Raw genomic sequence first — 255,644 nt, forward strand, 5'->3', positions numbered from 1 at the left:
CTAGAGTGGGTCAAATATAGAAAGGCCCAAAGTTAAGGCAAAGGCAAACGCAGCGGCTGCATCGGCCGTCCCCGGAGGCACAAACGGTAGTCCCAGCGCCGGCTCTATGGGTTCGGGTAGTCAACCAATGGTATCATAATGGCTGTAAACGACAGCAATAACATTAAAATCTGGGAGTGGAATTGCACGAGTTTCCGAAGGCATAAGGCTCCCCTGCAGCAACTCATTAGATCGGCCAACGTTAAGCAGCACGTTATTCTCTTACAAGAAACACTAGCTAAGGAGGATATCTCTCTACCGGGTTACAGCTCCGAAACCTTGATCATTCCAGGGGGTCGGGGAATAGCAACTTTGGTTACAAGGGGTAGTTCCTATGAAACTCACGAGCTTCCCAAGTACAAGGTTGGTCTAGAAGCACAAATGATCGAACTCATCCTGAAGATCAAAAAAGCAGCTGACGTGTTTATAGCTAACGTTTATATAGCTCTCCGGCAGATAGGAAAAGGGATTTTAAGACCCTCTTGGGCCGTATTTCCAATAAGGCAGATACAGCCCCATTCGTAGTGGCTGGGGACTTCAACGCTCCCAACAAAGAATGTGGCTATGGTCATCAGAGCGTCAAGAGTACTAATTTAGCAACCTCGGCCAGTGAGTTAAAATTTGCTCTTATTACCGATGCTAACTTCCCCACGAGAACTGGTACCCCCACTACCAGAGATACAACCCCGGATCTAACATTCCTTCGGGAAATTGAAGGCTCGTGGGGCAATCTGCAGGAGAATTTAGGAAGTGATCATTACATAATTGAGGTCATCTTACAGACGCAACCACCACCACTAAGGAAATATGAGTACGGGGACTGGGATCTCTTTCGTAAGTTGCGTAAGAAAACCAACATAGATGGCAAATCTTATGAGGAGCTTTTAGATCAACTAAACGCAATGATTAAGAAAGCTACTAAAGCAGTCTCAACAGAAATCGAAGTCCAAAAAAGGGGCTCCAAGCTAGCTCACATGTTGGAGGCAAAGATTTCCCTTCTAACTAGATGGAAGAATCACAGACTTAATAGAAGACTTAGAGCCAAGATCGCCCAAGTTAATCATGATATCGAAACCTACGCGGCTCAACTCTCACGTCAACAATGGGACGAAGCTTGCTCAGAAACATACGGCAGATTGCGCAGAGGAGGCAAATGTAATCTATTGAAGAGCCTCCTTAATGAAAAGCTCTCCAGATGTACTACAAACCTTGCCATAAACAGACTCGTCAATAAGCAGGTAACTATATGGCGGACAGCAAGAGAGGTCGCAAACGACCTCGCACACATGTACCTGCCACTTAAAAATGAATATGAGAACGAAGAAGAAATAAGCGTACCTTACTCCGGAATATCGCAACCGAACTTGGACAGTAATTTCACTGCAGCTGAGATAAGGCACGTACTCTTTAAATGGCAGATCTGCCCCGGGTCCGGATGTCATCACAAATAAGCTTTTGTGAAACCTGGACAATGATGCCATAGACATAATCACAGTCAAAATTAACAGTCACTGGAGATCCGGCACGGTCCCACCGGAATGGAGGGAGGCCAAGGTGACGTTTATACCGAAACCCGGCAAACCACTGACAAAGGAGAACCTCAGGCCCATATCACTTACATCATGTATTGGCAAGGTAGCCGAACATGCTATTCATAACAGGATAGTAGAACACATAGAAAACCAGGAGCTTTTCAGGCACAATCTCATAGGTTTTCGGAAGGCAATATCCACACAGGACGCCATGCTCATGATCAAACGCGCTATTATTGACGACCCTAGCAGGGACGTAAAGGGCCTCCTGGTTCTGGATCGTATCAAAGCATTTGATACGGTGGCACATAAACATGTCCTACATGAAATATCAACCTTGAACCCGGGAAGCAATTTTTGCAATTATGTGAGGTCCTTTCTAACTAATCGGACAGCTCGGGTCAAATCCGGGATAGTCACAGGCGGTCCATACAATTTAGGCAACAGCGGCACACCACGAGGTTCGGCATTGTCCTCACTCCTCTTTAACATTGCCATACACAGGCTCTCGGAGAAATTGTCCAAAATCCCGAGCTTGAGGCACGTAATATACGCTGACGATATCACTGTGTGGGCCCCCAGGGGGTCACTCGCAGCACTAGAGCAGACACTACAGGTAGCCGTAGACACCACTGCATTCTTCCTTAAGGGCACCGGACTCGGGATACCAGCTAGTAAATCTGAGCTGCTGCTCTTTAGACAGGGGAGACAGGGTGTTAGGAACCTTGCGCCTTTAGTAACTGTGCCAATTAAAATCACAGGCAAAACAGGACGGGTCATACCCACAGTAGACACAATTAAAATTCTGGGTCTTCTCATTGACGCAAGGAGCTGTAATGCTACGGCCCTAAACCGTCTCACAGGGTAGGCCAACAGTACTTTAAGGCTCCTGGGCATGGTTTCAAATCGAAATGTAGGTCTCAAGGAGGACAATCTCATCAGATCATATCAGGCATTCTTCATCAGATATGACACGTACATTGCATCATACCTGAACTGGAGGAAAGGAGAAAAGTCTAAGCTCAACACGCTTATACGCTCCGGACTCAAAAAGGCTCTGGGACTCCCGCACGAAACCAGTACCGAACTCTTCAACAAGTTAGGACTTCATAACACTATAGATGAGCTCATTGAGGCGCATTCGATGTCACAAATTGCAAGACTCTCCATAACTAAGCCAGGGTGCAAAATTCTAGATGAAGTCGGAATACTGCCTCGAGGAGAAGACACAATTACTTCTGGACCCCATACCTAGAAATATTCATCCTGTCCACAACAAGAGCAGAAGGGACGCCAGGGCCAAATGCATTCTGGGTTAACTGCACCAACAACAAAGCTCAGCTCTTTTTGTCGATGCAACGAGTTATGGATCGGGCAAGCGCTACGCTATTGCCATGGTCGATGAGAACGGTAACTTAATGAGCGCGGCGTCACTAAGAACGAGCTCAATTCATGCCGCCGAAGAAGCAAGCATAGCACTTGCAATTACGATGAGGAGAAGCTCCACGATTTTCTCCGATTCCCGCACAGCTATTAGGAACTACTTAGCCGGCTTCATCTCAATGAAAGCACACAAGTTAATTATTCACAGTCTTAATACTCATAATTACAAGCAACTGGATAGCTCACACCTAGTCTGGTTTCCGGCTCATCAGGGCCACTCGGTCAGTCCCAATGGCTGCAATCTTAACAAGCAAGCTCACTCTGCTGTGCGAGATTTCAGATGCCGCGCATCAGATCAGGAACTGCTCCAGGATGACTGCGGCTCCTACAAAGACCCACTTAGTACTTTTCACGAGCTCACCTCATACTATAGGGACGGCAGGAGGGTCCCCTACCTCTCCCCCATCAGAAGCTCAACCGAGCTCAGGCAGTCCACATTAAGAATGATTCAAACTAAATCTTATCCCACACCTTTTGTGGTTAACAAAATTGACCAGTGTTTGCCCGTGGAATGTAAAAGTTGTGGACACACTTCGTGTCTAATTGATCATACGTTCTGACTGTGCCCCAACCAAAGGGCTTCGGATCTCAACAGTGGGGAGGACTGGAGTCGGCGTATATCCAGCGAAGTCCTCCAAGATCAACTCCTGGCCGTCCGGAGAGCTCACATCGGGAAAACCTTTGGCCTACCTGTGCCTACGTGGGCGGAGCCACCGACATAGCCTGGGGGCTTTTGCCCTCGGGCCCTAGTTTCTCTGGACCAAAATAAGGTTTTTGCCATGCCTTTCGTACCCCTTCCCCTTACTGTTTAAGTTCGACGAATTTGAGCAGAACTACTTCGAATGGGCTGTGTCTGAGTAGGTTGGTAAGATCGTAAAGTTTCCTCGAGGTCTGAATTTCGCCTTGCATTTTTGGCACTCATGGCAAGTCTTGATGTACTTAGCCACATCGGCTTTCATGTTCCTCCAAATAAATCTTCGCGTCAGATTTCGTTAGGTCCTCCAAAAGCCGTCGTGGCCTCCTGACTCAGGACTATTATGACAGACAAGCAGTATGGTTGGAACACATGTCTCAGGTACGTACACCTGGCCATTCTTCACTTCTGTCTTGTGTTCTCTCCCATAGCTTGGCCAAGCTTACACTTTCGGCGCTCGCTGCTTGGGATACGTGAAGTCTTGACAGCACATCAGCATCCCGATTTTTTACCCCAGGGCGATGCAGCACTTCGCAGGTGAATTGCTCGATCTCGCTTTTTCCATCGGGCCACCCTTCCTTTAGGCCGAGCTAGTTGAAGGAGGTGTGTCGAAGTACAAAGTGTGCCCTTGCAAGCAGCTCTTGAAATATCTTAGAGCCATGACTACTGCGAGTGCCTCTTTTTCTGTAGTTGCGTAGTTCACCTGTGCTTTTGAAAGCCTGTAGGAGTAGTAGTCAGTCACTTGTTGCCTTCCGCTGGGTGTCCGCATATCACGTTGATAAATAACCGCGCCAGTTCCATAATGCGAAGCGCCAGTATACAATTCAAAAGGCAAATTAAAGTTAGGCAATGCGAGTATGCTGTCTGATGAAATGGTCCTAACGAGTTCAGCATAGCAGCGTTCGCATTCTTCTGACCATATGAAAGAAACATCTTTCTACGTTAAAGGTGTCAGGAACGTTAGCTTGGTAGCGCAGTCTTTAATGAACGCTCGGAAGTGTCCTGTGAGTCCTAGGAATACTCGGAGAGAGTGCAAGTCGTATGGTTTGACGAGTTGCGAGATGCGTTGCACACTCTCCTCCTTGGTGCTCTTCGTTATTCCATCGAAAACCCTGCCGAGGAAAACAACCTTCCGGCAAAAGAACTCATTTTTCTTTATATTAATTCTCAGTCTTGCTTCACTGAGTGCTTCAAGAACTTCCGATAAGTGGATCACATGGTCATCCGTTGTTCTCGAATACACGATTCAACGCATACACTGCAAAACTTTCCTATAGTCTTTTAGAACCCTATTCATCATCTTTTGGGAGCAGGCTCCAGAATTTTTCCACCCAAATGGTAGCCTGTTGTACTCGTATATAGCAAACGCAAACGGTGTAGCAAAGTCTGTGAACTTCTTCGTTTCTTCTTTTAGTGGGACTTGCCAATATCCTTTACATGGGTCTATTCTTATGAAACATTCACAGCCACCCGTCTCATCGATGATTCGTCTATGCGTGGCATTGAAAAAGGGAACAGTTCCGTTTTCTTGTTAATTAGTTGGCAGTCCGTGCATCAGTTATTCGTGGAGCAAATGCAAGTTGATGGTCTAATAATACCAGAATCGAGCATTCCTTGAAGCTCTTGTTTAAGCCAGAACTTTTTTCTCTTGACTTAGGCTATACGGCTTTTTTCCTCACAACGGACACATCTCGCAACTCAAATGGAACTCCACAGCAGTTGCAGGTGGTGAATATGTACCTGCCCATATTAATTCTGAAAAGTTAGACGCAACATCTTCAGAATATGACACAGTTCTTGTTTTCTGGATAGTTGTTCTGTTTCTCCTTTGTTAATCTGTAGTGATCACGTCATTGCCCAATATATTAATTTTTAAAAGCTTTGTCTGGTATGGATGAAAGAAAATCAAACTCAACACCAGATATTACTAAACATTTTGTCGTGATCTCGTGGTATCTAAACCGAACCTTTGCGTCTGTCCATCGTTTCAACTCATGCGAGGCTGCGTGATCACAGTATACACTCTAACTGGCTTTCCAATGGTAATGTCCGCCTTGTCTACAATTTTTATTTATGAGGCTGACTGATGCGCCAGTGTCCACGAGCGATCTCATTTTCCGGCCATTTACAAGCATAGGGGCAAAGAGAATGTTCGTCATAACTAAAGATATACTGTTTTTACTGTTTTTTGTTTGATTGCTTCGCCGTTATTGCAATGGGACTTCGTAACTGGGTTGTCACATTCAGTCATTCTCCTTTGTGGAATTGCGGTCTAGTTATGATAGATGCACATTGGATTACTTTACACTTCTCTCATAACCGATTTGCCTCTTTCCCGCGCCGTTGTCGGAAATGTGGTTTCGACAGCAGGTGGTGGGTCTGAGAGTGACATATCTTAATAAGTAGAGAAGGTCATCGACAATGGAAGGCAACCTGATTTGCACTTGTTGCCGACATTCGCTTCTCATTTCGAGCATCACAAGTGGCACCACTGATGACCCAGGAAGCATTGGTTCCGCCATTTGAAACAGCCGGCGCTCTTGAAAAAAGTAATTCAAAAGACCCTCATCTTTCTAGCTATAAGCGATCGCCTTGTCCCGCAAGTCAAGTGAATTTCCTCTAAAAGCATACAGAAAGCTCTCCCTCCGTGCTTCTGTGCTCTGAGATGCGAAGGTCGAACCATTTTTGAGCATTTCCTCCAAAGTACTTCCGCATGTGAAACGCGCAATTAGTATCGATGCACCAGTTATTGTGTTCGCAAGCGTACTCGCAGTAGTTTAGCCTTGTAGTGGCGCTAGACGAAACACCGTCGAATGGTTCAGGTCCCACTGATAATTCAACTCTTATGTAGTTCGCAAAAGCAGCCATAAGAGCTTTCTGCTGCTGAGTTTGTTCTATTTGTATTGCGGCAAGCTTGGTACATGCATCTCAGAGATTGATTGGGAGACGAAGGCGCGCTTACTTTCGCGTTGCAGATAGCAGGAAGACCGCGACTTGTCCAAAGGGTGAGATCACGCAGTTCCAAGTTGATTCCTGCAGCACCTTTAGTGATTACGTCTTCCACTAAAAGTATTGGCCCTGGTGACGATGACATCGAGCAGAGCCGGGGTGGTCATCTTGTGTTGTGCACAAGCGAACTCCTCATCCGGCTTGTAGCCTGTGATTACTGGCTGGCCTCGTCGCTGTGTCACGTAGAGCGTCATCTACATGTCCAAGCACGTAGCCGACTGCACCAAAATGTAGAATTCCCGAAAACTGGGAGCCTTCGAGCATTTACTAAGATGACTTAATCGCCATATTCTTGTTCTTGTTACCTAGTGAAATGGCAGAACACACTCGGGGGACCGGTCATGAATCGGGCGGTGAAAAAAAACTGTTATGAATTTTTATATAAATTAAGGTGAAATGAAATAGTATTTTGCAAATGGGATTTAAAGTGCCTACTGTTACAGATGTTAATAGTCAATTATTTAAGTATTACATAAAAAAGAATTATGTGAGTGCAGTAAGTACTAAGACGAGTTCCAGCATGCAATTCTTTTTGTCTCGCGCAGAAAGATGCCGAAGGCTTCATAAATGTTCCTGTGGCTGTATCCCAGTACTGTAGCCCCAAAGGAAAGAATTACAGGAACAGTCAAATTCAAGCCAAGCTTCTGGAAGGGTCCTTACAAAAAAAAAATTTTGTTGAATAATGAAACGGCGGCATGTCAAAAAGTTTTGTAAAGGTTCACTCTCATTGCATAAAGGACACAAAGGTGATATGGCCAGACCAGACCTGTGGAGGTAAAAGTTCTGTGTGGGGACTCGGCACCGTAGTCTTGTAATTGTTACTTCAGTTTTTCTAATGAAGCAACATTTGTTGTTCCAAGAAAAATTGAGATGCGGGAAATCAGATGTTGACAAAGATCATTGCGCCAAGTTATTTGCAGTAATATATTTTCTGAATCGCGCCGCAGTGATGAAAGCTGACGTAGGTAAAATGGGGGTTATATGATCATCATGGGATGCTACTGTGATTGCATCTGCATATTCGCTTAAGGCTAGACATTTGTGGCCTGGCACCCACACTAAACTAACGAGTCGTAAGTGTCTTGGGAGAAGAGAAGAAGCTGTTTCTAATGAATCTGACAATTTGGATGTGGTTAGTGAAGAACAGACAAACAGGCAATCAGTTAAGATTACGGCTGATGACAGAGATTATGGTAATTTGCGCAAAGCTAAGACAATTGCCAATACTTCCACCTAAAAGATACGCATGAAGTCAGGTAGCCGAATGAAAAAATACAAATTTAGATGTGAGCAAAACAAGAACAAGCTAAAAGCGAGAGCCAACGTTTCGACAAGTGGACTTGTCTTCTTCAAGGTGACATATGCTTTCCTCGGCGCAGTACATATAGGTAGGGTTATTCTGAAGGGGAGAGTGCGCAAGGTGGGTGGGTGAGGCAACGACCGAGGGTGAGTTAATGGCAAGGGTGTAGAATTGAAAAGAAAGGTATGCTATTCAATGTCGATAAAGGAACAACCGGTTGACGTGTCACTGTAGGTTCCTTTTTTCGTGAAAGGGGCCTGGACAACGGGCATGAGGGGGCCCCTTCCACGTCGTCCAGGCCCCTTTGATTAAAGTACTTTTTTTTTTTCTGAAAGGGCCCCTCACCTGGTCTGGCCATTTTGAGCTGACAAGCGCAGAGCATACAATGCGCGATAACGATCGTGTCTGCAAACTATTACATCTCTACGCGCCGCGCAAAGATCTGAAATTTCAAACCGAACGCCGTTTTCCCTTCCTCTCGCGGCTGCCGCGCTCCAAGCCGGAGGATGACGTACTATAAACTGCCATAAAAACTGCAACGAACTTTCCTTCGGAAGCTCGTTAGTAAGAGCTAACGAAGCTTCCGAAGGACAGTTCATTGCAGTTTTTAGACCTTAACCTAACACTTAAGAGTGATCACGTTTGCTGTGCGTACCTCGCTCGAGGTAAAAAAGAATTGCTACAATATGACTCAACGCACTCTAAGACTGTGAAGTGTGGAATCGCCTTACTTTGCCTGGAATCGGCTCTGCGCAAGTCAAGTGTGCATGTGATACAGGCGAGTTTTTTCTATCAACTTGAGAGACTTCTAAAAGCAGGCTACCCTCAGTCTGTCTTAAATGCTGTGGTCGAGACCCTCCTACCAGAAGCTGAAAACTACCGCTGCGAGTGGGAAAACGCACTCGAAGGAAAGGGAGTGAGTAAAACCAGAAGTAGTACCTTATGTGCACCGTGCGAGCCATAACCTCAAGAAGGTAGCTACCAGATATGGCATTCCGGTTGTCTTTTAGGCTCCCAACAAGTTAGCTCAATTGTGCCCCCGGATCACAAGCGAGGGGCCGCGGGCAGCACGCCAAACATTTCAGGGACTGCGTTGAAGGGGTGGTCTACGAGATACCCCTCGATTCCGGCAAGTCATACGTCGGACAAACGGGATATTGTATTAATGACAGACTGAGGGAGCACACTAATAGCATCGGCAAGTGTGACAACGCGCATCTTCCTGCACACTGTAAAGCCTGTCGTTGTAGGCCATGCTTTGAACAAGTATTGATTCTTGGCAAAAGTAGGGACCAAACTGCAAGGAAGTTGTTGGAAGCGTTTTATATTAAAGAGAAAGGGTCTGATTGTGTCAGCGATACATCTATCATATTATATTCCGCAGAAATGTGCTTCATCCAAAGTATGTTATCATGACCATGTTGTTCTGTCACACCTTGGCTCCGTGCGCATGAGCGGAAGTTGTATTTTCTTCTATACGTTTGTTCAGGTTGTCATTAAACAGTTGGTAGTTTGGCGCTTCGCTGTTTCCCTTTCTTCTGTCCCTTTTCAAGAAATGTATTTTGCGCCACGAAGTATACCTAGGAAACCCCTGCACTACACTTGGGCGGCACTTAGAAACATTACGTTGGTGACGAAGTCTTGCAGCATTGGCCCACACTTGCTGGTGGTGGCAGCACACACCTGAATTCACGCACTCGTTTAAGGCACAGTAACACTGGGTTGATATGAATCTGACGAGACGGTCATGGCAACGACTGGCTGACTATTCAGCACAGTGTGTCACCGAGACCATTTTATCATACCAGGCTGAAAACAATGCAACCTCCGAGCGCAAGTTGTCATACTGCGACAGACTTTCTTGTCGACGGCACCGATAAAATCAAGCCGACCATCGTTCGGCCATCATTTGGCCGAACCCCACGCAGTGCCTTGGCTTCTATATATAATTTCACGCAAAATGAGTCAAAACATACCTACGAAGTTGAGATGAGAGGGTTCAAGCCCTCTCAATCCGTGCACATGAAGTTTGTGCCACTGTTGATCCTGTTCAGCAAAGGTTAGGCCTGGCGCCATCGATTTCATGCACCCGCTACCGGCGTACCTGAACTAAAAAGTAAGCAGTTAGCACGAAGGAAACTGCTTTTATAGTTCAGCTCTGACCTTGTCGATTTGAAATCAACTAATCTTCACTTTGCACGACGCGCCACAATAAGTGTCAAGCGGCGACAGCACTGTGCCAGTAGCTCTACGTCGCCGTTTCTGTAGGCTTCCGGTAGCCTACGTAGATGGATGGGACTGTACATGTTGTTATGCTGACACAATTTTTAATTTGAGAAATGCACTGTTTAGCTCTCCATCAAACGGGACACAAGACACAGTACATTTGGCATAGCAACATAAACAACCACCTCGCTCAGATATATCAACTGTGTCAGAGAAAGCCTTCGCATTTTTGCGAGAGAACAACTAATAATAGTTTCTGGCATATGCAAACTGCGAGTGTGTTAAAGTTAAAGAACAGCGAGAATCAGAAATAAATTAGCAGTCCGCAATATATGTATCTGGATTACAGCTGTCGTTGTTAAACGGGACTGACAACTGATTTTTAAGGACCTAGTTTCTTATATCGCAATGTAAAGCTCACCCTCGGTAGTCTTTACAGCTGTAACAGTTACTTCCAAAAGCGCATAAATATTTAGTACGCAGAATTTTTCAATCTGAGCAGCCTCTAAAAAAGTACGAACCCTCCTCCAGCAACGCCGAGAAGTGAGAGTGATGTCAATAGACCGCCTCACAAATTGTGAAAGCCACCCATCGTACTGCTTTCACAGGACTGTGGTTAACCACCTACATTTTGACCTTTTCAACCACTTTTGAAAATAAAGAACCGGTTTGCATTGTTGTACAGACCTTTATTATATTTGTACCACATTTTCCCCAAAGTACATGCCTATGTTGTGGCTGGCTGACCTCCGCTGTTCTGTCGATAGACGAGCCAAGCCAACCCATCGAAAACGAAGGCTTATCTGCACATTGTAAGTCAGGAAAAACTTATAACAATAAAAAAGTATACTGCATTTCAATACTAAAAAAAGACCAGGAACAGCATACACTTGTAAAAGGTCACCGGTTGACCGGGGTTGTTGGAGAAGTATGGGAGAGGCCTTTGCCCTGCAGTGGGCGTAACCAGGCTGATGATGATGATGAAAAGGTCACACAGTCAACCTCTTGTGCAGCTTCATGCTTATGCCATGTGGGGCGCCAAAGGTCATTTTTCGCGACTTTTAGTGATGAATTAAAAATATAAATCCACATTTATTGTGAAAAACATGGCTTGTTTTAGCCACTACAATAGGGAATCATTCCATCAGCGGGGTTATCTCGATTCATGTTCTGAGCGGTTCTCTGTCCCTTTAAGCTCGTATTGACTCATCTCAGGCTGGAACAACGAGGCTCATATGCGCAGATGTGTACGTTTTCTATGAGCGATGTACCTTTTCCATATTATTTAACACTAACAACGATCTATGGGTGCAGATGTCGATGTAGACAAGTCACTGCTTTGGTAAATGCGTCGCAGAAGGCTGCACTAGAAGACTTCTTGAACATACAAAATGTCTAAAGAATGTGTAAAAAAATAAGAAAGTGAGGTGCAAGTGCAGAAATCAGCAACAACAAACTCCAAGGAAGCCGCATCGGCAGGCAGAACTTAGTGTGCCTTTATCGGCCACACTGTTAGCACAACAGTGCACTCAGGCCTGCTCACCCAGTAGTCGGTGAATGCTACATGGCTTTCATGAACGACATGCTGCCCTGGAGAAGCCATTAATAATTATTCAGAGTCCGAGAAATGCACAACCAACGTGCACTCGTCATGGGCGCAGGTACATAAATCAACCAGCGAAAGCCCGGCACTCTTCCAAAACATTTCCAGTGGCGTGCAGCAAAGGGCAGCACAGGAAAATGAAAAAGGTGGATTACCTGTATGTACTTTATTTTGGCTAATAAAATATAGGGGCAAGAATTTGCCCTCATAATTTAATTAACGCCTTGTAAACGTGCAGGCGCTTTAACGCATGCTAAAGCGACTGTCAACCTTTCAGCATTAAAATGTGTTGAATCACAAAACACGACCATGATCGATCTTGTAGAAACGCGCCAGTGCCACAGTACGACGAGAGATGTGCAGTGAATATCGGCCACTAATGTGTCTCGCAGCTTCTCTCTTCATCGCGAGCTAGAAGATGTGTGCGCTCACTTTTTACAAGTAAATTGTTGCTATGTGTAGCTGATGTGTCAAGTGTCTCAAACCACTGGCTTTTCACAAGGGTAATTCGTCAATGGTGCTTTACTCAACCACTTCAGGCATGCGTCCGTGGCCTAATAGAACATCGGGCTTCTGCATTGGGGCAACCAGGTTCAAAACAAACAACTGGAAGTGTAATTCCCTTTTATATACATATCCCTATAAAGATATATGGCCATTGTGGGGTCTCTCACACCCGTACTCTTGGGACAAAGGAACGACAACACAGTAGTGCAAACAATCACAAGGGCATTTATTGCACCTTTCATAGATCAGCGCCTGCTAGCCGAGTTGCTATCCACAACACATGCCGATGGGCGCGCGACAAATCTAGAAGTCCGACTCACCGCGACCTGGTAGCGAGCGAATATGTTCGCCCCATGCTGGATCCCCAACGCCTGGTCATTCGCGTGCACGGTCACGCGGACGGTGTCCAAGGCGGCCACGCGAGACGGTCTCGCAGAAGCATGGGTCGGCGCACGTGCAGCACGGCATGTCCGTCCCGCTTGCCTCCCGAACTCAAAGAAGCGCAAGCGCCTTCCTTTCGGCGCCCAAGTAACCTCGCCTGTCGGCGGCGTTAGCAGCGCAACACTCGCGCCATCTCTCGCACTGCGCCCCAACCACATCGACCGCCGCGGGCGTCACGCAAGCCACGCGGCGAAGCCGGATTACAGGAGACGTGCCATGCGGGAAAAACATCAGGGGAGGCGCGAGGGTCGCGCATCCCCACACCATACATATTGTGGCGTGATTTACACAAGTCGTGGGGGCACAGTGTTTTGATTTCAGTGTGTGCCTGTGCAGTTGATAGCTAAGAAAGCTTCGCTTTGAAAGCAGCATTCACACAACTGACATTGTTTATTAAAAGCAGTGGAATTATTACTTCTAATGTGCAGTATAAGACAACACGGACACCTTGAAATGACGACATTATTTATTCAAAGCTTCAAGACTCCATTTCTATGCACATACCGGTTTATTGTTCAGACTTTCTTTTTAACGTTATGTACAGTCTCTTGTGACAACAAATAATTTAACAGTAAAGACTCTTAAAACAGGATTAAACATCCCCACAAAAGTTTGTCTAAGCAAACAGTCATGTACAGAACCATATCCTACAGTGACAGCAGCGAGGCATAAAAAATCACACCTACAAAAATAAATAAGAAAATACTACAGTCACAGCACAAGTTAAAACCAAGTGCAGGCCCTGTATAACCACCTACAAAAAATAATAATAGTAAAAACAATCCCTCGTGGATATATCGAGAGAAAATGCAAGGCATAAAAGGCCCAGTTTCATACGATATGTGAAATATGAAAAGTATATATGTGTGTATATACAGAAACTTATGTCAAGAAAATCAAACAGTAAAGCAGGAACTGCATAAAATGCAGTTGCACATACAATGCTGGGGAAGCATAGATAAACAAAGATGGACACATACATACATAGGCCCATTGCTGAGAACACATTGCATTAACCACAGTGTTCTCATTTTCTGTCCAAGTGTCTAGCAATGCGTATCATGGAAAGCGTAAGGAAAGCCCTTCAGTAAGGGACTCGCAGCCGGTACAGATCAGGTGCACTCAATGCCCAAGTATAATCTAAATATCTTGCTGCACAACCACAATCTGAACAGAAACCAGCGCCATTAACACGTGACAAACAATCAAGGCAATGTGCAAGGCACTATCAAAAGTACCCAACATAAATTGTGCTAAAAAGAAAATGTTGAAATGAAGCAAAACAAGTTCAACCAGTCCACATGACCCCAACCTTGTAAACACACTACAAGCAAAGTCCAATGGTTTCATTGAAGGTGGATGGGTGGTAACGGCTATAGTTGTGACCACTCCAAAACTAAGCTTTACGTAAAAGCGGACATGGTACAGGGCTGTTCAAATGAACAGCTGTTCACTTATCTGAAGATGACAATGCAACTTTGGTACTCTGTTTACATAAGAAAAGTCTAATCAGCAAGATACAAACTGCTTTTCTTTTAATAAAGTGGTACCTGTTGATAAATGTAAATATTTGTGTCAATTTTTCCACACAGCCCTTTATTTTCCACTTCATGCAATAAAATGCCATGGCATTCTGAGAAAAAGAAAATGTTCTCCTCCCATAGTTCAAAATGCCAAGCAGAGAGAGTTCAGCACGACAGAAAGCTGAGCTAGTTGGTAAGGATTCATTATGCAAAAAAGAAGTGAGGCATGCAGACAGGACACAAGAGTAGAGAAGTACAGTCTCTTCTCCACTTCTCTACTCTTGTGTCCTGTCTGCACGCCTCACTTCTTTTTTGCATAATGAACAGAGAGTTCATTACTTGCTTCTTTCTGACAATGACAAAGCTACAATATAAAAAAGAAAAGAAATTCATCACAGCTGTTAAAGAATGTTTCCATAGGAAAAGAATCTGTTCAAACAGCCACAAATAAAAAGCCCTGCTTGGCAGTGGTGGTTGAAGCCCATAAGCATCATACTTTCTTTTTTTATCAGAAAGGAAATATAATTGTGTAGGTTCGCATCAGTACAATGCAGCCTAATGACATCAGATTTACAGCTGTAAAATTTTTTTTCTTATGTACTGCAATCCTACAAGGGCTAAAGCAGTGACAACCGTCTGCTGCTATAACAGCAGACACTCATCTGCCTGAACTTGCCAACTGCTGCACACAACTGTAGTGAGGAAAAAATAACTCATCCAGTCAACTACATAGAAACATGTGTCCCTAGTTTTCTTCGCTTCACCTACTCAGAAGACCTCAAACAGTCATCCTCACTCACGTACACACTGTATCAAAACACTCCAGGTGAGTGCTGTGTCTAGCATTCAAAATAATAGGGGCATCCAATGTGAGAAAAAACACCTACAGTAAAACCTTGTTAATACGTACCTGCCTAGTAAGTAATTCTGGTTTAAATATAGTCGCGATGAATGCCCCACCCTGTCGCCATTGAACCTGATGTGTTGGCTGACCGCTTAAGTCGTAGCCACTTAGTACATGCAAAACGGTTAATGTATATTATTTATATAATTTTTCAGCGTATACAAATACAGAATCGTCAAAATGTCATGCGCACAGGCCATAAATAGCGAAATTGCGGCATATGGGCCTTTCACGGACTGCAGTCACCACTGATAGCGATGTCAAAACATTGTGGCCAAGACAAGATGTGTTTCCTGCTCACATAGATAGCTTCAGGCGATTATGCGTCATCTACAATGACAAGGTGGAAGTGGATGATGGTCCTGTTGTATCCGACGCACCGCTTGCGTTGACCATCATGAGTGCTTTCACAGAGAATTGGGGCCTGATGGAAAAACTGGCTCGTGGCCTTGCTGAGTTTGAGGATGCCTTCATCGCTGCAAGGCGACCATGGTGGCAAGTAAAAATCACAATTTTTTTGCTGCCTGCTCGCAATAAAAAAAAAAAAGATGGAAAAAGAGAAAAATGGAAAAAAAAGCACTTTTCTGTGTGCTTATATGAATGAGAATTAAGATGTTTTTTTTTTTTCTGGCCAGTAAGTCTACAGTCTCTCATCAGTCATTAATTAGTACATCACTTAGTGCGTACATGATACACATTTCTATCCAACTACGTATCAATGACAATTTACTGTAGTTGGTATTCAAGCAATGATTACTGAAGATGTACCAAATGTGTTGTAAATAAGAGCGCCAGCTACACATGAATATTCTTGTTAAACTGATTCTGACTGACAATTACAGATGGCGCCAGTGTTCTGCTGCAGTAGAACTGTGACATTTTTGCCTGGAATTGCCACAGATGACACATGCTACTGATTTATTATGAATAAAAAAGGCAGGAAACGCCCCCTTATCTATTAGACTGTCTGCTCCATGAAATGGCAAATCTGTGAATTTGGAGTGCGGGCAAGCCGGTAGCTTTGCAGAAAGTCATGTACACCCAACACTCTTAATTTTCATAACATTTGATATGGGCTTAAACCTCACCCGCAGGTAAGCGATGAGAAAATGCGCATCACTGCAGATATGCGTTACATCACTATTGTGTTGAAGAATGAACAGTGCAGTGCCTTTTAGTCTCCAACAAATAGCAGGGGCAATTATTGATCCTATATGCAAATCAGGCATTTCTTTTCATAATGGTCCACATTGCGCATGACTGCACGAGGAACACCTTCACGAGGTGAACCACTAATCACACTCTTGTTTGCTGAACACTTCATGTTGTTATAGATATCAGATGGATGTACACTATTCAAGCTGCACACAGATAAATCTGAAAAATGTCATTTTCAATATACAGCATATACTGCATCAATGTACTTGAAATATATGTTAGACATGTTTAAGCCATGTGTATTAACAGCACAATTGATGCATCTTCAAAACATATACAGGGTCTAGAACAAACAGTGCTCAAGACAGAATGGTGAGAGCACAAGAGACAAGGTGCCTTGTTTGTCCTGCTCTCATTGTCCCATCTTAAACGCTGTTTGTTCCCATCCTAATAATGTATCAACCAGCCCAGTTTAGAACACTCCTGCACATACAAGGTGTTCTGGCGAGTGTGCACAAAGCTTAAATTTTAAAAACAACATTGTTTTGAAGCCTTCCTTGTGGGGGTGAAATCAAGTGTGCATTGCTAAGAGCTATCAGTATCCTCCGCACATAGCCAAATTAGCTAACTAGTAAAATTATTTACGTAAGTTTTTATTGATATAATGGCTGACTTAGCAAAACAAAAGTTCTAGAGTAGCATTGGTAACTCAACATTCAATTGTTTCGGGCCCACCATAATTTCCTTTTGCATGCTGTAGAAGTGCTCATCTTAACCACTCCATGAATAAATTAGGCAAGCCCAATGCATGATCCTGCTATTCGTGAGGTGCTCATTTTGCTTGTGCCACTGGTTGTCTCTTCAGCTCACTTAGAGGGACATACTGGTTAACTATTCCTTCAAAGCTTTATTTTCATTCCTTCAATGGAAAGAATCTGATTACGTCACAAGTTGCAATTTATGTTCTAGCATTTGCACTGTTTAATAACCGAAAAAGTTATTAAAAGTTTCAATGATTATGTACTTGGCTCATTCAGAATGCCATGTATTTTTTATCTATCAATAAACAATGAACAACAGAGGAGGAGATGCTGTCATAATCCATGACGTCATTGGAAGCTGGTGTGGGAACTTCATAAAGGGCACTGCTATGAGTCTTTTGCTTTTGCATATTTTCCAACTTCCAAAGCGTCTCCTCCTCATGGTAACAGCAACCTTTCAGGTATTCTAAAAACAATTTACTAATGCAGCTTAACTTCATGTTCTTGTTTAGCGTGCCATCAAGTCCAAAGGATGGTTTTCATACTGATAAGTAGCGAATGAAAGCTGTTGAAGCCATTTAGTGTTTCTCAGGAACCAGAATGCATATACAGTCGAACCTCGATATAACAAACAGCGTGGCGATCACGAAATAGTTCGATATAGCCAGAATTCAATATATAAAATTAAGCAAAAAACCCGTAAAAACTTGTACAAATCAATCAATGAACCAATCATTCAACCAACCAACCAGCCTCAGTTGAAGTTGGGAGCGGGGGCTACTTCCGCTGCAATCTCCATATCCGTCAATCGAAGCATTTTTAAACAATGTCAATAACAAAGTATTAAGTGGCGTCTGCCATGACATCTATGAGTGAGCCCAGTGAACGTGTGCTGTCGTGCGTCTTTGTGGAAGCAAACCGCCATTCCTTGCGAGGTGCACCAGGCGCAGAGCATGGCACTGAGGAGGTATCAGTGCAGCAAATGCGATGTGTCACCCGCATTGTTGAACTAGCAAAGCCACCGCATGCATATACCGTTACGTTCAAATGATACCCTCGGCGCAATAAATATGTGCAGCAGCTATAGCACGCAGCAGTTGGGAATGCTTGTCGCACCACCGCTGTCTTCAAGGTTGTTGCAGGAAAGCTCGCTGCCTGTCAACAGAGCGCACGTGGTGTGGAGTGGCAGAGTTCGATATATTCATTTTATGTCCGACCCCATTCGAAATAAAAAATTAAAAATGCGTGCAATTTTCTATATATGCAATAATTCGATATATCTGTGTTCAATATATGGAGGTTTGACTGTACTTGGTTAGCACAGCCAGGCGAAACCAATCGCTGGTATGAATTTCACAGCTGCCAGCTAGAAATTCAATGCATCACAATTTACGGGGTGACCCAACAATATCAGGCAGATTAGTTTGTTTGCTGTGACATAAAAAGCAATGTTGCAGGGCTGCAGGGCTTGGAGGCAGGCAGTTGCGTGGGCATTTGCTGAATTTGAAATACATTTTCTTTTTCTATGTTGGATATGCGAATACTACAACAATTTTTACATTTTTTGAAAATGCACAGAAACATCATCAAATCTGAAACATCACACTAACGTGAGATGAGCTATGGTGAAGCGGTAAGTTCCAGTTATTATAAGAGGATTTGATACTACTAAATTGCTCATGTTGCACATCAATTATTCAGTCACTTCTAACTGTTGTATGGTCACATCAACTTTCTAGCTTTAAACCTCCACCCCAAGATGGAAGCTTGACAGATACAGTCTACGCACGTTACAATGGATTTGCGTACAACAGTTTCAGATATAACGGACCATATTTCCACATTAGTTTGCTCTACCTATTTTATTAATGCAACGAAGTTTGCTTTTAACGGACCCCACTACAATGAACTATCGGCTACAGCAGACGAAATTAGCGTCAATTTTTATCAAAATCGGCCATATAAAACAGACTTTTGCTAATTGACACAGGCTAGCAACTGACTTGTGAGAGTCAGCCGACGATCGCAGCTCAATATCATGCGTGCTCAAGGCACGGGGGGTGGGTTCTACTCCAGCGAGGCCGCGCGGGTGCGAGGCCGCGCGGGTGCCGCATCTTGAAAGCAATCAGCAATGTTTGCAGAGTGTACATAGTGCTGGTAGCTTCGTATGCAGTTTGCTTATGAAGTTTCATTCGCATTGAAGCACGAGATGCACGACGGTTAATGCGATCACTGCTGCTGCTGCAATTCCTCACACCAATGTTTTGACAGCGACTTTCAGCATTCATTGAGCGAGATGTGTTCATGTTTATCTGCGCGTGCTTGACACCTTGCTTGTTAATTTCGTTAGTAAGTGAATGTTTACAACTATATAGCGCCAATAAAACTACTATCCTTACTTCGCATAGCTGTTTACTAATTTGCTATTGCAATCGCTGCTTTGTCTTTCGCACGACTTTTTTATTTTCTTTGTTTTACTTTCGATGTTCATCACTCACTCTTCGCGATTACGTTGTTACACATTGCGATCAACGTTTCGGAACCAGGGCATTTCGGGTTTTACAGACTTCAAACAAAACAGACATACTTTGCCGGATTATCATGGTCCATTGTAACAAGAGTCGACTGTATTGCCTCATTCATGAATCATTCACACGATCAACCCTACAGGTGCCCTTGACTGAAGAACTCATATCTTTAACTGTCATTATAAATGAGAAGAGCAACTCAAAAGATATAACTAAACCACTATCACAACGAATCATTGGAATCAGTGATGAGTTGTTTATGAAAAACTTTTTTTTGGAAACGTTTCACTCACCCAAAGCATGCTTGAAAAGCATAAATATATAAAAGCAAAATGTGTTATTTAAACAAGCTGGTACGTGAACAGATCTTTTGGACAACATATTCTACTTGTATTGGGCTACTTCGAACAAGCTGTGCCACTTATTAGGGCTTATATTAAAAAAACTCTGAATTGAGAAAGACGAGCCTGGCATTGTGCATAACAACACTGGGTGGCCGAATGACACAGGGCACAGCGCCACATTGTGCCCTGTAGTTTTGGAATTTAAAATCATGTCCCCTTTTCATGTATGTCCTCCTATTTTCTTTGAGTCTATTTTATTGTAACTTTGCTCCCTTATCTATTCTCTTACCCTGTATCCTTCCCGCGGTTGACCTGTTCACTGGGATGTGGGACGGTTGACCCGTCCACTGGGATGTGAGACATTTATGATGGCCAAGGTTCTTCCTTTCCTTCCTCTTTTTTGTCCTTTTTGTATTAGTTTACCACAACCATTACTTCAGGCATGAAATTTAAAAAGGACAAGTTTGGCACTCATTTTTCCTGGCAACACTTTACCTCTTACTACTTACCACTTTCTGGCAAACAGATGGAAATAAATAGTTCTAGAAGACTACTCTACAAGTCTAAACTTATTTTGTGTTCCTCTTTAGTGCCCTTTTAGCAGCCACACATTGTGCATTTATTTTCACGTGTGCTTAGTTATGCAACAAACATGTTGATGACATGAGACAAATAAAGCCACACATTTAACAGCAGTTGCAAGTTCTTGCACCTGACCATTCAGTGACAAGAACCTAATACAGCAGTTCATTTCCTTCTAAATTTGTCAGCGGGAAACTTTGTTGCTGACTGTTTGGTTCATAACTGAAGATTAACTGTAAATGCGCACTGATAGGGGCAATAGAAGACGAACATAAATAGACATTAACTGTGTTCAACAATGGCAATAAAAGTCTGTCCTTAATAATATCCGTTTATGTGTCTAAATCTACCATCCTCCTGTCTTTGCATAGCAGTCAACTGTTAATGACAGGTGAGTTCTTCCACACACACTATAGAGATTTAGATGAATGCAGAATCTCCTGCATAAAACAGTTCTCAGCAAATTCTATGTATCAATTATAACACAACAACTTTTCCAGTGACATCAAAAGCTGCCTAGGGTGCAGCATAGTTATGCAACTAAGACAGAGTAAAAGCAAGCTACACTTTTTAACATTACTCCAAAAGTAACAGAAGAAGTGGTGCGCACAAGTAGCAGCGAGGCAAAATTCTTCATGAGAAGTCAACACAAAATGCTGGTATGAAAAGTGTGATGGTACAACTGAGTTTGCGACAACAGGCACAGTTGTGGCTTTAGCCTGCTTCGGGACAAAGACTCTTGCCAAGAACCAGTGGGAGGCTTAAATGGGACCCTGAGATTTCATATAGAGGCTGCAAGTACAGAGTTGGTACAGCTATTATGGCTGACACAGCCAAACAGACAGGCACTTTTCATCTGTGCACAATGTCATCGGAGAACTGCCAAGACTGATCCCTACTGGACAATACCTACAGGTTCCAAGACGATTCTCGAAAAAGGGCACGTAGAACTGCATGCAACTGCATTGAGACTGCTCATTCTAGTGTCATTAAATGGTACAAATGTACAAATAAGTTTCGGAGGGGTATACTTGCGACTCTCACAACATTCCGTAAATTTTACGGTTCATGCGATTTTGAATCTGGACAAGAAACTTTTTTTTTCTTTTTGCGTTACTTATTATCCATATATTTGTATATCCTAGAGCTATTACCTCGGTTTTCTAACTTAATTAGTAAGCTTATTTTTGTTTTTTATATATTCTGTTCAAAGTGATATTTGCTATTGCTTACATATTTTCTATATGCCGTCTTAATTGTTGTGCTAGACAAGCATAATTATTTTCTATGTTTACTGTCAATGCATATCTACTACAAATCTGTAACCTGTTTAGTTAGACTGCATTCTTCTCACTGTTTGCCATTTATAGGGGGCACGGACCCAGTCAAGCCTGCTGAAGGCTTTTTGTCCGCACTCCTAAGCATCCTGTGATGTTTGAATAAATTTTGTTTGTCTGGTTGTTTGTATAACCCCTCCTACAAGTGCACTGCCACACAACAATCTGTGAAGGGGGGGGCTTATGGCTAGGTGCAGCTGTGGCACCAGTATGCAAGCGCGTGTCATGCTTTCGACATCCCACAAGACAGCATTAGAATGCCCTTTGATTTCATGATTGTGCTTGCATGCATTTGCTTTCACTATAACCATTAATCTGATGCCACTGCTACGATATAGGCTACTATTGTGGCTGCCATTTGAACAGTAGTAAGACGTTACCTGCAATTCAGTGTGGTCCTGCATGTTGACCGGCAGAGTGATACCACTTTTGCTGCCACTGCGTTCAAACATAGCTTACACCCCGGCTACTGCCATGAAGACTACCAATATGGCAGCAATGGCCTCAGATTGCTGCTGTACTATAGCTGTCTAGTCCCTCTTTTAGGCTGTTGACACGAAAGCTGCCATTTGCAATGGTGGGGGGAATCTGTGGACTTCAGTAGGGACCCTGGTGCTGGTATGCCGAATGTTGCTGTGGCGGTCCCTGCGGCTGTTGTTGCTGTTGGGTTGGTACCTGGCCACTGCCCGAGAGCTGCCGCTGCAGCTGGGCCACGAGCGCTGCAGTCTGCTGGTGCTGCTGTTGCTGCTGGTGGGGTGGCGGGGGCTGGTGTTGCTGTTGCTGCTGCTGCTGCTTGAGGGCCATGAACTGCTGGTGGTGCATGGAACTGGCCATCAGGCCAGCCGCACTAGCTGGGGTCGCACCAGGCGCACCCCCGCCGTAGCCACCCCCGCCCGGGATCGGGCCCCCCGGGGGCGCCCCAGCCCCACCCTGGGGGCCGGGGCCGCCTCCACCGGGACCCCCGAGGTGGCCGGCCCCTGTGGAACCCACCATGGGGCCGCCAGGGTGGCCTCCTCCGCCACCGGCTCCTCCTTGACCAAGGGCATATTGTGGCCTGCATGCCATCGTTGCATTGCAGACAGTGCACTGATCAGGTTGTGCTCACATCTAACTCACACGACTGCATGCACGTCTAATTTTAAGGGAGTACTGGGGAGGTATTCTGTAAGGGTCCACTTAGTGGACATGTCCATTTCGTCTGCTGTTGAAATTCTGATTAGCTGGGCTGGGCTGTGCGTCCACAGCAACCAGGCACCATAGCCAATCAGAACTTCAGCAGCAGATGAAATGGACATGTTCACTATGTTGACTCTTACAGAATACCTCTCCTGACATTACATTTCTTTACTCATAATTTTTGTGCATTAAATTTAAATTCAAGTTCTTTAAAGCTCAGAAAAAATACAGTAAACTAAAAGATAAAGATAGAATCACAATTTCAGTCCTGCATCTCCTTAATCAGGGAAGCAAAAAATTAATTTAGCAGGGTACTATGTTGGCCGAGTTGGTGCACAGCTAATGAAAGTATTGCGGTGCAATGTGAAATAACATAGTATGCAAGAAAAACGGAGACAACAGCTGAAAGTCTGGCACTCTTGTCGACCACTGTAGCTGAGGAACCATGCCACTGATATAAAGAATGCATTACACACTGCTCTTTCTGAACACGAGCGAAATATGCTATAGTAATGTGCCTTAGTAGGATTTCTTAAAGCATATGTCTATATACTCTAATAAGAAAGCTATCACACAGCAAGCAATGCACAAGCAGGCTGAGTTGTTAGTATTTGCCTTGTGGCACAAAATGCAGGCAAAGCTGGCCTTGTGAGCAAGCATCAGGAGGCAGGCGAGCAAAGCTTCGTTTTCCACTTCAACAAAGCAGGATTTCAAGCTGACAGGCATGCGCTGCAGAGCAAGTAAGAGACACATGAGCAAACCTGCAGTTATAAGGCATAGACAAAGAACAAGGAACAGAGGATAAATAAACGACAATGTACAGACAAGCCCTAATGCAAAGCAAGGAAACAAAGACAAACATATGGGGGAAGAGCACAAACATAAAGTGACAGATATTCAGAAGGGCACCCTATGCGGAAATGATTGAGCATGACAAAGTGTACTTCAATGCTTCATGCTATAGAAAAAGAAACACAAAAAAAGGATCACATCACAGATACATATGTGGCAACTTAACATAGGAAAACAAAATTATTTTTTGCTCTATAATACAGTGATCTTAGCATACAGAATTGCAAGCTTTATGTGTGGTAGATCGGACATTACTGCCAAGGCAACATAGCTAAGTATGATGCCAGAAACGTTAAGGGTTGAACACACTTTTGCAACAACCTAATGAGCGCTTGCATGGTAAAATACTTAAGCAGTGCATACTATTCACACATGAGGAAAGGCTATCACTAGCAGAAACAATGCTTGAGATTTCTGTATCCACTTCTCTTTTCTTTAAGTCAAGCATGCATAAAAAGACAGATGCTTCATTTAGAATTCACCTTATGCATAACTGCCTCTCTCGCACTTTCATTTTTTGAATTTTTTTTCCCAACAGCATTTTGTTACCTGCATCCTTAAATACAGTGGAATCTCGATGATACGATCACGGCTAATACGAATTTCCGGATGATACAAATTTTTCTGTGGTCCTGGCTGACCCCTATTACTTTGCAACGTGCTAGAGAACGGTTGTTACGAATCAATTTCCAACCCGCGTTGGTTGATACGAAAATTACCAAAGACACTTTGGAAATTGTAATGCGTGCTTGGCGAAAGCCAGACGCTGTTGCCGTCTGCGCTCCAGTTCATTCGCTTTGGTGTTCGGCGATATTGCCTATCGCTGCTGAAGCTTTCGTTCTGCTTCCCTGCCTTTGGTACCCGGCAATCTAATCAGTTGCTGTTGGCATTTCCGTTCTGCCTCCCTTGCTTTCGCATCTGGTGACATGTTCAGTCGTCGCACGCGCATTCGCTCCTTGTTCTTCTGGCATTTGGTGTTGGGGGAATCCAGCGTCCGCTGCCGCTTCCCCGAACCCCTTGGCGTGGAATCACTGGGCCGCTTGAGAGCCATGCATCTCACTCACTCGACTGCAACGAGACGTGTGGTGAAGGAGCGGCCATAGATGGAGCGGCGGTGCAGCCATGTGCAGCTGCTACCGCCGAAGCGCGCGCGCTCGTTCTACTGCTACTGTGTCTGCGCAGTAGCAGTAGAACGCTGGTGGAGGGAACGCGCTGGTGGTGGTAGAACGTGCTGGTGGGGGGAGCCGCAGCTGCGCCTCCCCCCGCCAGCGCACCGGTTGTTAAGGGGGGGGGGGGGGGAGGAGGTGGCGCCGCTGTGCGGAGAGGCTACAGTCAGCATGTTTCCAGCACATGGACAGACACGACCGTTAGCATGAGCCATTAAAGGCTTTCGCCTTAATAGGAAGCTTTAGCTTGGGTGCTCCTATCTAAATACATGTAAAAGGAGAATTCGTTTTTCTCAGCAACCACTGCACTAAATTTGATGAGGTTTGTTGCGTTTAAAAGAAAAACTGAATATTTAGTGACTGTTGGTTTTGAATTTTTTATTTAGCTCCTCAATTGTTTATTAAAAATTGGCAAAAATAGAAAATTTTCAGAAAACGAAACTATCAAGTTTACAACTCTGTAACTCAGAAACAAAAAACCATAATACAATTCTGTGAATTGCATCTAATAGTACACCTAAAGCGGACAAAATTGATGTGCTATGCATAAATCTAAAAAAATTTAGTAATATGGAAATACAGCTTTTGCAGAACCTTTGTAAACAACATAACAAATTCACGTAAGATATAAAATGACATACCCAATTTGTCCGCTTTCAATGGTCTAATGGATGCTGTTTACAGAACTGCGATGTCTGTTTTTGATGCAGAGTTATGAATTTGTAAGCTTCGTTCTTCTATTTTCTTTTCGAATTTTTGAAAATTCCTTTAACAAAAGTTAGGCCCTAAATAGAAATTCCGCTTCCAACAGCCACAAGAATTTAACCTTTCTAGTTTGGCTGTCAGATGCAGCAAACCTCAACGTGTGCAGTCTGACAACAACCGTTATGGCATGCAGTACCGTTAGGGTTACTGCTTGTCACTGTTGGGGATGGAAACACTGTAGTGAAGAAAAACACTTACTTTCTCAGAAAATATGCAATGACTGATAACCATTCACAAGGAAATGTCAAAAGCAGTCACGGCTTACATAATACAGGCCATCCGACTGTGCCTCATGTTCAATCAATTCATGGATTCAGCTTAACTAAGAATATATAGGCAGCTCATTGGTGGACAAGTACTGCTCACCAAGCTACTTGCCACACTTTTTTTTTTCCTGGCTTGACTAAAGGCTGTTGCAAAGATGCATGACCTCACATTAAAAACAACTTGCTCAATTAACAACTCTGTCCGCAATAATTATGCTTGTACTGTATGCACAGACAATACTTCTTTATGATTTCTTGTCTTCCCAGAACTGCTTCTTGTATTATATTCCATTTTGTATTATATGCCCACATTTACAGTGCGCTAGTCAGACTAGAAATATGTAATGCCAACAGTGGTTGAATTAGGTGGCTCAAATGTGATCTGAAGACTTTGTGTGGTTAAATACTGTTGTGCTATTACCTCCATTTTTGGAAAAAGTGACAGCATCCCTGGCAACCATCAGCAATTTTGTCATGTGGACAAGTATATGCACAACATTCATTCACTCTGCAAGTTTCATCACGTTAGCTGGTCAGCGTTTCCACGAAAGAATGATGCATGAGGTGGCTAGATGATCAGTTCTTTGCACGAAAGCTCCAGAGGACAGGCTGCTGCCATAACACCGCTAGTGCTCATCGTAAAGGTGATCCTTTATCTGTACCAGTCACATACAACTAGCGATCCTTCTCAACAAGTTCACGGGGCGAGGGGCGGGTTCACCTGTTGGCCAGGTACTGCTGTGGCCCGGGATTCTGCATGCCTGCTGCAGCAGCACTCATCATGCCCATGTTGCCAGACTGTTGAGGAGGTCCTCCCATGGTGTTCCCTGCCCCCCCTGGGTTGTAGCCCTGGGCAAAGCCTGGCGGGGCCGGGCCCATCATGCCACTGCCAGGACCTGGCGGGGCTCCAGTGACGCCAGCCGCCGCGCGGCGCTCCATCAGGGCTTGCGGAGGCGGCCCGCCACCCCCATAGCCCCCACCATAGTTTTGGCTCATGCCCCCTGGGGAAAGGGACGAGTAGCCACCATGGGGAGGGACAACCAGGGATCATCATCACCCACGACAGGGACAGGAGACCGGGCAGGCAGGGGCAAACGAGGAGAGGGAGAGAGAGAGAATGAGGCACTAGGATGAGACCACACACACACACACACACACGCACATGTATGCACGGTTTCTCAAAGCAGGAGGCAATGTTGGCTAACAGATGACCAGAGGCCACGCTCTCAAATACTTCTGGCATCAGCTTAACTTTCGTATTAGATTACATCTAGCATATGCTTCACTAGAGATACAAGCATTCACTGGCTTGAACATGATGAATCTGCTGGCCATCCAGTCAATGCACTCAGCAATTGAACCCCACGAAAACAACAGTGATAAGAACTATACCTGATTACATGTTTCCTCTATCACATCCACTATTAGCTTGTTAAGTACGTGAGTGTGCAGTGAAAACAATGAGCTAGAAGCCACTGATCACAAATGAAACCCTTTATGTCAGATATTTACTGATTAGCGTAGCTACACAGAGGATGAAGAGAAAACCGCACTGCAGTAGAAAAAGAGTAAAACAGTTCATTATTACAAAACTAAGTAAATAATCGCAAAACTTTGATTATGTAGGATCGACTTCCTCTTTGACCGGTGGGAAGGGCCCCCCCCCCTCCCCCTCTCATGCTAGCATGCTCTCTAGACCATTACTGTGGCAATTGCCAATCATGAGCAACCGTTGTGCAAAGAAAGTTTTGTGAGCACAGCCTACGAATGTTTGCTGGAACATCAGCCAGCACGCTGGGACAGGGAGGAGCAAGGAGCCGAGTGTGCTGGCTGCTCGCTGCTGGGTGACATGAACAGAATGTCGTCTCTAGGGGTGCAGTCTGGCACTCACTGGAGCCTCCCAGTTTTGGTTTCACGTGCTCCGATAGCCAAAATTCACTGTGCCACAATTCTACGGGTAATCGAATTTTTTCTAGATCCAAAAGTCGATATGGCTTGTACGGAGACCTTGCTTCAATTTCCCCATTATGATGAGCCCACTGGAACTAAAAGGTTAAATGTTATATAATGGATCTTTGTTAATTCGCAACTAATTACTATGTATTTCCAGGGTGTCAGAACAAGATGTTTTTCATTCTGGTTTTAGTTTCGTTCCACTGAAAAAGTTCCATTGTGGTTCTGCTCCAGAAAAAAAAAAACATAATCAGTAATGATTCATAACGGTTTTGGTTTTCACGAAAAAAATTTTCGAAGCAAAGTAACGATAAAAATGTAGTCCATATTTATTTTTCTCAATAAGTGAATTATGAATTCTGAGATCATGCTCAGTGCCTTGATTTGAGGCACTAATGCTGACGTTGCCTGACGTCGTCGTTTTAGATTGCTGACTTTCCCCGTGAACCAATAACCAACGAAATACACTTCGGTTTCCCTTCAAAACAAGATAATAAATAATATTTTGGTTATGTTTTCGTTCTGGTCAAAAATATCATTTTTCTCATTTTTGTTTCCCTTCCATTCCAACATGCTGTGGCTCATCCTTCACCTCATCGGCACCAACATTGATGGAATCTCTCCAAAGGAACTCTCCATTTATTTCAAAACAGCTATTCTTAAATATAATATTACTGAAATACATTACTGAAATATATTACTGAAAGTCTTCATAGAAATACCCTGTATATATGTCTGCTACAGCTACACCTTGCTGGTACACTTTACCACTGCCACTGAAAGCTAGTAAAGGGAATGAACACAGTTGCAGTAGTGCAACATTTAAGTGTGCATAATGATAGTGCTAAAACTCTCACCCAAAGACTGGTGTGCAACCTCTCCAGGGCATTCTTTGTGGCCTGAATTGAGCCCATGGAATGCATAAATTTTGAACACCCCCCTGCACTTAGATGGCACAATGCTAATTTGCATTTTGGAGATATTACACCCATTTGTATATGCTTCCTTGTCGAAAAGGATAACATGTAATGAATATTTAATAAGCCTGCATGGACCAAAACCAGACTCTGCACAAGGACAATTAAAGAATTCAATCGTTGGGTTTAACTCTTTTCGTACCACACCCATAGGGCACCATTAGCTCGCTAACGATGGTTTGAAACACCGCTTTCGAGAGACCTTCCGCACCACTCATTGACACACTGTGCTATCGGACGTGAAGGAAGAGAACTACATTTTGTTTTCTAAGCAGTTCACTTTTTCCCCCCAGTCGGTGATTTTCTAAAGCACTTCGAAGTTTTAGTGATCATCATAGTAGAAAGCAGAAATGGCTGCCCACTATCAATGATTTGAAATGCTGCTTTCGAGACCTTCCATGCCACCCATGTACACTCTGCGCTATAGGATGTGAAGTAGGAGATCTATATTTTTGTTTTCTAAGCGGTTTGCTTTTTCCTCGCCAGGTGTAATTTTTGAATGCACTCTCAAGTTTGGCAGTGCATTCAAGACAGCTAAGCAAAAACAGCCGCCTCCGGGAGTGGTGCGCGCGCTTCGAAAGATCGCAGATCTCATGATTCTGCTGCATCTGCGGCTAATTTTATTGATGAATCAAGCAGCAGCGAGTCTGAGGACGCTGCCTTTTCATCGAATTTTGACTCTGAGAGCGACGACGGAAGCCAGCTTGCAAGATAGCTAGTCGCAGCCCGGCATGCCAAACTGTAGTGCTTGTACTTAAATTTTTGTAGTGAAATACATGTTCAATGAACTTTTTTTTTTCTTGGTGACAGTGATAGTGATATAAAAAATGTGTAGCAGTCTAATGACTGCTATACATTTTGCATATCTCACAATCATTGTTTGATCTTTTTATTAGTAGATACAAGCATGTCTTTACAAACTTTGTTCAATTTTATCCCACCATCTTAATTCTGGCAATCTATATCTTTTTTTTTACATACCCCTCGTTAATAAAAGTTTTATGCATGAAAAGTTCATTCATTCTGCTAGTTGTTTATGTATTACATAAAATATTGAGCGCAGCAGTTCTTTCAGAAAAAAAATCTGACGTAACCTACAAAAAATGGGTATTTTCCCCACGGTAGGAAAAGGTAGTTCGTCCTGAAACGGCACGATGGGTCGTTAGTACAATTCAGCATTTTTGATTAAAAAAATATAAGTACATTTAATTTTATTTCTCCCTCCTGAATTTGACTTTAACGGAAAATGGCAAGTTCAAGAATGGCGAGGTTAAGGTCATGTGTCAGCCTACCCTTTATTTGCATTAATTTTTTTATTATTTGTGTCCGAATTTTGCATTCACATAATGTTATGAATAGCTTCCTCCTATTTACGTTCAAATCTCAGATGCACTCGCTCTTAATTTCAACATAGTCACATATGTAAGCATAATGTGGTGTGCCTTCGCAAAGTTGCTTCTGTAAATCTGACAAAGGTGTTACACGGCATCATTTGTTTACGAATGTGGCAACCTTAGAATACAAAAATTTCAACCATTCTATGCCGAAATTTAAAAAAATATGATAAAATATACTAAGAGTTGTTTAATTACTCAAGGTGTTGATTCTTTTTAAACATTTGCTGATTTTTTCCTACAGGGACACCATAAATAGGCACTCTATATAATAATCGTAGCAAGAATAATCTGTGCAACACACAAAAAAAATTGAGATATCTATCAAATATTCACGAAATAATCACGTAACAGCTACCAAAATTTGGGTTGCCATTATAAATTGGTTCTGTAAGTTTGTGTCATTGCTGTAGGTAGGCCAGAATCCCATCAAAGGGTACAAATAATCAATCTATGAAAAATCAGTTGGCGACTGTGTTTATGTTCTTCCTAAGTTGGTCTTGCTCTAAAATTGACACAAATGAAAGACCATAAGATGATTCGTGTCAATACGACATCCCTAAAGAGGCTCTTGAAATAGAGCAGTTAACAATAAAAATTGTAAAGTTGGCAGTTATGTTTATGATCAAATGAGTCATCAATAAAAATGAGTCATCCAACCAAACGTAGCTAATTGCTACAAAGGAAACCCATACAGGTACCTCAAAAGAAAAGCCTCGTAGCTGAATAAAAATTCGTCTTGGTCTGGGACTCGAACCCAGGACCACCGCCTTTTCGGGGGCAGCCTCTCTACGATCTGAGCTAACCAGGCTCAGATGGCAGATGGAGTCCCGGACCAGGACGAATTTTTCTTCAGCTGTGAGGCTTTTCTTTCGAGGAACCTGTATGGGTTTCCCTAGTAGCAGTTAGCTACATTTGGGTGCACATTTCATTTTCCCTTTATTAATTACTTCTCTCCACTTTGCGGGTATATATATATAGTAAACTCTCAGTTGTACGAACGTCGGTTTATCGAATATTTCAGAATAACGAACTGGCTCAGAGGACCAAGGCTTGCACTGCACTGCACTGCACTGCAGGCGCAACCGATGCCCGCCCTCATCAAACCGCCGCTCCAGCGGCACTGTAATGTCGCTGGCGCTAGAGCGCCCCTGGGGCAAAGCGGCAGCACAGAAAACGAACGGCAACGAGGCATGGCCTCAGAGATCGCCCGTACAAAACGAGCAAGAATGTCATCTCGGAGGCCATGAACAAAGTAACATCGCTGGCGCTTACAACGCCACCAGAGCAAAGCGGCGATCTGTCACACCACAAACCACGTGGTATGTGTTCTTTTCCGACCGGCTAGTCGTGGCATGGTCGTCGTCACTTTCTTTCCAGTCTCGTCGGTTTCGCGTGTGCACACAAACGACCCACGTGGTGTGTTTTTCATTGATATGTACAAATTCCATTTAACACATTTCTAACACTATGGATGCCATGTCTTTTGCTCCATGAATTGCACTTCAAACTTTTGACTCTGTATGCCGTGTCTTATGTTGGTCTAGTGAATATTCAGTTTAGTGAACTTTCAGTTAAGTGAACTATTTCCTTCGGTCCCTTGAAGTTCAATCAAGTGAGAGTTCACTGTGTGTGTGTGTGTGTGTGTGTGTGTGTGTGTGTGTGTGTGTGTGTGTGTGTGTGTGTGTGTGTGTGTGTGCGTGCGCGCGTGTGTGTGTGTGTGTGTGCGCGCGTGCGTGTCTGTATACACACACACACACTAGAATGACTATAGGCAATGCAAAAGAGTAAGCTTTAAAATGTACATTTCTTGCACTAAGTGAGGTCCTAAAATTTTACTTCATAAATAAAACTACCCTTTTTCCTTTCTCACCCCTTTTTCTTAATTCACACAGCTTTTGAACAGTAGGCAATCTGTGAAAGCCAGCATTGCTTCCTACTTATGGTCTTACTCACCACTTTAAATATCTGAGGCACTAGAAGAATACCAACAAGTGCTCGGAGGATCATCCCCAGATTCAACATTGATTTTTCATGTGATAAACCCCCAAATCAGGTAACACAACTTTGAACCAGTGGTAAGCAAGATAGACTGGCGAAAGTGTCTCTTTGAATAGCATGGATCTCAGGCAAATGGAAATATGAGGAACATACACACACATACTAATAAACAACCACAATGCCACCAACCCACACAACACAAAATAAGAAAGGAGTTCAGAGACCATACCTTCTGGGCAAACTTTTTGATTCAACAGGACAAGGACAGCACAGTGGCAAACAATAGTGAGCACACACTCAAGAAAGGAGATGAAAACCTGTGCAATGCTCAACTTACCTGCCTCATGATACTCACTCTCATTCAAATGTAAAAGGAACCAACATCATTTTTAACCAGGGCTTTGTTAGACCAGGTGCAAGACAAACCCTGACTTCTGTAGATATGGTCAGGACAAGTAAGTTCACATGTGGCATGAAAAATCAAAATTGACTTACCGATAGTCAACTACCTTATATATATTACACCCAGCTACATTAATGAATGTGGCTGATGAGCAGTAACACTTACTCACTGTACTGAAGTAGGTTAAAAAATATAAGAGACCAAGCACCACTCGCACATGCCCAAAATTAAGCAGCAAACACTAAAATTCAGAATGAAAGCTTCAATAAGTTGGTTATCTTATCAAAATTAGCCAATGAAGTATCCATGTACATGTCTGAACAATAGAAAGTTAAATGCCAATTGTAACTTCCTTCAAAATATAAAAAGCCAGACATTAAAAGTTAAGATTTCATAGACAATGCTGGCAGGAAAGGAAAAATTTTTTTTATTATACAAACAAAAATATTTTGTACTGGCTACACTGTAAGTTACCATAAGGATAAGACGTCAAGAATAAGCCCATATAATGAAAAACACCTAATTACGGTGCACTAAAGCAGAATAAGCTTTTGTAGTAAACGACAGCAAATTTCCACCAATGAGCCTGTTCATTAAATTTTTAAATTTTAATTCTAGTGTGCAAGCACCATAAATGCACCAATCGTAGGCCATGCATCCAGCAATGAAAATATGCCAACACAGCCCGAATGAGACAGGTAATCTGTGACTGTCATTGCACATCTACCAATGTGGGGAACTTGCAATTTCAAAATTAGTAAGGTAAAGACTCATGGTTAAAAGCTAGAGCATGATCGCTTCGGATGCCAGATACAATTTAAGTGGCACAAACAGAATATGATATTGTTAGTAAGAATGATGCAACTTAGTAGTGGCAAAGCACAAAAAAAAAAAAGACTTTTGGTTCATGCTCACCCACAGCTCGAAAATAATCTGAAAAGAACCAAAGAATTTGACAGCTCAGCATGCAAGTATGAAGCAAGTCACCTTTTAGATCTTTGCCACACTAGCAACATTAATTTCAACAAAAAGCTCTCACTATGACACTAATACAATCATCATGGGGTAGTAAATTTTGAAATGTAACTTGCAGAAAAAAATAAGTGGAAATTACCATATTTAAAACATACATGGATAAAAAAAAGTAAATGCCATTTAAATAGTTACAGCTAGCTGGTATAAGCAGCTGACAATATCTTGTCCTATTCTGGTTAGCATCGCATAGCACAACCAATATTGGCTTTATATGCCTCTAGAAAATTCCTTTCAAACAAACGCAACTTCTCTGCTCGTTTTTACAGCCTAGTTCAACGGTCGATGACAACCTAAGTATAAAATGGCAGAAACATTACTATCCAATTTGTATAGATGCATCAGCCAATCAGGCTCCCTCATTTCCGTGATGCATGGCAGAGATAAAGTTCTGTAAGTATCAACTTTCTTGGAAGCTGTTTTTGAACAGTGCCATTCTGCGGGTAAAGCTTGTACTGAATTCTTAGGTTGTCACCAAGTATAATATAATCAGTCCACCAATAACCAATAGAAAACTACCAGATTCATATGCAACATGAGCGCCTGGTCATTGCCCTACCGCATGAAAAAAAAAACAAAAGGTAAAAGCCAACCAAGAATTACACAAGAGCCACACAGGCATAAATGTGCACATAGATCTATGAACAAGAAGGGGATGGGAACCAAGGGGCCCAAATTACATTGGTCACAACATTATGAAGCCAACACAATGAAACCTTCAGTGAAGTCTTCGTTATCTTTTGGCTTTACATAGATCTATGATGCACACACACCTTACATTACAGGTGTAAATAGAAACTGCATGCTCGTTAAGGGTTGGCATACAGTCAAATAAGCTTATAACAACATTCAAGAACCAAGAAAATTTCGTTGCTATAACCGATAATTGTTACAGTTAGGCTGCACAGAAAAAATTGAGGGGGCAGACACCAAAACATTTTGATTAGACAGAAAGAATTACAGTCAAACCCACTTAAAATGTTACCAGTTTTAACAATACTCAGATGTAACAATGATCAGGGCACTGCTACCACAGTCGAATCTCGATAATTCGAACTCAAAGGGGCCCAAGAATTTGTTCAAATTGCAAAATGCGAAAACACCTGTGTACTTCGATTTAGGCGCACATTAAAGAACCCCAGGTGGTCTAAATTTCAGGAGTCCTTCACTACGGCGTGCCTCATAATCAGAAAATGGTTTTGGCACGTTAGACCCCATAATTTTATTTTAATTTGTTCAAATTAAAAGAAGTTCAAATTAAATCAAGCACACTGAATGGAGGACTTGCCCGCAGTGGCGCATGTGCACTGAGCTAACACATGAGTGGGAAGTTCCACAAGATGTATTCACACGTGTTTACAATTTACAGTCAGTTATTAGGTGTATCGGTGCTCGTACTGTGATAGGAGGAGGCGGGTGCACGTGTGTATAATAAAGGTAAACACATCATGTCCCGTGATAATTTCCCCTTTTCAGACCTTCTTATACATTGACTCTATGGGGTACAAGTCGCTAACCCGTCACGAACAGAAGCAATCAGTGATGCGAGCTTGCACACGCCTGCGCACAAATTTCCGCCACGGCGCTTTCTTTCTTTCCTTCGCGCGTGGCGTTGAGAAGTCTCTCGTAAGCTTTTCCTCTATGGCAGGGTCAGAGGAATGCTAGTCGGAGATGCCGCAGCGTGATCTGGCACGCTACTCAGAGCGTTGTCAGAGCGCAGTATGTTCGAATTAACCATTGCAAATGCTTGAACGTTCGAATTACCGGGCGTTTTTGCCTATTGGAATACACATAGCTTTGACGGGACAACAGCAACAGTTCGAATTAGCAAGATTCGATTGTATAATGTACCCGTGCCACGCTATTGGATGTAACAATTAAATCTGGCAGCTGAATGTCTGTGCCCAAAGGAAATGAAACGCAAAATCCTTTAAAATAAAATAAAAATGTGAGCTTCTGCCCCCGCCTACACGCCACACATGCCACGCGCCTTGGCTGCACTGCCAGCCTCACGCACCTCTCTCCCATCTTCCTTCCACCCCTACAAAACACGAGTCGACTGCGCCAACAGCACCGACGAGCGTTGGTGAGGGTGGCTGTTGGCGCCGCTTACTCTCATTTCGGAGCAGTGGAAGGAAGATGAGAGAGAGGTGCGCGAGGCTGGAATCATTCAAAATGTCTGAAACCACCAGTACTGAGAGCATAATAAAGGTTGAGATAAATACGATACTCTGATATTTTGTGACTCTAACCAATCCAAAATATACGATATTTTGACTGGTTTACTGTATTTTTTTTATGTACAGCTGACTAGTGATACCTAAAACTCAAATATGCGAGTTAATTCATGCAAATTTCGGCTCACCATGTTTTCAGTTCCATGTTGGTGCCACTTCATTTAAACAAATCAAATAAGGACTTAAGCTAATTCAAGCCATGTGGCTTGTCAAGACAGTGGAACACAGCCAGAAAATAGCTGGGAAGTAGACATTTGTAAGGCATAAATAGCCAAACATGTTTGTGCTTGATATTCAGGTTACTGCATTTTGATAGGAACTACGGTGAAATGGAAGCTACTTACTAAATTGCCTGAAACGCAACCCTTCCCTAGGTATCCTTGTATACCTGTACTGGTTGTATATCTGTTTGAATGCAACTATGTCAACCTATCAGCCCATGTAATAACACATAATTCTGTCTGGGACAATGTTTAATTCAACATGGAATAATTCAAACTTCTGGCAATTCAGATGCAAATCTGTGGTCAGTTTGAATTAACAAGAGTCAACTGCACATAAAAGTTGCCCAATTCAAACATCCTTTTCACTTACCATTCCTTGCACAATGCCTCTGCAAACAGCGAAGTATTTCCCCAACCGCAGGTTGCTAAGCATGTTCGGAAACCTTGCTTTTTCTTTAGAACTTCAGCAATGACAGACACTTGTCTTACAAGCTGAATGTGCGTGCATACACAATCACAATTGCATTTACAAGGAGGCAAGGTCCAAAGACGTACTTTTCTTAGGTGCACCAACTCGATTAAGCCAAAAGTTTGTCTGGAAAAACACTGAAAGATTCTTCTAACAATTCAACCAGAAATCCATGTGCCTAACATGCTCAGAGACATACAAAAATATTATAATAAATGTGTGTCAGGAAATAAAAGAAAAAACTTCAACAAGAGGGCATATTCCAATTCTGATTCTGGTGAGGACAGTCCCCAAGTGACACACACCGATTGGTTAGAGCAGGGAACAGTGGGCAGATCAGTGTTGGCTATAACAAGATGCGTTGATGCTTTAGCTGTGGAAACATGTGTTTGCATGTGTGTGTGTGTGTGTGTGTGTAAGGAAGATGCACTTGAGGTATACAATGTCATGCCAGTCTAGGATACTGAATGTTCGAATGCAAATGGAAAAAGAAAAATTGACCGATGATTACGATACTCCCTAATAAGAAATTTGAGTGCAGCTGTTTAGATGTTTTGAATTCGCGATGTATTCAGGCAAAGAATTTGAATCTGAATGGCAGGGTCCTCTCGACGGTAGCGCTGAGCCTCTGCTCAGGCAGCTTGCTTAGCACCACAGGCAGACGAAGCACTTCCACTGGTTGTGTCGCTCATTGTTCAGAAAGAAAGCATGAAGATGGAAATGTGTGGCTCACGCGGAGCGCATTCTCTAGCAGCGGCGGCGCAGGCAAAATGGCATATGAGCAGTGGGCCTGAAGCCCACGCCAGCGCTTTGTTTCCATAAATGGTATCAGTGGACGCACTCGCTGCATGCTTTAGTAATGACGTCATCGGTGACAGGGTGACAGAACATGCTACTATGGCGCCATCTCGTAGCGGGTCGCAGCCGTGGAGCACGTCTTATGTGGCACACCGCTTTCCTCATCACCCTTTCACCATACTCTCCTCCTCCGCTTTCCTCGTTGTAGTCTCTTCGCTATCACCACCTTTCATCCTCTGCTGTGCTACATGTTCATTCTGCCGGTTACTCCGACACTGAGGTGCACACTCAAAACACGAATGGGCGCCTAGGAGCTGCGCGCTAAAAGATTTTGGTTTATAACTTCCCAAATTGCACAGTTGACTTCCTATAATTCGATCCTGACGAGACCCACAAAATTGATCGAATTAAACAAGAGAAAAAAAAAATGCACCAGAAGACACCACTAATTCATAAAATTTAATGTCCATAATGCCCATCACCACCACTCTCTGACAGTGCTTTATCGCTGTCTATAAAGAATCGCATGTCATCCTCCGTATGGTTCATAGCACATTTTATATTCTGGAGGATGATGGCTAGTACCTAGAAAAACTACATCGCTAGTTCGTTCTGCGATGCATGCAATTCTTCGGAACGCCAAGAAGTGATATAACATGTTGCCACAAGCTTAACATCTAAAATAACTTATTGTTTGAATGTGTTTTCGTAATCAGACTGAAAGCAGTGTGTCGTCCTGATCATTTTGTGCGAGAACCCGCTCTGTCACCATCTATGGTAGCCATCTTGCTATGGCAGTGGCGATGGCGCTGGCTAGGCAGGTTCTGATGATAGGCTGTTGTGAACACAGTTTCAATTTTAGTTTCATATCCGAATGTACAGTTCAAGCAATTTATAGACAAATTTTCTTGGATGATGCTGGCTAGGCTGGTTCTGATGATAGGCTGTTGCAAACGCAGTCTTAGTTTTGATTTCATATCTGACTGCACCACTCGAACAATTTATGGACGAATTTGCTTGGAAAAAATTTACTGACACTCACGATGCTCCCTAATGTGAAATTTGCATGCAGCTCTGTACGTGTTTTCATTTTGCATGCCAATATTTTGTATTATGATTATATAGGCATATGCTGTGAGTAGCGTGCTTTGTTTCTGCACTACTTTGGCGCCATACCGTAGCCATCGTCGCCACACAGCCTGTTTTGCGCGGCACTACGCATTTCTTCTCACACTTTCGTTCCACCAACGACGGGAGCAGCCTTTTGTCGCAGCGAAATCATGCCACCAGTTTCAGCAACAACAACACCCAAGGGAGCATCGCATCAAGCCTTACTCGCAGCCGCTCGCCATCGCCCCTTACAGGAGCAGTGATCCCTGTCACAAAAGCTGGTACAGCAGACTGACCTTAGCAGCTGACGCCGCAAAGCGTAGCCCTGCCCACCTCACTCCACCCTGGCCCCCTTGGAAGCGCAGATAAGATTGCCTATATGGCTGTGCATGCCGTGGCCATCGGAAAGTCAGAGCATGCACAGGCCGTTTCCCCTCCACTCCTCCTCTACTTTTCTTCTCGTGCGCCCTTTTTTAATCTTCCACTGCGCTCCATGTTCGTTTTCTTTCACTATGCTCGTTCACTCGGTTACAAGGTACGACACCGAGGCACGCCAACGCTTAACGGAGGAATGGCCGTACAAGAGCTGCGCTCTAGAAAGGTATAATTGGGTGACCAGTGCAATAATTCATTGTGAGCTACCATATTCACTTTGAAATCTTCCTGGGGCAGGCCGAAAATAGGCATTTTCAATGGAAGATGATATGTATTCGAAGCATTCACTGTACCCTGAGCGCCACCAAGACAACACTGACACTATTGAAGTCACCATTGCCATGACTGCTGGAATCAGGGCCCATGCAAGATGACCAGCCCAGTTCAAATAATCTGGCGAAGACTAATTTCAAGATTAAAGAACCCTCAAATGATTTTGACAATATTGTACAATTGTACTGAGTCGTTAGAGTACGTCCTTCTGATCATTAATTGACGCATCTAAGTGCTCTGCATAAAGCATGTAATTTATTATAAGGTTTTAAAAATGCACATCGCTGCCAACTGCAGCACACTGCCTGGTGGAATTTTCAGCCGCCCCTACCTATATGACATAAATCACCCAATTGATGTCAGTAAGGCAAGCTATCTGATTGGCTGCCCAGGGAGTGTCATTGATAATTTTTCCACCTCTATGCACAAATGATGTTCACAATAGTTGGAATGTTAGTTAATTTGTTTCTATAAAAAGGAAGTAACAGAAAGAGAACACAGAGGAACAATTTCTCTCCACACTTAAGTACTTCCGGCACACAGCAAGCGTTGTCTGCTTGTGTTACAACATGCTCCATTTTGACGAGAGCTCTGAAGTCAGAGTCGGTCTCAGTCTTTTCGCGAGCACTATGATTCGACTTTGTTGCATTGTGGACTGCAAACGCAGCGACTGGCAATATGCCAAGCTGCGAGATCGTGTTCCACTGCCAGGCAGCAGACGAGTGGACTGGCTGCAGCACATCAGACTGCTGCTATCCGATCAGCGCCAAGATTTGTACGTTTGCGGCCATCACTTTACACCTGAAGATTACTAACGCAATAGCGTTTCACGAGTCCAGTATTAGGGTAAATGCAAGCTCAAGGGGACAGAGCCTGGCCGTTAGACCGTGTAATTTCACAAGATGAGCAGAAGCGCAAATGTGAATGGTCTGCACAGTGCAGCCACCTCGTGGCACAGAGCTCAACCACATACAGTAGCAGTAACGAAATGTATTCTTCTTTGCTGATGGTGTAACTTGTTCGCAGAAGTGTAATCGTTAACACGTTTTTGTATACATTTAAAATGTTTTACACTTTATTAGCTCTTTGTTTGGCTGGTTAAGCTCTGCGCCAACGGGTGGCTGGACCGTGGAGACCGATCAGGCAGCTCACGTACATCTACGCTAAAGTTCCTTCATCAGCTTGAGTTTATGCCTACACCGTTCCGTCGAAACGCCCAGCTTGCCTGTGGCTACCGGAATACCAGACATGTTCGGCACTGCGACAGAATGCTCGCAACGAACGTTGCTTTGATAGCTCTCGCTTGGGGTCGACTGCCAAGCAGTTGGCAGAGAGTTTGGAGAGGCTTCGCGCACTCGCTCCTAAAGAACCGGGAGTCGACGACATGACGCGCCATGACAGAGCCAGTGAAGGCGGAGCTTAGCCCCGATCACTTGGCGAATGAGTTGAGGAGAAAATTCATGTCTATGGAGGAGGCTAACTTGTAATCGTCCATAACTCTCTTAATATGAGATGTTTCACACAAACTATGGTGCGAATTATTAACTTTAGCTGTACTCTAAGCATCTACAAAATTTGTCTGAACCGTTTCAGGGGTCCTTTAAAATAACAAAAGTTTGGTCCCATAGAAATGTTTGGGCACTGGCCAGAACCTTCAGTCAAGATCGAATTGGTTGAATTAAAATTAAAAGGTGTACCATACTCTGACAGCCTATAATCTTCTACTACTACTAGTACTACTACTATGAGTAAGCTATAAATGAGGTGGTATGCAATACCAGATTTGAATGGATCGTGTTTGTTTTGGGATATTCCAACCACATGGGCAGGCTCACACTCCCAAAACAAGCGAAGGAGACCATCATTTGCAGATTGCGTAAGTACAGTTGAAAACTTTGCTTCGATCACCATAAACACTGTAGTTACCAATTTCCCTGATTTAAAACTGATGTGAAAATTTACTGTTCTTTTTTCCTCAAGTTTAGGCCCAGAAAATTGCATGAAATTTTCAAGTTTTCCCTGATGACACACTGGGAGATCCTTGTTGTCCTAAGTGTTTGCTGCTGTCTCCTGGCTTATGCAAGTCCCATGATAGATGGACAGGCCGGTCCACTGTTAGAGGGAACATGCAAACATGTGACCCATGTGGCTCCGCGCAGCGCTAAGAGAAACGATGAAAACCAAGTGAATGCATGAAACAGCACAGGGGCGGAACATGCTATGCGTTGTCTGCTGACCCCGGTCACCCCTTTGTTTTACGTGCGTGTGGCCACCCTGCCATGCAATGACCAGTCAAAAGCCCCCGCTTCAAGGAGAAACATTTAATTTTGTGTACTGCCACCCATGAAATGTAGAAAGCACGTAAGTACATTCACTTCTACTGCAGTGGCATAGAACGCAAATAAGCAGCAGCGGAACTGTGTTTTGGAGAACGGCATTTTTAGACACGCCAAATAATGTTGCCGTGCTGTGTCTTGCATGAGCATTCCGCAGTCAGAAACACATTCACAACACCATCGGTAATTGCAAATTCTCCAGTTTGTATTTGCTTATATACATTAGTGTCACTCCCTCACTATCATTTTGGAAGAAAAGAGTGATACTTCTGAACGGCTGTATACATGTTCACGTTTCCTGATTCACCAACAGTAGCTTTACATGGCGTTTCATATCTTCCGGCAACTCGACAGGCTAAGTACATCGTAGCAAGACATCACTGAAGCATGCCATGCAAAACAGTGCCAAAAACAAACTGCGGTATTACTCATGCTCGTTTCGTTGAGTCAATTGCCATGCTCCATCCACGAGGTGAATGTGTTTCGATGCGTGATGCAGTAATGCCTGAACACGAAGCTTCCTCCAGAAAAACAGCACTCCCCCCCCATGTCACCTATAATATTCTGAAAGCTTGATCATTTCTTTGCTCTTAGCATCCATGGCTGGGCTGGCAAATCAAGTGGAACTTTGGTGCTTTAAATCACATTCATTACAACCACGGCTCAAGACATGCGGTTGCCTAGCCGCATGCCATGCCTCACGCTGTGCGCAGGCGAAGCGATGGGTGTCAGAAGACAATGCGCGGCATGCGCCGCCTCTGCACCATTCGGGGCATGTTCTTCATTTTCACCACTTCCCGTACACTGTGCGGAGTATCAGCCATGCACTCGCATGTTCCTTCTAACAGTAGACCAGCCTGTACATGCCAAGCTAGCAGCAAATGTGAGCACGGTATGAACGACAAGGATTAAACATGGAAACAAAGGTGGCACTGTATCATTTTTCAGTCCTTGTCTTTTGCACTTTACCCACTGTTGCTATGAATTACCAACTCACCTAAGCTTTTACATCAACACAAGCCGGAATTTTGGAAAAGAAGGCAAAGGGCCTTTTACCGGGGTGCCTACAAAGTTGACATTTCCAAATTCCCTGAACGAGACAAAACTTTGTTTTATGTCAAGACGGGCTGACACCATGTTGCCCAATGCTGTCCCTCTCTAGTAAGCATGTTGAAACAAAAAATAACTTAATCCAGCTTGAATAGTAAGAAGTAATGTCTATTTTATTCAAAAAGAAAACAGAAGGAAGGTGTTAGTAAAATGCACAGTGAATAAAATATATTCAAAAAAATGTAAAACCCATTCCAAGTCTAGTCGAGCATTTTCAAATATGAATGAAAAGGAGATGCATACATAAGTAAATATTTTCGAATATGAGCGATTTCTATCAATTGATAGCAAGCTCATTGGTATGAGGCCTTAACTTCGTCATAACTAAGATTTTCTCTCAGCAGCTGGAAAGTCAACCTCAGCTGTCCTGACATACTGTTAGCCCATACACAACATATCAATGTTGGGTTTCATGGCTTTAAAGAGTTCATTTTGGTTTGGATGCGGGACACTTGCATCTCGGCGTGAGCCAACACATTGTTTTTTGAGCTCAAGCTCCTTCAAAAAGGCGGTGGCATGCTTCCTTTCCCGTTCATTCCTCAATACATCGGTCTGTTCTGTTCTCGTCCTCCTTCAGCCACACGTTCGCCCTTCGCTCCATGGACCATTTGAACGTCCAATTTTTCGGACTCCCTAGGGTCCGAAATATCGGGCAGCCCGAAAATAATGAATGAATGTCTAACTGCCCTTAAGGGCTTGAATTGCCACAGGCACGTCCGAAAAAGCACTTAAGGCCTGTCAGTACACTTATGAGCCATATCTGTGCTCGTACTGTGACAGGAGATGGGGCGCATGTATGTATAATTAAGGAATACATACTGTGTCTTGTGACAATTGCCCCTTCCTACATATGTTAAGCTCCACGCAATATGTTGCACATGCTTCACCGCACATCATTGCTGTATTGAGGTGAAACAAACTTTTGGTAATGGGCATTACGAAACACACTGTGCTTTCCGAGCTTCGAAGCCAATCGCATTGATTACAAAAGCGGAGTCGGTGCCATTGCTGCCAGTGGCAAATTCTTTCAATGTAAAACACAGCACCGCACAGCAGGAAGCTTAACAGCGAATGTAGAAGCAGCTAGGCCTAGCGTTGCCGCGATGGTGGCTACGTCTGCCAGCAGATCTGCGTGCAAGAGTGCTGGCTCGAGGTGGCGAGATAATCACCACCGGTGGTGGTGGCTTTCATTAATGCCATTTCAAACCTGCAGCCAGGGCAATAAGTCCGAAATATCGAACGGCGAAGTGTTTTTGCGTCCTAAATTTCAGACATTCTTATACATTGACTGTATGGGGTACGTGGTGGTGCCGCGAAGCTGTGCAAATTATTGGGCATATCTGAAAAATCGGGCGTTTGGAAAATCGGTCATTAACTGTATCTGGCAACACCTCGAGCCGATGACACAGCGTCAATGACAATTCGTTGCAATTCCTCAGTTACTGGAGCCAGCATTAACGCGACTTTCGTTCCATTTCAATAAAATTACAGCTAATTTTCCCTGATAGGAACACAAAACCCCGAGTTTTCCCTGAGTATTTCTAGACTATTCAAATTCCCTGAAAATTCCCAGTTTTCTCAGTTGGTAGACACCCTGCTTACAAATTAACAAATGCAGCACCAGTAGCACCATCTGTTTCAGTTTCAGCCTGGGGGCTACAAAAAAAAAAACAAAAAAACTTTGTACAACATTTCATAGGTTTTTTTTGTTCTGGAGGAAGCAGCTTGCACAAAAGACCCACCAACCACTCCTGCTTTTGTGCCACAGGCAATCATTCACATACAGTGGCAGTCAACATGGTTCCTGTATCACCATACACAGTCGGTTATGTTTCTTTACTTGGCGTGCTTCCTTTAAGAGGAGGCTTTAGCTTGGGCCCAACTCCATTGCCGCCCATTCAAATGCATGTAAAACGCAGGAACGCTTTTCTGAGATAATAACCACCGGGTCAATTTTAATGAAATTTGTTGCATTTGAGAGAGAATGTTAAATTCTAGTAACTGTTGGAAGTAGAAGTTTCATTTAGGGGCCGAATATCTTAAATTGAAATTTCAGAAAGTAGAAAGCTTGAAAAAAATATGGAATCACGAAGTTTACAAATTCGTAGCTCTACACTAAAAACAGATAATGCATTCATTAGAGCATCCAAAGTGTACAAATTTGATTTATCAATTTGCATTTTACCTGAATTAGTTACACTGTTTACAAGGGTTTTGCATAAGTCCTACTCATATATTAGTGATATATTTGAGAGCCATATATAATAGATCAAGTTTGTCTGCTTTAGACATACTATTAGATACAATTTGCAGAATTGTGGTATCATTTTTCATTGCTGAGTCAGAGTTGTCAACTTCATAGTTTTGTTTTCTGAAAATTTACGATTTTAAACTACAGTTAAACCTCGATATAGCGAAATCGGTAAAATCGGCAATTTGCTTTGGTATATCAAAATTTCGTTGCATTGAAATTTGACCTTTTATGCAAATAAGTACTGTTGCTGATCTTGTTTTTCTTGCATAGAAAGGGGCTACAGAATTTTCCAAATTGTCGGGCAATCGAAGCAAGTTTGTATGAGGAAACAATTCATTTTGATAAATTTGGCAGTCGGCGACAAATGATACGGTTTCATGCCACATACGTTGATGATATCTTCACATCAGCGGTATGAATTAGGCAAAGCTAGCCACGCTTTCGCGTGCACTCTGCCCTTGTGGCCGATATCGTCGCCCGTACTGGGACGACGCAATCAGGAAAAGCGCCGGCAGCGGGGAGCGAATGCTCCATCGGTCTCTCGCTCCAACGGGTCACCGAAACTCGAGATTATGCAACCACGAATACTAAATAAGCAGGTGGGCAGCTTACATGGTGCCAAGCTGTCTCGGCATGCCCACTCTTTGCACATGCGGCAGCGGCTGCGTATGTGCTCAGTCGCGCTTACAAGCATGCGCAGCCATGGCCGAGACGCACAGCAGAAATGGGAAAGCACCAACTTATCCCCCCCCCCCCCCAGCCTCTCGCGCATGTTTGATCGCATTACCGTGAGTGAGCTCCCCTCCACCTCTTTCCCTGTGCTCACGCGGGAAGGCAGCACTCGTGAAGCCACCATCTTTTTTGTCTCACCCTCACGCACTTTCACTCGCACCTAAAGCACAAAGTGCATGGGCCGTGATAGAACCTTATCGCACTTAGACTTTATACGAAATATGATGCAGCTCCACTTCAGCGGTCGCTCTTGTCCAGCCTCACGCAATTTGAAAGGTGTGTTTGCAAGCAGCCGCTTGTAATTCAATCATGTGACCATATGTGTCAAAGAAAAAAAAAAGAAGAAAAAAATAGGTGCTAGTGTTGTCCAGTCATGGTCCAACTGAAACGAAGCGGTGGAGTCCGCATCGTCACAGTCATTAGTGGATATTGCATGCCACGGAGGATGGAAAAACCAACGAGAGGCCCTGACGTCACTCATTATGAAGCTCCTCTCTTCTTTAATTTCTCGCCTTTGGCCCACAACTACACCAAGTTGCACGGACGTGCAAGCGCCGTACTAATCCAACCAACAAATTCGACTGCAGTGCATACCATCACAATACCATTGCCTCAGTCACTTTGAGTTTTGTACTCTAGCTTTGAAAGGAGTTGTAACAAGCCACAGTGCGCCGACAAAGAGGCCAGCAGAGGAGAATGCCATTACGTGTTTAAATACACTGACTGCGGCCTGAAGTATATTGTTCTCACCGTAAGTGAAGCTTCACAGAACAATGTTCTGTGGTATCCTCTGTGCGGTGCCAAACAGCAAGCGCATATGTGTGCGGCTCTCGCTTTCACCAGGCCTACATGAGACCATCAGCCGTTGGATGTGCACACAGGTGTGCGGTCTTGTTCACTCTTGCACTGCATCCGCCACCCTTCACTTTCCTATGTTTCTTGAGCAAACAGATAGGACATCTGTGGTAAGGAGGATTTATCCTTTAGTTACTCACAGCAGTCACTTCTTTCCGATCGTTCCACATGGCTATTTTATGTGCCACAAGTGCATTGCCCACTGTCAAAAGCAGGAGCACTGCAAAGCTGGCACTGTTCTAACTATGTCAAGTTTTATTCCTTCACTGTATTTTCAATCGATCTTATTTAGTTGTCGCTTTCATTTTTTTCTGGTCAGTGCATAAGCTGCAAAGTGTCTATTTGTTTTTCATGTAACGTATACATGTAAGCATTCATGTGTTCTGCACCTCTTGCTTGGGCCCCCACATGGGCCTGCAGTATTGTGCAAATAAATAAATAAATAAATAAATAAATAAATAAATATTGTGAAGCATAGAAGTTTTAGTCTCTGATGACATGCTAGCATGAATCCACCGAAGACAGCAGACAAGATTCTCAGATCGTTTTTCGGCCGTGGTGTGGTATGTACGTGGTACAGTCGCTGACTGACTTTTCGGACTCCAAAACTTCGGACATGCTCAATTATTCGGTCTGCTTCGCGGCACCGCCATTCTCCCCATAGACCATAAAGTATAACTGCTGAAAGTTCAGACACCTTGCCACCTCTCGTCTGATTTTTCGGACGCTCGTTGAGCCAACTCGATCCAGAACACCATGCACTGACTCTGACTGGTGCCTGGTTCAACTTGCTGAACGCCATTTAAGTTTTGAACGGAGCCTCCTTGCTGCCCCATGAAGTGGCGCTACTGCAAATCCAGGCTTATTATCATCGTTTCTGCCTGATTCGATTTAGTGGCTACAACAGTTCGGGGCTCAGCTTAGTAAGCCACGTCATGACAATCCAGCAGCTGATTTGTTTCTTCGTGCATGACACTGCGAGCAGGCCACGTTTTTCGTTTGTGCGACTGGTGTCGGCATGGTGGTGTTTTGTGCGCTGTGTCGAGGTTCCGGTGATCCAACGCAGCGTACGGAAACATCGCGTCAATTGTCTAATGGCGCCGACAGTGCCCGCGCAGACTGCGCTGGGGACCAATGCCAGCAAGCGGGTTTCGGGAGGCCTAGGATTTGTCGCCTTCCGATGTGCTCCCTACTGATGCGGAAAATGTTCTGCCGAGACCTGCGCAGTGGTTGCATTGCGATTTGTGACACCGTCTCATTTGACCGTTTCACAGGTGCTGACACTGCTGTGCTGACACTGCTGTACTGACATGCGCAGAACTCGACGACGGCGAGATCATTCATCAGGTTTCTGCTGCACCACCGGACGATGACTCCGAGTCGGATGATGACGCACCATGTGCTATGCTGCCGTCGCATGCAGAGCGTGTACAAGCAGTGACTGTGCTTTCAACCACCTATAGTGACCATACGACCCTCTCCGAGATACAGGCTTATCTGATTGTGCATAAACGGAACAGCGTGCAACGGCGCATTCACGATTTCTTCAAGCCTACTGCCGAGCCCGAATAAGTGCGTGGAAATAAAGGATATCATTTTTTTTTTAATCTGCTTTTTCGGACACCTGTTTATTCGGACATTTCCGCAGTCCCCGTGAGGTCCGAATAAACGGCCGGCGATTGTATATGGAACTGCATGCACACTCATTTCACACTTATTACTTCTTCCAGTCCCACCTTGCCACAACAACAGCCGGGAGAGCACGGTCTAGATAGCACAGCAGCACAAAACATGGAGACTAACGCAATCCTACACACATGACACCTTCACCACAGTACAAGACCTACAGGGCAGCACACACACGAGCACACACCACCAAAACAAACGGCCATTGTGCCCCAACATGACCCCTACAGCGAAAAATACCATGTCACTTTCTCCACACTTTTTTTCCTAGCACGTGAAGGGGGTAGGGCCTCTCCTCAATTTATTCCTTCCTCCATGTATGTAAACAACAGGAACGCTGAAATGCTTCATGTCCATTCGTATGCTTAGAGCTCTTAGTCTTGCATTTACTGCCACACGTAACACTGTGTTGGCTACCCTCCATAACTGCATAGTTACCATACATGATCACGTCAATAGCAACCATGCTTTTGTCCATAGCGGTTGCGGCAAAGAAAAGTTACGTTTTACTCGAAGCATGGGTAGATCATGTGCCTTCAGAACTGCGTGGATGAAATCTACGATCACGTTGATAGTGGCCGTGGCTTAGTCCGGCGCTGCGGCAAACAGCAGTTTCATTTTGACTGAGTGCCATGGCTGCACACTCAATATGACAAACACAGCAGAATCTGTCGAGGATGAAAAGCAGCAGCCACATCACAATGGACGAACAATCTGTTGGTGCCCAGTTCAATGGCAAAAAAATAATTGAGATGTGCGCACAGTAATGAAACGCGCGTTCTTGACATGAGGTGCACGTGCTGTACTACAAAAGAAAGGCAATGACGACAACAATGACAATGAAGGTGCAAGCGTGATCGTGCAATGTCGACTGAAAAAGGAAAAAGACAAAGAAGAATTTCCGGAGGGCCTCGTGGCACGAGCGTGGAATGCGGGAGTGGTGCCATTGTGAGGAAACGAAAAAGGCAGCCGTGGCAGCAGAAGCAGCCTGCAGGACGATGAGTCCGGGCTCCTGCTTATGCCTGGCGCTCCTGAGCCTACGATTCAACCATTTAAGTTGGTGCCCATCTGTGGGACATCTAGTGGAGCATAAACCACAGCCTCTATGATCCTGGACTTGCCTCCTGGCCTGCGTTCCTGCCCCATCGTGGCACGTCGTCTCACCACCCGGCTCCAGCTGGGTACCTCAGCAGCAGCCCTCTCAACGCCTGTACCATTCAGGCCATGATCCCCTCCGGCACCCCACACCGAATCGTATGGTGAAGTGCGAATTTCAATGACCTAATTCTGTAGTGTGCAGACTAGTTAGACTCTATAATTAGAAGTGTTCCATAGTAATGTTTGTTACAAGTTTTATGTTGTTGAATTGATATAAACATGTTTGTGGGTGTGCGACAGAGGGTATAGGCTTAGTATTTTCTTTCCCAAATAACTCTGTACTGACCACATTTAATAACCTACTATAGTGAAAAGATCAACACAGTGACAGTCACGGATGAAGGCATGTGCTGTGGCTGCGCCGCAAAGGAAGTTGTGAGGCCTTTGCGACTGCAAGTGCCAATTAGTCACGAGATGACATGAATCGCAGCTTCTGCACTGCTTTTGTACAGAAAAGAAACGCTAGTTGCTGATTAATTCAGTAAACAAAAGTGTATGACATAGTAAGTACAGTTAAACCTTGATATTACGAAGGCAGTCAAATCGGAAATTTGCTTCATCATGTTGAAATTTCGTTATATTGAAATTCAATCTTTTATACAAATAAGTACATTTGCCAAAGGATTTTGCCTACAAAGAAGGGTCAGCAAAATGTTTTGAATTACTAGACAAATGAAAAAAACAAATTTAAATATGAAAAATAAGACGGCAGTGGGACAACACTATCATGAGAAGCACCGGCAGCAGGGAGCAAATGCTTCGTCTGCCTCTCGCTTCAACGCGTCTACAAAACTCAAGATAACACAACCTCTAGTACTAAACACGTGTGAAAACAGCGTACGACACCACGCCATCTAAGTTCACTGGCCTTTACACATGTGGCAGGTTACCTCTAAGACAGGGTGTGCGGGCTGCGTGTAGGCTCAGTCCACCAACAGTCATACGCAGCCACCGCTGCACTGGAAAAGGAGATGCCCGCTTCACCGCATCCCTCTCCCTCTTTTGCCTTGCTCGCCCGGATAGACGGCGCTCACCCTCACACACTTTCACTAGCACCTAAAGTATACAGCTAGTGGGGGCACGATATAACCTTATCACACTTGGACTTTATATGGAACATGACGTTGCTCTGCTTCGGCAGCCCCGCTTGATCGTGCAGCGTGCGATTTGAGAGATGCATTTGCAAGCATCAGCATATAAGTCAAGCATTTGACCATTTGCATTTAGCAAGTTTCCATTTCTCATCTTGGTGTTTCTTTACGATGGCAGTGACATTTCGTTATATTGAAACCGTGTATAAACACACTTCGTTATCTTGAACTTCAAAATACGTGGTGTTCTATGGACAAGAAGTTATGAAAAAATACTAAATACTTTGTCATGTCAAGAAGTTCATTATACTGAAGTTCGTTATAATGAGGTTTAACTGCATTTAATTTTTTTCTTGATACCCTTAATAACTCCACATTCAGTTAATTCTGACATTTTCTTTGGTCCTATGAAATCTGAATTAACAAGGTTTTACTGTAGTTGAAGGATACATGGAACACAGCAGCACGTGGGACATATACTATGCCTCATTCCCTCCACCATGGGGGGCCTATGCAAACTGCACAATAAGCATTCATCTCACGGTATCGGGAAGAACAGGAAATCCAGTCAACGGAAATTCAAGATGTGTCAAGTTCCTTTTTGCTGAAAGCCAAACTACGAGGTAAAGGATAGTTTATGGCCCTTTGCTTGTCACCAAAAACTGTATGTTTTCATTGGAACAATATTGTGGTTTATGCAACCTGTAGCAAACTTAAGCTTTCCTAGCCAAAGTGTCACATATTCCCCTGGCCCAGCGGGGCAGAGAATCACAGGAAAATGAAGACTAAATATTGTTGTCCTGCCAAAGATAAGTCCATTTGTCGAAACATTGGCTCCAGCTACATCTTTTGTTGAACCAGTGTTGATCACCTGAGCTGGCCCAACTGCCTCAGCTGCTTCATTCAATCAGTGCGAGTGCAGCTGGGAGACAGTCCTCACACTGAATGAAATCAGGATACTGACACGTAACAGGGAGGAAAGAGCCCTAATGAAGCAAGTAAGCGAAACATACCTGGTGGAGGCAGGTGATGCATGCCAGCTGCTTGTGCCTGTGCTCCCTGCTGCATGCCAGGGTGGAACATGCCTTGTTGGCCCACTTGTTGCTGTGTGTGCGGATGACATCACAGTGTAAATCCTTTTCACATTCTTTACATTCTTCATGCATATTTAGGAATTCTGCCCTCAGTGCACTACATACACACTTTATTAAACGTGATTTAGCTTTACATGCAGCCCAGAAGCGGTAGCAAACTTGGCACAGCAGAGACTGTCAAGCAACATACTGTTTTTAGATCAGTGACATTTTCAGTGACTTTGCTGACACTGCGACGCCAATCCATCTTTCGACTTGGAAGAGGCAATCAAGAGCGTGGTGCAAGACACTATGCGTACTCTAACATGCTCCTCGAAACTTAGTGATTTTGATGTGGAACTAGAACGACTTCGAGCAATCCGACGACGTGCTGAACGAAGATACCGACGTACGAAAACAATGGACGTCTACGGACCGCCAGGCGCACGCAAAAGAAGATACAGTGCCGGTTAGACAAGCTCGAATCGCAACGTTGGGCTGCCTTCTGTGAGTCGCTAGATCCACGCAAGCCTTTATCGCAACTATGGAGAACAGTGCGCGGACTGCGGACACTTCCCGTACAGCGATTCCCATTCAAGGCGCTTGCCCTCTCTCAAAAGAGATCGGAGATTGACGTGGCAGAGGATTTCTGCGCCAGATTATCCGGCCAACTCACAGCTACCAACATTCCATCGCCTTCGAGCAGCTGTCCGCCACCACATGATCACCGGTTGGATCTACCATTCTCGATCCACGAACTTAAGGCAGCATTAGCTTTGTGTAGCCGCACATCAGTGCCAGGACCTGACGGAATTTCCTACCGAGCTCTGTGTCACCTGGGGGAGCGAGCGGGAGGAGTTCTTCTTGAGGTGTACAATGAATCTTGGAGAAATGGCACGCTACCAACAACCTGGAAGACAAGTCGCCTCGTTCCACTGCTGAAGCCTGGCAAGTCGCCGTTGGAGCTCTCATCATATCGCCCGATCGCTTTGGCGAGCTGTGTGGGCAAAGTAATGGAGAGGATGGTCCTAGGACGCCTGGAGTGGTACTTGTCGTACTTGGAGTGGGTAGGTGTTGTGGTACTGGAGTGCCACAACACCTACCCAGATGCCATGGCGGGCTTCCGACGCGGTCGATCATCGATCGTCTCTGCGCATCCTTATTTCTCGACGTTAAAGGGGCGTATGACAACGTTACGCATGAAGCCATCCTCTCTGCTCTCACAGAGGTAGGAGTGGGTGGTCGGATGTTTCAATGGATACGGAGCTATCTATCCATGCGATCCTTCTTTGTAAGCACCGTGGAAGGCCATACTTCTCTACATTATAGCTACCGTGGTGTCCCCCAGGGCGGTGTACTTAGCCCCGTGTTATTTAATCTAACACTAATTGCTCTCCTAGAGCACGTGCCAACCACAGTCAGGCTATCAATGTACGCGGATGACATCTGCATATGGACATCTGCAGTAACACGCCTACAGTTGCGAGCGAGAATTCAGAGAGCCACCACACAAACTGCTATCTACCTCCGTAATCGAGGCCTGGAAATTTCCTCCGAGAAATGCACACTAGTGCCATTTACACGCAAACCCATGGCAAACTACAGTGTAATTCTAAATGGCCAAATAATACGACGGGTCCGATCGTACAAGTTTCTAGGTGTCATAATCGACAGGGACTTGTCATGGAGCCCACACATGTCATACGTGAAAAAACGGTTGACAGGCATCTGCCACCTGTTCAAGTTTTTCGCTGGCAAGACCTGGGGAATGTTGCCTAGTGCCATGTTACAACTGTACAGGGTGCTTTTTCTAGGATTTCTGCGATACAGCTTGCCAGCAATAAACAACACAGGCAAAACGAATCTACGCACAATACAAAGTCTTCAGGGTCAAGTGCTCCGGGTCTGTCTAGGCCTGCCTCAGAGTGCTTCAACAGTGGCTACGATAGCAATCGCTAGAGAGCACCTTGTCAAGACCCACATTGAAATTGAAGTACTCAGGACCCATATAAGGCATCTAGCCAGGACTCCTCGTCACCATTTAGCCTCTCTACCAGCGGACAGGCCACACACATCTTTCAGCCAAACGATAACTGCATGTGATGAATCATTGCCAGCTTGTTTCACTCCGGCCTGCGAGACTTTCGATCCCTCCATGGTGCCTCGCTCAGCCAAAAATCAACCTCGCAATACCTGGTATCTCGAAAAAAGCTGATCTGTCATCACCAGCCCTTAGACAGCTCACGCTACTATATTTGTACGAGAACTACCGTGACTCTACGCATATTTACACTGATGGATCTGTCCTTCCAAGCAGCTTCGCGGCGGCAATCGTAATACCAGCGAAAGCTACAACAATCAAATTTAAGACGACCCACGCGACAACATCGACGGCAGCAGAGCTCGCAGCGCTCTTTACTGCCCTTCATCACATTGGTGATGAACCGCCACACAAATGGACAATATTCTGCGATTCAAAGGCGGCACTGCAGTCTCTACTGTCACCTTTACGACGCGGACCGCACGCACAACTAATATTCCATATTACAGAGACGTTACACCATATAAGTGATGCAGGCCATGAAATAACCTTCCAGTGGCTTCCAAGTCACTGCGGGATTATCGGCAATGAACGGGCGGATCACGCTGCCCGCTCTGCCCATACTGAGGAGCGCCACGTCCCAATTCCTGTTTCTAGAACTGACGCGGCACGGAAGCTCCGCCTACTTGCTCGGCAGTGCACCGCGTCGCAATGGAATGAGCCACATTTAAGAAATACGCGACTGTACTCACTTGATCCAACATTAAGTCTTCGAGCGCCATCACAGCTTCGCCGTAGAGATGCCACGCTTTTATATCGACTTTGGTTGGGCGTTGCCTTTACTAAAGCCTATGCCTTCCGCATAGGGATGATCGACACCCCAACCTGTGACCACTGCGGCCATGAAGAATCAATTGGCCATATTTTGTGCGCCTGCCCGCAGTACAGTCCACAGAGGGCATGCCTTAGCCACGAACTTGACCAACTGGACGACCAACCGCTATCCGAAAAAAGAATTCTACAACATCGAAAGGACCTACCTTCACAGAAGAAGGCCGTGCAAGCGCTTTTGCGCTTCTTGCGATCTACCGACCTGTGTGAACGACTTTAACTGGAACGCCTTTTGTGTGTGTGTCTCCATGTGCGCGCGTTCCTTTTTTTATTTTTATTTTTTTTTTTATTTTTTCGTTTTCCTCTCTGTTATCTTTCTAACCCCTATCCCCCATCCCCAGTGTAGGGTAGCACACCGGAGACTCATATCTGGTTAACCTTCCTGCTTTTCCTCTTCATTCTCTCTCTCTCTCTTGCTGACACTCATTTCACCTGCTTCAGCAACTCCTCTGAATAATCTTGCTCAAAGAAATTAAGTTACCTTTGGTATATGGCATCTTGCGCTGCTACAAGAAAGTGGCAAAAGTTATAATTTCCTCTTTGGATGCCTTTTTGCAATCTTGCACCGACCTATTTTGCAGCACCTTTAAAGCTTTTTCACGAATTGGATTCGTTTTTTTGTAGAACATGATGTAACATTCCTAGAATAAAAAAAACAGCCCCAAATTCATAAAGATTATGAAAAATTCAAGAGGGTTGGCAGGCCACTGTGCATCTGTTGCGCTGGTGCATCCTTATTTAGGTGGCGCTGCTGCTGCTGCCTCTGCAACATGTACCTTTCTCAGAAGCCTCCAGAATATCCACACTGAACGACAATTATGTGCAAACAAAGCAGAAATGCTTGTTCCTCTATCAACCCCACTGCTAAATAACTTGTTTATGCATCACAGCTATTATGGAGGAGTACAAACAAACCTGAAAACTAGGAGTTTGTGAATACCAAATATTTATTTCGGATCAAATATCAAATCAAATCAAGAAAAGAAAAACGGACACTGAATCAAATATTGAATATCAGTAAATTTTTCACAAAATATAATGTTTACAAATTCTGGGCAAGAAAATGCGGTGCTGTACATGATCTGGAGTTTCCTAGCATTCCATAACAAGTATGTAGCAAGCTATCAGTAACATAGTTACATAGAAATCAAGATATACAGTACGGTCTACTCTTATTAAAGGGAACACCAAATTAGTATGCCAGCACTGATTATCGCTCAGTTATGGTATATGTATAAAGGTATGGAAAATATACTTTTTATCAATAGACTGACTGTTGAATAGAATCAAGTGATTTCTTTCCTCTGAAAGAATGAATTAATGACGTTCTGTTGTACTGAATACCAATAAGGTTCTCAGTTTAATAGTGGACCAGTGTTTTACAGCAATCTTCTATTTATTGCATAGAAAGTTTTGTTTTTCTGTTTTTCTCTAAAATGCAGAAGAGCTATCCCAATTTTACTAATAGGGCGGTGTGACCGACAAAAAAAGAATTAAATATGGGGAATGAAAACATATGGGGACACAGTCAGGGACCCAAAGTAACAAAGAACCCAAACATTTATTGGGGGTTTAATGTCACTGTTCACAATATGCAACTTTTGAATATTTTTGCTCATCTGCATTCAATGTGGCACAAAATTTGCGCGAACAACAGATCATACTGAGCCAGGCATGAGTAGACTTAACTGCAATTGGAACACTTGGCCCTCTCTGCCTACAAGTAAGTGCCGCATAATGACGCCCTGCTGCTTCTGTTAGCGAACATCAGTGATGTCCATAAATGTTAATACAGCCGAATTCTGTTGAATCTGCCTTGGTCAAATTGACCTTTTTGCTTAATTTGCACGCACTAAGAAGTCCTGGCTAGGCACCGTAAGTTGCTATGGACAGAAAACGAGTTTAGTTTGAATGCGAACACATGGTTCACTCGACCATCGCCGGTGCCCCCTTATTCATGGAGCATGTAATAAGAGCTTGAAAACACAATAAATATTCAGCAGCCGGCGTTATTGGTTCACTAGGCGATGGTGGCGGCAACAATCTGACTTGCAGTAATCATGACGAATTGCACTGTGCCCTGGATGATGTTTCATTTTCGGATTTTGCCAGTGCTGACGTCAGTGTTGGAGTTGGTGGGCGGCCAACCGAAGACGACATGTATAATTATTGAAATGCAGTATTGAAGACAGACTGGCGACCAGAATACTTCAAGCAATAAACAATATTTAAATTATTTTATTTTGTCACCATTTGTTAATTCAATCTTTCAGATCATTCGAGCAATTCTTGCAAGCTTACAAGGATCGAAGGAACGGGAGTTGGCTGTTCAATATAAAATATGTTCAAAAAAGTAATGCAATTAAAGGATTATAAATTGGCAGCAGAAGGGTGAGGTGGGTCACTTGGTTCAGGTTCATTTCAAATGCACAAAATAGTGTAAATGGGACACAAGGACAAAAAAGGCAAAGACAAGCACACTGCTCGTGCTCTCCGTTCTTGTATCTTTGCACTCACCATCTGTTAGTTCGGTCTTGTACCATTGAAATAAGGGAAGTGGCAGTTGTTTATAACCAACAGTGCAAAAACAAAAAATGCATCACTGAAAGAGACATAAAAGCAGCCATATGTGCCTCTTTGTTGATGCCTGCCATACACTTTCCTACCAAAATTGCTAGACTAAAACATGGTGCTGCAACCATTCAGCTACCATAGAAATGATGGGTGGTAGAGCACAGGTTTATCTCACCTCTGTGCTACTGGCTGCAGACATTTTTGTGGCATTACTTATTATGATTTATTTTCCTAATATTTCAGGCAATTATATTTTTTCTAAAAGCATGAAGGCAATAAGTCTTTACTGCCATATAAAAGATTACTTTGAATCGTTGCATTTATAATGCTACACTTTGCATGTTTGTATTTATAATGCAATGAAACAGCAGCTTTTTTTTTCCACATTCGCCCTGAGCACAATACTTAAGTGGGATACATCGGCACTTTGTTAATGATGATTTAGCTTTAGATACAGCACACAAGCAGCAGTAAACTTGGAAAAGCAGAGATTGACAAGCAACAGGTTTTTCACATCAAAGCGCTTTTCTGCTGTTGCCGATTTCGCCTGCTTCAGGAACTTGTCTGTATAAACTTGCTCAAAGCAAGTGCCCTCTGATATCCTTTCACCGTTAAAAGGAAGTACCCACAGGAAGGTTGGGAAACCGACAAGTGCAACTTTTTTACAGAGAAAATTTATTTCTTGTAAAACTTGACACAACCGAAAAATTTTAAACAAGCCCAATTCATAAATATTATGAAACATTTGAGAGAACTGGCAGGTATGCAACAGCCACAAAGTTGTTTAGAAGGATGAAGTTTAGGAAAATACACATACTACTCATACTTCCCATGCTGGTTAAATTGCCATACCTGCAGCACCCATAGACACTAATGCCACAATTCCCTCTGACGATTTTTGTAGGATAACTCGATGGTGTCTGCATGTTGTTAATACGTCTGAATGAGAGAAGCAAAGGCTGGCCAGTGCCATCACTTACAGGTGCCATGCCTTGGGGGCGCATCTGTTGCTGGCGCATCATCATTTGGTGGCGCTGCTGCTGCTGCTTCTGCAGCATGTCCATGTTTGGCTGGGCATACGGCGGTGCACCGCTGCTTCCAGGTCCACCAACCGGACCTTGCATGGTGACTGCAGGTGCCCCCTGTGGACCCTGAGGTGTCCCCTGGGGCGGCCCACCAAGAAACTGTGCCGAAGGGTGACGGGCTCGCAGCATAGAGCTGAGAGCAGCCTTGGACTGGGAAAGCTGGCGCTCGAAGCGGGGTCCTCCTGACAGAGCACCGAGATGGAGGGCATGGGGAGTGGGAGGGAGGGGTAGCAGCCAAAGGAGTGGTAGAGGAAGGCGGAAGGGGACAGGGAAAAGAGTGGAGGAAGCAGAACGAACCGGAGGCGCAAAAGAATAAAAAATAAAAATAAATAAACAAACAAACAATATGAGTGCCGCAGGAAGAAGTGGAAAGAAAAAGGTCAAGACAAGATCAGCACGGGAATGAGAGGTTGTTGAGTGTCGAGTGATGCGTTGTGGAGGGAACGAGGTGAAGTGGACACAGAAAGTTGTTGATAACAAGATACAATTACGGTGGGTCCAAGACAATGAAGAAGGAGAAAATGTTAAGAGGAGCATAGAGCCAGGAATACAAGAGGTGAAGTGGTCAGAGGCAAATATCAAAAGAGAGAAAAGGAATAGGATATCCGCCGTACATGATGGTATGGCCACAGCAGGCCCAGCATAACAGGAAGAAGCAGAAAAGAAAACATTAACAGAAATGCATACCCAGAAAAATGGAAAGTTGAGTGACATGTTGATGAATATTTGAAAGTGGAGGTGAAAGGAATGATGAAAAAGGATATTGAAAGTACAGATGTAGTAGGTCCACAATGAAAATTTTCCCAGCAAGATGTTGAGCAAACAAAGTGGGAGTGATTGGCAAGATGCAGGTACATGAATATCACCAGTGACAGCAGCAACGGCAAGGTAGGCCATATTAAAATGATTTGAAACAGGCCAGGAATGTCACAGAGGCAGATCAAAGGGAATGCACAAATGCCAGGAAAGAAGGAGCAAAGAACAGGCAAGGACAGGTACCAAGCATGGGGACCGAATTTACGCATGTGTGGGTGGAGTACAGACCACAGCGGCACAAAGATAGGTGTGCCACAGGTTAGGAAGAAAAGAGTGGAACAGGTGGGCACGGATGGATAGTTGCAAGCGCAGAGAAGGCAAGAGGCAATGTCAATGAAATGACAGAGCATGACAGGCATAACAAAACAGAGAGATAAGAAGACATAAAACAGAATAAACAGAATAAAGATAAAATAGAAATTGCAAAAACAAAAATAGAGGAAAAGTGTGGGGGCCACAAAAGAAGAAAAGGACAAAATAAGAAAAAGTAAATTAAAATGAAGTATCATAGTACATGAGAATAACAAGAAATAATAAACAAAAGAAAATTTTGATGTTTTTAATGTAAATGGAATGTCAAGACAACATTCAGCAATTCAAATACAAATTGAAGTATTTGTTGCAGACCATAAGTTTTTGGTTATCGTGTCCGAAAAAAAAAAAGAAAGATAAGACCGAAAAACGTTGAAAACCAGAAAAGGAACAAAAAATTAAATAAAAAGACAGCAAGAAAGTGGGCAAGAGACCAAAGATGGGACAGTGGATAAGGACAGGACAGTGGGCAAGGATGGGTTTGAGGGTTGAAGCGGGGCTCTTATTAATATTTGACATGGCGACAGTTGAATATATATGTACGCACACAATCACAGGTCCTTTACCAATAGCAAAAGTCAAAATGGTAGCAAAAAATTTAGGACATAAAGCCTCTACTTGAGCAAGCTAATTTAGCTCAAGCACCAATTTCCCTGCTGAAGTACATGTGGAAATCAGAAGCGTCCTCAGTAAAAGCTGCTGAACAACTTTGGATAAAACATGTTGCATTTAAAAGAAAAAGTCAATCTAGCAATTGGCAGAAGAGTAAACAGGCCATTCAGTTTGAGGAAATCTAAAATTATTGCAAGATTTTAAAAATTATACTCCAAGTTTACAAATCTAGATACATGACAGCATTCTTTCATCTACACCATATATCAGTTAAAGCACTTGAAGTGGACAAATGTTATATACATACTTCGAAAGTACTATCCCTTATATGTACTTTCAAACCTTTGCAATGCTCACATAACTGAGGAACAATTTTGTAAAATATCCGGTATAGTTAAAAGAACTGCATGCTGATATTTGTTGCCCCATTAAGTGGCACAAACTTCATTTTTTTTGTCTTTTTCTTATTCTGCATACTTCCTTATTCAATGTCATCTGAGAGCCAAATGAAAATTTTGCCTTGCACCAAACACTAGTTTACAAGTTTTCTCCTTTCTTTTCTTTCTTCCTTTTTTTTACATGCAACTAATTTTGCTTAAGATGGTTTAGCAGATGCTCAAAACAGTTCTGCCTCTCTCAAATACTAGTTAAGAAAACCGGAGTGGTATACGGGCTAAAGATTGTTTTTACCCTCATAGTCATTAATTGGCCAGAACTCTTTATTTTTTTTTTTTTTCAACTCTGCAAGAGAAGGGTAGCACCAACCTCTGAATGAAATAGCTGCTACTTTTCAACATCACTCCACATCAATTTGTGCTGTAGTTTTGTAAAGAGGCACTTTTGGTATCTGCTCAAACATACAGTTGATAGGCAGTTTCCTCAACCAATTTTGTATCGCCAGAATCCCTAAAGAACATTACTGCCTGATTCATTGATTGATTTGGTTCCTAAGTAAGATATGGCTTGTGAGAAGCACCATAGTAGAGGGCTTCACATTAATTTGGACCACCTGATGTTCCTTAATGCACATTCCATGAGCAGTAGACAACCCTTCTTGCATTTCTCCCTGCTGTTATACGGCTGCAGTAGCCAGGAAAAGAACCAGTAACCTTCTGCTGTGCAGCAGAACACCACAGCCACTGTCAGGAGCGAAGACTACGTCAGTTAAGAAGTGGCCCAGCCCTCAACAAAGCAGCATAGAGTAAAAGGTTCGAGCTAAAGCCTGTTTGTAAAGACAAGTTTTTAGCCATCATTAAAGGCCTCCAGAGTAATCACATGACAGGGGGTGTGACCTCAGCACATGTTCATTCAAGTAGAGATGAATTTAGAGCCAAACAAATATTGTTTTTTTTTTCTTTCAAACTTTACAATTCTAGAACCAACCACATCCTCCAACTTCACTAGGTAAGAAAAATAAATCGCAGGTTTCTGATGCAACCATCACGCAACCACATGACACTGCCGTTTCCCGACAACATATGGGAAATGAGGATCACATGACACTTCTACCACGCTGCATTCTGCCTAGTGTTATTTACCAGTGCCTTAATAAGCAAGCCCAAAGTCAAGGAACAAATTTCAGACAATTTTTGGCATGGGAACCAGCCAGCATTGTAAAGAAATATGTAACAGTGAGTCACGCTCACTTGGTGCCAAAATCTGCCCATGCCAGATAACAGCACCAATGGCACAAGTGGCTCACAAAGCAAGAAGCAAGCACATTGCATAGACGTGCATGTTTCCATACCTGTGTACCTTCATGTTTTTTTGTTTCCCAGAAAGGGAACCACACAGACAACAGTATGCATGATCTCAGAATCAAGAACATAACAAGAATGATCTTTCATTAAATTTTAAAAATAATAAGAATGCTTTGCAAAGCAAAAATGAAAGTTTCTGATGTGTAATACTAATGTGAAAATCGCAGACTGTATTTCGACATTTAAGGTGACAGGATGTGGCTAGTCTTCAACATAGCTCTTCTCACATTTCGTCAGGTGAACAGACCATCTAAGCCTCCCATCCTGAACATTTACCTACTGCAATATCTACACCCTGACTGTTCCTCAGATGCTAATCTTTCTTAAGTTCATCCTTCCTTGTCACTCCAGACATCAGCTCTAGAACAGACATTTCCCATATTATTTTAGAGCGAAAGCTTCACTCCTTGAGGTACAACTCCCAAGGTCAATCTCAGTATGCATTTGACCTTCAGCCACTAGCACGCAAGTGTGAAGGTGTGACGTCATGTCATGTGATCCGCTGTGGAGAGGCGTCACAGCTGCACTCGCTCGAGCCTCGCCGCTGAGTAGCATGTGACTAAGCGAGGGTTTAAAGGGCTAAATATAGTCCTACATAGCATGAGCATGTGTACCCGTTATGTCACGTTAGTGAGAACAATAGCATCTATAGTTCAACCGATGGTTAGACGCTCTGGCCCAGCCATCATAATCGGATGTTGCTGATACACTCTGATGCGCCTAGCATCAAGTGACGCGCACCTGCACACGGGTAATGTCAGACTATAAACATGTCTTAACAGCTGCTTCAGCAGCACTTGGTCACTCCATCTCGCCATGGATGAAGCACGCACCAGTGAGAGTGCGTCAACTCTTTGCCGCAGGCACCACGCTGAGTCCGAGCATGGTGCCGATATAGCTCGCCGGGAAGAAGCACAGAAGAACTGTGTCTAACCATGCTTAAGAGAGCTTTCACTCGTATAACTAGGTTCAAGCCACGTTGAACCCCAGCCAATTTTTTCACAAAAGACCACTAAATTCAGAAAATGTTGTGACTCAGTAGTTTTGCTTGGTATTCTGCTGAAGCATGTGTAAAAGAGGTGAAAATAAAAGGACTACATCTTTCATGCAGCTCCTGTCATCTTTGTCTCCCCCTTGCATGAATTCATCTTTATCCGCTTCCATCACATCTAACAATGGAGTTTATGTGTCCCTGCAGCTTAGCGTACAACTATTACTTTTTTTTACTTTTTAATATGTCATCTTGCATTTCAATCACCAAAGTAATTCTTGAAGCTTTCGAACAGGCTGATCAGCTGGAGTTGCAGCTAAAAAATTAATTACGACAAATTAGACATTCGTATATGACCAAACTATTCTTCTTTCATTCCCTTTCAAAAAGAAATATGGCCTACATATAAGGCAGCTCCTCTTATTATGATATTTTTCACCAACCATTAGAGTGGCAGAAAAAAAGTGCTGCTGAACAATTCTGTGTACCCGCATATAGAAAAATAACCTTGTCTCAAATATGGCGCAAAAATACAGAAAAATTACCAGTGTGCATGAGTGCCCTAGAAAAAAAGATAACTTTATACAAGTGCGCAATATCTACAGTGAGCACGTTTCTCGAAGTAAAACTCAAATGCATGCATGCTCTAATGAAGTGTATCGTGGGAGCATGCAAAACCAATATGTACATAAGACAGAGCTTAGCAAAGGCACTGCAGTGCTCCACACTGCATTGGCCTCTCATTTTAGCTTCCATTCACGGCCTCCATCATGGACCAATATGCAATATTTGTGTGGAGTGATGTCAAGGTGAAACGCTCGTACAACCATTTTCGTGCATATGAAATTTATCTATTACAGCTCAGACCATTTATAACATAACTGCTTATAGTGCAGGACAGGATATAATGTGTTTCTTTTTCCAATTCCTGTTTACCCTACCACAGAACTTAATGTACACAGGCTGCTTACAGCACAGCTGCGTGAGACAAAATACAGCCGAACCCATATATATCGAACTCAAAGGGAATTGGGAAATAGTGCAGTATATCAATAATTTGAAATATAAAACATGCTTATCTGAAGCTTATTTGAAAACTCCGTAGGTCTCAGACAGTCTCCCGAGAACATGAAAAATGGGCATTTATCGATCCCATGCCCAGAACCATTCAGTGCAAAAATCAAGTGCCATCCTTTTCTAGTGGTGTGCATGTATCAGACCGGGAGGCCTTCTGTGTTCTTGAAGCAGCATGGTGATCCTCTTTTCGATTACAAACAGCAGCAGGTAAGATGCTTCACTGCACAATGATTAGTTTCCTCCCCTATGAGTGTGCTTTCGCCTTCTGGATTTTTTTTCCTGTGTTATTTTGTCTGCTGCATGTGAACACTGTCTGTAAAAGGCTGGTGCTCAAGCAATAAACTTACACCACTTCCAAGTTTAAAAGGATGCAACAGCCCCAGTCACCTGCTGCAATTGTGAGACAGACACAGCTGCTTAGTCTAGATGTTTTGCATGTGTTGCAGGCTTTGAAAATTGGTGTTTTGGTTATAGCGTCGTGCCGTATACAGTGTGGATATTTGCGACTTCGGCAGCTTATGTTATAAGCAGTCTATGCTGTACCTTGTATTAGTTGTTACAGTTAGAAAATGCACCTGTTAATAGCCAATGGTGGTGCCATCATAACGGTCCCATTAAATTGTCTATAAATCATTTATTAAGTTCGGTGCACCTACAGCTTTCAAGCCCATTACCACCAAATCTGTGCAGCACTTTCAAAGATAAAGTTGCTGAGCAGTAATTTTAATTCAGATAAACATGCACTGCCACGGCCAAATGATTTTTCAATTTTATTTAGGATTTATCTATAAAACAAGCATATTGCAACTAGAACTCTTTTCAAAGCAAACTGCCTCATTTGGAGTTTCTCCCCTACAAATCTCTCTGTTATTACTTAGATTATTTCCATGACTTTAAAAAAGTGCATGTAAAGTCAATGTCTGATTTTCCGAACTCTCTAGGGACCACAAACACATCAAAAAAATCGGGCAGTCCGAAAAAATGAATGCCTGCCTTTAACTGCCCTCAATACTCGCTGTGTTTGCTCAGAGGCTATAGTGTTAGGGCGCTGAGCACGAAGTCGCGGGATCGAATCTCGCCCACAGCGGCTGCATTTTGATGAAGGAAAAATGCGAAAATACCAGTGTGCTTAGATGTAGGTGCATGTTAAAAAACCCCAGGTGGATGAAATTTCTGGAGTCCTCCACTACGGCGTGCCTCATAATCAGAAAGTGGTTTTGGCACGTAAAACCCCACAATTTTTTTTAACTGCCCTCAAGAGCTCAGATTGACACAGCCATGTCTGAAATAGCATTAAAGGCCTGCCAGTACAAATATTAAGTGTCTCGGTGCTTGTACTGTGACAAAAGACGGTAGTTGCATGCGTTTATAATTAGGAACAAATCTTATGTCCCATGAAAGTGACCCCTTTGCACTCTTGATATGCCTCACCGCTATACATTGAGTATGCTTGCCCGCGTAACACTGCTCTATTGCGGCGAGGTTGAATTTCGGGAACCGGCGTTATGCAACACTTTAGACCCTTGCCATGCATTCCGGACGTCGATGCCATCTGTGAGGATGACGAAGGCAGTCAGGGCCATCATTTAAAGCAACAAATCCTTTAAATGAAAAACATGGCACAGAACAGCAGAAAGCTTGCTAGCAAACAAAGTTTCATACAATAATTACTGGAGGGAACACTGATGTTGAATTCCAATGGCGGAGTCGGAGCAGCCGACAGACTCCGCGAGCGAGCACTCGACTCTGGCGTAGAGCAACGCCTCCAAATCCGCGAGTGGAACACAACCTGCGCCGCCGGAGCAAGGCGGAAGCGGAACTTCTATCTCCGAGTTACCCAAGATGCCTCACGTGTTGTCATTTCCTTCCGCTGTTTGCTCCCAGCACCACCACCGCACCAGTCACTTGTCTCTTCAGCGCCGTTCACCTGTTGTTTCAAAAGTGCGGAATGGATATCTCGGCAAGCGTGCAGCAGCTTTTGCTTCCTCGCGAGTCGTGACCGGTGGCACCTCCCAGCAGACAAATGTGGTAAAGGAAATACGTCACGCAGAGTTCCGGTCCACTCCGCCGATTTTGGCGGAGCATCTTTTTCTGCTCCATGGAGTGACTCCCGCTCTGAATCCACTCAGACTCTCTCATTGGAACACCTTACTCCCGCCCTCACTCTGTCATTGGAACAAACTTGCTCCGAAACGAGCAGAAAAACTTTCTCCGACTCCGCCATTGGAATTCAACATGACACTGCCATCATTCAGCCACCATCTGAATGGTGGAAGGTACATTAATTTGTCTGATCTTTGTACTTGTGGATTCAGTGTTGTTCTGGCTTTATTTATTACGCTTCATCTGTCTTCACAGTCCTAAATTTCAAGCGATCTATACTCTTCTAAGTGCAGAATACTCCGTGAACATGCACAATCGCTACTAAGTGCAGCGGCTCAATCTGTCAAGGTGGCCCACTATTGAAACGCTCCAAGCCTATCGAAATTCATAAGGCCGTTCTATGTCGCTTGTCAATGCATGCATCCATGACATAATGGTTTCAACATTGGGCTTCTCTGCTAGAGATGCTGTGTTCCAATCCTGCCGTCGGACAATTTTATGTTTGATTAATTATTTATAACATAGTACTTCATTGGAAATGACGAATGTAAAGTTGTGGAGCCATTTGAAGCCAGAAGGACGAAGTTTAGGCAAATTCATGTACTTCCCATAATTCCCATGCTGGCTGAGCTGGCCCCCATTGCAGCTCCCATAGCCACTAGCGCCAGAATTCTGTCTAGTAATCATTGTAAGAAACTACAATAGCAAATGTCAAAGCAGCTAGGCCTAAAGGCAGCACAAGATGACTACTGTGGCTGCCAGCGAAATGGCATGCAAGAGTGTTGGTTTAAGGCTGAGAGATAGTCAAAATGGCGGCAGTAGTGGCTGCAATTAATGCAGTTTTGGACCAGCAGTCAGAGCAAAAAAGTCTGAGAAATTGGACAGCAAATGGTTTCAACGTTAAAATTACAGACTTTCTCATACATTGGGTGTCGAAAAGATCAGTCATTGACTGTACTGCAATCAATTGTTGCATGAAAAAGGCCTGCAGACCTTCATTTGGAAAATCACATATGCTGCAGGGCAAACAGGAAAAACAAAAAACGGTCAAACATGCATTGAAGAACTACGTAAGTAGCTGCTTTACAAAACAAATTACTTTTAAATATTGCAAAAAAGAGACTAGTATCTACTGTAAAAGCTATGCAGGAGGAGATAACAATCCAAGGTGTGGCACTATCTATAAATGCCAATAAATCGCTGATGTTTGGCACTTCAGTAAAGTTGACTTTCATTAATTTGACCCTAACGAAACTGATGGAATTGATCAATTTATCCGGCACGTCGAATTAAACAAGATGCAGAATAAAATGTCAAAACACACCACTGATTCATTTGGCAGCATTTCCCCGATTTTAACATATCCCCAAATAAATGCGCACCCACTTTCTATGTGTCCAAAGTAGAAAATGAATGTAGAAATGATGTTAAAACTCCTAAACAAAGCAGAAATTTAGCATGCACATTCAATTATTAGCAAGAAATATGGGCAAGGGTCTAATATGTGTTGCACAAAGGTGGCCGTTTCCTAAGGTCAGCTTCGCCGCAGTACATCTGTGTTACTACATATGCCGTGAAGGCGATTTGCACTGCGCAGGCAATATTCGACCGAATTATTTTTTAAAAGAAAAGGCGCACGTAAGAATCGGGTAAATACCGTAATCATACATTGCGAGCTACGGTTCTTGCTTGAAAATTTTACTACAGTAAGCTGAAAATAGCTGTTTGCAACAGCAGATGACACTTGTTCAACGCATTGGCCCTGAGTTCCACAAAGACAGACGCTCCACTAAAGGGGTCACTATTGGGGTAACCATAAGAGTCAAGAATGCTGACTGGTCAAGTTCAAGTTACCCAGTGAAGGCAAATTTTAGGATCAAAATATCAAAAGCTGTAGCCCATAGAAATAAATGGGCACTGGCCAGGACCTTTAGCTGGGATTGAATTAATGGAAAATTAGAATTAATCAGAGTCATATTGTCACATGGAGTGACGTTGAAGAACACAGTAGCAATACTGTGAACGACAAAACTAACTTCTATTAGGCGAACTTGTGCCCTCAAAATCAGGCTACACTTATAACACAATGATAGCGGTGAATACGGTCGGCAATCGTAGAGAATCTGACCAGCGGGTCAAGCGCGTCGGCTTTTATACATCAGTCGTTGAATGTTCCAGAGTAATTGATGGGACCCGCGTGCCTTCCACAAAGTTCTACATTATTCGCGTCGCGCACACATGAGATCAGATTACACAAGGTTCAGTCAGAGACAGCGGATAGAAGCATCGATAACATTCTAGAAACTTCTGATACATGCAGGCGCGTCCTGCGCCGTGCGATAACATCTGCAAGGCGATAAAACGTGTCGCCCGATAAAGACAAACAAGTACACGTGTCAATGTTAACAGAAATCTACTGTACTAATAAGTACAATTGGCAGCCCACTAGTTCTAAAAGCCAGAATGCTCAGCAATGTTCAGGTATATATGCACTGATTCTATATATATGCACTGAAGCAATGTGCTTTTCCTACGTTCATACGACACACCTTAATTCATTCGCAAATGTCCAGCAACCCACAGTGGTGAAGCAGCTGGAACATTAATATGACATTTCTTAGAAAGGACTAAGCTATGGAGACAAATAATATTTATTATAAGCCCTAATACTTAGAAAGGACAAGATTATGGAGACAAATTATATTTACTGTGAGCCCTAATACAAGCTTCAAGACTGGCCATGGAGCAACTACTTAATCAGGGCCACAGTGTTCCAAGAGAGCTTCAAAGCGCACACATATTTAATCATTATTTTTCTCAATTTTTCCAGGTGCGACTATTTTGCCTAGAATTGCAGAAGCAAAACCAGTATAACTAAAATGTGAGCTCTTTTTCTTTCTCTCTTCACGAAGATTGTCCATGTTTCTGTGTGATGCCTGAAATGTTTATTAAACCAAAACGACACTAGAAGGCTGTTTTGCTAAGTCAAGTAAAAATGCAGCCTCTGACGTTGTGGGGATGCGTGACTCTCACGCGTCCCCGGAGATCTAGTTTTCCCGCATGTAGTATAGTGTCGCCCCCTGTCAGATCTCTGTCATCGTACATGTATGGTTTGTAGTTGTTTAGCTAGATGGCGCCCCCCCTTCTGTCATGTGACAAACTTGGAGGTGTCATCTGGCGTGTGAAGCCTTTATTAGCAATAAACGGCGAGTCTTCGTCCAGTTTTCATCGGGAGCAGTTTGCTCCGTGTCTCCTTCCTGCGCCGGCGCTAGCCGCGCGTTCGCCCGGTCGGGGCCCCCCGCTTGCCTGCCGCTGCCGACACAACATCTTTTTGGCGACGAGGATGGGATTCCCGCAGCGGTTCCGACCGAAGCCCCGGGAAACCAGCGAGCTTCGTAAGTGAAGCGTCCTTTACGTGTCGGCACGGCCTGCAAACGCCGCCGACGCACTTGGCGTCGCGAGGCTTCCGAGCCTAGGCCTACTCGCCCCCTTGTTCTTCCGTGCCCCATTCCTGCTGCGAGCTCCGGCTTGTTTTCTGCACTGTCTCCTGCGCGCTACCGGGCATGGCGTCTTTTACGGCGAACCTTCCCGTTTTTCTTGAAGTGCCCGGCCCACCGTTAATTCCATGGTATCGCTGGAAAAAAATTTTTCAGGCCCACCTCGAAGCGGCCGGCGGTGGCGACTGGACGGACGCGCGACGAGCGTCCGCGCTCTCGGGCGTGAGGGACAACGGAAGTACTTTGCAGACGAGGAGCAGGAAGCAGCAAGGCAGTTAACCAGCGCAGCGTCAGCTTCAAGCGAAGCAGCAAGGCAGTCGACCGGCGCAGCGTCAACGTCAAGTGATGCGGTCCCGCCAGCGTCAGAGTTCCCGAGACTCGTACAGCGGCTTGACCGGCTGTTCGCCGCGTCAACAAATATCCTGGCGGAACGGCACGAATTCACCAGCCGAAAGCAGTTCGAGGGAGAAGGATTCCTGGAATTCGTGACCGCATTGAAGGAGAAGGCGGTACAGTGCAACTTCGGCACAACCTACGACGAGCGCGTCCGAGACCAAATAATACATGGGGTAGCGAACGTCAGCGTTCGCGAAAAGTTGCTGGCTCATGGCGAAACCCTGTCCCTGGACAAGGCAGAAGAAATTGGACGCTCGTTAGAAGCCCTGCATCGAGCGAACCGCGCGTTCGGCTCCGAAAATGTACGAAGAATCGAGGCATCTCAACTTGGCGTTCCGTCGACGGGCCAAGATGGCCGACTTCTTCCGGGGAGCCGCCAAGATGGCCGACGTAGTCCGGGAGGCCGCCAAGATGGCCGACGTAGTCCGGGAGGCCGCCAAGAGGGCCGACTTCTTCCGAGAAGCCGCCAAGAGGGCCGACAGTTCGCACATGGCTCCTCCGGGAACCGTGGTGCATGCGACCGGTGTGGCAGCACGAAACATATTGCAACGTACAAGACTTGTCCAGCAAGGAACCGGCGGTGCAACGCCTGCCACACGTTGGGCCATTTTGCATCAGTATGCCGGAAAACCCGTACTGTTCAACACGTCTCTTCCGCAGAGACGCTGTCTTCAACTTCCGCAAGGCAGCCGTCCGCGTCTGTCTTGACGGTAAGCGCTTTTGAAACTAAAAAAGATTTGGAAGTTCCGGTCGTAGTGAACGGCGTCTCCATGCGACTGCCGGTGGATACGGGAGCGTCTGTGTCATGCATGACGGCCGAAGATTTTAGAAATAACTTTGGTCGACAGCACAGGCTGTCACAACCAACAGTGGACTTGAGAAATTTCTCCAAGCAACGCATCAACATTCAAGGCCTGTTTCAAGCCACTGTCCAGTTTTTCCAAAGGTCATGCTCCGTCACGTTCCACGTAACGACTACAGGAACATCACTGCTGGGTTTAGACGCTATCCAACGCTTGGGCATACAGATCGACGGTACGTCGCTGACATGTCGTCTACCATCGCTTCCTTCAGTACAGAGCCCCACAGGTGTGCCTCCGGGTTTTGATCTCCTCTTCAGTGACGAGTTGAGTCTCGTCAACAACTGTGTGCACCGAATTCATCGGCAGCAAGATGCAAAACCAGTATCTTCAAAGTTGCGCAGACTACCCCTGGCTCTCCGTGACCAGGTCACAAATGAATTGCGACGTCTCGAGGACTGCGACGACATCAAGCGTGTCGAGGCTTCTGAGTGGGTGTCTCCACTCGTCGTGGTGCGCAAGAAGGATGGAACTATGCAGCTCTGTGTAGATCTACGGGAACAGGACAGTCTTGTGCCTCACGTTCAAGAAAGGGTCTTGCAGAAACAGTGGCAGACTAAACAGTACGTAGACAAACGTAGAGGTGCTCAGGCAACTCGTATCAAGGTGGGAGACACCGTCAGAATAAGATTTAAGAGGAAACGATTTTTTAAGTACAGTAAACCTCGTAAAGTCAAGGCCCAGATAGGACCATCTACTTTTCTACTCAGTGATGGGAAGACGTGGCATGTGTCTAAGTTAACACTAGTGATGAAGGATCCAGCAGGTAGTACATTGTGTACAAGTGATAAAGATTTTTTGTACTCATATTCAAACTTGGATAGTCATTCCGATGACTTGTCTGTAGTGACAGCGTCTTCTCATAGTCATAAGCTTCAGTTAAGTAGTGCGTCTGACTGTATCACTTCCGAGTCTACACAGTCAGCAGTCGTCTCTGATTCCGTGGGGGAATCGGTAGCCTCCCAGGGCTTGTTGGGACGTCGAGAGGAGCTTCCTGGGCAACCCTCTCCAGCTTTGAGCGACAACCACATTCAATTGTCCAACCAGGGGGAGGGAAATAGTGGGACGACTGGGTCTTTAAAGTCGACCGATACGCGTCGCAACCCCCAAAGTTCTGAGGTACGCACGCGTCCTCATCGTGACAGAAAACAGCCTCCGTGGCTCGATGATTTTGTTTCTGTAGTGTAGAGCGTATTGCAGTCTTCGAAATGCCACGGCTAGGGGCCTCGCTGTGACATTTAGGAGACAGTCCACATGTTTCAACAACACAGGTATAAAGTACTCCTTGTTGCGGTGCAGTGAGTTTTGTGCCGTGTTCCTTGTCAGACTTTGTTTGAGTGACTGCCTGTGTTATGGTGCCCAAGACTGGTGCGCGTGTATGTGAACTTGGGCGGGGATGGATTGAATTTGTTGTGGACTTAAGTGCGTGCTTTGTGTGCGACTGGTGCGCATGTGTGAACATGGGGGGGGAACGAACTGAAATTGCCTTTGGACTTAAGTGCGCGTGTTGTGTGCGCGTTTCACTGTTTACTTTGTTTCCAGGGGGGGATGATGTAGTATAGTGTCGCCCCCTGTCAGATCTCTGTCATCGTACATGTATGGTTTGTAGTTGTTTAGCTAGATGGCGCCCCCCCTTCTGTCATGTGACAAACTTGGAGGTGTCATCTGGCGTGTGAAGCCTTTATTAGCAATAAACGGCGAGTCTTCGTCCAGTTTTCATCGGGAGCAGTTTGCTCCGTGTCTCCTTCCTGCGCCGGCGCTAGCCGCGTGTTCGCCCGGTCGGGGCCCCCCGCTTGCCTGCCGCTGCCGACACAACACCGCATAGCCCCTGTCTCCGTGCGGCTTCGCCGCGCCCGCGGCGGTCGGAGTGGTTGAGGCGCAGTACGAAAGATGGCGCGAGTGTTGCGCTGCGGCGGGGTTACTTGGGCGCAAGGGAGAACACGCTGGCTCTTGGGCGGCGGGCCGGCGAAGGCGGCGGAAGTCCCGCGCGTGCGCCGATCCATGCTTCTGCGAGACCGTCTCGTGGCTGCCTTCGAGCGCGCCACCGTTCGCATGACCGTACGCGCGAACGACCAGGCGTTGGGATCCAGCAAGGGGCGAACATATTCGCTCGTTATCCGGTCGCGGTGAGTCGCACTTCTAGATTTGTCGCGTGCCCATCGGCATGTTTTGTGGATAGCCAGACGGCTAGCAGGCATTGATCTATGAAAGGTGCAATAAATGTCCTTGTGATTGGTTGCACTACTGTGTTGTCGTTCCTTTGTCCCAAGAACACGGGTGTGAGAGACCCCACATCTGGCTGCCCAAGGTGGACCTCTTGGGGCATCGGACGATAGTTTTAACATTTTTGCTTCGTTCGAGACCTTTGTTTGAACCGAAGCGTAGGCGTAGCGTGGATATTGATCGCTAGCGTCGGCGGCGTGCTTTCTTGAGCGAGGCGACGGTGCCTGTAGTGTGTTTGAACATGTCAACATGCTAAGCCTTTTCGCAAGTTTTTTTTTTTTTTTTTTTAATGACATTCGTCTGTACGAGAGCCACATGGTCTGCATCCTGGGAGAGCGAGGCTTAGCGCCCGCGGAACATTCGCAAGCCTGAAGCCTGAAGCGAGTGAGTACGGAAGCCTCGTGGGTGGTCCGAATTTCTTATGTAAATAGCTTCTTCTATCTCTTTGACTCTCATGAAGTCGCGGCTAGGAGTCGGGTGGCCGCGGGCCACGGGTGCCACTACGGGCTGACCAGTATTGCGGCCTGGCACCGGGCGCTCCAACACCGTATGGGACAGTGGGCGCCGTCAACTCGGATGCTGTGTGCACCGAGCGGAGTAGAACCACCTCACAGAGCTGACGTCTCCTCACGGCTGCCTGTTTTGCGCTCATTTTGGGTGTTGTTTTTGGATGCCGGTTGTTAGGATAGCGACGCTTTAGGCCTAAGGCTTTACGAAGCTGCCTGTCGCACGTGGAGGGACACAATCTGGTGGACCGTGGCGTTGAGGTGTTGCACTTCGCTTCCCTCATTCTAGTTAGCCTCGCACGAATTGAAATTACTCGTTCGACTCAAGGAAGCGAGCTTCGTTCACATGAACTTAGCAACTTAGCCCGATCTTTTTTGAACATCGTACCACGTGGGCGATGAGCATGCAGACTTCTTCTCCCTTGCACTACTTTAGTGTTTGCCGAGTGCGTTGAGTGTACGCAGCGTGAGCGGAGTCACCCCTGGTTTGCTGTCACCTGCACATCGTCTGGGCACCTGCCCCGGACTATGATCGAGCCACCCCGGGCGATGGTGATGCTGTGGCCAGTTCAACGCAGCGACTTCGGCGGCCGCCTGTATCCAGCTCACAAACCTCAGCGGCGGAGAAAAGAGCCGGCGGTCACCGACAGCTACTGCAGCGCTCACCAGCAGGGCGCGTTGGCGCGAGCGGCGCTTGCTTGTACCGACTACTGCGTCGCCGTTTCCGGAGTCCTGGCCTGGAATCGTGCCGTCGAGTCTGCAAAGCTGCTGCTGTGACCAGCGGACGCCAGCCGTGTACCCAGGGACAATGTCGGCTCGCATGCTATGGACGGCGTGTGGACATTTCCTCAGCGCAGCCACTGTTGAATGTTCTACCTTGTTCACGAAGCACGTGTTGATGTTAGACCGTGGGACATGTTTCGCCGGAATATGTAGTGATTTAAGGTTGGGGGGATGTGGGGATGCGTGAATCTCACGCGTCTCCAGAGATCTAGTTTTCCCGCATAGCCCCCGTCTCCGTGCGGCTTCGCCGCGCCCGCGGTGGTCGGAGTGGTTGAGGCGCAGTACGAGAGATGGCGCGAGTGTTGCGCTGCGGCGGGGTTACTTGGGCGCAAGGGAGAACACGCTGGCTCTTGGGCGGCGGACCGGCGAACGCGGCGGATGTCCCGCGCATGCGCCGATCCATGCTTCTGCGAGACCGTCTCGCGTGGCTGCCTTTGAGCGCCACCGTTCGCGTGACCGTAAACGCGAACGACCAGGCGTTCGGATCCAGCATGGGGCGAACATATTCGCTCGCTATCTGGTCGCGGTGACTCGGACTTCTAGATTTGTCGCACGCCCATCGGCATGTTTTGCGGATAGCCACTCGGCTAGCAGGCATTGATCTATGAAAGGTGCAATAAATGCCCTTGTGATTGTTTGCACTACTGTGTTGTCATTCCTTTGTCCCAAGAGCACCGAGGAGAACCCCACAACGTAAGCCAATTGATTACCGTACCTTATCTTCCTTTTTTCTTCCTTCTATGGCATCAATATTTTAGGCGCTTACGGTTTATGGGCACTGCCATATTGGGCTAAAATGCATTTCCTTTACCGTATTTACTCATGTAATGAACGCACCCCCAAATTAGCCGCGAAAAATCTGAAATTTTTTTTTTTCTCGCGTAATGAAGGCAGCCGAAACTTTCCTACTGTGCAAGCCCACGATTGAACAGCGGTACTGTAGCTTTTCGGAGAGACTACAATCTTTTGACTCTCACACATCTGTTTAAAGCAAGTGCACTTAATGCTTAACGCATCCTTTCTGCCAGTTCTATTGCAAAGGCACCTCGCAGATTCGAGAGAAAAAAAAACTCGATTGGCTCTCTGCAAAATACGCAGTTTACGTATTTTACGCTGACGTAATAGGAGAGCACGTGCATGGGATGCGCAGTCAGGCGTATCGCATGGGATAGTCGAAGAAGGGGCAGCTGGCACTTGATCAGCACAGTCATCATAGTCTGTCGTAGTGTCGAATTCGTGTCTGTGGCTCGCTTTTCTGCCTGTCTTGGGTTTCGATGTGTTGATGGGCCTTAAGTCGAGTTACACGCAGACAGAGTTTATCTGCTCACAAAAAGGGAACGCTGATCAGACACTGGTAAACTTTCACATGCCAATGAGCAGGTTAGTCAAGAAAAGAGACACGCAGAGTCCTTGTCAAAACAGGTGCGCACTTCAAAGTGATGCTTGCAATAACAGCAGACAGCCGGAAGCGGCTGCGAGGATGAGCTGGGGTGCGATCGGAGATCGCTGATAGGAGCGCGTGTTCAGTTTTGCTGTGCAGAATTGGCCTAAACCGCACCAACTTCGCATGGCTGACGCATCGGTTCTTTGTTGAATGGTGGAACCACGATGTCGATGAAGTGGCCAGCGATCTTAACGGCAGGATTGGTGGTTCCGATGTGGAATGAAGTTATGGTTTTTAAATGGTATATATGTATTTTTACTGCAAAGATAAGTTATCTTATGCATGTTCGAAATCACCAATGTATTATTGCTTTTCAATTTTTGCTGTTTCGAAGATGTATCCATGAAATTTACCCGGCATAATGAACACACCTCCGCAACTTTGCGTTGGTATATTGGGAAAAAAAGTGTGTTCATTACATGGGTATATATGGTAAATAAAATAAAATAAGATTTGACTTTCTATAAATGTAGCAAGGGTGAATTTATTGCTAATGCACTTCGAAGATGTCCTATTTTAGCCTCTTAAACCACTGTCAACAATCACATCCTAAATAGTTTCCACTCCAAACTAATTCACTGTAGTCAGAAGGGGCATAAGTGAGTGACTGTACACATCAAATGTTTTTTCAGAAGCAGCTGCCACATGTATGCTAAGAGAGAAGGGGAGGGTATATGCTCCTTATCACTGAAAACTAACACTAGGACTGTTAAGGCGAATGGCAACGCAAGATACAACTTGGCATACTCTAATCGCATTCTATGTGAGACCCGAAATACGAGTCAGTGGCACACAGTTTTACACCTGTAACTTTGCACTCGTCACCCATGAAGGATGCGGGAACCAGACTGAGAACCACCTGGGGCCACAGCACAGTGCGGGCAATGTGGGGCGCACCTGGGGGCAGGGGCTGCTGGGGTGCATAGTATGATTGCTGCTGCATGGGCGGCGGCTGCTGTCCATACCACTGCTGGGGAGGCGGGGGCGGTCCCTGAGGGTACATGGGCTGCTGCTCAGGGGGGTAAGCCAGGGAGCCCCGGACCGGCGGGGCCTGCAAACAGGGAAGCACACAGCACTGTGGACGACTGAACATCTTAAAGAGACACTAACAGATGCTAACTAAACTAACAGATACTTTTTTCATTAAGAAACACAAGGTTGCAAGAGTCATCCAGGAATCACTAACCTTATATGATACAGAATATCAATACATTGATCAATCATTATAGACAGCGTGTGCCGATTGACAGTGTCACGTGTGATTTTATCTGCCTTTTTGCTTTGTTGTGGTTTGTTTATTATTACTTTCTGTAGTTTATTGTTTGCTTTCTTGCTTACTTTCTGGTTTACTTTTTGGTTTTCTATGTGCATACATTCTGGGTAGACCCTAATAAGTGCTTTAGTTGCGAGACAGCACTCAAGTCATGTGCCTCGTTTTCCATTTCTTGTGTTACTGCCAAGTTTTTTTTTTTTTTTTGTAAATATGAACACTAAAGAGCAACACTAAGTCAGTTTAGACTCGTAAAGTATTCTTTCAAAGCTGCATTTTTGTTAATTTCAGTAAGAAGTAAATAACTAGAAGAGAAAAATGAAGGCTAAGCTTCCATTTTCTGAAATTTCACAGCAAAACTTCAGTAAAAATGCGTCGGTATGACAACATTGATTCCAGCGTGTTTTCTCACACTTGCGACGCTGTGCAGTAAGTGCTCCTGAAACTTGCACATTCACTTTTGGCTCCTCTAGAATATAATGTAGGACATCTTTACCAATAAAATATTAATTGGGCCCAAGCGGACACCATCAGGACCTATGATGTTATGGCAAGCTGGAGCAGGAATTTCAGCATCGACCTGGTACAGAAACTTCGACATTGCCAACCATCTATCGTTCTCGCATCTTTTCTGGCTTATCAATCCTCTTCTCACGATGAGAGTGGTATTTTTGGTGTTGTAGGAACGTAATTTACTAATTATGCTTCTACAAAATGGGTATATAAAAACAATCTCTGACCCTGGTGAGAATCAAGTTTGTCACTGTTTGGTTGTGGATCAGTTGTTCTAACCAGTCCACCAGGGAAGTTCTGTTGAAGTGACAAAATAGCACAAGCATGTTGTGCAGCTCGACAGGCAATGAGATGTGCCACTTTGCACATGCTTCATGCAGAGATAAAACGCAATATTTTGCAAGCACTTGGAACACTACGTGCAACACTGAAAGTGCAGATTTCTTTCTGTGTACAGCCATATTCCTTGTGTGAACCTAAATAAACCCGAAACACTTGTCAGGCAGAATAGTGTGGTGTCCACACATTGTAAATGACAGGCGCTTTGTGAAATGCTTATGTAAATGCATTTATAAGACAAAGCAGTGCCTCTCAGCTACTGAAAGTATCATAGTTCAACTGCCTGTATGGTTGGAATGATCATCAACATGTTTAAAAAGATCTGCGATTGTAGTTTTGCCTCTCACCATCCATAGTTGAACCTGGATGCGTGCAACAAGACATATCACAGATTCTGTCTGTGGACAAGTGTGAAATGGTTGAGCCGCAACAAATCCCACTGGGAGCAGCTAGTCAGCAGCACCGCTGCTGTGCCACGATGTCGCGACAATAAATCATTTGGTGGCCCTAAGTTATGTTGTCAAAAGATTGATAACACAGAAATCAGTTTGAAGGAACAAATTGAAGAAAACGTATATTCTGGTTATGCAGTACAGCTGAACAAAGGAAAACATTGCAGTGTAGGACGCAATGTCCGCGCTCTATGGTGTCTAAAGAGCGTCTCTCTCTCTCTCTCTCTCTCTCTCTCTCTCTCTCTCTCTCTCTCTCTCTCTCTCTCTCTCTCTCTCTCACACACACACACACACACACACACACACACACACACACACACACACACACACACACACACACACACACACACACACACACACACACACACACACACACACACACACACACACACACACACACACACACAAGGCTGTTTCACATGGCGCGATTTTCAGTCAGCGACACAGCGAATTCCGTAGCTCAGCGACCGCCGCGACGTCGTGGGCTCTCCGCGACTGGATTCCAACAAGTTGGTCGCGCCGTCGCTCAGTCGTAGCGATCGGCGCGATGTGGGAGGGGCAATGTGCGTTTCACCGCGCGTTGGTAGCTCTGTGGAGCAATGTCGCGCGTCAGTTCTAGCTATGTTAAGGGCGTACTCACAAGCGTTTGCGGCTTAGGAGCTTCATACATTTTTTCTTTTGCTTACACAATTCGTTTGAAAGGAGAAGCTGCACGCTATCCAGATCGGGAGAAGGACGCCACTTCAACATAAGGCACGTACCCACTTGATTGCCGCCGTCGTCAAGCTCTTAATCCCTACAAATCGCGTCAGCTGCTTATATACATGCACACTCAACAGTAGTTTGTTCTTTGCAAAAGCAAATAATCATCCAGGGAAAAAAGTTGCGGCTTCCACAGTAACAACGAAACTAGAGTGTACTAAACGGAACCACCCCACCGACGCCGCGCAAGCCGCACGCTCATACTTGCGGTGTTGTACAGCGCCTCACTCACCGTATCTGCAAGCTGTCGTAAAGTCTCAACCCTTTTAAACGTTACAAATAGTGTACCTATTCTATTATCGAATAAAAATAGGAAAATTCGAATATTTGACTAGTTTCCATGTTGTTTTTATTTAACGATGCAGGCATGGATACGTTGTGAGCAAGAGGCAACCTTGCGCATCGCTGCGACGGATATCGCGCTGCTGTAAACGCATGTGAAAGCTGTGAGTGAAAATCGGTCTGCGACGTGCGCGGCAGAACGATTTTTTTCGCCCCAATCGCGCCATGTGAAACAGCCTAAACACGCACGCACGCACACGCGCACACAGTCATGTTCTCTCGTCATCGAAGCTTTAACCCACCTCAAAAATGTAAACACAACAGGAGCGACGCCCTACTCTTCGTCAATTGCCGAAGGCAAAGGTTGCCTCATTCGACGTGGTGCCAAGGTGGTGCCGTCTCCACTCTCCATTCCGGCCAGACGAAGGGTTCATTTCACTTTCTCTAGGAAAGACGTCTGGAGTGCGCACGTGTGGTTAAAACAAACACAAGAATACAAAACAGAACACACTGCCCCCCAAAAATGAGCATGCTCATTATTCCCCTCAATTTCAGAGTTCAACTACATATAACAGTTGCACAGGCCGACGAAGAAGTTTACTGTCTGGCATCCGTACTGTGCAGATTTGGACTTGTCTGTCTCGACTGGGGAGCACTTTGTAAATAACGGTTCTTTTCCAGAGGAGCCAAGGTAGTTTTTCGTCATGAACTAAGACAAAATTGCCTTTCTTGAGCGAGTTGTTTTCTTTGCTGGCGGAGTTGTGCACTGATTGTAACAGCAGTAAATATTCATTTCTCAGTAAATATTCATGACGCCAGAAATGGTATAACATTCTTTGGCAATGTTTCCATCTTCGCACCATTTCCTTGGCTGAAGTTGTAGATTGAATGGTCGGATGACCATCAGGAAGCGCTAGCAATCTTTTGCCGGTGAGAAAGTGCAACAGTGTCAAGGCAGTTCCTTCATCTGGTGATGAGTAAAGGAAGGTCAGGGGGCATGAGTTAATGACGGCCTCAACTTCGCTGAGCATTGTCATCAACTCTTCAAAGCTCAGATGTGCATTTCCCAGTACGCACCGAAGACAAACTTTGACGCTTTTTACTAAACGCTCCCAAAAGACTCCCCACCATGCTGCCTTCTCAACAATGTACTTCCATTGTATCTGATGCTCCGCACAGTAACTAGTAAATTCTCCTCTCTTCATTGAGTTGAATAACTCCAAAAGGTCTTTCGACACTTTCTTAAATGTTAAAGTGTTGTCTTTGTAAATAACTGATGGTAAACTGCGACGTGCTGTAAAACAACGGAAGGCCAGTTGGAATTTCTCTGAGGAGAGGTCTGATACAAGCTCCAAATGAATAGCACGAGTGATGGCACAAAAGAATAACGCTATGTACACTTTTTCTTCGTTTCATTTTCCCTTTGTGAAAAGAGGACCTGCAAGTCAATCCCAACAACTTCAAAACAATTACCTGGCAATGTTCTGTCAGCGGGAAGCACAGCTGTCAGTGCATTAGCTGCTAGTAGCCTCTCTTGTATACAGCTATTGCATGTTCGAATTACTTGTTTCACGACTTGATGTGATCTTGGAATCCAAACGTTCTCTCTTATTTCGGTCATAGTGTCTTGAACACCACCATGCATTACAGCCAGATGACATTTTCTCAGAATGAGTTTAGTGAATGAGTGCGCAGGGGGTAATAGCACAGTATGCTTGACCCTTTCTTCCTCTTTGGTATGCTGTAATCTTACACCAACATGCAGAAGTCCGTCATTGTCAATGAAGGGACTCAAAGTGTAGATCTCCGACTGTTGAGACACGGCTCTGTTTTCAATCAAGTTTTGCCTTTCAGCTCCGTAAGTGCCCTCTTGGACAGCCTTAATCCAATAAGTCTGCTTGATGGTGTTCTTCGGCACTAAGACCACCACCAAGGATTTCACCTTTTATCTTTCTAGGGAATCGAAAGACCCAAGCAGTGATAAGAAAAAGCCTCAACAACCAGCTATATTTCATTATGTCTATGACGGGTTTCCTCTCCAAAACCGAAGACACCTGCAGAACCATTTTCTCTTTCCTTTTCTCTTGTTCTACTCCATTCATTGGCACAGACTCTTTGTTTATCTCAAATGACCATTCTTGGCGGTCTTTGAACAGCCCAGGAGGACCGTGGCATCAGAGTGTGTTTGCTGACAGTCTCTGAACTGACATACCTCGCGTGAGGCAATCTGAAGGATTTGCATTTCCAGGGCAATGATTCCACTGTTGAGGGGCACTCAAGTTCTGAATTTCACTAACTCTATTTTGCATGAATGTCTTGCATTTGGTAGCGTGGCTCTGAATCCAGTACAGTGCAATAGTGGAGTCTGTCCAGAAAAACAATGTCGCAGACAAGTCCACTTGTTACAAACATAGTTTGCCATGTAATGTAATGTCCTCCCTCATGTAATGTCTCAACAGAGACCTTTGAGGAAATGAATAAATAGACATGCTCCTATGACAGCTACCATTAGTTCCAGCCTAGGCAACAAAAGATGCTTCAACGGTGCTACTCTTGATTTGGCACAATTTAGCTCGACGTTAGAGCTGTTACTGCCTCCTCCGTTCGCAGGTAGGCACATGCAACATACTCTTCTGGGCATGCATCACAGAAGATGTGCATTTCAAAGCGACCTATCTTATCCTACTCTGTGATGCATTACTTGAAAGTGAGTCGCTGAAGGTCAAGCAGTTCATCGCACCAGATATTCCATGCTTTCTCCAAGTCATCCGGCAATGGTGAATCCCAGTCTACCTCTCTTTCCCACAAACGCTGAAACAATACTTTTGCTCTGATGACGAACAGACTGACGATTCCAAGAGGGTCAAAAATCCTGGTGGATGCTTGCAGTACCATACACTTGGTGCTGATACTGCATCTCACGGCGCTCAGAACACTTTCTGTAGGAATGGAAAGGAGGTGATTTCTGGTCTCCAGTGCAGACCCAGAACCTTATGTGTCTTGTCAAACATTCTGTAATGCCATCGTCCTCCAATAAACCTCATAGTTCTGCAGAATTTGTGGCCCACTTATGCAACTTCATGCCTGCATCTGCCATAATTGCCTTTGCAACTCTATATATTTCTGCTACCTGACTCACTGATGATGCTCCGGTAATTAAATGGTCAACATAGAAAGACTATTTCAAGATGTCAGCAACACGTTTATGCTCATTCTCTTGCTTCTCCAGGTGAGAAAGTATTGTCGCATTGAGTAGGTATGGGCTGGCAGATGTACCAAAGGGTATCCTTGTCATTCGCCATTCTTCCAGCTTTGGAAGTGCCATGAGGGTCACAGTGTTTTTTCGTACCAAAGGAACCTGAGTGCGTTTCTGTCTTTTGGCTGCGAAAAAAATTGCAAAAATGCCTTCTCTATGTCAGCGGTGAGTGCCACAACATCCAGTCGAAAGCAAAGCATAATTTGAGCTAAATCTGCAATACGGTGGGGCGCGTTTCCCAGCTGGTCGTTAAGTGAAAGCTTTCCTGGCATGTGTGCTGAGCAGTCAAAAATAATTTGCAGTTTTGTCATCGTGGATTCTTCGCATACTACTCCTTGATGAGGCATGTAGTAAACATGACCAGTCTCATCCGACTTCTAAGAAGATACATGCTCAGCATGACCTTTCTGCAGGTACTTTCATATAACAGAGTCGTATTTCCTCAGCAATTCTCCGTCGCGCCTAAGACGTGCAGTCAAGCTCTGAAGCATTTTCTGCTAAATCTCAGTTATGGTGGAGTTCACCAACAAAGTCTTTCCAAGGCAGAGTTACTTGATATCGATCATCAAATGAGGTAACAGTATGCTCAAATTGATCCTCCACCGTTTGGTCATGCAGCTTCGAGTTGTTTTCCTCTTTTATGCCTAGAGCATCCAGTTCCCAGAAGTTTTGCAGAAGTGAGTCTAAGCGGACTAGCAAGCGTGTCTCTGTCCTTAAAATGCAAGTGTTAACTGCAACAAAGGTTGAACTCGTTGGGCTTACCAGGCCTTGGAAGGTCCTCCCATATGCAGTGTTGACAGTAACTAAACTTGGAGAATTCTTGCAATGCTCAACCTCATTCTTGACAAATTTCTACATGTGATCTGATCCAATTAGAAGGCTCACACCTGGAATTGCAGACATGCTACGAAGCAGCAACTTGTCAGCGATGGATCCCCTTTCAGCTTCTATTGTTTGGATGAAATGAAGCTCCACCGGTGTATGCAGAATATCCTTGCAAATGAATGAAACCTTGACTGCCTGAATAATGAATTCTTGGCCACGGCATTGTGCCTTTAGTCGCATTTCCACAACATGACATCTTTGTTTGTGGCTTTGATGTTCACCAAAGGTACTGAGCTTCAAGGTGGTGAATCTGGACTCACATAGCTGTAGCGTCTTTGAGACATCCTTTCTGATGAACATTCTTTGGCTGCCTCCATCTGTGACTCCCCTTACATAACTGCCTTTGTTATTGCCAATTGCCCATGCTCGAAAGGTCTGCAAAAGAACCTCTGAATTGTTGTAATCTGTGGCAGAGGCATAAACATTGGTTGTAGCAAGAGATGGAAGTTCCCATTTCACAGCTCCTGCAAGTCCCGTGTTGCACATAGAAGTTGCATGTCGCACTCCACAAGTGCTGTAGCTGACTATTTTGAGGCAGTCTTGTACGCGATGACCCCGTACAGTGCAGTGGAAGCATCGCGTGGAAGCATCGCATGTCAGACATCAGCCTCTTCCTTTTTTCTTGAATGTCGACAGGGGTAGAGGGAAGTTCAGTGCTATGCTATGACGAACCATAGAAGCAACACTTGGTCGTCACCTTTGTAGCCATTTTAGTGTGGAGAACTGCCGCGGTCGGCATCCTCCGGCGTCTCTCTTGCCTTTCTTGAGCTGGCGGAGCCTTTTTCGGCGCACGGTTGGCAGTAGCACTTCTTTCCCAGCTTTCTACCTCGATTAGGAGGAACTCAAGAACCTTCGTCAACTTGTCATCCGCTTCTGTGGTGTCTGCCTGTGCAGGCATCTCTACTTCACCCTCGTTTTCATAGTTTCCTAAAGGTGCAGTTTCTTTGGAATGGCAAACTTGTCTGTTATAGTCGACTACGAGGTCCTGTGGCAGCGCCACTAATATGATGTCGCACATCATAGTCGAATAAGTAGCGGCATTCACGCCCATGCTGCGCAGCCCGCATATATGTCCCTAAACATGGTCATATAGTTTTCGAAGTCCACGTAGGTCACTCACTGAAGTAACGGCGGGTAAGGCTCGGAGTGTGGCAAGATGATCTTGTTCGATTTGTGTTCTGTCGCCAAAGCGTCCGTGCAGAATTTCTAGTGCGTCTTTATAGCAAGCCTCAGTAGCATTCAAGCCTTTTATCACTGCTAGGGCTGGTCCATGCAGCAATGAGCAAAGGTACTGGAACTTTTCAGAAATTGAGACAAGAGTTCTAATGGATGGCGTTTTGGAACTGCTCCCAAAAGGGCATCCAGTTGGCCAACTCACCACCGAAGGTTCCCAAGCGCATCTTGGGCAACTTCACACCATCACCTCAGAGAACTGTTTCCTCCCTTTGGTGGCCACTTAATTGCGGTGCAGCTTCAGGCGGTCTGTCGTCCACTTGAACGGAGGTCAGCTTTGCTTGCAGACGACCGATCATGGCTGTCGCCTCATCGTCGTATCTTACTGCCTCACCATACTCAGCGTCGAACTCCACTTCAGGGATCAGTGGTTCCAGCTTCTCGTTTATCTTACACAGCTCCTCGTTACATGTTTCCAATCAGTGTATCAGGGTGGTAACTTGGCATGAGGTTCCCTCTCGCGCGACAGGCTCGGCCTCATTGATGATGCGCGAGTGGTGGCCGCAACGAACGCGGCTTTTGGCCTGAAGCTTATCCACGCGTCCATCCATGGAAGCACTGGTAGATCTCGAAGTTTGTCGCGTCCAAGCGGTTGAAAGAGCCAAGTCCGCTGTCGGCCGCGATGCTCCTTTCCCTGGTTTCGGCATCATGTGAAAGATTGATAACACAGAACTCAGTTTGAAAGAAAAAGTTAAAGAAAATACCTCAGCGTAGGACGCAACGTCCGCTCTCCGTGGTCTCTAAAGAGCATCTCTCTCTCTCTCTCTCTCTCTCTCTCTCTCTCTCTCTCTCTCTCTCTCTCTCTCTCTCTCTCTCTCTCTCTCTCTCTCTCTCTCTCTCACACACACACACACACACACACACACACACACACACACACACACACACACACACACATACGGTCTGCATCCTATTGTCATCGAAGCTCCACCCAACCTTCAAAATGTAAACACAATGGGAGCAACGCCCTGTTCTTTGTCGATCGCCGAGGGCAAAGGTTGCCTCCGTCAAAGTAGTGCCGAGGTGGTGCCGTCTCCACTCTTCATTCCAGCCAGACGAAGGGTCCATTTTGCTTTCTTTAGGAAAGGCGTCTGGAGTGCGCACGTGCGGTTAAAACAAACACAAGAATACAAAACAGAACAAATGTCACATTCATGAGTAGACTGAATCAGCAATTCAGTCAACTGTGAATGCAGCTTGAAGGCCAGCTGCAACGAAAGTTGGGCCACATAAAAAGCTTAGTTTCAGATCGCGTAGCTGCCGAGAAGCTTCTGTACAAAATTTTATGTTTCAAATAGGAGTGGATAAATCATGAAGGGCTAGCAAAAGTAGACGTTTTTGATAACAAAATTGAAGAACGCCACCACTGTCACTCGCCAGAAGTTAAAAAATTAAATTATACAGTTCTACATGCCAAAACCGCAATATGATTATGAGGCAGATGCAGGGGAGAACTCAAGATTAATTTTGACTCCTTGCAATTTTTAGTATGCACCCAATGCACAGTACACGAGTGCTTTTGCCTTCCACCCCCATCGAAATGCAGACTCCACGGCAGAGATTTGATCCTGCAACCTCACGTTTAGCAGCGCAACACCAAAGCCACTAAGCAACCATAGTGGTCATCGCTCGTCGGAAGTGACACGCAAACAAGAATACATGGCTCTAAGCATAAGCCGTTGCTATTAGATTCCCACAGCATGCCGAGAAATCTCAAAAGCAACATGCTGGGACTTACCGTATTCTTGTGCATATAAGCCACACCAAAAATGTGAAAATATAAATGATAAAGTCAAGATGCGGATTACACACAAATTTCAACTTAAGGTGTGGCTTAATGGTAACATAAACAGCAATGACGTGAAGCCACACCTCAAGCCAAAGTTCTCCACTATTAAAAGTTTCGTTATCTCCTAGGCAACCCGAACCCCACGTGGTGAAGCACCCTCTCCCCTCTTTCATACTCACCCATTCTCCTATTTTTTTTTGGACTGACATTTGGCATTCTCACTGGGTTAAAAGCTGGCAAGCCAGAACTCTGATCATGAGTGCTGCACATGACAACAGTGCTTTACAGCATAAAAAATTACAGTAAAACCTTGTTAATTTGACCCTCGTTAATTCGGAAAATAGGATAATTCGGACTTGTTCTTTGGTCCCAGCATTATTTCGTGCAATCAAACTCTCGTTAGTTCGGAGGTACTTGGTCGTACATAAGTTAATTCGGACAACTCTTGGAGCTCAGCAAGGGCCACAAATATGCGACGCAAAAGAGCAAAAATGGTGCTAGTGTCCAACCGTCATAGTCATCAGTGGTAGTCATACATGAATGACAGCAATGCCGGAATGCTTTGTCCCCAATTGCGCCTTTTATGCCTTTATTCTTGCATTTACTGCCGCGCATAACACTGTATCAGTCGCATGCCTTCACAACTGTGTAGTCACCATCCACGATCACGTCTATCTCAACCACGGTTTTGTTCGCAGTGGTTATGACAAACAATAGTTTCTTTTTGACTCAGTGCAATGCTCTTGAGGATGAAGAGCACCGGCTACATCGTGATGTACAGTTTATCTGCTGGTGACCAGCTCACGGGAGAAAAAATAATCCGGATGTGCACACGGTAGTGAAAAGCATGTCTCAGATAAAGACACACGCTGTGGCTGCGCCACGGCCGCACTGCGAATGAAGTCGGGAGGCCTCCGCCGCTGCGAGTTCTAATTAGTCATGAGATGATAAGAACAGCTGCTTCCGCACTGCGTTTATGCAAAACAGAAACAGGATTTGCCGATTCACTCAGTAAATGAAAGCGTGCTGATGTAGCAAGCATCTGTTTATAGTTTTCTTGGTACCCTCAATGATTTGACATTCTGCTAATTCAGAGATTTTTATTCAGTCCTATGAAATATAACTTAAAGAGGTTTTCCTCTACCAGCACCACCAAAGAGATGTAGAACAGAGCCACTAGCCAAAGCAACAATGTGGAATAGCCTTGCATCCGCGAGAATGGTTTATAAAAATTTGTGTGTTGTTGTGTGCAGTTATTTCTGTGCATTATAAGAGCAGATTTTTGTTTCTTTGGGATGTAGTAATCGTACAAGGACGCAGGTTTTATCAGAAAAATATGGTATGTCATCGCCACCAACCACGAGCTGCACTCGACATCTGCTTATGTGCTATATATTTAAAAGCTGCTAATAAGAAAATTAGACAACTAAAGCCCTACAGCTTTGCAAAGATAGCTTCAGTCGTATATCCTATGAACTTATAATCAAGTTAGCCAAAACAAAATTCCGTTGCAGTTGGCCTTCAATGGCTGAGGATAAAGCTGAACTGGCCCCGAAGCATTGTATGCAGTACATCCCAGTTTCAGTTGCAGTCAATGGTTGCGTCAGTCCACTGCGGACAGCAACATGTGTACAGAAATCTACAATTCAGCAGCATATACCTTCATTCCCCTTATATGTAATACTCAAATTGCATAATAGCCCACCATAGTTGAATTCATAATGATGATGATGATCAAGAATCTGACGTGCTGTAACATCTACTAAGTTGGCAGTCTGCACATGGCCCTTCGCAGTAAACACTGGCGCTCGTTAGCAACATTGAAAGCAGCTGGCCCACCAGTGCTATTGGCTGATTTCGTGGTCACGAGAGCTTTCTCAGTAATACATAACAGCTAATTTCTAGTTAAACAGATAAAGCATATATATGTTTGCAATCTCAAAAAGATTGGAGAATTATTTCATCTTTGGAATGAGCATAGCTGCATCTGCTGTGTGTGGCCTCTGAGATGGCAGCAGCGTGCTGCGTAGCATAGTCTACCACAGACACCACATGGTGCCGCAACAAGACTTTTTGAAGCCATGACACAACTTTCGGCTGGGGCTTTGCCCTCTTGCCTTTTCCGCTGTGTAGCTTTCAGCATGCTAGTGAAGATGAAAGGAAGGAGAGAGAATGCAGGGTATCAGTATAACTCCACTTGCAGTTGACGGATATGAAAAACTATGTGGCATGATATTCGTGAGACAATATCCTTTAGCAGTGAGGCCATTCTAAAATTAGTTAGAAAGGCATTTCAGGGCCCCTTTAGCAAAGCAGAAATTCATATGTCGTGGAATCCATGTTCCGTAAACATTTTTGGCCAACTGTACAAGTTGTGCATCACATTGTGCAGAGAATCATATGCAGTAGAGCCTTGTTAATTCTGATTTCACGAGACCAAAGAAAATGTCCAAGTTAACCAATGTCGAATTATCGGGGGTATCAAGAAAACAATGAACAAATTGTTTGTTTCGGCCTCAACACCTTCGCCTTGTTTGTGACATTGTGCATGCAGTCATTGCACCTTGTCAAAACAAAGCGATTGTTTGCTGCAACCACTGCAGAAGAAGCCACAGTAGCTATCGACATAATCATGGACCAGAATGGTGACTATGCAGTTCTGAAGGCACGCAGCCGACATGCAAACCAAGTCAAAACTAAACTACTGTTTGCTGCAGGCATTGAGGAAGAAACTATAGTCGCTATCGACACGATTGTGGATGGCGACTATGCAGTTAAGAAGGCACACGGCCAATGCAAGAATAAAGGCTATAAAGGCAGAAATAGGCACAAAGCGTTCCAGCATTCCTGCCATTCACGTATGATTTCCACTGATGACTACGATGTGGACTCCACTGCTTTGTCTCGGTTAGTTGCTAGCACGGTTTTTCCTCTTTTGCAGCACACATTTGCAGAACTCTGCACTCGCCAAGTTACAAGTGTTGTCCCAACTAACAGATGTGGAGCCTAATATGTCCATATTTATCAGGGTTTGATTGCATTAAATAATGCATACGCCTGCCGGGACCAGAGGATGAGCCCGAATTATTGGATTTTCTGAATTAACGAGGGTTGAATCAACAAGGTTTTACTGTAATGGACTGCACAGACTCCCAAGTTGAAGAGGTTCACAACATGACAGCACCTCAGGAAGGGTGAAGGCGGTGTCCAGATGTAAAGGAGAATCGTAAGGAGCACCAGACCTTCCTGATCCATGCATACATGTCCTTTTTGAGAAGCATTTGTTGTTGCATTCTTGACTTGTCAGGAACTAAACATACAGCTTATTGCAAAAAAATAAAGGCCAGTTGTCCATTGTTGGCAATGGGCAACTGGCCTTTAATTTCTTGTCATAGAGTATACACCGCACCTGAAAATCAAACCCACAACCTTGCACTCAGTAGCAGAAGTGCATTCACCACTGAGCCAGGAGAGCAGGCCCAATCTGTGCTACGTAGAAGGTGGGAGTGGAAGACATACCTGCCCTGCAAGGCCCTTGGCTTTGCGAGGCCGCCTCTGGGCCTTGGGTTTCTTGGCACCTCCACGTGGTGAGGGTGCACTGTGTATTTCATGCAGTGCTCGCTTGGGGTCTTCTAGCAGCTGCATCTGGTGAGAAAATAAAAAATTGGGACGAGAAACAGAACATTAGGATAGTGCTGATTAACAGTCCCAACCTTGATATAAACAAACACGGATAAAATAAATTATTGAATATAACGAAGTACTGTATCTACTCCCAATCACCTTTTTCCACACACACCTATTTTCTGACAAACTCAGATTAATAATTGCTTGCACGTTATAATTGGATATGAAACCAAAACCCCGTTCGCAGAGTCAGCAACAGCCTACTGTCAGAGCAGTCAGGCGCAGCGCCATTGCCACAATATGGCGACAGAGCACATTTTTGTGAAGATTGCTATTGGTTAATTTTGTGTTTGATCACAACCTAGAGCGGTATTCTTGGCTATAACTTTTGGGAGATTTCGCATGACTCAGCACCAAATGTGTCAGTGTAATCGGCTGCCAGCATTTCTGGCGTTATGCCAAGCTCGCTTTATGCGCACAGTGCCAGAAGCACTGTTGGACACATACTTCGACAAGTCCAATGAAGAGTCTCACAAAAGTAATAGCAGTATCTCTAAAATTGATCGCTCGAGAATACGGCCCCTGTATGCTTTATATCTAGGCCAATAAAGCGCAAATGGCAACGACAATTCACCACTTTCATTATGAAAGCTCATTAAAAAAATCCCTCCTGTGAATGTAGATTCAGCCCATCTCGTTTTTTTCTTATCACAAATGTGAAGAGCAAGCTATATTTCTCTTTTATACATCGGCGGCCTATCACATTCAGGTGAACTTTTATTTTCTAACTCTAAGCCTGCGGAAATTAGGTGCATGCTAGATTTGGGGTGTGCTATTATCTACTAAATATGGTAAATCAAAAATTTGATTGGACATGCCTTATTTTAATGAGTATTCTACCGTTATAATGAAACCGAAAATGCACAATTTGAAACAGTAACAGCTAACCAAAGCAAATATTTGTTTGCTCACAGCTGAAGATATATACAGTCAACATCTACTTTTTCAGACTCCCTAAAGGTCACCAAAACATCCAAAAAATCCTAGCAGTCCGAAAAAATGAATGTGTGCCTTTTACTACCCCAAGGGCTCAAATCGCCACAGGCACATTCGAAATAGGTCTGAAGGGTTGCCAGTGCACTAGTTAGGTTCAATGGTGCTCATACTGTGACAGGAGATGGCGAGTGCACAGGTGTATAACGAATACATAAAGTGGCCCCACGACAGTGGCTTTTTACAGTGAAGCTAGGGTTCCATGCATTTTTGTTCTCTGTGAACAAAACCTATCATCATCCATAGCTCATACCCCGTAAGCAAGCAAAAAATGCAACGACTCAGAGCCCCATAAGGCAGAGGCTACAACACTCAGCTAAGTGAAGCGAACAGTGCTTAACTTCTTTCTAATCACCCGTACAAGATACAGAACAGCCTGTCAAAAACTGTCATCATCAATGGCTCATACTCCCATGAACATTGGCTCACATCACCGTAAACAATGGCTCATACCCCTGTAAGTAAGCACTCATAATCCCGCCTGACCTAATTGATTCTGCAGGCATTTTCAACAAAGTTGTTCTCTCTCTCGGAAGGAAGAAGGCAGTCATCCAACAGCACATCGTACATGCCGCGCGCAAGCCAGACGTTATACTACTACAAGAAACACTAACCGACGCACCGTCCCTCCCCGGCTACAGAGTGCACAAGGGACCGCCCGACGGCAGAGGCCTGTGCACCCTGGTCAGGAAGGGACTCACGTTCGTCGAACATGAGCTGCAAAGCAATATCGAGATTGAGCACACAGTCACCGAAATCATCCCGGCCAAGAAGAGAAAAGGAAGCATATTTCTGCTCAACGTCTACAGCAACCCATCTCAGAGAAAACAGAGATTCAAGACATTACTGCACAGAGCCAGCACCGCAGCGGGCCGCAACACGCTAATCGCGTGCGGAGACTTCAACGCGATGAACCCTGCCCGGGGCTACAAGTACACAGCAAAGGGCCGCGACCTGTACCAAGACGCCACGGAACTCGACTTCACCCTCATCACGGACCCGACACATCCGACGAGAATTGGTAACTCCGTGTGCCGGGACACCACTCCGGACCTCACGTTCGTCAAGAACGACATCCAGGGCGCGATCACCTGGAGAAACACGGGGATCGACCTAGGGAGCGACCACACCATCGTGGAAATCGGCATACCGGAACACAACGACACCAGCATCAAAACACACAGATGGATAGACTGGGATGCCTTTCGAGACGCCAGAAGCCAGAAGAGCGACGGTGACGACGAGATCGAAGACATCGACTCGTGGACGGCCGAAATCACCAAGAGCGTACGCGACGGAACCAAAGAGATTGAAACGGGCGCGGAGATTGACAAAGTAGACAGCCGGCTTGCACATCTCATAGAGGCCAAACAGTCGATACTCAATCGCTGGAAGAAACAACGGCTTAACCGCAGACTGAGAAAGAAGGTGGCAGAGCTGAACCGAGCGATCGAGGATCACTGCCGCACTCTCTGCACGCAACAGTGGAACGGGATCTGCAACGTGGCAGACGGGCAGATGCATAGCGGGAAGATGTGGAACCTACTGCGGCACCTGCTCGACGAAACCAAGACCAAGTCGCAACAAAGGGACAGACTCGCCAGGCTCATACATCGGGCGGTCTCAGCACACGGCGTCGACGAAGTCACCAGGCGCATTAACGACAAATACCTGCCGACTACACCTACCAAACAACACGCGCCGTACAGCGGCCTGCCTAACGCGAAGCTCGATCGTGACTTCGACGTGGAGGAGGTACGTGCAGCCCTGCATGACCTCAACAGCCGGTTGGCAGCCGGCCCGGACCTCGTCACGAACAAGGCGCTCAAGAACCTCGATGACGGCTCAATTGAAAAGCTCGCAAAATACTACAACAGGTGCTGGAGAACGGGCGCGCTGCCAAAGCTGTGGAAGACAGCCAAGACCATCCTGATCCCCAAGCCGGGGAAGCCGCCGGACACGGATAACCTCCGGCCCATCTCGCTCAAGTCCTGCGTGGGGGGCAAGGTGCTGGAGCACGTCCTGCTCAACAGGTGGCAAGACTACCTGGAACGAAAAGGGCTGTACCCGGCCACTTTGATCGGCTTCAGACAGCACCTCAGCACGCAGGACGCGTTGCTGCAGCTCAAACACCAAATCATCGATGATGACGGCAGCGCCTGCGACAACAAAGCAATCCTAGGGCTCGACCTGCAGAGCGCCTTTGATAAGGTGAAACACTCGGCGATTCTGTCCCAAGTCTCCAAGCTCAACACGGGAGAAAGATCCTACAACTACATCAAGGACTTCCTCACGGACAGGACCGTCGAGCTACGAGCAGGCGACCTACAGACGCAAGAGAAGAAGCTCGGGAGCACCGGCACACCGCAGGGATCGGTCATTTCGCCGATGCTGTTCAACCTGGTAATGATCGGAGTGGCCGAAAAGCTCGGGCCCATCGAAGACGTCAGGCACACCATCTACGCGGACGATACCACGATATGGGTGACCGGTGGCAGCGACGCCCACATCGAGGGCGCGCTGCAAGCCGCCGTCGACGCAATAGAAGACCAGCTGGAAGGCACCAGACTGAGATGTTCGCCGAGCAAATCGGAGCTTTTCATACTCCCACCTACCAAAAACAGCAGAGGCAAGACCAGACAACGCGAAAACGAAAAAATCAGAATCGTCACCAAATCCGGCAACGTGATCCCCGAGGTCGGCAAAATTAGGATCCTAAGCATGGTCACTGAAAAGCACGGAAGAAACAGCGAAACCATCACCCGTCTCAAGGCAAAAGCAGCAAATGCGATTCGACTCCTCAAACGAGTCACTTCCCGAAAGGCTGGCATGAGAGAGGAGAGCCTAATTAGGCTCGTCCAATCCTTCGTCATCAGCCACGTCGCATACGTTGCAGCCTACCACAGATGGCTGCAACACGAACGAAACAAAATCAACGTGCTCATCAGAAGAGCGTACAAGACGGCGCTGAGCCTGTTCGAGTCCACAAGCACGACCCGCTTGTTACAACTCGGGCTACACAATACGCTCGAAGAAATAGCCGAAGCGCAACAGACCTCTCAACTGGAGCAGCTGTCCATGACCAAAGCCGGGAGGAAGATACTGGACAATCTGGGAATTAGACGCTTGAACGAGGTGGAGATGAAGCTCCCCGTCCTCGAAGAGGTCCGACGCCAGACCAGAATCGACCCCATACCGAAGAACATGAATCCCAAGTTCAACAAGGGAAGAAGAGCGGCGAGGGCCAAGGCTCTCATCGACCAGCATGCCAACGACGAACACGCGCGGTACGTGGACGCGGCCGAATACCAACGGAACGCCTTTGAAGCGGTCGTCATAGAGGCATCAACCGGTGCTACGAGGATAGCAGCAAGCGTGAGAAGTGCCGGAGCGGAACAAGCGGAGGAGGTAGCCATCGCCCTGGCCATCGCCGACACAGACTGCCACACGGTGCTGAGTGACTCAAGACAGGCAGTGCGAAACTTCGCCAAAGGGCAAATCTGCAGGGAGGCTGAGCGCGTACTGCGAGCGGTAAAACTAGAAGAACGAAAAGTACGACTCAATTGGTTCCCGGCGCACGCGGGCGACGCATCGGAACGCAATGAGACCCATAAGGAGACAGCACACGCAGCGACGTGAGCGCTAACCAACCGCGCCCTGGCGACAGACCGTCCGACGCGGTTCGGAACCAAGGACGGCATGACGGATTACAATGAAATCACGAAGGCCTACCGCCTGGCTCGTAGGACTCTCCCACCCCCGCACCCGAGACTGAGTCGAGCGGAGGCGGTAGTACTGAGACAGCTCCAGACCGAATCGCTACCGAGCCCGAAACTGATGAATCGCATGTACCCCGAGACATATCCGACAGATATGTGCAGAGTCTGCCGGAGGGAGACCGCAGACTACACGCACATCTTGTGGGACTGCATTATATATCCAGAAGACGCTAAATCAAGAACACTCCCACCGCGGCTCGAGGCAGCCGCGAAGAGCTACGACCGAGACGATCAGCTCTGGGCCGTCCAGCAGGTCCTCGAGGCGCTCGAAAGGCACGGACCCAGCGAGCCGGCAACGGCGAGCGGAGACCCGCGCCGAGTAACGGCAACTTTGAGGATGACGTAGGCCCTCGTCGGGGCGCGCGAGCGCCCAACTGCAGGCATAAATAAAGTTTCTCCAATCCAATCCAATCTCTCTCTCTGGCTACTCACTTTGCGTGAATTAGCTGCAATGACACTACTCCTGTTGTTGGTGGTGATTTCAATATGGATGTGTCGGTACCGAATAGGGAGCGATTTACGCATTCCGTGTTGCAGTTGGGCCGGATCCCTTGCGATCTGGCCCAACTGACCACCCAGTGGCGTACGTGCATCGATTTGACATTATCAAAGAATGTGATTGCAGTTGCAAGTGAAATAATGACCACCAATCAAAACGATAAATGAGTGTGCATACCTTTCGTTGTGGTGACCACCCATCAAGACAATAAATGAGTTCGTACCTTTGTTCAAAATTATGTGTCACTTCCATGTCGTGTCCTAAACAGCTTCGATAGTCAACCACCTTCACAGAGTGGAATGGCTTATGATTTTTACTCTTAATGTGCTTCACTGCAATACATCACGTAAGCTCAGTTCACTGCAAACACTACTATGTTACAGCGAAGCTGACTTTTGGGAGTCAGCATTACGAAATGCTCGATTTGTCACGTGCTTTCTGCACTTCGAAGTCGTCGGAAAAGGTGACAAAGATGGAGTTAGTGCCATTGCTGTCAATGGCAAATTCTTTCAATGAAAAACACAGCACCGGACAACAGGAAGCTTCGTAGCAACCGTCTAAGCAGGCGGGCCTATCTTAGCCACAGTTGTAACTAAGACTGCCATCAGATCGGCTTGCAAGAGTACTTGTTCAAGGCTGTGAGACAATCAAAATGACAGCAGCAGTGGCTTCATTTAATGCCGTTTTGGGCCTGCAGTCAATGCAAAAAGTCTGAAAAATCAGACGGTGAAGGTTTTCAGACGTTATACGTTGGCTCTATGGGGTACGTGACATTGCCGCGAAGGCGTCCGAATTATCGGGCATGTCCAAAAAATCAATCGTAGAATGCATTTTGATAACAAATATGTCAAACACTCAGTAGGAGCAACTTGAAATCACACATTCTGAAGCGCATGCGCATTCTGGCATGGCTTGGCTTGGCTAGCTTGCACAGGGCAATCACATTTGATCCCGTTCATCCTGTAGTTGCACGTTAACGACGGTGCCAAGTGCATTTTAACAAGGTGGAATAGTCCACGCACTACATATCGTCACAGGATACACTCGCCTATGTGCCCTCTCCCCCTAGCGTGCATGCCTCCTCATCTGCCCTTGCCATGGTTGCACATAGCTGTCCATACACAGGGCACGTGCCGTATCTTGGAGGTAATCTGCAACAAGTGCGAGCTGAGATGGTTAGTGTCTTGGTGCACATTGTGTTCTTGCGCATATAGTGTTGGCAGTTGCATAATTCCAAGTTTCCCAGGCACAGTGCAAAGCCCTCACTCATGTTATGACAGGAAGTGTTCATGATCATCAAGCAAGATCATGTTTGCTTGAGCTGATACTGGTAATGATAAAACATGATGCTGGTAAAACGACAAACCTTACTTCATGTAGTTGTCTCTTTGCTATCACCATCAATTCTTTGCCTTACTGTCGAAACTGCAACTTTCTTTTTCTGAGGCCAAATATTTGGATCTTCCACACCCTTTTTAATTTTTGACCCCGAACTGATAACAGCTGCAGGCACTAAGTGTGGTTAGCCATGGCGTCCAAAATTTATTGCACTGCAAAACTCAACACACACAAATCCTGCACGCTGTGAGCCACAATGCATTGCTCCCGACGCAATCTGCACTGCATGCACTGGCACTCATAACCACGCTGTTATGGCTCGACGTCCTTGAAATATATTTATAGGTGCTTATTGACAAGATACTATCTACCAGGAATGTTCTAGGAATTTGTAAAATTATTTTTACTGCTGACACTTGAAAACATCTAGTTAATGAATTTCACAATTCCCATAGTTTGTTTCTGCAAGTACAACTTTGTTGTATCGAGATTTGGAAGTATAACAAATGAGTTTGACTTGCACACTCACCAGGAGTGGCTTGCACAAAGCATTTTACACACATTACCAATGATTAAAAACTTAAGATTTGTGCAAGTGACACTGAGCTGCCACAGACAATGTTGGCAATGGACAAAGCTCTGCACAAGTGTCTATGCTATGCCACTTGACAACTCATCACCTCTTTCACAAAGCTTTTTAACAGCAGGTAAATTTGCCTATAGGCAGAAAGCATCATGCAAGCTGCCCTAGAAAAATGTTATGAACCACAAGGGCTACAAAGGTACATTGTTGCCCGAGGTTGTGTGTGGAATTAAGGGGTGCACTGCAGTAGGAACATAACGAGGTGTACATTACGATTATCGTTTCACAGGTGAATGCCTCACCTGCAAAAAAAAGTTCCTTTTATTTCAATTTCTTTTTTACAGTGTAAGCTGTTATAGGCTCTACCTAATAGCCATTTCGGTAGGCAATGTTGTTCGCCACCGGTGTCCATCGCTGCCATCGCCAAGAATGAGAAAAACATACCCAGTGACTGCCGGGATCGAACCCAGGCCTTCTGCGCAGGGATCAGCTACTCTACCACTGCAGCACGCCAGCGCTTGCTAGCTACTGCGGAAACATGCCCTATACAGGCGTCAAGGAATCACAAGATGAGATGCATGCCGTGTAGCATTGATACATGCTCACTTTGCATTGCAGTTGCATATTATTGCACAAGGTTGTACTCCATGTACCAGTTGCATTGTATCGCACCACTTGTCATGTGATGTAAGTTGCACGCCACATAGGTCAATACTGTACGTGTAAACTTTGCATTGCAGTTGCATTGTATAGCACCACTTGTCATGTGATGTAAGCTGCACGCCGCGTAGGTCAATACGCGCAAACTTTGCATTGCAGTTGCATTGTACTCCACCAGGTGTCACAACACGTAAAAGTGCATCATATCGTGCCACGTATAAAAGGATGTGACACGTGCGCCGCATGGTCTCGATGCCTGTGTTTATTCTTCGGTATACGTTATGGCACCTCCTTGCAAGGTACAACACACTGCTGAAGGAGTGAATTATAGAGCTACGTGCATGGCTCCAAACAGGCACTGTCGGGCTAGGCAGACAGAGAGCAGAGAGGTGCAGAGAGCAGCACAAGCAGCAGCTCGCTGTCAACGCCAGGCAGACAGTTCAGTTCGTTCCCGCAAAAACAACTGTACAGTGTGTGTACGAAGACCTCAGCATGTTGTGTCTGATACACACTGAAGCTTTTCGTGCACCAAGTCTTGTTTGAACTTTGTATTTATAAACAACAAAGAACCCGCAGTGCCCCATTGCATGTTCTTTGTTACCTACTTTTTGAACCATAAAGCACACCCGAGTGTGTTTCAGTAAACGTTGTGCAAGTTTATACCCTACTTTTTGTATAATAAGTAAATCAGTACTTGCAGTTACCGTCTCAAGCAGTTTAAGACGGCCTCCTATAGAGCTGCTCCTCAGTTTACAGTGTGAATGTGCTGCATATGCCGTGCAGGTTTGTGACTTTTTTAGATAATAAAGCTTGTGAACTTTTTTGCTAAATATAGCATGACAATGTTCTTCACTGATAAGTCAGCAGGATATCTACAATGAACATGTAATGTATGTAAAAAAATTGCTTTCTTCTAATGCGAAGCATTCTTTGCCTCATTCATGGCACTTTGCCGATGGTATATTCTTGTCCCTCCTCATTTTCGGACTCTTCAATAAAAAAATGCGTGGCTGATGGCGGAATCGAACTTCTGACTTCGGCAACAGCAGCTCAATGCTCTAATCATTAGGTCACGATCAAACACATTTTTCTTGTGCAAAAACCAACTAGCTCTGTGAGATATTTGGGACAAGCGTCACGTGAAAGTTTTTCTCATTCTTCTCTCGTGACAGCTAGTGCTTTGAGATGTCATGTTAGACTCCACTATCTTTGGGATCAGCCCGCATTCCAGAGTCCTTTCCTGATAGCAGTAAATACTATGGAGATGCTGCTGTGCAACATCTTGCTGGCCAACTTCATAATTGGCCCAGAAAAGACAGATTTTTTGATTTCTTTACCAAAGTACAAATTCCATTGTCACTTTAACATAGGCCACATGACATAGACACGTATATTATACAACACTTAGTCACAGATGACATTTTAACTCGTGTTTCTCGCACTTATGTCCATCGACTACCTATGTAAAACCCACCAATCGGCATGTCGTAAACTCGTGATGAATAGCCACAGTAAAAATCATGTCGTCACCATCATGTGATCGTTTTCAACATCTGGCTGTTGTCACACATGCTCACATCACACACATAACTGCTCACCTTAGACAAACACGAAGCACCTGGTATAACGCTTAGCAGAACCACAAACGATGCTGGATACCTGCCAGCTACCTTCAAAATGCTTCCATGACATCAATTCCTACAGTGTGCGGGGATCTGCTCTTCTTTTCTTTCTTTCTTCTTTTTTTTTTTTTTACAGTGCACCACTAAGGCATCCAATCCATGCGACGAGCGTCAGCACCGTACCTCGTAACCAAACAAATGAGCACAGCGAAGATGAGAGCAAACGCGACAAACATGAAAAGACAGCAAGATCATAGTCAGCACGAGGAGGGAAGTGGAGGAGGAGGGTGCAGCGGAACCATGATGCAGAGAGCAGAGGAAGAGGGTACGGTGAAAACGTGAGAAGAAAAAGTGTAGCACAGTGCAAGATGGGCTATGGCGACGATAGCTACGGGATGGTGCCAGAGTAGCGCGTGTCGTTAGGGTGCCTCAATGCACTTACTCACCTCCACTTCGTTTGCGGGGCATGCACATCGAGGCATTCAATGCGTCATTTGTTCACCAAAGCACTGCATGAGCAGAGGTCTGTCTGTGGCAGCTGCTGTGAATCGTACCCAAGCGTCAGCCATGCGCTGCCTCCCGCGATCTCCCCATTAGTGAGGCAGTCATGTCACACTTTGCTCCATTTGGAACGTGCCGCACGAGACAGATTATCCTAGCCAGCCAATATATTGCGAGATGAAAACAAGTACAGTCAAACCTCGGTATATAGAACACGGATGTATATTCAATGCTTTCTATATCGCATGGAAAAATCGCACGCATTTTTAATTTTTATTTCGAACGGGGTTGGACGTAAAATGAATATATCAAGCTCTGCCATGCCAGACCACGTGCACTCTGTGGACAGGCAGTGAGCTTTCCATCATCATCATCATCAGCCTGGTTACGCCCACTGCAGGGCAAAGGCCTCTCCCATACTTCTCCAACAACCACGGGTCATGTACTAATTGTGGCCTTGTTGTCCCTGCAAACTTCTTAATCTCATCCGCCCACCTAACTTTCTGCCGCCCTCTGCTACGCTTCCCTTCCCTTAGAATCCATTCCGTAACTCTTAATGACTATCGGTTATCTTCCCTCCTCATTACGTGTCCTGCCCATGCCCATTTCTTTTTCTTGATTTCAACTAAGATATCAATAACTCGCGTTTGTTCCCTCACCCAATCTGCTCTTTTCTTATCCCTTAACGTTACACCCACCATTCTTCTTTCCATAGCTCGTTGCGTCGTCCTCAATTTAAGTAGAACCCTTTTCGTAAGCCTCCAGGTTTCTGCCCCGTACGTGAGTACTGGTAACACACAGCTGTTATAAACTTTTTCTTGAGGGATAATGACAACCTGCTGTTCATGATCTGAGAATGCCTGCCAAACGCACCCCAGCCCATTCTTATTCTTCTAATTATTTCAGTCTCATGATCCGGATCCGCAGTCACTACCTGTCCTAAGTAGATGTATTCCCTTACCAGTTCCAGTGCCTCACTACCTATAGTAAACTGCTGTTCTCTTCCGAGACTGTTAAACATTACTTTAGTTTTCTGCAGATTAATTTTTAGACCCAGCCTTCGGCTTTGCCTCTCCAGGTCAGTGAGCATGCATTGCAGTATCATCAGCGAATCGCAAGTTACTAATTGGATTGGATTGGAGGCAACTGTATTTATGCCTGCAGTTGGGCGCTCGCGCGCCCAACTGCAGGCATAAATGGTCTCTGAATACCTGCAGGCAAAATTGGTCTCTGAATACCTCCTGTAAAGGCGCTGTGAATAGCATTGGAGAGATCGTATCTCCCTGCCTAACGCCTTTCTTTATTTGGATTTTGTTGCTATCTTTATGGAGGACTACAATGGCTATGGAGCCGCTATAAATATCTTTCAGTATTTTTACATACGGCTCGTCTGCACCCCGATTCCGTAATGCCTCCATGACTGCTGAGGTTTTGACTGAATCAAACGCTTTCTCGTAATCAATGAAAGCTATATATAAAGGCTGGTTATATTCCGCACATTTTTCTATCACCTGATTGATAGTGTGAATATGGTCTATTGTTGAGTAGCCTTTACGGAATCCTGCCCGGTCCTTTGGTTGACGGAAGTCTAAGGTGTTCCTGATTCTATTTGCAATTACCTTAGTAAACACTTTGTAGGCAACGGACAGTAAGTTGACCGGTCTATAATTTTTCAAGTCTTTGGCGTCCCCTTTCTTGTGGATTAGGGTTATGTTAGCGTTTTTCCAAGATTCCGGTACGCTCGAAGTCATGAGGCATTGCGTATACAGGGTGGCCAGTTTTTCTAGAACAATTTGCCCACCATCCTTCGACAAATCTGCTGTTACCTGATCTTCCCCAGCTGCCTTCTCCCTTTGCATAGCTCCCAGGGCTTTCTTTATTTCTTCCAGCATTACTTGTGCGATTTCAAATTCCTCTAGACTATTCTTTCTTCCATTATCGTCGTGGGTGCCACTGGTACTGTATAACTCTCTGACTCCACAGCCACTTGAACTATCTCATCCATATTAGTAATGATATTGCCGGCTTTGTCTTTTTTTAATGCATACGTTTGATTATTGCCAATTCCTAGTTTCTTCACTGCTTTTAGGCTTCCTCCGTTCCAGAGAGCATGTTCAATTCTATCCATATTATACTTTCTTATGTCAGCTGTCTTACGCTTGTTGATTAACTTGGAAAGTTCTGCCAGTTCTATTCTAGTTGTAGGGTTACAGGCTTTCATACATTGGCGTTTCTTGATCAGATCTTTCGTCTCCTGTGATAGCTTACTGGTAACCTGTCTAACAGAGTTACCACCGACTTTTATTGCACACTCCTTAATGATGCCCACAAGATTGCCGTTCATTGCCTCAACACTAAGGTCCTCTTCCCGAGTTAAAGCCGAATACAGTAGAACCCCGCTGTTACGTTCCTCACTGCTGCGTTTTCCCGGCTGCTACGTCGTTTTCATCCGGTCCCGGCATAGCTTCCATAGGATCCAATGTATAAGGAACCCCGCTGTTACGTCGTAGCTGTGAAAACGTTCCCGCATGATACGTCGCAACTTAGCCCCCCGAACCCGCCTGGGCTAAAGTAGGCAACGCGCTCCAACCGCCATTTTGGCTTTTGACGAGTTTTGGCCGGGCTTGGCTATAGAACTGGCTGCAAGAAGCCGCACGCCAGTTCGAGAGGCCGCCATCGAATTGGCGTGCGGCTTCTTGCAGCCAGCTCCATAGCCAAGCCCGGCCAAAACTCGCCAAAAGCCAAAATGGCGGTCACATACGACGACTACGTCGCCGTGGATGTTGTTGTCGGGACGTCAGAGTGTCAGAGCATCGCCGAGATCGTTGGGATCTCGGTCGCGAGTGAAGTCGCAGACTGCGATGCACGAGCCGCATGATGCCGGGGAGTTGCCAAATCGTAGCTTTCGAAAAGCCGTTGCGGCTCTGGACCTCCTCCGCAGGTACGTCGCACCTCACAGCGACGCTGACAGCAATGCGGCCTTCCAGGCTATTGAGAAACGTGTGGTGATTTCTAGCGAGCGAAAGAAACGGCAAGCCACAATTCTGGACTTTTTTTTAGGTCCTAAGCGCACTCTGTGGAAATAAATTGTCTATAGTTGAAGCTGCACTTTTTTTCATTCATTTTCGGAGCTTTCCTCACTGTTGCGTTTTCCCGGCTGTTACGTTTTTTTTCCCCGGTCCGGTGAAAAACGTATGAACGGGGTTCCACTGTACCTGTTCTGTAGCTTGATCTGAAATTCCTCTATTTTCCCTCTTACCGCTAACTCATTGATCGGCTTCTTATGTAGAAGTTTCTTCCGTTCCCTCCTCAGGTCTAGGCTAATTCGAGTTCTTACCATACTATGGTCACTGCAGCACACCTTGCTGAGCACGTCCACATCTTGTATGATGCCAGGGTTAGCGCAGAGTATGAAGTCTATTTCATTTCTAGTCTCACAGTTCGGGCTCCTCCACGTCCACTTTCATCTATCCCGCTTGCGGAAGAAGGTATTCATTATCCGCATATTATTCTGTTCCGCAAACTCTACTAATAACTCTCCCCTGCTATTCCTAGTGCCGATGCCATATTCCCCCACTGCCTTGTCTCCAGCCTGCTTCTTGCCTACCTTCGCATTGAAGTCGCCCATCAGTATAGTGTATTTTGTTTTCACTTTACCCATCGCCAATTCCATGTCTTCATAGAAGCTTTCGACTTCCTGGTCATCATGACTGGATGCAGGGACGTAGACCTGTACAACCTTCATTTTGTACCTCTTATTAAGTTTCACAACAAGACCTGCCACCCTCTCGTTAATGCTTTAGAATTCCTGTATGTTACCAGCTATATTCTTATTCATCAGGAATCCGACACCTAGTTCTCGTCTCTCCGCTAAGCCCCGGTAGCACAGGACATGCCCGCTTTTTAGCACTGTATATGCTTCTTTTGGCCTCCCAACTTCACTGAGCCCTATTATATCCCATTTACTGCCCTCTAATTCCTCCAATAACACTGCTAGACTCGCCTCACTAGATAATGTTCTAGCGTTAAACGTTGCCAGGTTCATATTCCAATGGCGGCCTGTCCGGAGCCAAGGATTCTTAGCACCCTCTGCTGCGTCGCAGGTCTGACCGCCGCCGTGGTCAGTTGCTTTCCCTCAACACCCTCGAAAATAGCAGTGGCGCGATGGGTGTTCCCGACTGCTGCGCACTATAGGTGCAAACATCGATCGCACCGAGGGCACTATTTAAACGTAGCGGCATACACACAAGGCAGCTTGGCTAGTCCGACAACATCGACGCATTGCATTTGCCCCACTGACTCCTCCTTGGCGCCACGCTCTGTGCCTGCCGCGCCTCGTAAGAACTGGCAGTTTGCATCTGCAAAGACGTGCGACAGTGCACGCTCACTGGGCTCGCTCATAGATGCCTTGGCAGATGCCACTTAATACTTTGTTAATGACAGTGTTTCAAAATTCTTCTATTGACGGACGTGAAGGTCGCAGAAGTAGCAGCCAAACGAAGACGCTGCTGAAATGGATCCCGCAAGCACTGATGTTGCCCCGCTCCCAACTTCAACTGAGGCTGTAGCTGCTCTGGCCCCCCTATGCCACAACAGTGGCACAAGAAAAGGCACCGGCCTATCGCTTATGGATCCTTTAGACTATGTTGAGGACTCTGTGTTTAAGCATGTGGCTGCCAATAAGAAGCAGGCTGCACTACTGCAGTACTTTCAGCCAAATAAATAAATACTTTGTGTGATGCTTCAAGTATTTACTGTGCCACGATTGGGGCACGATCGGGGATTGTTGTTTGGAGCACGCAACCAACCGCGCGCTCCCGGCCGACGAAGTCAACGCGGCCTAGGCCAATTGTGTGTGGCGCAACCGAATGCGCACCCCGAACAACGATCCCCGTTTGCGCCCTTCGTTCACTGATTCATTTGCAGAAGCTTTTGACACGTCTTTTAGAAGATTTTATATATCCAATTCTGGCTATATCGAACTATTTTGCGATCACCACGCTGTTCGATATATCAAGGTTCGACTGTATAGAGCTGCACACAAATTTTGCATTAGGGAGCATGGTAACCATCGGTGAATTTTTTCTTTGTTTATATCGAGCTCAAGCAGCAGAGCTCCCTGCCAAGTTGGCAAGCACCTCACTTCATCTGTTTTGGAGCAAAAGGAACACCAAGCGCGCCGTGGACAGGCTGCCCCAGCTGATGCAGGAATCGCACACACAGAGCCAAATGCCATACCGTATTTACACGATTGTAAGTCGACCCCCCCATATCGCTTGACCGAAAAAAAAAAAAAACCCGAGGGCGCATTCGATAACGAAAATTTATTAGTAGCTGACATGGTCACTGGACTACTCGTCTTCACTAGTGCTGCCATCGTCATTGTTGCTGCGGTCCCACAGCGCGTCGTGGTCCAGCGAAATTTCAAATTTGGCAAACGACCGCACCAGGACATCTTGCAGAACAGCAGCCCACGCCAAATGCACCCAACCACACGCAGCCGTCAGGGAGGCTCATTTGACAGGTCCGGTTGGCGTAATTTCGCAGTCTTCTGCCGCCAGCCACTCCTACTCACGGCGGAGCAGAACCTTAAAATTAAGGCGAAGGTCCGGGCTTGTTTCATGACCACGTCGCACTTCAATGGCAGGGACCGATCACACATTTCAGCGACGTACGCCGCAAGATTAGCCTACAGCTCTGGAAAGCGTCCAGACTTTGGCAAGTGGGAAATTTCTCACTTGCCGCCACAGGGTGAAAATTTCACTTCGCTGCAGTTGCCACTCTCGCACCACCCGTTTAGAAACATCGAAATTGCAGCCCGCTGCGCAGTGATTTGTTTCTTCGGCGTAAAGGATGGCAGCCCTCTTGAACGCTGCTGTGAACGAGTGCCAAAAGATTAGTGGGCCTGCAGCACTCATGACGACTGGGGAAGCGTAGAAGTAGCACGTAGCCGAAGTGGAGCGCGTCAAGAAGTTAGTCAAACCAATACCAATGCCTTTAAACAGAGAAAGAGAAACCCGCGAGCGGTGTCTGCTCTTCCACGAACTACCGATACTCCCCGCAAGCGCCGCCGTTCTGAGGGTGCCGCCGCAAATGGGAACAGCAGCGCTTTTATCAACTATCGACACCCCCCCATGAGTGTTGCATGCATTGTAAGACTCTCAAAAATGTTGAAAAACCCTTCCAAAAAGCGAACAAACACGCGGGATAGCGAAAAGATACGGGTAGGGCCATAGAGCAAACATAAAATTGTAACTACGTTGTAGCTCTCGTTGGTATGGCTTTTTTTGGCGGGGCCATGTTTTGGTTTCGATTGTAAGTCGACCCCCCAACTTCAGACTTTCAAATTTTAAAAAAGGGGTCGACTTACAATCGTGTAAATACGGTAACTCATAGGAGGGTGCTGCGTTGGCCGGGGCTGCCTCTGTTGGTACAGTACAAAATTCATCCAAATCGACAGGACCGGTTGAAACGATAACGCAATGCAGAACGAGACAAAGGCAACAAAAGCAGCGCATAATACAGAAAGTGCGAAACCATGTGCAATGATTAGGCCAATATCTGCTAGGAGGCGCATAGATCATGTTCAATATGTGGAGACAAACCTAACATCGCTTCAACAGCCACTAATCTAACCTGTATGCGTGATCTTGGGACCAATCACTCATAAGTCACCCGTATGAATATTAACAGAAAGCATTCTACAACGGCTTGTGGCATGTTACAGCAGCCAGAGGTGAATTCTCGTGACAACCTAGGCCATTAGGTCTAATCAGTGCTGCTTTGTAGGACGTCGGGAACTAAAGTTACAGTTTGGTGTCACATAAATGCAGATCTATTCGCAGCAGCCATGCAACACTCTGAAAGCCAACTAACCGCCTTACAAATTAAAGCAAGAGTACACAGTGGCGACAAAGTTGCTAATGGACGCCATCTTTCTGATGCATCCTACGGCACCCTACATCGTTTGAGATGCTCTTCGTAGACACACATCGGCCTCCTTTTGTAGCATTAAGCAACCTGCCACAAACTAGCTTTGGATTTACACGGGTGGGCGTGAATGTGTCAGGTGAGACATGCGCTGACCACCCGAATGCATACATTTGGGCAGACATGCACACGGACGAGGAGAACTGAGGGAGGGGGATTGCCTTGCGCAAATTAGCCGTTGCCCTTCCGATTTAACATCTTTGACAGGTGGCAAATGATGCTGGACCTGACAGAAAAAGTGCCTGCTGTTTACTGTCAGCAGCAACTGCAGTTATCCTGCACAGCACCAATTGACAACATTCTATTGATAACAAATATTTTCTAGACATTCATATACTAGAACTAAACTGTAATCAGTGCAGGCATATTAATTTGGAGTTCCCTTTAATAAGTGTACATTGTATGGTAGGTAGATCTTGATTTCTGTGTACCCAATTTGCTGATAGTTTGCTATATTCATGTTATGCAATGCCAGGAGACTCCCTATCATGTGCAGCGCCAAACTTTTCTTGCCCAAGATTTGTAAGCATTAAACTTTGTGGTAAATTTTCTGATAGTTGATACTATATTTGGCTGGTTTGTCTCGATTCAATTCTATATGCAATTCGAAATCTACTATTCTTTATTGGCACAATCCTATATTACCCATTTCCTTGTCACGAATCACAAGCAAAGTAACGATACCTTTGTTGCAGACAATTTCTATAGGACCCCTTGTATCACATTTTCATTGTTATTGGCTGATGAAGATACCTAAGACTTGGTCATGGATTGCTTTCTACTGAAACATGACCCTGTCAAAGCATCCCCACGCCATTTCAACATGCAGCTTCTCCATACTGCCTCATCAGAACAAGCTAGCTGTGTAATGTTCCATGTTTCAGCAGGCATTTCCCCCTGAAATTTAAATATTAAATCTCTGTTCAAAAATTGTGGAAGAACTTGTGTAGCTATGGCCAAATATACCAAGTCAACAAGCAGTACACTACTAGGCTTAACCTTTACACTGTTGGATGTACATGGTTGGCATCAAATGTTCATGAATCACAGGATCTGAGAACACATGGAAATTCCTAGCACTTTGTGAGAGTAGTCAGTAAAACCATACAATGCAACATTGTCGGCATGTATACTACTACAGGCTAAAAATAATTATACCAGACCGCATGCCCAGGTTGCACAAATATTCCTCTTTTCCTCACATTCTGTGGTCCATAAACTTTTCATGCCAATTGAATAGAAAACCAGATACCAGTCCTTACGCTTATTCCTTGAACAAAGAAAACACATAATGCAATAAATATACTCGCTGAAGAAAGGCCAGCGCATTGTATGAACAAGTGCCCTGCTGTCCGCTGTACCTGCAGATGCTTGTCAGGAGGCTGGCCAATGTGAGGTGGAGCCAGGTGAGGCACAAGGTGGTGGGGAGGGGCCAAGTGTGGGGGTGGGACCAAGTGTGGGGGAGGACCTAGGTGAGGCCCCCCCACTCCAGCAGTCGATGGAGCTGCCGGGAGGGGAGCAGGGGGCTCCAAAAGTTCCTCAGGAGGCAGGGGTGGCTGTTCGAGGAAATAGGAAGCCGGTTTAGCCAGGGCCGAGTGTGTGTGCCATAAAAGACTGCCCCGGGGCATCTCCTCCAGGCGAGGCTTGCGTTCCATGCGCACTGCCCCGAACCACATCCACGACAATGGGGCTGGGTTTCGCTGACCTTCCAGCAAGTCCCAGGGACTCACACACTGTTTTTCAGCCACTTGTAGACCCTGGGTGCAACAAGCAAGAAAGGCAAGTTAAATAGCGAAAGCAAGAACAGCAAACATTCACATTGAGCACAGTTCAAGGTGCTTATCTACAACTTATTTTCCAGCATTATGGTAAACAGCACTACTACCGTATTTACTCGCATAATGATCACACTTTCTTGTCAAAAAAATTTATGCAAATTCAGGGGTGTGATCATTATGTGGGTTAAATTTCCCACGAAAAGAAACATTTTCTTTTTTCATCCCGCATTTGCTGCGGGAAGCAGGTGGCTGCCGGTGTCAGTGCGGGACACCTAAATAAAATTGCCCCCGGCGGAACAAGCCGAATACGCCGAACATAATTATTTTTCTTCTCGTGAGTACATTATGCGCATTGAAACAATTTCTTTCGTACCAGTAATGAATAATATCGTTAATATCAGCAAGTCTGCGACAATAACGTAGCCATATCCACTTTGAGGGGACAGAAACAGAGATGGGCGCGCTTAGCTGCCAGTGGCATAGAAACACATGGAGGGCATGCTGCGGAAACTGCGGCATTTGACTAACACGGCATGTTTCCGTTAAGTGTGGGCGAATATCTTAGCTGCGTTTGAAGCGTCGGCATGTGAATATGGTACACTTCTAACGTATCAGTGTAAACGTGGCCACTATCGTTGCCGCTCACAATTTGTTGCATGCCCACGAGTGCAGACAAGAATCGACAAGAGAAGTTGTTGTTGTTGACAAAAACCATTATGAAGCCTACAAATAATAAAGCCGAGGCAATTTTGGTTGTAGCTTTTTTTTTTCATGGAAGTGCGGAAAGTGATGAAAGGAATGAAATGGGGCAGCTGCTTGAGAATGTCGGGTGCGTGCAGACTGCTTGATACGTCTTCAAGAGTCGTTCACATAGCATTCGACAGATGGTAAGCGAGATCATCATTAGCTAGACTTGGCACACAAAATATCGCTGCGACAAATTCCGGGTGCAATCATTACACGGGAAAGAAAAAAAAATAGAATTTCGACGACAAAATTCAGGGGTGCGATAATTACACGAGTGCAATCATTATGCGAGTAAACACGGTAGTTCACATTCGATAAGCTCAAACCTTGTATGCAAACACTTGTAACATGCAGTTATAGCAGCTTGTCACAAAATAAAATCATTACTGCAGCAGGCTAAGTGCCATGTTCAAAGAGGCTCGCTCATTGCACCATGACATTCAAAGAAAGCTTTGCTTATAGGGTTGTGATAAAAACTTGCCAGAAATTAGCAACATCTTGTTTACTTATTATTATCATTTTTTATTTTTTTCATTTGTGCAAGCAGCACTAATCAAGCATTTTGGTGGAAGCCTACAGTAAAAAAGGTGTGTGAGCAATTCTTGTGTCTACCAGCAACAGCAATCTCATAAATGGAAGCTCTGCAGTCGCCCCCAGATATACCCCAACATAGAGCTTTATTTATGCAGCAAACAGCAGCTCTCTCATCTATTCAAGCACAATGTGACAGAGGCAAAGCATTGCACACCTGCTTCTTGTCTATAGAGTCAAAACCAGCGATCTTGTTTCCTTTGGTGTCAATGAGGCTTCCCATCGGCTCACAGGCGATCACCTCACACTGCTGCTTGGTGAGAGGCAACAGCTGGTGCACCATTTTCATGGATTCCGTGTCCATGTCCGACACCTCTTTCTGCAATGCAAGAAAAGCCACCACTATACTAACTGATCCACACAGAAAAATGTAGACAAGTTGGGCCTTGCATTGCAAAAGAGTGCTTGGTGATAAAACAAGTGCTGAAAGTACAGTGAGATCTCGACATAACGAACCTCAGGAGACCGCAGCAAATTGTTTGTTATTCTGAAAGGTCATTATAGTGAAAGCCCCAAATAAACCATATCATCCACCAACCAATCAGCTGTCACCGTGTAAGCTATCCCCGAAAACATCGCTGTTGGCTCTTAGCCCTTGCTGTTGCTATATTCCTGAGACTCCACCGCCACGTACTACCGTAATACGTTATATGGAGTGGCACATGCAAAAGAGATGCTGAGACAAAAAAAAAACACCGACAAAGAGGAAGCTCCATGTCACCTATAAAGCCCACTGCTTCTTTTTGTTTGTTAGTTATTCACATTACTTGCCCCCCCCTCTCCCCCCCCCCTGCACACCACAACTGTCTCACTTGAGGTAGATACTTCAACTATTCCAAAACGCAAGCATGTGAAAAAGACACTGTCCGGAAAATGCAACCATATGGCATCCCCGCGAGCACAGAGGTTACATTCCTCTGCATGTGTAGCTCATAAGACTGCAGAAAGAAGTACAAAAGAAGAGGCGTGTGCAGAGAGAAGGAAGAGACACTCATCCATTGGTAGGCAACACTTGCCTGGCAGAGCATGCACTTGCAAAACCAGTTTTTTTTTTTTTTTCCTTTTGTGCCCTCTCAGGTTTTCCAAACACATACACCGCGGGATACGCTTTCTGAGCCTTGTTGTCTGCTAGCTTACTGTTCCGCCTTCCGTAAAGAATACAAGGAAATCTAAGAATCCCCAGCTGTCAGAATATTAGTTCATAGTGCCGAGGCATCAACACAACAAGGATATTGAATAATGATCGTTATTCTGAAAAGTTCAGCATTCTTAAGTTTGTAGTATTGAAATGTTTTTACATTCAACCTATAAGCAGTCAGCAGAGGATTTCTCAAAAAATTTGTTGATCTGAAAAGTTCGTTAATGTGGTGTTCATAGTAACGAGGTTTCACTGTAGTGAGAACTAAAGAACACAAAACAGCCACAAGAATTCACAATGGTGCGAATAACCTCAAGATTGTTAATTAAAGGCAGGTACGACAGTATAGGGAGACACTAGTTCAATCAGATTATTGCTTTTTAAAACATTTTTGTTATTATATGCTTTAGAAGAGTTGTTTATTCACCAAGAAGAAAACTAAACTTCTCTTTTTTGAATTTTGCAGCCATGCGGCAGCCACCAACCAAGTTTATGTTGCGATTTCCGCAGTAGTTACATGAACTGAGTGTTGCATAAAAAAATGCCAGATATACATTGCTCTTCGAGCTAAACATGACTTCTTCCTGCTTGGATTCCGCACAAACATGGCTATTCACAGTGTAGGCTGCGTAATGCAACCCCTGGGTGAATCTACTTTTTTTGTCGAGGATAATTTAGAAGTATTTCAGAGTGTCCACCAAGTTGATGTTTCCAAATTCCCTGAGTGACACAGGACTTCGTTTTATATCAAGACGGGCTGACACCATGTCGCCCTATGGTGTCACTCTCTAGTAAGCATGCTAAAATATAAAAAGACGACTTATTCAAGTTTGAATAGTAAGGAGTAGTGTTTATTTTACTGAAAAAGAAAAGAGAAGGGAGATGCACAGCAACAAAAATATATTCGAAAAAGGTAAAACCAATTGTCGAACGTTCCTAAATACGAATAAAAAGGAGATCCATACAGAAACAAATAGTTTTGAAGATGAGCTACTTCTATAAACTGATAGCAAGCTCACTGGTGTCAGACCTGAGCTTTGTAACAAGTGAGATTCTCTCTCAACAGCTGGTAATCACAACTGTGCTGACATACTCTCAGCCTGTGCACAACGCCTCAGTGTTGCATTTCAATGATTCAAAGAGTTTATTTTGGTTTGTATTAGGGACGCCTGCATCTCGGCATCAATCAACACATTGTTTTTTGAGCTCACGCTCCTTTGAAGAAGCAGCGGCACACTTCCTTTCGTGTTCATTCCTCAATGCGTCAGTTCTTTCTGTTCTCGTCCTCCTTCCCCCACGCGTTTGCCTCATGGACCATTTGAAGCATCCTCTTGGTCAGCTGTATAGTCATTGTCCTATTTTTCGGGCTCCCTAGGGGCCAAAAAAACGTACGAAAAATTGGGCAGTCCGAAAAAATGAATGCATGTCTTTTACTGCCCTTAAGGGCTAAACTTGCTCCAGGCACATCCGAAAAAGCTCTGAAGGCCTGCCAGTACACTTATTAGGCATATCAGATCTCATACTGTGAGATACACGCGTGTATAATGAAGGAATACATACTGTTTCCCGTGACAATTGTCTCTTCCCACGCTTGTTATGCTTCACCGCAATACTTTCGCGTATGCTTCACCGCATAACGTTGCTGTAATGACGCGAATCTGACTTTCGGGAACCGGCATTATGCAACGCGCCGTGCTATCCGAGCTTCGAAGCCAATCATGAAGATTACAAAGGCTGAGTTAATGCCGTTGCTGACAGTGGATAATTCTTTCAACGAAAATACACAGCACCAAACAGCAAGAAGCTTAATAACGAATGTCGAAGCAGCTACGCCTAGCGTTGCTGCGGTGGTGGCTACGGCTGCCAGCGGATCTGCATGCGATGGCGCCGGTTCGAGGTGGCGAGGTAATCAAAATGGCGGCGCTGGTGGCTTTGATTAATGCTGTTTTGGACCTGCGGTCTCGCCAGAAAGTCTGGAAAATTGGACGGCGAAGGGCTCTTGCATCCAAAATTTCAGACGTTTTTAACATAGGCTCTATGGGTACGACGTGGTGGTGCCACGAAGCCGACCGAATTATTGAGTGTCCAAAAAGTTGATTGTTGAGTGCGCACTGGCAACCCCTCAAGCCGATGACATGACATCAAAAACAATTTGTTACGATTTCTCTGTTACTTGAGCCAGCGTTACCGCAACTTTCGTTCCCTTGCAATAAAATTATCCTTACAATAAAATTATCCTTACATTTAGCAGAGATACCATCAGATTGGCGTAAGGCAAGAGTTGTCCCAATTCATAAGAAGGGCGATCACCTCACAGTGTCAAATTATCGTCCTGTTTCTATTACAAGCACATGCAGCAAATTATTAGAGCACATTGTTGCAGGCTTTATTCGTCAGTATTTGACAGATCACAATGTCCTATCCCCACTACAGCATGGGTTCAGAAAGGGATTATCGACTTCAACTCAACTTGTGTCAGTCATTCATGAAATCTCTGAAGTACTTGACTCGTCCGGACAAGTTGACATGCTCTTTTTAGATTTTAGCAAAGCGTTCGATAAGGTACCCCACGGAAAATAATCTACAAGCTCGAGTGCATTGGTCTTCCATTAAATATTATATCATGGATCCAAGCCTATCTCCGACACAGGCAGCAGTTCGTAGAAATTAATAAATGTTCCTCAAGTGTACGTCAGGTAACTTCAGGCGTACCGCAAGGCAGCGTATTAGGACCGCTTTTATTTTTGATCTATATTAATGATATAATAGACGCAATCCCCGATGATGTGCATGTCAATCTATTTGCGGATGACTGTGTCATATTTTTAAAAATCGCTTCACGAAACGATCACATATGCTTGCAGAAATCGGGCATGGCAATTTCCAATTGGTGCAAACGTTGGGGCATGGAATTAAATGTACATAAAACAGTCTTGCTGCGAGTAACAAGAAAAAAGGAACCTAGTATATTTTCCTATGTTCTAAACGACACAAAAATAACTGAAGTTGAACAATACAAATACTTAGGCGTCACATTTACTAACAGATTCTCCTGGTCAAACCATATTTCCCTTACATGTTCAGCAGCTTTACGGAAATTATGGTTCTTGAAAAGGAAACTTAAAAAGGCACCGGTAAACACAAGAATTTTAGCATATAACACATTCGTGCGATCGAAACTTGAATACGCAGCGGTTGTATGGGATCCTCATACCAAAAAGGACATCATGAATTTGGAACATGTAGAAAGAAAGGCCGTTAGATTTATCTTTGGAAAATATAAAAGAGAGGATTCCCCGTCCTTACTAATGCTTAGGAATAAAATCACTTCACTAGAACACAGGCGTAAAGTTAGTCGTCTCCAGTTTTTACATAACATCATAAATGGAAAAATCGGGCTTCAAATACCTCAATATGTAACGCCTCTTAATGCACGAAAAACAAGACATAGACACAACTTTTCCCTTACGCCATCATTTGCTAAAACAAAATCTCACATGAATAGTTTTTATCCGCGTACTATAAACGAATGGAATTCTCTCCATGTTGAAGTACTTCAATCGGGGAACTTCACAAATGCATTGGAAAACTATTTTTCACATAAAATAACACAACCATAAACACAATTTTTTTCAATATTTTTCTCGTTTTCATATGTGAAATTTCCTGTATTTAGTTAAGTTTAGTGTCCGATTGTTGTTTGGCACAGCGTTTTGATCCACATATAAATTCAAATGTGCAATTATCTTGTTGTAGTTACTGTGCTAAGGGAAGCATTGTGATTTTTGTAACGTGGCTATGGGGTGCATCATTTTCATGCACTGTTTATATATACATCTTTTAATTATCTTTGTTGCATTGTTATTACCTTGTCAACTGTATTACCCCTCCTGCATGGGCCAGTATTTTGGCCTGCAGTATGAATAAATAAATAAATAAAATAAAATTACATTCCCTCTCGATAAAATTACAGCTAACTTTCCCTGATAGAAGCACAAATTCGCCGAGTTTTCCCTGAGTATTTCCAGACTATCTAAATCCCCTAAAATTCCCAGTTTTTCCGGTTGGTAGACATCCTGTATTTATTAGGGGTGTGCGAATACTTGAATATATGAATACGGATCGGATTGTACCTTCTCGAATAGTTTGATTCACGAATCGAATCTTAACCCTTTGACGGTCAATGACGTAAATATATGGCACCGCGAACAAGTCCAAAAATGGTCGATGCCATATATTTACGGCGCCATCTGTACGTTTAAAAACCGCGCCAATTTCCTAACTTTTTCTTTTCTGTCATTGCTGCCACTATGTGGGGATACAGGGAATCATTTTCGTGCGCCTCCCTCTCTCGGTTTTCATTGCATGGTTTGTTTTAGCGCTAGTTTGCTCCCACGGGCCTATACACTACTACTCGCGCATTGGCGTGCGCGTGGGCGGGCGGCCGTCTGGATTTTGTTTTGCTGGCGGTTTTGGCTTCTTGCGCTTGCGAAACTGATGGCTATCTCGTTCCTAATCGCTCAAAGGGCGACCGCTGGTTTCTCTCTCATTTAGCGCTCACAGGGGTGTGCATAGGAAGGATGCCATCGTGCATGCATTTCTTTTTCTTCTTTTTTTTTTTAAGACTCGCGAAAACTAATTGCCCTAGCTGGTTGGCGATAAGATGAAGGTTAGCAGAAGTTTGTCACACGTGTTGCTTTTCTTGATGGGCACACAACCAAACAGTTTTCTTGACTGCGTGCACCTAGACAATTCGATTACGCTATGGACGTACGTATTAGTGTAAGGGCGGGAACATTTGAGGTTTGTGAAATATTCTCGTGTGCGGATTTTCAAAGCCTTGAACTATGTGCATAAAAATGCACAAATTTTTTAATTCTGATAAGTTTATTTGCTTTTTTATTGTTGTTATTCATGAATGAAAAGTGCATATATACCAATGCAAAATATTTTTTTCTCACTTTACGGTTGTGGGGATGCGTGACTCTCATGCGTCCCCAGAGATCTAGTTTTCCCGCATAGCCCCAGTCTCCGTGCGGCTTAGCCGCGCACGCGGCGGTCGGAGTGGTTGAAGCGCAGTGCGAGAGATGGCGCGAGTGTTGCGCTGCGGCGGCGTTACTAGGGTGCAAGGGAGAACATGCTGGGTCTGGGGCGGCGGACCGACGAACGCGGCGGACGTCCCGCGCGTGCGCCGATCCATGCTTCTGCGAGACTGTCTCGCGTGGCCGCCTTCGAACGCGCCACCGTTCGCGTGACCGTACGCGCAAACGAGCAGGCGTTGGGATCCAGCATGGGGCGAATATATTTGCTCGCTATCCGGTCGCGGTGAGTCGGACTTCTAGATTTGTAGCGTGCCCATCGGCATGTTTTGTGGATAGCATCTCGGCTAGCAGGCATTGATCTATGAAAGGTGCAATAAATGCCCTTGTGATTGTTTGCACTACTGTGTTGTCGTTCCTTTGTCCCTAGAGCATGGGTGTGAGAACCCCACATGGTCACCCTAGAAAAATTACGGTAATTTTTTTTTCGAAATAAATCCTTAAAATCGGAATCTGCAATAAAAAAAAATCAACCCTGGGCGGTCGCATATGGCGAAAAAAATCGACCCTCAAAGGCTTAATTAAGTATTCGGTTACTCGAACATTCGATATATTCGGCGAGCTTGGTTGACAGGTAATATGCGAAACACATTTCAGTTCTACTGTTCCATCACGGTCTAGTGCACAGACTCTAAATACACAAAGTTTGAATGCCACGAACCTGATAGCATGCAAATTTAATTGTGGTCGTGACACAGCCGAACTGTGAAACTCAACTAAAACAACCTCTGCTCGCACCACTCACACAGGCTGCACCATGTGTAACTTCCTTCACAAGCAAAAGTTGCAGATACACTTGAGAGGAATCGGAGACTGCAATTTGCAAGCACAAAATGAAAGCACACCATTGTGAACCGCGAAACCGCACACCATAGCCACACGGCCGCCACAGCATGCTGCATTGGCTGCGTCGCATCGCTGCATGGTCGCGCCACCTCTCCGTTGCAGAGCCAACCAATTTCTGTCCTACTTTTGCAAGCGGGAGAGAGGTGGCACCAGTTTCTCTTCCCCCATTTCCCCTGTGTGCTCCGTGTCGTTGGCCGTAGGCTTCATTTCACCGCGCGATCCGAAACTACCAAGTCCCTTGCTAACGGAAACCAAGGCAACATGTTCTGCTACCGAATTTCATCTGCATTATCTGTCGGAAAACATAGTCTGATGATCTTGCTCTCGGTCAGGAGCGACATGACTGAATGAAAAAGTGCCGTTTAGAAACGTTTCATAAAGAACTCGGCCCAAGAGGCAACATGCAAAAGCCATGAAACGAAACTTCGAACGCCATCGAGTATCACGCCACCACTTTCGAACCATCTCAAGAGCAAGCATTTTTCTTTGCACAGTGTGTTCTTGAGAGACAGCGGGAAGCAAGGAAGACCAGACGGTGCACAGCCGCTCATGAAAAGTGTGTTGAAGTTGGGCAAGGACCTATAGCAACGCGAGAGAACGGCAATAACTACCAGGATTGCCCTAATGCTGGCGCTCAACCTCCAGCCTTACATCTCTGTCAAATATCAAGGTTTAAAAGGGCTGATGAGCCACATGGAGCCGTTGTACAAGATACCCAGCCGCACGACGTTCTCGAGGAAAATTACCCTGGAGTTGTACAGAGACATAGTCACGGCTGTTGAGGAGAGAATGCCTGCAGAATGCCAGAAAGGCAAAGAGTCGATCTCGTTTACAAGCGACATGTGGATGTCGAAAGTCTAACCAAAGTTACATCAGTCTCACCTGCCTCTACTTAACCTCCAACTTCTATATGAGAAGTTTTGCATTGGACAGCCGGAGTGTGACCAAGAGCGACACTGCTTTCAACATCCTGGAGCCCCTGCAAGCAATGATAGATAACTGGGAGCTGCCACTGCAGAAAGTTTCAGTCCATGTGGTGATGGACAATGCACGAACTTTCCGTGTGGCCCTTAGGGACATTTCTTGTGTCCCAGTGTATGGGCCATACACTGCAACTAGCTATAAAAGATTCCAAGGAAGAAACAACAAGAGTTCCTGCCATTCTCAAGAAGTGTCACGCAATTGTTGGTCATTATAAACACAGTGCCCAAGCTGTGGCAAGAGTGCAGGATTGCCAGCGATGGATGGAGCTCTCAGTTTTGGAACTTATTCAAGATGTGGAAACAAGATGGAACAGTGAGCATGACATGCTCTCGCCTCTTGTGCAGCTGAAAGAAGCCGTTTGTTTAGAGCTTGCCACCTCTGAGACAGCTGTGCCCAACCTGACACCACAGGGCTCGTCAGAGCTCTTGAACTAATCGCATTGACGACCAAAGATCTTAGTGGCCAGAAGTATGCAACTTTTTCGTCAGTAGTACCATTTCTCTATGGAACACAAACGGTCCTGAAAGACTGCGTTGCAGCCAATGATGACACCTCAGAGTTTGCAAGAAACTTGCTGAAAAGCATGAGGACAAGATTTCCAGGGCAGGACGAGAAAAAGGAGTATGTGTTGGCAACCACCTGTGACCCCAGGTTTAAGAACCTCTTTTGTGCTCATACGTTCCAGGAAACAAAGTACTTGGAGCTTGCCAGAACTGAGTTGCAGAGCTCTTCATGAGAAGCATCAAGTGATTGTACTGAAGCATTAACATCTACAGCTCACAAGGAGCACGTCAGCACTGAGACACTGAGCAATGAGCGCGTCAGTATCTGAGGCAGCATTGAGAAGCTGGCAGCGTCGTCAGAACGAAGACACTTCTCCAAAGCAGCCAACATAAAGGAGTTTCAGCAGTACCTTCGAGAGCCCACTTGCAGTGAGGACTAAGACCCTCTAGCATTCTGGAAAGAAACAGGCAAGCAACACTTCCCAGGACTGTGCAAGATGTCCATGAAGTAAATGGGCATTCCAACAATTAGTGTACCAAGTGAAAAGTTGTTTTCGATGGCTGGCAACATTGTTATGGCCCGGAGGGAGAAGTTGATCACAGATCAAGTACACCAGCTGCTTTTTTTTTTTTTTTTTTTGCATGAGAATTTGTAAACATTCAAGCTTCTGTTAAATAACTTTGCCATTCGATATTCGATTCGACATTGAGATTTTTTTATTCTTGATTCAACTAGGCATTCGATTCAAGACTTACTATTCAGTATTCGCACATCCCTGGTATTAATCTTTTCCAGTTATGCTTAACAAAAGAAAGCAATGATTTTGCAGGGAACACAATGATGCCACCATCTCTCATTTAATAACAAAATATTGTCAGTGCTATTTTTTGCCCTTCCATTCAAAAGCAGCAAGCGGGCTATGAGAGATATTGTATGGAGGGCTTAAAGGTGATTTAGACCCTTTAGGGCTCTTTAAGAACTGAAAAAATCTGAGAGAGACTTCACATTAATTACACAGCAAATTTTGCTAACGGGAATCAAACCAATGAACTCGTCAGGAGAATGCCAGAGCCACTGCACCATTCCAGTAGGTTCCAAATGTGTATCAGAACCATACCACCGTACACAGTCAAACCTCAACATAACGAAGTTGTACTTGTAGCGAAAAACCTTTGTTAAATCGTGAATTTCGTTAATTCAAGGTTTTAAAGTTTCAGCAGTAAAAACAACTTCACAAATTCCCAGAGCATTTCCGATGGATAGTATCTTGTAAGTAAGCGCTAATAAACAAATAGCAAGAAGTTCAGGCCATAACAGCATGGTTATGAGCATTAGCATGAGTGGTACAGATTGCACTAAAAGAAATGCATGAATGTGGCTCATGACGTTTAAGATTTGCATGTATTGCATTGCACAGCACCGTAAATCTTGGATGCCATGGCTGACCACACTTACAGCCTGTAGCCAGCAACCAAAAATGAAAAACAAAAATGTAAAAAGATATGGATATTCGTCCTAAGCAAAAAGAAAAAAACAGTCAGTTTCACCAGAAAGGTGGTACACTGATGGCAATAGCAAAGAGACAACTACAAGAAATAAGGTGCATAGCTTTATCAGTGTCACGCACACTCATGCAAACATTAACAGGTCTCACTCGATGACCACGAACTCGCTGTCACAATACAAGCGAACGATTTGCACCGTGTCCAGGAAGCTTGACATTACACGACCGCCGACATTAGACGCATGGGAACACAATGTGCATCAAGGGACCAATCGTTTTGGCTCGGCCTTTGCACTTGCTGTGAGCAGATTACCTTCCCAGATTTACGTATGGGCATGCACGAGGAGATGCATGCACTAGGGCAGATAGATGCGCGTTCCAGGACCTCTCCCAGCGCACCTATCGCCCCCCCCCCCCCACTCCCCCAGTGCATGCTTGATCATGTTACCACGCATTCACTTCCTCTCCATCCCCCTAGCACAGAAGGAATTGTCAGCTCTCGTGTTTCTCGGAGCACAGCGAGCTGCCATGCGGCCCGCAGCCTATGAAAATTGTTTACCAACGCAACGAAAGGCACAGCGGTGTTATGTGTCTACCGCATTCCAGTATGTGCATTTTTATGGCACCTTTTCCATACTTTTCTGGCAGAAGAATGCTTGAAATAACTTTTGCCTCAACTAACATTTTTAGTCTTCAGCTAGATTTACAAGCCATATAGGCTCCAAGTACGCCCCTGAAATGGCCGAAAACTTTGTTAAATCAAAACAGTGTCACAAAATTACTTCATTAAATTGCGAAAAAAGTACATGGTTTTCAATGGAACTAAGATCAGGAAATAAAAACAGTTTGTTACATCAAAAATTTCCTTAAATCGAGGATAGTTATATTGAACTTTGACTGTGTTAGGACAGAGTGGCGGCCGCGTAAGCGAATTGGGAGCTCCAGGTTAGGCGAGGCAAAGAGTGGTTCTTGGAGAGTGCGCGCGCATTTGACTATAGTTGCCAGGGGAAGGACCAAGTGGCGCAAGTGTGGTAGCGACAGAGGAAGGAAGATGCAAGCGGTGCGAAGAGTGTGTGCTGCATGTGGTGTGGGCAGATGGACAGCATGTGGATGACATGGGGAAAGAGTCGCAAAGTGCGGTAATAAAAAAAATTTTTGCCCTCAACATGTCGGTTTGTCGTTGTTTGTAACAGCTGTATTTCAAGCCATGATACATGTCTGAAAAATCATTCACTAAAGTATCAGTCAGCGACTGGGTTTACATTCTTTTGAAATCAGCTGTGCTTACCTCCTTACCGTACCTCGATATAACGAAGTAGGTAAAACCGGCGATTTGCTTCGTCATAAAAAAATTTTTTTGTATTGAAATTCAATCTTTTATGCAAATAAGTACAGTCGCCGATCAATTTTTCTTACAAGAAAAGGGGCCGCAGAATTTTCAGAACTATCAGGCGATATAGAAATGCAAATTTGAATGAGAAAACAATTTATTTTGATGAATTTGGGAGTTGGCACCGAATGGTACGGTTTCATGCCACTTCGGCAATATTTTCACATCAGCGGTAAGAATTAAGTGAAGCCAGCCACACTTTTGTGTGAACTCCGTCCCCGCAGCTGATAGCGTTGCCCGCACTGAGGCGACGCTATCATGAAAAGCGCCGGCAGCGGTGAGCGAATGCTTTGTCTGCCTCTCGCTTCAACAATTCAGTGAAACTCAAGATTACGCAACCTCCAATACGACACGCGCGGGAAGACAGCTAACATGATGCCACACCATCTCAGCACGCCCACTCTCTGCACACACGGTAGATTACCTCTAAAGCAGGGTGCGCAGCTGCATATGCGGTCAGCCGCACTTACAGCCATGTGCAGCCATGGCCAAGACACACGCCAGAAATAGCGAAGTGTCAACTTATCCGCACCCCCTCCCCCCGCCCCACCGCCCCTCGCACATGTTTGATCCCATTACCGCGAGTGAGCTCCCCTCCTCTTTCCCTCTGCTCATGCGGGAAGGTGGCACTTGTGAAGCCACCATCTTTCTTGTCTCACCCTCCCGCACTTTCAATCGCACCTAAAGCACAAAGTGTGTGGGCCATGATAGGATCTTATCGCACTTGGACTTTAAACAGAACATGACGCGGCTCCACTTTGGCTGTCACTCTTGTGAAACCGCACGCAATTTGAAAGTGCATTTGCAAGTAGCCACTTGTAATTCAATCATTTGACCATCTGCGTTCACAGAAGCTTCCAGTTATTGTTTCGGCATTCCTTTGCGGTGGAAGTGAAATTTCGTTATATTGAAATCGCACACAAACACACTTTGTTATATTGAGGTTCTAAATACATGGTGTTCTATGGACAAGAGATTATGAAAAGCTATACTTTGTTATATGGAGAATTTCGTTATATTTAAGTTCGTTATATCAAGGTTTAACTGTATATGCAAATGAAAAATCAAAATCATTGGTCCCAATATGACAATTGTAAACACACTCATAAAGATTGGGCATTTTACGATAAAATTGTAGCTGTCAGGTATAAGCTGACAACACAAGATAAAGACGTCTGCAAGTACCTTCATCTTCTTTACGAGGTTGAGATACTGCTTGCGTGTCTCTTCTCCGGACACACTGTCAGCATTCTGGGTTGTGTGGATGAGTGCTGCCAACATGTCAAGGACGGTAGTGAAGAGTTCACTGTGGAAAGATGAAAAAAGGACGTCCTGATATTTGCTTTTTTTTTTTTTTTCAAAGTATAAACAGGAGACTGCTCATGATGACTGTGACAAGTACCACAGTGATGGTCATGAAGCATTTATTCAGACTTTGTGATGGAGGAGCTTTTAGAAAATAACTGGCCCAGTAAACACACTCTAATCTGCATATCGCAGGAGTGAAGACTTTGCTGCTGCCGTCTGTGTTGCTATGGTAGCCTACTAGGGCAGCCTGCTAACACAAAATGTTCACTATATTCAGAATCAAAGACCACTGTTTCTAAAGTTTCGCCATTAACACAAACTCTTATAGAGGTCAGGCACAGAACTCACAAGTTGCAGTGCAGGTCGACGACCCCATGGCTGATAAGCTGCACAAGCAGCAGGGCCCAGTCAGTGGTGAAGCTTGTGTTGCGTTGAATCATGTCGAACATTCCACCCACAAGGCTTAGCCTCAGTAGCAGTGCCTCGTGCAATAGCAAACGACTCTTCAAGTCCTCTGCTATGGGTTTCTCCTGCACATGCCAAACAATATCCTAAGCCCAGAGCAACTAATGAGACAAACACTGGTAAAGGGTATCCTTAGCCCAAGGCATATGGACACAAAGCAAGCAATTTTCATTGCATTTTCAATGTTTCAATACTCCGGGTATAGAAGAGTAATTTCACCTAAATCCTCCAGAAGTTAGGAGCACCAGTGGCGCAACAGCGAGCCCTCACTTCAGAGAACCACAAGAGCTCGAGCCATGCATTCAATATAATTCAGCAACGCACAGGTCTGAACTAGTTGGTACTCCATTGACACAGTGTAGTGCACAAAGGTAACAAAGGATAGGGGATAAACAGATGGGACGAGCACTAACTTCAACTGACTTGATTGGTCACATGTGCACATATATATTGAAACACAAAGGAAACGGAGAAAAAGCGCATAAGAATGAAAAAAAAAGAACAAGCCGAACTAACGAAAACAAAATTTCTCTAAGCCGCAATCAAGAACAAAAGAGAGTTATAGTTTAGCTTTCATCTTCTCTTTAGGTAATCAACCTTTATCAACGAAATTAACAAAAAAAAAGGTTTTCATACGTTACGTTAAACTACTTTAACGTTCTTCTTTAATGCTGCTTTAACATGCACCAAAAGCATGGTATACAATCGATCCTAGATATACTGAACTCGGATATATTGAATTATTGTCTATATCAAGCAGTAGTAAAATCCCATGCCAAAGTTTAGCGATGTGCTACGCATACAGTCAACAAACAATTTTCCAGACACCTGATTTTTCAGACGTGTCTGATAATTTGGATGCCTTCACAGCACTGCCACGTACCCCATAGAGTCAATGTAGAAGAACATCTGAAATTTAGGACACAAAAACCCTTCACCATCCGTTTTTCTGGACTTTTTGCCATGACTGCAGTTCCGAAACGGCGTTATCGAAGCCACCACCACCACCATTTTGATTACCCCGCCACCTCGAATAGACGCTCTCGCACGCAGATGCACTGGAAGTCACCGCAGCAACGCTGTGTCTACCTGCTTCGACTTTCGCTACAAAGTGTTTTGTTGTTCGGGGCCATGTTTTTCACTGAAAGAATTCGCTGCTGTCATCAATGGCGCTGACTCTTCCGTTGTAATCCTCGCCAATGGCTTCGCAGCACGGAAAGCATGACACATTGCATAATGCCCGTTTCTAAAAGCCAGCTTCGCCTCAATACAGCAGTGTTATGCGGTGAAACATACGTAAAGTATTGCGGTGAAGCATACTAAGAGTGTGAAGGTGCAATTGTCACGGGACACAGTGTGTATTTCTTAACTGTACATGCATGCAGCTGTCGTCTCCTGCCACACTACGAGCACTGATAACCCTAATAAGTGTACTGGCATGCCTTCAGGGCTATTTTGGACGTACCTGTGGCAATCTGAGCCCTTGGAGGCAGTAAAGACATGCACTCATTTTTTCAGACTGCCTGATTTTCGGACATTTTCACAGCCCTTATGGAGTCCGAAAAATCAGAAGTTGGCTATACCATCAAACTTCCGTTCACAGCTGCATTTAATATATCAAATGCTAGGCCGCACCCCATCCCTGCAAGTGTGCTTCTATTGGAGATGCAATCACTTGTCGCACCATCGGAAATGTTTAATGCCGATAACATTGAAATGGCACTGTTTTGGCAGATGCTGTCAAAGAAGAGATTGAATCCGATGAGCAGTACATGCCATGGAGAAAAAATGAGCAGGGTGCTTTCACAGTTTTGCTTGCTGCGCGTATGAATGGCTTGTACGAACCATGGCCGTTCATTACGACAAGAGCAGATTACCATTTTGCTTCAAAAACACAAAAGACCTCCACGTACAATACACATTCCACAAGAAAGTGCGGATGACATTTGATCTCTAGTCTGAGTGGCTCCGGGGATAGGATGTCGAACTGGAGATTCTGTGCTGCCGGGTTTGTCTTCCTGCAGACAAAGGCTTTCCACGAACGGCACTCTAGGACCCGCAAGCTGCCAAAATGAATCGGACTACAACTTCGACTAGTATGGATCTTTACACTGCAGTTTCAATTTAACAAAACCACCAAACGCCACATCCGCACTTTGTGGAAAGACCCTCCCCGGGACCCTAATGTGGCAGCACTATGCAAGACTTATCGCTGTGTGATTAGCAGGTCTAAGCTGCATGCATTTTATTAGTTTGTTCATTCATTTGTTCATTCATTTGTTCATTCATGTGTTTAGTGCTGGCAGACATGAACATAGGGGCTGGAGGTGAACGGACAATAACGAAGGGAGGTACTGGCTGCGATACGTCGGAGTGCTGAGCAGCACACAAATAGACATGCACATACATTTTAGAGCGCAGCTCTTAGGCGCCCGTTCCTGCATTGAGTGTCGGCGTGCCTTGGTGTCGTACCTCGTAACAGAGCGAACGGGCACAACAAAAGATCAAAGCGAATGCAAAGCACAGCAGCAGATGAAAGAAAAGAGCGCAACGAGAAAAGTGGAGGAGGAGGCTACAGTGAAAGCATAAGGTGGAAATGGGAGGAGGTGCAGAGAGGAAATGGCCTGCACACGCACAGAATTGCCGGCGGCCATGACATTCGCAGCCACATGGGCGACCTCGTCTGCACTTCTGAGGGGGGCCACAACAGCGTGAGGTGGGGAGGGCTATGCTCGTATGCAGCGTCAGCTGTTGAAGTCAGTTTGCAGTACCAGCATGTGTGACGGGGATCACTACTCCTGCAAGGGTCGATGGTGAACAGCTAGAAGTATGGCTCGATGTGACGCTCCTTTCGGTTTTGTCACCGCTGGCACTGGTGGCATGATTTCCCCGCGACAAAGGGCCGCTCTTGTCGTTCATGAAACAAAAGTGAGGAGAAAAACGTACTACCACGCAAGGCGTGTTGTGCAGCGATGATGGCTACGACATGGTGCTAGAGTAGCGCGCATCGTCTGTATGGAAACAAAGCGCTGCATAAGGGGAGGTCTGTCTGCAGTGGCTGCTGTGAATCGTGCCTATGTGTGACCCACAGGCTGCCTCTCACTATCTCCCAATTAGCGAGGCAGTCGCACCACACTTCGCTCCATTTTCAATGTGCCACATGAGACAGATTGTCAGTGCCACCTATGCTACTTCGTAGCATTCCCTTCCTAATATAAACCGTGTCCCTATATAATCATAATACAGTCGCCGACCGATTTTCCGGACTCCAAAAATTTGGACATGCCCGATTATTCGGTCAGCGTCGCGGCACCGCCATTCTCCCCATAGACCATAATGTATAACAACTGCCGAAAGTTCGGACACCTTGCAACCTCTCGTCTGATTTTTCGGACACTCCTTTAGCCAACTCGGTCGAGAGCATCATGCACCGACTCTGACCGGTGCATGGTTCGACTTGCTGAACGCCATTTTTGTTTTGAACGGAGCTTCCTTGCTGCCCCACGAAGTGGCGCTACTGGAAATCCCCGCTCATCATCATCGTTTCGGCCTGGTTAGATAGAGCGGCTCTGCAGCAGTTCCGGTTTTAGCTTAGTAAGCCATGTCAAGACAATCCAGCAGCTGATTTGTTTCTTCGCGCAAGACGCTGCGAGCAGGCCGCGTTTTTCGTTTGTGCGACTGGTGTCGGCACGGTGGTGTTTGCTTTGTGTGCTGTGTCGAGGTTTCGGTGATCCAACGCGTCATACGTAAACATCGCGTCAAGGGTCTAATGGCGCCGACAGTGCCCGCACAGACTGCGCTGGCAAGCGGGTGCCGGGAGGCCTAAGATTTGTCGCCTTCCGATGTGCTCCCTACTGACGCGGAAAATGTTCTGCCGAGACCTGCGCAGTGGTGGCATTGCGAATCCGGACACCGTCTCATTTGACAGTTTCATAGGTGCTGACACTGCTGTATTGACATGCGCAGAACTCGACGACGGCAAGGTCATTCGTCAGGTTTCTGCTGCACCGCCGGACGATGACTCTGAGTCGGAAGATGACGCACCATGTGCTACGCTGCCGTCGCATGCGGAGCGTGTACAAGCAGTGACTGTACCGTACGACCCTCTCCGAGATTCAGGCTTATCTGATTGCGCGTAAACAGAACAGCGTGCAACGGCGCGTTCACGATTTCTTCCAAGCCTACTGCCGAGCCCGAATAAGTGCGTGGAAATAAAGGATTTCATTTTTTTTTCTTAATCTGCTTTTTCGGACACCTGTTTATTCGGACATTTTCGCAGTCCCCGTGAGGTCCGAATAAACGGTCGGCGACTGTACAAAATATTGACATGTGAAATGAAAATATCTATAGTGCTGCACTCAAATTTAGCATTAGGGAGTATCGTAATTGTTGGTGAATCCTTTAGGGCAGTCAAGAAGCAAAGACGACCGATTCCAACAGGAAGTTGGTTCCATAACCCAATACAACATTCCGTCTAGCTCGTTGCACACGTACCATATTTACCCACTTGTAAGTCGACCACTTTTTTTTAATTTGAAAATCTGAAACGGGGGGTCAACTTACAATCGAAACCAAAATATGGCACCGGCAAAAAAGCGAGACCAATGGGAGCTACAACGTAGTTACAATTTTGTGTTTGCTCTATGGCCCTACCCGTAGCTTTTCGCTGTCCCGCATATTTGTTCGCTTTTCTGAAGGGTTTTTCAACACTTTTGAGAGTTTTACAGTGCATGCAACACTCATGAGGGGGTGTCGATAGTTGATGGAAGCGCCGCTGTTCCATTCGGGAACATCAGCAGTTCATGGAAGAGCAGACACCGCTCGCGGGTTTCTCTTTGCCTGTTGCGCTTAGTTTTCTTTACAGTTTGACGAAAGGCACTAGTTTGATGCTCTCCACTTGACTGCCGGCTACGTGCTACTTTTATGGCTCCTCAGCCTTCATGAGTGCTCCAGGCCCACTAATCATTCAGCACTCGTTCACAGCAGCGTTCAAGAGGGCTGCCATCCTTTACGCCGAAGAAACAAATCACTGCACAGCAGGCCGCAAGTTCAATGTTTCTGAACGGGTGGTGGGAGAGTGGCGACTGCAGCGAACCAAAATTTTCACCTGTGATGTGTAGGGGTTCCACTCTGCATGCGGCTAGGGCAAGGCAACCAGCGGCGTCAACGGTAATAACGTTTATTGCAATTAGCAATAATGAACACTCGCAGAGGGACGTCCTCTCAGTAATAGTAGTAAATAGGCTTGCCTCGTTGTCTGGGTGGGTCAGACAAACGAGGTCACTCACGGGATGCGGCAGGTGCTTTCGTCCAGGCGGCAGGTGTCCGGCGTAACAAGAGAGCGGGTCTCCCTCGGTGGCGCGCTTTTATGCCTTTTTACCTTTTTGCGAGGGGAAGTCCTCCTCGCCCGCCGGAGACGTCTCCCTTTCCCGTGAGCCACGTGGGGGGAGAGGGGTACGCGCGTCACCAGAGCGACGGGGAAAGGGAGGGCGCGTAGTGCCTCTCTCCCTTGTCTACGCTGGCCCGACCCGTCCGCCACGTGCGAACGGGACGCCGCGGGTACGCGAGAGGAAATGGAGGCGGGTGCTCCCCATAGATGGCAAGTGAGGAATTTCCCACGTGTCGAAGTCTGGACGCTTTTCGGAGCTGTAGGCTAAGCTTGTGGCGTACGTCACTGAAATGCGCGATCGGTCCCTGCCAGTAAAGTGTGGCACAGTCATGAAACAAGCCCGGATCTTCGCCTTTTAAGGACCTGCTCCGCCGTGAGTACAAGTGGCTGGCAGCAGAAGACCGCAAAATTACACGAACCAGACCTGTGAAAAGAGCCTCCCTGACAGCTGCGTGTGGTTGGGTGCATTCGGCGTGGGCTGCTGTTCCACAAGATGTCGTGATGCGGTCGTTTGCCAAATGTGAAATTTCGCGGGACGACGACGCGCTGTGGGACCGTAACAACGATGACGATGGCAGCACTAGTGAAGATGAGTAGTCCAGTGACCATGTCAGCTACTAATAAATTTTCGTTATTGAATGCTCCCTCGGGTATGTTCTCCTTATTTTTTTTTTTTTTGTCACGCGATATGGGGGGTCGACTTACAATCTTGTAAATACGGTATGATGATCAGCTATTTAAATGGTGTATTGTAACAGACATGCGACCAAGCACATTCAAGCATGATTTGCAGTACAAGTGCGCTAATGTCAGCACAGTGCATATTCATACAGGCTAGTTTGCTTCCGGTGTGTGCCCATTTCTACCTCATATAGATGAAAAATGCACAACAAGCCCTCCAACGCACATGCAGCTGTCGTGTGTCTAGGCGATGCGGGCTTTTAGGGATAGTGCTGAGAAGACCATTCCGCAGCGCGAGCAATTCGCAACATTTGTGACAAAAAAATAAGTCAATTTTTGTACGTTCGGCGCGGTTTTGGAGAAGCAAATCAGTAAGTTCCAGCTGTCTCAGATGTGCGAAGACCTCGGATAAGATTTAGATAGGCATACTTTCAATTTCAAATTATCAATATGTTGAAATAGTTTGCAATCCCCTTTGACTCTCATATATCCGGAATCGACTGTACAAGCATTTTTGCATTCAACCCCCACCACTACGCTGCCACCACGGCTGCGAATTGCACCAGCAACCTCATTCTCAACAGCACAGTGCCACAGCCACCGAGCCGCCATGATGTGTAAGAAAGATAAACAAAGCCACTTTTGGCTCCACTTACGTCCTTGGAGATGTGCACACACTGTGTGAGCTGCGACTGGAGCGAGTTGAGCAGGCCTTCCCGCTGCTCGTCCTGGCCCTTGAGGCACATGAGCACCAGCGAGAGGAATGGCTGGTGGCTCAGCAGGGATGCACTGCAGTTAGGACAGGCAGTCTATCTCAGTTATTCAACTGCACCAGATTCCAAACTTTACTTCAACTCTAGGATTACAGATACACATTCCGTGTTGGTTCAACAACCTGCTTCAACTCCAGGTACCCCCTGGAGCACTAAAGCTGCGGGGCTGAAATACGGAGAACAACAAAGAAATTTGAGGAGAAGCTAAGGAGCATGCATCAATGAGCAATGTCACAGAATATGATAACCACAACGTTAAGGAACAGGAAAACGGCAGAATGGAATAAAGAGCAAAAAGGTGTAGCTGGTATTCTAATTGAAGAAGTGGAGCTGGGAAGGTCATGTGTTAAGTGGAGCAGGTAGTCTATTAGAGTAACAAGGACAGGCAAGGCAGTTGAGGATAGCAGAGGAAGGATATCTGCAAGCACAAGACGTAGTCGGCTGACACAAGACAGGGTTAAATGTAAATCTCTGGAAGAGGCTGTCATTCTGCAGTGGACATAAGAACAAGAGGATGATCATAATGAGCACACATTGTGAGGGTTAGCTGATTGGTGCCCCAACAGTAAGCAACACAAAAAATTTTCTTCGGTGTTAATCTATCACCTGGTAAAAAGCGCATAGACATCATAGAAGTAGCGGTGCCGTATAGTCTGGATTATAAGTCACAACTTTGCCTTAGTCGTCAACGCCCTTGCTCGCACGAAAGGATGGCGCTGACAGCACTCATCAGCTTGCTGTCCTTCTTGGCTCACCCTTGAGTGCATTCACTCCCACCTAAAACATACAGTGCAAGGGGTGCGATGGGATCTTATCATACTTGGACTTCCCATGGAACATGACACTGCTCTGCTTGCGCTGTCACTGTCAATCACGAAGCGGAAAATTCAAGAGGTGCGTTTGCAAGCAGCCGCATGTAATTCAACCATTTGGCCATCTGTGTGTGCGGAAGTCTCCATTTTTTGTCTCAGTATTCCTTCACAGTGGCAGTTAAATTTTGTTATATTGAAATTGTGCCTAAACACACTTATACTGAGGTTCAAAATACATGTTTTTTTTTCTTTACAAGAAGTTATAAAAGCTTAAATAAATTTTTGTATAGAGAATTTTGTTACATTGAAATTCTTTATATTGAAGTTTAACTGTATTGAACAAAGTTAGCTGGTTAGCTTGCGAGACAATGACGTTAGAGTGAATGACATGAGTGTCCCTCTCCTGTCCTCACCTCTTGTATTGTTCTCAACAAGGTTCACACAATTATGCCCACTTCATGAAAATATACTATGCTGTTCTTTACCGCCCCCCTACTTGAGAATAAATGACTGAAAGGAAATAACGCTGTGAAGAGAAATGCATTGTGAGGACTTACCTTCTCTGAACCTGCTTGTCTTTGTCCTTGCTTTTAGAAGAGGAGGAGGAAGCAATGCAAGCCCAGCTGCCACTCTCCAAAACTTGTCCGGCAGCCCTCAAGACCTTGCCCTGAACTGCAGCAGGCAGCTTGGCTATTAGCGGAGCCACAAACCAGATGCGGTCATTTTCTTGTCTGTGGTGAGAAAAACCCCAAGGCAACACAAAATTGGAAAATTTGAAGTGTAAAAGGCTACCAAGCATTAGCGTACAACATTAGTCTCTACAAAAGTGCCAAAAACGGGTTCTTATATGCTGCATTGAACAATCCCAGTGTAGTAAAACTAGAGGAAGAATAATAGCAGTAGAAATGTGCTTGTGGAAACGACCCTACAACTGCACCTCAAAAATGGAATTGGAAGAAAATGCAGTGGCCACTAGACAAAGTAGGAGATTTATTAAACAATCAAAGAAGTTGCTCTCCTCTTTCGAACAATTCTGGCAGGCTTGATACTTGGAGATCAGAAATACATCAGAGCTTTCAAGGCCTGTTAAGGCCCCCTTAATATTATCACAGTACTCCTCGCATGAACTGCCAAGTGAGAACAATTATTTATGGGGTTTGAAGAGACGTGGGTTCTAAAGCTAATTTTGTTAATTTTGGTATGAATTGAATGATATTTAATGCTATGGTTAAGTTTTTCTGCTGGTTGCAAGTACTTAATTAAATGTTGTATATCTGCATGAGAACAAAAGATACAAGGTTTTTAATACAGAAATTCATCAATTTCTTACGAGACTTTTCAAAAACTTCACTTTGTCAAAAGCAAAAGCAAAGTGTATGGCCAGAATGCCAGAGAGTCATTCTAGCCCATCATGCTAAATTTATTGTTCTCAGTGCACTTATAATGTGAAAAAACAGATGTAAAGTTGATTGCAATACGTTTTAAATTTTCATTTATAGTTCATGGCAATTAGAATTTGGCAGACTTTAGAAACAAGTAAATAGCGTCACCAGCTAGATCCATTCAATGCGAATATATTGTTACCAAAATTCTTGCTGGTACTTAGAAAGAAAATATGAAAATGCTCTGTAAGGCAATATGTGATGTCCCAAAAAATGAAACCGAGAAAAATGAACCTGCACTTTCAGTTCACTGTAACTTTTATTGGCCTAGCACTATGGCAATATGAATTGCATCACCATGTAGCCCTGTCCTTCAGCAACAAATTCATGACATATAGGTGGCCACTGTGCAAAAGTAGCAATGAAATATTTGTTGCAACATCATGCACAGCCATCAAAAGCAATGCAAGAAGGCTAGCACCACCCACTTCAGATTTCACTTTTACATTCTTGTTGAACAGGAGACACAAATTGGCATCTGTGTGCAAATAAATTTGCGCAGAGTTCGTGGTTACAATAAAATACCATTATTACTCAAATCTAGGCCGGCACCTGAATGTCTGAAGCCAAAAAAAAAGAACTTACCTCGAATGTAGGCCGAACAAAAAGAAAGGACAGTGTTCATAAAATGAAAACAGCATTTATTTAATATGAGCATGCCAAGCTCACTCTACATCACCATCACTGCTAGCCTGGCCCCTATCTTCCTTACCGCTGTCATGTCCTCGTTGCGGCACATGCGAAAAGCATCTCCCGTTGCCCCCTCCAACGACAGACATATTTCTCAGCAATGCTGAAGTGCCACTCGGCTTGAACGTTTGACAATGCCTCTGCGGCTAGCACAACTTTTTGTCTGAAAGCGGCATTATAGTGGCATCGCCTGTTTGGTGCCATTACGATAACACCAGGCCCCATGCCTATACGACACAGGTTAAAATTGCGACATTGCTCGTTTACTTCAGTTGGCTACTCGCACGACTAGTAGTGGCTGAGAAACTGACTTTTCTAGATGGCGCTAGCTATGCACCATATTTATCACTTTCAATCAAAAACTAGTGCACTTTTTTTTTAATCCTCAAATCAAAGTCGACCCTAGAGTTGGTATATGATTATTTGAAAATAACTGTCGGCCTAGATTCAAATAAATATGGTATGTCCTTTGCACTAAATGTGTGGGTGCAACAATATATCTGGATCAAATCCCAGTGGTGCCAGCCACATTTCAATGGAGGTGAAATGCAAAAAGTTCATGTACTTGTGTTGTAGTGCACGCCAGGTGGTCAAAATTAATCCATATTCATATTGTACCGCCACATTGGAGGAGCACGGAAGATGCGGCAGAAGCGGCGCAAGGATTTTGTGTGATCGGCTGTTTCGTACCGTTCCATGTCTATTCTACCCTTTTCACTGTAAATAGATCCATTCTACATCCATAACAAGTGGTGGAAGTGCTGTGTACTGGATATCCTGGACAACCAAGTCCCACAGAATCTTCGAAGGAGCACATGCCTGGCTGGACTACCACAAGAGCCCACAAGCTTGGCTAATGTCCACGCAGGCCGGTCAAAGAGCACCATCGAAGAAGGCATCGTTCAAGCCAGCCAGAGACCAAGGCAGCCTAGCTACTGGACGTTGTAACCACACATACTCTCAGGTAAAACAGATGAAGACGTGGATGACGGGCTGAGACACTGTGAAAGAGTAAGCCAGCTTAACGTGTGGAGTACGTCAGTGCATGTTGTGAACATTGCATTTTTTCTCGACGGTACCACTCTGCTTTGGTTTGACAATCATGAACGTGTGCTGACCACTTGGAAAACTTTTGTCAAGGAATTGAAAGCCTGTTTTGGGGACTCGAATTCCAAAAAGAAGAAAGCGGAACACACGCTTCCGCGCAGAGCCCAATTGCCTGGTGAAACGTGTACGACGTATATTGAAGAAATATTGAAGCTATGCGGAATCGTAAACGTGAATATGCTGGATGAAGACAATGTAGGACATCAGTTAAAAGGCATCGCTGAAGACATCTACAATTTATTAATAACGGAAGAAAACCTGAACACTCCTTCTGAATTCAGGCAGCAATGTCGCGCATTTGAAGCTCTGAAGACCCGAAGGACCTTACCGAAGTTCGGGCACTTGGACAGCGTCATTGCAGTTGCAAGAATGGACGTCGCTGTTTGCTACGACATCGGCCCGATCCGTGCGTCAAGTGGTTCAAGATGAGCTAGCAGGACTTCAGGGAGTAGGCGCTGGTTATCAATGCATGTTTGACAAGTGCATTCCCGTACCACCATCCTGGTTGCGAGAACATCGCATAGAGCGCAGACCGCCTTCTGAAGAACCACACTTAAATAACACGTGCTTTCGGTCTCTCCCGGCGAATCTCAGTTGCTGCCAGTTCTCACCACTCCGTCGTGACACTACAGAGTACTACCCAACACCATGACGTGTTCCTGCAGAATACCTGACGCCATGACATGCTCTTGCGGAATCATGCACGGCCCCACGCGTGCCTGCTCCATCTAGTTTCAACCACGACCTACCTGTCTGCTACACCTGCGGTTCCCGAGGACATATTGCATGCTTTTGTCAGTGCCACCCACAGCGAGCACCAGGTTTTTCGGCGTACACAGCTTGTGTGCACGAAGACGTGCCCGCGCCATTTGGAGTCCATCCTCTGCGGCAACAGTGGCCGTACCAATCGCGCGATGAGTCACCTGTCTTTGAGCGCAGCCTTACACCGCCGCCAACCCAACTGCGTCGTTCGCCATCCCCGAGCCGTCGTCGGTCGCCTTCTCCACCGCAGCTGGGAAATTACCTGGTGCAGCCGACGGAGGTGTGGTTGCGGGACTATCAGACTCGTCAATTCTTCCGTCTGTTGTTATACTGAAGAACAAGGTGTGTGTGTGTGTGTATAGACGGTGTAAATACTACTGCTCTTGTCAATACGGGTGCCAGTATTTCTGTTATGAGCCTTCGCTTCAAAGATCGCTTAGGACAGAAAGTTATGTTCACATGGGATCGCAAAGAAACTTTTTGTGGAGTTGGAGGTGAAATGTTGCGCCGTTGGTGTTTGTTCGCTTTAGGTGGCGATCGGAGGATACCATTTTAGAACCGAGTTGACTGCATTGGTCCACGCAACTCATGATGTTATTTTAGGCATAGATTCCCTATGTGAATGCAGTGCTACACTTGACTGCGGGAGTGGAGAGATTTTACTAAGGAGCACGTTGCCAATCGCCATACTTGTTTTGCAGATCGATCAAGCCGATGTGTTTTCAATGTCTCAAGATGCGTTTCTGCCGGGTCAGATAGCCGTGTTTGTTCCCGTGAGTTATTCACATGTCCAGATGGGATTATGCATCACTCTTGTCGAGCCAGATCATAACAACACGATTAAGAAGAATGTGTTGGTCCCTCAATCTATTCTGCAAGCCATCGATGAGTGCGCTTTCCTGCGCACAGTGAATGCTACAACGGAGTCTGTTACCCTGCCAGTCGGACTTAAATGGACAACATTTGGGGGCAAGCCACAATTGATGTACGAACAGTTGCAGCGTCTTCAGATATCAGTCGACTATCGCCCAACTATGCAGATCCCTTGCAACATATGATAAACAAGACGTGTCTTCTTCCAACAGGACTTCAACAAGTGCTCGCTTGCTACACGTCAATATTTGATTTCACTCAACGCGAGCGTTCTCGGATGGTGCCGGAATCTCACATGCACCACCGCATCAACACAGGGCAAGCGACTCCGATACATCAGAAACCGTATCGCGTATATCCCACGGAAAGAAAAGTGATCGCCAAACAGGCCGACAACATGCTGCAGAAAGGAGTTATTCAGGAGTCTTGCAGTCCTTGGGCAGCTCCTGTTATACTAGTGAAAAAGAAAGACAATTCGTGGAGATTTTGTGTGGACTACTGCTGCCTGAATGCCATCACAAAGAAAGACGCGTATCCCTTACCAAGCATTGACGATGCTGTTGACTGCCTTTACTCTGCCTCGTACTTTTCGTCGGTTGACTTCCAGTCCGGGTACTGTCAGATACCGATGCACCCGTCTGACATGGAAAAGACCGCTTTTGTTACGCCTGATAGACTCCAAGTTTAACGCCGTGCTGTTTGGCTTATGTAATACCCCAGCAACCTTCGAGCGATTTATGGATATCATCCTCCGCAGTCTTAAACGGGATATCTGTATGTGTAATTTGGATGACGTGATTATTTTCAGCCGAACTTTCCACGAGCACAACCAGCGACTCGGCGTTGTTTTGAACTGTATCCAACAGGCTGGCCTCATTTTAAACTCTAAGAAGTGTCTTTTCCGTGTGCATCAAGCCCTTGTGATGGGATATCTCATCGACAAGGAGGGTATACGGCCAGATCCCCAAAAGAGTTTTGCTGTTCGCAACATTAAGCAGCCGAAAATGTGAAAGACTTCAGAAGAGTCCTGGGCCTTTGTTCTTATTAAACACTTCGCCCAGCTTGTTTCTCCACTGACTGACGTACTCCGCAAGGATACTCCCGACATATGGTCTGCTCAGTGTGAGACTGCTTGCCAGCAGCTGAAGTTTTTGCTCACCTCTGGGCCACTTCTGTGCCATTTCGATCCGGAGGCGTTCATCGAAATGCACACTGATGCAAGTGGTGTGAGTGTTGGTGCTGTGGTCTTCCAGTTTCATGACAGACGACAACACGTCGTTATGTACGCAAGTCGTACTTTGACGAAAGCAGAGAGCAATTATACAGTCATGAAACTGGAATGTCTTACTGTTATTTTCGCCATCCACAAGTTCAGATCTTATTTGTATGGCCGCCATTTTATTTTTATGACCGCCATTTATTTTCTAGCTCGGACTGCGTGGCCCAGCTGGGCGGTTGGCTCGGTGGGCCTTGTGTCTTCAAAAATAAGGCTATTTCATTGCTTATAAGAGCGGTCGGTGCCCCACAGATGCCGACTACTTATCTCGTCTTCCGTCTCAGAGCGAGGGTACTGATGATGATGCTTTTGACGACTAATTAACTACAATCTCATCAGACTTTGCTGACTTTGCCCTCTTCAAGAACGAACAACAGCGTGACCCTTCACTAAAGCAGATTAATAATGCGACCTACAGATCTGAACGGGCTACACCGTTTGTGATTCATGACGGTCTGCTTTACCACAAGAATTATTCAAACAACGGTGCTCCACTGCTGCTCGTCGTCCCAAAATGTTTGCGCCTTGCTGTACTTCGGGCCATGCACGACAAACTTACATCCGGTCACCTTGCATTTGCTCGAATGCTCCACGACCTCCGACAACGTTTCTATTGGCCTCAATCGTAGTAGACAACTACGCAGTATGTCTACAGCTGTGATGTCTGCCAATGACATAAGCAACCGACTACAGCTCCTGCAGGAACTCTGCAACCGGTTAGACCACTGACTTCACCTTTTGAGAAAGTGAGTATAGATTTAATCGGTCCCTTCCCCAAGTCTTCCACTGGCTGCTGCTGCATAATCGTGTACGTGCATTATTTAACATGTTGTACTGAAACAATGGCACTTGTCTCAGCTACAGCATCCGATGTTTCTGGGTTTCTTCTGCATTCGATTATCCTCCGCCACAGAGCTCTTCATGTGATGATAAGTGATCGCGGCCGGCAGTTTGCCGCTCACATCGTGGAAGAGTTGCTACACCTTTGTGAAACTCAATATCGCCATTCCACGCCTTACCATCTGCACCAATCGTACCCTCGTCAACATGCTTTCAATGTTTGTCTCATCAGATCATAAGAACTGGGATGCCGTATTACTGTTCATCACGTATGCCTTCAACACAGCTGAACATGAAGTCACAGGATACGCACCTTTCTTTTTGTACTACGCTCGCCATCCTCAAAGTTTTCTCAACACCATACTGCCTTTTTCATCTAGTGACAATGCTTCTGTCGTGCAGATATTGTGTTGTGCCGAAAAAGCACGTCGACTTGCCCGGCTCAGAATCCTAACACCATACTTCCTTTTTCATCTAACGACAATGCTTCTGTCGTGCAGATATTGTGTTGTGCCAAAAAAGCATGTCGACTTGCCCAGCTCAGAACCCTATCGTCGCATGTTCATGCTAAGACTCGCTAGGACGCACAACATCTGCCCATCAGATTCGCCACCGGTGACTTCGTGTGGCATTGGACACCAATTCAGAAAAGGGGACTTAGTAAAAAGCTTCTCTCCAAGCATTCAGGCCTGTTCGTCATTCTCGAATGCTTGAGTGAGGTGACCTATGTCATCACTAAAGTGACGGCTGATAACCGCCGTTCACGCAAGAGACAAGTTGTGCACGTCGCACGATTGAAACCGTACCATCAACGCGCGCTCTGACTCGCTCAGTGAGAATCGCGGCGTGAGGGTTTTGGGCGATCAGCTGTTTTGGACCGTCCCGTGTCTTCTCTACCCTTTTCACTGTAAATAAATCCATTCTACATCGGTAACAATATCATGGTTCTGGCTCATAAAATCCCGAATTCAAATTAACAAAAGCTATCTTTTGCACATTCACACAATTGTGCATTCAGCACAGGTCACACCTACATCTATATTAGGCCAGGACTGTAGGCAGAGTCTGTTGCTGGCTTGTACCTGTTTGCAAGTTTGCTTGTCACAGCATTTCTGTTTGTGTGATCCTTATTGGACATGTGAAACCTCTGATGATCCTTTTCAAGGCTTCAGCGTACCATTTGCGCATGCCACAGGTGGAGCACTCCAGCACAAGCTTCACTAATTTTCCCGGAAAAGCAGTAGGGGCCGTAGTAGAGACCAGGCTTGTTCTCTTGGAGCAGTATCTTCGCTCATGCCAGACTCTTTGCATGCTGCTCCCCGTGACTTTGCAGAGGCATTCTTTAATTGTCCCCTTTGAGTTCAATGAACACCCTTCTGCAAAAGTCACAGGCCTGCATGGCACGCGCAGCACAGTCACAGCATAAGCTGGAGGAACGGTTCCAAGGAGCTCCATTTGCAGTACCACACACTACAGGGTCTACGCGGCGAAGTCTCTTCATGTCGTTTTCCCGAGAACAATCTGCACTGTCCGCCCAACGTCGACAGCGAGCTGCGGCTTGTCCTGCTCTCTGTACAGTGGTCTGCTCAGCCCGATGTTGCCTAATTGAAGCCGCACGCGTAGCTCTACGATTTGCTTCTTCAGCAGTGGTTCGTACCTTGCGAGGAGGCACCACAACGTGTACCGAAGTGTAAATGCAGGTATCCAGACTATGTGGCACACATATCATCTCTTGACCCGTGGCACGATATATTGCAGTTGATGATGAAGATGATAATGATGGTTCATTGCCATCCCCTCGGAAACGCGATGGTGACAAATAGTCACATAGCCTGCTTGAGTTTACCAGGTCCAGTTAAATGCAGCATGAAACTGCTATATGCAACTGCTACATGTCAGGATGTCTGAAGGAATAAAACAGAACTACAAGGCAAAGTTTGTACATATCGACGTTAAGCAATGCACATGTCAAATGGCACGATACAATGGTAGTGATGATGATGATGGTTTAATGACATTTCCTTAGAAACAGGACAGTGAAAAACAGCCACTTAGCCTGCTTGAATTCATCTGGTATTACATTCAGATTTATACACCTCTATAGCATTTTTCTTCCTCAAACCTTCTTTAACGCCTTGTACCACTACCTGTGCATCTGTTACATGGCATACTACCTGGTGTAATAATATGCAACTGCAATTCAAAATGTGCACATATCCATGCAAAGCGGCACGCATGTGACATCGCGTGTCTCCTCATGCGCTAGGGCACGTTTATAAGAGATTTTTCCACTGCATGCTAGCAAGCACTGGTGTGGCTCATTGGTAGAGTAGCTGATTTCCACGCAGCGGGCTCGGGTTCAATCCCGGCGGGAACTGGGCATTTTTTTTTTTTTCTCATTCCCGGTGATAGCTGCGTCGGACACTACACACCGGTGGCGGCAGCAGAAGCGGACACCATAGCAACCCGAAACGGCTGTTGGAATGAGCCCATAACAGCTGACACTGTAAACGTGCGCAAAAAACGGTAGGCAGGAGCCACGGAGCAAGCTAAATGGAAGCAAAGGAGGTACGTTCAACATTCCTTTAGACACAGCGTTTATATAAACTCAGGTGCTCTCCCGAGGCCTCCACCTGCCGGTTACATGTCGAGCAGTACTTACAAAAATATCTAATCTATCGCCGCAACAACAGAAGCACCCAGCAATGAAAAAAGCACCCTGCGACTTATACAACACCAGTCAGAGCTTTGTCCAGAGCCCATACTCCTTGGTGGGGTCCTTTGAAAGCACCACCATTTCCTTGCCGCAACCAGGACACAGCATGAGTCCAAGAAACTCTTGTACAATGGATAAATCCACAATTGCAAATTCAATTTCGCTGTCGTTGACATCCTTTTATGTGTCGAAACCAGGCACGTTTTCGTGTTACGGGCGATTGCTGTGCGCTTGCTACTTTCTTCAGTCATGAAGAAAATGGTGTCTACATGATCTGTGCTAACACGTGAGGCGTGGGTGGACAAAGTGTTGGCGCTAGACATGTTGAGTTGCAACTCGGAACTCGATCTGGCAGAATCTCCAGGCAGACGAGCATCTGGCAACTAGGGGAGCATGGCAGGCCTAACCACCTTTCGTCGCACATTCCATGGCTGCTTAAGTGTCTTGCCAAACGCTTGACAAGTAGTAACTTTGAAACAACTATCTCCAGTCAATTTGGGCAGCGAGAAAGACACCTTATCAAACGTCAAAAAGCAAGCAGCTGAACAAACGTAAACAGCGACACGATTTCCACAGAGACAGAGAAACAAAAGTAGCAAAACGTGAGAGTGGTCCAGCACGTGCCAAACAGCACCAGACCAATAAAAGCGAGGCGCATGTGCACACTTTGGCCAATTAGTGGCACGAACACATCCTTCAGAAAGGCGCGATAGAGTCTGTTTCCTCACACCGATGCCATTTTGAACCAGCACAAAATATGCACAAAGAAAACAGCTTCCAAACAAGCCCAAGATGGCAGCCACCAGCCACCGCATTCGCAAATGGCGAAGGCGCGAAGTTCAAAAATATTTGGCCAATTTTTGCTAATTTCGCGTCCACTCTGGCCTGTATAAGCACATATTTTTATTATTTTCTGATTAAAATTAGCTTCTAGATTTCACGCAGGAATTTTAGAATGTATAAACGTAGCGAAAGCGCACTTTCCTGAAAATCAACTTTTTTGCAATTTTTTGCCGTTGCAAGACCCGCGTCTCCCCTTAACACACTAAAGCAACTCTGGGGCTATAAGAGATGCCACAGTTAATGCTAATCACCTGAAGTTCTTAAACATGCACCTAATTCTAAGTACATGAGTGCTTTTGCATTTTGCACCCATCAAGGTGAGGCTACTGCAGCCGGAAAACGAATCCATGACCTCGTGCTTAGCGGCAGAATGCATTCTGAGCCACCGTGGCAATGAGTAAATGAGAACATTGTGCAATAGTACAGTGGTTGGTACGAGCTCCTAACTGTAAGGCCAGAAGTTCAATTCCTAATGGCAGTTTTGGGCAAAGGTTGTATTTTTTTTTTCCCTGAACCATTAGGTTGACTGATGAAAAAATTACTGAGAAAAAATGTTGACTGATGAAAACACAGCAACAAGGACAGCATAATGGGGAGACTGGACAGGCGGAGGAACACAGCAAACATAGTTTTTTTAGAACTTAACCATCGTCACAGTAAAAGCACTGATGTGCAGCGCTCACCTTCCATAGGTGCCACCGCCATTACCGCTGAGCCGAGAAAACGGCACTGGTGATGCTGGGTCAGCCCCTGCAGACCGGGCTGACAGAGGCAGGGGTGACTCTTCGCTGGTCAGCTGAAAGACATCAATGGTGGCCCGGGCTACACTGTCCAACCACGCGTTGACCTCAGCAGGGCTGGCACACTGCTTGTAGCGCAACTGCAGCTCTAGCCACGACACCCTCATGCTCCATTGGTCTAGGCCCAGCAGAACCCGGCTCACCAACTGCCGCTGGTCACACGGCTCTGCAAAGAGTGCAGGCACAAAAATTTCAAACTGTATTACTTTTTCTTCCACTACTCAAAGGGCAATTATGAGGACTTCTTTATGAGCATGGATTAGAACAGCCAAGCAAATCTTTATTGACCACTATCTGCCTGCACTCATGACATGGTCCGTGGTGTTTATTTTTGAAATGTGATCTTCTGGGATGTATGACATAATATGCACCTTAGCATGGTTGCTCATTAAGAGTAACTGCCCTTTTTTATAAATACTGTATAATTACCTGAAAAGATTAATGTTTCTTTACATGTCACACATTTCTTTTGCTACATTGTAGTTGTACATCCCAATAGATGAGTGTTTCATATGTTGTACATTTGCCGATAGGAGACTTACTGCAACCATGTGAGGGCCTTCAGGCACATTCAAGCAGTATGTCGCAGCTTTTCACCTGGAGGACCTGATTCTTTAAAAAGTACTGACATTAAATTTTTAAACTAGTGATTTTTTTGCATTAAATGAAAGTCCAAAATTTCTATACCTAACAAAAGATACTGGTAAGCATCAGTGCATACTTGATTACTGTAATACTTGTTTCTGTTTCAGTACCAAGGAGGTGGATGTGTCAACTGTGGGATCTCGCTCACGCCCTTGGGACCATGCAACCACAGCACAGTAGTGGAAAGAAACCAAAAAGCATTTATTGCACCATCTATAAAACAGGCTAGCTGACTAGCGCATACGAGTGAATAGGAAGGCATCTGCAGGATAGCCTTATGAAACACACTGTCCAGTGCACATGCAGTCCGTCTGCAAGGGCCTAGTTCCCGCAGTCAAGAAAAAGGAAGCTAGTCCAATCTTCTCGTACCTGAGTATCCCTGCCGTCAGATAGAGCTAGCTGCGGAAAACTCGCGCCACCTCTCGTACATCTGCACAACTACTGATGCCGCATGTGCTGTGCAAGAAAACTGAACTCCAGGAGATGCGACAGCCATACGGAGAAAATAACATCAGGGGATGCAAGAGAGTCGAGCATCCTCACAAATCACAAATCAATGGCTTGCTCTGTTTATGTGATCACTACGGCTTCCATACACAGGCGCAGTCAGTAGGAACACTTACAGCACTCTTTTTTATTGCTGTTTCTTTATAAGCAACATTAACTATGTGTAGCTTTATTGCTACATATTGTCACATACAAGTTTGTGCTGGTGTGGACAAAAGGACGTTGGGAGGTGAAGAGGAGGTTGAAGTGTCTCGAGGATTGGTAGATGGTATTGGCCCTGGCTACTGAGGTACAACCTTGTAACTGTATATATTATAAATACACATATTTTCTCCCCGTAACAATATCACTGATTTTCCCTCTGTGTCATGACATAAGGCTAACATTGAAGACACCATAAAATTAACATATCCGTGCAGGACTTTTATTGCCACGAATAACTGTGCTGAACTTTTTTGTTGATGTAAAGGTTTTGTAAGCAGTATGTCCTTCACAGATCAATTTTTTTCACTTAATTTTTTGGCCAATGTGAGTTGTGCAGCCAAATAACACTTGGAATTTGTTGTTAAACACACTGTCATGAGATGTTCCTAGCACCCCTATTACCAGCGCACACCTGTTTTAACACTGCCACTTCAAAGCTCTCTTCCATTATCAGTTATAACCACTATCAGCTATCACCATTACCAGTTATCAAGAAATAGGTGTCTTGGTTGTCCAGTCCAGTTCCAATTTCTACGCGGTGTTTATTGCTTGCATAAAATTATTATGTATTTTTAAGCAAATTTATCTACTTTATGCATGTCCATAGATACAGGTAAATACAAAACCACTTATCTGACATCATAACAAGTTTGCCAGAGTTGCCCTTTAGCACTCACTAATTCAATCAAATTCATTCGTGTGCAGGATATGTGATAAGTAGGGGTGTGCGGATACTCGAATATTTGATTTCGAATCAAACAGAGAATGGTCTAATAATTCTATTTGCAAATCGAATATCTAATATTTCTAATATCTAATATCTAATGAACATATCTTGATGAGAGCAGCATTCCCACGACACACAATCTCTATCGGTACAAGGTTCATTCAAATCGATGATACCAATCGAAATGATTAATGTGGCGCGGACAGAGGGCACTAGAACAGCAGCATGTATGGAAAGCAAGAGGGCATGCGTGAAGATCGGTCTGATTACCCACCGGAAGGCACGCTGATTGCATCGAATACGCAAGTTCAGTGTTCATGCACACAGATTAGTGCAGTTTCTAGCTCTCTACCCACTGGAAGCACACAAACAAACTTTGCACGCGTGCTCACGGTAGTTGCCTGCTGGTCAACCGCAGACCCAAGCGTTGCTTCAACGACTGTCAATCTAACCCAAACGCGTGATCTTGCAACTGATCACTGATGAGCAACCCGTAGGAACATAGTAGCAACACTTTGCGGCCCGTTATCACATCAGCCAGCAGAAAATTTTTATCACGGCCACACCATTGGCCACAGTATTGACCCTTTCCACAGAAATCCTGTGGGCACTGCCATGTTTGATCACGTGCTGACGCGTCCATTGCTTGCTTCAATTGCTTCCGCTGCCTCCTTGTTTACAATGGATTTGTACGACGCTGGTGCGGCTTAGCAGACCTCTGCTTCTGGAGATACGGTAGACGGTGAATGGGTGGACGAAACGAAGCTTTGGCCACAGCTTCAGAGAAGATGCGAAAGTGCTTTCGGAACTGATTAAGCTATGTCCAAACGGCGGAAGCAGCGTATATCGTGCTTGTTCTAAAAGCGGGGCCAAATATGTATTGTCCAGGCTGTCCAAACTTTCCACTCATGAATCAAGATTGGTATCTTTTGCTCTTTATTCTTTATTTGGCGAATATTTTGAAGCAGCGGCTTGTCACATTTCTGACTTCCTCAGTGCTTTCACTATCTAATTATTTTTTGCCAAATCGCTTGCGGGTGTGCTCACTTCCAGTAGATTTGTTCTTGCTGCACCAAAAGCTTGAGACATAGCTGTTTTGTACCTTGTAATACCTTGTAGCAAAGATGTATTACCGTTAGTAACTCACTTACCATTGTGGACCATCGCGAAACATTCAGCTTCAACCATTCATGCACTATCGGTGTAGTCTGTCATATATTGCGCATAAATGCTTAGTGCACATATATTCAAGTGTGTGCCTATTCAGTCATTGAGTCGTTGGCAATAGAGGGGGCATAAGTTTCCGCACCAGTTGAAGCAGATGTGTGTTAATACTGTGCGTGAAACTTACTATGACAGGAAGCGGCGCTACTCCTTTTGTCACTGTTCAACGAGCGTTACTCACTCTTGCCGGTGTTCCGTGACTGAAGGTTTTTTTTTTTTAAAGGTTAGCGATACGACGCTGGCAGATGAGCAAATTTCTGTATCCTCAAGGAAACCGTACATCTCGAAGTGCCAGTAACACATACGAACAGTTGCAGCAGCAGTCTGCGAACTTGGCCACACAGATTCATTCCATTCCTGAATATGCCAGTCACAACTTTTACAGCCAGCTACTACACACTTCTTTAATCCACATGATTCAATCCAGCATGATGGGAGTGCAATGCATTAGCTAAAACGCAGTTGCATTTCCGACAGTTGATTGCACAAAAGCAAGGTGGAAGCGGTAGTTGTTTCGTATTCGTCTACTATCGCTGAGGCTACATGCAGCATGCCGCCGTAAACGCCATCTCGTTTCTCTAGAACAAATTGCTCTGAGAAAAGGGTCAAGCCTACTGAGCATCTTCAGCATTGTGCTTCTTACACAAAATTTGGAAGCATAAAAGGTTGTGTTAAATTCAATATCTGGCTTTATTTTTCTTAATTTGATTCAATATTCCATTTAAAATCTACTATTCAGTATTCGAACACCCCTAATGATAAGACAAAAGGTGAAGTAAATGCACTGCAGATGACAAGCAACACAATGTCACAAGAGGTGAAAAACGCTACAACTCCACAAAAGTAGTTATCATGGCCTAGTAAAAATGCATGCTGTATGTCAAGAAGCATAACATGTGAACCAAGGAGTCTCCTTTGCCGATGCATAATCAGCAGTGACAAGCTGCCACAGGCTCCCGACATGCTTTGTCTGTGGCTGCCCATGTTCAGGAAACCGAAAGCACTCAACAGAGAAAGCTGCATGATTGATATGTTAACTGCAGCAATAGTCATTCATCGTAAGTATTCATCATGCAAGGCTGTGAAAACACAGAGCTTTCATGCAGGAGGGTTGTAAACTAAGCTTGTTAAAAAAGTGCCGTATTCACTCTATTGTAATGCTTTTGTTATGTTTTTTTTTTTTCATGCTATTCGTTGCTTGAAGTCAACCCTCACATTACATTTGAATAACAGCCAAATGAACCAATTTAAAACACTCTAAATTCCGCAGCTTTTAACTGCAACCTGTACTTTTATATCATGACCTAATCCACAGGCAAGTTGACCAAAATCGAAACTTATTCCTTGTTCAGATCGACAGTGTTTTCAGTGTGCTTGTGACTGGTGTTACGGGTACAGTGCTGAAGTAACCTGCAGTCTTCCATGCTTCGACTCAGTTCATTTGCGACATTATGCAGAACGCAGTACGCTTGGTGTGACGCCCGATTTGAAAGAAGCAATTATGACAGCCAAGAAGCTAGGAAATTCCTTGACGTCAATTAGTCAAAGACTCACGAACAGCAGGGCCAGCAGGCTAATCAGTAGGGCTTGGTGGACCTCATCGTGGTGTGGCACAGCCTCCCAAATTAAACGGTTATGCGGTCTTTCTAGGAGGGCTTAATTTCAGACGAGCTCAATGGCTCAGAAAATTACTTGATTCTTAGGCGATCAGTTTCGAAAATAGTTTAGTTTTCGCAAGATTCATCCCTTCTTGGCATTGAGACCCTCGAAGTATACAGCTGACAGCGCTCACTGAACTGTGCGAAAGTAGCGAGCGTAGCGGAGCACCAGAAACACTGTTACAGGTGCGTTTAATGCCGATGCGCGCAAAATTTTGCGAAAGTGAAGCTACAGTCGAACCTCATTATTTGAACATGCTTAATTCGAACTTTCGGTTTATTTGAGCTGACGCTGTTGTCCCGTCAAAGCTATGTGTATTCCAATGGGTGAAATCACCCGGTAATTCAAACACGCAAGCCTTTGCGACGGTTAATTCAAACGTACTCCACTTCAACAATGCTCTCAGCAGTGCACCAAATTACGTGGCAATGCCTCCGACTAGCATTCCTCTGACTCCCCCATAGAGGAAAAGCTTAGGAGAGAATTGTGAACGCCGCGCGCAAAGGAAAAAATAAGCCATGGCGGAAATTTGTGTGCAGGCATGTGCAGGCGTGCATCACCGATTACTTATGTTCGTGAAGGGTTAGCTACTTCTGTTAGTGTCACCGCACCGCCATGCACCCCATAGAATCAATGTATAAGAATATCTGAAATTTCAGATGCCAAAAACCTTTGCCATTTGACTTTCCAGACTTTTTGCCATGACCGCAGATCTGAAACGGCATTAATCGATGCCACCACCACCACCAATTTGATTATTGTGCCACCTCGAGCCGCCACTGTCGCACGCAGATCCACTGGCAGACGTAGCCACACCATGGCAACGCTAGGCCTAGCTACTTCGATGTTCACTACCAAGCCTCCTGCTGTTCGGTGCCGTGTTTTTCATTGAAACAATTCACCGCTGTTAGCAATGACGCCAACTCCACCTTTGTAATCCTCGCCAATGTCTTCGGAGCACGGAAAGCACGACACGTTGCATAATGCCGGTTCCCAAAGGTCAACTTCGCCCCAATACAGCAATCTTGGGCGGTGAAGCGTACCAAACGTTCGAAAGAGCAATTGTCACAGGACATGATATGGTCCCTTTTATTATACATGCACGCACCCGCTGTCTCCTATCATAGTATGAGCACCCACACGCCTAATAACTGACTGTAATTTGTAAATACTTGTGAATAAATCTTGTGGATTTATTCTGGGTTATTGTGGATCTTGTGGACTGATGTGTTAGCTCAGTGCACATTCGCCACTGCACTTAAGTCCTCCATTCAATTTGTTTCCTTTATTTTAACTTCTTTTAATTCAAAGAAATTCTTGGTTCCTTCGAGTTCAAATTATCGAGATTCGATAATACCACCCAAGGAAAACTCTGCCTCCTCCTCAGACGATGATGACGAGTGAAGAGAACTTGGTTCTGAATTGTGATTCCTTGAATAAAAGTACCCTTTCTTTTTCTATTCATCTCACATTACATTCATGGTATTACTATTTCTATTTCACATGACTGGAAAGTCGCTCCTTGTGTTACAAACACGGCCTCGTTAGATTTGAGTATATACGGTACATATTTATGTGAATACGTGGGGACGGAAAAAAAAGTATAGTACAAGACCAAACAACAGAAGTGCAGAAATGTCACTGCTAACATGTTTCTTGTTAAGGAGTGATAAATTTGCAAGCAACACTGGCAAAAATTCCTAATGTATAGATATGCAATACAAGATCTGGACTGCTAGCGAGGTATGTGAAGACACAAGAGCAAGCAACCGAAGTTTATTGCCATTTCGCATCTTTGTACCTAGGCACATGATCCCAAAGCCACGTGATACCCACCATCTTACTGCTAAGTTTAGGAAGCCTATCTATTTTACACTAACGCACAGATTATGTATGCTAAATTTACCCAGAGTACAAATTATCTACTTGCCAAAGAAGTAGCACTCTGAAAAATTCAATTAGCTTTTAATTGCAAGCACAGCTGTGCCACCACCCTGACACTCGAGCATGCTGCAAAGATGCATCGTTCTCCATAGTTGTAACATACAGGAAATGGGGCCTCAAAGAAAGCTGTAGCAGTGAACATGTTAGCAATGCAATTTCTACACTTCTGAGCATGAAAAAGAAGAGTTACAGTTCTGATGCAGCTACCTCTTTCATGGGGGCTTGAGCCACCACCTGCTGAGCCACCATTGGCGCCACTTCCCGAACTGCTGCTGCTACTTCCACAGGCACTGTTCCCCACAATGGCACCAAATGTGTCAGCGCCATTGTTAGTTGCACCAGGGGAAATCCACGAATTTGTGCTGCCACTGCTACCGCCCTTGGGGTGGCAGATCATGTGCAGCAATGTCTCTGCCTGAAATGACAAACAAACATGTTGACTCGGTGACATAGGAGGCAAAGCAAACATTCGGAAACTAGATGCATGCCCAATCTTGGCCCTGACAACTTGTGCACCTGTATGGTCATAGCTGTACAGGCAAAGTGTCTACCAAGTTGACATTTCAAAATTCCCCGAGCTCCCAGGTTTTCCGTGAGTGCCTTCACAATATTCCTTGAGTGACACAGGACTTTGTTTTACGTCAAGACGGGCTCCCTACATCATGCCACCCAATGGTGTCACTCCCCAGTAAGCATGTTAAAAAATTAAAAACAATTTCATCCAGTTTGAATAGTAAGGGGTAGTGTTTATTTTATTCAAACAGAAGAAAGGGGTTATGTAAAATGCACAGCGAATAAAATATCTTTGAAAGAAGTAGTAAAACCCATTGCAAATCGAGCTGAACATTTTCAAATATAAATAAGAAAGAGATGCATACAGAATATTTTCGAATATGAGCTATTTCTATCAATTGATAGCAAGCTGATTAGTTTGAGGCCTGAACTTTATCACAAGTGAGATTCTCTTGCAACAGCTGGCAAGTCACTCTCAGCCCGCACAAAATGCCTCAGTGTTGCGTTTCACTGTTCTAAAGAGGTATTTTTCTTTTTTTTTTTTGCTTGGATGAGGGACACCTGCACCTCGGCGTCAGCCAACACTTCGCTTTTAGAGTGCAAGCTCCTTCAAAAAAGCAGCGGCATGCTTCCTTTCCCGTTCATTTCTCAATGTGTAAGTCCTTTGTCTTCTTGTCCTCCTTCGACCCTGCACTTGCCACACAGACTACTTGAAGCATCCTCTTGGACAGCTGTACAGTCAGCGCCAGATTTTTCCGACTCCCTAGGGGCAGCGAAAGCGTCCGAAAAAGTGAATGCATCTCTTTTACAGCCCTTAGGGGTTCAAATCGCCACAGGCACGTCCGAAAAACCTCTGAAGGCCTGCCAGTACACTTATTAGGCATAACAGTACTCGTACTCTGGTGGGAGATGGCGTGTGCACGCGTGCATAATTAAGGAATACATACTGTGTCCAGTGACAGTTGCCTCTTCCCACATTTATGCTTCATATCGTAACATTGCTGTAATGAGGCAAAGCTGACTTTCGGGAACCGGCATTATGCAACACGACGTGCTTTCCGAACTTCAAAGCCAATCACGATGACCACAAAGGCAGTGTCGGTGCCATTGCTGACAGCGGCGAATTCTTTGAATAAAAAACATGGCACAGAATGGCAAGAAGCTTAATACCGAACCTCGATGAAGGTAGGCCTAGCATTGCCGCAGTGGTGGCTACGGCTGCCAGCGGATCTGCGTGTGAGTGTGCCGGTTCGAGGCGGCAAGGTTATCAAAATGTCAGAGGTTGTAGCTTTTATTAATGCTGTTTCGGGCCTGCAGTCATGGCAGAAAGTCTGGAAAATCAGACGGCGAAGGGTTCTTGCGTCCGAAATTTCAGACGTTCTTATACATTGACTCTATGGGGTGGTGGTGCCGCAAAGCCGTCCCAATTTTCGGGCGTCCGGAAAGTCAGTCGTTGACTTTACACTGGCAACTCCTCCCGCCAATGATGCGGCATCAAAGACCATTTGTTACGATTCCTCTCTGTTACATGAGCCAGCATTACTGCGAATTTCGTTCTCTTTCAATAAAATTGCAGCTAATTTTCCCTGATGGAAGCACAAATTCCCTGAGTTTTTCCAGACTACTCAAAATCCCCGAGAATTCCCGGTTTTCCTGGTTTTCCCGGTTGGTAGACACCCTGTGCAGGTTGCCTGGGACCAGCCAAGCTGTCTAAACACAGATTTTCGCACAGGTATCCCTACCAAAAATGTGTATTTTTTCTGGACAATAAAACTGAAATGAAATGAAATTACATCTTGAGTGCTAAGCTTCACTGAAAATTCTGTACGTAAAAACTTAGTCTTCCGAACCTGAAATGGTGACATGCTGGCATTTTGTTGGCAGACAGCTGTGCAACATACAAGTGATGCTTCCTCCTGTTAAGCGTGAGGTGCCAATTTAAGAGCTTATGTTTAGGAGCTTAGTTAAAATTTGTGGTGGGTCACATAGTAACCCTCTTCTTTTTTTTTTTTTCAAAGTCTGCTTCTCTGCACTGCAATTTTGCTCAACTAATGGCAGCACCAGCCATGATTAAAATGAAGATTAAGTGCTAGCTGCACATGCCGTGGCTTCCTTCTTACGCATATTTTCAACACGAGAGCCATTTTTTATTTGATAGGACAAGAAAACTGTGCTTGCACTCATTGATTGCAAAAGTAACTATGCTGCCATTAGTCTGACAAGGTGTCTTGCAGAAAAGCCTGTCTTACTATATGGAAAGGGTCCATTATGACAACTGACTAGAAAAGGTTAAGCACTTGAAAACCATCAAGCAAGTTTCAAAGCATACCTGTTTGTGTGATAGCATCGGATCCAGCAGCAGGTCCGGTGAGCACAGTACATCAGGGTCTCTAAGGCAGCGTTCATGAATCCACTGCTGGCTGCAGATCTGGCCCAAGGCATATTTGGCAAAGTCATTCAGGCCAGCACTCTCAATGCCTGTGCCTCGAGGAGCACCCACACTGCTTGGATGCCTGCCCAAGCTGGGACTATGCAACATGAGAGAGTCAAAAGAGAGACAATAGATAAGACACAATTCAGGAAGTCGAGAATCGTATTACGCAGCTCTGCTATGTAAAAAGCACTAACGGGGCAACATAAGCTTCTGTTACAAGAGTGAGTTTAGACCAGGAGTGGCCAGACTGTCATATTCAACGAGCCACAAAAGTTCTCACCATATTGTTTCATAGACCCGATGAAACAAGGCAATTATTGATCTTAGCTTGACGAGACAGTAGACTCTTGTCCCCTGGCGTTAACCTTCCCCACATGACTCACATCTCCTGGCATTCAGCTGTCTCGCATGACACACACACTGGTGGAAGTCCGTGTCTTGTTGTGTACAGCTGCGATGAAAGATGGCAGAGTGTTCAGGTGCGAGCACCAGCTGACAGCGTGGATAATTCAGGCGTGAGAGGAGCTTGCTTTCTCTTATGATTTGGGATGTTACTGCGTACAGATTGATCAGTGCTCATGGGTAATCTTCACAGGACGGTCCCACATAAAACTTCCTGTTTGGAATCGGAGCATGGCATTTGCATGGGCAAACACAAATGCTCATGGCATCCTCAATAAATCTGCCCCAAAATTGCTACAAAACCAGAAGGGAACAAAACACCCCAAGAGGGAGCAGTGTTGGAGAGGAGAGAAATCTGAGGACAAATTGCTCTTCTCAGATGCACACTGCTAGTGCCACATGGTGATTTGGACCGCGAGTGCTGCTGCTGGGCTGCTCATGACAGTAGTACCCTCTCAGAGCTTTTCTTTGCCACAAATGAGCACAAAATTCCGTTGCTTCCGATAAATAAAACTGGGACAAAGTGTCCGTTATAAGTGCTCATCTGCTGTTTTCTTCAGGAACCATGGTAGACCAGCTTTGCTTGCAAGTAGTCGTTTACAATGTTTTTACACACATCACCTTTAAGCACGAGAATGCTGTCATAGCATGGCACTTTAAATATGGCACAGTTAAACCATGATATAACGAAGTAGGTAAAATTGGCAATTTGCTTTGTTATATTGAAATTTCATTGTATTGAATTTCTACTTTATGCAAATAAGTGTAGTCGCTGATCTATTTTTGTTACATGGAAAGGGGCCACAGAATTTTTCGAATTATCCGGCTATAGAAAAAAGCAGTATTTGAATGAGAAAACAATTCATTTTGATGAAATTGGGAGTCGGCGGCGAACGACACGGTTTCATGCCACATCGACGATATCTTCCCATCAGCGGTACAAATTAAGCGAAGCCCGCCACGCTTTCGCATGCACTCCGCCATCGTGGCTGATAGCGTCACCCGCACTGGGACAACGTTATCATGAAAAGCGCCAGCAACGGGGAGCAAATGCTTAGTCTGCCTCTTGCTCCAATGGGTCACCGAAACTCGAGATTACGCAACCTCCAATACTAAACGCACGGGAAGACCGCTTACATGAGCCACGACGCCTCAGCAAGCGCACTCTTTGCACACGTGGCAGATGACCTCTAAAGCAGGGTACGCGGCTGCGTATGCGCTCAGCCATGCTTACAGCCATGTAGCTGTAGCTTCATAGCTGTGTTTAGGAGAAGATAGAAGAATGGTACAATCGATGCATGCACATCATCTTCCTTTCTTTATTGTCCCCATGCAACTTCCTTCTTCTTCTTCCATATGCAACATTTCCTCGGCTGATTACAAAAAAACTCCATCGCTTGCGTAGCGCGTAGTCCCTCAGGTTTAAGGGCGCTTTCTTAACTCGAATGCTCCTTCGTGGTGATGGGCCAGTCTGTTTATCTTGCAGTGAAGACGGCTCTCTACTTGATTCACTGTTGTGCACTTGTGTTGTTATCTCTTGCCGTGACGTAGATGGACAGTCAGCAGGCTGCTCAGCCAAAGGTAACACGCTAACTTGAAAAGGCGGGTCGGGTAGCGGTGGAGCCCACTCTAAGAAACCAGGACGATTGGTCGTGAACTTCTTCACAGCTTCTGGGTGTACTGCTTGAAACCTGGAAGTGTTCCATACTCAACTGTCTTCCAAAAGAAAGGACACTGACCTTCTTGCTTGATAATCCAGTTGGGGTCCGAAAAGTGTGAAGAAATCTTGCCGCAAACTTTAGGCTTTCTTACGCAGATGTAGTCACCAACAGCAAATTGTCTCGTTTGAGCTCCGTGATGTCCATCAAAAGCTTTGAAGAAGCTCATTTTTGTCTGGCACACTGACGAAGCATTTTCATGGCCTGTGCTGGATTTTCATGAAAAGAGTTATCCGGCAGGCAAACAATGTTCAATCGCATGTGTGGCAGTCGTCCATGCAACAAAAATGTGGATGCAACTCCCGTTGCGGTCTGAGGTGTGCAGCAGTAAACGCCTAAGTAATCTGTGACAGCATATATCGCACCACTCATATACTGCCCTCTGCACAACAGAACTGTGTTGAACCTTTCGACAAGACCGTTTGCTTGGGGGTGGTAGGCCAATGAGAAACAATGGTGTATACCACGTTGCTGAAGAAGCTCTTCAAATTCCGTTGAGCTGAACTGTGGTCCATGGTCAGAAACTATCTCAGTGGGGTAGCCTTCATGAGCAAACACTTGTACCAGAAAATTCTTGACCATCGCTGTGGAAACTTGTCTTGAAAAATTAACTTCCAGGCATTTGCTATGATAATAAGTGTCATTTCATAACGATCGATGGGAGCTTGTTCAAAGGGTCCAATAGTACAAATACCTATCTTCTTCCCAGGTTTGTCAGGAAAAGCTACTGGCTGCATAGGTACTGCAGCTGGCCACGGAGACTTATCACAGGACTGCCAAACAACACAGGTTTTAACTAGTTGTTCCACGTGTTCCTCTATTAGAGGTCACCAGTACAACTCTCACAGTCGACTTTTCGTACGACTGATGCCCGGATGGGATTGATAGCAACTTTCATCAAACGACGAGTAAGGATACTTGGAACCACTATTTTGTCACCACGGTGAAGTAAGTCGTGTACAATTAACAGTTCTGCACGTAGATGAAAATATGGCATTAGATCCACTTCTAGATCTTTTTTATCAGACCAGGATGACAAAGTAAAGTCCATAACTTTTGCAATAGTACTGTCATTTGCACTTGCTGCTTGGAGTTCTGCGATCGCCACCATCAGAGAAAGAAGGCAAACTAATGTTCAGCAGCAACCTCATTAAGTTCTCCTTGCAGAGGTAGTCATGAGAGCGCATCAGCCACCACATTGTCACTTCCCTTACGGTACTGTATGGTGTAGTTGTAACAAAGTAGGCGCACTGACCAACATGACATACGCATAGGCCGATGTCCAGGACCTTTTTTTGAGAACAAGGTGACGAGAGCCATATGGTCAGCTCGCAAAACAAAGCGACGACCCCAAAAATAGACGTGCCACTGTTCACAGGCCCAAACGCATGCTAAGGCTTCACATTCACCTGCAGAATATCTTCGTTATTGTGGCAAATGTGCAGGAGGCAAAGGCAACTGTCTGTAGAGTTTCCTTGTTATCTTGTTGCAATACCGCGCCCAATCCGTACCCAGAGGCATCGGTCGTGATGATGACGGGAAAGTTCAGATCAAAGAAATTTAAGACGTTACAAGTTGTCAGTAGTGATTTTAAATGGATGAAAGTCTGTTCAGCAACTGGCGTCCAAGCAAATGGTTTGTTGCCTTGAAGCAATGCCCATAAAGGATCCACAACATCAAAAAAATGCAGAACAAAGTTGGAGTAAAGTCCCACCAGTCCTAGCAGAGAACGAAGTTCATTTATGTTTGAAGATGCAGGAGCTTCTTTTATCGCTTGAATAGATGACACTAGCGGAAAAACTCCTTTGCCATTCACAACATGCAACAGAAAATTGAGTTCCGTGACATCAAATTGCACTTCTGGTTGAGTTTAAGGACTGCTTCAGAAAGCTGTTGCAAGACAGTGTGGAGAGTCAAGAGATGATCTCTAGAATGGCCATAGACAATAATGTCGTCGACGTAGAAAAGTACACCTTTGCATCCTTTAAGTATGAGATGCATCGTAATCTGAAATATTGATGGAGCTGCAGCCAAGCCGAAGCACACACTCTTAAAACGACAGAGCCCATCATACGTAATAAAGGTTGTCAGATCACAACTCTCAGGGTCAAGTTCCACTTGGTGGTAAGCAGACACTAAATCCAGCTTAGAAAATCGCTGGGCACCAGCCAAGCTATGCAGCAGTTCTTCTGTCTGTGGAAGTGGAAAGCTATCAACAATTATAGCTTTATTGGGTTCTCGCAGATAATCACACATTCATATTGATCCGTCCTTTTTCCAACCACCACTATTGGAGAAACCCACTGAGAGGCGTAAATGGGCTCAATAATGTCTTGTGCTTCAAGTTTCTGTAATTCAGCTGGCACTTGCTCGCGAACAGTAAAGGGCAACCTTCAGAGCTTGCTGCAAATGGGTGAAATGGTCTCAGAAACCTTAACTCAATATTTGAATGCATTGTCAAATCCATGCTGTTTGTCAAACAGATGTTCGTACTCTGAACATAGCTCAGATGGCAATACAGGAGTGCTAAGGGTCAATGCAAGACACTGAAGCGATGTACCTTCAATCTTCATCTGTAGTGCCACAATGGCATCTAGGCCCAGAACAGTGGTGCCCTCAGACACAACATACAGAAGAATACAAGCCCTTCTGTCGTGGAACATAGCTGATGCAATAAAGCGTCCTTGAACTCCTATGTTTGACTTGGAGTAGCCAAAAAGCTGTACTGAGGTAGGCTTTAAAGGGCAAGTACTTGCGAAAAAATAGAGTTCTCCTGCTGAAATAGTGACAGACGGTCCCGTATCAACAAGAAACGAGACAGCCTGACATTCCACGCGGACGGATGTGTAAATGCTCTGTTTGTGTCCCTTGACAATACAAATTGTTTTTACATCTGCCGTGTGAGCTAGAGCCATCGTCATCGATTTGTCAAACATTCACTGAATGACAAGACGACTTACACATAAAATCTAGATGCCCAATCTTCCCGCAGCCAACATCTGCACTTGCGCACCTTACATGCAGGGCTGTTTGCAAGGTGGTCACTTGCTCCACAATGATAGCATGCTCGAAGGTTCATAGCACCTTGTATTGGAAGCCAGCACGCTTAGGCTTTGCGATTCTCACAACATACATGGTCATCTGTCTGCTCTGATGATTGAGGAAAACTGTGCTTTTTTAATGTTATGAATTGAGGCACCACCGCAAAATTCCTTAGCTTGACTCACAACCTGTTCGTACTGATTTGCAATCGTGAGAGCTCGCGAGAGCGTCAGTGAGGAGCCTTCAAAAAGTAACCGCCGACACTGCCCCTCCATCCCAAGACAAGTGAGCAGAATCACTCTGTGGCGTTTGGCTGGAAACTCGGAAGCCACCATTATGTCTCCAAGGCCTGCTTCCACTGGTCCCATGGGACAGCTGGATGACCAGGTGAAGGCAGGGAAGGCGGTGGCAGTTGTAATCCCAGAACACTCATTGTGGTGATCTAGCAGGGGAAGTCACCAGGAAACTTGCCCTTGCATGGTTTGAATCCTCGCCGCCAATACATTGTATTTAGGAGAAGACAGAAGACTGATGCAATCGATACGTGTACATCACCTTCCTTTCTTTATTGTCCCCACATGACCTCCTCCTTCTTCTTCCACATATGACAGTAGTTTTCAAACCATCGTGATGCCGCCGTGCACAAGCCCGAAAAAGAAAAAAACACGGATATCAAAAGAATTCTGCTGTGTGCCATTACGCGTGTCATCGCCGCAGAAAGACAGCAATTTCATCGTTTCCCTAAGGAAGCACATGATGCACATCTGAGACCGATGTGGATAAGAATTTTACGCACTGAGAAAAGGTGACTGATAGTATGTACTGGTTTGTTCGAAACAATTCAGTTGAGATGACTTTTTTATTCCAGGCAAGTAGACCACTCATATGTTGCTGGAATTTCAAATTGTGAAGTGTACTTTGTTTAGGTAGACACTTCAATAAATTAGTGATGTACACGTGGGCCTCATTTAGTTTTGTTAGTTTAGATTTGAGCTCCAGCATTAGTGTTACTAGTGCCCTAAGCAGCAGGAATATTCTCGTTAATGTACTTTTGTCCACAAACACGGGTAGCAGGAACGATTACTAAATCGGAAGGTCTGAAGTTAGTCATGACACATGTTATGCCGCAAGGCGACATGGCGTTTCTATAGCATGCTTTACTTTAGTGGCGTTTTCTTATCCAGCGCAGTGAGCTGTCAGTTCATTTGCTCGCAAGAAATTTAGAAGCAACTGTAAACAGCACTCGTTTCAGATTTAGAGTCTGGGTGTCTACTGTGTTCTGAAGCCCAGACCCTACCTCAAACACTGTGCACTGCAAGCACATCAGGCGCAGACTACCTTATGACATGGACCAGCTAACTATAAAAAGAAACATGCACCCCGACTCCCAAACAGAACTCTAATTTGTTTTTATCGCAAGACACACTGACCATTACCTTAACAGTTTTTAGCCTCGTTCTATCAATACACAATATCAGCATTTAGCTTCTGAAGGCATGATAGACATTACTGCCTATAAACTGTGGGATGTTATGTGATATACTGCAACACTAGTCGCAGTGCGGAGTTGCTTAAATGAAGGTCAAAAACAGTCAAGTATCAAACCTGTAGCAGTGGAGCAACAGCATGAGCAAGTGCTTGCGCCTTTTGGCACCCCCACACACAAACACTTCCCTTTTTTAATTAGCCTCTGGCTCCTCTGAAAGGCCCTTTGTCTTTAAAAAAGAATGATAAGTATTGCTAGGCAGGCCGAACGTTTGGGCACACAACACAACTATTTCCGCAGTTTCGTCGCTTACATGCTTGAGACCGATCAAAGTAAGGCATTCGGCAGCCTTTTTTGGCTTCGATAAAACACCTCGATTCTACGTCACAAACAGGAAACTTGAGCACAGCACCAAGCGAAAGAGCTGCTGTGAACCTGAATGTCATAGCCATCTTTGTTTATTTGGACAATGTTCCCGGACAATTCCCTGCACATATCTGTGCACAGTTGTGTGCAGGGAATACAAAAAACAACCAAGAAAAATACCTGAAGCAATAGAAATTGACAAATGAAAAGCAGGTGTATCAGCTGCCCCCTTTATCATTCTCTGAAAAAGCATGCTGCTACCTTGGACTTGGATTATATCTAGAGTGGGAACCTAAAAATTATAATCTTTGTCTATTTTGGTGTTCTGGGTCTTGTTCACGCCTCACTTCTGTCAGAATGCGTGTGCTTCTCAAGCAACACTACAAAAAGGCAAATCTTTGAGCAATAATGCAGTAGTTGCAGTCCAGCACCTATGTATGTCCTTTTTCTTGTGTGTGAACGTGTATGTTTTAAGTGCATTGCTTCGTCAATGTTAAGAATATGCGTTTGATACTGCGCAGAATTTTATCATAATTTAGTGCTGTTGGCAAAATTTCACCTGTAAAGCATGCTTAACCACTGGACGTCTAAGCTTTGCGAAAAGGTCAGCCACTCAGTAGCAAAGGGCACAGGTTTGCGGACAGTGAGGATGCACTCTTTTGCAGGTGCCACCCCCAATCCTGAGCTTTTTGCTTAACAGCAAATACAATGAGTGAAGCTGGCACAGGGTCAAATGCCTCAAAGTTTACAGGCAGTTGATGCTGTATGATAGGGCAAAAGTTGACGAGAACAGACAGCTAGTGGGAATTACTCAGTTTTCCAAGTTAACATGAGCCAGATACACAATCTTTTAGTATAATGGCTTATTATTTCGATTCCTTACCACTGACAATGTAATTGCGATGTTCCAACATTTTAGAATAACCCAATTTGATAATAAATACATGTGCATATCATTATTTAACATTCAAAGCTAAGTATTCGTATTTGATTCATATTCGAAAATTTTGATAATCACAAGCCCCTAAAGTAAAGCACTAGTCAAAAGTTACTATGCATAAGGTTTGTGCTTAATTGGCTATGCCTGTTACAGCGGACTTGCACCAACGGCCATGTGATGCAGCTTACTCAAACATTATGGATGGCTCAAAAGTGCACAACTATACCATTGTTTACATAAACAAGAACACTCACGGGACGCTGAGGTCAAAGTCTGTGTCATCTATTGGGCCAAGAAGGTCGTTGATGCTGGGTTCCCCTTTGCCCTGATTCGAGTCCAGCTTCGCTTTGGCCTCCAAGGCTGGTGTGCTAGCATCGCCTGTAATCACATGCTTTCATCAATATTATCTGATGCCAAGTCACAAAAGATATGACAGAAATAGGGCAATTGGTGTGCTATAATGAGCATCACCAGCATACCAGTTAATTAAAAAGAGACCTTTCATGAAAGGTGCAAATGTGTTGTTTAATAAACAGCATTTTCTCAAACATTATCCCTTATTTTTTCACATCTGAAATTACACTGTCAAGATTAAGAAGCATTACCACAAAGAAAACCCAGCTGAATGTAGCGCTTACCCTGACCCTTTATCACCGAAGCAGTGTAGAGTTTTGAAGGAACAAGCTAACAGCCTAAACTTATTTAGTGTTTGTCTGTCATGTCCCTTTAATGAAGACAAAGATTTAGGCTTAGCTCTTATTCTTTGCCTTGTTTGTGAACAAGAAAACCCTGTCTAGCTTCCGCTGACAAAGCGAACGCCATATTCTTGACCTAGGCCTTTTAGGATGGCCTTTACTTTGTGACACAACCTACAATGTTATGTCGCATTCCGGTGATGAGCATACTGTCCATTGAGTGACCCAATGAATGTATGTTGAAAGTGATATCCTCAGCAAAAGCGCTAGACAAAGACTACAACTGCACCAAGACAGCTCACGCACCAAGCAGCAAGATGGCCTTGAGAACTGCAAGAACTGGCTCAACACGCATGCTGCTGTGAGCAGCTGACAAGAGATGCCGATCGCACAGAGACCGAATGAGAAAGAGAGGTCGCGGAAGGGGTATGGCACTCCCAGCAGGCGGCATGGAGTCCACAGTGCGAAAGAGGCGCAGCAGTAAGTGGCATGTCAGCCGGGCACCCGACTCTGCATCCTGGTCTGCGGCTCCACCCACTGCAAGGTAAATCCACCAGAAAAACCCATATACAGTAAAGCCTCCGTAACATGCATATACAAAAAAGGCCATACAAAACCTTTCATAAAAGCTTTCATAAACAAAGAAATGAGAGTTCTTTGTTTTTGCTTCTGTCAAAGGCAGTGCTTACCCATGATGTCTAAAGTAGTCTGGCCAATGGCTGCTGTGAATATAAGTGTGTAGGAATGTACACGAAAAGTAGGGGAATTTCATGAAGTTGAAAGAAAGTGCAGGTGGGCTTTTGAACAAAACTGTAGGCTAGCTGCTGCGAGTAGAGCAATTATACTACGTTCAGATATTCATGACAGCATTGTCTAGTGACTAAGCAGGTTTATTTACAGTGTTCTAAAAATGCTGCACAACTCCTTCAAGCCATAGAGTAGGCTTAAACAGATAACTTACAAGACTGCAATCAGTGAATGCAGCTTCACCAACTTCAGCATTATTAATTAATGCTTGCCCTGTTTAAGTAAGTCTTTCAAACCATCAGGCCGACACTAACAAAGGTTAACAACTGCTGTATAAACCCGAGTATAATATAAGCAGCTATCTTGCAAATGTGAACAAAAAAGAAAAAAAAAGAACAAATAGAAATTGACCTTTACACATTGCAATCAAGTCTGCTTCTTAACATTACATTCCCTCCAACACCACAAATACAGTAGAACTTCGTTGATGAAATCCCGTCACGTAGGATTTCCCAGTGCTAATGTTTGTGATAGAGAAGAAAAAAAAATTACCCAATACAGTTACCAATACAGTTACGCTTCTTTTTACCAATTCATACGTTCCCAGAAAACACAATCTTTGTGCACCAGTGTTCAGCACATCGCCAAACAGCGATTCGCAGGATACATACAAGTTGAAGAAGCCTCTCACATGATAAAGAAGTCCACAGTGCTCCCTGACGATGAGTACACTGAAAAGAGCGATTCACGGCTAGTTTTCTACATGGCAGGTATGCTGCATGCAAAACAATCCTGAAGATGGCGTGCAAGGAATGCTTCGACGAGCTCTTTATTTCCGCCGATGAAGCCAACAAATGGCTGGTGATGTTCAAGCTTTGTGACAATGAGGGCCTCCCTTCAGCGACGTGTAATTCAATTTCCTCAGCGACACATAATTCCGTTTCTAGACATTTCCTTGGTCTTCAAACAAGATCACGCTTGTTGGCAGTACTCCCCAAGCTCTTCGAAGCCGTTGTTAAACTTTCAATCCAAGCATTCCAAAGAAGTAAAAAACGGAATCGACATCTCATGCCTTAAGTCTTCTCTCACCAGATCATGCAAGCACAAAATGAGCGCCAGTTTTAATGCGCAGGTCCGGCGCCTATTAGAAACAGGTTATTCTAGTGTAGCAGTGGCCACTGTGGCTGAACGCCAAAAGGAGTCTGTTTCGATGGGGACGGACGTGATTTCAGAAAGCAGTAATAGCAAAAAAAAGAGTAGTGGCTATTCCGTACATTCATTCAGTGTCGCACAGGCTTAAAAAAGTTGCAAGTAGATATGATGTTAATGTTGCTTTCACTGCTCCCAATAAGCTAGGTAAGATATGCGCTGCCGTGCAGAGAAAAAAGGAGCAGGTAAAGGGCAAAAAAAGAACAGATATTTGTCCAGTGAAGCGCAGTAAGAACAAAAGTTTTACTGACTGTCGTATGGGTGTGGTTTATAAAATTTCCCTTAGCTGTGGCCAGTTCTACATAAGGCAAATTAAGCGGTGTATTAATCAGAGGCTAATGGAACATAAAAAGTCGTTAACGGGTGGATCGCCTTCTAATCTTTCCCTACATTGCCAAGACTGTAACTGCACGCCAAAGTTAGATGAATGCGCAATATTGTACAGGCATAAGAATGAAGATACACGTCTTATGGTAGAGGCATGGCATATCTATAATGGTGGAAGTGCGTGCGTGAGTGAGTCAGCCTTCGATTACTTTACATAAGGAAGAGATTAAGTGCCTTAACAGTTATCTTTCACGTAGACCGGCACATGTACCCAACGGACACGTGGTGATACCATTCCAGAGCTTGCGCAGATTAGTTTTGTGTCTTTATTATTTTTTTTTCACCTCAGTGCTCCCTTTAGTTGATAGTCGGCGTTCGTGTTGTCCACTTCTCTACTCTTGTGTCCTGTCTGCACGCCTCACTTCTTTGTTGCATCATGAGGGCCTCATATATCATTCTGAGAAGCTCTTCTCATATGTAGACATCCTTGAAACTACTTTTTCGATGTGGTTCAGTTACAACAAACTGCACAGTGACAGCTTGGAAGAGCTTGTCCCCTGCCTGCAAAAAAAAACAATGTCATGCTAGGCTGTGCACAGCATGGCCCTTGCCTCCCCAACCAGGTTACAAAATTCTTTTCGGCCACCATTTGCACTTCTACACGAAGGCACTCAACAAAGAGAGCGCCTTCCCGTGAAAAGAAGCACCTGAATCTCAGGCACAATACTTAGCAGAGGCTGACAACGTTCTGTTTGAACTGCTTGTGAACTGTTTAAACAAAATGTTTTTTGTTCTCGTAAAAAAAAAAAACACCAGCTCAGGCACATCACTTAGCAAAACATCATCGATGACTGAGAATGGTTTGTTTTAAACGGATTCTAAGCCACTCTTCAAAAAATTTGTTTGCGCATACAGTATGTTGAAAATAAAATGTTTGCTTCCAAGTTACCACTGGGAATTTTCTTGCTTTGTGTTCAATAACCAGGTGAAGCAAGCTGCATTCTACCACCAAGGTGTGCTCAGTCGGATTGTTACTGTGGTGCTTTTTAATTCGTAAGAGGCTATGCTACTCTATAGCAATTTGCAGCCATGAACGAGCAAGAATATATATATTGTGAAGCTTTCTTATTTGTTATTGCATGTTGGACTGCACATGCGGATGATCGTATTCCATACAGCGCCCCTGTGCTGCGGCTGCTACCAGCTGTCGCGGCCAACATGCATGTGTGTGGCAGTGCCTCCTGGCAGTGCCCCCTGGCAGTGCCCCCTGGCAGTGCCCCCTGGCAGTTTCCTCCCAAAGCACCGTGCACGAGACGGCATGTTTATCACACTTCCCAATTCTAGCCACTGTACCCCCGCGCATGGCCCACTATTGTCATTCTGTTGAGCTTGCTTTGCGTGCAGCATTCTGCCATGATGTACTTTTTTGTATAGTTTGCATTCCAGACAGCGTTCTGCTGGCTCCAACAAGTCTTTCTCATGAAGTTATAGATAGGCCGCACCAAATGACATCAACGGTGCCCTCGCAGTTCGGCTCCAAATGAGTCTCGAGTGGCAGTCCAAATGTGCCTGACTCCGCAACTGAAGATGCTGAACTGCCGCCTACCACAACGAACTCAAATGTAGACATCATTGGTTACCTACTGGGCTGCGGTGTGCCGATTCCTGCCGTCATTAAATTTGGAGACTTTGCAGACGTTAACAGCGCAGTTTCGTCGTGTGCCAAACTGAACGATAAGAAATGAGCAAGTTCTCCCACCGTCAAACAGTGACTCTGATTCGAAAGATGATGTGCCGTGTGCTCTGGAGCCTTACACATGCGAATCTGACTCAAGCCTTTGCAATCCTTGCATTGTCGTACAGGGAAACTCAAATGCAGGCAGACTTGGTTGCATGTAAAGGGAAGTGCATGCAGCAACGCATCGACCACTTGTTTCGTGCACAGGGGCCTTAAAATGTAAATAAAGTGATTCTTTTTGGACACATTCGTTTTTTTTTCGTACATTCGATAGTGTTCAAACTTATGCACATTCCCCATGAAGTCCAAATTATCGGTCGTCGACTGTATTCGAAATTTTGAATACGAATTAAATAGTTCTTGCTATTTGATTAGTATTCAATTCAAGAATTGACTATTTGAAATTGTCGAATATAAGAAATAAAAACAGTTATTGAAGTCTCAAACAGTTTCTGGCTATGTCCACTGTCTACTTGGAAATTCCATGTTTTTCTCAGAAAATGTGGTCCATAACACTTTTGACTCCTGCTGTACAAAGATGCAGCAAGTCCCAGAATGCAAAACAGCAACACACCAGGACTAGCTGAGAGCAGTGAAGGTATGGCCACATGCACAACGAAATCCTGGAGGGAGAAGCACCGCCTTGCCACCAGGATGCATGTGAAGACTGCCAGGTTGTCATGGATGGACAGGTCCCCCACCTGCAGGCATGGTACCACACTTGCCAGCTAAAGTTCCTGTAACACAGCATCTCTGACCTGTCGTTCCAGAGTGCTCCGACAGCTCTACAAAGGCCACATAAGGCACCAACTAACCTATTAAAATTCTAGCCCTTGCACTCTCAAACAGGTCCACTCAAAACTCTTCCAAGTGGAGCCCAGTCCCACCCCTCAAATGAAAACACCACAGCGCAATAACATTTTCCTGTTGATTCCTACTACGAGGAGTGGCTAACAGCAGTGCATTACGGCAGCCTTCAAGAACGCCGTATTAGAAATTCTTACTTGGGAATTGCCATAGAGTGACAATGAAGCCCACTGACCACTTCAGTTGACGGATGGCACTGCCATCAACTCTCTTAATTTGATGCGGAGTGTCAAGTGGTGGGACATTCTAGAAATGGGGGCAAGCTAACTGCCATATGGATAATGAAGCCCAATTATTCCCTATAAATATACCTTGGAGGTTGTCTTTCACAACTTCCAACGCAAATTCACATTGTTGGAGCATCCTGGAATGAGCAAAGTTGGACACTTTGCTAAGCCTTATCTACCCATTATTAAAAATGTGTTGAGAACACAAGCTTAATGATGAATAGTTAATGATGTCATAAGTATTTCTTAGGCAGAGGTGAGGTCTCGATAGGGACAGTCCAAGCAGTAAGTTTTATTTTCTGTAACATCCAACCTAATGTGTGCCACACATCATGTTAATAACTAGGCTAAAAGTAAAATGTGAGGTTTCTATTTTATATTTCTTTATTTTTCTTTTTATTATTATTTGACTCACCAGACTTAGTCAATAAATAGCCACAAAATAAAACTGGGACGAGGCTTCAGATGATACTGCAATAGCACACTTCCCAACACACACTAGGACGTAAAGTTCATGCACATAAATAAGCGTGTTCGCAGAGACACAAATAGTGCGTCAATGCCGCTTAATAACGGCAAGAAATGGGTCACAGAGAGAGTCATCACGACCCTAGAAGGCCAACATATGTTCGTTTCCAAATCATTGGCAAGAAAAAATATGCTACATTAAAGGGACTGTCTACATTTCCAAACATGTCTTTGGATTGTGGTGGGAAAGAGAAGATTGTGAGCCATAGTGACAGAAATGAGCATGCTTGTATCCCATAAATAAGGGAATATATGTTTAATTTGGCTCTGAAAGTTGTGCAAGAATGACATGTGGCGCCACTCGACAGTGAAACAGTGCCCTTACCCTTACGTAACCCTTACGTAACCAAAAAGCCACACAGGGAGAGCTACTTTGCTTGTACATACTATACAATATTATATAGCCTTAAATTAAAGATGAAGGAGAACCGAGGGGCTCACTTTTGTTAATCATGACCATATAAAGCCAACAGATAATGAAGCCAAGGAAAGCATCGGCGAAATTAGCTGTAGTTGAAATTGAAATGTTGAAAATAATAAAGAAAGGGAAATGAAAGTAGATGAAAAATAACATGTTGCCGGTGAGAGCTGAACCCACAACTTCCGCATTAAGTGTACATTGCACTGCCAAATGTGCTACGACGACGGCTAACAAACCACCGACTAACTAGGCTATTTATGTTCACTTTATATGGCCATGATTAACAAACTCGAGCATCTTGGTTCCCCTTCTTATCTGGTTTATTCATTGTGAGGGTCTCGAATCTGGCGGCCTTGATGTCATCAGGTAGCATGCGAGGGTTTATTAGCCACCTGCCTGCTCTCTTAAGATCACATGTTACTGAAGCCATCGGGCGAAAAAGGAAGTTCCACATCCACCCACCTTGGCTCTGAGTGGATCTGGCTAACACTCCTAGGGCTAGATCTGGTAAACATAAATGCCCAAGTTAGTGGCTGGTTTAATAGCCGTCACCATAGCACAATTGATAGTGCAACGCACGCGTAATGCAGAGGTTGTGGGTTCAGCTCCCACCAGCAACACATTATCTTTTCATCCACTTTCATTTGACTTTTTGTTATTATTTTCTACATTTCAATTTCAACTACAGCTGATTTCCCCGATGCTTTCCTTGGCTTCGTTGTCTGTTTGCTTTATATGGTCATTGCCTTAAATTGCATTTTCTGCTCTTCTACTAACTTTTCTTTGCATAAGAGAGTAATTTCTTTTGTTTACAGCTAGCACGTGGAGCCGCTTTGTGCAAACAAACAGAGTCACAGTGAAAGACGTGGTGCATTGATGCATGGCATACAAAATTGCCATCGTATTCAGTAATCAGTATTGTCGGAATCTGTGCACAATTTTAAGAAGCGAATATTCAGATTGAAAAATTCTGTTTTAAATATTTCTACTCACTTTCAGTGAAACACCTGCACCTTTAGACACTTTGAATGGTAGGCTTTGTATTGCACTACAACATAAAAGGCCCTTGAAAAATATCAATGAGTCCCTTTAAAACAGGTAATTTCATTTATTTATTATCACCTTGAAGGCCCAAAGGCATTACACAAAGGGCGGGGGAGGAGGGGGCAATACAAACACGTGTAAGAGTGGTTATGTACAAAAACAGGTAATTTCACAATACACACTTATTTCTTTTTAATCTGCAAGTATGCTTTCCCCTTTACGTTTTTATGAAAGTCTTGAATGCTTTGATCATCATTCGAGCAAAGTGCAAACTGCACTTTCTATTGCTTGAGTGTTGAACATGGTTCCATCACAAAAGCCCCATCTACATCTTTCATGTTATGACTAATAAGATTCGCCAGCTCTAAACATGCCCATCAAAGTTGCCTCACTACTTTAGTTCAGCAGACTGCCTTATGAGAAACCTGGCTTAAAGGGACCGACAACCAATTTTTATGGTACCCATTCTTTTAGTGCAACGGAAGGCTTACTGGTCTGAGTGTCCAATATTACAGTGGTAACACGGAAAACGTCGTGGAATCTGCATTGAGGATGTAGTCGTACTCAAGAAACATGCTGGAAACAGTGATAGGTGAGCGTAATAACAATTATACGCCGTCATTGGGGGAAGCAAACAAGTGCAGCTTTAGCTGTAAGAAAGTAATATTTTGCTTACCAAGCCGATGTTCCTACAATTAATGCTTTATGAAGCGTTGAATTATTTTTGCAATAATAGGTAGTTTCCGAATCTACACCCCAGCGTCAGCTCCCTCCAAGTAATACAAACCGATCTCAAAGGCCATGCTTATGCTAACTGCATGCCAAGCTAAATGGTAGGGTATGCCAGCAGTGCTATTATTGCAGTGCTGGCACCCATTCACGGCACAATTTGTCTATATAATTTTATATAGCCAATATATATTTTTTAATATAATCTCACAGAGACCACAGAGCTTGGTATACTAACTCACAAATTCATGCACGTACAATAGCCTTCATGTGCGCCGTGATGCATTGAACAACTCTACCTGCTCTACCGCTCCATTCATTTCTACGAAGGCAGTGTCACTCATTAGCGTGCGATAACAGCCGACCTATGTAGGGTAACCTCTTATAACAGTTCAAAGTACCAGAATTTCACTACCAGGCCACGCCTCTTACTGGTTTTTGAGACTTTCTTTGCCAATTTAAAATTATAATTCCTACTTAAATTGCGAGCAGTGTGCTGGATTTTGTCACTATAAATGATGGTAATTTCATTTCCGTCAACATCTCACAACACATTCTGGCCAGTTGTCAGTTGTCAGTACCTTTAACAACTAGGAGAAGGATCTGTTTCCAATGAACAACCAGCGCAATTCGTTATGGTGGTTGCTCTGCAAAACCATTCCAATAAAAACTCTGGTCCACGAACTACAATTTGCCTTCAAGTGCAGAGCAGTGGGGAGCTCATGGGAAAAGCATGAATATAAAGGCACTAGTCAGTGCCACATTCATAGAATCATGCTTCCTTACATTTTCTTTTTCTTCCAAGTACAAATCCATGAATTCAATTTTGTTGCAGACAAGTGTCTACTGCAACAGTCCTTAAAGACAGGGTACCTCCTTTCTCACTTGAAAAATAAAGAAAGGAAGAAAAGGCACGGTGAGCAAGCAGTACAGTGTTCCAGTATGCGTCTCCTCCTCTGGCCCAAGCATTGCTGCGCATGGCTGTCTGTGCGGCTGAGTGCAAAGGTTAAGCGAGCCGAGAAGGCTGGTGGCTCCATGCACGCTGTCTTTTCGCACACCTAATGTTGGAAGTCGCATAATCTCAGGTTTCGGAAACGCGTTGAAGCAAGAGGCAGCACGAAGTGTTCGCTCAGCTCTTTTTGCAATCTCCATAATGCAAGTATTGGTACAGCGAGTGTTCGCAGTCATCGAGTGAGGTTTGTTTATGCCTGCCTGTGCATGTGCGACACCGTGCTTGTTCATTTCATTAGTAAGTGAGTGCTTACTGCAATTTATACGGCCAATAAACCTATGAACCTTACTTTATGTAGTTGTTCAATACTTTGCTATCACTATCAATGCTTCGCCTTTCAGGCAAAACTGCACCTCTTTTCTAAAGTTAATGAAAAGAAATTTCGCAGTGGGTCCTCTGATAATTTTTGGTGTAAGAGGGGTGCAAAGGGCAAGTGAGAAGGTCGATCTATCCTGCACCTCGAACCACTGACCAACCTCCCAACTTATATAAAATATTGGACAGAAAGACGTAAATATGCTGCCTCCTTCCTCTATTATTTTACTAAAGGAATACCAACATTTTCAATTAGTGCAACACCATTTTCGGTGTGGCAACTGGTCAAACTTAATTTGTAAATACAGAAGGCCTGCACTCTACTTCAAAACCGTTTATTTTTCAATTAATTCAATCCCTATCAATTTCTATGGGTCCTAGCTTTTGTTATTTTGATCCTGAAATTGGCCTTTGCCAGATAACTTGAACTTATTTGGTCAATCCACATGCACCTGACCCCAACAGTGACCCCACTAGTGGCAGCATGTCTTGATAGCATGTAGAAGGGCAGTGAATGCATCATACATATGTCATCCCCTAATAAAAATGGCTACTTTCAGTCTGCCCAGGAAGATTTTCTGGTAGAAAGAGTAGCTCACCATGAATAATTAGAGTATATACCTGATTATAACAGATGCCTTGGTCTGAAAATTGGTTCGAAAATTGCCTGCATGGTGCAATCTGATATGAAACGAAAACTGTGTTAGCAGCTTTCGCAAAAGCCCAGCATCAGAGGCAGCCTAGCCAGTGCCATTGCACTCATAAGATCGCAACCGACCAAGTCCTCAAGTAGCATGACAATGACAAGCTACTTTCAGTCTTTGATTACAAAAGCTAATTAAAAAGATAAGTTATTTTATGTGCTAAGCTAGGAAGAGGCAACAAGTCACATCATGTGTTTTTGGTGTTATAGTGAATTGCATGCACCACAGGACAAACTAGAAAAGTGATAAGTCTTGACATGGGCCACCATTTCATTTGCGATAGTTGCGGAATAATTTGATAAATGCAAAATATTAAATGCGCAATAGGCCGTACTTAGAGCTAAACATTGTGGTTCATAGACAGTAAAAAGTGCTGCCTGAAATTGACAACAATGGACATTATGCATAAATAAATTTTGCTCCGTGAAGGTAGCATTTGATGGTTTCATGTTGGCCATAGATAGAGCCATACATTGTTGTCCATAGACAGTAAAAGAATGCTGCCTGGGATTGACAGCAATGGACATTATGCGTAAATAAAATTTTTTCCATGAAGGTAACATTTATTGGTTTCATCCTTTCCTTACTACCAGAATCATTAGGCACACTACATTTTTATTGCTAAACAATTGGATGTGCTTTACATTTCTACTTTGCTTAGGAGCTCTAATGTCTATTTTGTGTTAGTTTTCTACTTTAACACATAAAAAGTGGGCGTGCATTCGAATTGGGTGGTGGGAGATGTTGAAATTGGGCAAATACTCCCAAATTAATCAGCTATGTGTTTGAGCATGTTTTCTGCCTCTTGTTTAATTTGACTCAGTGGACAATTCAATCAATTTCATCAGTACCATCACTGTCGAATTTGCAGAAGTTGACTGCATTCGTCTTGAATAATGCGAAGAAGTTTAATTTCATGCACTTAATCATTTAAATGGAAATGCAAAAATTCAGCAACAGCAGTACCAGTGCCTTTTATCATCATTCAAGTTCACTCAGCTGTGAAGTATCCCTGAACCAACCAACCAGGCACCTCTACAGATGCAGGAATACAGTTAAATACTCACATCAACTTGCGTCAGGACATCAATGAAGCCGCATGCATGATTAGACGAGCAGCATAGAGCTTTGAGGACACCCAGCCATTCAGCACTAAGCAGACCACAGCTGGCAGTAAGTTCAGCACACAGGAGAGATATGTCATTCAGCCTGGAAGAAATAGTATGTAACAGCATGTCACAAGAAACAAAGCACAATAAGTCTTTTTCAACAAAACTGTATTAATTCAAATATAATGCGAAGTTTTCTCCCAGAATCCTTAGCCTCGAAGTCACACCCCTACCTTATCTGCAAAGGTGAGACTTTCAGGTACTACTTCAATAAGGCGGCAGCAGGGCCACATTTCTAGCAATCCAGATTTTAGACAGCAGCCCAAATTTTAGCAACTACTAAACCTCAGTAGGTGAGTCAGTACTGTATTTTTGCGCATCTAATTTGCACCAAGAATTCGAAAAATTTAGCGCTAAAGGCAAGGTGCAGGTTATAGCACAAATTTTCCTACAATAATTATTAGAGGGAACTCTGGCGCTGCGATCTCTCAGCTACCAGGGAAATCATGGTTATTACATGGATTTGTTTGATCTTCATGCCTGTGGATTCAGACTTTCTTGTGGCTTTATACTTTATCTGCTTTCATTGACATAAATTTAAAAGCAATCTATAGTTTTCCAAATGCAAAAGACTCTGCGAACACACATAATTGCTACTAATTGCAGCGGTTCAGCCGGTGAAGGTGGCCATATCTCAACGTCCCAAGCATCTCAACGCACTGGCTTGCCCTCGAGAAAATCATAAGGGCATTTTATGCTGTTAGTCTATGCATGTGTGCATGGTGTAATGGTTTTAATATCTGGCTTCCGTGCCAGAGGTCCTGCGTTTGAATCCTACAGTCGGACAATTTTAATGTTCTTTAATTATTTATAACACAGTACTTTGCTGAAAATGAACAGTTTACAAAGCCACAAAGCTGTTTGCAGCCAAAAGAGCAACGTTTTGCTAAATCCATGTACTACGCATCATCCCCCGTGATGGCTCAACCACCCCACCTGCAGCCCCCACAGACAATAGTGTCAGAGTTCCCTCTAGTAATTATTGTATGAAACTCTATGGGTTATAGTATGCAAATTTCACCTTGGAGGTGCGACTTTAAGGCAGCATAAATATCACCCTATGGTGTGGCTTTATGGCAGTGCAGCGCACACTTCCACAAAAGCCGCACAGTAAGGCGAAATTTGCGTAGCAATCAGTAATCAAGTGCTTTTAATGTAGCTAGAAGCTTCACTATTTGTACACCATCTAGCTTACTGCCCAGCTTTTAGAGGAAATCCATACTTGTCTGCATCTTGTGCCACAGAGATGCTCTGAACAGCACTGCAAACAAAGCTGTACCTATATGCAGAATATATTAGAAGCTTCACTATTTGTACACCATCTAGCTTGCTGCCCAGCTTTCAGAGGAAATCCATACCTGTCTGCATCTTGTGCCACAGAGATGCTCTGAACAGCATTGCAAACAAAGCTGTACCTATATGCAGAATTTTCACTCAGTTGCTTGATTTGTTGGGGATCAACCCTAATCCTAGAAATAAAGAAAAAAAAAAGACAGAGTAAATAAATAAGTTCCGACTTGCCTATTATACAGAAATCGTAACATTTATAAATAATATTAAAGATCAGGGTCTGTATTGACAAAAATATTTCACATAGGTGCTGTTTGCAATTAGCCACTGTATTACCAACTCTGTCATCATTGTGCCGACTGCTATGTGAGGAGAAAGCGGCAGCTTAAGGAGACCGGGAGCTCCAGGTGAGGCTAGGCAAGGTGCGTTTCTCGAAGGTCACGTATGCAATTGACTGTAGCTGCCAGATGAGGGATCAGGTGGTGCAAGTGTGGTGGAGACAAAGGAAGGAAGACACGGGTGGTGCGCAGTGCATGTGTTGTGCCCGGATGGACGGCACGTGGACAGCGTGGAGGAAGAGTTGCCGAGTGCGGTAATAAACGGAATGTTTGTGGCGAATGTGTTGGCCTGTCGTCGTTATTAACAAGTGGGTGCCCATCCGGGATTGAAACGGACATGGACCTGGAGGCGGTAAATGTACCCAAAAGCATTGCTACAGCATCTGCTGGGGCAGGCCAGTGGCTCCGCCATGCACCGCGATGGACGGATGGAAAAAAACTTTAATTAAAAAAGGACCTACGAGGTTGCCAGTCCGGGCTCAGGCCACCCGGGCATTACGTGCGGTGAGGCACAGCCTTTCCACCGCTGCCCAGGCCCACTGCATAGCCCCATAGTTGGTCGTGTAATTCAGAGCTAGTCAGAGCGCTTAGCCATCGCTCCTCGAGAAGGTCCGGTTCTATGTTGTCCTCTACATATATTGATCTGATCTTTGTGCCCTTCCATAAGATGTGTGCCACGTCTGCATGTTCGTGCTTGCAGAGCTTGCATCTCGCGTCTGGGTATTGTGTTGAATTTACTCTGTTTAAATGTACTGGGTTTCGGAACATTCTGGTTTACAACCTTCTTCAATCTGTTTCTTGAGACCTGTCGAGTTGTTTGTGGGGTTGTGGGTATGCTTCTCTTTGTTTCGTATAGTGCGTCAGTATGTCGTGGCACGTGACCAGTCTGTTCTTGTCGTCTTTTATCGCTACTTGGTCGTTGTCGCCTCCTCCGTGTTCTCCATCGCCTCTGCTGCAGTCCTTCCACCTTACCCGGGAGTTGCGAGGTGTTGGGCCGTCACTGTCCGAGCCGAGGTGGATTACTTCTCGCATGGCTCGGTGGGCCTTCTCATTGAGGTTAGCTTAGCCAAGCAGCTAAGCTAAGCAATCCTTAGCTTAGCTTGTTGGCCTAGTTGGTGCTTGCTAAAGACATGTTTTTCGTCATACACAAAAGGAAGACACATAGAGGACAACACTGGGTGTTGACCTCTATGTGTCTTCCTTTTGTGTGTGTTTTAACTTGTGGCAAAAAACACATCTTTTCCCAAAATACAGCTGATTCAACAACATCCAGTCCCCCAGGAAATTTCTGGACCGGCTGGAGACATTTCATTTGGTCAATGGTGTCGCTGCCGACAAAAGGCTTACCAACATTGTGCCCGCTGCTTTGGAGGGCGGCACGAAGATGTGGTGGCGCTTGGTGACCATGTTTGCATCGTGGGAGGAATTTACTGCAGTCTTCATTGCAGAATTCTCTTCTATTTACACAAAGCACTGCTTGAAACAAGAACTTGAGCTCCAGACGCAGCACCCGGAATAAAATTTAAAAGAATTTATTTACACAATCGCGGCCTATTATGACCAGATAGGCAGTTAAGCTTCGGAGTCAGAAAAAGTGGATCACGTGCTGCGGCAAAAGCACCCACAACTCCCGAGACTTGGTAGAAGGCAAACAGTTTGCCAATCTCGCAGAGTTTGCTAAGACAACTGACGGCCTCTTGGAGTGTGCTTGGAGGCAGCTGCAGTACAAGCTGCTGCCACCTCCAACAGACCAAGTGGTGATAGACCTTGCCTGCCAGTCAGTTGTGAACATGACTGGCCTGCCCGGAACGCAGCCCAGAGTGCTGATGACTGCGGCTATCACACCGTTTCAGTCTCTGTTGGTGGCATCCTACTGGCCATTGTGTCCTGCAGCAATACAGCCATCCTACCACAGAGACCAGCTGCACAGACAGACCGCTCATGCTATAAGGCCAATTCCCACAACGCCGTCACAGGGCTACCAACAGCGCGACTCTGGGGGATTTACCTACAGTCGCTGTGGAGGTGTAGGTCACCGAGCTCGCGATTGCCCCACAAGTCAGCCTGCCGGCCCGCCCCACTGCTACGAATGCAACGGAATCGGGCATTTCCTATCACAGTGTCCGGGAAATGGGAGGCTGTAGGTGCCACCTCGGCAGGCACATACGTGACTGCACTGCAGGTAGCGGTTTCAGCCAGTAGGAAGGAGCCCCTCCGGGAGGCGCAGATTAGGAAGGCTATGCTCCGAGCCCTACTGAATACAGGCTCATGCGTAAGCTTACTTGGAATGCCGGAGGCAAAGGTAGCAGAGGAGACAGATGCCAAGCTCAGGACATATGAGCTCCTGATGCTCATGTGTCCTGAGCTTGGCACATGTGCGTGCACTCGGCCTGGCAAACAGGGTGGTCCCAGTCTACCACATCCTTAAGTGCAAGATCCAGTGGGCTACGAGCAGCCACAACCTGTATGCATATATGTGCTGGACCTACGTCGGGACATTGTTCTCGGCAGGGACTATTTAACTGTAACAGGCATCTCCATGCATGTTATTATATTCCATCCAGGCAGATGAAATATTGGCACCGACCCGCGATGCAATGTGCCATTCGTTAAGCCCAACAAGGTTCCAGCCGCAGTGCTCACAACTGAAGACGAAGAGTCTTAGCACTTGCCCACCCTCTTCGATGAAGTTCTTGCAGGTCCTGACAAAGGGAGTGTCATTGCAATCGAAGTGGGCAAGCACAATGCTGTAGAAACAAAACTACAGCCAAGCATGAAGGTGCTTGACAACTTCAGCCCTTTTTCACTACAATTCCAGGGTGTACCACCATCACTCAGTACTGCATAAGACAAAGGGGATAGTGCACCTGTGAGATGCAAGTTTTGTCCAGTGCATGCTAAGAAGCAGAAAATTATTGAAGACTGCGTACATGACCTCCTGGAGCAAAGTCTTATAAGGTGAAGCAGCAGCCTTTGGACTAGTGCCCCAGTGCTCATGGTGAAGTAGTCTGGAGGCTACGAGTTACCGATTGCTGAATGCACGAACCAAGGTACCTGCCTACCCTGTGCCTCAAACAAACTGGCTGCTAGCACAACTTGGCTGAGCTCAGTGGTTCTCAAGCTTCGATCTCTCCCAAGGGTTTTTCAGTTTCCTGTCTGCGATTCCTCCATTATGTAAACAGCCTTCACCTGCCCTCAGGGTACGCTTAAATTCGTCAGGATGTCCTTCATGGTGGCAAGTGACCACCAACTTTTCAAACCTTGATAGACCGTGTGCTACAGGGAATCAATCAGCGTTTCGCTATGGCTTCTTGAAGTTATTTTCTAATCTATTCAGAGATGCTTGAGAGTCACACTGAGCAGGTGAGGAAAGTACTGCAACGTATTGAAGGTGTTAGCCTTACAATTAAACCAAACAAAATACAGGTATGCCATCAGTCCCTTAAGTTCTTGGGTCACATCTCACCTGGGCAGTGCACACCAGATGAAGGAAAGGTGCGTGCAGTGCTGGATTGCACAAGACCCAGCACAATTAAGCAGTTGCAAGTCTTCCTGGGGCTTGCTGGCTACTAGAGGAACTCCGTCCTACACTTCTCATTGACGGCACATCTACTCATGGACATTTTAAAGAAGAATGAGCCATGGCATTGGACAGAAAGTCAAGAGCAGGCTTTTGATTTACTCAAGCAATCCTTAGCTCAGAATGCAGTTGTGGGCCTTCCAGATCTAAACTGACCTTTTGTGGTTGAAACCGATGCAAGCAGTGTCAGCATTGCATCTGCACTACTGCAGGCTGGCTCTGATGGACTGCAGCCTGTTTCCTGCATTGGAAGGGTTCTTACAGAGGCCGAAAGCCGTTATATTGTCCAGGAGTGGGAGTGCCTCGCAGTAGTGTGGGCAGAAGACATGTTCAAGCCCTATCTTTAATTTACCAAGTTTGAGATTCACTGTGACCACTCATTTTTGTCATGGATGCTTAGCAAAAACCAAATTTCGACCAAAGATGGGGACTGTAGAATCAACCACAGATGGGGACTGGCAAATATACCTGCAAGTGCCTTAAGCAGAGCTCTTCTCCAGTGTGAAGACCATGCAAGTGATAGCCTGCATGAGACAATGCCCCAGCGCTGCTCCAGAACCTGAAGCGAAAATTACATTTGCGCAAGTAGCAGTTGCCTTGGAAGAGGATGCCAGACTCTTAGGCGACACAGGACAGTTCATCCAAGCGCAGGCTCTTGACTGCTGTCTCTCAAAACTGAAGACTGTGGTCCCTGAAGCTCGGACCCTAATCACCGCTTTCTTCATGATCTGGCAGAGACAACAGAACTGGAACCAAGCGGAAAGCTGCTTCAGCAAAGAGGCAACAAGAAGGTATCATGACTACCTGATCACCTCCGACACCTGGCACTGAAGATAGCACACGACCAGCCCACTGCAGACCATGTCAGATTTTTCAAAACTATGAGACGTGTCTCAGCCTGGTTCGTCTGGCGTGGCATGCCGGCTGACGTATCAAAGTATGTGCAGTGCTGTGCTGTCTGTCAGTGCTCAAAAGATCGATGCCAGAAGCCTGAGGGCCTCATGAACAGTGAGTGGGCCACAGGCCAATGGAAGAGCTTAGTGTCTATATTATTGGGCCCTCACCATCTGGACCTCATGTCTACAAATACTTGCTGGTAGCTATCAACAAATTCACTACATTCCCAGAGATCTTCCCTCTGCAAGTGGCAACAAGTATAAAAATCTTTGAGTGTATGGTTGCAGTTTTCTGTCACCATGGCACGCCTGTGGCCATCTCAAGTGACAATGGGAATCCCTTCGTGAACACTTTATGGCGCAATCTCCTAAAAGACTGGGGCATCAAGGAGCGTCACACTGTGCCATACCAACCAGTGGGATAAATCGTCGAGATCCACAATGGCACCATTAAGCAGGGCCCAGGAGCATACTGCTCCAATCACAAGGACTGGGGCTAGCACACACCTGATATCATCATTGTCATGCATACTGCAGAGAGTGCAGTCACCGAATATAAACTTGATTTCACAAGAATTTAGTTGTTGCGAAAAGAGACAGCACAGATAGGTAATGCATCGCAGAACAAAACTTTACTGTCCAAATTCCATTAGCCTACTTTGCAAGCTTTGCTCGAGGAAATAGAACCGCACTGCCGACAGTACAAAGTGTGCCACATGCGCCGACCCGCAGTGGGCTGTACTGCCGTTGCTGCAGTATTCTCGATCAACTGCTTTTGGAGGTGCGAACACTTTGCGAGATTTTGCATAACTCGACACCGGACGCAGAGCAACAGCGCATGCAGCCGCATTTCTCCAGCACATGCTGTTGCCCGTAGGCGCCGATGCGTCCGGTGCCGATCACAAAAGTGATCGTATCTCGTGTACGCGAAGGCAAACGATCCGACTATTGGCCCTCTCGTGCAAATCTACGTCCGGCGCCGAATCCGCACACGATGCCTGTCGGGTGGCACCAAAACCAGCGTTCTTGAAGCAAGGGATGCGCATTCCCGGACCATCGCTCAATCATAGCTCGATGCGTGACACTCCATATGCCGCAACCGCCATCTCAAGCGCCATAAATAATTCCATGTAGGTGGTATGTGGATTTCTGTTTTTGCTGCATTTTTCTCACCAAGGCGCACATTACGTAGTGCATTGCCGCGATAAGTGATTGCTGTTCGAAACGCGGGTCCAGTTTGCATTCAGTTTCGCCTCACGCAATTGGCCTAGGCCTCACCGAGTCATCAGCCGCGAGGAACGCAAACTGAACACGCGTTTCGAACAACGATCTGCGATCTCGCCTGGTAGGCATGCAAACACCGTCGTCACGTTGTTATCAACGTACGTGCCACTCATGGTGCCGCTTCGAACGGGCAATCAACAAACAAGATGGCGGCCATGACATGTTTCCAGCACACTGATCGCTTCCAGTGCTTGGTTGTTTTTGTGAACAAAAATGGCGGCACCCATACAAGTGTAATGTGGTGGTATTTTACGCAATTTTAATGCAAAACAATCGCATTTGAGCACATGTTGGTGCCTGCTAGCCTTATGCAATATGCGGAGCTATGTTCCGGCAAATTTTGTTGATGCGGGATTGCAGTACAGCGACATTTCGTTGACGAGAGGTACGAAATGCATTGAATTCTATGGGTGTTCACCGAGGATACGAAAATGTTTCGTTGTTGCGAGAATTTCGTTATCGCGGGTTCCGACTGTATAGCCTTGCTGTGTTATGACCATGAGCTCCGCGCCACATGGGAACCCACAGGTGATGGTGAACCCGCAAAGGCATGGTGTGCAGCAGCACACTGCTGCAGAACTTTGCTGCAGAACTCCAGCAGTGCCTCGAAGGGGTCCTCAAGTATACTCAAAACATCAAGCAGCTACTTGGCAAGCGCATAAGCCCAGTTACGACCATCATCAGCAGCCAACAATCATTAAAGATGGTGACCTCGTACTCTTAGTCCCACCTTAAGTAATGCTGCCAAGGGTGTCTTAGCCAAGTTGGCAATGTGGACCTTATCACATGGTAAAGCAGGTTAGGCGACAATGACTTTGTTTCGAGTGACCTTACTATGGAATATCTCCAAACTATTGCCCATGCAGACCAGTTGGTGCTCTACCATGAACCACAGCTTCTCTCATCCCTTATTGCTTCATGTTTTGAGGGGGGAGGGTTGTGAGGAGAGTGGTGGCATAAGCAGATTGAGAGCTCCAGGTGAGACGAGGCAAGACGCAGCTCTTGGAGGCCGCACGCGCAGTTGACTGCAGTTGCCAGTGGAGGGACCACGTGGGGCGAGTGCAGCTGTGACACAGGAAGGAAAATGAATGTCGCCAGGTGGTGCAGGGTGTGTGTGTGTTGCATGTGATGTGGTGTTGCATGTGGTAATAAAGGGAATGTTTGCAATGAATGCGTCGACCTGTCGTCGTTTGTAACAACTATCGTAAGTGGTAAGCACTTGAATGCTGGCCAATGAAAAAATGCTCGCACAGAAGAGAAGCTTTGTGAATAAAAACCCTGGTCTAGTTATGCAATAGGAGCATACATCAATGAGCTAGATAGTAGAAATATAGAAGCCTTTTTCACACCCTGTTCATAAATCTAGCTGAAATAACAGTGCAAAGTTGCAATGCCATCTCTTCATCATTGCAATGTCTCCAGCGTTCCCATTTCCCAGCTCTGAATTTTCATGATGCAGCACTAGGACTACCTCCTGCCACCCCCCTTTTGTAGTTCAAAACCACTGCCTTACTTGCTGCAGTGTTTAAAGTAGCTATGGCATCTTGCTGCTGAGCACAAGGTCACAGGTTCAATTTTCAGTTGTGGTGGCCGCATTTCGGTGAAGAAAAAATGCAATAATGCTTGAGTACTTAGGGTACATTCAACTGCTTGCTTTCGAAGGAGCGCTTTGGCAGTGCAGTTTACATTTGGCTGGCTGAAACCAAGCACTTGGAGCACATTCACCTGGTTCATTCAAAGCACCGTGTTCGAGCTCAGAGTGCCTGGAGCTGGGAACCTTCGTGCTCAGAGTACGACTAAGAGCCAATAGAAACATTCTCTGGCTCCAATCTCGAGAGAGCTCCGCATTGCTGCAAACCGAGTTAGAGCGCAGTAGGAACGAGTAGGAACAAGTATACTTACGTACACATTAAACACTTTCTGTGCCCACTTTTTTTTAGACGACCAAATGCCCCAAACTTTATATGCCTGATTTATTGAGACTGATTTCGTTATTTTACAGTGTCCTTTACTATCACTCTTTATTTATATATATATTCTTGGGTTGCAAATAAGTAAGGCCAAAGAAACAGTCAATATGAAGCTTGAACCGAAGTCAAGCATGCTTTTGTTTTCTTCGATGTGATGAGATGTAATTGAAGGCATGGCGAGCAAAGGAAGTCACAGAGGCGCAGCGACACAGCATTTTTGTCGAACATTGTCCACGAAAGAAAGGCAGCCAGAGGCCCTAAATGTTTCTTGCAATCGTCAGCAGTAAGTTCGAGCCCCAACCATGATTCGCTAGAGTTTCCCAGGTCTAATTGTTTACATGAGGGGGAAAAAAGGTAAAACAAAAAAGAACAAAAGACATGAAACCACTGCAAACTCATCTATGGCACTCAGTAGACAAAAGGAAATCCCTGGAGGTGTGAGGGTCCTCACTGGCATATTTTAAAGAAAGCACCTGAATGAGTGATACTCGTCCCTGACACAGAAAGGGTAAAGAATGCCGGATTGAAAAAAATTAATCTGAACCCCTTCTCTATGGCATCTCTAATAGCTTTAGTGTTGCTTTGGGATATTAAATCAACCAATAATTCACACTCTGCTATGCTCAGGACACTCATTAAACTCAAGTCAAGAAAAAAGAAAACCATATGAAATCATTTTGCTGACATCTCATCAAGTTTGCTTGGCTCACTAAGTGAACAATGGCATTTTGTCATAGAATGCATAAAAGTTGGAACCAATATAATCAGCTTACCTGGGGTTGTTTACACACTCAATCATGTACGAACTGTTCCAAAGCAGGTTGAGAGAAGACGGTGTTTGAGGGGCGTACAGTGTTTGCTTGACTTTTGAGTAGAAAGAGCCAAAAATTTCGGAATGTTTGGACTGCAATGAGGACAGGAGACACCACAGTGCTGCACTCTGACAGATAAAGAAAAAAAGAAAAGAAACTATATGCATTGATATTGCTCACCTTGAGGTAGGAACACGAAGAGTACAGGTCATGGAGGTAGCACAGTACGCAGCGTTCTGCAGAGGTGCATTCTGCAGGGTTGGCAACATTCTTCACTAGCTTGCACAAACTGTACAATAAAAAAAAATTTTGCTACAGTTAGAGAAGCCCTACAACCATTTTTGAACATGGTAACGAAAACCCGATTGATTGCTAGACAATACTATGATCTGAGCCCTATATTATTTCTGTCCATGCAGCTTCAAGCCTAGCATTCCGTTCGAAAGGTTGACCACCCTTTCTCTCAAGTTTTCAAAACTCCCACCACTTTTGTTTTTCTTTACTTTGAAACAGGTATAAACAAAATGATTACTTGGTTGATTACATCAAATATCACAACTAATTAGTACCCCTCCCAGAAACAAACGTCACGAAATCTCATGATGATGATGAAGTGCGGCTAGGCTCTTTGTATTGGGCAGACACAGTGTGTCCTAGCTGAAAAAAGAAAAACTGGCACCACCTGGTGGCAAAGCATGATACCACTGTGCTGATACTACAGCCCATGAGATCAAGCAGTGCAACGGAGGTCACCACAACACAATCCATTTAAAGAGTACTGACACAAAATTCTTGGGGTGCCATTTCTTGCACCTACTGAGTAGCTATTGAACCAGTAACCATGCTAAAGAAACTTGATGGAACATAGTTGTAACAGTACGTTTTGAGGACCAGACACAGAAAAAATGCACAGAAAACGGTTGCTGCATTCTTTCTGTGTCCCGTCCTCAAAATGCGCCGTTATAACCATGTTCCATCAAGCCACCAACCAACTACCCCCTCTAAGTCTCTTAACCGCTAAAGAAACTTCTTTGCTACAGTGCATTGCGATTGCTAAGTTATGTGCTTGTATCTCATGACCAGTCACAGTTTCGATTTTGAAGAGAACTTGGTGCTCCGTGAGCTAAGAAGCACGCTTGTAAACAGCTATGATCCTGTGAGCGCAGAGACCTGTGATGCACACTAGCGCACTATCGGCCATGCCATCTGTGCTCCTGTTGCTTCTGCTAGTTTGGTGCTAGTTTGGTGGGAAACCTGTGCGCCATACCATCGTAATGCTTCATTGTGCAGAAGTCCACTACACATTATGATCCTGACATTAGAGTTTTAGCATCTGCAGTTTGCTGGGTAACCGGAGATGTGTACAGCAAGAACAATGCTGGTAGTACCCTCTGGTGACGCAGTATCTAACCAGAGAGCATGCAAAACTAACAATGTAATTTTTATATTCTACCTAACTGCTGGTGTAAAATGCTGGCAGCAACATAATTGCTAACCTATCATAATTTTATAATAATCCCCTTCAACAAATAGCATAGTTGCACAACTCTGACGTGCACTTACTTTTAATGAAAGGTGCATTCAAATTTGCATGCACATTACAATCTTAATTCTACTCCAATTCAAAAATGAAACCGAACCTTACTAAAAAAAATACAAGAGCAAGGAGCAATACGAGAAGCATGTCAGGCACAGTTCCCGTGGATATGGTGGTAGAGCTTTCTGAACCACATCAAATGTATGAGCATAAAACAACAGGAACAAATCAAATACAGACATTAATAAATTGTTCACATAGCTTCTCAAATAGCAGTAACTTTTCTATGTGATTACTGTACAATAATACTGCTGTAGTCAATCGTCCTGGTGAGAGGAAGCCTGAATGCTCCCTAAATAAGAAACCTAGAACTACATTTTAAAAAAAAATAAAGGAGAGAGAGAAAACGTGCAGCAGTTGCTGAAATTTCAACTACATTGCAGTACTGTATGCAGTACTGTATCAACTACAGTACTGCATTTGATATGTGTGCAATAATCCAAGAAAAGAAAAATACAAAATTAGGCAGATCCTACGCACTTTGGGAATCGATGTAAGTGAAGCTTTCCATGCTGGGATTGGGATGCTTTGATTGACGATAATTAGCGGTGGTGTTGACAGCTAAAGCTCAATTTCTTCAACGTTTAGGCTAACATGAGAGTGGCGAGTTGATGTTAAATGTTACCTTGCCTGCATCACTGCTGTTTGTCTGCACACAGAACATGCAGAGAGAGATGTTTGCTTGAGGCCTTGTTGTGCACCATATTTTACAAACTCTGAGAGGGTTGAGCGTTGTCATTGCCTGACATGGCACATCGCATTGTGGCAGAAGTATTAAACTTGAATTGGATTATGGGGTTGTACGTGCCAAAGCCACTCAGATAATGAGCCACGCCATAGTGGCAGACTCCAGATTAATTTTCACACCCCGTGATGTTCTTTAACATATCCCAAATCTAAGTGCACATGTGTTTTCTATTTCACTCCCATAGAAATGCGGCTGCTGCGATTGGGATCAAATCTACGACCTCTAGCAATACCATAGCCACAAAACTAACGCGGCAGGCATAGCAGTGTTGATTTAACGGTCGACCGCTTCCGTAGTGTCTCCTGGACCCTGCGGTGCGCTTTAAATAATACGGCTCTGCTTCTTCATGCCCTGCATGTGTTGCCCGCTTGACATATTTCATCATCATCATCATCATCATCATCATCAGCCTGGTTACGCCCACTGCAGGGCAAAGGCCTCTCTCATACTTCTCCAACTGCCCCGCTCATGTACTAATTGTGGCCATCTCATCCCTGCAAACTTCTTAATCTCATCTGCCCACCTAGCTTTCTGCCGCCCCCTGCTACGCTTCCCTTCCCTTGGAATCCAGTCTGTAACCTTTAATGACCATCGGTTATCTTACCTCCTCATTACATGTCCTGCCCATGCCCATTTCTTTTTCCTGATTTCAACTAAGATGCCATGAACTCGCGTTTGTTCCCTCACCCAATCTGCTCTCTTCTTACGCCTATCATTCTTCTTTCCATAGCTTGTTGCGTCGTCCTCAATTTAAGTAGAACCCTTTTCGTAAGCCTCCAGGTTTCTGCCCCGTAGGTGAGTACTGATAAGACACAGCTATTATACACTTTTCTCTTGAGGGATAATGGCAACCTGCTGTTCATGATCTGAGAATGCCTTCCAAACGCACCCCAGCCCATTCTAAGTCTTCTGATTATTTCAGTCTCATGATCCGGATCCGCGGTCACTACCTGCTCCGAGTAGATGTATTCCCTTACCACTTCCAGTGCTTCGCTACCTATCGTAAACTGCTGTTCTCTACTGAGACTGTTAAACATTACTTTAGTTTCCTGCAGATTACTTTTTAGACCCACTCTCCAGGTCAGTGAGCATGCATTGCAATTGGTCACCTGAGTTATTAAGCAAGGCAATATGATCAATGAATCGCAAGTTACTAAGGTATTCTCCATTAACTCTTATCCCAAATTCTTCCCACTCCAGGTCTCTGAATACCTCCTGTAAACACGCTGTGAATAGCATTGGAGAGATCATATCTCCCTGCCTGACGCCTTTCTTTATTGGGATTTTGTTGCTTTCTTTATGGAGGACTACAATGGCTTTGGAGCCGCTATAGATATCTTTCAGTATTTTTACATACGACTCGTCTGCACCCCGATTCCGTAATGCCTCCATGACTGCTGAGGTTTCGACAGAATCAAACGCTTTTTCGAAATCAATGAAAGCAATATATAAAGGTTGGTTATATTCCGCACATTTCTCTATCACCTGATTGATATGTGAATATCAATCAGGTGATATGATCTATTGTTGAGTAGCCTTTACAGAATCCTGCCTGGTCCTTCGCTTGACAGAAGTCTAAGGTGTTCCCGATTCTATTTGCGATTACCTTAGTAAATAGTTTGTAGGCAACGAACAGTAAACTGATCGGTCTATAATTTTTCAAGTCTTTGGCGTCCCCTTTCTCAGGGATTAGGATTATGTTAGCGTTCTTCCAAGATTCCGGTACGCTCGAGGTCATGAGGCATTGCGTATACAAGGTGGCCAGTTTTTCTAGAACAATCTGCCCACCATCCTTCAACAAATCTGCTGTTACCTGATCCTCCCCAGCTGCCTTCTCCCTTTACATAGCTCCCAGGGCTTTCTTTACTTCTTCCAGCATTACTTGTGCGATTTCAAATTCCTCTAGACTATTCTTTCTTCCATTATCGTCGTGGGTGCCACTGGTACTGTATAACTCTCTAACTCCACAGCCACTTGAACTATCTCATCCATATTAGTAATGATATTGCCGGCTTTGTCTTTTTTTAATGCATACATTTGATTATTGCCAATTCCTAGTTTCTTCACTGCTTTTAGGCTTCCTCCGTTCCAGAGAGCATGTTCAATTCTATCCATATTATACTTTCTTATGTCAGCTGTCTTACGCTTGTTGATTAACTTGGAAAGTTCTGCCAGTTCTATTCTAGTTGTAGGGTTACAGGCTTTCATACATTGGCAATTCTTGATCAGATCTTTCGTCTCCTGTGATAGCTTACTGGTAACCTGTCTAACAGAGTTACCACCGACTTCTATTGCACATTCCTTAACGATGCTAAATAAGATTGTCGTTCATTGCTTCAACACTAAGGTACTCTTCCTGAGTCAAAGCCAAATACCTGTTCTGTAGCTTGATCCGGAATTCCTCTATTTTTCCTCTTACCGCTAACGCATTGATCGGCTTCTTATGTACCAGTTTCTTCCGTTCCCTCTTCAAGCCTAGGCTAATTTGAGTTCTTACCATCCTATGGTCATTGCAGCGCACCTTCCGAGCACGTCTACATCTTGTATGATGCCAGGGTTAGCGCAGAGTATAAAGTCTATATCATTTCTAGTCTCGCCATTCGGGCTCCTCCACGTCCACTTTCGGCTATCCCGCTTGCGGAAGAAGGTATTCATTATCCGCATATTATTCTGTTCTGCAAAGACTACTAATAGCGCTCCCCTGCTATTCCTAGAGCCTATGCCATATTCCTCCACTGGCTTGTCTCCAGCCTGCTTCTTGCCTACCTTGGCATTGAAGTCGCCCATCACTATAGTGTATTTTGTTTTTACTTTACCCATCGCCGATTCCACATCTTCATAGAAGCTTTCGACTTCCTGGTCATCATGAGTGGATGTAGGGGCTTAGACCTGTACGACCTTCAATTTGTACCTCTTATTAAGTTTCACAACAAGACCTGCCACGCTCTCGTTAATGCTACAGAATTCCTGTACGTTACCAGCTATATTCTTATTAATCAGGAATCCGACTCCTAGTTCTCGTCTCTCCGCTAAGCCCCGGTAGCACAGGACGTGCCCGCTTTTTAGCACTGTATATGCTTCTTTTGTCCTCCTAACTTCACTGAGCCCTATTATATTCCATTTACTGCCATCTAATTCCTCCAATAGCACTGCTACACTCGCCTCACTAGACAACGTTCTAGCATTAAACGTTGCCAGGTTAAGATTACAATGGTGGCCTGTCCGGATCCAGGGATTCTTAGTACCCTCTGCTGCATCACAGGTCTGACCGCCGCCGTGGTCAGTTGCTTTGCAGCTGCTGGGGAATGAGGGCCGGGGTTTGATTGTTGTATTCATATAGGAGAGGTTGTGGCCAAGTACTGCACCAGGGTTGCCAATCCTGCTCTGGTGAGGGAGTGCATTACCGGTTCTGGTCACCGGCATCAGGCAGCACTCCAGGCCTGTTTATGCAATTTGATCAACAGGCGGGGTTTGTTTTTTTTTTTTTGTATTTCGGTGGAAAATTGCGCGGCACCGGGATTCGAACCACGGTCCTCTTGCACACGAGGCGGATGCTCTACCTCTACGCCACCGCTGCACCCTGCCATATTTGCATGGCATTTATTTTTCAGAAATAGCAGCAACATACTATGTATACCGTACCTTGAACTTAAGCTTATCCTGTTTCCCCACAACCGCTGTCGTATAGCAGTGGGGTTTTCTTGCCTTCTCACGTCACCTTTCCCCCTCTCTTGTATGGGAACTGCCTCTTCTCCTCCCTCTCCTCTTCTCTCTACAGTTCTATGGCCTCGCACGTTAGTAGAAAGGGAAGCGCTGCAGTTTCTGCAATGCTTTTGAGGGGAGGCACGGATAATTACAGCTGTCAAGCAGCTAATGTGGCGACAGCCAGGGAGCTCCAGATGGCGCTCCAGAGGGCACTGTGCACATTCGACGAGGTCGGGTGAAAACGAGTTTCTCCTCTCTGACTCGCGCCTGTCATCTGTATACAAGCTCAGCACCCCCCCCTCCCCCCCCTGACACAGTGTACAGACAGCAGAAGCCACAGCAGTGGAAAAGTCTAAGGAAGAGGCAAAGAAAGCTTCGCTTTAAAAATCATGCTTAAGAACTGCAATTTTGTCTAGTTGGCTTGGCAACTGCAGGCCGTGAAACTGCAGGCCAAGGCAATGGAAAAAAAAAACTGGAAGGAGCTGACAGGCTGAACCAGCAGTTGAACAGCTCATTCACTCTGTTCTTCTCTTTTCACAGTACCAGTGGTGGAACAGCCATATCACCTATCGGCACAGGTCGTGGTGCAGGTAAAATGCTGATTTGACGCAGCAGCAAGCATTTATGGTGCAGGTTTCAAGGCACGTATGCTTACCATGTACCATGCAAATTTTAACTTGATTACAACGACAGCTCCGAATAAAACAACGGATAAAGAAAGGCAACACAGGACAACCACATAGGCGCCTAACTGGTTGTCCCGTGTCGCCTTCCTTCGTCAGTTGTTTTATTCGGTGCTTTCATTGTTATATGTATAACCAATTAGCCCACCAGCACGTGCTCAAATTTTAACTGATATAGTCGACATGTTGTGAAGATGGGTTTGCGTAAGGCTTACCCTGCAAGCACGGTCAGTAAAGGATGTGGCGGTTCTCCACACTGCGGCACACAAAGGGCGCAGCCGGGTTCATTGATACGGCGCAGAGAAGGCACCACCAACAGATTATTAACAAACGCGTTTATTAACCCAAGACGCAGCACAGTGCGAGGGCCACGGCTTATGGGCAAAGGCTCACTGCAAGATCAATGAAGTACGCGCACCTGCACTGAACATGACATCACGCAATGTACTCACGTCACGCCACGCACACTAGGGAGCTGTCAATAGAGCCGCAAAGGTTATGCGGCCGCAAAAGAAAAATAGCATCAGCACCACTGCATGTGTGCAAGATGCAAATAGGGTTTTGCTTTTACATCAGCGACGCTATTCCACCGAAACAGCGCAACGACCCAAACTCAACCCAAAAGGTTTCCGTCAACGAACATGGCGGAACCCATCAAAGCGGCGGCTTTAGCCATGTACTACATTCGACCTCATTCACTAATACTACTCATAACTACGCACCACATGCGATTCTGATCGCACAGCTCTTTTCCAAAGCCCCGCTTCACTCATAAACGTTAAAGAAGCTTGCCTTTAATGCTAGAATGCGATATCCTCTCCTTCAGCAAACTCTTTGGAACCATGCGGGTTAGATCCGAAATAAAGCACCAGCAGGACAGTACAGCGGCACATGTACATTGTATGTCCATCAGAAAAAAAATGCACGAATGACAAACTGGATGACTCACAGGTCCATAGAGTTTCTAACTATATAATGAGAAACTCTATAGACGGGTCTCTGCTTCCTTCTATGATGACGATGATGATGATAGCGTGCTCTTGGTTTTGATTTCAATTTCGCTAGCTGCGAAGCATGAACAGAAGGAGGGTTTCGCTCTTATGCATGGTTTGGCACAGGCTTGGCGCAATTTACTGCTAAAATACCATTTTGGCGCAGGATTGCGCACAGGGCTGCTCTTGGCACAGTTTGACACAATTGGCGCAGCTGTTCCACCACTGCAGTACTAAAAAAAAAAAATCAAGTACTGAGAGCATACAGAAACCAAAGCACAGACTGAAACAAAGAAGAAAGCATGTCAAAATGCTGGCTGTACAAAAACTCAATACTATAAATGTTATTAAATTTTTATAAAGTACAATGCCTTTCTACAGGAGGCAAGGAAAGCATTTGTCATGTTAGCGGTGCAGAGTTATCACTAGATACCACCGGTGCTTTAGTGACCAGTACAATCGATAAGAGATGTAGTGTGACATCCCCTCAGCTAGTCTACCTGATGGAGTACTGACCTTTCACACGCTTGTAGTGTGTAATCTTGGCACACAAGCAGGCAGCAATGGTACCTATAAAAGAGGCCTACAATGTACAAGCCTAGAGACGTTGCATATGTTCCACTCAGAGCAGAGTTCTTCTGCACGAGCTGGTTCTCAACTTCAACAAGCTCTTTCAGCAACTGAAACGATACACAAGACAAGGCAATCATTTGTGAGATGCCACAGGTCGCAACCGGACATCAGTTCAGTCAGCCTCCCCTCCCCCTGTGTACACCAGCTAGCTAACTTAGTGCAAAAAATTTGCTGTCAACAAAACACTGAGTGCCACGCTTTCCTAGCCGCACTGTAAACTTTTTCAAAAATATCTTCCTGAAACCTTATACAGTAAAACCTCTTGAATTGGACCACCGTTAATTTGGAAAATTGGATAATTCAAACTCGTCCTCTGGTCCCGGCAGGTGTATGCAATATTTAGTGGCATCAAACTCTTGTTAATTCAGACGTATTTGGTCACACATCGGTTAATTCAGACAAACCTCGAAGCAGCACAATTGAGCTGCGTAAAAGACCAAAGCAGCACTAGGACTCTCAAGGCACGCTGGCTGGAGGTCCTCTCCAGCGGTATTGCTTGGTCTGTGGACAGCGTTATCGACTTCGACTCTAGGTCAATGACTGCATTGTGTTGATACAGAAAGTCCATGCCAAGAATTAGGTCGCACAAGTACTCTTGAAGGTTAACGAAGGTCACAGCATAAGTCCGGTCATGCACTGTAACTCTTGCTGTGCAGCTTCCAATTAGTATTATAAGGTGTCTGCCAGCTGTCCGGATATGACAACCATCCCATGTAGTCTTCACTTTCTTCAGCTTGGCGGCGAAGGGTCCACTGATGACGGAGCAGTCGGCTCCTGTGTCTACTAGAGCAGTGACAGTGTAGTTATCCAGAAGCATGTCGAGGTCAGTGGTTCTTCATCTTGCATTAGAACTGGGTCATGGTGTCGCATCACGGCTGCATCGCATTGTTCTGTAGCTGATACATCTCGTCATCAGGTCTTCTTCTGTCGGTGTATCCTTGGCTCCCAGGTTACATCAGGATGGTGCTGTGTCGTTGCTGCGTCATCAAGAAAGATCTTGCGAAGCGCAGTCGTTGGCAGTGGAGGAACTTCGGCATTTCAACATACAGTAACCACACCTCCATCGATTGCTGCTTTTAGTTTTCTGGATATTGGCTTTAAGGACCGGACCAGGGCTATACCAGTGTATGGTGGGCGCTGCGGCAACAGGTAGCCTAGTGACAGGGAACGCAAAGGTTGTTGGAGTCGCCACTGCATTGCGGCGATGCCACGTGGCCACTCACCAAGCTGCGGAAGTGGCACATTGACAGCAAACCCTCATAGCCCCATCTCACGGTATGAGCACCGGCAGTAGACGTGGCATGCTTCTCCGCAGTGATAGCAGAGAGGACGGTGGTCAAGGGCACCAAATGTCAGTCTTCCTTGGAATGCTGCGCAGGGTGTCGGGTTGGTGTGCTGGTGGTAGCAGCGGTAGAAGACGGAACTGCGGGATTACCAGGCCCTGGCGCAGGAACAGAAGGGGACTGTGACGGCGAGCTACAACAGCGTACGTCATCGCTTCCGGCTAAGACTACGGCGATTGAGAGAGCCTGAGTAACTGTTGGATCTCCTCACGTACAACGTCAGCAATCGAAGCCACTTGAGGCTGTGAGGAAGGAAACAACTTCTGAAGTGCCTCCCTCACGACCATTCTGATGGTCTTGCACAGGTCGTCGATGCCCAATGATTGAACTTCAGCGCAGTTTGCTGGGATCATGCGGCGATTGAATTGCCGGTTCTGCATTTCCAGAGTTTTCTTGATGCTGGTGGCCTCGCGGAGAAACTGCTGGACGGTTTTCGGTGGGTTTCATATCATTCAGCCAAAAAGTTATCGCTCGAACCATGCATGAGTAGGTGAACTTTCTTAGTAGTTTCTTCTGGCACCCTGAGTAGCTGGACTCAGGGTGCCAATTGAACTTTGGCCTTTTTTTCCGGACAACGCTCGTGAAGGTCGTCAGAAAGTTAGTGCGGAACAGGTCCCACGTTGTAAGGGTGTATTCCCAATTCTCGAACCATGTCCTCATGGCATCTTCCAAGCAGAAGTACACATGGCGCAGCTTATCCTCAGGGGTCCAGATGTGGAAGGCCGAGATCCTTTTGAAAGCCTCGAGCCAGGTTTCTGGATCGTTCGACAAAGCTCCACAGAAGGTAGGTGGCTCCTTGGGTTGTTTAAGCACACTTGGGGATGCTGAAGCTGCCATTGTTGTTGTTGACATGGCGACAATCTTCCTGGTCATCTCAGGCAAAAGTCAGTGCTCTGGGAGCAGTCCTTGTGCAGCCTGCGGCTACCTCGCTGGTCCTTGGCGACGTTGGTGTTGTCTTCCGGGTTCGGGCTTGGATTACGACCTTGCGAAGGCGTCCGGTACATGAACGCAAAGCACTTCCACCACATGTCATGTAGTAGTGACGGTAAAGAACACAGTAGTAAAACTGTGAATGACAAAACTAAGTTTTCTTGGGCAAGCCTGTGCCCATAAAAACAGGCTACACTCAAAGCACAACGATAGCGGAAAACACAGTTGGCAATCGGCAAAATTTGATCTATAAGTCAAGTGTGTTGGCTTTTATACATGAGTCATCAAAGGTTATAGTAATCACTGGTGCCAACGTATCTTCTAGAAAGTACTAAACAATCCACGTCGCGCGTACAGTCAGATTACGCAAGGTTCGGTGACAACAGACAACGGATAGTACCATCGATAACATTCCAGCAAGTTCCAATCATGCAGGCATGTTTTAACTGAATGATAACTTCAAGCTGTTAGAGGGTGAAATGCAGCCCCGAGAAACAGATGATTAAGTACGCAAGTCAATATTAGCCCAAGGAGTGGAAGAACCTAGTTCTCCCACTCCTGGAGAAGTAGGTTTTCGTTTTGCATGTAGCGGATGAATGGTTTACATTTACTTCCCACTGATATTTCACATACAGTCAAATCTCGTTAATTCGAACACACTTAATTCGACCCTCCGGTTTTTTCGAACTGACGACGTAGTCCCGGTCAAAGTTATGTGTATTCCAATGGGCGAAAACGCCCAGTGATTCAAACGCGCAAGCATTTGTGATTTGTGACAGTTAAATCGACCATACCGCGCTCCGACAATGCTCTCAGCAGCGTGCCAAATCATGCGGTGCCAGCTCCGACCAGCATTGCTCTGACCCTGCCATAGAGGAAAAGCTTAGGAAAAACACCTCAACACCGCACGGGAAAAAAAAAAAAAAAAAGAAACACGGTGGAAATTTTACTCTCTCAAATGGCAAGGCCGCCGTTTCTACGTTGCGCCATAATGCCCCATTGCCATTTGTTGGGCGTGTTGGTAAACTGACTTGGAAAGCATATTTAGCGTCAGCGAACAAGGCCAGAAGTGCATTGTGGTGTCGTCTCCCTTCTGTCCTTGTTCGCTGGTGCTAAATATACTTTCCAAGTAATGCCCCAGTCACACTAGCAGCAAAATGCGCGCCGCAGGAGGGATCAGCCCCGGGCCGATTTTTCGCAGCTTGCCATGGTGGCAAGCGAGCCACGAGAGGAGGAGGCCATTAAGAGTGGCCCCTACAGTGACGTACGTGCGGGAAACGGGTATCGTGCAGACCCACCCGACCACTCTATTTGTACTTGCATCTGGTTTTAACCAGACTGCTTGTTTTGCACTATCATCTGCTCACGTCAGCTCTCACTAGCGCTTTTTTGGTTGGCTTGGTTGGTCTCGTTCACACTTGTTTTTATTGCAATAGCAATTATATAGACACTCCAGGCACATTTCTGGCGATGGCATTGCCTAGAGGTTCCATATAAAGTACAAGGGCGACAAAACCATCGCCCCGCGCTGCATGCTGTATGTGCGAGTGAAAGCGTGTGAGGGTGTGCCAGTGAACGCAGTTCAGTGTTGCGTCAGCGAGTGAGGAACGCAGCCCAGATATGCCTTACCCCCCTGCACGTGATGCAGGGGGTTAAGGCGAGGAAGGAGGGGTGTTCTCTGATGGCTGCTAAGGTGCCTCGATGTCCTCCTCACTCGCCGTTCCGTACAAAGTGGAGACAACCACTGCGTCTACTACGGCGTTGGCCACTCGAGTCGTGGACGCCATAAGACTTTGGCGGACACTGTAGAATAGCGTTGCCGACGCTCGTTTGTCTTGAAAGTAATCTGCGACATGGCCAAAGTACGCACATGCACAGGCCTCATCTTCAAAGCGATCAGCGATGTTTGCAGAGTGCGCATAGAGCTAGTAGCTTCGTATGTGCTGTGTTTTCGACGTTTTGTATGCGTTGATGCGAGAGATGCACGACGGTCGATTCGCTTGCTGCTGTCGCGATTCCTCACTCCAGAATTTTGACAGTAAGTTTCCGCACTCATTGAGCGAGATGTGTTCATATTTACCTGTGCGTATGTGACACCGTGCTGGTTAATTTAGTCGAAACACATTGGCTGGCTAGTTGGTTTAAATCCATGATAGAATGTGTAAGTGTGACTGAACAAGGACGTAGAAAGAAAGCAAGCACAGAAAGACAGCGCGGTCTCTGTGTGTCTGTTTCTTCGTATGTCCTCGTTCAGTCACGCTTACACATTCTACCACTGTTAATTTAGTTAGTAAGCGAATGTTTACAAGTTTATATGGCCGCTAAAACTACTATCCTTACTTCGTACAGCTATATCCACTAATTTGCTATCGCAATCAATCGGTGCTTCGCCTTTCGAGCGAAAATGCGTGGTTTCTTCTGTCTCTCTCTCTCTCTCTCTCTCTCTCTCTTTTTTCTACAATGATGCGTTTAAACCGAGACGTCCCAACGGAAAGGCTGTTGGAGACAGCGCGCGATATCAGATTCTGTACGACAAGACAGAGCCTGAATAAAAGGACACGAAGGTGACACCCAGTACCTCATTCTCCTTCGTCTTTGAGCGCGGCGATGCCGCAACAGAAGGGAGCACACCAACATGATTATAATCAGCCGCAACGACTTCGTCATCTTGATAAGACATGACTCGCATTAAGAACGTAAGACGAAGATGGTAAACACAGCACAAATCTGTCAGCAGACGATGGAAAAAAACATGCAAGCACATAAAGGGAAGCAGCAGCGGAGGCCCAGTCCAGCCTCGGCAACACCGTTGCTTCGGTGGCAGTAGGTGGCAGAGGTAATTAGCACCATCCAGCAAACCACCGGGAAAGCAAATCTGCTGCCCTCCCGCCTTTCCTCGCAACTATGCTCTCCTCGCCCTCCCTCTCAATTCCCTCTTAACTCTCCCATCTTCAACGGTCTCTGCGTGCACCCGCCTCCACACCAGCTTAGCCCGCTCCTTGAAGTTTCATTTTCTGCCATTATCGAGAAACGAGCATTGGCCAGCGTGAGCAGTTTCGTGGTCCTCGCTCGCTGTGTGCTTGCGCATCATGATATCTCACGACTGGCATCGTTTGTCCATCGTACTATGGTGTACGAATACTTCAAAAACAAGTCCTTCATTTAATTCGAATTTCTTTTAATTTTAACTAATTTTCGCGCCCCTTCAAGTTCGAATTATCGAAATTCGACTGTAATTCTATTGGTGCTTGGATATCTACCATCAATCTTGACTGGCTCCTGTCCACATTTATTAGATTCCCAATGATTCCAGCTCTCTTCAAATATAGCGTGCGTGCGTGCGTGCGTGCGTGCGTGCGTGTGTGTGTGTGTGTGTGCTCCCCAACCACCAAAACCACTAAGGTACAATAACAAGAAGCATTTCTTGCTTAGGACAAGTTAACTGAGAAGTTCAATAGATCATTGTGCACACCAAACAAGATGGCTAAGAATGGCTAATGTGAAGAGGCATAAAGTGAAAGGCTGGATGCGAACACAGAACATACTCACCTGAAGGCCAAACTCGATCAAGCCATGAATATTAAAGGATAGCTCCATAAGGTCAAAGAGAAAGGCAATGTAGTCCACAAGGGGAAGGTGATTAGAGGATCCTGCAGCAAAGCCAGCCAACATCTCCACCACTGATGCAGCACATGTCAGGGCAACCACGTGCTGGTCGAAATAAGAGAGAGACTGGAACCTTGCTGTGACAGCCTCAAAGTTGAAACCTTCACGAGCATGTCGCTTCACCTGAATGACAGCAAAAAAGAAGCACAGTAGAATTCAAGGTATCAAAATGAAAGAGATGAAATCTGCTTGAAGCAGATTTCATCTTTGACAAGCAGCTTATCATCTCTAATATGAGAAGCAGCTTGTCATATTATAAGGAGATGTACCTAGCTGATCTACGACAGAGTTGCCAGGCCCCTTTGAACTATATTTGCACACAAGGCATTTACGTCCATGTAAATTCAGCTTGGTTGACAACAAATCAGTCTGAAAGTTTGAGTGGAAGTTGCATGGTGAACAGCACAGAAAAAAAAGAAAAAAAAAGGGATGTTAAGTCTAGACCAGGCATGCAGTTCTGTGTCATCCCAGCACATTTTCCGTCTCCATTTCTTGTCTTGTTATCTGTGCTGTTCACAATGTTTTATTCCCTGAACTAGCCCAATTTCGTACTCTCAGAAAGTTTCAATTTCCAAACACTCCCAGTAAGTCACCTTTCCCCCGTCAGCAATGTCCATTGATGCCTTCTTCGCAAACAGCTTCTGTAGTTCCTTGGTGACCTTCTTGAGCGCATGCCGTGCCTCATCGCGAATCTTGCCCACACCGTAGAGCAGAATGTGCCGTTGGTTGCAGTCGTGAGACCAGAGGCCCCCTTCCTCTTGTGGCAGAGGGAAGTGTGTGGTGTACTGCAGGTGCCGCAGGGGCCAGTTGGGACTGCGCACCCCACTCACTGGAGCCCCACCACCGCCCGAGGCTCCACTACCAGGCTGGCAACCTATCCCTGCTCCCCCACCTCCTGGAGTCTCGGCCAGGGGCGTGGTGGGGCCTTGCAGAGAGCCCCCTTCTTCCTTGTCTGAGCCCACAGAGTCTGCAGAGGGGAGCAGTCAGACAAAGCAGCCATACAGAACAGTGAGCATGGGAAGATTTGATAATGCAAGCACATGAGAGGAAGATTGACAGAAAAAGAATGCCTTTACTGAATTCTACAGCATCACAACTACTGCTCTCCACTGGAGTTGTCAGTCATGCCAGTGTCAGAGTCATGCAAAGGTGGCTATGGACAGGGACAACGTACACACCAGCTTTATGGCTGCATTTCCAGCGCAACACGCTTGGCAACCCTGAGACAGGTCATTGCCCCAAGCAAGCATCACTGCAATCTGACCGAGTGCTAAACAAAGTGTATACTTCATTCTAAACAAAGTGTCTAATCATTCAAGAGGTGGCACTGCCCTCTGTTCCGTAGAATCAAGAAATAGCCTCAAGTTAAGGAGCATATGAATGTGTACAAAGATTAGGATTCCCATGATTCTCGCTATCACCGCTACCTATTGCACAGTATCTCAAGCCATCACCTGTTGCAGTCTCAGGTGTCCACATTGGCAATGATAAAAATCTGATAAGGCACTGCCATGGGAAGGTAAGAAATAAGCACTTTAAGCAGGAGATAGCACCTTCGGCATCTCTTCAACAGCCCTGGCACCTCTCAGTGCTGTTAAAGAGATAAGCTTCTTACTCTCCTTAACGCTTAATTTTATTCTTCTCTGACCATTTCTCCCTCTGGTTATACAACACTGTCACATGAAGTGAGCTGTGTGTCCAACATTTCAGTAAAACATGAGTGAGAGAGAATATATCAAATCAAATTGAAAGTATCAAATCAAATCTGGACAGATTCTGTGACCATATTTACTACAAGAAAGACACCCTCTGCACATTCTGTTGCTCTCAGCTCTCCAAAGAAAAGACAAATGCATTTGTTTAAGTCTGGTGACAGGCATGCTGGCAGGAGATCGAAGAAGTGATTAATGTCTGAAAAGTGATAAGTGATATGTTACAACCAAAGGAGGTTCCTCCAAATAGCAAATGTGTACGGTACAAATCAGTTCTCCTCATCAAGAGCTGCAAAGCAGCACGTAGCTTATATGTATCTCTCATCATAATGACACACACTGCAACTTGGCTCTCCTAGAACAATTTTTTTTTAATACCATCTTATCTTCACCTCAAGCTTAGTATTCATCATTAGCTATAGTATCTGAGGCAAGCCTTGCTTAACTTACCAGGCTGGTCACTCATATTCTGCTGGCCTTCCTTGATGCGTTGCAAGATGTTATCCAGGTCAGCATCTAGCCCGGCATCATCCATGTCCATCTGAACACCCCAGCCAACCTGTTCGAAAATGAAATGTCAGGCCTACAGCATCTATCTACAGTAATATGCAACCTTTTCTGACAAATTATGTTCCCACTTGCTGCTATTGTAAAGGTACAGCCAGGTGCACAGGTTCATTAGTGCTGAATGTATTTAACTGCTATTCTCCTGTAATGGGGAATACGCAAGATACTAGAAGTTGGTTTTTACACACGTAACGTTGCTTGCCCAACACAAGATGGCCGATCTCCTCCTAATAGCGCTACTGAGCTGAGGATAGGCTTGCTAACGGTGGGGATGTAGTAAAGAAGAGATCGGGACTAGGATAGAGGCAACAGATCATCTGTTTCTGCTTTATTCCAATCATAAAGTGATGCTCATCATCATGAGTGGGTCAAACAAGATGTGTGGAGAAGTGCACTTGCAGAATTTTGCATATACGCTATTACCCAGAAAATAAAGTACCACAGTGAATAATGCAGTGCAAATTTTTGCACGCTCTCATAACAAAGTTCCTTCACTCACTCACTCACTGCTGTTAACAGCTCACCCTTCTTCTTGAACATATTTGGAAATATTATGTCACAAAATCGGCAGATGACAACAAAACAATGATGGTTCATAAAACCACAGTATATGTCCATGAGTCAAGTACTTTACAAACCAATGCATTTCTGCAGCTGCAAGTAGTCAACAGCAGTTGAAAGTATCTCGAAAAGTATACTGGTAAAGAGTACAAAATGACACCCAAAAGTTTTTAAGTTACAGCACTTAACATTGATTTGCAAAATTATTTGTGAAATACCAAACTACTCACAAAAGTATTTTGAGCACAATATCTCATATACGTGCTAGCACCCACCTCATGCTTCACTGCACCCGGCTCGAACATGTGCAGCGAGTCAGCCTGGCGAGAGGGCTCCCCCAGACTTCCAATGCCCAAGTCTCCCAGTCCAAGACCCATGGACATGCCACTAGCATTACCAGGGTTGCTGGCACTCCCATGGCTGGGTGAGGGACCCAAGTTGGGGTCAAGGAAACCCGTGAGCGATGGTTCAGGCGATGGAGCGCGTGGGGCACCACTAATGCTGCCTGTTCCCGTTCCCATGACACTCGGCAGCCCGGCACCCCCGGGTGGGTGACTGGCAAAGTAGCCCCGCGAGATCAGGGTGCACATGTAGGCATCGTGGGAGAACACGTCACAGTGGATCAGTTCGGCAAACAGTAGCACAAGGTTGGCAAAGGCCGTCCGGTTCTCAGGAGATGGCTTGTCATCTGTGCCCAAAGATAAGAGAGAATGAGAAAAAAGAAACAGCCGCTCAGGTGGCTGCACTTCTAGAAGGCCACTACCCAGTGACCAACCAAAAAGATTCCTTACTACACAAAGCTGCAAATCTTGCTCTTAAAGAAAGCACTTAAAGAAAGCAAAGAAAGGTCAAAACTAAATATTTAATTTTTGTCTTTTGAATTTAACGTTTGTTTTAGGCCTAAAAGGATATTCAAGAGCAAGTTGTTTGAGTCGGGCCTAGCAATTTTTGCAGGACTCAACACATATGTGGTGGAAACAAGTTGGCTGTCGGTAGAAAAAATGAAGAGCAAGGTTTTTTTTTTTTTTTTTTTCAAACTTAGCACCCGAACCATAGCATTGGTGCATTATACGAGTCATTTTTGCCCAGAAAAAGCTCTCAAAACTTTTCATTTCACTTTCATTACCAAGCAATCAATCACTTTTATACATTTCGGTCAAGCAAAATGCAAAAGCATATACAGTAGGATTTCAGTAAACGTAAATCGTTTAACTGGAACAGTAGGTCAGTCTTGCTCTTCGTACTTAGTTATAAACTACTGCAGGGGCATGGGAATATGCATTTTTCCTCTTGATGCTTTTTTAGGCACCCTATGAAAATTCAGTTTCGGGCAAGTTTCCTTAAATTTGAGCAGAAGCTTGCTTAGCTTAATAATTTCCTAAGGGTGTGCGAATAGTGATTTTTTGTGTCGAAAAGTGTCGAAACAATTTGAATCGAATATTGAATAATTTTTGAATAATGCATAGCCGTTATCACATTAATTATTAAATGTTTGCATCTTAGTTTGTTAATGTTAGCAAGTTTCTGTTATTACATAGTACATTATGAAGCATTGTTTATTAAATAATTATACAAAAATTCTGAGAATTGTCTACAAATGCGAAAGCATTCTTTGGATCAGCTGCTACTTCTTTATGTTTTTTTTTCCCAAATTTCAGTTGGCCTACCCCCAAACTTAAGTTGGCCCACCCCCAAATTTCAAGTTGGCCCACCTGGAATTCAAGTTGGCCCACCCTGCATTTCATTCGGCCAACCTTCAAATTTCATTTGGCCCACTCCCAAATTTGAAGGTAGCCCAACAAATTTCAAGTTGGGCCACTTCCCAGAAAAAGTTGGTCCACCCCCAAATTTAAGTTTGCCCACTTCCAAATTCAAAGTTTGGCCACCCCTAAATAAAGTTGGCCCATGCCCAAATTTAAATTGGCCCATCCCCAAATTTCAGTTAGCCTGGCCCCAAGTTTTAAAATGGCCAACCCACAATTTTCAGTTGACCCACCCCTACCACAGGCTTCCCCATGCATTTTTTACAGGGCCTTATGTATCCCTGTGGGCAAGGTGTCACGCTTCTCGTGTTACAGATACGATTTTGCTAACAAAATTCTCTCTGATCTGTTTTTTTTTTTTCATTGTTTCTTATCGCTTACAAAGCAACCAACCATCTACATTTATGCTATTATAACAATCAAATGTCCTAACTTTGCAAATTACACGCTTTTGTGCAGATCCAAGGCATTGCACTTTTCACGTGACAGACAGATTTTGCTGGGGTACTTGCCAAAGGATGCTTATGCAATGAAACACAAATGGAGAATTAGAAGCAAAAAGAGCAGTTTCTTCGCATGCACATGAGTCTTCAGAGAGTGCGAATGATCGCTGCATAGCCTTTAATGTATGGCTACCTAAGAGCCATAGCCTGCCCCATCACACAAAAATTCTCATGTTTTATGTCTATTATATCCCCATGGGGGTGAGAACTTGCTATACCTTTGGCCAAGTTTTATGTTTAAGTGGGCTCAGTTGACATTTTCAAATATTCAGAAAGTACTAGAAAAATATTGGCATTTACAAATAGGACACTATTGTATTCATTATTCGAAAGTTTCAAATATTCACACACCCTTATCATTCCCTTGATGGTAGAAAGTGGCTACGCAATGAGCTTGTGATGGAAAACTACTGGAGAACAAAGCTACAAAAGCTCTAACATTTTTTTTTCTTTATTGCCTACTTGTGCATGTTGCTGTGTGTATCACAGCTAGAATGTTTCTGAATGCATGAAATGTGTGATCGGTTTGTTTTCTAACACTTCTGCTGTTCTTACATTTATTATCTCTATATCATAACAGATTCATCTTTATCAATGCCCTAATATTACGAAAAAGTTTGTGCAGTTTAAAAAGCACCATATGTGCCATCTAGTACCACATCTTCTGAGTAAATGAAACTTTAAACTGCTGGTAATGAGAACAGACAATGCCATTTCTCTGATATTTCATCATACATAAAAAAATTCAGTAATAGTTTATTACAAATAAAGTGAAAAGGTAGCCAAAGCAACAAGACATTGTAAAATGTGAGCTGCATACCAAGGACAGGGGCTTCCATGTCAAGGAAATTGACAAGCAGGTTTTGGAATATAGGTAAACCCGTTGGCGCCATTCCCGAGTCCTGAGAATCTTTCTCATCCACCAGGTCAGCGTCATTGTATTTCTGAAAGGTCAAGTTTCAGTTACATAAAAAGACACACCAACACTGAACGCTCCAAGCCACAGGCTAAATCTGTGGTTGTTTTCTGAAGCATGCATGCCTTCTGTCTTTCAGGAATCAACACAGCAGGGTAGTACTGCCACAAAAATTACCAGTAAACAACAGATTCATCTCCATCGCAGGCCTCATCACAAATGCCATCAATATGAAGGATGCCAACAGTAGTAATCCTAAGCATAACTGAATAGGTACCATGGTTGAAAGCAGAGTTCTGTACTCCTAGTCTGATGCTTTCTTGCCATGACCAACGGGCTTAAAACAAAGGAAAAATAGGTGAGTGAGGATAAGGAGATTATGAGCGTGGCATTTGATCCTGGGCAAAGTGAGGCCTCATAAGCTCCACAGTATGTAGAATTGTGGATACGAAGGTTTCTTTCAATTTTACAGTATCATTCATCACAAAAAAAGAAATGACTTCAGAAATACTCCACAGCTCAAGCTATACAAGCTGCAATGCATCTAACCATCAGCTATTTGCAATATTTGACTAATTCCTGCACCATTCTTGTACAATTTCAGAAGAGATCTGATATTTATACTTTGTTCCGTCTGTTCATTGTTCTCCATTTCAATAGACTAAAAGTAAGTTGCACCAAAAGTGCACGCATAAAATTCTGCCAATCATACAACAGTCCAGCTTGTATTAGAGGTCAAACAGGTCCTTTCAAGTGGAAAGAACGAGAAAGTGGCATCGCTGCACCCTCTTTCACTTTTTTGCTGACTCGCTGCATGAACTTTTTGAAACAGATTTCGTATAACATCATGCCAATGTTGCCACACAGGCACTGGTAAATAAAAAGCACAGTAAAGCCCCTCTTTTGTAATGAGAGGAAAAAGCACAGGCAGGACAAACAAAACAGCTCAAATCAGCCCCCCCCCCCCCCCCCCCCCCATCCATCCATAGTATGCTGCTCTTCCAACCTATGGCCCAGATATCAGCCACGGCAACTAGGCACTACTTAAGCAAACGTTTCTCACCACGAGCAAATGCAAAGAAAGAGTACCCACCTCAATGTTGAGCTCATTCTGGCGCTTCTCGAGTAGGCGAGCTACGACAAGTGCCCGGTGCTCGCCACTGCGCTTAGTCGTAACGGCCCACTCGCACAGAAGTCGCACAATGGGCTCGTCTTGCGGAGGAGGTGTAGACAACTGTGGCCCCGCCCCTTCTGCGTTGCTCCCGCCCCCTCCAGCCCCCACTCCATGGCCAGGACTGGCTCCAGGTGCAGAGGCCACGGGCTGGGGCGGGTCCCCACTTTTGGCGAAAACCTTGGAGTAGAGTGTGTCCAGCGAGTTGGTGGCATCCACACGGTCAAAGCTATGCCTGTCCAAGGCATCCAGCACTCCCAGCACACGTGTGATGGTAGTGCCTGCATGACGTGAATGTGTGATATAGGTCTGAGAAAATTGGGAGCCAAAGATATAGCCAGTATATCTATACTTAGGGGAGAACATCATGCTGAAATAAAAAGTGGTACCTTACCATCAATCAACCGATCGATGAAGCTGTTGGTTTTGGTGCCTAAAAAAAGTGCCTATAGGTTTTTTACAACATTAGAGAATACAATGCACATCAATACTCTGACCACTTCTAGCACTGGCGAATTTCTCATCCTCCCTGCCCTATGCGACTATATATTGCCCTAAGACTGCAGCTGCCTTAGTTGCTATTGATTCTGTTACCTTGCTAAGTTACTGATTGTCTAGGCTACTTTACATTACGTGACCCCATTGAAGTTCACTTCTGCCTCCTATGTTCAGATAGGTTACGAACGTCCCACATCAAGTAATTATCCTGCACGCCTCTATGCCCAAAAAGGAAGAAGATAAGATAACAACAATCTGCTGTAACTGATAGCAAAATGTAGTTTGACAGTTAACTTAATGTTTTACGTCAGCTCTTTCAGAGGCATTTGTCCGTAGAGCTCAAATACAGGGCCCATACTATTAGGTCACATTGATCAATATTTAAATGCTCAGCAAAACAGCAGGTAAATCGCATGGAGAAGCACAATAATGGAAATCAAATATGCTTTTCATACCCCTTTACAATTCCCTTTGCTAATTTTGCAGTTGCTGAGTGTTTAGGATGCGCGAGTGAAAACACGGATAAATTCACCAAGGAAGCCGCATGCATGTTCTGTTCTTGGAATACCCCTAGCCAAAGAATTCAGCACTGAATCACAGCTTGTGCAGAGCATGCAGTAGACAATGCAGCAAACACTCGCCAGCGGCCATTTGCTGCCACTTGTCACATGACCAGTGCATCTCGGCGGCCCGCCCCCGCTGAATCACCTGCTGCTCCACCCGTCGCAGTTCTTGCCGCACCTGCGCAGTTGATTTGCGATGTTAAAGGGACACTAAAGAGCAACACTCCAGTTAATTCGATTCTGACACAAGGTCCCAGCCAGTGCACATACACATCTGTGGGCCCAAACATTCGTTATGTTGAGCCTGGAATTGGCCTTCATGCAGAGCGTGAAGTCATCTTTTTCTCAAACACTCTCCTTTCAAACTATGCCTTTTCCTCACCTATTTCAAAGCTGCTGAGATCTTGGATATGTCATCATATGCAAGATTCCCATAGATGGCTACTATTGGCTGACATCTGACATCAATTAAAAAGGGTGCTTGAATCAGTGCGTTTCTTCCTACTGTTACTGTGTGTATATCTATTGCCAAAGATTACTAAATGGGTTGAATTAAGTGAAAATCTGCATTTCAAATTTTGATAAATAAGCACTTCCAGAAGAAGTTGACTATCGCATGCTCACGCTCGGCCGTGGCCACCCACACAGAAATTAAAATTTGGTCACAGTGCTTATCGGTGTCAGCCATAGGGTCTCGCCAATTTCGGTTAGTTTTGAACCCTCGCATAGCCTCGCACCATAATAAACGTAAGGTCAGACTGCACGTACACTAGCCAGTGCATGTCCAGTCACTCTGTCTTGTGCAAGTCAACTCTGTACAGTGCCTGAAAATTTCCTAATTTAAAGCGTCACTAGGAAGAAACAAAAGATTAGCTTGGTCTGATAAAATAGTTTTGAAACTCCTTTTTGTTAATTTGGCAGTAAACGGTTAATTACTAGAAGATAAAATAAAGGCCAAACATGTTTTTCTGAACTTTACCTAAAACTTCAATTCTGCTACATAGATTTGTTTTTTTTAGTATTTAGGCAATTATGACTCTGTAAACGTCCTTGAAACTCTCCCAAGTTCAGTCTGGCTCCTTTAGAATATAATGAACAGTCAAACGCCTTTGTATGAAAGTGCTTGGGGCCTCCGAAAGCATTCGTTATACAGGTCCCTTCATTAAAAAGGTCGTGCACCATGCAGCTCACAATAGAACAGGGGCAGAATTATTTCTCTGTTATACTGGTTATTTCATTGTAGAGGTGCTCGACTGTAGTCCATTTTTACCAACAAACAATTAACTAGGTACGAGCAGACAGCGTCAAAATCCCCGACATCACGGCAGAATGATACACGAACTATCAAGGTGATGCCGCCACTAGTCTTCCATTCTTGCATCTTTTCTGTCTTACCAAGCCTCATCTGGTGCTGAGAGTGGATATTTTTTTTTATTGTACAAGCCTAACTATTAATACAGCTCAACTTATTCTCTCTTCAGTGTCACTTGAGTCACATCAATTAGTTATGTGCCATCCTCTGCCGAGTTTCATTTCCTTTGGTACCCACTCTGCAGTTTTAACAGACCAAATGCTACCTGTTGGTCTGTTAGAGATACAGAATTGGTACCAAAGTAAGGGCATAGCGTACTGCATAGATTCAGCACAGTGCAATAACAACCCACTATACTAAAAGAACACTCTCAATGCACTACTCTAACTTATTATTGAGGAGCCAAATGTAACAGCACCAGCATACTGCACATGTGTCACAGGCCTGCTGGTAGCCTAATTTTACTTCCCCTCTGTCTAGAGACATTTGGCTGCAAAATTCTAAAATGCACAAGGCACACTATCAGATTCCATGGTTGTATAAGATTGTATGTACCTGAGCATTGAAAGGCCTTGGTGGCATGGGCAGACACGATGGTGGGCATGGAAGCAGGTCTAAGGGACTGCCATTCAGAATGGGATTCGCTTTGCCTTCACCAATGCTGTTCCACACAAGAGCAGTGGGACACTTCAGTGTGATATACTGAACAGAAATTGCAAAAAGAAAGCATGATTAAAAATTTGCGATCAGCTGCTCAAACATTTCCAGCATGAAATCCAACTTGTCCTATCAGTGTAAATGGAAAAAATCAGTGCTAACCTGTAGCACTACTGATAATTGAAGAACAATGGAACGATGATGAGAACAGCTGAGGCATTCAGCGAAACTTGCTGCCAGAGGACTGATGGAGGGAGGATTTGGCACTGGAGACACAGTGTTCCTGGGTAGGAAACATTCAACACTATATTAAGTGGATCATAACTGTTATCTGCATCCCCAATGGCTTATCAATGGAATGCAGATTTCTCGGCGCTTTTTGCCCACAACCTATCACAGCAAACATTTACCATGAAACACCCAAAATGAGAATGACATATATTGTATGCGTGCCCCAGCCATGTCAGGCAATCAAGAGCACACCGTATTCCAGCACCTTATTTGTAGAGTAAAGAACTACCAACAAGGGTTACAGTACTAAAAATTGCACTTCATTAATAATTTCAGAAATCTCACTGCCATATTGCACCAGCATGACCTTTGTAGTGATGCTGTCACACACAAGTAAAAAAATGTTACTGTGCAAGTTTTTTTTTTTTTATTCTAGAGAAAAAATTATACAAGCTTTCCTTTGGGTCAAATATAACAAACAAACCATAATTTTATAAAGAAATGCATGCTTAAATTTTATGAGTTGTCACTTATCCAGTTACGGGTATATTTCATGACCACGCAGAAAGACAACTGAATTGCAAAAATCTGCAAAAGCTATCAGAACTACTGAGCAAGTTGAAACAATGCTCTGAAAATTGAGTGGATTTTTTAGCAGCTCCAGCTAGTACAGTCGAACCTCTATAAATTGATGGGGCCTAAAAATTTGTTCAAATTAAAGGAAGCGAATTGAGTGGAGGACTTCCCCGCAGTGGCGCATGTGCACTGAGCTAACACATAAGTGGGAAGTTCCACAAGATTTATTCACACGTATTTACAAATTACAGTCACTTACTAGGCGCATCGGTGCTCGTGCTGTGATAGGAGGAGGAGGGTACACGCGTGTATAATAAAAGTAAACACATAATGTCCCGTGACAATTGCCCCTTCGAACTTTTGGTATGCTTCACCGCGCAAGGCTGCTGTATCGAGGCGAAGTTGACTTTCTGGAACCAGCATTATGCAACGCGCCGCGCTTTTCGTGCTCCATAAGACATTGGGGAGGATTACAAAGGCGGAGACGGCGCCATTGCTAACAGGGCCGAATCGTTTCAGCGCAAAACACGGCACCGAATAGCAAGAAGCTTGGTAGCTAACGTCGAAGTAGCTAGTCCTAGCGCTGCCGTGGTGTGGCTACGGCTGCCAGCGGATCTGCGTGCCGGAGTGTCGGCTCGAGGCGGCGCGATGATCAAAATGGCGGTGGTGATGGCTTCGATTAATGCCGTTTCAGACTTGCGGTCATGGTAAAAAGTTCGGAAAGTCGGACGGCGAAGGTTTTTTGCGTCCGAAATTTCAGACATTCTTATACTTTGACTCTAAGGGGTACATGGCGGTGCCGCGACACTAACAGAAGTCAGTAAACCACCATGAACAGAAGTGATCGCTGATGCGAGCTTGCACACGCCTGCGCACAAGTTCCCTCCACGGCGTTTTTTTTTTTTTCTTCGCGCGCGGCGTTGAGAAGCCTCTCCTAAGCTTCTCCTCTATGGCGGGGTCAAAGGAATGCTAGTCGGAGGCGCCACCGCGTGATTTGACGCGCTGCTGAGAGCATTGTCGGAGCGCAGTATGCTCGAATTAACCGTCGCAAATGCTTGCGCGTTCGAATTACCGGGCGCTTTCGCCCATTGGAGAACACATAGTTTTGACGGGACAACACAGTCAGTTCGAATAAACCGAAAGTTCGAATTAAGCGTGTCCCAATTAACGAGATTTGACTGTATAAGTTTCTTTAAAATTTGATGACGCCATACTTGAATAACCATACGCCATACTTGAATAATTGATAGCTTCCAGATCTAGGCCAGGGGCCGTATTCTGCAGTGGTTCGCTTTGGAACCGGTTCAGTCTGGCTGTTGCCATTGGTCGGCGCTTCGTTGTCGTCATCCCTGGTGGGCGGGACGACAAATTTTGTTGACGTCACACAGGTTGTCAATCATCTGGAAAGGAACCGGTTTCCTGCTACGAGAGGAACCGCAGAGAAGTGGTTCGCTCGAGGGTCGCGCACGGTGGCGAGCATGATGTCGAGGGTTGCTAGGGCAACCGTGGCTGCCGGCTAGTCTCGCGCCAGCTGACGAGCTGGCACCTAGACGAGACGAGACAGAGACGGCAATGGCGGCTCCTTTGGTTGTGCTGCTGGCGAGCGCCGAAAAACAACGACGCGACACATTCGGCATGGCCGAAGAACAGTTTCGAAGGCATTTTAGGCTCTCCAAAGACATAGTGCGATGTCTTTGCGATGAGCTCGAAGAACATCTCGGACCTCAAAGATTTCGCGGTGTCGACACTACGATGAAAGTGCTTTGCGCGCTGTTTTTGCCACCGGGAGCTTTCAACAGTGCATCAAGAATGAAGATGCGATTGCACTGTCGCAGCCTTCGGTCAGCTGGATAATTACAGCCGTCACCAAGGCCATTACAGGTGTGGGCAAAGAAAAAGGATAGGTTAGATTCCCATCTACGGCACAACAGAAAGCCGTTGTCAGCTGCTGGCCCAACACACACGACGCCTTTGCTAGGTAGGGGTGCTCCTCGACAAATGAAACGAGTATTTCGCGCTGCCTCGCTGAAACATGAGGACCCAGCCGCCTGTCCTTGTGCGACGACATCGTTTCGGTTTCGGCGCACAAGGACAAAACGTAAACAAAGCGAGGCAAGTTGTTTGCATAACGTATGGCACACCACCTAGCGACTAAATAAGAAAACAACACAAATAAAATTACAACTCCCAGTAGCCGTCTGCGCCGTATGCTCACATTTATTACTGGAAATTATATTTGAAAGTATGCCGTCTCCCAAGTACAAACAAAAATGATGACGTGATCTTCCGGCAAACCGCCGCTCGTTGATTGGTTCTCTTCATGCCGCCCCGTTCCACTCTTTCTTTGAGTGACGTAATCCAGATGTAACAGCCAGACCGAACCGGTTCCAATGCGAACCGCTACAGAATACAGCCCCAAATCACTTATAATCTTGGTTTTACGTCAATTTTTGCTTTGCATAGTCTTTAGGATCTTGATGCAAGCCGAAAGAAAACCTTTTTCTACATCCAACAGTTACTTGTCACTGCCATTGTCATTAGCTCTTGGAACACTGCAACCCCAAGCTATCTTTATTGTATACAGTGCTGGCATTGTCATTTTCTGACCTATTTATCCTAAATAATGGTGCTAAGAAACAGTTTAGCCTGTAGACATGTTATATATTGCTACCAAATATGTTCTTTCATGAGAAAACAGGTCTGTGCATTCCTCCTAAAAACAACCCATAACTACATGCTGCATCATATATGATACAGCCAATTAATGCTTGCCTCACACAATCACCCGAACGTCTCTCTCAATCGAAACATCACAGTAGGCTAATAAACAGTAAACAAACACTCTGGTAATACCTCTGTGCCAATTTCATTTGTATAAATTGAAAAAATAACCTGTTGATTTACGAACATTTTGCCCGATAATTGACGAGCTGCCCCCATACATTATTTTAAGAAAATTTCACTAGAAAATTATTTCCCGTGCTACAGTTGCTGTGTATTTCGATGCCAGAGAGGACATGGATTTCGGGAAAATATTGTTACAGGGATATCTACAGAGAAGGGGGTTTATTTACACTATGTACAAGGAGACTAAAAATGGCGCAGCAACAACAAACATGGCGGACGACACATCTCACATCGTCCTCTGCTTGTCCACTCTATACTTCAGCATCTTTTTCTACATCAGCAGGACAATTGGCTCATAACACTACCTTCTGGCGGTGAAAGCACCGACTTGTTGCAGGTGAGCAAAGCTACGGGTAAGAACTAGCACAGAAGGTATTAAGGGGTGTCTGGGGCACAATAGGGCTTGAGACGGACAACGTGGACAATGTCCGATTGGGGATGAGCAAATGATGACGAAGCAGCAGTGAAGCGATTTCGTAAGTGACACCAGCTACTTGGAAGCACACACGATATTGACTGGCGTACTGGACAAGAAGTTTTTCTGATAGTCCGACACGTCGTGCTAGGGACCACTGGAGGATGAGCGATCCAGAGACAAAATGGGTGGTCCTGTGGTGGCTGTTGTAGTGAGACTGCTGGTGGATTTGGGACTCAGAAAATGGAGTGCGAGAAACTTGACGTGCATGGTCGGCACGGGCTATACTCCCTCAAGCCTATTCAGTGGGTGGGCACCCAGAAGAAGGGACCAGGGTGTCCATGGTTAATGTAGAGTTGTGACCATATACGAGAAAAAAACTGCAAATAACCAACGGTCTCATGCTTGGAAGTGTTGTACGCAAGAGAAAGAAAGATAAATGAGATACGAAAGGCAGGGAGGTTAACCAGAAGATAGATATCCAGTTTGCTACCCTGCACTGGGGAAGGGGTAAGGGGAGACACAAAGAAGAATGCCCATACATCGAAAGAAAGGGAGATTATACAAATAAAGGGAAAAAAGAACACACATGCGAATGTCACAAAAGATAATGCTGTGTCCCAATCATGGTGGTCATCAAACACATACATGACCAACATGTCGGTAAGTGTTCGGTTCAGGCATTTTGTCAAACCATTCCTCTTTGGATGGTAGGCCGTAGTCAATTTATGTTGCGTTGCGCAGGATTTGAGAATGTCATCAATCACCCTCAACAGGAACTGTCTGCCCCAGTCAGTTAGCAAGTTGCCGAGGAACCCCGTGCTGGAGTATGACGTTACGCAGCAAGAAGTTTGCAACGTCGGTGGCACAGCTAGTGGGAAGTGCACGTGCAATGGCAAACCATGTCGCATAATCTGTTACAACGGCGACTCGCTTGTTTCCAGAAGCAGTTAAGTGGAACAGACTAAGTAAATCAAGGCTGACATGGTGAAACGGCTCGTACAGAATGTCCAGAGGCTGAAGATGGCCTGCAGGCCAGCAGTGTCGACCTTTTCCAGCGCTGGCAAAGGTCGCATGAGTTCACGTAATGGCACATTGAGCGATACATCCCAGGCTAATAGAAACAGCACCGTGCGCGGTCGTATGCATGTGACACGCCGAGATGGCCTACCGTGGGCGCATCATGCAGCTGCGTCAGGACAGTGTAATGGAGGTGGGCTGGGATGACAAGCAAAAGGTCATAACTGTCAGAGAGTAAATTTTGACAATATAACATGTCATTCTGGAGTACAAAAAGGCAGAAAGAAGGATCGGGAGCGTGGAAGTAAAAATTTTCAATGACCTTGCGTAAAGACGCACCAAGGCATTGTTCGGCAGCGATGTTGAAAAGTTGAGAGATGGAAAGAACACAAGGGCTGGAGTCACTCATGGCAGTGTCCAGTGGATCTACTGGGTATCTGGAGAGGCAGTCGACATCCAGGCGCAAGTGGCCAGATTTGTAAACGAGGGTATGTGAATATTCTTGAAGTCACAGTGCCCAACGACCAAGGTGACCAGTGGGATATTTGAGAGAGGACAGCCAGCAGAGAGCATGGTGGTCAGTAATGACAGTGAAGGGTCGGCCGTAGAGGTAACGGCGAAATTCAGCGATGGCCCAAACAAGAGCGAGACATTCTCTGTCTGTGATTGAATAGTTTCACTCAGCAGGGGAAAGAAGGCAACTGGCATAAAGAATAATGCAGTTCTGACCATGCTGGCATTGGGCAAGAACTGCGCCGAAGCAGTGGCCACTGGTGTCGGTACGGATTTTTGTAGCCGCAGATTCGTCAAAGTGGGCCAACACTGGTGGTGATATTAGTAGTCCAATCAGCTGTAAGGAGGCAGCCGCTTGTTCAGGACCCCAGGAAAAAGTCACGTCTTTCTTAAAGGGCCCTTCACCAGGCCCCACAGCAAATTTTGCTTATACGCTGGAAGTTGTTACGTCTCCTCTAAGGAGCGTTCTGCTGCAAAAATTTTTCAAATCTGCTCATTAATGGCCGAGATAGAAATATTTCAGTGCCGCGAAACCATGATTTCAGCAGGCAGGCTCCACTGCCAAGCAAGACGCTCTCTCCACTCTCCCCGTTGTGGGGATGCGTGACTCTCACGCCTCCCCTGAGATCTAGTTTTCCCGCATGGCTCGTCTCCTGCAGGGCGGCTTCGCCCGCCGCGTGGCCTGGCGCCCGCGGCGGTCGGGTGGTACAAGTGCGGTGCGAGAGATGGCGCGAGCGTCGCGCCGCTGCGGGGTTACTCGGGCGTCGGGAGACAAGGCGCTCGGGCTGTTGGGTTCGAGACAGGAAGCGGGACGGTCGTGCCGCACGTGCAGCGACCCTCTTGCCCGGTCGGCGCGCGGCGGGGACGTATCCCGCATGCGCGCCGACCCATGCTTCTGCGAGACCGCCTCGCGTGGCCGCCCTCGAACGCGCCACGATTCGCGTGACCATACACGCGAACGACCAGGCCTTGGGATCCAGCATCGGGCGAACATATTCGCTCGCTTCCGGTCGCGGTGAGTCAGACTTCTAGATTTGTCGCGCGCCCATCGGCATGTTTTGTGGATAGCAACTCGGCTAGCAGGCACTGATCTATGAAAGGTGCAATAAATGGCCTTGTGATTGTTTGCACTACTGTGTTGTCGTTCCTTTGTCCCAAGAGTACGGGTGTGAGAGACCCCACACCGTTTAGCCTCCGCAAGCGAAATTCCTTCCCTGCGTTCTCCCATACAGGACCTCGAGGATCGTGTGATGCATACAACACAGGCCCCACCTTCATTTTTTTTCTCCTTGCTTTTTTTTTTTTTTTCGGCACTATGCATTTCTGCTGACGGCGTCATGCGCGAGCTGTTGTCTTGTTCGCGCAGCACACGATTTTGCGCGCTGTGCACAAGGAAACATGACTAGCAGTATAATTCAGTGCTACACGAATACTGAGGCAGAACAAGCGGATCGCACAGCATGATCCACTAGAACATGGTAGAAAATGGCATAGTTTTGGTACCTGCGCACGTGACCGCAAGACCGTGGGAACAAACAGATGAAGCAGAAGTACATCTCTTGCTTCGATGCGAAGTAAAAGAAAAACATGCAGACATTCCGTGTGTGTGTTTTATTATTTCTCTAAACTTCAATTCATCAATTCAAGCAGATCACACAGATAACAGATGTAGTCTTGAATAATTCTCGAAGTCACGTGTCTCCACGAGTGATGTCACACTGCGGACACGAATATGTAGGCGCAGGAACACAAGAGCGTCACCGTCCGGCTTGGAGCGTGGCGGCCACGAGGAGAAGGAAAAGCGGCGTTCGGTTTGAAATTTCAGACCTTTCCGCAGCACGTAGCGATGTAATACTTTGCAGACACGATTGTTATCGCGCAATGTATTCTCTGCGCTTGTCAGCTCAAAATGGCCAGACCTGGTGAGGTGCCCTTTAAAGGAACACTAAAGACAAATACTAAGTCGACGTGGACTGTTTAACTACCATTCCAGAAACCACGCTTATTTCACCCTAAGAAAACTTTCTTTACGAAAAAATTGCATCTGCAGGGTCTGAATGCCTTCGAAATTCATATGTTCCGCCATCCATCCGGAGGAGTGGTGACGTTGCATACGCCTTCACCACCCTTTGCTGCCGTTGGGGGTAAAAACCCGCCCCACAGGAGGCGCTACCAAGCCAAGACATAGTGGTGGATTCGCCGCTGCAGCTGCTTTTTGGTCGAGTGGCATAGACCGTTCGGGCATCCCGCAACATCATATGGCAGTCAAATTCTCTGCTACTTGCAGTTTGTGCAAGTTTCGCGAGCCATTAAAACCAGCAAAGCACTGCGCAATAACAAAACTAGTGAAACGCTAAAGCGTGGGCGGCGCGAAGTCAAGCGGAAATTAAACCTTTTGACCGCCTGCGTCGTCGTCAAGGGTAATTTTCACGAGTTCTTTTTCTAAAAAATGGTATAGAACTGGACAAGTAGCATTTAATTTCATCCTTTAATACAATACAAGGATGTTTTTTGCAATTAGTGGTTGAGTACTAGCGACAAAATTTAACTGAGCAGTGCTTTCGTCATCAGGCAAGTGCTTAAATGTCCCGGGGAAGTCTCTAAACATGTCCTGCATTTACCTCAATTTCTCGATTATTAAGGCTCTGTTTGCGAGATTATTAACGCCTTATAGATTCTCGAGCACTAGTCTATCACTTTAGCTTGACTTCATATTTGCCTTTAGTGTCTCTTTAAGAAGGCAGGTTAGGGGCCGTGCTATTTCTGCAAAATCTTTCACAAACCGCTAAAAATAAGAACAAAGGCCGAAAAAGGAATGGGTGTCCTGAGTAGAACAAGGTGTCAGAAAGTTGGTAGCGGCGCTAACTTTGGCAGGGTCTGTCGTATCGACAAGATGGCCAAGTATAGTGATCTCTCGGTGGCTAAAGCGACATTTGGCAGAGTTAAGTTGAAAACCTGCATTGCGAAGGACGCGTAGAATGGCAGAGAGCATTGTGGGGATGCGCGACTCTCGCGCGTCTCCTGTAATCCGGCTTCACCGCGTGGCCTGCGTGATGTCCGCAGCGGTTGATGTGGTTGGGGCGCAGTGAGCGAGATGGCGCGAGTGTTGCGCTGCTAACGCCGCCTCACGGCAGGGTTACTTGGGGGCGCAGGGGAGAACAGGCTGTCTCTTTCCCGGGAGATCGGCGAACAGCGTGGACGTCCCGCGCGCCGACCCATGCTTCTGCGAGACCGCCTCGCGTGGCCGCCTTGGAATGCGCCACGGTTCGCGTGACAGTACGCGCGAACGACCAGGCGTTGGGATCCAGCATGGGGCAAACATATTCGCTCGTTTTCCGGTCGCGGTGAGTCGGACTTCTAGATTTGTCGCGCGCCCATCGGCATGTATTGTGGATAGCAACTCGGCTAGCAGGCATTGATCTATGAAAGGTGCAATAAATGCCCTTGTGACTGTTTGCACTACTGTGTTGTCGTTCCTTTGTCCCAAGAGTACGGGTGTGAGAGACCCCACATCTGGCTGCCCAACATGGGACTCTTGGGGCATCGGACGATAATTTTAAGTGTTGCTTCGTTCGAGACCTTTGTTTGAACCGAAGCGTAGGCCTAGCGTGGATTTTGATCGCTAGCGTCAGCGGCGGGCTTTCTTGAGAGAGGCTATGGTGGCTGTAGTGTGCTTGAACTTGTCAACATGCTAAGCCTTTTTGCAAGTGTCTTTTTTTTTAATGACATTCTTCGGTACGAGAGCCACGTGGTCTGCCTCCTGGGAGAGCGAGGCTCAGCACCCGTGGAGCATTGGCAAGCCTGAAGCGAGTGAGTACGGAAGCCTCGTGGGTGGTTCGAATTTCTCACGTAAATAGCTTCTCCTATCTCTTTGACTCTGATGAAGTCGCGGCTCTGGGAGCCGGGTGGCCGCAGGCCACGGATGCTGCTACGGGCTGACTGGTATTGCGGCCTGGCACCGGGCGCTCCGACACCGTCTGGGACGGTGGGCGCCGTCAACTCGGATGCTGTGTGCACCGAGCCAAGTAGGACCACCTCACAGAGCTGACGTCTCCTCGCGGCTGCCTGTTTTGCGCCCATTTTGGTTGTTGTTTTTGGATGCCGGTTGTTGTCAGGGTAGCGACGCTTTAGGCCTAAGGCTTTATGGAGCTGCCTGTCGCACGGGGAGGGACACAACCTGGTGGACCGTGGCGTTGAGGTGTTGCAATTTGCTTCCCTCATTCTATTTAGCCTTGCACGAATTGAAATTACTCGTTCGACTCAAGGAAGCGAGCTTCGTTCACGTGAACTTAGCATCTGAGTAGCTGCCCGATCTTTTGCTAGCCGACTTGAACATCGTACCACGTGGGCGATGCGCATGCAGAATTCCTCTCCCTTGCACTACTTTAGTGTTTGCCGAGTGTGTTGAGTGTACGCAGCGTGATTGGAGTCACCCCTGGCTTGCTGTCACCTGCACATCGTCTGCGCTGCTGCCCCGGACTACGATCGAGCCACCCCGGGCGATGGTGCTGCTGTGGCCAGTTCGGCGTAGCGACTTCGGCGGCCTCCTGTATCCAGCTCACAACCCTCAACGGCGGACAGAAGAGCCGGTGGTCACTGACAGCTACGGCGGCTCTTGCCAGCAGGACGCGTCGGCGCGACTGCTCGTTCCGACTACTGCGTCGTCGTTTCCGGAGTCCTGGCCTGGAATCGTGCCATCGAGTCTGCAAAGCTGCTGCTGTGACCGGCGGACGCCAGCGGTGTACCCAAGGACAGTCGGCTCGCATGTTATGGACAGCGTGTGGACATTTCCTCGGTGCGGCCAATGTTGCATGTACTACCTTGTTCGCGAAGCACGCGTTGATGGTAGACGGTGTGACATGTCTCGCCGGAATATGTGGTGATTTAAGGTTAGGGGGATGTGGGGATGCGCAACTCTCGTGCGTCTCCTGTAATCCGGCTTCGCCGCGTGGCCTGCGTGATGCCCGCAGCGGTCGATGTGGTTGGGGCGCAGTGCGAGAGATGGCGCGAGTGTTGCGCTGCTAACGCCGCCTCACATCAGGGTTACTTGGGGGCGCAGGGGAGAACAGGCTGTCTCTTTCCCGGGAGATCGACGAACAGTGTGGACGTCCCGCGTGCCGACCCATGCTTCTGCGAGACCGCCTCGCGTGGCTGCCTTCGAACGCGCAACGGTTCGCGTGACAGTATGCGCGAACAACCAGGCGTTGGGATCCAGCATGGGGCGAACATATTCGCTCGCTATCCGGTCGCGGTGAGTCGGACTTCTAGATTTGTAGCGTGCCCATCGGCATGTTTTGTGGATAGCAACTCGGCTAGCAGGCATTAATCTATGAAAGGTGCAATAAATGCCCTTGTGATTGTTTGCACTACTGTGTTGTGTCGTTCCTTTGTCCCGAGAGCACGGGAGGAGAGATCCCACAGCATATGTAGATGACTGGAGAACGTAGGCGTGAAAATGACGTCATCATCAAGATAGCACAGGCAAGTAGACCACTTGAAACCTCAAAGAAGGGAGTCCATCATTCGTTCGAATGTTGCTGGGGCACTGCACAAGCCAAATGGCATAACTTTGAACTGGTAGAGCCCGTTTGGTGTTATAAAGGCTGCGGTCTTCTCCCTGTCTTTTTCGTGAACGGCAATTTGCCAGTAGCTGGACTGAGGGTCTATAGAAGAAAAGTACTATACGCCATGCAGAGTCGAGGGTGTCGTCAATTTGCAGCAAAAGGCACACGCTCTTTATAGTAATTTTGTTTAGATGCCGATAGTCGATGCAGTACCGCTAGGTGTTGTCTTTTTTTCTGACAAGCACCACAGGGGATGCCCAAGTACTCATAGATGGTTCGATGAAAAGTATTTTCTCGATCTCCGTTTCAATTACGCTGCGTTCAGTCGCAGAATCTTGGTAAGTACACCGATGGATGGGAGTGGCATTCCCAGTGTCAATGCAATGAGTCACAACTTTTGCCTGGCTCTAATGGGGCAAAGCAAAATCGAAAGTGCTGCTGTAAGCAACTAGCAAGCGACAACAGTCGTCAGACTGAATAGCCGAAAGGTCTGGGAAAATCAATGCGTCAAAACGGGCGTCAAATTGAGTGCTGGTGTCAGGGCCTTCCAGAAGACTATGGGGCATCAATAGTAAAGGCCAGAGGGTGGTGCGCACCTTAAGGCGCCATGCTGCCCAGTGTGATACCTTCGGGAAGCAATTGTGGTGTGCATCTAAAGTTAAGAACAAGGATACACAGAAACAGCCACAAAAGTGTGAGGGAGGGCTACAAGCCTTGTCAAAAGAGCGTCGAGGGAAGGAGAGATCATGTAGTCGCTGTCACAAACCATGGGATCTCAGGTCAGTGTGACATACGTCGCGATAGCTGGTCAAAGGCGAATAAACTCGGCGACACATAAACGCGGTGGTGACTCGGTGGTCTGATTGGGAGCAGAAGGGAGTTCCAACTGTAGAAAGCCAGAAGAGCAGTCGATGAGGGCAGAATGGGTGCTCAGGAAATCATGGCCGAGGATGACTTCGTGTGGACACTGGTGCAGAATGGCAAATATAACTGAAGTCTAGTGGCCAGCGAAGCTCACATGCGCAGTACACATGCCAACAACGCAAGATGTACTGCCGTCGGCAACACGAACAACAGGCGACGCCACGGCCATCAGAACCTTGCAGAGATGATGAGAAAGACGAGCTCTCATAGCCAATAATTGCACCCTCGTGTCTATGCGTGCCGAAACAGGTGCGCCGTCCACTTGTATGTCCAAAAGATTTTGTTGGGTGGCCAGGGTTAACAGAGGATTTCCGAGTCGATGGGCCAATGCAGCATTACCTCTGGGAGCTGCACTGGTCAGTTTTCCTAAAAGGGACGGCAAGGGTATGGCAACGGCAAGCCACAGGCAATTGGTGAGCAAGAATGGAGGTTCTGTGGGGACGGCGAGCGATGGTCGTCGCATGGAGTCGAAGCAGCAACATTATACATGTAGTGCGGCAGGTCATTGCGGCCATGAAAGGGCGAGGACCGACTCTTTTCCAGGCGGTTTGTGTACACGGGACGAGGAGACGGAAGCCAACCATAGCGACAATGGCAGGAAATATGACCTATCCCGTTGCAGTCAAAGCGTACTGGCTTGTTGTTATGTGTCGCGATATCCGAGATAGGTCAATGGTGGGCAGGGAGGTTGAAAGTAATTGCTGACTGTAGGGCCACTTACAGTACAGGTGGGACGGATGCCTGCATTCGCCAACTCTTTGTGTACGACAGCTTAAATCAAAGATACTGCCGGGCGGGACTCATCGCAAGAACAAGCCTGAGGAACCGACAGAGAGGCAGCCTCAATCTCGCACCAGACAAGACGCAGCAAGTTTTCGGCATCAGGTGGCTGGACGTCTTCACACAATGAGGTAGCAGCGGTATTAGGAAGCCAAACAAATTGTTGTGAGGCACAATGGCTCTTTGCTTCTTCAAAGCGTCAGCACTCTCATATAATGTCGTCGATGGTCGAGCAGTCCTTGTACACCAGTAAATTAAAAGCATTGTCGGCGATGCCTTTAAGAATGTGGCTGACTCTGTCAGCTTTGGGCACCTTGTCGTCAACCCGCCAATACATCTTGCATGGACACAATGTACAGTTCAGTAGATGTTTCGGCCCGGGATGAAAGTTCCTTCTTGTCAGTTGGCTGGCGCCGAACTGGCTTCCCAGAAAGTTCCTGCAGCTTTTGCTTGCAAGTGTCCTGACTGGTCAATTCCTCCACATGTGTTTAGAACCAAACACGGGCCGTTCCCTCGAGGTAATAAATGATGTTAGCCAGCATTATAGTCGGGTCCTACTGGTTGTTCTTGCTGGCTCATTCATATTCAATTTTAACCAGTCTTCGACGTACACGGCGTCGGTGCCGGAGAAGGAGCTAGAATCTCGGAGTTGGGTCAAGACAATCGGTGTTGTGGTAGCCAAAACCGAAACAGTGGGCCTCTCAGTCGACATGGTCGAATGGCCCACAAGATGTTCACTGCGAGTTTTCGTGATGGGATCGTGATGTACCCTGCACTTGCACCAAGATGTTACGGGGAGATCTACTGAAAAGGGGGTCTATTTACACCATGTACAAGGAGTCTAAAAATTGGGCCGCAACAATAAAGACTGCGGACGATAGATCTCACTTCATCCTCCTCTTGTCCGCTCTACACTTCAGCATCTTCTTGTACATCAGCAGGACAACTGGCTCATAACAATATGTAGGATCGCACACCTTTTTGATTCTCTTATACTAGAAGAAGTTGTAATGTGTACCATATATTATTCACCGTGCAGTAAGAGGCTAAAGTGAGAGAAAACATTCATCTGCACAAACAGTGATTGCAGTCTATGACATGACACAACCAAACTAACTTTAATTTACTCACCCGCCATTCGTTGTTGAATTGGCAGTTAATGTGACTGGACTCTGGCTCCTTGGAGAGCTGACAGTGTAGTCAGCAACCAGCTGACTTAGCTTCTTGGAACAGTGATGAGCCAGCCTCCGTGATAGCAGCTCAGAGCGAGAAAACTCGCCCACATACTGTTAATAGAAGAAAGAGAAAAGCAACAACAATATTGTCTGAGAACGTAGGGAGAAATTTAGCTCAAACTCACTAGACTTGCTTTGCACTGGCACTTCAGTAAGCATAAATTTTGAAGCACACAGTACACTTGTAGCTAAAATAGCGTGATTTTCACAGAATGCATGTTACAAAAGAATAACAGCATGCAGGTGCCCAGCACAGTTGTGAGCAATATTAGCAAGAACACCAAAACCAGTTTTAAGCACCAATTACTCAAGATATGTGGCTTTGGACCTACCATCTTAGGTAGCAAGTAGCTTTTCTGTCAAAAAGTGTATTTTGAAATCAATTATGGTATTCTCTTAATGCTCAATGAGGTATGAAAGCATGTGCTCTGTTGGAGCAGACTTGCAACTTCAGCCTCCCTATAATACTGGTGCCCTGCCGAACACATTCAGCATAGCCAAAGAATTTACCTCCACTAGTTTCAGCTATCAGCTCAACAGTCCTTGCGCATATTTTTGTAAAGATTGAGCATAAATAAAGCAATCTATTTAAATCCAACGCCCACAATGGTTTTTGTCCAGTTCCACAGAACGCAAGATAGCTGCCAGTGACTGATGTCTTCACGAACCTTCGTTGGTGTACCTCAGTCGTTTCTGTCCGAATGTCAGATGCTCTTTCTTTTTCTTAGTTTTTTCCAATGAATAGTGAAGAGGCCACAGTGAGTGAAGCATTAGAAAACCTTTACTTGGTCGGTGTATCCTTTTTATCTACACTTCTTTAACACAGAGTAATATAGGCTAGAACGGTTTCTTTGCGCTGATTACAAGCTGACAAAGCGGCCCAAACAAAATTGCATTGGCCAGTAGACTGTGGGGTCCCCTGACATTTGTCTCCCCACACGATTCTCCTGTCTTCTGAAATTCGGTCTCCTTGCATGACAAACACATGACAGCAAAAGCCAATGTCATAGCCATGCAGCTACGCCAAGAGATGGCCCAAGTGTTGCGATGGTTGCACCACCTGACAGCGTAAACAAGTCGGGCTCGAGAGGAACTGCCTCCTCTTCAGCTGCGGGATGGCGTTACCTACGTAAAATGATACCAACTATTCACTCATCAGTGCACTTCACGAGGCTGTCACATATTTTAGCAGCTTTGGAGTGCACATCTAACAGAACACGATCGCCCAGACACACTTCTTTCTGTGAGGCCACTCCCACAACTGACTTAGGCATCGAGGTTCAGCAAGGACAAACATTTACTCAGTAACCTTGCCTGGTTAGCTGAAATTCCATACAATGTGTTCCAGTGAGGAGCTATTCTTTGTACTTATATTGACTAGCTGGAGCTGCAGTGTACAATGAGTAATACTAAATGCCCTTGTTGTATGTATGTTCGTACTACTGTGCAATTTGTTAACTAGAGCATTCCATACCTCACAAGATATATACCCTGAGTGCTTCATGTTTAAAATTAACTGATTGATCTGGTTGAGCAAGTCAAAACATTCCTTTCCTGAAAAATCCCAGGGGAATTATTAACGCCTTTCATCTGCAGAGATATATTGCACTAGGCTTCTGTGGTGGTAATACAAGAGCTTTCTTTTGTTTTTCAAGCTAAAATGAAGTGGATAAAAAATACCGGGGTAACAAGAAATATATCAATGTGCACAAGTGTTTGCGAAAGCTCTAGATATGCCGAGTGGTTGCATTCCTGCATGATGATCACAAAGGTTTGGGCATTTTTTCATACTACAAAAGATATTGCTCCTCTTTCTTGGAAAATGTGACCGCCTATGCCTTCAGTCAGACCACCAAACTGGTCTTAATCTCATCATGTCAACATGGCAGTAGAAATGTGATAGAGTCAATGATGATGCCATTGCGTGCACTCAACACTGTCACAGTTCAATTTATTTCTACCCTAGAGCTTGAGTGTTCTTAACATCATAATGTTGTGCAGTATTCAGAGTACAGTTAAATCGATCTCACAGGCAGGCAAAGAAAAACCACAGACGAGATTTGGCATAGCAATACTCGAAGAACAGCCTTTCCCTGGCACCTAACTTCCCTTAACCAAGATGGCCAAGGTCATGCTAGTAGCACTTTTGAAGCTGAAAAACACATTTTGAAAGATTGGACAGTGTAACGAACGGAGCGTGGGAGGAATGGCAGTACCACCCTACACAATGGCATCTTATTAAGAGTGAGATTCACCATTTTCGTTAAATCAGACAAGATATGTGGAACAGCACATTCGCCGATTTGGCATATCTCTATTGAAGATGTGCTTCGCAAAATTTAAAGGTTGTGATGTACTAGTTAAATCTTCATTTCTAAAAATGGTTTAATTCAAGGCCAAGTGAAGCACAATTGTTCACAGCGTGACTTTCAGTGCAGTAGACATCTAACGCAGTTTTTCAGTGTCCTAGACGGCAGTCGACGAAGTGTCATTGTTGTACGATCATCATCATTGTCGTGCTGTCATCATCATGCCACAGTTACAGTCACTGGTATCATGCCATCACAATCGTCCTTCTACCGTCACCATTCATTGTTCTCGTGGTGTCACAGAAATGCTGCGAACGGCTTTGCCCAGTAAATGACTTAAAAGGACACCAAAGGCAAATACTAAGTTGACATGGACTGTTTAAATACTGTTCCAGAAACCTCGCAATGCTTGTTTTGTGCCAGAAAAGGGTTAGTTTACTACAAAACTGCATCTCAAGGGTCCGAATACCTTTTTCGAAATTCAAATCTCCTGCCACCAAACCAGGGGAATGGTGACGTTGCGTACACCATCACCACCCTTTGCTGCCATCGATGCATAAAACGGCGCCCGACAGACAGCGGTACCAAGCCAAGACAGAGCGGTGGATTCGCCGCTGCAGTTGCTTTTCGGTCAAGTGGTATAGACCGTTCGGGCATCCCACGACACCATATGAAGTTGAATTCTCTGCTACTTGCAGTTTGTGCGAGTTTGACAGACAGCGGTACCAGGCCAAGACGGAGCGCTGGATTCACCGCTGCAGCTGCTTTTCGGACAAATGGCGTAGACCGTTCGGGCATTCCACTACCTCACATGAAGTTGAATTCTCTACTACTTGCAGTTTGTGCGAGTTTCGTGAGCCAGCAAAACCAATGCAGCACTATGCGATAATGAAACTACTGAAACGTGTTAGCATGGGCAGTGCGGAGTCGAGTGAAAACGAACCTTTCGACCGCTCGCGTCGTTGTCAAGGGTAACTTCAATTAGTTCTTTCTAAGAATGAAATATAACTGAACAGGTAGCATTTTATTTCATGTTATAGTACAATACAAGGATTTTTTTGCAACGAGTGGTTGAGTACTTGTGACAGAATTTAACTGAGGAATGCTTTCATCATTGGGGAAGAGCTTGAATGTCCCTGGGGAGTCTCTAATCATGTCCTGCATTTACCTCAATTTTTCGATTATTAAGGCTCTGTTCGTGATAATATTGGCGCCTTAAAGATTCTTGAGCACTAATCTATCACTTTAGCTGGACTTAATATTTGCGTTTAGTGTCCCTTTAAGGATGCCAAAGGTGCCTAGGTCTGTGTGTGGTTCACTTTTAGTTTCTTCCCCCCCCCCCTCCAGTGGCAATCCAGCAGGTATCAATGAACGCAGCCTGTATGACAAGCAAGCACTGAAAAAAAGTCCACTCTGCACAGGAAACATGACAATGTGCCAATCAACACAGGCAAAGCGCTGTCACTGCCAAAACAGCCCACGCCTCATGCACCACACACTATTGGGGGCACGAGGACATACCGTAGCACCGCCTGGCGAAATTTTTGGGACGCGAAATGAAAAAAAGAAGTTTTATCCGTGTATAATACGAGTTAGGAAAACTTGAGGAGAATATTTATTTAAATTGCACTCTCCACTTCAATCGCTGTCTTTCTCAGCTGTGCTCTCTTCTGATAGTTCCTTGTCAGGCATATCTTCCCAGAGGTACTCGTTTTCTGTGCCACCGAGTGTGTTCAAGATGCCACACTTCTTGAATGCACGACGCACAAGGTCCTCTGGTATGCTGGCCCATGTGTCCACAATCCACTTGCATAGCGTGGCTGGCGAAGCCTGCTTCAGCCGCCCGGTCGGCATCACTGCAGGCTCAGCTGAGCGCATCCAATCTGCATAACACTGCTTGACCGTGTCCTTGAACGGCTTGTTCAAGCAAACATCTAAAGGCCACAGCTGAGACGTCATCCCACCCCAGATAACAATGAGTTCAGTGCCGGATTCGTGCAACAACCTCTTCACTGAGTCGACCAAATGGCAACAAAATGCGTCCAGCACGAGGATGGATGGGAACGACAACAGTGCACCGGGCCGCCTATACCAGACAGACTTTATGTAGTCGAGCACAAGATTCTCATTCATCCAGCCTTTCTCATGGCATCTCACGATCCCATTTTTTGGCAGCTCCTCGCCTTTAGGCACTGTCTTGCGCTTGAAGACGACTTAGGGTGAGAGCTTGCGCCAGTCAGCCGTGCACGACAACATGATGGTAACTCGCGTTTTCTCGGTGCCAGTAGACAGGACTTAGAGCCGTATTCGTGCACGGTGAGGGGCGATAGCATGTCCAGATAAACCGGCATTGGGTCAGCATTGCCGATTTGCCCTAGCTGTAAGTTCTTGGACTTGCACAGCGAAATAGCGTGGCGCTGGAAAGCCACAAGCAGCTCTTCGAACGATTCGGGCAGCTTTTACGAAATCAAAGTTCGGCGGCGTAAGGAAAATCCAGCACGGCACATGTAGCGATAAATCCAGTGCTTGCTCGCTTTTAAGGCGGAGCTCGGTGGCCCTTTTTCTTTTGCAAGCTCCTTAGCTTTTGCCTGCATAAGCTCCACGCTCAAAGCTGCGCGGCTCGCTGTTGGCATACCAACTCCATCAAGGCGAGTTCGATTTCTGGGAATGTTCCACTCTTCGGGCCGCAAAAGCTTCTTCGCGTTACGCTGCAAGCGAAAAGGGATTCGGTCTGTCAACGCCATCCGCAAATGCTTGCCTCGTTGATGCCAAACTGCCTCCCGGCCGCACTTTTGCCAAAGTCCTGTGCGGCTAAAATAACCTTTCTCTTGAAAGCAGCTGAGTACTCTTTTCGTGGTCCGGACACCTTGGTCCTTCAATGCGGAATAAAAAAGATGCACTTCGCGAAGCATGGTTTGCACGTGTGCTGCCAAGGTGCGCACTCAACAATAAAGAAACGATGCTGTAGTCACACAGCAATAACGAAACCAAGCCGTAGCCACGCAGCAATAAGGAAGCCAAGCCGTAGCCACACAGCAATAACAAAGTCAAGCCATAGCCACGCAGCAATAACAAAACTAAAACTTCTAGCCCAAATTTCTGACTGAAATTTTTGTTTGGATCCGAATATAGCACGAAGCGAAAATTTAAGACACTAATAATACGAAAAAAACCACGCATTATACTCGGGTTTTTACGGAAAGTCAAGCGGCCGATCATGAGAGGAACACATGCAATCGCAGCGAGTCAGAGCACTCGAAAGCCAACAGCGCCCCTAGTGCCGTTCTGTGCCAAGTGAATCAGCCTCCGCATTTTTCACTTATGCATCGTCACATCAGGTGTCACTACCAAGCCTGCCTGTCCTGCGTTTTAGTGTTTATATTTTTTTATTATTATTTCTTTTTGCCCCCCCCCCTTTTTTTTTTAAGGCTTGTGTGTGTTAGCTTGGCACAGTAGCAGGTGTGTGAACGTAAGAGCGGACGTGACAGCAGTGTTAACTTCAGCAGTAAATCGCACAATTCTCACTATGTTTGTTTGCTTTGAAAATGAGTTTGGTGAGGAAGTGCAAAGTTTTGTCTTTCGAGGACTAACTTTCAGTTATGAATGCGGTTGCAGTGGGCAAGCAGAAGAATGTCACTGCCTAGTTCACCATCCAAGCCAACATCCCGCCGACTATCTGGAATACAGAGGAAAGAATCTGCAGTGCAGTGGAGTCGGGCACAAGATCAAAGAAAGAAAGGATGAAGTTGCCGACTTACACCAATGTGGGCAAAGCCATGCTTACATGGTTTCTGGACACATGGGCACGAAACGTGCTCATAAGTGGTGCGATCTTGCAGCAGAAAGCGAAGGATTTTGCATGCATCCTGGGCCACAGGGATTTCAAAGCTAGCAACAGCTGGCTGCAAGGATTTAACAGACGAAACAGAGCCGTCACAAAAATCATTAGCGGTGAGTCTGCTTCTGCCAACAGCGATGCTTCTGCATCATGGGTGGCTGAGAAGCTGCCTGGTGTTCTGAGCCACCGCAAGGCAGCTGACGTCAACAACACTGATGAGACAGCTCTGCTTTATCAGATGTTGCCAAATCACGCACTGGCGCTTAAAGGAGAAGACTGCGATGGCAAGCAAAGCAAACTTCGCGTGACGGTTTTGCTTTGTGCCAACAGCGATGGCAATGACAAACGAATCCCATTAGTTATCGGGAAAAGTGTACAGCCCAGATGCTTCAACAGAACGAAGTGAATGCCAGTTAAATACAGTGGACTCCCTTTAAATGGAACTTCAAGGGACCAGGGAAATTGGTTCCATTTATCAGGAATTTCATTTACTGAGAGACATTGCAGAGAGCATTGCATGAATACAAAACCAACGAACCATGAGGACAGTGTTCTGTTTAAGCAGCAGTTCTGTTTAAACTATTTCCATTTATCAAGATTAAACTGTATGTGGCCAATTCTAAAGCGTGGATGTCGCGGGCGATTTTTTGCGACTGGGTGAAAGAGTTCAACGAAGACATCAAGCGACGAGGCCACCAGATCTGCTTTCTGCTCGACAACTGCTCCAGGCACCACGTCAACGGCCTTCAGCAGTCAAACATCGAGTTGATATATTTTCCTCCTATTTGCACATCCCTGATACAGCCACTAGACAATGGACTCAACAGATTCAAATGCTGCTACCACCGTCGAGTGATAGATAAGATCCTTCAGGACATCCATTTTGAATGGCAGACAAAGAAAAACATACCGTATTTATTCAAATCTGGGCCAATAGCTTTTTTTTAAAATCATGCACTAAACTATAGGGTGGGCTTAGATTCGAAGATTTTTAAAAATGGCGCATTTAAAATATGGTGCATAGCTAGCGCCATCTAAAAAAGTCAGTATCGCAGCCGCTACTAGCACCGCCAATAGCTAACCGAAGTACATGAGCGACATCATTTTGACCTGTGTCATGTAGGTATGGTGGCTACGTATCGGCATACGGCGTATTATTGGCAGAAAACAGGCAATGCCACAAATGAAAAGTTGTGCTAGCCGCAGGGGCGTCGTCAAATTTTCAAGCCCGGCGGGACTTCAGCATCGCTGAGAAAAACGTCCATCGTTGGAGGGGGCAGCGGGAGATGCCTTTTGCGTGTGCCACAACAAGGAGATGATAGCGATAAAGAAGATAAGCGCACAATAACAGAGAGGCGCTGTTCACCGAGATCGCGGCACATTTCGCCGCGTACAAGTCGTGCCGCACTGTCTACGCATGCGTGGGGATGCGGACGCGAGCTTGCGCACGTCCGCAAACGTACGAGGCTAGCAGCGATGATGACGTAGAGGGAGCTCGGCATGTTCATATTAAATAAATACTGTTTTCATTTTGTGAACGCTGTCCTCACTTTTATGCTCGGCTTACGTTCAAGGTAAGTTTCTTTAATTTTTTCTGGCTTTGGACATTCGGGGTTCGGCTTAGAATCGGGGCAGGCCTAGATTCGAGCCAATAGAATACGGTATATCAAGCGATCGAGATGCTCGCTGCGTCATGGCAGGAAGTTGGAACCCAGACCGTTTCAAATAGTTTTGCCAAAGCCCAAATAAAGGTTATTCAAGCTGGAATCTGCGACGACGAAGAGAAGCCTGAAAACCCAGCTGATGTCACCGAAGCTTGGGATGCACTACGTGTGAATGGTGGAGTGCCCGACAATGTCGAACATGGCATATCTTTTTGTGCTGACAACAGTGCCGTTATGTACCGAATAAATGTCAGATGCAGCGCTTGTTGAAATCATGCAAGATCGCAGTGACAAGGAAGGCGCATCAGAGGCAGATCCACTGTTAGCTATACCTGCCACGAGAAAGGTGATGGATGCATTGGACATCTTGCGTCGTTCCATTGACGCAGCCCTGCGGATGATGAAGCCGCATTGCTTGAGTTAGCTTCCTTGAAGCACTGCTTGATGTGCTCAATCATGCAGAAGAAACAAGCTAAAATCACACAGCTTTTTCTCCTGAATATTAAGAGGTGAGATCACCTGAAGTGAAATCAGTGTCATTTTGGTTTTGTTTTTGTATGATACTCCCCAGTTTTCACAAGAAAGTTCATGTAATGAAAACCTGTATATAATGAAATATTGCGGACTTTTTTCAATTTCGTTACATCCAGGTTTAACAAACCCGCATCAACGAAATTTGCTGGAACGTAACCCCATGTATTACCTACTCACGCAAGGCTATCCAAAATGTGTTCAAATGCAATTGCGTTGCACTAAAATTGAGTAAAATACCAGCACACTACACTTGCTTGTGCGCCGTCATTTTTGTTTACAAAAACAACCAAGCACCAGAAGTGATCACGTGTGCTGGAAACAAGTCATGGCCACCATCTTGCTTGTTGATCGCTCGTTTGAAGCAGCATGCATGTTGCTACCAACATGTAACGATGCTTTTTGCACACCTAGTGAAGTGCGTATTGTGCGCCTTGATGAGAAAAGTGCAGCAAAAACAAGGAAATCCCTGCCCCAAGACGTGGAATTGTTTATGGCACTTGAGATGGTGGTCGCAGCATAGAGTGCCACACATGAGGCTGTGATTGAGCAATCATCTGGGCATACACATCCCTTGCTTCTAGAACGATGGTTTTGGTGCCAAGCGACAGGCATCGCATGCGGATTCGGCACCGGATGTAGGTTTGCACGAAGGGGCCATAATCTCAATCGAGTGCCTTCGGGTATACGAGATGCAATCACTTTCGCGCTCAGCACCGGATGCGTCAACACCTACGGGCGACAGCGTGCGCTGGAAAAATGCTACTGCCTGTGTAGAGTGCCGTTGCTCTGCGTCCGGTGCCGAGTTGGGCCAAATCTCACAAAAGTGATCTCATCTAGAAAAGAATATGACCGACAGTACTGCTCCACAGCACTGCTGCCACTGCTTATCAACACGTGTGGTTCACTCTGTACTGTAGGCAATGCAATTCTATATTCTCGAGCAAAGCTTGCCAAAGTAGGCTAATGGAATTTGGACAGTAAAGTTTCGTTCTGTGATGCATTACCTATCAGTGCTGTCTCATTTAACAACTAAATTCTCGCGTAAACAAATTTTTCTGCGTTTACTGCCGATTTGGTTATTGCGAGGTTCAACTCTATTAGCTAATTTTTTAAGCTACTCTAAGCATAAAAAATATCATTTTCTTGGCTGAACGAATTTTTCATATTGTTCAATTTTTTGGACTATATTTCGGTACCTCTATGGTCTGGAAAATCAGCCAGCAACTATACATGTTCTATAGTTATATAAAAGGTTATAAAAAGTTAAATACTTGGTTATATCGAGAATTTCTTATACTGAAGTTTGTTGTACAGATGCTTAACTGTTTTTATTTAGCTAAGCTATCCAAACTGAAACTTCACTTCGGCAGTTCAAAGACTCTACTATGTGTTTTGCCTGAAGTTTCCAGTATTTAAATAGGTGTTTTGAGGTAACAAAGTCAGTGTATCAAAAATGATACGTTGAGCATTGTGGAGAAGCTGCCGAGCAGTAACTGACCTGTAATGTGAGCGGCATGACAAGCTTCAAGATGGGGTCATCTGGACTCTTGGTCTTCTCAACCAGCTCCAGAATCCAGTTGAGAAAGTCCTGATGATCCAGAAGCCCTTCCTGCCAACAAAATACAAAAAGTATGCAGTCGAACCCACTTATAGCAATCCTGGATATAATAATCTATTGGTTATAACAACATTTTAGTGCAGTTACAGTTTTCCAACGTTCCCTATGGAAACTGCTTCCAGATATAACAAACATTTTTTTAAATTGCCATACTGCTACAATGAATGCTTCAAACCCGGTCACGGTAAAAAATTGGCTGTGGCTTAGTTGCCACGAAAATTCCATTGTTATAATCGATAATTGTTAAAAGTGGATTGCACGAAAAAATCAAAATAGGGGGATGACAGAGCTGGTCTTAGCAAACTGTAATGGCAGAGAGGCCAGTGCCCCTCCCTACCACCTTCCTCCATCCGGCTGCCGATTGTGCTCACTCATTTAACTGCTTTCTGGGCGCTCCGATCTTATGTAACAAGCCAGGGCTGTTGGCATTAAAGAATGGCACTGCTATAACTGCGAAGAGGGGTCTCGGGTGGCAAGTGAAATGCAAGCACCACCGAGGCAGCGCTTTGGTGGGCCCAAAAGGGGCCTTTTAAGAAATGCGAGGAGGTTGCCGCGGCAGCCTGTCAGCTTGAAAAATCCAGAAGAAACGCTGAGGTGAGACTGCCACAAGTGTCTACCACGTACGTCGCGCTACATTGCACGAGAGAACCCTATGTCCTTCAGCCTTGCCAACATCCTTCTCCAAGGTATCCAGGTGCTCCCCGTAGTGCAGCGGAAGATTCCTCGCAAAGACGAAGCCCCGGAAGGACTGAATCATCTGCTGGGCCTCCTGTGAGGACCACGTTGAGGCAGCCTGCCCTACCGCTTTATCGCTGCCGTTGTCACCGTTGCTATCCGATGCAATCACGTTCGCAACTATCGCCTCACCAGTTAGAAGCACTTAGTTTCCAGATCTATAGTCATGCACTTTCTTTTCACCGGCAACGTCGTGCATGGCCGATTATTAGCAGGCGGGTCAATCATCTGCCGTTTCAGCGGCGAGTCAAAAGAGGCTGAGAAACCATATGGCCAGGAACGATTTCGACGCAAATAAAGACAAATATGGGCAATTACTTTGTTTGCAGAACTGCACTGAATGAGGAGCCAGCTAGCAAGATGTGAGCAGCGCAGTTGGTGCAGTCCATTCGTGTTTCGGAGGATGGCGCGGCGTAGCGATATTGGCGCAGCCCATTCATGTTTGGAGGGGTGGAAAGGCGATGGGAGAGAGGCGCGTGGAGAAGGCTGGAAAATGAGCGCACGGTGGCCATTCGAGCAGTGGGCCATCGTACAGCGGCTCGAATTTCTCGTTTTCTTTTTTTTCTTTTCAAGGATTTTGCATTTCACTACCTTTTGGCTTGGACACCGAGCAGCCAAACTTCATCGTTATAACCGATAATGCAGCATCGGGGCATTGTAGTAAGTGGGTTATTTCACCATGCAAAACATACAAAAGTTACAGTGCAGCAGCGTCTCATTGTTATAACTGATATATTGTTAAAACTGGTATCATTATAAGTGGGTTCGACTGTAATTGCAAGAGGACGCAGCATAGCTGCGAGTACACTTTTTCCTTTGCGGCGTGTTGTGGGAAGCCATACTCCTGCAACAACGTGCTAGCGCCACCCCTTGTGCATTTTTGCCCTTGCCAAGGAAGCCTCCTCGCTTCCCACGCCACATTGGGACCGTGTGTTGTGCAGTGTTGGGTGTCACCAAAGGCAAATAAACCTGTTTCTGTTAACTTAGGGCAACATTGTGTTTCCTAGCGTGTGCAATGCTTGGCGCCCTTTTGTGGGCCAAGTGAGTGTGCACGGCAACTCGCTACATTACGCAAGGCTCCCTAAGCCAGAACCCGCAGTGGTCAGTACTCCTGTGAGATACCAGGCCCCCACACCAGTGCCTAATATGCATTTGTTGATTTTTTCCTTTGTCCACCTTCCAATTCCGTGACATTTAACACTTTTACTGCAGTACAGCATTAAGCTATACTCATCGCAACATGAAGCCATACATGCACCCGGACCAGCCCCAGCTGATTTGAAGTGGCAACAAGACCACATTGACTCTTACCCCCGTATTCAGAAATGCATCTTAACTTGAAGCCCACGCGTGACTTGATAAATGACACCTGTTGTGAACGCACCGAAGGAAACGCAATAAGCGTCTTGGGCGCGTTCTCACCAGGCGTCACTTATATCAAGTCAAGCATGGGCTCCAAGTTATAATGCATTTCCGAACACGGGGGTTACAAGATGTGGTAGCTGACTAGTGGTGCCATATGAGATACCGTATTTACTCGCATAATGATCGCACTTTTTTGTAAAAAAAGTTGATGCAAATTCAGGGGTGCGATCATTACGCGGGTTAAATTTCCCGCAAAAAGAAAACATTTTTTTTTTCATCCCGTGTTTGCTGCGGGATGACAACAGGTCAACAAATAGGCGCCTGCCGCTGTAACAGTGCGGGACACCAAAACAAAAATGGCAGCCAACGGAGCAAGCCAAACGCGCCGAACACAATTTTTTTTTCTTCTTCTTGTGAGTACATTTCGCGCATTGAAATAGTTTCTTCCGTATCAGTAACAAATAATATTGTTACTATCGGCAAGTTTGTGGCAATAACGTAGCCATAACCACTTTGAGGGGACAGAAACAGAGATGGGCGTGCTTAGCTGCCAGTGACAGAAACCCATGGCGGGCATGCTGCGGAAACTGTGGCATTTGTCTTCCTTACTATATTAATACGGCACGCTTCCACTATGGGTGGGCGAATATCTTAGCCGTGTTACAAGCGTCGTCGTATGAATAGGGTACACTCCTAACGTATCAGTGTAAACCTGGCTACTATCGTTGCTGCTCGCGGTTTGTTGCATGCCCACAAGTGCAGACGAGAAGAATCGAAAAGCGCCTTTTTGTTGTTGTTGGCCAAAATCGTTATAAAGCCTACAAGTAATAAAGCCAAGGCAAGTTTGGTTGTAGCTTTTTTTTCATGGAAGTGCGGAAATGGATGGAAGGAATGAAAGGGGCATCTGCTTAATTAAGAATGTTCAGCACGTGCAGACCACTTGGTATGTCTTGGAAGAGTCATTCGCGCAGCATTCGACAGCATTCGACAGATGGTAAGCGCGATCATCATTAGCTAGGCTTGGCACACGATATATTGCTGTGGTAAGTTCGGGATGCAATCATTACATGGGAAAGGAAAAAAATAGAATTTTGACGACAAAATTCAGGGGTGCGATCATTATGCGAGTAAATACGGTATGTACTGTAGCTTCAGTGCAGAGTACATCACCTTTAACGACAGTCATTAACCAAATCAGCATATTTTAGATGCTGTGAGATGTGTCTGTTTTGTTTTTGACACTGACGTGAAGCCTTGCCTTTACTTATCTTTTAAAATGCATGTTCTTTCATTACCTGCACACATCAATGCTACCAGCATGTTCTCGAAGTTTTGCTGCTATGGCCTTATCCGAGTTAAGTTTATTGATCAGAGGCTCGTAGGATATACTGATGTAGTACAATACAAAAGAAGAGGTCCCTTAGTGTGTCTTCAACTCAAAGCTTCGAGTTCATTGGGGAGTTCATGGGGAGCAAGAGCTGCTTCAGTTCCGATTCAGCAATAGCTACTGTGTTTGTCACAATCGTTGCCACCAAGTTGATTCTTTTCTCTGTGGGCACAAGTTTGCCCAATAAAGTTACTTTTTATTTATTTGCTTTCTCAGTCATCCCCTCGTTCCTATTCCACGTGACACTGGACAGATGAAGCACGTAGAGTACTCACCTCATAAAGGTGCGAGGCCAGGTTGGTGCAGTAATGCCACTGCTTGGCAATGGTGGTGTCAGGCGGAATGCTGGGAGCAGCAGGTGTAGCTGCAGGAGGACCAGGACTTGCCCCACCTCCGCTACCAGGACCACCTGGTGTGGTCCCACCCCCTCCTGGTGGAGGCGGGGGTGGGCCTGTCGGATGGCTATGTTCCACCAGCTTGTGCAGGAGCTCCCGCAGAAATTTGCACAATGACGCAGTCCACTCTGCAGCAAGCAAAAAAAAAAGCAGCATGGTATGGATGAATGTGAGCTTAAAACGAAATCCTCGTCATATGATATGCAGCATCATATATCATATGGGAAGGTTTCATTTAAGTTTTGTGAGCAGTCAGAAAGAATGCATTATTTTTGAGGTGACAGGGTTTAAGAAAAATTAACATCTTTAAATTTTGTGAACAAATACACAGTGACCGCACAACAAATTGATGCATGGGCAGAACGGGCTGAGCTTCTCATTTCAGACTTCTATTTTGTTGACATTTCTTGAAATCCCTGACACAATAATCTGTATAAAGAGAGCTCGATTACTGTGATTGGAAGACCCATCAATCTTGGTTTCTTGTGCTTTTGATGTACAGCAGTGCAACAAGCATAGTAAAGTGGCACTTATCATTCAATTGAAAGGCCTTTTTGATAGCAGTAGGCACCAAAATTATCAAGGCTGTCACATGTATGTGACACCACTGTGTGATGGTCTATAAGCCTCATTTCAGCATTTTATCTGTAACACCTAAAAGGTCTGGAAGGCACCAGAATAGTTTGCCACAAGGTAATGTCGATAGTATATCACTTCCAAAAATTGGTGTGTTGTGTGGTGTGTCATCCAATGCAAATGTCAAGGAACATGGTTACCAGAGAAGATAAACTGAGTTTTGGGAAGTGTCTAAAAGGCATGAATGAATCAAACAATACTGATAACTGAAAGTACACAGTTGCTTGTGCTTGAGTTTATATGCCTGCATGAGCACGCACACGTAAAGGGACACTAAAGGCAAATACTAAGTCGACGTGGACTGTTTAAATACCATTCCAGAATTCTCACAGCACTTGTTTTCTGCCAAGAATAGACTTAGTTGACGAGAAAATTTGTGGGGATGCGCGACTCTCGCGCGTCCCCTGATATGTTTTTCCCGCATGGCACGTCTCCTGTAATCCGGCTTCGCCGCGTGGCCTGCGTGATGCCCGCGGCGGTCGATGTGGTTGGGGTGCAGTGCGAGAGATGGCGCGAGTGTTGCGTTGCTAACGCCGCCTCACGGCAGGGTTCCTTGGGGGCGCAGGGGAGGACGGGCTTCCTCTTCCCCGGCGGGTCGGCGAACGGCGTGGACATCCCGCGCGCCGCCGACCCATGCTTCTGCGAGACCGCCTCGCGTGGCCGCCTTGGAATGCGCCACGGTTCGCGTGACAGTACGCGCGAACGACCAGGCGTTGGGATCCAGCATGGGGCGAACATATTCGCTCGTTTTCCGGTCGCGGTGAGTCGGACTTCTAGATTTGTCGCGCGCCCATCGGCATGTTTTGTGGATAGAAACTCGGCTAGCAGGCATTGATCTATGAAAGGTGCAATAAATGCCCTTGTGACTGTTTGCACTACTGTGTTGTCGTTCCTTTGTCCGAAGAGTACGGGTGTGAGAGACCCCACAAATTGCATCTGAAGGGTCTGAATACCTTTATCACCACTCAAATCTCCCACCACCCAGCAGGGGCGTGGTGACGTTGCATATGCCATCACCGCCCTTTGCTGCCATCGGTGAGCAAAATGCCGCCCTACAGACGGCAATACAGTTTTTTGCACGAAACACAAATGCGCGGCCATAGAGAAACTGAGCCAAGACAGAGCGCCGAATTCACTGCTGTAACTGCTTTTGGTCAAGTGACATGGACTGTTCGGGCATCCGACGACATCACATGGAAGTGGAATTCTCTGCTACTTGCAGTTTGTACGACTTTCACGAGTTAGCAAAGCCAGTGCAGCACTATGCAATAATGAAATTACTGAAACGTGAATGCGCAGGCAGTTCAAAGTCGAGCGAACACAAAATTTTTCGCCCGCCTGCATCGTAGTCAAGGGTAACGTCAATGAGTTTTTTTTTTCTAAAGATGAAATACAACTGGATAAGCAGCATATTATTTCATCTTATAGTGCAACACAATGATGCTTCTATAACGAGTGGTTGAGTACTAGTGACAGAATTTAAATGAGGAAAGCATTTGTCATTGGTCAAGTACTTGAATGTACCAGAGGAGCCTCTAATCGTGTCTTGTATTTACCTCAATTTCTCCATTCGGCTCTGTTCACAATAATACGTCCGACGCTATGTTGCTGCCTGTGATCCCTGCCAGCGTCGGAAAACACCTGAAGTGCTACCTGCCGGTCATCTCCAGCCGATCACCGTCCCTGTGGAACTGTTCTTTCATGTTGGATTAGACCTCCTCGGTCCCTTTCCCACGTCATCCTCTGGGAACAAATGGGTAGCCGTCGCAACTGATTACGCCACCCGATACGCTATCACGCGGGTTCTCCCTACCAGTTGCGCCATTGACGTCGCAGACTTTCTCTTGCGTGACATTATCTTACTTCATGGCGCCTCGCGACAGCTGCTTACTGACCGTGGTCATAACTTGCTCTCGAAAGTTATCGCTGACACTGTACGTTTCTGCTCCATTCAACACAAGCTGACTACCTCATACCATCCTCAAACCAATGGCCTGACAGAGCGCTTAAACCGTACTCTCACCGATATGCTGTCCAAGTACATTTCCAAGGACTACCACGACTGAGACATTGCCCTTCCTTACGTCTCATTTGCGTACAGTACAATTGTTCCCGGCACGACACCGCCGGATTTTCTCAATTTTATCTATTGTACGGTCGCGAACCGACCTTGCCCCTAGATACGGCACTTCCTCCTGCTGTGATCTCATCAAGCGAGTATGCGCGTAACGCCATCGCCCTCGCGGACCATGTACGCCAGCTTGCCCATACTCAACTGATGGCCTCGCAAACCACTCAGCAGCGTCAGTACAACGCCCATCACCATGACGTACAGTTTTCACCTGGTGCACTCATGCTTCTGTGGTCGCCCTCTTGTCAGGTCGGACTTTCAGAAAAGCTCCTTTCACGATATACAGGGCCCTACCGCGTGCTCCACCAGGTGATGCCTGTGACGTACGAAATTGCTCCTGTGCGTTCAACCTCGTCCTCTACTCTGGCATCTAGTGATGTGCACGTCAAAAGGCTCAAGGCCTACTACACTGCTTCCGAGTCCGGCGTTTAGTCGCTCCGGGACAGCGCTTTTGCTGCAGGGGGTAGTGCTGCGGAACAGTATTTGCGATGACAAAGAGGCGAGCAGGATAAAGACGACGACGATTAGAGGCTAGCGTGGGCTGTTGCCTCTTGGCCAAGTGCGGCGTATTGCCTTTTAAATATACTTGAACATAGCTTTTCGTCGGCGTCTTCCTACGTAACAATATTGACGCTTTAGAGATTCTTGCACACTAATCTATCACTTCAGCTTGACTTAATATTTGCCGCTAATGTCATTTTAAGCCAGGTTCAGTGTTGCCATAGGACAGACAACAGGTTCGCACTGAAAAGGCAACATGCTAATCATGATATGCATGAATCTCCTTGAACAACATGTGCCTTCTCTGAACAGAGTCCTAGATGTGCATCTTTCCAAATTTTTAACAGGAATGTGTGAGCTTGCCTACCAAGTTAATCAGTGCCATTCCACAGAGCAAGCCGGTGTAATGTGCAGGAATATTGTGTACATGCAATGAACAATCTGATGGAGTGTCCTCTGCTAGGCTGTTCCAGTAACAGACTGTGTTTGTTGCTTTGTATTTATTATTGCTATCAGTTTTGTTGTTCACGCACCACTAAGAAGAGATGAGAAAACACCAACTGGCACAGCTTGAATGGAATGTAATGCAATATATGCCCACTGGTTATGCCACTGTTTTTTCTAACTCTTCCTTTTTCAATCTTACACATAACGGTCATATGGATGCAAAAAAAAGTTGCTCGGAAGGTCCTAGCAGAGGGCACCTGCACTAAACTGTTCATTGAGCACATGCATGCATTCTCATAGATTTTGCCACCATGCTCTATAATACTCCAAGGCTGACACTCGCTTGCTTCTGTTAAAAATTTGTAGGGTGTACATCTCCACATTGCCTAGTTTCACTGTTCATCGTAGATGGACAACGGGATAATTTACAGAACTCAAGCGTTGTCTCTATGATGCTTTGAGCCATAATTCACGAACTTGAACTACTTAAGTGGAAGCTATTGCACCTTCTTTTCTCCTTCAAGCAAGCTCACAGAGGGTGATGGGAAAACTGTTGCCTCTGCAATATTAATTCACATGCAGCTACATTGCAGATATTATGTGGACTTCACAAAAACATTGAGATTAAAACAGGTGCTGCTGCCAGGCTGAACAGCTGTGACGTGTCCTTCAGACTGCACTCTGAAGCAAGCTCACGCACAGCCAAGAAGTTGCAGTCAGCATGGTAGAACACTTCAGTTGCACAAAATACTTTCATGCAAAAGGCCTTAAAAAGAATGCCTTCACAATACGTCCAAATTAGGCATATTGAGAAACATAAGCGCAGAAGTACCTTGACAGGGGTCTGGTAGTTGCCGTTTCTTCATTTTTGCTTCAGAAATGGCAACGTGATAGACTGAGGTCATTTTGATAAACCAAGCAGCCCGAAGCATAGGCACTGAAAACTCAAACAGCGTCAAGAAGATTTCTTCCTTTTTGTTGAATATGGGAACCTGGGTAAGAACAAAATGCACAGTGAAGTACAATAAAGAACTAGAAGAACCAAGTACTTATTTCACTTGTCCGAGTTGAATGTACTAAGAAATAACAAGTAGACAATGTCACATGCAAAAGTAGCAGGTGTCAGTCGCTCAAGTAGAAGTCAATCAGCCCACGAACTCAACTAGCCCACTTGCTTACTTGCAGCAAAAAGGCATTTAAAAGTGAGCACGATAAGAAGCATAGAGGATTCCAAATAGCTTTGGCATGATCACAGAAATAAGAGATCAAAGGTAAATTTACTTTCTCATAGCCAAACACAAACTTACCATGCCTTCAGCAGTCACACTAAAACAATCGCTTCATACATTGGCATGCCAGATTGATAGATCAATAGCACATAATTATCAACAACAACCCTATCCCAATATTGTGAGAACACTATGTAAATATGTCCACAAGAAAACCTGCATTCTTGCAGAAAAATTGGGAATGTTTGTTCACCAAACTATTGTACAGGGACAGAGTGCCCCAAGACATTTACTCACCTTCTTCGCCAGGTTGGTAAGTGGTTTAGATCCAGCAAGATCACGAAACCAAGCCTCAATTGCATTCTTGGACCTTGCTGTAACCTGCAAGTTCATTTATATGTGCAGCTTTACCATGTTTTTCACATATGTTTCAATTAGCAACAAGTTCATAGCAAGGTTAAAATCAGCGGTATAATCTACCACATTACAAAACATGACAAGTCAAGCATGCTAGAAACCATGCAGTAGCGCTCAACCTTTAATGACTCAAGTACGCTTTGAAGTCTTCATGTGACAGAGGGGTTTCGGAAACACACAGGCACTCTTTAAAATTCTCATCAACATGACCTCAGAGAACAAGCACACATTTTAACAGATAATAAAAGAGAGCAATCGATGCTGTGCTGAGGATACTTACTGGCCAAAAATGCTCTTTGGTGTTGATCTGCTGTTTCTTTCGGGACGAATCTTGAATTGTATTAAGTTCTTGTTTCTTAGAAAGAATGGCACTGAAGAAGGCTCCGAACTGAAATGGGATGAGATGGTAAAATGCACCTTATTACCCAAGATTACCCCTCTCGGCAAAGTAAATTAGACACGTGAAAAAATAAAGGCGTTTTGATTTCAACTGTTCACTGCATTCAAGAAACAGACGACTTACTTTTGCGGACGTGATGTTGGCATTTCTGGCGGAACCATACTGAAAAAAAAAATACGTTGATCGGATTGTTAAATGTAATGTACGCCATATTTTCGAACAATCACATAGTGAACGAAGAAAAATTGGCGCAATATCCTCAGACGATCACATAAGATAACGGAGAAAAAATAACCGCAATACCCCCGACTGTTAAAGGTCGTCATTCGTTCAACTGCTTACCTCGTCGTTGATCTGGGGATTTGTGATGAAACCCTGTTTTACGTTTATAGCGGTGAGCTCATCCTGAAAAACAGTGAACAACAGAATTAGGCGAAACGTCCACGCATAGAAGGAAACTTAACAGACACAAGTTGTTTTCAAGCTTTGCACCAGAGCCTGCTCGAACACAAGGAAGCTCAGAGTGCCCAGAAACACTAAACGGAAAGTAATTCTACTTTCATGTTTGCACAGGCGTTCATTCGCAAAACAACGCGCAATATTGCGAGGAGTACTGCTCGGGAACACGCATCGCAACATAGTGAACAAGCGCACCAGGAGAAAACCGGAGGAAAGAGACTAGGCGCCCAGAAATAACGGCGTCCAATTCAGCAACTTGACCGATGCAGCAAAGAGCTTAGTGTCACCTCTTTTTGTTTCGGATCCTGCGGGTAAACGTCAGGAGGTCCCAATCGTGGCTTTTTAAGGTGCCTCTTCTCAAACAACCACGAAGGGGCGGCCATCATTGTGCGCTGCACCGCCGGTATCGAAAACGCGCCGACAGGTGTCTGTTGCTGTCATAAACGGGCTCGAAATGCTTCTGAAGTTTGCTCAGCAAATATACGTCTGCTGCGCCTTTAATTACTTTCTGCTTCCATGATTTAAAATAATCTAAATAACTATTTTAATAAAAAAGAATTTTTAAGGATGTTATTGATATAATAAGGTATTCTAAGCACCAAAATTTCGACTGCCTTTGTGGCGCAATCGGCTAGCGCGTTCGGCTGTTAACCGAAAGGTTGGAGGTTCGAGCCCTCCCAAAGGCGGGTAATTTTTTCTATTTTTTTTCGGGGGGGGGGGGGGGTGCGCATTAGCACGCACGTTTTACGCTCTTAATAGAACGATCATAGAGAAAGAAAGGAACGATGTTGAAACAGCATGTGAAGAAGGTTCCTGGTTCCTGCTGGCCTCGACAGAGCGACTGTTTCGTTGACCTGCAGTGGTGTTTTGGCTGAGTATCGGGTGGTTTAAGGTGTCTCAATAACCGTATTTTAGTTCCTGGTTGATTGGCATTCCTTGCGTCCACCGTCTTGAGCTGATGTCGACCAGTTCTCCTGGCCAGGCGCGATCCGCCTGGTCAGCATCCCTGTCACCTAATGAATTGCCCATAGATTTATTTTTTCGCAGTGGCGTCAGCACCATTCCTGTGGCACTTGTGCCTACCAATGGAGGTTTCATCAGGATCACGAATCCACAGGCTGTCCAGAAGGCACTTAAGGCCACGTCCAACCACTTCCAGACCATAACTGATGTGCGAGCGTTTGGACGGGGAGGTATAGTGTGTCGTTCACCCGACCAGACCTGTGTAGAAGACCTCTTGAAATGCACTTCATTCGCTTCCACCCCGGTGAGTGCTTTTATTCCACCTCACCTTGCGTGCACCAATTGTGTCTTGTACGGGGCGTAGACTCCCGATTAAGTCCTACTGAAACACTGGACAAGCTATCCGCAGCAGGCGTCATTGCCATCTACCGTTGCAATCGACTGGCCAATAACGAGAGGGTTCCGACAGAATGTGTTATTGCAACGTTTGTGGGCACATCATGTTCATCTGAAATAAAGGTGTGGCCTCTTGTGTTCCATGTAGAGCCGCTTGCGTCACGTCCAATCCAGTGTAAGAATTGTTGGAGATTCGGGCACAGCGCAGGAGGATGTAAGTCTAGCTTGCGTTGCCGCACCTGTGGGGATGGCCATTCTTCAAGTGAATGCTCTACTCAATCTCAAAAGTGCTGCCTCTGTGGGGGAGAACACCCAGCAGACTATTCGAACTGCTCAGTTCGTGCTCAAGAAATACGAATTCTTGAAATAATCGACCGCCGTCGTTGCTCCCACAGAGATGCAATTTCAGTTATCAAAGACAGGGCCTTTGGATACTCTGGTGTTACAGCGCGCAACACTCCAAGCATGGATCTTAACCTCTCAGAAGCAATTGACTCTGCTGTGGAAAAAGCAATGGCTAAAGCTATGGATAAATTGATATCCAGACTCTCTGATTGCTTAGCGCAAATCATTTCCAGTCACATGATGCAAATAATGCAGCCCACTAAGACACCAATGCAGTGCCCAGTATCTAACGCCACACCTCGAACGTCTAGCAAAGAGGTAGAGACGCCTTCCACAGTTGCAGAATATCCCACAGACACTACTTCGCTAGTCCAAACACGTGAGGATGAGCCCTGTTATTCAGACACTGTTACTGTCACAGACATGGAACTTGACACTCGAGCTACCAAACGTATGGGGTCCCCAATTTCAAAAACTATGAAACCAAAATCAAAAAAGAGTCAACCAACTCCTGTGCTTACAGAAAGTATTCTAAAGGCGGCAGTTGCCGCTGCTGTGCGTTCAACACCATTGGACAGTTGAAAGTGTTGCAGTGGAACTGTCGTTCTATATTTTCAGCTTCAACAGATTTATCTTGCCTATCTATTCAATTCAATCCAGATATCTTACTTCTTCAAGAAACGTGGCTTTCACCAGAGAAAAATTTTCATTTAAAAGGTTATCGGTCCTTCCGATTAGATAGAGACTCGCGAGGTGGTGGATTAATGATACTTGTTTCCAGTAAAATTTGTCACAATGCAAAAATTTCTTTTCAAATCATGGACTGCGACTGTGAAATTTTGGCCATAGATTTATGTCTCCCAGGATGCCATCCATTTTCCATTATAAATGCTTATTTCCCCAGCGGTGTGCAAAGTACACGTCAACTTGATAGGGCTGTGGCTGCCTGTAGAAAAGAAATTTTGTTTGTAGGGGATTTTAACTCGCATCACGTGTCGTGGGGGCAAAAAACAGATTTGTGTGGTAAGCGACTTTGGGAGTGGACTATTGATAGTCACCTTTCATGTCAGAACACAGGACAAGTAACGTTTGTTAGAGGACCCTTCCGTTCAGTGTTAGATTTGACATTTTGTAGCGCTGGCATTAAGGTTTTGTCGTGGGTAGCGGTTGATTCAGCAACCAACAGTGATCATCTTCCTGTGTCATTTGAAATCAATTGTCAAATAACATCTTTAAAATACCAGGCATGCACATTTATGGACCATACGAAATTTAAGACTTTCTTGTGTTCTGCCGTTTCGAAACTTGCCAATGCCAATGATAAGGAAATCGCTTCGAGCATTTGCTCAATTCTAGAGGATTCCCGGAAGCAAGCTGAATTTGTCATCCCTTCGGCTAAAGGCACCGCTTGTCGTTGGTGGAATAATGAGTGTACGCAGGACTATAGAAAAAGAAAGGCCGCTTGGAAAATGCTTCTGCGTAATCAGTGCCCGACAAACTGGAAAAATTATCAGTTTCATGCTGGTGTATTTAAGCGTACTGTTAATCGAGCCAAATAGGAATACGATATTAGACATTACGATTATCTATCTAATTCAAAAATTAAGCGTGCTTTATTTGCATTCCTTCGTGCTAGGAAGGTGCTACCAACACCCTTAACATTAGATTCAATTGTTTTGACCCCGCAGGAACTGAGCGCCTCCCTAGAAGAGATTGCCGAAGGCTTAGAAAATCGATTTACGGCCAGGCTTCCGGCTATTCATTCTACATTAGGTCCTTGGGATGGCTTTACTCCAATTTCCTTAGCTGAACTAAATGAGACTGCCCTATGTTTACCGAATTCAGCCCCTGGCCCTGATGGCGTCACAAATGCAATGTTAAAAATATTGTTACAGGAATCGCCTAACGTTCTTTTAGACCTGGTGAATTATTCAATTAAATATGTTTGGATTCCGCTGCAATGGAAGCTTGCCAAGGCAATATTGATGCTTAAGAAACAAGAAGGAAGGTATGTATTGGAGAACATTAGGCCCATTGCGCTTACATCAAACATAGTAAAATTCATTGAGAGGCTTCTTCACCATCTCATCATGAAATTTATTAATGATAATTCCATGCTTAGTCCTTGTCAGATTGGTTTCAGGGCCGGCTGCTCCATCTGGCATGCCCACGTCGACTTAGAAAGCCAAATACAACTCGCTCGACGTCAGAAGCAATACACTGCCTTAGTGACGCTCGATATCGCTAAAGCATACGACACTGTGGAGCACACTTTATTGATCAATCGGTTAACTTCCTGTGGTGTTCCTGGGTATATAGTAGCGTGGATTCAGTCATTCTTAGGGGAAAGAGAATTCTATTGCTACGAAAGCGGCGTTTCTTCTTCTAAACACAAACAAACGAGAGGCGTACCGCAAGGCTCAGTTCTTTCCCCGGTACTTTTTAATATTCTCATGAGCACACTACCTTGTCATCAAGAAATAACTACTTATGTTTATGCAGACGATATCGCGTTTTTTGCACCTGCAAACGACATCCACACGCTGTACCAACGACTGCAAACTTACCTTTATGATCTGGAGAGGTGGTTAGATGCTAGTCACTTCACACTCAATGCCAGCAAATGTGCTGTTCTCGTTTTTCCGGTACGTGACATAGTGCACATTTCATTGTCTTACCACCTTCAAGACATACCACAGGTGGAATCTGTCAAATACCTCGGAATTATTTATTACGCCTCTCTCAACTGGCGCTCTCACATAGATCATTTGACTGGGAAAGGTACCCGTGCAATTGGCATATTGCGTAGGCTGAGCAGTCGTCGAATAGGATTGAGAAGAGATACACTCCTAATGATATATTGTATGTACGTTCGCCCTGTATTAGAATTTGGTTGCGTGCTCTTCTCTGGAGCTCCAGCCTACATGTCCCATCCTCTAATCCTCTTAGAAAGACAAGCATTACGTCTGTGTTTAGGTCTTCCTAAATTTGTGGCAAATTCTATTCTTTATCTAGAATCCCGTGTTCCGCCACTTTCGTGCAGGTTCCGGCTTTTGACGGTGCAGACGTTCTTAAGAATTTACGAATCACCACTGCGTTATCCCCAAATAATCTTTATTTCACAACCTGCATTGTTTTTCGGTGTCATCTGGCCGCAACTACATAATCCGCAAATTATATTCGTGCAAAAATTACTTGACTCTTTCGGCGTGCGCATATGCGATGTATTTCCTATTACCGACACAGCTGTTGCCACGGATATTCAATTTGATGACATCTTTCCTAATAATGCAAAATTACTTCCACACCGTATTCTAGACGGTATATTACAAGATCACCTGAAAAACCTTCAAACAAACGTTGTAATTGCTACAGATGCTTCACAATGTGAAGAAAAGTCAGGTGTCGGAATATTTTCCCCGATTCTCGATTGGACATTTTCTCTTCGGATGCCAGATTTCATACCGATTTTTTAGCCGAATTCATGGCCGTGGTGCTGGCATTACGCAAATTAGGACCATCAATTACATCAGCCGTGATAGTTACTGATTCTTTATCATTGTGCTCATCCTTTACTGCTTCTAGTGATTCTCGCGTGATGAGGACATTTCAATCATTGGTACCTGACTACTTGAGAAGCGTGCGTTTGATTTGGGTGCCTGGCCATAAAGGACTAATCATTAATGAAATTGCAGACTCTCTAGCCAAGACATCGCTAAGTGGCCCGATTCTTTCTTGCTGCCCTTTGACTGCTTATGTTACTGCAGCTAGATTTCGCAAGAGTATCATTATACAGTCAGTATCAGGCTCCGCAATTACTAACTCTGTGGATTACGAACATCTCCTGCACCCTTGGAACAGAAATTTTTGCCGAACACGGAAAATTGAAGTGTGTATCACGAAGCTGCGCTGCCGTATACCTGCATTGAACTTCTACCTCCACAGGTCTGGTCTGGTCCCCTCACCATTATGCTCATTCTGTGGCAAAGCGGAGACAATCGACCATTTCTTGTTGTCTTGCAGACGTTTTTCTATTATAAGAAAACGACTACTCGAAATCCCGCTTCGCTCTATTGGTCTAACTTTATCAGTGCCTGTGATTCTATCTTTTGGAGCCTCCATTGTTGGGTTCAGCCACAGAAATGTTTGCTTGGCGATCCAAAATTACCTAATTGAAACCAATCGATTTCCATGTTAGATTGATCGTTCTCCCTCCCAACCATAGCTTTCTTTTATTTCTTATCTATCATTAATTATTATTGTTATTAATATTATTATTATTATTATCTTATATACCTGGTTTCCATCTCATTATTTCCTTTTTTCTCCAACCACAAAATGTTTCTTTTTAAACTCACACGCCCAAATTGTTAACTCCCTTTTTATCATTATTATTTTTAGGCACCTAATTAAACCGCCCAATTCTTAACCAATCCCCCACTGTGGGTGTTTGCCACGGCCACTCAGGGCAACAACAACAACAGCATTAGGTTCGCTGGTCTGTCTGCAAAGTGCTGCTAATGTAAGTGGACTAATGTAATCCATCTTTTGTCGACACACTGTGGCAGCACAACCTTGTTCAGAACAAGGAAAATTAAATTAAGAATATCTCATACACCTTTTCTTTTTTTCTTCAGCCTGGGTGAGCATCTTGGAACTGAGTGGTGCACTGCATTACACTCATGCAGTTTCACTTTTTCTCCCTAATCATAGCATCAAGGGGGAGGGGGCCTCCCTTGAAGCTAAAAGATATTCTAGGGTTTTATGTGCCAAAACTACAATTTTATTATGGCACGCGGGGACTCCAGAATAATTTTGACCACCTGGGCTTCTTTAACGTGCACCCAATGCACACTAGACCGGCATTTTCGCATTCCACCCCCATTGAAGTGCAGTCACCACGCCCGGGATACGATCCCGCGCCCTTTGACTTAGTGCAACACGCTAGCCACTACGCCACCCTGGCATTTTTTTTCTCTCTCTCTCTTTTTTTTCTTTCATGGTATTTATTATGAATATAAGTACTTGCAGAAGGTATTTACATAGCCGCCAGAACAGTCATAGCCATGTGCACACCTACAAGGCCAAAACAAACACTTCACAGCACAATTATTACAGTAAACAGTTCTCTAAAAGGGAGGCAAAAGGATATTGCATGGATATCTGGTTGGACGTCTCTTTGATCGTAAAAGTTTTTGAGTTGTGAAACCACATGAATGAAATGTGACTGCAAAAAAACAATTAATTGGTTCTGCATTCCAATCTAACAGGCGAGTTCTCCATAAACTGCGCAATGCCATAAGTAGTCAAAAAGGACAACTTCACATTTAGGTGGCATACAATATCTTATCATACGAGGATTTAAATCAAGATCTTTTTTAAAAGTCCTTTAGGGAATGTCCCCCAAACAAGATGACATCCCTGCAGTCAACATGCAGTCAACAAAGCAGTGTTCTATAGTTTCTGGTACATAATATACAGAGACGACAGTTAACCACAGATACAAAAATGCCTTGCCTATACTTAACCAGGTTTTAATAGGTAGCATTTCAGTATGCACTCTGTTGACGAATGTGTTGGAGTGTGAAGAAATGGGCATTTTACAGACTTGTGCAAGCACATCATGTCCAGGTAATCCGATGTACAGAGATCAGTATAACGAATGTTCAACAAGCATATCAATTAGATCTTTGAGGATAAGTATACATTTGAGAAGCTCACTACCAGAAAGCACACTGAGAGGTGCATTTCATCATGCATGAATCCCTGTAAATATGAACGTAAAGCAAAATTTGCTGAAATTACTAAATTTGGTGAAACGTTCACAAGATTAACTTGCAAAAATGCCTGAAGTAATGGGCGAGAACGGTCTCAAAAGAGTAAGAAATGAGACACATTACATAAAGGTGAACCAGGCCAAGTCCACCTGAATTAACTGGTCTAAAAACATTGGCACGCCGCCTCATTGGTTCACAAACTGATGAAAAAATAAAGGTTGCAAATATTCACTGAAACCGCTGAATGTAAACTCTGGAACAACATATTACGTGTAGCACATGGAAGAGCTTTGTTGCACACTGTAGCTCTGGCAAATATTCAGAGGTTATGCGGTACGAATGTTTGGTCATAACGCCTTAGGGTTGGTACACATTTTCCCTAGTAATGTGCACTTAACTTACCGTATTTCCTCGCATAATTTGCGCACTTTTTTTGGCAATTTTAGAGCTCCAAAAAGGGGGTGCGCAAATTACGCGGAGATTTTGCGAACACATCCGAAATAACGTGCAATATGTAGTAACGCGCGCGGTATATATACATCAAAAATAAAATAAGTTATAGCACAATTAAGCGAAGGGTACTTGTTTATTTAACAGAATTAGCACATACTTTGACCAGCCAGATACGGTCATGCACGCTCTAGGCGGAACCACTGGTTGGGAGGTCCTACTGGGAATCATCGTCGCAGCCGCTGTCACCGCCCTCCCAAAGCGCATCGTCCTCGGTTCTGTCGAGTGCGTTCGACAGCCACCCCGTCTTCTTGAAGCTCTTCTCGACAATACTGGAAGAAACCAGGTCCCACGCTGCGAGTATCCACTCGCAGACCGTCTCTAGTGGCGGTCTCTTTATTCTGCCAGCGGGAGTGAGCCCATGCTCTCCGCTGGCCATCCATTCCACGTACATATCTCGCGCACATAGTCCTTGAAGGGTTTGAATTAGGAAGGAACAGCGCCAACTAAGACGATCACAAGTGAGGAGAACCACACAGGACAAGCGCCATCCATGGTAAGCGTCATCTATGGCGCTTGTCCTGTGTGGTTCTCCCCACTTGTGATCGTCTTAGTTGGCGCTGGATGGCGCTTGTCCTGTGTGGTTCTCCCCACTTGTGATCGTCTTAGTTGGCGCTGTTCCTTCCTAATTCAAGTATGCACCATCTAGCCCAAATGAATGTTGTCCTGAACTTGAAGGGTTTATTTACGGAGACATCCAAGGGCTGCAGAACAGATGTTAGTCTGCTCGGGATAATAGCCAGGTTGGTCCTCATATTCTGCACTTTCTCCTTTACGCTGTCCTCAAAATAGCCTGTGAAACTGTCGAGCACACCAGCAGCGATGGCAGTCGCGGTAAGGCGCCTGCATGGTCGCTTACCCCAGTCAATGTCGAGCAAGTCGTCCATCAGTTCTTCATTCATCCAGCCTTTTTCTTGGGTGCGCATGTGAATACGGCCTTCAACCTTCAATTTGGGCATTGTCTCCCGCTTGAAGATTACGAACGACGCTAGTTTTTGGCCATCAGCTGTCACAGCAAGCATAACCGTGCAATGTTGCTTTTCACAGCCGGTTGTCTTTACACAAACCGACGAGACCCGTTTCTCGCTCACTCTTGCATTAGGTAGGTTATTCACATGGCGAGAGAAGGGCAGATAGAGGGAGGAAAAAAGTCGAGCAGTTCCGACAACCCGTGATCAGGTTCGCGTGTTCGGATAGGGTCCCTAGAATATAATATCATAGGATAAAGAACTAACTTATAATATCCTAAGGACCGTAGTTCGGGGGCTTCCGGAGAAAAGAATGAAGTCCTCGGAAGAAGGGACTTCGCACTCGCAGCCCGTCTTATGTACAACTGCGTTTGTCTGCGCAGCGAGGGGCGCGGCCGTCCAAAGTCTCTGCGTGCACGCCCGCGCATGCGAGCTGGCTCGGGCGGGACGGGGAATGCAAAATATGAGAGTAAAAAAAAAATTTTTTTTGAAAAGCTGGCTAAATATTAGGGGTGCAAAAATTATGCGGGTAAATATATGCATCCAATGGAACACTCAGGTATTTTAGTGGCTCACAATTAAGACCTTTCGATACCAGCAAATTGTGTTGGCTTAGAGATCCATGAGCCAAACCACAGCCCCAAACTTTTATCACAATTCATTTGTACACCAGAGATGTGCCGAATTCCTCTATCTTGGACACCACAGTTCTGATACTGGACTTGCCAGTACAAAAGAAAGCGAGGTCGTCTGCACACACCAGAACTTTTACTCTGTTCCGTAAACGCTGAAACCATGAATATTACTAAAGTGAATTAGGTTAAACACAGTGGTTCTAAGTAAAGGGCAGAAAGTAATGCTGACAAGGGACAACCTCGCTTCACAGAGGAACGAAGGAAATGCGGACAAGACAGATGACGTTAATCGTTGTGTGGCAAGATACAACCCAAAGGGTGTAATTTTGTTTTAGAGTGTAAGCAAAGTATACTGCAGTTGCTTGGCAGAACATAGCAGTCTAATAACATTTTTGTGCAAGTTGTTCAAAAGAGCCTTTTAATAATTCTAAAAGATATGGCGCCCATCCTCCCTCGCAAATGAGGCTTTGCAAGCGTGTCAAAGCAGCAGCATGGAAGGACACATTTTGCCTGCGGTAACTCAAATGGTTGGATAACACCTACGCCTAACGCTTAATAAGCTCAGCCATGCCTGCACACTCAATTGAGCTGCTTTATCAAAGCATAATATGATAGTTGAGTGTACTCAGGCCAGAGATACGCTGCAGTTGTGTTTGCCTTGATGGTTGTGACACTTCCCCAGCACAGTCTCACCGGCGACTTCTTTCACGCTGTGAACGGGCCCGGCAGCGTAGAGCTTTTCCCCTTTACGACGAATGGCACTGCGCATCCGACCGTGTAATTTTGAGATTGGTCTGAAACCGCATAGCAAAGCTTGCGCCATTTGTTCGTTTCAAAACAAGCATGAACATGCGGTCACGTTGGCAGATCCGCTTGGGCAGCGTGAGTAGCGTGGTCCGTCAGTGTCAGTTTTGACGGAAGGTGCCGCAAGAGGCGCTGACGATCGCTGCTCGGACGCGCCGCCTGGGCAGTGTCAGGAGCGTATATATGGCGTCACTCAGTGGTGCAGTCTTCGTACATTTTGCTATCACTAATACTGTTTCGCCTTTCCGGTGAAACTGCAGCCTCTCTCCATCTTTTCTTTTTCTGTGAGTCCGAGTATAAGCGCTCCTGCGCATGACTGCTGCTGATTCCGATTTCAAGTAAAACCAGCTTGGCCTCACTTCGGTTACTGAGTGAATTATACAGGGTGCCCCTACTATCATGCATCAACACCTAAAAAGAAAGCAGTTGCGTTACTCGAAGAAAACCCAGTGCGTAGTGTTTCCAGTGCAGTGGAGTAGCTGCCAGTAATTCTTTCCTTCCTGAAATTTAATTCGACAATTACAATTAATTATGTAATTCGTGAAGTACTGTCCTAATTATCAAAGTGTCAATGAGGCATTTGTAGGCACCCCCAAATGACAACTAACTGCTGTGTTTTCAGCGACGTACTAATTGCGTGCAATTTTTTTCAGACTGGCAAACAAACCTCACGAAATATTAAAAAATACCCCGTCACTGGCGCTCCCATCCGCATTATAAAGCAGCACCCTCAAATCAGCTGATTGAAAGCAACTGCATTGCCGTCTCTCAAGGCCGACTGATCACATTGATAACAAAAGCCCCTTTGAAACGCCTCCAATGCACCACTCTGACCACGCCCGAAAAGTGAAAAGAAATTTAACAGGCACAGCACGTTCCAAATTCCCGGCTTTGCTTGCACCGCATCGACTGTGTATGCACAAAGCTATATTTCGTGCCAGAAACTTGCTTGGGACCAAAGTCAAATTAAAGTGACCATTTTAGTTTTCATGAGAGTGTATATGTGCTGCAGAAACAGGTTCACGACATAAAATAAAAGCGAAATGAGAAGAACGGGAAGCAACCCACGTGTTGAGGAAAGACAAAACCGCTACATTCTGTGGGGATGCGCGACCCTCGCGCCTCGCCTGATGTTTTCCCCGCATGGCGCGTCTCCTGTAATCCGGCTTCGCCGCGTGGCTTGCGTGACGCCCGCGGTGGTCGATGTAATTGGGGCGCAGTGCGAGAGATGGCGCGAGTGTTGCGCTGCTAACGCCGCCGACAGGCGAGGTTACTTGGGCGCCGAAAGGAAGGCGCTTGCACTTCTTTGGGTTCGGGAGGCAAGCGGGACGGACATGCCGTGCTGCGCGTGCGCCGACCCATGCTTCTGGGAGACCGTCTCGCGTGGCCGCCTTGGACACCGTCCGCGTGACCGTACACGCGAATGACCAGGCGTTGGGGATCCAGCATCTGCTGCCTAGAGGACAATTTCGAATAGGTCTCCTTCTGCAGCTACGCGGTACTGAGTCCGCTATATCACATCTTCAGTGGCTTTATTGATGATCGGCGCTGGAATTTCACGGCAAACATCCGTTATCCTTGCCTTGAACTAATCTAATGTCCATCTCGATCATGTAAGCACGATCTTTCACATAATAACCCTAAAGAAAGAAATCGAACAGAGAGAGGTGAGGTGACCTAGCCGGCCAATTTACAGGCCCGTGCCTTCCCATCTATATTGTGCATGAAAGGTCGCACCCAGCCAGTTTTGTGATCGGCTGCTGCTGTGTGCTGGTGCTCCATCTTGCTGATACCATAGAAGTGAAAAGACGTGACAGTGGGACTTCGCTGAGAAACTCATACCAAGGATTTCGTCCACGTAACACTGTCCAGTTAGTGTGTGATCGAAGATGAGACAGATTATAGCACTGGCGCAAATTCCACAGGGAGAGGCCTTCGTCCTGCAGTGAACATAATATTGGCTGATGATGATGATGAAGAAGAAATTCCGCACCATACATTGAACGACCACTGGTACTGGCGCCGATTGCGCTTTACCCAGTATGTATTGTAGTAGTCACTCCAATAGTGTGCATTATGCAAAGTTACCTGGGCGTTTCTGTGAAAATTGGCTTCATCTGTGCACTTTATGTTGCTCAAAAAGTATGGTGACTCATCGGCTTTTGTGAGGACCCAATACAAGAAACCTAGACAATTCTACAGGTCCCTATCTTCCAAGCATTGGTGCTGGTTAAGGTGGTATGGGTGAAAAGCCGTCGTTCAGAATCTTCCAAATTGATGACTTGGAAACTGGTACCTGGGCGGCCACGTCCCGCATGCTAGCATGACGGTTTGAGGCCATAAATACTAGAACATCCGTGCGTAAGCTAGGACTCAAAGATAGAGTCCTACGCCTCTGTTTCTTGAAGCTGCCAGTTTGTCTCAGGTTTTCATCATTTCTGATGATACCGTAGTTGACGCGTTCGGTCTACTGCCATACTTCCATGACTGATATATATTTGCGGGCTTCCTCTTGTTGTCACTTGCTGCTCCCAAGGCAAGGATCATTTTTATCTTCTTCTCGTTAAAAGAAAGACATGGTGACAGGAACAAAACAAACGTATTTTTAAACATTTGCACTGACGTTGTCAATTTGCTTTTGTGGTGATAGGTATGGTAGAAAAAAAAAAAGAAGACCCATCCGTGCACTCTATCTACACTAAGACAACAGCTACTATCACAGCTTGTTTCCAACTAACGCCAAATGTGACATATTACTTCAGCTGAGGCATGGCAGATAAGGCACTAGCTCGATCATAACGTTTTACAGCGAAGCTGCATATGGCTAGCTGATTTGTCTGTCCGTATGTTTGTCCCCTGTATGCCGAAAACTCCTCCGGCGCAACCAAATGCAGATGCACAAAAAAAGCGAAAGAAAGGCGTGCAATTGGCTGCGCCAGTAGTGTCATCGTTGCTCTCTGTTGCAGCGGAGCGGGCATGCAGCAGTTTCTCTCCCGCTACGAAATAGTAGGCCACGTGTCACACGAACTCCTGAAGAGTAGGTAGCTTAAGACCAGCTACACCACGAGCAGAACCAGGAATGAGGTCGTCTACGCCATCCCGCCGCTGCAAACCGGGCACAAGAACAGGCTCTTGCAGCCGAGCGCAAGCAGCAACTGTGTACCGCAGATCCGGCAGCCTATCAAGCCATCATTTAATGAACCGTCAGGATTAACCCAGTGATAAACACCGGGGCCACCCGTTTCAACTTCACTGGTTAACCATCTGTACAGAGTGTTTGGGTGGAGATTTTTTTTATTTCCTTGATTTCGTTCTGGCTAGCTCAGAAGGAGCCTGTTTGAGGGTGCTGCTTTATGATGCAGGTGGGAGTGCAGTCACATGGTATTCATCATATTTCGCAGGGTTTATTAGTCGGAAAAAAATCAACAAACACGAGCCTAATCCCTCCTTCAGTCAACATACGCATCAAAGTTGGGGTTAAGCACCTGTTTTTGCAGTACATGTGCAAAAGACAATGCAACAACACACATATTGGCATGTCACCATAAGGTTTAGGTTTCAGTATGCTGAAAATGGCACTCTTCAGTACCATACTCGATCAGGATTTCAGTCTTGTTTATCTGATCAAAAACAATTAACCTTAGATGTAGAGAAATTAGACATAAACGTGTTGTACATGAAATATTGTAACAAATATAACTGTTTGGATTTTGAAGAGTTGCCACTGCACTAAAAAAAAATTTCGAAATTTGTACAGGAAATTATCTTCAAGTAGTGCACAGAGCCCCCTTTATGCTGTAGATGACTTACTTCTACACACTTTTTTCTAGTGATGTCTGAACAAAAATTACTCTTCTTTCAAACATCACAAAACATTTTAAGCACATTAGTATTGCTATTGGTCTTCACATGTACCAGCACCAATGATCACCGCAACTCTTTCCTCCCCTGCTTTCGAATGACTACATACACCCAGCAATAAGGAGATTCAGTCAATTTACTACATATCTTTTCTGGTACAATATAAGCTTCAGAACTGAATGAAGCAGTAATTTCACAGTGCAATGTGTGCACACAGAATACTTGCACACAGTGACAACTTCATACAGAGGAACAATTTTTCATGCAAAGTATTCTTTTGCTCGTACCAAGCACTGTGAAATGTAGATAGATTTCCAATTCACCATTTCAGGCCTTATGAAAAAAAATCCTGTGTCTAAAGATTGAATCAAGCCTTGGTCTCCCAGCACAACAAATTAATTCA

General features: G+C 45.3%; 2 protein-coding genes, 1 non-coding gene and 1 pseudogene across 9 annotated transcripts; 3 read left to right on the forward strand and 1 right to left on the reverse strand.

The window, feature by feature from the left end:
* Nucleotides 1-19,237: 19,237 nt before the first annotated feature.
* On the reverse strand, nucleotides 19,238-241,392 carry LOC142571445 (mediator of RNA polymerase II transcription subunit 12-like protein). 7 transcript variants are annotated; one of them, XM_075679795.1, is made up of 43 exons: nucleotides 241,270-241,392; nucleotides 240,866-240,928; nucleotides 240,647-240,685; nucleotides 240,404-240,511; nucleotides 240,004-240,087; nucleotides 239,310-239,469; nucleotides 234,643-234,890; nucleotides 230,761-230,871; nucleotides 220,814-220,968; nucleotides 206,915-207,035; nucleotides 206,651-206,797; nucleotides 204,862-204,961; nucleotides 204,117-204,155; nucleotides 203,645-204,003; nucleotides 202,456-202,579; nucleotides 199,645-200,057; nucleotides 198,692-198,800; nucleotides 197,123-197,496; nucleotides 196,413-196,652; nucleotides 190,474-190,637; nucleotides 182,413-182,521; nucleotides 182,194-182,324; nucleotides 173,421-173,531; nucleotides 171,961-172,102; nucleotides 165,621-165,747; nucleotides 161,332-161,562; nucleotides 160,585-160,708; nucleotides 152,272-152,470; nucleotides 149,637-149,844; nucleotides 142,403-142,685; nucleotides 131,728-131,901; nucleotides 130,242-130,374; nucleotides 123,399-123,580; nucleotides 122,928-123,048; nucleotides 110,435-110,596; nucleotides 108,523-108,918; nucleotides 90,029-90,154; nucleotides 76,626-76,779; nucleotides 58,244-58,527; nucleotides 51,698-51,788; nucleotides 33,800-33,817; nucleotides 26,878-27,157; nucleotides 19,238-22,985 (listed from the first exon to the last, which is right to left on the reverse strand). In XM_075679795.1, exons 1-43 carry the CDS (start codon nucleotides 241,366-241,368, stop codon nucleotides 22,529-22,531), a joined length of 7,500 nt encoding a protein of 2,499 aa, XP_075535910.1. In that variant the 5' UTR covers nucleotides 241,369-241,392; the 3' UTR covers nucleotides 19,238-22,528. The 7 variants fall into 7 exon arrangements, with proteins under 7 accessions (XP_075535910.1, XP_075535909.1, XP_075535915.1 ...); XM_075679794.1 differs by having other exon boundaries at nucleotides 58,244-58,530; XM_075679798.1 differs by lacking the exon at nucleotides 19,238-22,985 and adding an exon at nucleotides 23,727-23,836 and having other exon boundaries at nucleotides 58,244-58,530.
* On the forward strand, nucleotides 69,087-72,492 carry LOC142571446 (uncharacterized). Its single transcript, XM_075679801.1, has 2 exons — nucleotides 69,087-69,414; nucleotides 69,673-72,492. Exons 1-2 carry the CDS (start codon nucleotides 69,150-69,152, stop codon nucleotides 71,958-71,960), a joined length of 2,553 nt encoding a protein of 850 aa, XP_075535916.1. The 5' UTR covers nucleotides 69,087-69,149; the 3' UTR covers nucleotides 71,961-72,492.
* LOC142573314 (uncharacterized) lies at nucleotides 90,608-95,369 on the forward strand (annotated as a pseudogene).
* A 202-nt stretch (nucleotides 241,393-241,594) lies between the features above and the next one.
* Nucleotides 241,595-241,668, forward strand: TRNAN-GUU (transfer RNA asparagine (anticodon GUU)). Its single transcript has one exon. It is a non-coding gene; the product is annotated as a tRNA-Asn (tRNA).
* Nucleotides 241,669-255,644: the final 13,976 nt, after the last annotated feature.

Source organism: Dermacentor variabilis, chromosome 2, assembly GCF_050947875.1.
Source record: "Dermacentor variabilis isolate Ectoservices chromosome 2, ASM5094787v1, whole genome shotgun sequence".
NCBI lineage: Eukaryota > Metazoa > Arthropoda > Arachnida > Ixodida > Ixodidae > Dermacentor > Dermacentor variabilis.

Excerpts from the sequence above, each read along its gene's own strand:
- LOC142571446 (XM_075679801.1), top strand. The coding sequence starts at position 69,150 with ATGGCGCCCCCCCTTCTGTCATGTGACAAACTTGGAGGTGTCATCTGG. Across the intron at positions 69,415-69,672 it reads CCGGGAAACCAGCGAGCTTC|GCCCACCTCGAAGCGGCCGG; the intron begins GTAAGTGAAGCG and ends AAAATTTTTCAG.
- LOC142571445 (XM_075679794.1), bottom strand. The coding sequence starts at position 241,368 with ATGATGGCCGCCCCTTCGTGGTTGTTTGAGAAGAGGCACCTTAAAAAG. Across the intron at positions 230,872-234,642 it reads TGGCCTCGCACCTTTATGAG|GAAGGGCTTCTGGATCATCA; the intron begins GTGAGTACTCTA and ends TTTTGTTGGCAG. Across the intron at positions 142,686-149,636 it reads CTCAAGCCCCCATGAAAGAG|AGCCGTGTGACCAGCGGCAG; the intron begins GTAGCTGCATCA and ends CACTCTTTGCAG.